Below are 288,358 nucleotides of genomic sequence, written 5' to 3' on the forward strand. Positions count from 1 at the left end.
GCTGGGTGGGAAGAGTGTCAGTAGGTCAGGGCCTATTGATAGTTGTGGGGACACAAAACACCAGTCCCAGGTGTCAGCCATCTTGCCAGCATTTCCACTCACTGTCAGTAAAGCATTGTTCCATGACTGACACTGGGGACTCGTGTTTGGAGCACCAAGCAGTGCTGTGTAAATGTAAAATGTAAATTGATACTTGTATAGCGCACTACTCACCCGCAAGGGTCTCAAGGCGCTTGTACGAATACGGCTGTGGAACCCATCCTGGCTTTCCCTGTGAGGTGTCCACTCCTGGGCACCCCCAAGGTGGAGACCAGGCATCCTTAGCGTTGTGGGGGCCGTTGTGGAGATTAAGCAAGCTATTGCCCAGAGTTGCAGAGTGGGACTCCATGATTGGAATAGGCACTGAGGCGAGAATTATCAGGTCCGTGGAATTTTGAGCCCAAGACCGCCGAGGCGGGGAATTGAACACTGGTCCCGGGCTAGACCTCTGCATCAGGGTCTGCCGCTCTAACCATTGAGCCACACTTCTCCACGAGAGAGTGAGTTTGGATGAAGTGTATACATGGCAATAGCTTTGACCCTTTTCATTTTCATTACATGTATGTGGTTTATCAGTATTACGTACACATCACATGCTCATAGACTATTGGCTTTTACAGATTTTAAAATGGTCATTCAGTTAACTGTGTCCAGTACAGGAATGTATGCAGAGGTGTAATTGATAATGAGTGGAATGTGGAATCGCTACTTACTAGACTCTGTTCCATCTGTGATTCCATAGACAATCTCTGACGGAAGGATGGCATGCACCTTCTCCCATTTGAAGTGCACAGGTGGTACCGGAGTTTGAGTTTAAAATTATTTATAGAGCTCAACGTACACCTGCCGGTTTCTTGGCGCTATTAGGTGCTGAGCCTAAGAGGGCAGGAGGCAGGGGAGAGTAGATAAAAACGGTTTATTGGGAAAAAGCTTGAGAAAATAGAAAAGTTTTTAGGGCCTTACGGAAGAGTGTGTATTGGGGGCAGGATCTGAGGTGGGCCGGGAGAGAGTTCCAGAAAGCAGGGGCGAGTGTAGAAAATTTCGTGCCACCCCACTTTTTGCATTTAAAGCGAGGAACTGTGAGCAATTGTTGGGCAGATGAGCGTAGCTTCCTGACAGGGACATAGGGTTTGATTTCAGAAGAGATAAAGGCAGGGGCTACGCCGGCCCGGGCCTGAAAGGTGATGCAGCCCAGCTTGAACTGGGCTCGTTCACGGATAGGAAGCCAGTGTAGGGACTTGAGAAGGGGAGTGACATGATGAGATTTGGCCAAGTTGAAGACCGGGCGAGCCGCCTGGTTTTGGACCAGCTGGAGTCTTCTCATGCTGTAGGCCGGCAAGCCACAGTAAAGGGCATTGCCATAATCCAGGCGAGAGGTTACCATTGCCAGGACTATGGGCTTAAGGGCAGAGAGGGTAAAAAAGCGGGAAACTTTGCGAATGGTACGAAGTGAAAGAAAAGAAGAGGACACCACAGAGCTAACTTGGGAGTGAAGAGTGAGTTGATCGTTGAGTTTGAAGCCGAGGGTTTTAACAGATGAAGAGGGGAGAGGAGGAGAACCCAAGGAAGGGGGCCAGAAGAGAGGGGTCCAGGGACTGGAACAACCACCCGTCAGGATCAGCTCCGTTTTGTCGGGGTTTAACTTCAGGTGGTTGTAGTTCATTCAGTCCTGGATAAAAATCATCACCGATTGGAAGTTAGACAAGGACTCGGGGGAAGTGGTTAAAGAAAAAATGAGCTGGAGGTCATCCGCATAGTTGTAGACGGAGACCTCCATCTGTTGAAGAGCAAAAATGTACAAATTAAATAACAGAGGGGAAAGGGAGGAGCCCTGGGGAACTCCGCAGTGTACTGCACGGAAGTCTGCCGAATAGTCGCCCAGGTGTACCGCCTGGGTGCGGTCCCTCAGGAAGGAGGACAGCCAGACCAAGGCCGAGCCCCCAATCCCCGCCGCCCTGACACGGGATAGTAAGATGGAGTGATCAACCGTGTTGAAGGCGGCGGAGAGATCGAGGAGGACCAGGGCCTGGGGGTGATTAGTGTCCATACCCTCTCTGAGGTTGTCGAGGACCGATAACACTACAGACTCCATGGAGTGTGCGGGGCAAAAGCCCGCCTGACGGGGGCTAATACCCGGTACTCCTCCACAAAGGTGCCAAGTGCTGTGGTCACATGGCGCTCTAGTACCTTCCCCAGAAAGGGCAATAAGGTGATGGGGCGATGATTTTCAAGAGCGGAAGGGTCGGCGCCAGGTTTTTTTAGGATGGGAAGGATGATAGCCGATTTGAGAGTTGGAGTGACAATGCCCTGTGACAATGAGTTATTGAGGAAATTGAGAGGTGGCGCGACACAGGCAGAAAAGATCTGTTTCAGGATATGAGCGGGGCAGGGATCCAGAGGGGAACCTGATTTGACCAAGGGCAGGAGGGAGAGGAAAGATTATTTTGTAAGAGGGGGCAGGGAATCAAGGCGAGCCGAGACTGGGGGAATCTGAGGGTCGACAAAGGAGGAAGAGGGGGGGTATTTCTGCTTTGATATTGGAAATTTTACCTAGGAAGAAGGAGTTGAGGGAATCACATAAGGACTGGGAAGGAGCTGGTTTGAGAGTAGCACGGTCAGAGTAGGCAAGATCGTGCACGATGGAGAAGATTTCTCTGGGCTGATTTTCGGCAGTTAGGATTTTGGAGGAAAAATGGGCAGTCTTTGTCGCCAAGATTGATTTTTTGTACAAGGCCAGAAGGATGATATATTGGTTTTTAAGGATTGGGCAGAAATCCCGCCTCCAGGTTCGCTCAGCGCGACCAGCGGTTTGCATCATTGGTGCGTCTGGATGACACCCGCCTTAGGGGGGCGACAGAGTCGCAGCCTGATTGAAGCCATAGGTTGAGGGAGTCGGCTTGCGCGGAAGACGACAGACCGTGAAAGTCTGGGCTGGACGCAGAGAGAATGGCGGATAGAGAGGCCACATCTACATGCTTCCAAGAGCGCGCCCAGATGTATTTGGGAAGAAAGGGCTTGGGGGCTGGACTAAGAGATAGGGAAAAAGAGATCAAGAAGTGGTCAGGCCAAGTGCAGGGAGAGGGTGACAGAGAGGTTACTGGACAGTTCAGGGTCCAAATCTGATCAAGGATGTGTCCCTGGATATGGGTGGGAGAGTGGACGTGAGGGACGAAGTTGAGGGAACAAAGGGTTTCTGAGAATTCTTTTGATGTGGAGCATTCGGCCGGATCTGAAGGCCAAAAGTTAAAGTCTCCTAACACCAGGATTGAAGAATTATTAACTGCTAGAGTAGCCACCAGATCTTGGAAGCTGGGAAGGAAAAGATGGGAGGGTGGGGGAGGACGGTACATAAGAAGGCAGGTAAGCGGCGTTGCAAAAGAAAGTGAGCGAGCGACTAAGAAGTCAGATGAGGCGATGGGGGGGAAGACTAGGGTTTGAAAGGAAATTTCTTTGCGGGCAATGAGAGCGACTCCGCCACCCAGTTTGCCAACAGGACGATCGGCTCGTAACGCATAGTATGAGGCTGGGAGCGCGGCTAGTAGGGAGGGAAGGGAGTTGTCGCAAAACCAGGTCTCTGTGAGAAATAAGAGATCGGGTTTGTACAGGTCCAGTAAGATGAAGAGTTCGTGGCAGTGCTTGACTGCTGACCTGGTGTTGAGATAATAGGTGGATAAGGTGGTGGAGGCAGGAAGAGGGGAGAGGGGAAAGGGGCGCGGGGCTGCCAAACCCAGGCTGTTGATTTGTGCTGTCCCGGTGTCGTCCAGAGGTCACGGGCCTTGGAGGTTGATCAGCTGCCCCTGGCCCCGACCGGACGTGGACGGGCGCAGACGGGCTTACCTTTGGCGCGCCTTCTGCGCTCATCCACTGCGCGTCCGGAAGAAGCACATTTTTTATAGATTGGTGGAGCGGCGGCTGGGGGGCGTGGCCTCGGAAAAAGGGGCGTGGCCTCCGGGCTCACCAGGATGGCGGCGCTAGATTTTTAAGTTGGGGGGTCGGAGCAGCGCTAAATCCGCTGTGCAACCGGAGTTAGGTAGAAGCGAGAGGTAAGTGTTGGGCAGCAGTATTGAGTGACAAACAGTGGAAATATTTAAAATCAAACAGTTTTAAAATAAGACACGCTTGCGGCTTTCCGCCTCAGGAGCTCGGGACTTACAGGTCTGGCGCTCGCAATCAGTGCCTCTAAATAGGGTGGCGGCCGGGGGGCGTGGCCTCGAAAAAAGGGGCGTGGCCTCTGGGCTCGCCAGGAGGGCGGCGCTAGATTTTTAAGTTGGGGGGTCGGAGCAGCGCTAAATCCGCTGTGCAACCGGAGTTAGGTAGAAGCGAGAGGTAAGTGTTGGGCAGCAATATTGAGTGACAAACAGTGGAAATATTTAAAAACAAACAGTTTTAAAACAAGACACGCTCCCGGCTTTCCGCCTCAGGAGCTCAGGACTTACAGCACCGGAGGGCCACCACCAGCCCGTTGTCCACCTTCTCTTAATATCATCCAGTGAGATCAGGACAGGTGCTTCAGCAATCACCTTGTTGACTATCCTGTCCCACATCCTACTTTTTCTGGGTGAAGGCTGTCTGTTGGACTATGGTCCCAAATAAATATGGCTCTACTCTGATGATTTGATCTACAAGCACTATCAACGCAATATTTTTAAACTGTGGCGGCTTCCTCTGGGGCATGGTGAGGGTGAGTATGAATGTGGAATAGAGTGTGTGTTGAAGAAAATGATTTAAATAAATTATTAGTGCAAGTGGTGGGGTGGATGCAGTGCGTGAGTATGTGCAAGGTAGAGAGCAGGGAATGAGCACAGACTCCTCTATGGCTACCTGACAGCAGTAGCGAGTGAGCAAAGGATCATGGTAATTTATTTGTTCTTTGTATAGGTGGATACGCCTAATATTACATTTTTTATTTTTGGTTATTTGGCGCTGCTTATGCTTGTAGCTGAGGCTGATTTTTATATTTTAAAGTTGCCATATGGAACACAAACCAACACGGTTCCGAGACCGCGTAGGATGCATCCTAATCTGTTTGTTGGGACAACCGATGCTTGTTCGTAAAGGGAATGCATATGGGACTAACCTTCCAACTGAGTCGGTTGGTTTGGACAAGTTTCCGAACGACTTGGGCGGTTCGGACTGTTGTGTATCGTGTAAGAGTCCCGCAATAAGCCCATACTCTTAGGTCATATTTAATTAACATGAATTTATCTACATCAGTTTACACTATCCATATATGGTCTGAACTTTGGGTTCCATCGTCACAATTGACTATAGATATAGACAATGTGCATTACTGGGTCATCCTGTATCATGCACTTTAAAACCAAGTTAAACTCTGGGGTTATCAGGACTACAGGAAATTCCTTCTGAAGTACATTACCGGGTTAAGACACCTACTCATCTACGTCCGTCCACCTTACCAGGCACAACTATGCTAGTTCCGTTAGCTTTCTAGGAATTCAGTCATCTTCTTTCACTGTATGTACATTAGTGACATATTTCTCAGCACGATACCACATCATACCTGCCCGTAGTCTAGTATAAATATCCCACCATTTGCCTTGCCAAAGCAAATTAGAGGAGACCTTGAATTCCGAGGAGCCTTTCATTCCCGTCCTGACGCACTGACAACGCCCTGAGGACAAGACCCTGTCTTCCAGCACACCAAGACTACAGCTCGCAGTGTACGACTTTCCCTTGCGGGGACCTAGACTTCAAGATCCTAACAGAAACCCAACTTCTTCCATTCTCAGGTATGGACTTGACTTCTTCTACTAAAGACCCTTGGCTACTATAGACTCTTGGGTACAGTAGACTCCAAGTGACTTCACTTCTAGCTATCTCCAATACTTAGCAATATTTACTTCATACATCAGGACTAGGGGCCCGATGTAGGTCGGTCGGTAACGGCCGAAAATCGGTATTTTCGGCCGTTTCCGACCGGTATTCAGTAATCGGTATGTAGGGACACATTATTTTACAGATTCGGTAAATTTACCGATCGGTAAATTTACCGAATCTGTAAAATACCGATTCGGTATTTATACCTATTCGGTATTATTGTTATGTAGGTGGGACTCTTCTGAGTCCCACAAGCCTTACAGAATCGGTATTTTACCATGAAATCCAACTTCATGGTAAAAAACCGATTCCGGTGTGCATGCACATGTGTGCATGCACACCTGTGCCATATGACAGGCAGACCTGCCCTTAGGGCAGGTATGCCTGCCACATGGCCCCCGAATCTTTTTTGGGGGTGCTAGAGGGTGTCAAAGTGACACCCCCTGCACCCTTGTCAAAATCGGTATTTACCGATTCGGTAAATACCGACCGGTAATGCCCCATTCATTCCTATGGGCTTCAAAGCCCATAGGAATGAATGGGCCATTACCGGTCGGTATTTACCGAATCGGTAAATACCGATTTTTACCGATTCGGTAGCAGGAACATCTGGATGTTCCTACATCTCAACCCCTTAGATTTACCGATTTTTAATTACCGAATCGGTATGATTCAGTAATTTAAAATCGGTAAATCTATTTTACCTACATCTGGGCCTAAGTTAGGAATGATTCAACACTTTGCGCCCAACTATAGAGAATCATCCTATAGCCTCCAATGCCTACGCCTTCCCGTGCACCCACATAAACACCTAGTTTTGGATTCAAGGGCAGGTACGGGTAGGAACGCGTTTGGGTAGGAGAAGCACTTCAGAAGTGCTGAGCTTTCAACTGTGCTTTTACACTGTACTCTCACTTGTACTCTAATCTGTAATTTTAAACATGGTTTTATCTATACAAATGTATTTATGAACCCAGAGTAATGTTAGAGCAATACTATTTCTTCTTGCTCTCTGTAATATGCATTTTATATCTTGCATACTGTCAAACAATTGTAACAGCTCATATAGTTTACACAAAATTCAAGACTGTTCAATAAATGCTATTTGAAGCGCCAGTCTCATTTTTCTGTGTTCTCCTGAGAACATAAGCATGCACAACTAAGAAATTAGTTTTCTCTTGTTTTTCCACGATTCTGAGGATCAGGGTTTTTCATGTTGCAAGATTGCCAGAAACAATTCCCTTCTTGTTGCCAAAAAATTTCTAGTGTGATCACTGAGCTAGTAAAGTGAACATACGCTACGACAAGGTTAGCATATGCAATAGTGGCCGATCGACTCAGTCCTCCGCCAAAGACTATAGCATATGAGATCCTAACACGCAGAACTTATATAGGGATATAGTGAAGAAAACAGAAAACGTTCTCAGGGGTCCCACTGATACTTGGTCCTTTTAAACCAACAAAGAAGAAATTGACATAGAAGCTGAAATATAAAATACATATTTATTAAACCTCATATGTAATGTAAAATACACTTTTATAGCGCTACTACCACTCCAAGGAGTATCTTGGCGCTCAACATCAACCCAGGTGGAATAGGTTGGGGGGAAATGAAAGCGAACTTAGTCACAATATACTCTATACCAGTGCTCTACAGGCAGCGTCAGTGAGGGAGAACATCCATGTTTTAAGTTCCTTTCTAAAATGGCTCACATTGGACATCGATTGGAGCTGCGGCGGGAGTTTATTCCAGGCCTTTGTGCCCAGGAAAAAAAGAGATTTACCACCTTTGGTTGCCAGCTTAAATCTAGGTGTTACCAACAGATTCTGATTTGCATACCTCAGGCAGCGCATGGGCTGATAACGTTTGAAACCATTGGATAGGTATCTAGGCCCTTGCTGTTGGAAGGCTCTGCAGGTAATCAGAAGAATCTTAAACAAAATCCGTTTACAGATCGGTAACCAATGAAGCGCCTTAAGCACGGCCGAGGCAGATGACTTGCGAGGCCAGCGTAGCACTAAACGGGCAGTTGCATGCTGGACCATCTGCAGCCTGTGGAGAACAGACTTATTTGCTCCTGCATACAGGCCGTTGCAGTAGTCCAGTCTAGATGTTATCAGAGCAACTGCTACCGTTTTCCTTGCTGACAAAGGAAGAAGATCAAAAAACTTCCTCAAAGATCTAATAATATGGAAACAGGTGCCGGCCACAGCCACTGCTTGTTGTTTAAAAGACAGCTGGTCATCGAATTTAATGCCCAGGTTTCGAGCAGAAGAGATGGTATTTGGGGGGGCTTCAGCATCCTCAGGCCACCAGTCTTTCGGGGAAAACAGATTTTGAGAGCCTAACTGCAGAATTTCCGTCTTACCGGAATTACATTTGCGGTGATTGTTATTCATCCACTCAAAAGTGGCCGTTAGGCAGTTTTTCAGGTTTTCCTCGGCCCCAGGCAGTTCTCTATCCAGGACCAGAATAAGCTGTGTGTCGTCAGCATACGATATTGTGCTAATCTGATAGGAAGCGATTAGCTCAATCAGGGGCACCATATACAGATTAACAAGTACAGGGCTCAAACTAGAGCCCTGGGGGACCCCTGAGCTGACGACTTTAGCTTCAGATTGAAACTGGCCCAGTACCGTGACTTGGCGCCTGTTGCTAAGAAAATTTCTAAACCACGCCAATGTCACTCCTCCTATTCCTGCGTTAACTAAGCGGTCCACTAAGATGGTATGTGAAACCGTATCGAAGGCCGCCGATAGATCGAGTAAAATCAAGACGGCCTTCTTTCCCTGATCCACAGCCCTTCTTAGGGTCTCTGCCGTAAACAGCAGGGCTGACTCGGTGGAATGTTTTGAGCGAAACCCTGATTGGTTAGGGTGCAGGATGTCATTCTCCTCCAGGAAATTCCTAAGCTGATTATTAACGAACTTTTCCGTCAGTTTCAACACCAGGGGGAGCAGGGAGATAGGACGCAGGTTGGAAAGAGTGGTCGGGTCAGGCAAAGACTTTTTCTGAAGAGGCTTGACCGCTGCAAGCTTCCATTCACTGGGAATGTCTCCCATGGATGAATTGATGATGCTGTTAATAGTGGGATTAACAATCTCAACTAAATCCTGCAAAACCGAAGGTGGGCACGGGTCGAAAGGGGATCCAGATTTGCTTGCCAAAATGGCTTTGTTCATATCCTCTAGAGAAATAGGGGCAAATGAGTCCAAGCAGGGGGTCCTAGTAGATGTCTTACCCACCTCAATCTTTTCCAAATTCCTGAAGGTGGAAGACACAGGAGGGAAAACCTTCACAATATCCAGGATCTTATTTTCAAAATAATTAGCAATGGCATTACAGAGAGATTGGGACTGGGGAATTTCCTGCGAGAGGGCTGAAGGGTTGAAGAAATGGTTTACTATCTTAAAAATTTCTTTTTGGCCATTTCCAGGGATAGATATCGCTTGCAGATAGTAGGCTTTTTTAGCTAGCTTAATTGCTACATGATATCGTCTTCTGGCGGATTTATAGACATCACAGGCAACCGCCTCGTAGTTCCTACGCCACCTCCGTTCCAGTGCTCTCACTTCACCTAACTCCAATTTTAGAGCTAGCGAAAACCATGGGGCACTCTTTTTACTTTCCAAGCCGCCTTCATTTTTCCTACGTGTTGGGACTAAAGAGTTCCCTACTGTGGTTATCCAGTCGCAAAACTGCTGGTTGTCCGTGGAAGTGTGACCTGTTGGGATGGGCTTGTTTTCTTTTATCTTCTCTACCAGATCTAACCTTTTAGATAAATTCCTCCATACTGGTTTGCCTACAGCGTCTGTTTTATTCCTACTATTTACAGGAGCATTATTTTTCAGAAGGAGGTCAAATGGAATTAGATTATTGTCGGACCATATTTGAGGGCAAGGGGATTTAACTATTAGTCTATCTGAGTTTGAGCAGATACAGTCTAAGACATGCCCTGCTATATGTGTAGGTTCCAAGGTAAGAAGGGTAAGGCCCAGGACATTAATAATGTCCATAAAGCAACTTACTCCTGGCTCTTTAGGAGAGTCTAAGTGGAGATTCAGGTACCCTAGGACTGTAAAATAGGCGAACCTGAGCACCAAGTCGCTCAATACCTCTCCTAGACTCTCTAAAAACTCAGTAGGTGACCCAGGGGGGCGATAAATTAGAGCACCAGAAAAGGTGAAATAGTCATGAATACCTAGACAGAAGGCCATGGCCTCTGCCCCTTTAATATCTGGTAACTCATGCATAGAACACTTCAATGTGTCACGATAAATAATTGCAAGGCCCCCACCCCTTTGCGGAGGCCTATCTAATCACTGTATCAGAAAATTCCGCGGGAGGGCCACAGCTAGGTCCAGATTACACCAAGCTTTGAGCCACGTTTCTGTGATTAGGAGCTAATCTAAGTTTACCTCCATAATCAAATCATTAATATTTTGAGCATTTTTACACATCGACCGTGCATTAATAAGCCCTCCTCGTAAAATAGTGGGTTGTGTGACTACTACCGGAGTAGGTTCTGGAACGAACGTTGCCTTGCACTGGCCACAGCGAATGGGACCATCCCATATATCCGGTTTAACGACCTCATGGCAGTGCATGGGGAGCCTGTTTAGGGAGCATAATAAATCTCTAGACAAACCTGGGTTTCCATTGCATGGAGCGTGGCATGAAGCATCATACAACGCCTCCAGCGCCTCCTTAGCGCTGACGGGCGCAGACGGGCAGGACTCTGGCGCGACTCCGGCGCGCCAGAGTGAGGGAGACTATGTCACACAGAAGCCTTAGCAACTGAATGAGGCAGTCTAAGGAGTACAGAAAACTGGGGCCTTATATATGCTTAGGGTTACATAGCATAAGATCAAGGGGAGGTCCTGGCACATGTAACGTAATGTAATGTAATGTTATGTAATGTAAAAGGGTATTTATAGAGCACAAACTGTCGCTCCGGAAGGAGAATCCTGGCGCTGAGGAAAGAAGCTCAGGAAGTGGAAAGAAAGCTCTAGATGGCAGCAAGTACATATGTGTCTGTCAGGTTATATAGCCAGGTTTTGAGTTTCTTTCTAAAGGCTACTTCCGTAAGTTGCATTCTGAGGTCATTTGGCATGGCATTCCAGGCTCTAGGAGCTAGGACGCCAAATGATTTGCCTCTTTCGTTAAGATGAAATTTGGGAACGTTGGCTAGATTGGGCCCTGCTGATCTCAAAACTCTGGTCGGTCTATAACGACAAAGTCTCTTCGACAGATACCTTGGGCCAATATAATTTAAGGCTCTGAAAGTGGTTAATAGGATCTTAAAGAGAATTATTTTATGCATCGGGAGCCAATGTAGAGTTCTGAGGGCTGCAGATGCTGAGGATTTTCTAGGGAGTTTTAGAACAAGCCGTGCTGCCGCATGTTGAATGCTTTGCAGCTTCTTTAATGTTTGTTTCTTAATACCGCCCATAAGCCCGTTACAATAATCTAAGCGGGAAAGTATAAGTGAAACTTCCACGGACTTTCTAGCTTCGATAGGGAGAGAATCAAAGAACTTCTTCAGAGAGTTTATTAAATTGAAACAGCTGCCTGCTGTGTTTCTCACATGGTGATCGAAGGAAAGAGAAGAATCAAAAAGGATGCCAAGGTTTCTTGCTTGACTCCACCACGGCAGGAGGGGGAGTAATGCCTTCGGGCCACCATTTTGCAGGGCAGAAGTTATTGTTTTTCCCCATAGGCAGAATTTCTGTTTTATTAGAATTGCATTTAAGGTGGTTGTTTTTCATCCACTGGAAAATTTCCGTTAGGCAGTTTTGAAAATTTTGTTCGGCTTTGGTGGCATTTTGTCCAAGGATAAAATAAGTTGAGTATCGTCGGCATATGAAGTAACACATATGCCATACGATTCAATGATAGTGATAAGGGGTGCCATATAAATATTAAAAAGTGGGGGACTCAAAATCGATCCCTAAGGAACTCCTGCCTATATTTGTTTTTCCTTTCAGAGGAAAGGTCCTAAAAATATTGTCTGAGTTCTATCCGCAAGGAAAGAGACAATCCAGTCGAGGGCTTTGCCTGTTACACCATTCCATCTCAATCTGTTGAGATATGGTGTTGAACGCCGCCGATAAATCAAGCAATATCAGGACGGCGTTTTTTCCTTCATCTTGAATAGATTTTATGGTATCAGTTACTTCCATGAGGGCAGTTTCAGTAGAGTGCTTACTCCGGAAGCCTGACTGTTGTTGGTGTAAAAGGTTGTGTTTTTCAACAAAGTTCGAGAGTTCTTGGTGGACCATGGACTCCGTTATTTTCCCAAGTACTGGCAATAGGGATATAGGACGCAGATTGGAAAGCTCAGTGGGGTCTTTATTTTGTTTTTTCATTAAAGGTTTCACTGTGACTTTCTTCAAGTCACTTGGTACGATTCCTTTACTAAGTGAGTCATTAACTACTGTTTATAATAGGATTCACTATATCTAATATTTGATGGAGAATAAATGGCGGACATGAATCCGAGGGTGACCCTGATTTACAGGACATTATGCCATCCCTTGAATGGGCTAAAGTGATAGGTTTAAATGAGCTGAGAGTACTAAGTATCTCAACCATGGGGCTTTTTATTTCCATAGCAATTGGCAACGCTGTTTGAGAGAAATCATTCTGAATCAGTTTTATTTTGTCTTCAAAATAGTCTGCGATCTGGTCGCAGAGTTCTTGAGAAGGTGGAATTTCCAATTGCAGGGTTTTAGGATGGGTAAAAGATTTCATTATAGCAAAGATAGTCTTCTGTCTTTGTTGAGCTTCGGAAATAATTGTGATATAATGATTTCTCTTGGCTGTTTTAATAAGAGTAAAGTAATCATGCCTTTTTTTATATAAAGGGCATTAGCTAAGGGATCATTCCTCCATTTCCGTTCACATTTTTTACACTGGAGGTGAACTTCCACCAAAGCCTGTGTATACAATGAGGCACTTATCTTCCTAGGTTTATCATTCTTCTTATGGAGATGCTTTGGAGGGGCTAGTTCTCGTGTAGCAGTCTGTATCCAGGTATGAAAAGTTTTAGAGTCTTGCTCAACCTCTCCGGACAGATTAGGGACCAGTGACTGGACTGATTGCCTAAGATTAGTATTCTTAGCTATCCCTGTCCAGTTTGACGAAGTGGTGGAAGATAGACGGACTTTCATCTCCTTTTCCTGAGGATGATATAGCTTTATGCTGAATGGGATAAAGCAGTGGTCCGTCCAAATTTGGGGTATTGGGGTATAAGTAGTTAGTGCTGCAAAGTTGGAACAGATCCCATCCAGTATATTTATTTATTTAGAAAGTTTTATATAGCGCGAACCAGACTCTTGCGAGAATCAGAGCGCTTTGCAATATAAGAATAAATTCCAAGGGTACCAAACTACAGAGTGGAAAGTCATTACGATACTTCTGAAATTAAGAGATGAAGAATAAAGTACTAATTACTTTTTTGAAGATATAAACATCACTTAAAATTAAATACATCCATCTTTGTAGAGGTATTCAGGTAAAGCAGTGACTAAAAAGACACACAAATAGAATTCAGCTCATGAACTACTAACATTTACTACTACACGATTCCCCAAATGGTAAAGGCAAGCATTACAATAATTAGAATACACAAATAGCAGTCTAACACTGGAAAATCCAGAGATACGCTGATTATTCACTCGTATTTTAACCATTACTGGGCCTGAAAAAAATTAATTACACTTATATTACAGGTAGGTTTAAAGCAAAGTAATAACTGAAGGCAAAGCTTGAAGTATCCATTTTATTTTATAATGCTGATACAGGATGTTGGAAGAGACCATACCAAAGGGCAGCATTCGAGAGCGTGAGCATCTCGTACCCTGTCCGCATTGAGCGGGCCTGTGAGAATCGAAGTCAGCGCGACACAGGGCCTGCAATGAAGTTCCCGCTGGCGGGTACAAACAAGGTATAATGTCAGAGTTAGTAGGCAATAGGTTCTTGCTGCAATTCCTTAATTTGTACCCATTAGCAGTACTTTACCTGTTAAATTTACTGACTTGTTAATTATAGGGCAAAATTTTAAGAACACCACCTGTGTTACTTATCTTCATATTCACTATGTTACTTTATGGTAGTAAGCACTTCTGGGTGCTGTGAAATTTTACAACATTAAGCATTATAATATCTTATAAACACTAAATAGTTTGTTATAATATCATTTGCAAATATAGAATAGCAATTTAATAGTAAAAGGAACATACTGGATGCAAAATGACTAATATGGGCATACAAGATCGGCTTGCTCAACAAAGCGGGAGGAGCTAACAGTGGCTGTTTTTGGCAAACACATCCTGACATTGACATACTAGGAACAGTTACAAGGACAGCTGTAAGCTCAACTGAGCATGTGCGAAGGTGGAAGATGCTGAATATAGTTCGTTTCCAGGCAGATTACAAGAGCAGTCAACACTGAGGGAGGACAGAATACATGGAGAGCATGTGGCAGCACATGGCAAACAAGATGGCTGCCAGAAATACAAAATGGCTTTCAGCTAATGCTGACAAATCCGTCCAATATTTAACAATAGGAAATACACAACCTAGCGCCCAATATTTGTTGGTTTATAATCACAAGCGTAGCCAACGTTTGGTGAGGCACAAATTTGAAACATTAGATTCTGAGTAACTCAGTCGCACTTTTCTAGGAAACACTAACTCTCATATTCCAAAGACGCCTGGAATGAGTAAGAGTTTATTTCTGCCACAGCTGAGTAGGAAGTATCCTATGTATTGGCTGTAGGTTATAATCAAATTTGAAAAGGAAAAAAAAAGAAGTTCCATATTGTGCAACTTTTACTTTGTGTTCTTGATACCAGTTCAGTGTTCCTAAACATGTCCAATAGAGACAATACTGCAGAGACAGGCTCTTTGAGAAATACCCCACCAGCTTCTGCTGCAACACCAGCAGCTGTACAAAATGTAATAAGAGAGGACAATCCTAACTCTAAAATAATACACCCTGAAGTTAGGAAAGCTCTCACAGTTAAACATTTAAAACAGGGTTTGCCTCCACAAGGTGGTAGAGCAGTCTTTGTCATTGAAGCACAGGAGGCATATCAGACAGAGGTGTTCTATTCGTGGGTACAATTCCCAGCAATAGATGCAACAGACAATATATTTCACTTCTATCAAGAAGATGAACCACCAAGAGACTATACTCCTTTCTAGGATATAGAAAATCCCAATCACTTACCAGGATAATACACTCTGGTTTAGTGGTGCCTAAAACATACAAAACACAAATCAAGACTAGGTCCTCTAAGTAGAAGAGGAGCTACATGACCAATTTTAGTCGGATACACTCCACATCCTAAAATTAACACAATGACAGAAGCTGAAGTTAAAACCCAGCTTAAAGATTTAAGTACATTACAGAGACAGGTAATATTGTATGTCATGAGAACTCAGACAATCCAAAACTCTACAACAATTCCCAATGGAGCCCCTTAACATGGAAAAAAACTAAAAATAACTTCACAAACTCTACATGCGTTCATGGGAAAAGTTCCCACAAAACACAAACAGATTCCATTCTGGATAGCTCAGAAAATAGCACAAATTGAAGCAGTTTTTCCAGACACAACTCCCCATGAGAAACACAGAATTCTGACAATGAGTCTGCCGTTGGGGATCACACCACAACTGGAAGACTCTGGCACTTGGGATTTAGTCTTCGCTGCCATATACACTAAAACACAAGGTGTTCATTCATTAGCGGTAATATCTGACATATTAAAATTAAATACAGAATGAGTATGGGATAGAACCTGTCCTGGACTTAGGAATGAAATGATTACATAGTTTTAAACAGGTATCAACAATAATATTATCAAATATCGAAGGGAAAGCAGCAGCAGTAGCGACTTGCCAGCGACTCAGAGAACTGGATGTAACATATAGAGAAGCAAAACTACCAAGAATAATTGAAGAATCTTACACAGAAATGGGTAGGGATAGCTTAGGGAAAAGAGCCCTACAACCACATTTGTCAAATGGCCCTGAAAAGGACACACAAAAAAACTTTTGGCCCTCCTAACAAGAGATGGGAAAACAACAAAGAGGGTACTACTGGAAATAGAACTCAGTCAAAAGCAGGATCTCCTCAAAAGGAGCACTCTGAAAAAAGGTACAACTTCAGGAAAAGGGAAAATATTCAGAAACCTGATGGGTATCAGGATACTGATACAAGTTCCTCTTGTTCTTTTCAGATTTCTGTGAAGACATCTGAAAAGAGAGGAAGGTCAGAACAAAGAGAAGATTGTTTACCTTCTAAAGACATATATTTGAAAGGCAACGACCTAGGCAATTAGTAGTTGGATAACAATAATAATAATAAGAATAAACAACTGGCTATGGCTTACTTAAGGAGTTGGATTATTTATTAAACAATAAACATAAAATAGCAAATCATTCGCATGACATCATCATAAAAGTTACTAATCATACATAACACATAGTTTATTAAGACAATTTCACAAACCAATAAAGGTACACATTAAAAGTTATAGTTATCTAAAATAGATAAGTGGCGAGAATGTGTCTCTACGCGCGTTTCGGCGGCCAGCGCCTTCTTCATGGAGTAGCCACACAATTTCTATAAAGTAAAAATACATAGGTTACATATTTATAAGATTAAAATAAAAAGCGACACAGTTATACAATTTTATAAAACAACCTAACATCAATTGTTATAATAAAGCAGCCAGTCAGTCCAGTTTCTGTTTTTTGAAAACATAATTTGTTTCCCATGGTCTTTCTTATCTTTGTCATTTCCTTACATGATCTGTCTGAATCCACAAACACAATGGTTTGCTTGGGGATTGAAAAAATATATGAGGGATTGTGGATGTAGCGGAAACTGTTTCTTAATGCATACATAGCGGTGGTTATAAATATACCAATCCTATATCATGGAGGTTTAGATAAAGGTAAGTTGATTCTTAATGACCACTAAGTATGGACCTAACCAGGAGATAAGGAGGACGGTTTTCAAACGTTAGCTATCAAGGAAGTATGATTTATAGTTGGACAGCGGATAAGGGCAATATTTTGGTTTCTTTAGAAAAATAGAGAATGCAGTCTTTCAATTTTTCTTTTTTGGTTGTCTAATGATTGTTACTCTCTTGATGGTGTATTTCTAAGATACTTACTCTCAAGGTCTATTTTATAGCACCGTTTAGGTTGATTTTTCTGTTTCTTTTGTGCTTCTTTTGTAAATAAGTCTGAAGCTTAGGTGAAAAGAGAATATAATTATTTCTAGCTTTTATTAATAATTTTAACAATTAAATACATATATTTACATTTATTTCTATACCTGGTTACTCCTGGAATCCTCCTAGTAACCAGGTATAGAAATAAATGTAAATAAATGTATTTAATTGTTAAAATTATTAATAAAAGCTAGAAATAATTATATTCTCTTTTCACCTAAGCTTCAGACTTATTTACAAAAGAAGCACAAAAGAAACAGAAAAATCAACCTAAACGGTGCTATAAAATAGACCTTGAGAGTAAGTATCTTAGAAATACACCATCAAGAGAGTAACAATCATTAGACAACCAAAAAAGAAAAATTGAAAGACTGCATTCTCTATTTTTCTAAAGAAACCAAAATATTGCCCTTATCCGCTGTCCAACTATAAATCATACTTCCTTGATAGCTAACGTTTGAAAACCGTCCTCCTTATCTCCTGGTTAGGTCCATACTTAGTGGTCATTAAGAATCAACTTACCTTTATCTAAACCTCCATGATATAGGATTGGTATATTTATAACCACCGCTATGTATGCATTAAGAAACAGTTTCCGCTACATCCACAATCCCTCATATATTTTTTCAATCCCCAAGCAAACCATTGTGTTTGTGGATTCAGACAGATCATGTAAGGAAATGACAAAGATAAGAAAGACCATGGGAAACAAATTATGTTTTCAAAAAACAGAAACTGGACTGACTGGCTGCTTTATTATAACAATTGATGTTAGGTTGTTTTATAAAATTGTATAACTGTGTCGCTTTTTATTTTAATCTTATAAATATGTAACCTATGTATTTTTACTTTATAGAAATTGTGTGGCTACTCCATGAAGAAGGCGCTGGCCGCCGAAACGCGCGTAGAGACACATTCTCGCCACTTATCTATTTTAGATAACTATAACTTTTAATGTGTACCTTTATTGGTTTGTGAAATTGTCTTAATAAACTATGTGTTATGTATGATTAGTAACTTTTATGATGATGTCATGCGAATGATTTGCTATTTTATGTTTATTGTTTAATAAATAATCCAACTCCTTAAGTAAGCCATAGCCAGTTGTTTATTCTTATTATTATTATTGTTATCCAACTACTAATTGCCTAGGTCGTTGCCTTTCAAATATATGTCTTTAGAAGGTAAACAATCTTCTCTTTCAAATATATTACTTTCCCTGATCTAGGAATCATACTCAGGGGGTCCTTGTTAAATATACGTCGTTACCTTCTAAAGACAAACATTGTAGTCTGGAAGTGAAACCAAAACATCAATTCACCAAGAAAAAGGTGGCAAGTATTACTATACATCATGCCAAAAATTCTGAGGACCCAACTATTGAATGGGGAATGGGCTCAGACGATGTTGGACAGTGCAGCAGAAGTGTCAATAGCTCGCCAGAACGTGAAGACCTTTCTGGAGGTAAAGGACCTGAATGAATACATCACTGTTGAAACAGCTGATACAAGGGTTAGTGCTCCAGAAAAACTATATGAAATAACACTCCAGTTAGAGGGAGACAAGGCCAGGAAAATTAAGATAATCTTTTGGGAAAAATTATCAAAGGGTTATGAGATTTTGCTAGCTGAAAAGGACTGGCCTCCTGAAGTCGTGAGGGAGTGCCCACATGGTGAAGACATCATTATGCCAGCATTATCTCAACTAAATTCCAATCAATTTAAAATACATATATGCCAATAAATTGGCAACTTTACAAGCACCAGCATTATATAAAATCATGTTGGGTGGGATGAGGATTCACCTCATCATAAAATACATTTAAAACAAGAACCAACTGCACAGAGACAGAATCCTATAAAGTAAGATGTTAAAAAACAAGTCAGAGAGATTTAAGATTAACTTGAATATCAGGGGGTAATTGAAAATTGTACATCTCCAATTAACAATCCTTTGTTTCCCGTGGGGAAACCAGATAACACATTTAGATTAGTTTTCAGACATCTGAACTCATGCACAAAAACATTTGCTATACGAAATGTACAAAGTGCTGCATTAATGAATAATATTGTACGGAAAAAATACAAACCAACATTAGACATATCAAATGAATTCTTTTGCCAAAATATAGCACCTGAAAGCAGTTACGTAACATCATTCTCAATCATGGGAGCACAAAAATAATTTTGTCATCTTCCTCAAGCATTTAAGAACAGCCCAGAATTCTTTTCAGCAAGAGTCACTGAGTTACTACAACTCTATGATGATGAAGCATAATAATAATAAGAATCCACATTTGTAAAGCGCACAATCACCCGTAAGGGTCTCTAGGCGCTGGGGGCCGTCGGGAAGATTAAGCAAGCTATTGCCCAGAGTCACATGGTGTGGGGCTAATCTGCCGCCGGGGATCGAATTGTGATTCCCCAGATTCCGCAGTTAGTCGCCCTAGCTGTGGCACCACACCTCTTCCTCTGAAGCATTATCCTATGTCGATGGCATCTATCTAATTGATGATGACTTGGACAGGAACTTGAGAAGAGTGAACACTATTATTTTAGGGTTCACATCTGAGGGTTCCAAGTTCAACTTTAAAAAATCAAGAATTGCCCATCTAGGTGTCCTGTTCTGGGGATGTGAACTTTACATGAAGGAAAATGCTCAGCAGCTAATTTCTTACTGAAATGTGCACTGCTACAACCACCAAAAATGCTGAAACAATTACAGTTGATACTCGGTTTTCAAAATTTTGGGTGAACATACATTACATTCTATGCAGAAAGGGTAAAACCCCTATATGCATTAATAAAACCTGATTTTTCAGTAAAAGATTGGACAACAGAACACACAAACATGCTTTGTTCACTCCAGGAAAATAGCTTCCAAACATATGCAAACACGCAACAACTCTCACAACCTGGTGATCAGAATAATTCCAGGTCAATAGGGGTACACTTACTTGACATTTAATGAAGGGGAAAAAGAACCCATAACATACAAATCACATTTGTACACAGCCGCAGAAATGTGCATTTATTCATCATCAGAAATAACTAAGACTCCAGTAATGGAAGCTGTAGCAGCAGGTAGAAATATAGCAGGGGGGAAGATATTAATTGTTGAAACACTGATACCAGACTTTGAGGCTCTCGCTAAAATATCTAATACTAAATGGATACATTGGGTTACTTCTCTTACTACAGCGAGCATTGAGTTCAGGTTCGACAATACCATCACAAAGAAACATTTGCATTTCAACACCCCAAACGATAACTATGTTTGTCCCTCAAAGTGATGCCTCTTGAAGGATTTAAATGTATACATTTGAAGAAACTCAGTGCATAGCACAATTAGCGGAACTAAAAGCATTAGTACTTGCACTGCCGTACACGAATCAAAAATGCCCCACACTTATAGTGTGCAATTCGTTTTTACTGTGTAGAGTCATTTAATGAATAAATACTGAACTGGGAAAAGAATGGTTTCGAAGATGCAAAGGGAGGCATAATAAAGCATAACACGCTTTGGGAACAAGTAGTTCTGTTGAAAAACAAACTACCAAAGCTCACGTGATACATACGTTGAGACATAAACGTGATGACGTTCATGTTGCAGGGAATTCATTGGCTGATGAAGCCGCCAAGAAAGCGGTCCGTATGGCTTCCGTAGCTGCAATCACTCATTCACAAATGAAAATAGACAGTGAAACATTCCTGGCTGTCAAGGCAACTTGCCTAGGAAATGGCGTAATGTTACCAATGCACTATCCACTCAGATACACTTATACAATTGATGCGAACAACGTTCCCTTTGCTCAAATCCCAGGAGTGGGGGATAGAGTAATTCCAAATGAGGAACGTAGCGGCACACAAAGGAATTAATTCGATACATGCCGGTGTTTCATACACGGTAACCTTACTAAAAGAACAGTATTGGTGGCCTGGTAGGAGGAAACAAACTAAGACTTACATCCTAGGGTGTGATATATGCCAGGAGATGAAAGTCTCAGCGGTGAAACATCCTGCACAGACACCCCTTCTTATTTCAGACAAACCATTTCAGTGCATTTACCTGGATCACTGTGGCCCGTTACAAAGGGATGACCATTATAAATATATAATATTTGCAGTTGATTCCTGTACTAGGTTAGTATGGATGTGGCCCCATCGTTCGTCTGACGCTCGAACTGTTCTAAAGGATTTGCGAGTCTTTATCGGCATATACGCCGTACACACACTTCATTCTGACCAGGGTCCCCCATTTAGCTCTAAGGCATATAAGGAGGCCATCACTTGTCTGGGTGTGGAATTGCGGTACTCTTCTCTGTACCATCCCGAGGGAAATGCGGCCGTAGAGCGAAAAAAATGAGATATAAAGCAATCAATAACAGCTAGAGTCTTAGGTTTGGGGGCGGGCTGGGTCAAACATCTATGTCAAGTTGAGCGTAGAGTTAAAAATAAGCCAAGAGCTTCTCTGGGGGAATCACTCCATATTAATTGTTATTTGGCATGATAATGTGGGTTACAAATCTTGACCGCTCATGTACAGTGGTAGAAACAAACCCCTTTGATGTCAAAGAACGTCTGGCTCTTTTACAGGACATTAATGAAATAGGATCGAAACAAAGCAAATTGATCCTGAAAGCATCCACCACTGGGGAAAATGTGGCTGTCATGGCAAGGCCTGTCTGGATTCCAATAGTTGGTGATCTGGTCAAAGAAAAGATTGCAGACAAAAATTAGTTTGGTGCATCTTATAGAAAACCAGTTCCTGTGTTGGCAATCCACAGATCAAGGACAGTACTTCTGCACCCCTTGCCGGAAAAAAGGAGAAAAGATTTGTGTCAATCGACCACATCAAACCACATCATGTGGCCAATACTAAATAGTAGGCCTCGTGGACACTGACCTAGTAGCAGACATCCTCCACTTGCTACAATTCAAGAGGTTCAAACTGAAAGACTGATAACATTTGAAAAGTCTACAGTGAGAAATTAAGGACTATGCAACACTGCAATGGAACTCATGACTCTTAACCAAGAAAATCAACAAAATAACCAAGTAACAATTCGTCCAGGTACTCCAGTCTAAGTCGACATGACAAATCATGAATTGATTTCACACCAAGCGAATTCAGCAATTTACACCAATCCTGAAGCTATGCAAACAATTGATTGAACTGGGTATTTCATTAACTTTGTTACATTTTCAGAGGATCCAAGTGAACCTGAAACGGTGCCAGCCTTAACAATCTTCAAGCAGCAAGTCAAAGATTTCATTCTTTTTCTGAAACAAACGTATCTGGTTCAACCATGGAATACACTATGACTTGTATCAGGACTACTTTGACTTTTTCTCTCGCTAGGAACTGTTCAAACTGTTAGTATGATGATAAATGGTACATTTCTTCAAAAAGAATCCATACAGAAAGCACTGAATACAACTTTGATACCACACAGTCCATCCCATCGTGATAAAAGAGACTTATCTACAGCTCACATTATAGCAACACCAGTACCAGATGGCATAATTTGGGACAAGGTTGATTATGACATATTAGGCCCTGTGGAAATGTTGAAAATTCCACATATGTTCAAAATTTTCTTACATGATTTTGTAGGATCCAGCATTCTATCTGATGATTGGAACTTTGAGATAATAAACAATATGATGTCAGACCCCCAAAAATCTGCAGCATTTTCAAACAATGAACTATAGTAGGGTACATCAAATTTCGAAGAAATGTTCTGCTATCAGAATTTTGGAAACAAATTTCTACATAAGTCGTCGATGCCACAAACATTTCTACATTATAACCAATGGAAACATTGTCTGACTCCACAGTCACCAGCTCCAGAACATTTGCTAGCAAATTTCCCAATTTTTCAGGTTTTAATACATCTGAAACAACATCATATTTTTTCAATATGATGAATAATACTGTAAAGAAAAGGATGTTAACAAATACCAAGATTATATATTCAAATGCATTTATTGATAAATTGTCTACACAAGGTTGTACATTTTGGAAAGACACCATTGAGACAAAAACTATTTGGGGATCCAAAGATTGGCAAGTACAGGGAACTGAAGCTTTATTCAGGGCATGCCTCTTCTCGAAACAGATACTGTTTTTGAATGACACAGTGCAGCAGTCATTTTGCCTTGATCTTGCTAACATTAAAGACATGAATATACCACGTGTACCTACACCTGCAACTCTTAAAGGTGACAATTCCACCACAATAGATAAAATTCAGCAAAATAATATAACCAACACTGATTTATTTTTATTTATTTATTTAGCTTATATAGCGCAAACAGCTACCCAACAAAGGGTTTCCCGGCGCTGTGATTCAGTAATAGCTGACAGGACAAATGACTTAGATGTTTAATAGCCAGGTTTTCAAGGCTTTTCTGAATTTCATGTAATTCAGGTCGGAGTGCAAAGCCTGTGGCATGGTATTCCACAGTGAAGGTCCAAGGAAGGCGGAAGATTTGCCACCCATGCGTGCAAGTTTTATTTTGGGGATGACAAAATTGTTGGCTGTTGCAGATCTTAAAGGCCTAGCCGGATGGTAACGGTGAACCAGATTTTGTAAGTACTTGGGGGCTTTATTTGAAAAGATCTTGTGCATAAAGCATAGGGACTTGAATTTAATCCTATTCTCTATCTTCAGCCAGTGCAGTTCACGGATAAATTTGGTGGTGGATGAGAAAATAGGAATTTTACCTAACAGTCTGGCAGCTGCGTTCTGCACAGTTTGCAATCGGCGGATTGTAGCTTTATTTGCCCCCATATATAACACATTGGCGTAGTCTAGTCTTGATGTTATTAAGGCATTGATGACCGTTTTTTTGTGTGTTCTGGTAGCATCCAGCAAATTTTCTTTAGCCACTTTAGGATAACAAAGCAGGTGGCCGATGTTTTAACCGCTTGCTGGTGCATATTCAACGAGTCATCCACAATAAAACCTAGATTACGGGCCTGTGTAGTTGGAGTTGGGGGGGTACCCATTTCTGATGGCCAATGTTGGGGTCCCCAAAGTTCTTTATTTTTCCCCAAGACAATTAACTCTGTTTTTTCACCGTTTAATTTCAGGAAATTGTTTTGCATCCACCCTGCAATTTTTTTCAGTCCTAGATTTATTATGGAGGGGTTATTATTTCCTGATGATGAAAGGGAGAAGGGAAGCTGTGAATCGTTAGCGTAGGAAAACATCAGCAAACCAGTCTCTTCAACTGTTTTTGCAAGCGGACTCATGTACAAATTAAAAAGTAACGGGCTTAAAATTGAGCCTTGTGGAACTCCGTGTTTAAAGGTGAGGGTTTCGGAACAAGCAGATTGAGAAAAGACTTGAAACGTTCTATTCTCAAGTAGAGATGTAATCCAATTTAAGGCAGCGCCACAAATGCCTAAAGAGTGTAGAGTCTGTATTAGTACCGCATGTGACACAGTGTCAAATGCGGCACTGAGGTCAAGAAGCACTAGTGCCACCGTTTCTCCTCTGTCTATCATAGCGCGAATATTCTCTGTCACACCTAATAGAGTAGTCTCAGTTGAGAAGCCAGCCCAAAAGCCTGACTGATGGGAAGGCAGCAAGTCATGTGTGGTTATAAAATCTGTGAGACAGCGATGGACATGTTTCTCCAAACTTTTAGCAAAAATAGTTAGAAGAGAAATTGGTCGGAAGTTAGAGGGTATATTTGGATCAGCATCAGCTTTTTTTAATAATGGGTGGATCATTGCGTGTTTCCATTCATCTGGCACGTGTTCTTCTTGTAAAGATATGTTTAAGAGATCGGTAATAATGGACATAGATTTCCTACTAAGTAATTTTAAAATGGAGCATGGTAGAGGGTCTCTTGGTGAACCTGATTTGATCGTATTAATTAGGTCTATGACGGTGTCAATATTAAGCATAGGCCAGTTGTCTAGTATGACGGTATGAATATCACAGACATTGGGAGCTAGAATGTCATCTTGATTGCTCGGTCTATCAAGGAAGGAATTTCGAGCATCTGTAAGAGCTTCATTTTGTTCATTCTGTTCTTGTTCAATGCTCTGATATATTTTATCTACTTTATTTACAAAAAAGGTAGCTAGTTGGTCACATTGTGTTTTATTAAGGTCAGGTGGAGTTTGTGAAGTATTAGAGCCAGCCAGCTCTTTAACGATTTTAAAGAGAGTCTTGGATTGATTTAAGGCTGCAGTAATTTTGATGCAAACAAATTCGGCTTTAGCTTTACTACACATCTTTTGATAGTGTGTTAATTGTGTTTTATATTCCTTCTTAGTTTCAATGGAGTAGGACTTTCTCCACTGACGCTCCGTACTTTTACATTTAGTTTTTTCTAGCTTTAGAGAGTCATTGAACCAGGGGGTAGGTGGGCGCTGATTTTTACCCTTTAGCTTTGTTTTAGGCAGACACGAGTCGATGGCTGTCAAAAGCCATGTCTGAACAGAAGCCGAGAGATTTTGCACTCTTAATTTAGTGCAAGGTGTCGTGTCTTCTAGAAAAGTATTCAGAGTGTTAATATCTAATCTTTTCCATTTCCTAACAGCAGAAGTTGAAGCCAACGATGTGTCTTTATTTATCAGTTGTGCTCGAAATGAGAATTTAATAGAAAAATAGTCTGACCAGGGAATAGGCAAAGCAGGGAAAGTGTCCAAATTAGCAATGTTGGAAAAGATTGGGTCTAATAAATGCCCAGCGGTATGCGTGGGGCCAGAGTTCTTCAAACTTAAATTAAGCGACGCAAGATCGGCAATGAGTTCAGTAGCATTTATACAGTGATCATTGTCCAGATGCAGATTCAGATCGCCAATGATTGTGAAGTTAGCAGCGTTCATAGCCAAGGAGCCAATAAGTTCTGATAAATTAGTTAGCCAGTTTGATGCCGCACCCGGCGGTCGATAAATGAGTGCTCCAGAAAATGTAAAATTAGGGGAAAGTATAATTTTAAAAATGGCGCCTTCGCACCCAGGGCATGGAAATTTTTTTAAATCGCAAGTAATTTTTTTTTTAAAGATTATGGCAATGCCTCCTCCTACTTTGTTTATCCTATCAAGGCGTATGATCGCATATGAATCAGGGAGGGCCATGGCAACATCAGGTCCAGAGCTTGCATGAAGCCATGTTTCCGTTACAAACAAAGCGTCAGGAGCCTCATCTATTAATAGGTTAAATATTTCTGTTTTATGCTTGGGTAGGGAGCGGCAATTCAAGCTGAGAAAAGTAAACAGCCTAGAATCAGGGTTAGAGAGTTTCGTATTGATTCTACCCTCCGTTTGTTTTGTCCCAACAGAGTTTATTGCAAGAGTGCAGTTATGACATACATTATTCTTTCTGTCTAAATCAAAATGACAGCAACGAGGTCGTTTAAGGGATTTCAGAGCTAATAGTTGCTCAGAACTATATTTTATGGAGTAAGTAATATTGTTAGCATTGTTTGTAGAACCGCTAAGAAGTACCTGTGAAGAATATATAGGAGGCTGAGGGATAAGAGCCATGGCCGTCGGGCTCGTCCGAGGCGCGGACGGGCGCAGACAGGCTGACTCTGGCGTGACTCCGGCGCTATCGCGGAGGATTGCTATTTCCTTATGTAAGGATGGCTAGAGCGCTGTTGAAGCTCACGCCCCCCACCTAAGATGTCTGCCGTTTACGAGTAAATTCCCATTGAATTCGGTATTCAGCCCGCAAATCGGCTGTTACCGTCAATGTACAGGATCTAGATCTAGTGATGGCAGAATTCGACAAGGTGCAGTAAATAAATGAAAAGTTTTAAAATTCGCCGTTTAAAAATGCTCGCATTCAGCAAATAAACATGAAAGTACAATTCAGTAGGCAGTCTACCTACTGGCTAGTCGCCTCAGGAGGGGTCCAGTGATTAGTCAAATACACGAATCTCGCGTTGCTTCGTAAAGGGCTCCTTATGTAAGGATGGCTAGAGCGCTGTTGAAGCTCACGCCTCCCACCTAAGATGTCTGCCGTTTACGAGTAAATTCCCATTGAATTCGGTATGCAGCCCGCAAATCGGCTGTTACCGTCAATGTACAGGGTCTAGATCTAGTGATGGCAGAATTCGACAAGGTGCAGTAAATAAATGAAAAGTTTTAAAATTCGCCGTTTAAAAATGCTCGCATTCAGCAAATAAACATGAAAGTACAATTCAGTAGGCAGTCTACTGATTGGGACAAATGGCTACTGTGGCCAATATATAGTGCTGGATGTCATAAAAGATTTATGAATCAAACCCGCAGCTTTAAAGTGCATAGGCCTGATCCACGCTTTGTGTAAAGACAACACCCAGGGATAGTAAAGACTTACAGCTTAGGTAAGCAATGTCTGGATCGGTTAGAAACATCTTCTTTAAAATTAGTACAAGAACATTTGTCAATGCTGAAAGACGACTCAGATATTAGAGATTTTCTGAAAAGTCCATGGAAAATACATAATAAATGTTTTATCTATGCAGCTATTAATGCTGCTTATAATGAGAATTGGAAAGTGTAGCAGGCAGAGGCTGCAGAACGCATACGGGAATTAGACCATATTATTTTGGAGAAATCTCTTCAAGTGATTGAGAATGGTTTAACAACTTTGTCATCCAGAATGTATTCATTGGGTAACATTTTATCCTCGACAATAGACATCCTTGAACAGGATTTAGCCTTATTACAACAAGGCCAGTCCCAGATACGATCGGTCACATCACTGGGATGGATACTGCAATCTTTGAGGACAGGTCATGTGCCTGGGGGGTTTTATAAACTCATCGGTGCTGTTTTCAGTATGTAATCTGACTGAAAAAACAAATACAAATGGCACAAAGAGGAGCTGATTACAAAATGTTGCAGATTGAAATACTGGAAAAAATGCCCTTAACAGTATCTGAAAATACAGCTACAGAATGGTTGATTCATGGAGAAATTAATCTGTCCTTGGGGACATTCCAATTTCAGTATTGCCTTCAAAAATATCAGGCAAGCACATATGAAAAAATGGGTGAGGGATATATTTCTAAAACTTGAAAATTGCCTTATACTTTTATACATGTAGAAGTAGGGACAGTATTGTATATTTAATGTATTTCAATTGTTCACACTCGATTAGTGGTTCACTCACATGTAAAGACATCACTCTGCACGGCACCTGCAATGGTAATGTTGCAAACCTTTCATGTCAACTAGAAGGACAACGAGCTCCTGTGATAACTCCCACTTTTAGGCTTCTGTCTAATGGAAGTTATTCTATATTAAGCGATCACAGCTGTTGTGGACTGAAGGAGGGACAGCCTTGTCTGGTAACTGTTAATATGAAGGTTACATGTTGTGGGCATCTCCTGTATCCAGCGCCAGATGCAGCCGCTGTGACGGCAGTTTGGCCATTATTGAATGTTTCTTTTATTCGCCTTGATACTTTAAGCAGAATGCAAGCCATGCTTTTAGGTACTCCTGTATCTTTGACCTCCGCCAAAGAGACTTACGACCTACAAGTTGCAAGGTCTTTGGCTGAAATACAAGCCCTGTTACATACAAACTCCCCGGTCCACTTTGTGGAAACGTTATTATGAATGTTTATTATCAGTTATACAACAGGCATCGCAAATGTATTTAAGACACTCAGGGCCCCATTAGGATGGTGGTTGGAAAACCTCCCCGACCGCCATGAAGGCGGGAAACAACCGCCCGCCGGGCCCTTGCATAAACCAGCGGTCAAATTAGGAACAACTGCCAAAAAAGACCGACCACGGCGATAGCGGGCTGATAAAAACTGCCCAACATGGGCGATGGCGCCCAAAAACCGACAGCGGCGGTCAGAAACGCAGCGGAAAAGCTACAAGCCTCCGCAAGCAAAGCGGTGACACCGCATGGGAAATTAGTATATCCCCGGTGGTCCTGCGGTATGATCTGCTGTTTCAAACCGCCGCGGTCACACACAGGAGTGAATGGGAGAGACAGCGGAAGAGCTGCAGCATAGCCACCGCATCGGACGATACATGAAAAACATGGCGGACGATGCAAAAACACTGCAGCAATTCCAAACATTGAACAAATCAAAGTAGCCACGCCCCCCAAATACACAAAACACATACAAATGAAATACATAAATGCCAAACAAAAACATACAATTCCCAGGAAAACTCCCACAACACACCTGACAGCATTACAGGCACTGTTGTGGCCTATGTAGTGTGTTGCTGCAATGTGATTGCAGGGTGTGGTGGTCACCATGTTGATTTGGGCATCTCCTGTACTGCATTGATTGAATTGCTTTGCCCTGATGATGACACTAACACAACCCTGCATCTTTCTCTCATGCCGAATCTCCAGTGGACACCGAGGAACAGGAGCCGGAAACCAGTGGTGGTGAGAGTAGCACTACTGCTGCACTGGAGCCCAGTGACACAGAGCTCAGCAGCGCATCTGAGGGGGACCGCAGTATGCAGGAGGAATCCGTGCCTGAGACACAATGTACTACATCATCTGATGCCAGCGGTGATGCATCCATGTTGGCAGGCACAGGGAATGGGGACTCTGCATCATCATCTATCACACAGCGGCCAGTGGCCAGCCTCCCATCCACTTCCTCTGGTGCTGTCCATGTCAGTAAGCGGGGACGAGTTCGATTCACACCTGCCACCACTGAGCCTGCACCTGTCCCCCCTGCTGCCCTCAGTGCTTAGTCTGTAGAGCTCCTGCACCAGCTTTGTGTGGGCCAGATAGCCCTGCTCAATGCCTTCAGTGACCATGACAAAAAATTAGGCCAGGTAGTTGCTTACATGGAGGGCATACACTCTGACGTGGGTGGGCTACACCGTACAGTCCAGGCGTTGTCATCTGCAGTGACGTCTGCCCTTCAACAGGCACATGCTCCAATTCAACCTCAGGTGCCTTTGTCCACCCCCCAGTCAGTGGCCACATTGGATGATAGTGACCATGGTTCCCATGCGTCAATGTCACGATACAGCACAGGAAGCACCCAGCAGAAACAACAAAAGCGGACCTGTCCACAGACACCATCCCCACAGAAGAGGAGAGCCACCCCAGAATGCAAAGACAAGAGCGCGTCATGGAAGAGCAAGGCCGAAAAAGCAATGAAGCAGACATCAGGCTCCCATGCCTCAGAGGCATCACCAGCGAAGGACTCTCCTGTCACTAAAACGTCACGCAGAGCTAGACGTGCAGTGTCTATGCCCACTGAGGAGGTGTTGTATGGCAAGGGTACACCAAGGAAGGGCTCAGGGCCACATTGCTCCGCCACTTCACCTCCAATTCCAAGCCCAGTGAAGCAGGTGAAGGAGGGCACTGTAGGGGCTACCCCAGGCAAACAGGCAAAGGAGGGCACTGTAGGGGGGACACCGGGCAAACAGGGGAAGGAGTGCACTGTAGGGGGTACACCTGGCAAACAGGGGAAGTTGGTCCAGAGGCGTAGCCAGACAAAGTATTCCGCAAGATCCAGGACGTCATGACAGGGAGTGCCAGTGTCTGCACCTGATGCAGGACTGTTGGTGTGTGTTCCTGTTGTGTCATCACCAGTTCCCACCTGGTCCAAACAGCCCACCAGCTTTCCGAGCCACTGATAGCCCCACATCACCTGGGCCTCTGGCTCCCCAGTCAAGTGGTCCTGCTGTACCGGACAGACAGCCAGCTCCCAGTCCGCCTGACAACCAAGAGTGAGTGGTAGTCCCCCTCATACACCTGTCTCTCATACATACAGGTGTGCTAGTCCTGCCCATTGTTTACCACCTGGGTGTATTGCTGGCCATGGAAGGGTACAGTCAAACACACTCACTGTGGAGCTTCTGATGTCCTGACTCTACACTTCTCCCTGGCCACTGGCCTTGTCATTCACTGCTGCTCTCCCTTGCCTATGCAGCTTCCCATGTCCGGACTCTGCTACCTGCCATGTACACTCGCCATGTTGCTCTGCTGTGTTGGACTCTACCCTGTGCAGCCTCTCATGTCCTCACTCTACCCTGTGCCATGTACACTGGCCCTGTTGCTCTGCTGTGTTGGACTCTACCCTGTACAGCCTCTCATGTCCTCACGCTGCCACCTGCCATGGACACTGGCCCTGTTGCTCTGCTGTGTTGTACTCTACCCTGTGCCATGGACACTGGCCCTGTTCCTCTGATGCGTTATACTCTACCCTGTGCAGCCTCTCATGTACTTGCTGTGCACCCTGCCATGGACACTGGCCTTCCTGTTTGGAGTTTGCCTGTGCGGATTATCTTGCATATGATCCGCATTTTGTGCCTTGCTCTTGCCTTTTGTGCAATATGTGAATAAAGATAGTTACTCTTTTTGTCTGTTTTGTCAGTGCCCGTGCTGATTGAAGTTCTTTTGGTGTGTGCATTTGGTTGGCCGTGCCCCATGCTCTATGTGTCACTTCAACTTTGCCAAGCTCTTTGCCCACAACACATTTTCAACCAGGGGTGACAGGGTCTTCAGCAGTGCTTAATTTATAAAATATTAAGTGCAGGTGCTCCCAATTTTTTTTTAGGAGGCGACACCCACTTCCGCCGGCTCCACCTACTTCCTCCACTGACTGTCTAAGTACACTTTCCCAACTAGACAAAACTAACAATGTCGAACAGCACAGTGCCAGACATCACTGACTCACTCTTTCAGAGCTGCCATTAACACAGGTGGTGCTCAATGCAACAAACTTTTTGGTGACCCCCCACCCCTCCAATGACCTCCTTCTCCATGGATTTCCTTACTACCTCTCTCCAACTATGCCCCGTATCTCTCCATTGTTCCTTTCTCACAAACATTTCATTTGTTTTTATAGTGCTGTCTTACAGGTGCAGGGTGTCAGAGCACTTTATACCACAGACACATTGAACAGAGATAATGAATCCCCCTAGGAAATGTTAAATAAACAATGAGAATTGCAAGGTGTAGGATCACGTCATCCATACTGGTAGGCAGTATATTGTAAAAGTGGTCTGGAAAAGCACCCATGATTTCAAATCTACCACAGTAATTGGGGGTTGTCTTTACTAATAAGAATGCATTTCTACCCAAACTAACTAACAACATTTTTTAGCCAGTGTGTGGATTACAATTGTAATTTATGAATTGCAAGTAACCAAAGGGCATCTGTTACAAAAACACTGACCCATTTAACTATTCACATAAAATACGATTTTGTGATATGCAAAATACATATTCTTTGAAGCATGTAAGCCGCCTTTGCTATAAACGCTGGAGAAGTGGTGAACAGGAAACTGCAGGCGAAAGGAGCTGCAAAGAGATTAAAACTCTGGTGCAGCTTCAGACTCGGCTGACCACAAGTCGCATCCTCTGCTTCAGGCATTGCAGACATCTAGGGTGCAATGGATCTCCCACCCTTCAGGGATCTCCATTCAGTCTCAAAACTAGGAATATCTGTGACATTCGGGAGTATACGGTGTTTCGGGTGTCCTTATCCTACGTCACTGCTTTTCGGGTGTCCTCATCCTAACGTGTGATGTGATTCAGGCACGATTGTGAAACATGAGTTTAGGAAATGTAATGCACAGAAAATGGCAGGGCACGCTCCCACAAGAACAACCACAATATGATGAATCGTAAAATGTTCAACTCCAGAACTATATTGCAAATTCGGTCAGGTGAGGCATGTCACACCGAGGCCCTTTGGAAGGACGCTGGCCTATTGATTGCTATTTTTCTGTGTTTTAAGACATCTTGAGGGGTTTCCTCACACCCAAAACACAAGCATCGGCTCGGTAGTAACAGCTCACCGAGACAGGAAACCCGCAAAGATACCTTCTGGCAGCTGCACAGTCTACACGTGACATCGGTCGAGGGAAGGCGCAGTGCAAGATGTCAGTAGTTTACATAAGCACCCTTTACTCCAGGAAATTTCTTCTATCATACCATTTGTGTCTCTACTTATGAATGAATTCTGACACACGACAGGTCTGAAATGAAAACGCCCTTCGTAGTTGAAGAGGGCAGACCTGTGACCGTGGGTGTGATTCTCAAAGTGTGTTAAAAACAAGAAGTTCTACTTCCCAGACATGTGTTATTGTTTGTAGAATCACTGCCAAAAAAAACTATTATGCACTCCTGCTGCTGTTTCAATTCGCTTCAAGGGGCAAGTATCACACGATGTTTGACGATAGTGGATTTTGTGTAAGCCTGCAGCACTGGAAAAAAAGCCTGTGAGTTCTTGAGTGTTATTGTTAATGATATTTGTGCAGCGTCCTTCTTAACTAGTGTGGTTTCACAGCGCTTTTGGTGCATCATCCCACTTGGTTGTAGCCTGACCGTGCAAGTGTGCTTGGTAGGGTGGCCTCTGTGGGAAGCGTTTGATTGTGTGTGTGGCTGCACATAATCATGCTTGCTTGCATACTATAGAGAGGCTGAACCGCATGCATGTATGTTGTATTTATATCCGCGGCGCCTGCCAGGCCCTGCCTCACCTCGTACCGCTTAGGTTGCTTCGGAGTCAGAAACAGTAGTAACATCAGTCATCAACAACACAACAGTACACTACTCTATAACAGTAACAGCAGCACTTATGGTAGTTACTGTAGTGCAGCACTCACTCTGTGCCTCTAATTCCTATCAAATCAATTACGTCCACTAAACGCGTGTAGACCCGGCCCTGATAATTAAGTGCCGGTGCTAAGCACCGGCAAGCAACGGCACAAATTAAGCACTGGTCTTCAGTCCATTCACACACTGATACTAGTGTTATCTGTGATGACTATTTTAACTGTCACTCAGTTCTCCTATTAGTGGTTTGCTATTGTTGGCTATATTGTTGACATGTCAGGTTGGGGGACACTGCCAGCACAGGGTGTGATGCTGTGCACAGGTTTGCATGCAGGTTGGGCAATGTCACTATGTATGTATGTTGTTCCTTTATGTGTGCCCAGCTGGGTATGTGTGTGGTCATCTTGTGTTAGCCCTTAGTCCTGGTCCCATGGCCTACATGAGATGTGTGCTCTTGGGTAGTCAAGAGGTGTGTAGTGTGAAGGGTGTGACTTTCTAGTGGGTGTGGATGTGTGTGTGCCCCTGGATTGTGAAAGACACACATGTGTCACCCAGGAGTTGTGTGCCTGTTGTTTGGGTTGTTCTACCCTGTGGATATGGTTGTATGCATATGTGTGAGTTGTCTGTTGTGCACTGTGCAGTGCGACCCTTGACCCTGTCCTCAGGTAGGTCGCCCCCCAGCCGCCACACGGTCCTCCTGTGAGGCTGACCCCCCGCTTCTGCCGTAACTAGACCGCCTCTCCCCCTCCGAGGTCGGCCTTGCCCTTGCCTTTGCCCGTGCTTGCTCCTGCATGCATCCTCTGCCCGTTCCTGTTGCCTCTTTGTTTCTCTTGTTGTCTTTATTGTTCTTATTTACTGCCACTGTTGTGCCCTTTTTTTTTGGCCTTCTGTATCACCTTCCCGCTGTTGCGTCCCTGCGGACCCGTCCCCGGCTCTCCCATTCGCTGCCCCGCTCCCGCCTCCCAGCTGCTCCTCCCTCCCACAGCCCCTCATATGGAGGCCGCGCAGCGACCGAGAGCAGCGGGCACGCCGCAGGCACGCCGCAGGCACGCCGAAGGTGCACCAAAGGCTAGCTCGTCTGCCCCCATCCTCGCCTCGTCCGCGCCTGGACCGTGCCCAGCGCCAGAACCCCTGGCCATCGCCGGAGCCAGAGTACCCGACTGAGCTACGACATCGCCGCCCTCAGCGTCCTCAACACCTGGACGACCAACAGCCTGCTACCGAGCCACCCCGAAACGCACCCACGGACCCTTGACCTGCCCAGCCTGTAAATTCATCTGCCGTAACTAGACCGCCTCTCCCCCTCCGAGGTCGGCCTTGCCCTTGCCTTTGCCCGTGCTTGCTCCTGCGTGCATCCTCTGCCCGTTTCTGTTGCCTCTTTGTTTCTCTTGTTGCCTTTATTGCATTTATTTTCTAATTTACTGCCACTGTTGTGCCCTTTCTGTCCTCGCCCCCCCGGCCCCCGTTTTGGCCTTCTGTATCACCTTCCCGCTGCTGCGTCCCTGCGGACCGGTCCCCGGGTCTCCCATTCGCTGCCCCACTCCCGCCTCCCAGCTGCTCCTCCCTCCCACAGCCCCTCATATGGAGGCCGCGCAGCGGCCGAGAGCAGCGGGCACGCCGCAGGCACGCCGCAGCCACGCCGAAGGTGCACCAAAGGCTAGCTCGTCTGCCCCCGTCCTCGCCTCGTCCGCGCCTGGACCGTGCCCAGCGCCAGAACCCCTGGCCATCGCCAGAGTACCCGACTGAGCTACGACATCGCCGCCCTCAGCGTTCTCAACACCTGGACGACCAACAGCCTGCTACCGAGCCACCCCGAAATGCACCCACGGACCCTTGACATGCCCAGCCTGTAAATTCACCTGCCTCCGATCCTGCACCCCGCCCGCTGGACCTAACATCAACAACAACCACCTCAAGTGCATCCTCCTCAACACCCGTTCCATCCACAAGCACGCCATCGAACTCTGGGACCTCCTTGACACAACATCACCAGACGTCGCCTTCCTCACGGAAATCTGGATGAACGCCTCCTCGGCCCCCGACATTGCCATAGCCATCCCGGACGGCTACAAGATCAGCCGCAAGGACCGCATCAACCAAACCGGAGGAGGAATCGCCATCATCCACAGGAACACCATCAGCGTCATGACCAACGCCGAAGACACACTCTCCACCGCCGAACACCTACACTTCCAGATCCACACCAACTCCAAAACCACACTCAGAGGAGCCCTCATCTACAGACCCCCGGGCCCGCACACACAATTCAGTGAAACCATCACCGACGTTGACAGCCGCACGCACTAACCTCACCAGAATACATCCTCCTAGGGGACCTGAACTTCCACCTGAAGAACAACAAAGACAACAACACCACCACCCTGCTCGACAACCTCGCCAACCTCAGACTCAAGCAACTGGTGAACACCACCACTCGCTACCCCGGCCACACGCTGGACCCCATCTTCTCCGCTGTCAACCACGTCTCCTTCAGCCACTCCACCGGACTACACTGGACCGACCAGTGCTGCATCCATTTCACCTACAAGAAGACTACATCCCACCACCGCATGCTACAGATCCCCCGCAGATGCTGGAGCAAAGTCACCACAGACCAGCTAACCACATCACTGAGCCAGAACCCACCAGCCGACAACTCTGACACCAACGACGCAGCTCACAATCTCGCATAGTGGATCACCAAGTACGGCAACAACCTTGATCCACTGAAGAACCCCCCAGGCAAGACCAGCAACAGGAAAACCACTTGGTTCACCGACGCCCTCAAAGACTCAAATAAATCATGCAAGACTCTCGAAAAAACCTGGCGCCACGAACGGACGACAGAAAACATGACAGCTGTCAAGAACGCCACTCGCAAACACCACCAGCTGATCCGCACCACCAAAAGGACATCATTCAAAGAGCGACTGGACAACAACACCCACAACAGCAAGGAACTCTTCAGCATTGTAAAAGAGCTCTCCAACCCCAGCGCCAGCAACAACGACATCACACCATTGCAAGACCTCTGCAACTCCCTCGCCACGTTCTTCTACCGCAAGATCGCAGATATACACAACAGCTTTGATGCCCAGACTCCGCCTCCAGTCACTAAACCAAAGACCCCCACCACCACCCTAAGCGACTGTACCCCAAACAGCACAGAAGACACCACCATGTCATGAACACCATCCACTCTGGCTCTCCCTCTGACCCATGCCCCAATCACATCTACAACAAAGCCAACACCATCATCGCACCCCACCTCTGGATCGTCATAAACAACTCCTTCGCATCAGCCACCTTCCCAGAGAGCTGGAAGCAAGCGGAGATCAACGCCCTTCTGAAAAAACCCACAGCTAACCCTAAAGACCTCAAGAACTTCCGCCCCATCTCTCTTCTTCCCTTCCCGTCTAAAGTCATCGAGAAGACCGTCAATAAACAGCTGACCGCATTCCTTGAGGCAAACAACTTGCTCGACCCATCCCAATCCGGATTTTGAGCCAACCACAGCACCAAGACAGCCCTTATCGCAGCCACCGACGACATCAGGACCCCGATGGACAATGGGGAGATAACCACCCTCATCCTCCTAGACCTCTCAGCCGCCTTTGATACCGTCTGCCACCGCACCCTAATATCCCGCCTCCACAACACTGGGATCCAAGGAAAAGCACTGGACTGGATCACCTCGTTCCTCTCTGTTAGACCTGGCACCTTGGCGTGAGTTTCCCTTCCACTTTTTGCTGATGTGCCTCAGATGTTTTTGCTGATGTCCGCTGCTCAGGGCACTGCGCCCCGGCCAACCCGTGCCGCAGTGCAAGTGCTCCCTATTAAAAGTGTAACTGTGATTGATATTCCTGATTGGTTCATTGGATTTACTGTCAGTCCCCAGTAAAGTGCACCAGGAGTGCCAGGGCTTGTAAATGCCAATGCTGCTAGTGGGCCTGCAGCGCTGGTAGCGCCACCCACAGAAGCAGCCTTTTAAAATGTGTCTAGGGTCTGCCATTGCAGAACCCGCGTGCAGTCTGGTACTGTCATGCTGGCTGGGCAAGTGCACACACTTTCCAGCTGCTAAACCTTCCCTTAACTTCATATTAGTCACCCCTATGGTAGGCCCAAGGGCAGGGTGCCTTGTAAGTGTAAGGTAGGACATGCTCTGATGTGTGTGGCATGCCCTAATAGTGAATTACTGCCAAATTCATGTTTCACTATTGTAAGGCTACCTGTTCCCTTTAGGCCAGATGGGCTGCTGGAATTATTACACTCTATAATCCCAGCAGGCTCAGGGAACATGGTAGAAAATAAAGTTTATTATGCCTGAACTCAGAATAATAAAATACTTCTTTTAGTAAAGTTTATTTTAATATCCTGTGTTTGCAAATCCTACTTTTAGAAAGTTAGCATTTGCTTGCCTAACCATTTCAGCCCGCCTCTGCTAGTATGTGTATCTGGCTGTCTGGGATGTGTGAGTGACAGGGCTGGGGGATGACAGGTGGTGAATGCAAGGATTACACCTTAGTGGGAGGTAGGAGTGCCCCTGGACTCTTAATCAGGCTGTGCTCTGCCACCACAATGTAGGCTCCGCCCCCTGGGGAGCGACTGATGACTCAGCCTGCACCTGGCCCAGGAAGGGCGAAGCACTGTCATTAAGGTACTCCTGGCTGCCCCTGTCCACACAATGCTGGCTCCACCTCCTGTGGAGCGTCTGATTGGCCTGCCCCTCACACTGTAAGCAGAAGCCAGAAGTACACCCAACAAGTGCTCAGAGACTGAATGAAGTTATGCAAAGGCCCCCCTGGCCTGAAAATACAAAGGAAATGCTGTATAAAAGTAGGAGCCCTGCTCCTCCTAAATCAGAATCCTGTTTCCCACAACGAACCTCTGCCCAACTAGAAGGAGAAGAAGACGCTGGAAGGACTGGCCTGCTGCTTGCCTTGCTGAGAAAGGAGAGGAGAAGACTTTGCAAAAGACTTTGCTGACTTGTGCTTTGAAACATTCTCCAAGGGCTTGGTTTAGCTTGCCCCCCTGACCTGAACCCCAGGACTAGTGGGTTCTTGGTGCCTTCGCTCGTCCTGTAACCTCGAGCCGTGTGTGCCTCCCGCCGGAGGAAGACTGCGCCCCTCATCGCCCCTCCTAGGGCTGTGGCACTCGGGAGCTTGCCTGCCTTTATCCCCGTGATAGCCTCGCTCCGATCGGAGTCGCTCTCTGCCCCCGGGCTAGGCTGCCTGCTCCTCTGCCCCTCGCCTGTTAATCGGAGCGCGCTGAGAGCGCCCTCGCCCCTCCCGCCGGAATTCCAGTGGTGATAGTGATTTACGCCGGGACCCGCAGCCCGCGCGGTCCGTGCCCTGCCGCCCCCGCTTCGCTATCCCCAAGTGTCTGCAAGCCGCGCCGCCCCCCTCGTGGAGACCCCAGTACCGTCATACTCGGAGTCGAGGGCCGCGCCTGCTTGTGTGCCCGCACCTGCTGACGTCAGGATCCGAAGACATCCCCGAACCGGCCGAGCCACATTGCCGTGGGCGACTCGACCCGCCGTAACCGAAAAAGAAACCTTCACCACTGATCTACACCAGTCTAGGGGCCCGCAATGTTTGTTTTGCCCTTCCTCGCTCCAGCCAAAACATGAGTAACACTGACCGCTCCCTGTCTGGCGAACGTGGTGTCCGCGGCGTACGAGTGCTCACGCCGGGCGCGTGAGCCGTGACAGGGTGTTTGCCTGTTCACCACGCTAAGGACACAAAAGCGCTGCGAAGCGCTAGATCGACCACAGACTGATCGGGTGTTCCTATTAGAGCAAGAAGGAAGCCCTGTTGGCTGGAGATTCATAGGAGAACTGTGAGAAAGAGAACTATTGTTGAGAATAATCTGGAGTAAGAAGAAACCTAACATTCGAACTGTAACAGAAGAAACGCTTGTCTAAATCTAATCTGGTGGCCCAAAGAAAACGTTATTTGTTTTGTAATAAGTCTGAACTGCACATATATATATATTTTTACATAAAGAATCGTATTTTTATATATCCACAGCCTGGTGTCCATTTTTGGGGGGATTGGTACATTTTACTGTGTGTGTGATTACAAATGCTTAACTGAATAACGCCTGAAGAATGGCCTTGGCTGATCACGCCACGCACCTAGAGGGTGAGCAAGGGTAATTCTAAGGGGTCATCCTTCGCCCTGACTTAGAGGAGAGGGTCCCTGCTTGTCACAAGTGCATACTTGCGCCAACCAGAGACCCCCAATTCTAACATTGAACGCAGCGGTGAAGATTTGCGAATTTGCATTTGTAGTTAACATACAGTGAATTACTGATCACCACATAGTGAGAGCAGACATATAACGCAGCCATAGGATTTCCATTTTTATAATTTTGTTGAGACACCTGCCATTGCTGAAGCCATGCCAGGCTCACTCCCTGCTGGAAGAGCACCCTCTGTGATTTCTGGAATTGAAGATGTGGATTGGGAACACAGAGGTCTGGAGGGCTAAAAACTAGAGCAATTGAGAGGCTTCTGTGCAAAGTTCAGAGTTGCACACACGGGGTGCAAAAAGAAAGGCCAATTCATCAAGGCACTGAGAGCCTGGAAAGAGTCTAGAGAACCACAGAATGCGGTGGATATCATACCACCAGATGGCATTGTGGAGCCCAGCAGAGGCCTGTCTCCAGAGGAGCTGGCAGACAGGGCAGCAGACAGGGCCCATGCAATGGAGATGGCAAAGTTAGCTGGACAAATGGAGATGGACAAGCAAAGAATGGCCATGGAGGCGCAGCAACGCCAGCTGGACCATGACCTAAGATTGAAGGAGTTGGAGCTGAGAGGTTTGGGAACAACTCCTTCTGGTGGCAGCACAACGCCGGTGCAGGTAGAGTCCAGGGTGTACATACCCAAAGATGTAGTTAAGGAGTTCTTTAGGGGGGATGACATAGGACAGTGGATTAGGGCTTATGAAGTAGCCATGTCCTCCCACCGGGTCCCTGACAAGGATTGGGGAGCGGGGTTGTGGGGAAGGTTCCTTAGCGAAGGGCGGGACACCCTCCTAGATTTGCCCCTTGAAGAACAAAGGGCCAGATGTAGGTGGCCAATTACCGGTCGGTAACGGCCGAATTCGGCCGTTACCGACCGGTAATTGGATTTTGAGATGTAGGGCATGCATTTACAGAATCGGTATTTTACCGATTCGGTAAAATTACCGAATCGGTAAATACAGAATCGGTAAAATACCGATTCTGTAAATGCAGATGTAGCTGGCACATGTCAGAGTGCCACAGGGCTTTAAGAATCGGTATTTTACCAAATCCAGGTGTGCATGCACATGTGTGCATGCACACCTGTGCCATGTGACACACAGACATGCCCTTGGGGCATGTCTGTGTGCCGCATGGCGCGCATGCCTATTTTTGGGGTGCCAGAGGGTGTCAAAGTGACACCCCCTGCACCCTTGCTAAAATCGGTATTTACCGATTCTGTAATTACAGAATCGGTATTGCCCATTGATTCCTAGGGGCTGCAAGGCCCATAGGAATCAATGGGCAATACCGAATCGGTATTTACAGAATCGGTAAATACCGAATCTTAACGATTCGGTATTTACCGGATCTGAAATACCTACATCTCCCCCCCTCTATTTTACCACCTCTTAAATACTGATTTGGTATGAATCGGTATTTAAGAGGTGGTAAATTAAAATTACCTACATCTGGCCCAAAGTTCCTACTCCCGCATGAAAGAGGCCTTAATGACCAGGTATGGGCTTACCCCTGAAATGTACAGACAGAAGTTCAGGGAGAGTGTAAATCGTCCTGGGAATACATATGTGGAGTATGTGACTGGTTTTTGCAGAGCACTGGATGGATGGGTAAATGGTAGTAAGGTTAATGATTTTCAGTTTTTTTTAAATTTAATTGCATGGGAGCACTTGTTTGATCACTGTTTTCCTGAGCTACGCCAGCACCTGATTGATAGCAAGCTGTCCAACCCGAGGAAGCTTGCTGAGGAGGCGGACCGCTGGCTCAGCACCAGGGTCCACAAGGGTCCAGTGGGAGACTCCGCCAAGGCTGGGCAGGGTCCCCAGCAGAAGAGTGGGGGGGACAGGGGTAAACAAAGAGGGTTCCAGCGAGGCCCCCAAAGTAGTCCCCCAGGGAACCAGCAGCGAGGTTCTCAGCCTCCCCCACCCCCAAAGCAGAATGGGGCCCCGACAGGTAGGCCTGTTCCAAAAGGGCCCTTCAATTGTTTCAGATGTGGTGACCCGGGGCACATTGCCAGTGACCCCAAGTGTCGCCTGTTTGGTAAACCAGCACCCACTGGTGCTCCACCCCGGCAAGTAACTAGTGTTAATTTGGGGGAAGAAGTAGTAGTCCCCGGGGCTGGAGATCCTGTCCAGATGACCCTAGTCTCGCTAGGAGACAGTGAGATGGTCCCTGAGAACTACCTGCCCTCTAACACTAAAAAATATGGGCAGGTGGTGACCATCAATGGTAAGAAAGCTGAGGCTCTTACAGATACAGGAGCCAGTGTGACTGCAGTGAGGCAGCACCTGGTGTCTCAAGAGCAGGTTGTCCCCCATGCCTACTGTAGGGTTATCAATGCTGATAATTCAGAGAGTCAGTGTCCGATGGCTCAAGTTCCCTTCGAGTGGGGGGGGGTCTCTGGTACTCTGCAGGTCTGTGTGAGGAAAGCCATGCCTGTGGACTGTTTGCTAGGAAATGACTTGGAGGACTCCCCTTGGTAAAAGGTGGAGAAGACGACTCACCTGAGGATGGTGGGTCTGCCTGACTGGGCGTGCGTGACCACACGGTCAATGGCAGCCAGTAGGGGTGCTCAAGAGATCCTGGGGCCTGAAGGAGAGTCCCAGGAACGGGCCTTAGAGAGAAGGCGCAGGGGGCGCGGGAAACCGGCCCCTGAAGTTCCCACGGTCCAGGAGGAAGCAGACCTTGAGGGGGATGCCCTGGAGCCTACTGGGGAACAGATTGCTGAACTGGGAGACCTGCCTGAACTGACCCATTGGCAGCAAGAAGGAGGCCCCTCCAGGGAGGAATTCTGCAGGGAGCAGAAAGAATGCCCTTCTCTCGTGGGTATGCGACAGCAGGCTGCAGACCAGGCCAATGGTGTTCAGGCCAAAACACATTATGTGTACTGGGAGAATGACCTCCTGTATTCAGAGCCTAAGGCTGCTGAACCTGGGTCAGCCCGTGTGCTGGTGGTACCCCAGAAGTTCAGAGCCTTCCTACTGGGGCTGGCTCATGATGTGCCGTTAGCAGGACATTTGGGGATGGACAAGACCTATGACATGCTTGTCACCCACTTTTATTGCCCCAAATGCACAAGAGCTCAGATGCTCATTGTAGATCCTGTCAGGCTTGCCAGGTAAGTGGTAAGAGCGGAGGGAGGCACAAGGCGCCTCTGCAACCCTTCCCAGTGGTCGGTACGCCATTCCAGCGAGTGGGTATTGACATTGTTGGGCCTCAGGACACCAAGACAGCCATGGGCAACAGGTTCATCCTGGTCTTGGTGGACCATGCCACCCGGTACCCTGAAGCCATCCCTCTGAGGACAGTGACGGCCCCCGTGGTGGGACGTGCACTGATGGGAATTTTCTCACGAGTGGGATTCCCTCTAGAGGTGGTGAGTGACAGGGGGACCAATTTCATATCCAAGTATATGAAATCCCTTTGGCAAGAGTGTGGTGTAACCTACAAGTTCACCACCCCTTACTATCCCCAAGTAAATGGGTTGGTTGAGAGATTCAACCGAACCCTAAAGGGCATGATCATGGGCCTGGAAGGTCCAATGAGGCGTAAGTGGGACGTCCCCTTGCCATGCATTCTCTTTGCATACCGTGAGGTGCCACAGAAGTCCCTAGGGTTCAGCCCCTTTGAACTGCTGTATGGTCACCCAGTGAGAGGACCTCTGAGTTTGGTAAAGGAAGGCTGGGAGCAATCTCACAGGAAACCTCCCCAGAATGTATACAGTTACATGCTGGCCTTCAGAAACCAGACCAGGCACTTCAGGCAACTTGCTGAGGCAAATCTGGAAGCCAGCCAGGAAGAGATAAAGCGGTGGTATGACCAGAATGCCACTCTGGTGGACCTTCAACCTGGACAAAAGGTGTGGGTCTTGGCCCCAGTGGATCCATGTGCACTTCAGGATAAGTGGACAGGTCCATTTGAGGTTGTGGAGCGCAAGAGTCCGGTAACCTACTTGGTGGACATGCAGTCTCCCAGGAACCCTTTGAGGGTCCTACATGTTAACCGCCTTAAGCCCCACTTGGAGAGGTCCGAAGTGGGCATGTTGTTGGCAACTGATGATGGAATGGAGGAGGAGTCTGAGCCTCTTCCTGACCTCTTGGTAGCCTCTGAGAAAGATGGGTCAGTGGATGGAGTTAACCTCTCACCCACCCTGACGCCTGAGCAACAGGAAGACTGCTGCCAATTGCTGGGGCAGTTTCCAGATCTGTTCTCCCTGGTTCCTGGTGTCACAGATTGGTGCGTCCATGATGTGGACACAGGAGACAGCTTACCTGTGAGGCATAAGGCCTACAGAGTGACTGACAGGGTCAGGGCCTGCATCAAGGGGGAGGTCTCCAAGATGCTTGATCTTAGGGTGGTTGAGTCCTCCAGCAGTCTTTGGTCCAGCCCCGTGGTCTTGGTCCCAAAGGCTGCTGCGCCGGGAGCCACACCTGAACTCTGGTTCTGTGTGGACTACAGAGGACTATATTCAGTCACCAAGACTGACGCGCACCCTATCTCCAGAGCTGATGAGCTCATTGATCGGCTAGGGGATGCCCGGTTCCTCAGCACGTTTGATCTAACGTCTGGGTACTGGCAGATCGCCTTGACCGATGGGGCAAAAGAGAGATCAGCATTCTCTACACCAGATGGGCATTTCCAGTTCCGGGTTATGCCATTTGGAATGAAGAATGCCCCTGCCACCTTTCAGAGGTTGGTCAACCAGGTGTTGGTTGGACTGGACGAGTTCAGTGCCACCTACCTGGATGACATCGCAGTGTTCAGTGGTACCTGGCCAGAACACCTGCGACACCTCTGGGAAGTGTTGATGGTGCTGCGCAAAGCAGGCCTCACAATCAAGGCAAGCAAGTGCCAGATTGGGCAGGGTTCAATGGTGTACTTGGGACACCAAGTGGGGAGTGGCAAGATGGCACTCTTGCGACCCAAAATTGAGACCATCCTGGCTTGGGAACCCCCCAAGACCCAGACTGCAGTGAGAGCCTTCCTGGGGCTCACTGGGTACTACAGGAGGTTTGTCAAGGGCTATGGCACTATTCTGACCCCCTTGACAGAGCTGTATTCGAAGAGCAGCCCAGGAATGTGATTTGGACTGACACCTGTCAGAAGACTTTTGACACCCTGAAAACTACCATGTGCACGGCGCCCGTGCTCTTGGCTCCTGATTTCCCCAAGGAATTTCTAGTGCAAACAGACTCTTCAGAGCATGGTGTAGGGGCTGTTCTCTCACAGATGACTGAGGAGGGCTGGGACCTACCTGTAGACTTCATCAGTAGGAGGTTACTTCCACGGGAACTTAGGTGGAGTGCAATAGAACGAGAAGCATTTGCTGTGGTCTGGGCACTGAAGAAGCTAAAACTCTACTTGTTTGGGTCTCACTTCCGGGTTCAGACAGACCACAGGCCAATCAGATGGTTGATGCAAATGAGGGGTGAGAACCCAAAACTGTTGAGGTGGTCCATCTCCGTACAGGGTATGGACTTCACGGTGGAACATCGCCCTGGCACAGATCACGCCAACGCTGACGGTCTGTCCAGGTTTTTCCGCCTTAGTGATGAGAAACTCACTGGGGAAGGGTAGTTCTCCCCACATTTCAGCTGGAGGGGACACGTGTTAGACCTGGCACCTTGGCGTGAGTTTCCCTTCCACTTTTTGCTGATGTGCCTCAGATGTTTTTGCTGGTGACCGCTGCTCAGGGCACTGCACCACGGTCAACCCGTGCCGCAGTGCAAGTGCTCCCTATGAAAAGTGTAACTGTGATTGATATTCCTGATTGGTTCATTGGATTTACTGTCAGTCCCCAGTAAGATGCACCAGGAGTGCCAGGGCTTGTAAATGCCAATGCTGCTAGTGGGCCTGCAGCGCTGGTTGCGCCACCCACAGAAGCAGCCTTTTAAAACGTGTCTAGGGTCTGCCATTGCAGAACCCGCGTGCAGTCTGGTACTGTCATGCTGGCTGGGCAAGTGCACACACTTGCCAGCCCCTAAGCCTTCCCTTAACTTCATATTAGTCACCCCTATGGTAGGCCCAAGGGCAGGGTGCATTGTAAGTCTAAGGTAGGTCATGCTCTGATGTGTGTGGCATGCCCTAATAGTGAATTACTGCCAAATTCGTTTTTCACTATTGTAAGGCTACCTGTTCCCTTTAGGCCAGATGGGCTGCTGGAATTATTACACTCTATAATCCCAACAGGCTCAGGGAACATGGTAGAAAATAAAGTTTAGTATGCCTGAACCCAGAATAATAAAATACTTCTTTTAGTAAAGTTTATTTTAATATCCTGTGTTTGCAAATCCTACTTTTAGAAAGTTAGCATTTGCTTGCCTAACCATTTCAGCCCGTCTCTGCTAGTATGTGTATCGGGCTGTCTGGGATGTGTGAGTGACAGTGCTGGGGGATGACAGTTGGTGAATGCAAGGATTACACCTTAGTGGGAGGTAGGAGTGCCCCTGGACTCTTAATCAGGCTGTGCTCTGCCACCACAATGCTGGCTCCACCCCATGGGGAGCGACTGATGACTCAGCCTGCACCTGGCCCAGGAAGGGCGAAGCACTGTCATCAAGGTACTCCTGGCTGCCCCTGTCCACACAATGCTGGCTCCACCCTCTGTGGAGCGTCTGATGGGCCTGCCCCTCACACTGAAAGCAGAAGCCAGAAGTACACCCAACAAGTGCTCAGAGACTGAATGAAGTTATGCAAAGGCTCTCCTGGCCTGAAAAGACAAAGGAAATGCTGTATAAAAGTAGGAGCCCTGCTCCTCCTAAATCAGAATCCTGTTTCCCACAATGAACCTCTGCCCAACTAGAAGGAAAAGAAGACGCTGGAAGGACTGGCCTGCTGCTTGCCTTGCTGAGAAAGGAGAGGAGAAGACTTTGGAAAAGACTTTGCTGACTTGTGCTTTGAAACATTCTCCAAGGGCTTGGTTGAGCTTGGCCCCTGACCTGAACCCCAGGACTAGTGGGTTCTTGGTGCCTTCGCTCGTCCTGTAACTTCGAGCCGTGTGTGCCTCCCGCCGGAGGAAGACTGCGCCCCTCATCGCCCCTCCTAGGGCTGTGGCACTCGGGAGCTTGCCTGCCTTTATCCCCGTGAGAGCCTCGCTCCGATCGAAGTCGCTCCCTGCCCCCGGGCTAGGCTGCCTGCTCCTCTGCCCCTTGCCTGTTAATCGGAGCGTGCTGAGAGCGCCCTCGCATCTCCCGCCGGAATTCCAGTGGCGATAGTGATTTACGCCGGGACCCGCAGCCCACACAGTCCGTGCCCTGCCACCCCGCTTTGCTATCCCCAAGTGTCTGCAAGCCGTGCCGCCCCCCTCGTGGAGACCCCAGTACCGTCGTACTCGGAGTCGAGGGCCGCACCTGCTTGTGTGCCCGCACCCGCTGACATCAGGATCCGAAGACATCCCCGAACCGGCCGAGACGCATTGCCGTGCGCGACTCGACCCGCCGCTACCTAAAAAGAAACCTTCACCACAGTTCTACACCGGGCTAGTGGCCCGCAACGTTTGTTTTCCCTTCCTCGCTCCAGCCAAAACGTGAGTAACACTGAGCGCTCCCCGTCTGGCGAACGTAGTGTCCGCGGCGTACGAGTGCTCATGCCGGGCACGTGAGCCGTGACAGGGTGTTTGCCTGTTCACCGCGCTAAGGACACAGAAGCGCTGCGAAGCGCTAGATCAACCACAGACTGATCGGGTGTTCCTATCATAGCAAGAAGGAAGCCCTCTTGGCTGGAGATTCATAAGAGAACTGTGAGAAAGAGAACTATTGTTGAGAATAATCTGGAGTAAGAAGAAACCTAACATTCGAACTGTAACAGAAGAAACGCTTGCCTAAATCTAATCTGGTGGCCCAAAGAAAACGTTATTTGTCTTGTAATAAGTCTGAACTGCTCATATATATATATTTTTACATAAAGAATCGTATTTTTATATATCCACAGCCTGGTGTCCATTTGTGGGGGGATTGGTAAATTTTACTGTGTGTGTGATTACAAATGCTTAACTGAATAACGCCTGAAGAATAGCCTTGGCTGCTCACGCCACGCACCTAGAGGGTGAGCAAGGGTAATTCTAAGGGGTCATCCTTCGCCCTGACTTAGAGGAGAGGGTCCCTGCTTGTCACAAGTGCATACTTGCGCCAACCAGAAACCCCCAATTCTAACACTCTCCAACAGAACCCAGAGAGACCGCCTCCCGCCGTTCCGCTCCACGGCCACCAAGATCATCTGCGGCGTACCCCAAGACTCCTCGCTCAGCCAAACCCTCTTCAATATCTACATGAGCCCCCTCGCCGCCATCGCACGCAAACACAACCTCAACATCATCTCCTACGCCGACGACACCCAGCTGATACTCTCCCTCACCAAAGACCCATCCACCACCAAAACCGACCTCCAGGAAGGAATGAAAGACGTCGCGGAATGGATGAAGCTCAATCAGCTGAAACTGAACTCAGACAAGATGGAGGTCCCCATCCTCAGAAAATGCCAATCAGCCTGGGACGACTCCTGGTGGCCCACAGCACTAGGCACCGCACCTACACCCACGGACCACGCACGCAACCTGGGATTCATCCTCGACTCCTCCCTCACGATGACCAAACAAGTTAACGCCATCGCGTCCTCATGCTTCAACACCCTGCGCATGCTCCGAAAGATCTTCTGGTGGATCCCCACAGAAACCAGAAAGACGGTCACCCAGGCCCTCGTCACTAGCCGACTGGACTACGGGAACGTCCTCTACGCAGTAACTACCGCCAAACTTCAGAAACAACTTCAGCGCATACAGACGCCTCCAAACGACTCATCCTCGACATCCCTCGCCACAGCCACATATCTGCCCACCTGAGAAACCTGCACTGGCTCCCCATCAGCAAGAGGATCACGTTCAGGCTTCTCACCCACGCACTCAAAGCACTCCACGACATGGGGGCCGAATACCTCAACAACCGCCTCTCGTTCTACACTCCTACCCGCCAGCTCCACTTCGCCAACCTCGCCCCCGCAACCATCCCATGGATTTGCAGAGCCACCACCGGAGGAAGATCGTTCTCCTACCTGGCCGCCAAGACTTGGAACTCCCTCGCCGCACACCTACGACTAAGCCAGGACCATCTCGCCTACAGGAAACACCTCAAGACCTGGCTATTCGAGCAGTAGCGCCCCCCCTCTCCCCTCAGTCCCTTGAGACCCTCGCGGGTGAGTAGCGTGCTCTATAAATGTATTGATTGATTGATTGATTGTTGGTGTGTCCATACTGTTCTGTCTAATAATGTGACACGTGTGTCTGTAACTTTGCCAACGCCCCGAAAGGCACAGAGGTCCCTCGAGTGAGCTGTCCATCATAGTGAGGAAAGGGCAGGAAGACGTTGCATACCCTAGTGTGTGTGTGGCGGGGCCAAACGGGCGGGGCTTCTATGCGAGTTCACATGCCTCTTGTTCATAAAGGGTCAGCGACCGATTAGAGCAGCAGATGAGAAGAAAGCAGCCTCCTGGTCACAGGAACAACACTGGGATTGCGTACGAGAAACTCACGAATGCAAAGACCTGCATCAAGGACTCTGTACCTTTGCCACCACTCCGATAGGCGCCGAGGTTCCTCGAGTGAGCTGTCCAATCCATCACAGTGAGGAAAAGGGCGGGAATATGTTGCATACCCTAGTGTGTTTGGTGCGGGGCCAAACGTGAGGGGCTTCTATGCGAGTTCACATACCTCTTGTTTATAAAGGGTCAGCGTCCGATCAGAGCAGCAGATGAGAAGAAAGAAGCCTACTGGTCACTGGAAATACACGCAGAAGGCGCTCGAGAAACTAGTGGATGCAAAGACCTTCATCAAGGATTACATCTAATTATAGGCGGTAGATATGGGGAGGAAGCACACCTGGACCGTGCTCACTAGTTGTTTGGGCTGATTAAAATGCGCGACTGAATTTGAGCTTCAATTCGGGCACCTGCTTATATCTGTAAGTGCTTCCTGTTAAGGTTTAATTTTTGTGACAGGAGCATTGTGCCAGAATGAATCCCGCCTGCATACTTATCAACGAAGATGCCACCGTGTTGTGCCATACCTCTACTCAACTGGAGTACTTTCTACTGGCTAATCTGTAAGTGCTACCTTGTTTACCTTGTTGGGTAAATGTATAGTGCTTTCGCTACACTACAGCTGCGTAAAGGGCCAGAAGAGTTGTCTCCAGTGACCAGTGACCACGTGTGTCTGTAACATTGCCACCACGCCGAAAGACCCCGAGGTCCCTCGAGTGAGCTGTCCATCATAGTGAGGAAAGGGCCGGAAGACGTTGCATTATGCATACCCTAGTGTGTGTGTGTGAGTGGCGTGGCCAAACGGGAGGGCCTTTTATGCGAGTTCACATGCCTCTTGTTTATAAAGGGTCAGAGACCGATAAGAGCAGCAGATGAGAAGAAAGCAGCCTCCTGGTCACAGGAAGTACACAGGGATTGCGCTCAAGAAACTCGTGGATGCAAAGACCTCCATCAAGGATTACATATAATTCTAGGTGGTAGAAATGGGGAGTAAGCACACCTGGACCGTGCTCACTAGTTGTTTTGGCTGAATATAATGCACAACTGAATTTGAGCGTCAACTCGGGCACCTGCTTATATCTGTAAGTGCTTCCTGTTGAGGTTTAATTTTTGTGACAGGAGCATTGTGCCAGAATGAATCCTGCCTGCATATTTATCCAAGAAGATGCCACCGTGTTGTGCCATACCTCTACTCAACTGGAGTACTTTCTACTGGCTAATCAGTAAGTGCTACCTTGTTGGGTAAATGTATAGTGCTTTTGCTATACTACAGCCGCCTAAAGGGCCAGAAGAGTTGTCTCCAGTAACCATGTGTGTCTGTAACTTTGCCACCGCGCCGAAAGGCGCCGAGGTCCCTCGAGTGAGCTGTCCATCATAGTGAGGAAAGGGCGGGAAGACGTTGAATTAAGCATACCCTAGTGTGTTTGTGTTGCGGGCCCAAATGGGCGGGGCTTCTATGCAAGTTCACATGCCTCTTGTTTATAAAGGGTCAGCGACTGATATCAGAGCAGCAGATGAGAAGAAAGCAGCCTCCAGGTCACAGGAAGAACACGAGGATTGCGCTAGAGAAACATGTGGATGCAAAGACCTCCATCAAAGATTACATCTAATTGTAGGCGGTAGATATAGGGAGGAAGCACACCTGCCTAGCCTAGACCGTGCTCACTAGTTGTTTGGGCTGATTATTATTTGAGCTTTAACTGGGGCATGTGCAAAATTCACTCGCGAGCGAATTTGCGAATTTTTCTGCAATTTCGCAAGATTCGCGGATTGCGAAATTGCCGAAAATTCGCAAATTCCGCGAGCAGAACGGATTTTGCGCCCATACTTACACTCAATCTCCTTTTGTATACTTCACCCAATTATCTAACCAAATACAGGTATGATAACCATATTTCATCATCATGTAAGATGCAGGTGATTTTGGTGGAGGAATTACTTGTCCTTCCCTCGTCATAATTGGTTTATCTTTCGTAAAAAGACTTTTATATTTCCCAAACCAGGAAGATTTCTCATTCACTGGTCCGCTGAAATACATTGTTATTCTTTTCACTGTTACCGTTCACAAATGCCTTTCAACACACTATCTCGTCTTCCAATCCCAGCATGTCTCACACCAATGCACCAATCAGAATTTTTTGCGTCACTCCTACACTGGCCAATCCTAGCGCAGACTCTTCTTACGTCAGCTCTACTCCTACTCCTGCTGAACCCTCCTTTATAAAAGTTATCGGCAAGACCGGCCAATCCCAGCGCGGTCTCTCTTACGTCAGCTATTCTCCTCTTTCTGCTGAGCCCTCCTTTACAAAACCTTCTCTGTAAAACCGGCCAATCCCAGCGCGTTTTTTTTTATGTCAGCTCTGCTCCAACACAGCTGACCCCTCCTTTACAAAATCTATCGACAATATTTTTCAACTCTAAACTTTTACAATAATTTGTTGGTTATAACATAAACACATTTCCATTTGTCTTTTTCGATAAGCAAAAGGGATAGTTTATTCAATCCTACAAGATTTCTGTATTTCCATTAGACACCGCTTACCTCTTCCCTACCACAGAATATACGTTTCGCCGATAAAGTAGCACTTCCCTCTACTGTACCCTTCTATCCAGCAAGGAGTAAACCTGTTTCTCTGGGGATAAAACACATGTGGAGACACAATGCTCCTGAGAATTAAGGCCAGAGTTTCACAAGAATACAGGTTGCTATATCATTCACTCACAAGCACAGGGAAATTTCCCTAAAGATAACACACAACGATGTTACCACTTTGAAATCAGACAATGTAGTGTGCGACTTCACTTGCCACACATTTCTCCTGCCTGCATACAGGATAACCAACTACCTACTTTCCGGAACTCTTTAAAACAATTGACGACATATAACGCAATACAAACTCAACATAAAGTGATAGTCACAAACCTTTCAATATAGGGATTTCTATAGACACTAAACTAGTCAAAAATAACCATTACCGATCATCAAACTGGTCAATAATAACAATCCTCTGCTACCCAGAAATATTGATCCAGTGCAGCTAACCTAAATTTGTCCCTGTAGCACAAATTCAGAACCTCCTACACACACCGTAAAACACATTTGGTGGGGCCCATAACACCAAACACACTCATTTACCTCAGTTCTGAATTTGTCACCCTACAGGGACCACAAATGGATGAGCTGCTGGATCAGCGGGGTACCTATATTACATTATATACATTGTACTCATAACCTAAACATGTTAAGCATCAAGGTACTCCACTGTTTGGTCGATGGACCAACTAGTTGAGTCGGTTGATTGTGATGAAGACCAGCTTAATCACAGTTAACACTTTATGCGCATCTTAATATCACTGTTTTAAGCTAAAAACCACAGACTCAGTTTATATTTTAACATCAATTTTATCTAGTTTTCAAATGACATTTTTTAGATCTTTTATTCAGCACATACATTTAGAATGATTATTGAAATACATCTCAGAGAATTTTAAGCATTTCAATAAGTTCAAGAAGAATGTGGAAATAAGGGAAATGTTATATTTACCAAGGGGGTAGACGCATAAATCAGAAGAAAACCATCATGAAGAATGAGGAAATCCGTGGGTAACAAGAAAAGATTCCCAAGCTGACTGACTATCCTCCTAATGCCTTGTCCCATCAATCAGGTTTCAAAATACATAGAATAAAGTCATTTGCAGTATAGAGCGACCAAGCAGAGTGTCATGCAAGGATATCAAGGAAAAGTGGCATCCCATAAAGATCGGGAAAAAATGGCTCTCGGAAAACGTGACCCTCCGTGAAAAAGAAAAAATCATTAGTCTGTCAGTCCCTTTGTCTTGCACATGAGTACGTTTTCAGCCTGTCAGCCTCTTCAGCCCCTTAACTATAAGTTGGGGCCTTTTTATACCCTCTACTAAACTAACTACGCATAAAAGATACATTTTTTAAAGGTAGAACCCACGGGAATGGACAGATTTGAGAAGGTGATGAAGAGTGACTTCATAGGTTCGGAAAAAAAATTAGTTTTGGAACTGACATGGCCATACAGTTCTTTTCACATGGTCATACATTCTTGTGTGTACTCTTGACACCAAGGGGTCGATTCCGTTTCGGGAAAAATCGCTCCGAATAGCCGTTCGGAGCATTTTTCCCATATGAATCATACCCTGCAACGTCCCCGGTACGTACGACGAAGTACGATTCGTACCAGGAGCCGTACTCTGTACGAGTCGTACAGAGACCGTACGACTCAAATTCAAATTTCTTAGCTTTATTCGATTATTGATAAACAATCATAAAAGCATACAGCATTAAAAATTACAAGATAAAATACACAATAAAACATTAGTCTCAGTAAATGGGACAACTCAATGAGAGACAAGTATTCGACCCTACAGGGGGATTTTTACAGATAGATCATACATTAGAAAACCAGGCTTTTCCTGTGAGACACAGCTTTTAGAATAAAAGTAGCGGTAAAAAAAGATATCCAAAGTGTCAAGTGCAAATAGTAAATTCATGGCATGGGCAGTAGTGGATACATAATATTTCTTAAAAACAGGTTTGAGGTAACATAGTCGGATGTGCAAGTATAATGGGCAAATTAGCATAAAGTGCAATGTGCTTTGTTTAGTGGTAGCATCACACGGGCAGGGGCTTGAACTATGTATTTTCATCCGTGGAAATGCCACCAAATTATGGACAATACCAAGTCTCAGCCTGGTGAGGACAAACTGGTGGGATTGTTTGGTAATTTCTTTTAAATACATAGGCATGTCCCTGCCAACCTCTTTGTTAGAATGGTAGAAAACATGGGTTGTAAGATGGCTACATTGGGCTCTATGCAAATTAGATTTGGTTCCTAAATAAACTTTTTTAACCTCCTGTTTGGGAATGTTAACGGCACTTGAGGGGTCAATAAGAAAGTCCAGATTGAAAGTTTCTTTATAGGACATAAGAACGTGTTTTAGCCAGGGGTCTTGCAGACGTTATCCAACTGAAGGCAGTCTAGGATAATTCGCCTGGTGAATTCTAGTTCGTCCTTTGCCCAAATTGACCTCCAAACCATAAGGGGTCTCATGCCCGTTAGATCTGTCAGATAGTCTAACCCAACCTCATTATGGATCAGTTCGGTGGATGCCGAAGAAGAGAGACACAAGAGTCTCTTGAGGAACTGATTCTCTGTCACTACCAGATCCCCATGGTTACAGTGTCCCCCTACACCTGAGCCATAGAGGGCAATGGAGGCGCATTTATGCTTATAGATATTTAACATGTCTGGGATGCAGCGACTGCCCAACTTTGAGGCAAAACGAAATACTCCTGAGGAGCTTTTGCCCATCTTAGCCTTCACGTTTAAAATCTCGGATGCCCATGACCCACTACTATTAAAAGTTACGCCTAGATAGCAAAATTTATCCACAACCTCTATTCTGTGTTCTTTAAATTTGAATGGTTTAAGTCTCTAATCTCCGTACGATTCTCCCTCGGAACCCGCTGTACGCGACATCTGTACGGTTTGCGGCTGGTTTTTACGACCCAGCAAGTACGATACGTGTCGGGTTACGCACCGTACGACCCTTTTTGTATGGGAGCTGAAAATAGCTGTAAAAGCAGAGTTCGCGCCGAAGCAGGTACGGAACGGCCCCCCCGGGTACGGTGCGTACCCCCCATGATCGCAGGGGTACGCAACGTACCCCTGCGATCATGGGGTGTACGAGCCGTACCCCCATTGTACGATGGGTGTACGAGCCGTACCCCCATTGTACGATGGGTGTACGAGCCGTACCCCCATACTTCTTGCGGACCATGGACCGGATTCTGCTACCATGGCGATGTAGCGTTAGGCAGACCTTGACAGACTGGCTTGGCAAATTGGAGCAGCACAACCGGTCTAAGACTTTTCGGGGTCAATTCCAATAGGATATTCTAGCACAAATAGTGTCCATCACCTAGAACTGGGGTGGGGTGGCAGGCAGCATCGTTTTGAGTAGTGGAAGGCGACCTATCTGTACATTCAACCAGGTGCCCCGATGGTACTTTGCCGGTTAGCCCCTAACACACAGAGCTTGTTTTGTTAATGTTTTGGTTTTGCCCCCCAGATGTGTTCTTTGAGAATTCTAGGGGAGGGACACTCATTCACTTCTTGGATCATGGCTACGTGACATGTAACCCCAGCCCACTCCAACGGTCAGAAAGGGATGGACCTCAGACATGTAGTCTTGGTTTAGCACCCCCTCGCCCGCAGCTGTGCACATCGAAACTCCCTTCCCACTGCACACTTATTTGAAGATAATCACAGTGAATCTGAAAGGGCAGCATAGCGTGGTTAAATACGAAGCCATATTGTCTTATTTGGAAAGCAAATAGGTGATGTTTGCCTCTTACAGGAGAGACACACTTACTAGCAGGAGACTGACATAATTTGAAGTCCTTCTAGGTTTTGTGATAATTCCTCTCCTCTAATGCTACTACCATTCTAATTGTGTGTTCCTTTCAGGGCACAATGGGATGTAAAATTGCTGAACTGAGGGGACAACTGCTAGCCTAGAAAATCCACTTAGGTGATCAGACCTTCACTCTGGCCTCCATCTACGCATCTAACAACAATCCCAAGCAGTTCCTTAAGTGAGCCACTTTGGAGGTGATGACCTCCCTAAACTAGATGATTTTAATGGGCAGAGACTTGAACCTGGTGATGAGAAATGACACTGATAGATCTGGGCAGTGCAATGGACAGGCGGAGGTGTTTCCCAAGGAGGGGTTGAGTTGCCTGCAAGAAATTGGCCTGGTTGACTTATGGCAGTGCCTCTACCTGCACCCCAGGGATAATACATTTTACTTGCATGTATATGAGAGTTGCACCCATCTTGACTATTTTCTAGGCACAGGGGGCATACAGGCACATGTCACTGCAGCTGAGATAAAACCCTGGCGCTTGTCAGACCATGCCCCTGTTACACTCACTTTATGGGTGGCATTATTAGGATGGACAGCCCTCCCATGGCATCTGAGAGAAGATATGCTCTATAGACCAGAAGTGCTCTGGCGTATCCAGCAGGCACTTATAGCTTTTTTAATATCATTGATCGACCAGAAACAACTATTGCCAACCTTTGCTGTACCTTGAAAGTGGTAGTGCGAGGAGAACTCATCGCTATCTCTGCAACAGACAAAATGGCCCATAAAGAGAAACAAAAGGATCTCAAGGAGAGAGTGAGAAAATTGGAGATGATCGACAAACAAACAGGGGCGCCCTGGATATGGGAGCAATTAGAGGAAGCCCGTGCTCAACTCTTCAGCCTAGATTTAGATAAGGCAGAATATGCAGAGCTCCGCCTCCAGCACTTTTTTTATTTTGGGGGGGACAAATGTGGTGGGCTGTTGGCTAACAAGTTGCAGGGTAAGAGACAAGCAGAGAGGATTATTTAAAAATATTTTTAAAGCGATTTCTATAGCGTGAACTAGACCCGAAGATATCAGGGATCAGAGTGCTTTACATGACCACCAGTTTCGGTACAGATGGACACATTCATTTTTGATAGGCACGGGGAGGTTAAGTGATTTGCCCAGAATCACAAGATGTTGAGCATCGTTGCCCAGACTCAAACCCAGGTCCCCAGCTTTGAGGTCAACCACTCTAGCTGTAATCCGTAAGCTATCTATGTGAGGCCCAAGATTTTTCACCAGAGGTGTTGCAGGCTTACCTGCGTGGCGCGCATACTCCCCGTATACCACCCCAACAGGCTGACATTCTTGAGGTCATGATGGCCATAGCACACCAGTAATAGATGAAATCCCCTGGCCCAGATGGATTCTCCACCCTCTTCTACAAGCAATTTTGCCATGTTCTTGCCCCTATTCTGACGTGACTCTTTAACTCCTTTGCAGACATAGGCACACTCCTACCCTCCATGAATGATGCTTCCGTTACAGTTATAACTAAACCTGGGAAAGACAAGAAGGAGTGATGTTCCTATGTCCACATCCCGCTATCCCGCTTATAAATGTGGATTTAAAGTTATTTACAAGTATCCTAGTGATGAGGTTTGCACCTTAAATGCCGAGACATGCGGATCTCGGTCAATTGGGATTCATTCTGCACCGCCAATACGGTGACAACACCAAGTGGGCCCAGCATTTAATGGATAAGGCTTTGCGCTCCTACAAGGAGCCAGTGCTCCTATATATCGATGCTGAAAAAGCATTTGATCTGGTGCATTGGCATTACTTGAAAGCGATGATGGCCCATTTTGGCATCGGAGATAGATTCCTGGCTTGTACTCTTAGTAACGACAGCACTCCATGAGCGCCAGCGCAAGTTAATGGCATAGCCTTGGCTTCCTTTTCTATCAACAAAGGGGTGTCCACTGTAGCCCCTGTTGTTCATGTTGTATATGGAGCCGCTGGTGCAGAGAGTACGAGATAATTTACACATCACTGGGATGCGGTTCGGGAATGAGGAGCATACCATAAGCCTCTACGCTGATGATGTGATAGTGGCATTGGAAGGCACTATTGGCCTGTGAGTGGGTGTGAGAGTATTATAAGAGGGATGTGGAAATAAGAACATCACTCCTTCCTGTCTTTCCCAGGTTTAGTTATAACTGTAACGGAAGCCTCATTCATGGAGGGTAGTAGTGTGCCTATGTCTGTTATTGGTTGCATAGGAATCTGAGTGCATCTATGAGTGAGTCTACGTGAGTCTACCAGTGGGTCTGAGAGTATCTGAGAAGGTCTGTGAGTGGGTGTATAAGTATCTGAGTGGGTTGTGAATGGGTGAATGGGTGGGACAGTGTCTGATTGGGTCTGTGTGTGGGTGTATGAGTGTCAGAGTGGGTTGGTGAGCCAGTGTGTGAGTGTCTGACTGGGTCTCTGAGTAGGTGTATATGAGTGTGAGTGGGTATGTGAGTGGGTACAACAGTGTCAGAGTAGGTTTGTGACTGGGTGTGTGAGTTTCTGAGGAGGTTAGTGAGTGTGTATGACAGTGTCTGAATGGGTGTGTGAGTATCTGAGTGGGTCTCTGAGTGGGTGTATGAGGTATGAGTGTAAGAGAGTGTGTGTAAGTATATTTAAAAAAAGAAATTCAACAGAATTGGAAAACTTGCCATAGTGGTACATGGGGGGCCCCGCTGAGGATCGGGGCAGATTCGTAAACCCTTGGGTGTTGACAAAAAATAATTCTGGGGTATTTTCTGACCTATCAGGCGGCCCTCACAGACCCCTTTATTGCACCCATTGTGTCAGGTTACCTCTACCCTTGACCCCTATACTACAATACAACTGGGGACCAACCCTCTAATATCTAAAATGGTGACACAAATTTATTCTCAGGTTGCAGCAAGCCAATCATGGCATTGCTGTTGGTGCATGGGTTCACAAAGCGTCACAATGGGTTTGCACCTCTAGATATTTATATTTCTTTTGCCATTAATATCTAAAAAACTATGCAATAGATTTACTCCACATCACAAAAAGCTTGTTTTCTGGACCAAGATTTAGCTTTCTGCCAAATTTGGTGTAATTCTGCTTAGCGGTTCAGGCTGTAATGATGTCCAAAATGAACATCAGAAGGATCCAAACAAATAAAAAATAAATTAACATTGGAAACACACTTTTTTTATATCCCCCTCTTTCTCAGCCCTCGCTTGATGGATCACCTCAAAACTTTCTATCCATAACTAGACAAAATGAGGCACACTTTCTTTGAAAATTTGTAAAGATTCGTTAAACGCTGTCAAAGTTATAAGCAAGGCAAAAAATGCTTTTCCTATGGAAACCAGGGGCCATATTATCAAGCAAAGGCAGGTTCTGGTGTTAACCTGGGCTGCTATGGGAATTCACAAGCGCATATTATCAAGCCCATTATCGCCGCTTTATCGTCAGTTTTCTGCCGATAAAAGCGGCGATAATGTATCGCCTTTGCTTGATAATATGGCCCCAGGTCCTAACTGTAACTACCTGTGGCGACCGCTGCACACACACATATGTATGTGTGTTTTTATATGAGTATATATTTATACATTATTTTAAATTATTTAATTTATATTAATGTTATATATTAAAATATTTAAGATTTACCACTTTAATGAAAATCAATATTTTTATTTATTTTTAACAATATTAGTGTGGAATGATATATTTTGGTCACTATTTTTGTACTTACCATTATAAGTATAGGGAAACAATATTTTTGTCAACAATATTTTTGACACAAAAAATCTGTATCACGATATCTTTGTAATCGATATCCTGTCAGTGATCTGAAAATGGCAAAAGAGCTAAAGGAAATGTCTGTGCTTGCACCTGATTTTTTAACTGGCTATACCTCTGTTTTTAAACCTTTTTTAACTTTTTCTCTTGGTGTTGAATATTGTTGCACTTGTCTCTGTTGGGGGTCTGCTTAGGGGGTTTTGAGAAGTCTACTTGACAGTGCAGATGTCAGGTTTACTAAAGACATCTAAGGGGACATTCAGAAAGCTTCCCTGGGAATGCATTCCACCTGTTGCTCCCTCTAAGTTTGCTGGTTTTATTTGTTTAAGGCTGTCTAGAGTGAGTGTGTCCCTTCACGTAGCAAAGCATTTTACATCTACTTCCCTTGTATTCTTCGACAATCGCTCCATTCTGTAAACAGGCCTGTAAATTGTGTTCTTATCTTGTCTCATTTGCTTTTCATTCAAATAGTGAAGTCAAATGTCAGGCTCTCTCTTCTGAGGGAGCTTGGTGTTTACTTAACATTCTCTGACTTCAAAGTGAGGGGATTTATGTGACAATTCTGTGGGATCCTGGGGTAGGAAAGCTTTTTGTGTCTAGCACACAACAACATTTAAATAAACTGTGCAATCATTTCAAAACATATTAGAATTAGGAACACAAATGAACCACTTTTTGGGGTAATTCTGGACTTTGTTGGAAACAATATTTTATTATGATCAAAACAAAACATCACACTAAGTGATGCCATTTCCACACATTATCGCTTGTGCATCATATAGTTTTATTAGAAAAACGCTATATCTGCATAAATGTAAATTTGAAAATATATTGTCTGTACTGGCAGTGTGCTACCACACCATGCATTCTCCAATCTACGCCACTCCACTTTTCTCTGTACCACTCCATACCTCTGCACTTCAGTCTGCATCACTCCACTTTCCACCACCCCACACCACTGCACTCTGTTTCAATGCACTCTACTCCACTCTGAACCTATCTACTCTACATTCTTGCACTCAACGCCACTTCACTCTTTGCCTCTCTACTCTACTCTGTAACACTGTACTCTTTGCCAATGTACTCTATTTACTCTACGCCATTACACTGTTTCCACTTCATTCTACTCTGAAACAATCTACTCTACGCCACTGCACTCTACACCACTCTACTTCCTTCTACGCACTCCATTTTATGCCAGTGCACTATATTTTAAACCAGTGCACTCTAACCAATGCACTCTATACAACTGCATTCTGTTCCACTCAACTCTACTCTGCACCACGGTACTCTACACCACTGCTGTCTCTGCCACTGCACGCTATGCCACTACACTCTATGCCACTGCACTCTATGCCACTGCATCCTATGCCACTGCACTTTATTCTATTGCATTTTACGCCACAGCACTCAATGCCACGCCACACCACTGCACTCTATGACACTATACTCTACAAAACTGCCCTCACTGCACTCTATGCCAATGTATTCTATACCACTTTACTCTGCATCACTACAGTCTATACCATTACACTCTGTGTCACACCACTCTACACTACAGCACTCTATGCCACTCTACATCACTGAACTCTACATTGTGCACTCTATAGCACTGGACTCTACACCACTGCACTCTATGAAAACTCTACTCTGTACCACTCCGCTCTGCACTAATCTACTTTACTATGTACCGCTCTAATCTACACCAGTGCATTATGTAAGGCTGCATTGTATGCCGCTGAATTCTATGTTGCTGCACTATAAGCCACTACATTCTATATCACTGTACTCTGCAACACTCTATGCTGATGTCTTCTACACCAGCCCACTTTACTCTCCACCATAACACGCCACTGCATTCTACTCTGAAGCACTCTACTTTATGCCTCTGCACTCTATGACACTGAACTCTATGCTACTGCACTCTACTCTGCACCACTCTATGTAATGTCACTGCACTCAATACCACTCCATGCCACTACACTCTACGCCACTGCACTCTATTCCACTACACTCTATGCCCCTCTACACCACTACACTCTATGCCACTGTACTCTATGCCACCCTACTCTGCATCACTCCACTCTATGCCACTGCACTCTACAGCACTCCACTCTATGTTAATGTTACTTTATATTCGTAATGCGCCAAATCACCAACAGTCTCTTAGCGATATAGACCATAAACCCAGGAGTGACATAAAACTTGCAAACAGAACAAAGCTTGGGCAGAGCTTATCCAAATGGCTTAGTAAACAAAAAAGTAGTACGTTTCTTCCTGAATGGAAGGAGAGTCACCTCACCATGCAGACTCTCTGGGAGCTTATTCCAAAGTTGGGGAATAACAACCGAGAAGGCACGTCCTGCTAAGGTTATAGTGTTAAAACGTAGACAAGCCAACAGGTGTGCTTCTGATGAACGGAGACAGCGATCAGGCACATAACGCATCAAACGGTCTTTGATGTAGCTGGGCGCCGCTCCATACTTAACTTTATGTGCAATGAACAGGCCTTTGAATCTGATCCTCTGCTTAACCTCAGGCGCGCTAGCGGTTTTCCCGCTGTGGGCTGGGTTTTTCAAAAACCCGCGTTACATGACGAGCTGAGCTCGTCATGAGCGTACGAGAGGCGTACCTCATGACGAGCTGAGCTCGTCATCAGCGTCGAAGGGGTTAATAGGGAGCCAGTGTAGCTGCTGTAACAAGGGAGTGGCGTGTGTTCTTCTCGCCAATTTGAGAATCAGTCGCGCTTCATCGTTTAGAACCACCTGGAGTTTCCCCAGAAGTTTCTCGGGGAGTCCTATATATACTGCATTGCCATAGTCCAGGTGTGACAGGATTAAAGCGGACACCACATTATGCATAGTCGCAAATGACAGCAAGGGTACAAGTTTCCCCAATTGCCTCATCACTCCCATGCAACTTACCACTACTGCAGCTACCTGCTTATCCATAACTAGCATGGAATGTAACCTTATACCCATGCTCTTCACAGCTGGCTCCGGTATCAGAGTGGTGCCAAGCTCTTGTGGCCATAAGAGGCTGGACCAGGGGTTAGCCCCTGTGGCGATAGCAAGGACCTCCGTCTTGTCCGGGATTACTTTGAGTGAATTCAAAGTCATCCAGTTTATGGTAAACCGAAGGATGTTTTGTACCTTAAGCTATGCCTGGGAGGAATTATCAATGCGAATGATTAGCTTGGTGTCATTGGCATAATTGTACACCTGGCAGTCCAGTTTGCCCAAATACTTCCATCAGAGGCTGGAGATAGATGTTAAAAAGTAGGGGGGACAATGCAGAGCCCTGCGGAACCCCACATGGCAAGGCACCATGCCTAGATGTACATTTCCCTATTTGGACTTTTTGGGACCGATCCTCCAGGAAAGGAAGGAGACAATCCATTGGAGGACTTTCCCAGTAATTCCCAGCCGACGGACACAGGCCACCAAATGTACATGGTTCACCATGTCAAATGCAGCTGAGAGGTCCAATAAGATCAACACTGAGGGGAACTTCTTATCAGCTGTTACCCTTAGCTCATCCAGTACTGAGAGCATCACCAACCCAGTGCTGTTGTGAGCCCTAAATCCCGCTTGCTTAGCATATAGCAGCTGATGCTCTTCCAAGAAAGATGAAAGCACTGTAAGCACGAGTTGCTCAAGCACCATGGCCAGGTATGGAAGTCAGGAGATCGGGTGAACATTTTTTCAGATTCTTAGGTTCCGCCTCTGCTTTTTTTAGCAATGGTATTACCATGGCTTCCTTAAATTTGTGTGGGACCTTCCCTGTTGCTAGGGACAAGTTCAGTAGGGATAGTATCTCTGGCCCTACCACTGGCAGTCCCATTGTAAACACCCTAGGAGGGCAGGGGATGTCTGGTGACCCAGACTTCACTTTGACCATGATATAAGCCAGACCGATAAAATCAAGTGCAGGAAAGGCAGAGAGTATGCCTCCCTGATAGTCTGGTGGATCAAGCACTGGGAAGGGATACTGACTTATGCGAGTAGTGCCTATTTCTCCAATGATATCTCCAACCTCGGTAAGAAAGAAGTCCTGTATCTTGTCACAGTCCACCTAATTAACAACCAACCTCAATTCCTTCTTTTTACTCAGCTCCCTCAGTACATTAAATGTCTCTTTTTGGGTGTCAGTGGCTTCCCTAATCTCCAAATCATAATATGCAGATTTTGTGGCCATCAATGAGGCTTTGTAGAGAGCTAATTTTGTTTCATAGTTTTCCCGAGCCAATGGCGCATAGGATTTCCTCCAATGCCTTTCGCACTGGCGAATTGACTGTTTTTCACTTCTAAGTTCTGCAGTACACCAAGGGGCACCCTTTGTTCTATCCATTATCCTTTCATGTCGGGTGGGGATCACCACATTAATGGCTGTCCTCAACCAATGAATACGTTCTTCATACACTAGGTCCGGATCACCGGACTGTGTCTCTCTGTGAGCAGTCTCGTTTAGTGCTACCCTCAGACTATCATCCTATATCTTACGCCAATTCTGTACCAGCCGCCACACTGGAGAGGACTGATCTGGTCGACAGCATGACTGCAGTTCGATGCTGATCAGGTGTTGATCTGACCAGCTACAAGTCTATACTCTGTTGGTATCGTAGATGAGGAAGTAGGCCAAATGAGGTCCAAAGTATGGCCTTTCTTGTGCGTAGGAGTGTCCACAATTTGTTTCAGCCCTATCAAGGTCATATTGTCCCTAAACCCACTAGTCATGATGTGATCTCTTGGTATTGAATCCCAATGTTTATTGAAATGCCCTAAAACAAGGATCTGTTGGTATTGCGTACACATATCACTGACTACTTAATGGAACAAGTCTTTGAACCGCAGGGAAGACCGCAGAGGACGGTATACCACCACTATTATCAGGCAAGATGAATTCAGCCCGAGCTTGATCCCTAGAACCTCTGCCCCATCAATGCTCTCCTCCACTACCTTCTCAGTGGTCAATGTCCGTCCAAAAAACACTGCAACCCCACCCCCTCTCTTATTCTGCTGTTGGTTATAAGTCAAAACATCGTACTCCTGGGGAAGAGCGGTGACTATGTCAGGGCCGGAAGCATCATTGAACCATGCTTCTGTTAATGCGAGGATGTCAGGTTTTACCTCTTGGAGGAGTGTAACGGTTTCTAAATTTTGTTTTTGGAGGGACCAGTGATCTTCTCACTGTTCTCCTTGTATAATGTATCATCTTCCTTACTAACAACTACTCAGAGCAAAACGCATCTTGTCATCAGATACATTATACAAGGAGAACAGTGAGAAGATCAAAGCTACATTCAAACAAAGAGCATACACCACATCTATTGTACAAGAAATAAAAAACAGAGTTGTGTTGAAGGAAAGAGCACAATTATTGAATCCCAAAATCCCAATAAGTACCAACACGGAACGACTAGTATTTGTGTCTAAATTCTCAACCAAGAGTACTAAAATTAAACATATCATCCGCAAATACTGGCCATTGCTTCAGGTAGAAAGCGATTTTAAGGCAATATTCTAACCTCAGACAATTTATGCCTACCAAAGAACAAAAGATTTGAAACAACTACTTAATGAGAGTTCTAATATACCCAACCAAACATACAAGGGTACAGTTCCATGCCACAACTGTGACAACTGCAACAGTATTATCAAAGGTGCCACATTGACACACCCAACTCAAGGGAAAACAATTGAATTGAAAGTTAAGACGAGATGTGACACAAGCGATGTAGTATATCTGTTCAAATGCCTATGTGGGCAAAAACAGAATGAAAAATCTAAATCCGTCTGACAGAGCATAAAAGCAATGTACTGACAAAGACCTTAAATCGACCGTGGCTACTCACTTCTCCTAATTGAACCACAATATCAGCAAACTACGGTATACAGTATTGGAACAGATTACTGAGAGTGAAGGAAGAGACAATAAGAAATTCTTGCTTCAGCGAGAAATACATTATATACATAGACTGAACTCACTGCACCCCAAGGGGCTAAATGAAAGACTGGAATTCAGCTGTTTTATGTGATTTACTAACTGACTATCAGCACCTTAGAACATTATTACTGTATTCTATAGTTGTTTTCCTTTATTTCATATACTGCTTTGCTTACACCTTTCTTTTTGTGTTATTCCTGATTGTCCCCGTATTTCAAGGCATACGAATGTCACTGCAGTTCACGATGTACTCTGAGTGCTAGTTCCCTGGTGCCTTCATTTCTGCTCATTTTTTACCTTTTTGTTGTTTCTTTTTATCCTTTTGCTTCTGCAAGAACTACGCTAGGTGCACAGCTCTTTCTTTGCTCGAGTTCCAGCCCCCACACACTGTCTGATATACTCTCTCTCCTACGAACCCTATGTTGCCTAGGTCTCTAGTCTTTTATTAGTGCTCATTATCAGCACAAGTTCACTTCCGGGCACGTGCCGTATTTAGTTTTGGGGCACTTTAGGTTACTATCCACTCCACATTGACGTAGAGATCCGATGACGGCATTTTACTTACCAGCTTCACAGGTATGTGACATTTAGACCCGTAGTTTGAGACAGTGAGCACTTTTAAGTTCTCAAGTAGTTGGGATATTTTTATTTGCCAATGCAATTCTCGCAATGATATCACAATTTTTTTCATTCAGCAACACTCGTACTAGTTCTTAATATCAAATGCACTTTTTAGTCACCACCCATCTTAGATATTTCATGCTCTTTTCGGAGCATTGCACGCTGTAGCATCCAGAGGACACGTCACTGAGCACACTATCTCGTTTTCGTTCTTTTTTCAGTTCCTTGCTAATCCCACACCTTTAGAAAATCGGCCTTTGGGTAACTAAGTGACTGTTACCTTTCACCCTGCGGTGTTCAGAACACCTCTTTCATCTATTTCTTTCATTGTAAACTTCTGACCCTGTCCTTTTCCCCTCTTTTCTATATCCTGTACATTCTAACAGTTCTTGGACTCATCCTTGTTTCGTCTTCTTACAGGCATTACCCCCTGATGAAGGGCTGGGCCCGAGATGCATTGGGGCTATGTGAAATTTCTTTGAAGCAACAGTTTGTCATGTACATGCCTCAAGATGCACTAGGATGTACTAATTATATGAATAATACCATGATGAATTAACCGAATGGATACTTTATGATTCAACTATCAGTTGAATAAACTAATTTTGGAAACTACAAATTGGGCTGACAATTCTGTAAACAGCGACTGGTTCGCTTAGGAGTGCTTTAGATTTGACTCTTTCCGTGTGAAGGGCATCCTTTCAGTCCTCAGCAGGCCACCATCCCTGTGTTTTTACTGGTTCCTAATGGGTATCAAATTGCAACCTACCTCATGGATATTAATGAGATAAGTCAATTGTGACCCCATTAGGAATCGCTAAATGTGTCAAAGACACATCAGAACCAAGAGAAATTCCCCTATGACCTTATGATTTCATATCCGACATAGTTCAAAATATATTTCACAGTAAAAGAGTCCTTCTAGTCACCACAGATAACATAGATTTATATAATTTTCATTATTTTCTTTATTTTTTTATACAAACAGACTTATTTCTTTTTTCTTTTTTGTTGGATACTTTCATCATATCATAAGTTATTTTTCAAATGTTATAAACATTTAAAAATACAATACATTATTCACATATCAAAAACTAGACAAGATCTTTGAAAAAACCCTGCTAACCACACATACAACAACAAACACTCTCTATTCATACATACTCCATAGCATCCTCCACTCAACATCCAATACATCCATTCATTTCTGTGTTTGAGGTAGTCCAGATGATATAGGTGACTTAATACGCCAGGTCAACGCGTTTCGGTGGGTTAGTACCACCTTCCTCAGGACCAACAGAATTTTTCCTCTAATTCTTGTGGGTACAGGGTATCTGTAATAGTAAATGCAAATTAATGTATCTGTGACTAATTACTAAACAAACAGGACAATACATTTACTAGACAATATGTTTATTGGAAATTATTTTTGATTGCCCAAAATGCACAATATGCACTCGCCTATCACTCAGCCGAGGAAGTCGCAGCGTGCATTAAATTTATACTCAGAGCCGATTTCTATCAAGTTTTGACTAGGAGATTTTAAAGGATCATTTATCAAGAATACAAACCAAGGATTGTTATATTAAAAGAGGTTTGTTTCTTTACAGTATAATGGAGTTCATTAACGGAGTATCCAGATTTAAGCAGCGAAAGAGCCTTGTAAAGGGATTTCTCAGTGAATATGCACATTTTGAGTGTTACACAGACATTTTTATATACCTTTTTTGTCTGGAAACTGATAATGAGCAAAGATACGGGCATGGCTCGAAGACATCAGTCAGATAAATGAGTTGTTTGTCACCTGCATCCTAGAAAACATGTGTTTTATCATGCCAGTTAACTACATATGGCATTATAGGTTTTCCTGGTCAGTCGAAAATAGTAGGGATATTACCTTGTATGTGACAGCCGATGCATAAAGTTTCGGATTCAAACACTATTATTGAGTTTTCCTTGCATAAGGGCAAGTCCTTATTACCTAGAATCAAGTATGGTTGTATATTTAATCAAATATGTCTTTAATTCAAAGCTATTTGCGTACTATTATGACGATTTCCTGTTCATACTAACCTTATCTAAAGACCATTAGATATCTTGGCAAGATAGCAGGGGCGTTGTGGCTTTCTCAGGTAGTATCCTTGGTTATAACTGCAGTACTGCAATGTTTAAATATAACAGTCATACTCGTGCAGAATCCCATTTCAGATAAGCTTATTTTAGTTAGAAACCACTATACAAACCTTTTTATTTTTTTCCACCCCACCCGCCCTCCCCACCCCCAGAGAACAGGTATCCGACACTTTTAATTTACAGTATAAACAATAATCATTTTAGACAACTTTAAGATCGAAAACATAACAAGTGATTAGAAATGTTACAAAATTGCAGCAAATGGCCCCATGTATTATTACAGCATTTAGGCATCCTGAATCCATGCTAGCAGTGGTGCCCAGATCTTCATGCCCCGATTCCGCTTGGCCCTCCCTTTATTTCTATAGATTGCAACCTTCAGGCTGCATGTCGAAAGCAGTCGAGTTCTCCATTCTAAAAAAGATGGAGGTAACGGATCTATCCATGCTGATGCGACGCATAGCCTGAAGACCGCCATAGCTACGAAAATCAACCCTTGTATTTCATCAGGTCGGCAGTGCTGGATAAGCCCAGCAAGACTTCTTCATTAGTGATATTAACCCTACAATGTGCGATGCACAAGATAAAGTCAGAAACTTCTGTTAATACGTTGACTAGATTTGGGCATGAGGCAAACATATGAGTTAAATCTGCTGCGGGAAATGCGCATCGTGGGCAGGTTGTTCCTTTCCCCGTCCCTCATTTAGCTAGTTTTCCAGGAGTATAATACAATGAGAAAAAAGTTTTAAAGAATTGTGCCTGGAGTTTCATGGACATTAGACAGGTGAGTGACATTTCGTAAGCATTAATTGAGATTTGAGGACAGACCCCCAGCCTAGTCTGCCATGCTGCCCCTTGTTTATCCATATCATCGGGTAATAATGAATTTAATCCAGCATATATTTTGCCAATCCTCTAACCTTTTTAGATAATAAAACGTTCTTTCAGGTTTACTTTTCCTATCTTGTTCCTCTGGTTGTTTGGCTAAAAGATAAGATAAATTGATTAACTATAAGGATAGTACATTATAGGGTAAATTAGAACACCATGCTTGATTCGGTATCCCGAAGCTTATAATTTAAACGGCCTCGTTGCATGCAACCCCATTAACCGGTGTAAAAAGTCCACAATACGTTGCAGATACCCCATTTCCTATTTAGCCTTGTAAATCATGTAATACATCTACACTCGATCTGCTCTCCAAAGTCTCTAAATCAAAGTGCCCTATTCAATATTAGATGTGCGTGGCTGAATTCCAACCCATGGAATCCTGGGAGAGTACTTACTCTAAAATCCTCTTAGATTTCTTGAACGAGTCGTCATGCTCAAAACCGCCCCGCACCACCATCAGACATATCGTCCCAATGTTGCTTCTTTTAAAGGCAGCTAATTGTTACGGGTGCTGCCTTTAACCCGGAAATAGAATGTGTGATCTCCTCGTGTAACTATACCTTTTTGGTTTTGCGGGCGTCATTGAATAATTGGAATTTTTCTATGTTCTAATCCCAGTCATTAATCAAAATATGTCGTACACTGCGTGAATTTATTTCGAGAGTATACCCATATTTAAATTGCACCGGGCATCGGTATGACCCGGAAGTTAAAAGTATCCCACATGAGTACTGTCCGCTTTAATGACAGCTCGGGCGCCATTTGTAAAGGGAGTTTAGTTTAATCTACTTTGGATTGACTAGAAAAAGCCCTTTTAAGTCACATATAACTCCGAGCGCCATCTGTAACGGGAGTTTATCCTAATGTGCTCTGGATTTAAATTGCACTAAGCATCGGTGTAACTCGAAAGTTTAAAAATTGTTACGCACAAATGCTTTCCTTTCTATTTACAACTTGGGCGCCATTTGTAAAAGGAGTTTAATTTGGTCTACTTAGGACTGACTAGAAGGATCCCTTTAGGTCTCATGCCAAGTGAAATTTTGGGTGCTTATCTGTAAAGAGGAGGTATATAAATCTGCTCCGGACTAACTGGAAAGATCACTTAGGTTCCTATATCAGGTATAAGGTATTTGCATTTATACAATCAACAACTGCATACAATTCTCGCCGGGTGTTTGGAACTAGCTATTCTACATAGCGTTTGTCGAAGAGCTACACCTGTATAAATAAAGTGATTAAATATTAGTTTACATCTGATCCTTAGAGCTTTAAATGTATATATGTGTATATATATATATATATATATATATATATATATATATATATATATATATATATATATATATATATATATATATATATATATTTAAGGTTTGAATCACTTGAGTTGAACCAAAGAATGAAGTCTTCCATCTTGAAAAGCTCCCTCAGTCATCTCCTTTATAGTCTTATTAAGGTTATGTAATTCTCCTGGATGGGCTAACCTATAGTGTTCTTTTATATCAAGCATTTCTCGCTTTTTTCTGTCATAAATAGATTTGTCGAAAATTGTAATGCCGCCACCCTTATCACAGGGTTTAACAACCAAGTTGGTATTGACCAATACCAACTTGAGATACCCAAATAACAGGCCAGATGGTTTCATCCTACAATGTCTGCAACTGGTCATTCTTAATAATTTCTTTAAATATGAAAAAACCCTTTTCAAACAGATCAAAGGGACCAGTATGGGGGCATCTTGTGCCCCCAGTGTAGCCAATGCATATATGGGAGAATGGGAGTTGAAAAATATTTTCAATGAAGCAGCTCCATTTTTTGAAAATGTTTTTTTCTGGAAAAGATTCATTGATGACTTTTTTTTGTATGGCGAGGGGAAGAGAACAACTTGGAAGACTTCATTCTTTGGTTGAACTCAAATGATTCAAACCTTAAATTTACCTCTAATTAAAGTAATGAGAAGGTCGAATTCCTTGACATTGAGATCAATGGTAGGAAAAGTGTGCTAGAAGTAAACCTATTTAGGAAGCCCACGGCGAAAAATACCATCCTCCAATTCGGTAGTTACCATCCACACTGACAGAAGGACTCAATACCATTTGGAGAATTTTTGAGAATTCGCCGCAATTGCACCAACTTACTAGACTATCAGATACATGGTGAGGCACTCAAAGACAGACTTATTAAACAAGGTTACCCCCATAGACTCATTCGTCAAGCCTTTAAAAGAGCGAAATACTTTGACCGTGATGCCTTGCTGAGGGGTACAACACGCAAACCCTCAGAAAGGATCACATGTGTCATCAATCATTCATTTCCTAATTACAAAATTAAGAATATCATAAATAAGAATTGGAGAATTCTTAATACAGAAGAGGAGGGAACACAGCTCTTAAAAAAACCATTAATAGCTTACAGAAGTAACAGAAATCTCAGAGACCGCCTAGTACATACCAGGAATCATCCGAAATCTCATGGAATTCAAACTTCCATCACAGGTCTTTGGCCAATTTTAGGAAATCATAGATGTGGGGCTTGCCATGCCTGTGACGCAGCATTGACTACAGACACGATCAGCTATAACAACATAAATGTGACTCTCAAATCTCTTACCAACTGTAGAAGTAGCAATGTTATCTATCTGATTTTATGTCCCTGTGGTCTTGCCTATGTTGGCGAAACAGGCCGAGAGTTTCGGATTAGATTTAGTGAGCACAAATCTGCTGTAAGAATAAAGAAAACAACAGCACCAATGGTTCAACACTGTATCAACCATAATCATAAAGAGGATGATCTCAAGTGGTGCATAATAGAAAAAGTACAACACAGACTAGGGCAAATGATGGCAGATACCCGGAACAAAAAGAGAGTGTTTTTGGATTATCCAGTTTGATAGCGTACATAAAGGACTGAATCAAAGCATAGCATGGTATGTCACTAAAAACACATGAGCAGTACATGTTACTATCTAGTACTACTTAGTGGTAAATATTTACCTTGACATGCATTAAAAGTAGGGTTTTCATTTAAGGTATAACATCTTATTTAATCTAGTTGCATAGGGGGGGCGTGGCTAAGATGGCGGCTTAGCTGGACGTGATCTCCGGAGGCTCCCCGACCCTGATCCCCAAATCGTCCCTAACAGCGGCCGGATTTCCCTAGCGCCACCGGTGTCGGTACCTGGAGGCTCCTGAGACACCCCTGGGGCGACTGGGGATCCCGCGAACGCCCGGAGGACGGTGAAGTGGCCGCCGAGGCGGCGAAGTCAGCGGGTGCCGAGTAAGGCGCGGAGGAGCTTCGGGCGAGCTCTCGCCGAGAGGAGGAAAAAGCAGCCCTCCCCCGCGTCCACGAGCCCCGATTGAAGTACCGAGGGTCCCGCCGACTGCAGTGTGGGTCTGAAAGGAGCAGCCGCTGCTATTCGGCTGGGGGGCCCAGAGGGGCGGACAGCGGAAGGAGGCCCCTACGGAGCCGGCTCGGGGCAATAGGCAAGGTCCCGGCTTGGGCCTGTGCAGCAGCGACGAGAAGGCCGAGGGCGACGTCCGGAGGTAAGGGACACAGCTGAAGGCGACTGCAGGAGGGCGGAGAGCAGCATATCGGGGACGCATATCGAGCCCCCTGACACCTGGGGACCTGGCGTTAGTTGAGGGGGCCGCACGGGCGGCGGCACCGCTCTGAGGCCGACAGTGGTGGCTCCTTGGCCGGGCTGGGGTGCAGCGCCGGCAGGGCCCCGGGGACAGCAGGCGTGTTCGGGGGGCGGCTATCGAGCCCCCGGGGGAGACCCGAGAGACAGGAACTGCGACGGACCGGGTAGAGCCTGGAGGGCACATAGCACGTGAGCAGAGGAGCAGGAGGCGATTGGGGGGACCCCGGAGAGACGCGGGGGTACCCACCGCAGCGAGAAGCGGCCATTGGGGGTGACCGGAGGCCTCCCCAGAACTGCACCGAGCGGAGCCTTGCTCCACAGCTGGGGAACCGCTCGAGGGACGCGAGGCCCCTCAGCAAGACGAGCTTGCCGTTAGTCGGCCGGATCCGCGCCGAACGCCGCGTCAGGCCTCACCAAAGAGGACAAGATGGCGTCCTCCAATCGCAAATGGAACCGCACCATACCCGACATGATGTCCAAAGGACCCGCTAAGACCGACAAAAGCCCTGACAAACCGACTCAGGCACCCCCTGCAAGGGGGAAAGACCGAGATGAGAGGGAGGCACCGGCGACCAAGGCGTTCATGGAGACCCTCTTCGCCTCACTTAAAGAAGACATCCAAACCCTCAGGCAAGAAATGGCGGGGGATTACAAAGAACTGCGTCGAGATGTCGACGACCTCCGGGAGAGGGTGGCCTCCACTGAACTCCAGGGGCAGGCCAGGAGCGAAGAGGTGGAACACTTGCGACAGGAAATTATCCGGCTCAACGAACAACAGACTGAGCTCCAAGCTCACACGGAGGACCTCGAAAACCGCTCGAGAAGGAATAACATCCGGGTCCGACATTTGCCACCCGCAGAAGAAGGGGACGATATGACGGGGTATCTGCAGGCCCTGTTCCGCACAGTGCTCGACGAGGATGAGGACTTTGAAATACGCATTGATAGGGCCCACCGGGTGGGCCCGGCTCGTCGAGCTTGTGGCCCCCCACAGGACATCCTGGCTTTTCTGCCAGATTACCCCCTCAAAGAACGCATACTGAAAGCAGCCCGCCTCAAACAACCTCTTCAATTTAAAGGCCACGATGTGGAACTATTTCAGGACCTTTCCGCTATCACCCTGCAAAAGCGACGGTCCTTCAAAATGGCCACCTCCTTCTTACGCAAGGAAGGAGTTCAATACTCGTGGGGGCACCCCTTTCGGTTGATCTTCAGGTGGAATGGGGCCCTCCACCAGCTACGATCCCTGCAGGACACTTGTGCCCTCCTGGACCTTCCACTCGAACAAGCCCAGCAAGACGAGGAGGGGGGGGAGCAGTCGTCGGGGGCCCTGTCTATTCCCCTCGAGTGACGAACAACGGCTGGCAGACTGTGCGAAGAGGACGCCCTTCCAGAAAAAATCTCAAACCGAATCCGGAAACGGTGGCTCAGGAAAAGGCTGCTGGGATCTATGAAGTCTCCAAGGACACTGGTGCTGACTCTTGAATGCCTGAAATGAAGGTCATGTTCAGCTAAGTATGGCGATACGATTTGGGGACGGGGGGTCTCGAGCCGTCGAGCCACTGCCACACAACCCGTCCACTCTTTCCTGTTCTGCAGGCCTGAACAACTCTACATAGGCCTGGGTTAATGTCTAATAGTTGGGGCTTTCTGTTCCACAGTACGTTTTTGTTGTTTCTGGAGGGTGTTCAAGGGGAGGGAGGGTGGGGTGTTGTGCACAATGTTTTACCTCTCACAGTAGGCTCCTTGTGGGGCGGGTGGTGGACTGCGCGGGAGGAGATGGAGCAGCTAGATTGTAATACTGCAGTACGGAGGGGAGGGAGTCTTGTCATCGTTGCGGGTAACGGGCGGCCACCGCGGGTGGGGCAGAGAGATGAGAGTATGCCACGGGGCACCACGGGGCGGGGATCAGCCTCTATAGCGGGAACTCCAGGAGTTGCTCTATCATGCCGCTGACTATAGGGACCTGGAATGTCAAAGGACTTAACTCACCGCAGAAACGCCAAAAGGTCTGGAAATACATTCTGGACCATCATTTAGATATAGTGGCTCTGCAGGAAACCCACCTGTTGAAAGCTGAGGACCATCGTCTTAAACACAAAAAATACCCACTCATTTATAGGGCCTCGGCCTCCACTAAGCAGAAAGGTGTAGCTCTCATCTTCAGCTCGAGTGCCCAATTCCAACCCACTGCCACTCTAGGCCACAAGGAGGGGAGATGGCTGATGGTTAAGGGCCACCTGAGGGGTATGATGTGCACATTTGTAGCGATTTATGCTCCCAATACTGGGCAAAAAATTTTCTTGACTTCACTGCTGGGGAGGGTAACCGACTTTGCGGAGGGCCCCCTATTCCTCCTGGGGGATTTTAACCTGGTCTGGCATCCTACACTTGATAGCACACACACACACGTCGTTCCGACATGGGTACCTTCCCTGAGTCCATACAGACACAAATGGGGGATATGGGCCTCTTGGACACATGGCGCGCTTTATTCCCCCTCACGTGCGCTTACTCCTTCTATTCGCATATGCACAGGTCGTATTCGCGGCTGGATTACATCTTTCTGAGTCAGTCCCTGCAAGATGCCCTCCAAGATGCCAAGATTTTGCCCATCTCGGTTTCTGACCACGGTATGTACACAGTATGCCTCTCGTGGCTGGGTCAGGCTCCTCGACCACCCCGATGGTACTTCCCTGAAGCCCTGACGAGGGATAGAGACTCGGTTACACAGCTAAGGGACTCTATCAAGGAATTCTTCTCCCTAAATAGCCCAGAAGAGACCTCTGAGTTTAACACATGGGACACTTTCAAGGGGGTGCTGCGAGGCAGATGGATAGCGCTTAACTCAGCTCTAAACAAACAAAGGGCAAAGGAAAGGGAAAGCTTGGAGGAGGAATTAGCAGCCACTGAACGGATCCATAAGCTTACATCCACTAGGCAGACACTTCGCACCCTAACGGCACTCAGGGGCAAATTGAGGGCCATATATAATATTAGGGCAGAATTCACCCTTCTCTGCGCAACCTCTCCTACACTCAGGGCAACAAAGTGGGGAAACATCTGGCTAGACAACTGAGGGACAAAAGGGAGAAGGAATACATTGGGGGTATTCAAGACCGGGCGGGGCAGCTAATCCATAGAGATGAAGACAAGGCGGGACTCTTCGGAGCCTTTTACGGCGCGCTGTACACAGCGGATGCCTTCGACTCGACCCACCAGCAGGCCTTCCTCAGGGATCTGCCAATCCCACAGGTCTCCCAGGAGTGGAATGAAGCCCTCTTAGCGACTATCACTCAGGAGGAGGTGCAATTAGCCATTTAGACACTGAAACCCCATAAGGCGACTGGTGTTGACGGGTATACCGCGTCTTTTATAAGACATTCTCAGCGGAAATTGGTCACCACCTGGTCCGACTCTTTAATAGGATAGCCTTGGAGGGTGACACTCCTGCCTCAATGGCGGAAGCGGTAATCTCGGTAATACCAAAACCAGGTAAGGACGCCACTTGCTGCTCCTCCTATCGGCCCATTGCACTCCTGAACATCGACGCGAAGCTGTACTCTTCCATTCTGGCCAAGCGATTGGCAGATCTCATGCCACTTATTTTTCATCCGGACCAGTCTGGCTTCATACAGGGGCGCAAAACGCACGATAACACCCGGCGCATCATCCACCTGATCGAGAAGGCTAAAAAGTTTAATATCCCGGCGGTCCTGGTCGGCCTAGATGCCGAGAAAGCATTCGATCGGGTGGATTGGAATTTCCTGTGGGCCACGCTGGGGGCTTTTGGCTTTTCCCACAAATTCATACTAATGCTCCAGGACAATTACAGACATCCAAAATCTAAGGTCTCCATAAACGGTGTACAGTCTGTCTCATTTTGCCACTCCAGGGGGACCAGACAGGGCTGCCCTCTGACCCCCCTGTTGTTTGCCCTTAGCATTGAACCCCTAGCTATAGCGATAAGGGAGCACCAGGGGATTGAAGGTCTTCCATTCACCGGGGAATCCCATAAGATCTCCCTCTTCGCGGACGATGTCCTCCTCTCCTTATCTAACCCGATGGGTTCACTCCCTCTCCTGCAGGACGTACTTAACTCCTTTGAGAGGGCGGCGGGCTTCAAGATTAACCTAGATAAATCTTATATACTTAACCTGACCCTCTCACACGCAGACACCTCACGGCTCGGATCCCTAACGCCTTTTGCATGGGCGACCTCTTCCATACAATATCTGGGGGTGCAACTGACGCCATCCCTAGAGAAATTATATGCAGCTAACTTCCCCCCACTGCTCTCCCGTATCCAGGCGGACCTAACGAGATGGAAGCCGCTCTTTCTCTCCTGGTTGGGGCGCATAAACGCTGTTAAGATGACGCTGCTCCCCAAGCTGGTATACCTGTTTCTAGCTCTCCCCATAGAGCTGGGGGAGGAATTCTTCAAACGGGCGAAAACTATGATCTTGCGCTTTGTCTGGCAAGTGGGGCGGTCTCGATTCGCTTTTTCCATGCTTCGGTGCCCACAGAGGGAGGGGGGAGCAGGTCTCCCTGATCTTAAGCTCTACTATAAGGCGGCCCAGCTACGTATCTTGGTCGAATGGTCGCAAAAGGAATCGGAGAAGCACTGGCTCCATATGGACCGCAGCATAGCGGGTCGTACGATTTGGGACCTAATATGGCGCGAGAAAAGGGACAGGCCCCTCAACGCATACCTCAGTACCCTGACTCGCACTACTCTTAAGGTATGGGACACGGTAGCAACACGGGAGGGGTGGACATCCTTCCCATCACCATTCACCCCCTTCCACTTCTCCTCATTATTCCCACCAGCGCTCCCAGAAGGACCCTTTAACGCGTGGAGGGAGGGAGGTTGCCTCGCACTGACACACTTATTTCATAATTATGACCCCCGTACCTTCGAGAACTGCACGAGAGACTACGGAGTGGGTAGCCAGGAGAGGTTCCACCACACACAGCTGTTGCACTGGGCTCTTGATCCACGGGTTAGAGAGGGTGCCACCAGGCTGCTTACCGCATTTGAATCACTTCTCATTAAAACTAAGTCCATGAAGGGGGCTATTTTGGCCATATACAAGCTCCTACTATCCACAGACGCTGCCCCTCGCCCACGTTATATGGCTTGGTGGGAGGGGATGGCCCAGCGTGACATCTCCGAGACAGACTGGACTCACCTATGGTCCGATATCTTCAAATTCAACCGCTCCACTGCCCTGAGGGAAGCCTACTTGAAAGTAATGTCAGACTGGTACCTATACCCATCTAAGCTTGCTAAAATCTTTCCCGGCGCTTCTGATCGCTGCTGGAGGGGGTGTGGCATCTTGGGGGACTTCCAACACATCTGGTGGGACTGCCCCTCCATTCGGCCCTTTTGGGAAGAGATCCTGGCGCAGATAAAGACCATCCTGGGATACCCCGTCCCGATTTCTATGACTGAGGCCCTACTTGGCGTTAGAGACCCCTTACTGGAACATCAGACCAGGGCCGATAAGAGAATTATGTGGCTCTGCATGGGGGCTGCTAAACTAGCTATTGCAACAGCATGGAAGAAAAAGGAGGCGCCGGCGATGTCCCTATGGCACTCTCGCCTATGGCACCTGTTGAGCCTAGAGCGCATGTCTGACATATCCCGGGAAGACTTTAAGAACTTTGCATTCCGATGGGGACCCCTAGTGTCCTTCCTTTCGAAAGGTCTGCCTTCCGCAGTTTGCCCCCCCACGGGTAGGGCCATGCATCTATTCCAACTTTGAGGTACTTTATGAGGTCGAGATCCTACTGTAATGCAACACCACCACTGGGGAGGGTGGGGAGGGAGGGAAGTGGGAGTTGGGGGAGGGGGGGTAGGTTGGGTTTTCTTCTTACTTCTTGGTTGACTCTTGGTGTTCTGCATAGCTTTGATTCCTGGAGCCCCACGGGGGTTTCGCCTACTGATGGCGTACACAGACACTTGATCGGGGAAGGGAGTATAAGAGACACAAGCAGCGCAGAGACGCTCATGAAGGAACGTTACTCCTGCTGCTCATTCCCCATATTGGACACGAAGACTACAGCCCGACTACCTCGAGGCTGAACTCCTGGTATTTTTGGACACAGATGGGGCTGGGGTACGATGGGGAGTGTAAGAATCGTGCACATGTATGTGTCAGTAGAAATGAGCAACAGGCTTTGCTTGACGGATACCCCTGTGAGGGCATATTGACGGATTGTGCCTTGAGTCTGAGTTTTGACAGAAATGGAATAAAAATTATTTTGACAAAAAAAAAAAAATCTAATCTAGTTGCATACAATATTAGACTTCACTGACTATATATACATCTAAAGCTCTAAGGATCAGATGTAAACTAATATTTAATCACTTTATTTATACAGGTGTAGCTCTTAGACAAACGCTATGTAGAATAGCTAGTTCCAAACTCCTGGCGAGAATTTTATGCAGTTGTTGATTGTATACATGCAAATACCTTATACCTGATATAGGAACCAAAGTGATCTTTCCAGTTAGTCCAGAGCAGATTTATATACCTCCTCTTTTACAGATAAGCGCCCAAAATTTCACCTGGCATGAGACCTAAAGGGATCCTTCTAGTCAGTCCTAATTAGACCAAATTAAGCTCCTTTTACAAATGGCGCCCAGGTTGTAAATAGAAAGGAAAGCATTCGTGTGTAACAATTTTTAAACTTTAGAGTTACACCGATGCTCAGTGCAATTTAAATCCAGAGCACATTAGGATAAACTCCGGTTACAGATGGCGCTCGGAGTTATATGTGACTTAAAAGGGCTTTTTCTAGTCAATCCAAAGTAGATTAAACGAAACTCCCTTTACAAATGGCGCCCGAGCTGTGATTAAAGAGGACAGTACTCATGTGGGATACTTTTAACTTCCGGGTCATACCGATGCCCGGTGCGATTTAAATATGGGTATACTCTCGAAATAAATTCATGCAGTGTACGACATATTTTTATTAATGACTGGGATTAGAACATAGTAAAATTCCAATTATTCAATGACGCCCGCAAAACCAAAAAGGTATAGTTACATGAGGAGATCACACATTCTATTTCTGGGTTAAAGGCAGCACTCGTAACAATTAGCTGCCTTTAAAAGAAGCAACATTGGGACGATATGTCTGATGGTGGTGCGGGGCGGTTTTGAGCATGACGACTCGTTCAAGAAATCTAAGAGGATTTTAGAGTAAGTACTCTCCCAGGATTCGATGGGTTGGAATTCAGCCACGCACGTCTAATATTGAATAGGGCACTTTGATTTAGAGACTTTGGAGAGCAGATCGAGTGTAGATGTATTACATGATTTACGAGGCTACATAGGAAATGGGCTATCTGCAACGTATCGTGGACTTTTTATACCGGTAATGGGGTTGCATGCAACAAGGCCGTTTAAATTAGAAGCTTCGGGATACCGAATCTAGCATGGTATTCTAATTTACCCTATAATGTACTATCCTAATAGTTAATCAATTTATCTTATCTTTTAGCCAAACAACCAGAGGAACAAGATAGGAAAAGTAAACCTGAAAGAACGTTTTATTATCTAAAAAGGTTTGTATAGTGGTTTCTAACTAAAATAAGCTTATCTGAAATGGGATTCTGCACGAGTATGACTGTTATATTTAAACATTGCAGTACTGCAGTTATAACCAAGGATACTACCTGAGAAAGCCACAACGCCCCTGCTATCTTGCCAAGATATCTAATGGTCTTTAGATAAGGTTAGTATGAACAGGAAATTGTCATAATATTGCGCAAATAGCTTTGCATTAAAGACATATTTGATTAAATATACAACTATACTTGATTCTAGGTAATAAGGACTTGCCCTTATGCAAGGAAAACTCAATAATAGTGTTTGAATCCGAAACTTTATGCATCGGCTGTCACAAACAAGGTAATATCCCTACTATTTTCGACTGACCAGGAAAACCTATTATGCCATATGTAGTTAACTGACATGATAAAACACATGTTTTCTAGGATGCAGGTGACAAACAACTCATTTATCTGACTGATTTTTTCAAGCCATGCCCGTATCTTTACTCATTATCAGTTTCCAGACAAAAAAGGTATATAAAAATGTCTGTGTAACACTCAAAATTTGCATATTCACTGAGAAATCCCTTTACAAGGCTCTTTCGCTGCTTAAATTTGGATACTCCGTTAATGATTTCCATTATACTGTGAAGAAACAAACCTCTTTTAATGTAACGATCCTTGGTTTGTATTCTTGATAAATGATCCTTTAAAATCTCCTAGTCAAAACTTGATAGAAATCGGCTCTGAGTATAAATTTAATGCACGCTGCGACTTCCTCGGCTGAGTGATAGGCGGGTGCATATTGTGCATTTTAGGCAATCGAAAATAATTTCAAATAAACATATTGTCTAGTAAATTTATTGTCCTGTTTGTTTAGTAATTAGTCACAGATACATGAATTTGCATTTACTATTACAGATACCCTGTACCCACAAGAATTAGAGGAAAAATTCTGTTGGTCCTGAGGAAGGTGGTACTAACCCACCGAAACACGTTGACCTGGCATATTAAGTCACCTATATCATCTGGACTACCTCAAACACAGAAATGAATGGATGTATTGGCTGTTGAGTGGAGGATGCTATGGAGTATGTATGAATAGAGAGTGTTTGTTGTTGTATGTGTGGTTAGCAGGGTTTTTTCAAAGGACTTGTCTAGTTTTTGATATGTGAATAATGTATTGTATTTTTAAATGTTTATAACATTTGAAAAATAACTTATGATATGGTGAAAGAATCCAACAAAAAAGAAAAAAGAAATAAGTCTGTTTGTATAAAAAAAAGAAAATAATGAAAATGATATAAATCCATGCTATCTGTGGTGACTAGAAGGACTCTTTTACTGTGAAATCTATTTTGAACTATGTCAGATATGAAAGCATAAGGTCATAGGGGAACTTCTCTTGGTTTTGTTTATATTGTCCTCTCTTTTCCCTGGCCAAAAGAATTCAATAGAGGGGGTCCCAATTTATTGCTATCAAAGACACATCAGTACATAGGTGTATGTCAGTGAATCTCAAAAGTTTGCTATTAGGAAATCACACAATAAAGCCTATGTATATTTGGCCCTAAGTCATTATCTACCTACTGCATCTTCCTCATCTTAGTCCTTACACATAGATCGTATACCCAAGTCCTCCTTGAAACCAAAACATTTCGAATAAAGACTAAAACACAACAGAGAAGTGTAGAGGCAAGTGAACATTATTAACACATATTTTAATATACTGCAGATAGAACCGCTGTTCCAAAGAAAAAGGGACAAACAGGCTTATTCTTAATCGACAGTGTAAAAAGAAAGTGAGGGGAATTGCCCATGCAGCATCAGTACAATGCCTTTAGTGGAATAACTATTAATTTCCTGAGGCAGAGACACCCCTGCTTTATGGTAGGCCAAAGAAATAAAAGTTAAAACCCAACAACTTAAGGGCCCAGTCGTGGGATGATGGCCTTTGTTGACATGGCCCAAAGTCACAAAAAGAACATCAGCTTGCCTAAAAGTGACAGTTCTCTCTAGATATATGGACAAGGCCCTATGGAGGTCTAAGGAGTGCAACCAAATTTCCTGATTGGAAAAAGGAGTGGGGGGAAAAGGTGGGCAATACAATATCTTGGGAAAATGTAAAGGTTGAAATCTTAGGAAAGAACTTAGGGTCTGGTTTTAAGATAAAACTACCTTGTCAGAAAAGAAATGAATAAAGGGCCAATGGCATAAAAGAGCCCCGATCTAGTCCAGCTTTCTACCAGGGGTCATTGCTACAAGAAAAATACACCTTTTAGGCCAAAAACCTTAGTTGAATGGTAGATAAAGACTCAAATGGAGTCACTGGTAGCATGTTCACAACCAGGTGGGAGTGTCCAAGAAGAGTCAGGGGAGTGAACCACTGACCTTCTTAGGAAAAGACTTTTGAGTAGTCGGGCTTCTCATGAATCAAACTGGTCAAAATCCTTAATTGAATGGTAGATAAAGCCTCAAATTGAGTTGCTGGTAGCATCTTCGGAACCAATGGGGAGTGCCCAACAAGGGACAGGGAGTGAACCATTGATCTTCTGAGGAAAAGACTTTTGAGTAGTTAGGCTAAGGAAATAAACTGGGACCTCTGATTGCTTTTATGGCTGCCCACTGGCTGTGAATAGTGGAAGCTGCAGACCCAGCAAAAAACGTCCCTTAGAAATTCTGATATCTTCCCCCTAACAAATCCCTTGCTGAATATTTTTATTAGAACACCAGCTTGAGTAATATTTCCAGTGTCTCTCCTAAATCCTGAGCATACTGCTCTTCCTGGATTTTTGAATAGAGAGGTCTGGCAGGGGAAATAGCACAGGCCTCTAATCTCTGCCTCTCAAACCCCAGACCCCAGAGAGAGGTGAAGCAGGAATTTCTCTGGAAAATCTGTAAACTTAAGAGAAGGACTCAGAGGAAAAATCAAAGGAGGATAGGCTGATAACTGATTGAATAGTGAAACCAGCGATGATGAGTCCATGCAGGAACCACCAGCATAACAGTCGCCTGTGCCTCCCTGATTTTGGCCAACACTCTGGATATGAGAGGAAAGGTGAATAAGGAGATCCCAGGGCCAAGGGGAGCTCATCGCATCTACTCTTCATGCTTCCCCACTTGAAAGCAAAGCACAACATGTTAAGTAATGCTAGGTTTCCCATCATCCATCAGCACAGGAACTGGCATCACTAGATTTCCCATCATCCATCTGCACAGGAAGTGGTATCACTTCTCCCACCACCCAGGACCTGCTTGATGTCAGACACAGCATAGATGTGTAGCAGGCTCACCACCAGTGCGCCGGAGGCACGTCACATGTGAGCCAATCCGTGCCCGTCTGCACCTGGACTGTACTAGGAACACTGGACCTTCTCCCACCCCTTCCTGCTGTGACCCTCAGGACCATCAACCTTGGCCGCGGCTCACCACGCTGCTGTTTCACCACACCATACAACACCAAGGGAGCACTCTCCTGCACTTCCTGCATGTTTTCATGCACTTATTCACACCCAACAGTCACCACACCAACTGTACCCAACAACCCATCTACCCACACAACACTCCAAACTCACATGCCTTCTCCTCAACACCCGCTCACTCACCAAACACTCTACAGAGATCTCTGACCTGCTACACAACAACCCACTGGACATCCTCTTCCTCATCCAAACCTGACTGAACCTCGCATCTGTACCTGATATAACCACTAGGGGCAGTTGATGTCTTAGGGCACTGGGGCGTTGACCCATTGATATACTGATATTTTGAGCCCCCTATTATGTGAATATACTGTACAGAGTATTGATAGTAAGTACACACTTTAAAAGAAAACTGCAATCATCAGTATTCCAATTAGCACAGCCACAATTCAGCCTTTCAGCTGGGGACATGATTGGTGCTCTGAAGGGAATGAGAGCAGGGCTTCAATTTGATAGACAGTCACACATGCGTAGCAGTGCATGGAAAGAAGGCCACAAAGTGTGCATGTCGGATTGGACAGCTGCCTATTTCTGGCCAGCCTGACATGCGCAATAGAGGCCTCTCTCTACTGCACATTAGTAAATGGGGGTTGCTTAAAGCCACAGACCCACAGTCTCCTAATGAGCAGTAAGTTTGCCCACTCAAGCCAATCCTTCCACTGCGGTCATGCTGTGTAACAGCAAGGGAGCAGCGTCTGTATTGGGTGAGTAATGCAGTTGCTGGACCTAGTCTAGGAATCTGGTGCAGAGTTGTGCTAATGACATCGCGGGGTAGGATGCTCTGCCCATGTAGCATGACCCATCACTTTAATGGGTTATTGTCAAGCCATGCGATTGGCTATTTCTGCCATTGCTGGGCTGCTCAGCCAGCCTGTCCCTCCCTCTCCCCCTCTCGGTGAGCCAGAGCCAGACGGAGTCAAAGCACACCTGTGACCTGTACTTCACGCCGCTGTGGCGAGTCGAGCGGAACGTATGATGTTGCAATAGTGTTACCAAGCAAACCATTACATCGCAAGTCATTACAACAACTTGCTGTAATGGGCGCGCTGGACTTGGGAATAGCATTATTTGCTATTCCTACTCAAGTTTGTGTAACAGCAGGGAAGGTGTGGGATTGTAAATCCAACACTAGCGCACCCCCTGCAGCACGTCTTGCGATGTAATGGTTCACGTTTTAGCAACTCAGTCGTTGTGACATCCACTTTGTAAAGGCATTCATTTTAGCACATGCGTTGTTAAGGCTATTTCCCGTCGAGCGGCCTTGTGTGTGACATCAATCGTCACAAAGATCCGAGTACTCCAGAGTTGAGTGGACAGTCACCCAGTACTAATGGCGCCATTTGCTATGAAGAACAGAAACAAATTAATGCCTCCGTCATCAATTTAGTAACTGCTATGCTACAATTGACAGATAAGGGGAGTGATCCCCAGAACTGCACACTGCTGTGAAATGCTCTTATCGCCAGACAGAATTTTCCATCCAAGATGTCCTCATCGGATTGATTCAATTGGAACCCCAAGTATCTGAGGATGGTGGGCTCACACAGACCATTATATGTGCAGAGGCTCCACAATGGGGTCTGGGCATGCACAGGGAAAGAGCTAGATTTGCCCCAATTCACTGAAATTCCAGACAGCAGACCAAATCTATCCAGAACCTTCATGGCATGTAAACAGCAGATCGTCACGTCTTTAATGTATATCCACATATTGTCCATGCAAAGGAAGGTGTAATGTATGTTTGATGAGGTCATTAATATCCCCTCTTACACAATTCCCTATTGTAACATAGCTGCCAGAAGTTCCACTAGTATATGAACAAGAGCAGAGATAAGGGACCACTTTGTCTTGTACCATCTGCACCACATTTACATGCGATTCAAGGACCCCAGTATGCAGTCAGGCAGTAGGGTTACCATAAAAGCAATTGTCTCCATTTAAGGAATCCCTCCTCCAGGGGCACTGCTTCATCACGCCGCAGTACTCTTCACCATCAAGTCCTGTAACCCTAACCCCCCGCAATCCAAGTCCCGCACGCCCAAGCTTACCCGAGCCTGGAAAAGCATGGCTATTCCCTTACTTGGCTATTCTCTCCAACTCCCTTGATGAGCTCACCCCCAACCCCAGCACAGCATCCAATAACTACCTGGACTGGCTACATGACGCCTTTAACTCTCTAGCACCGCCCAAACAAATCTTCCCTAATCGAACCACTCCATCCTCCCCTTGGTTTACGGAAGACCTTAGACTACTGAGACAACACTGTATAAATTTAGAGAGACACTGGCGCAGACAATATAACCCCCAGGACAAAGAAACTTATAAGGATGCCCTGGCCATATACAAGCATTCTATCATAATACAAAAGAGTTCCTTCTACTTATCCCAAATTGAATTGGCTCAAAATTCCTCAAAAAAGCTATTCCAGGTAGTCAACACTCTTTTGAATCTCCCCACCTGCCCCTCCTCGGATGCTTCACAAGATCTCTAAAACTCTCTAGCTGATTGTTTTGCAAACAAGGTCACAACCATATATTCGGCATTCACTTCGCACATTCACTCTGATCTCACCAACCAGGACCCCCCACCACCCCCACAATCACTACATTCTCCAACTTTCAGCAGGTTTCTCCTGAACAGATCAGCCAATTAATCGCCTCTATCAGATCAAGATCCCCCCTAGACCCTTGCCCGCCTTCCATCCTTAAACTCATCCCGGATCTCATAACCCCTTCTCTCACCAATATATGTAACTCCATGTTCCTCACAGGCTCCTACCCCTCTGTGTGGAAAAAACAGTTATCAAACCCCGGCTGAAAAAAACGTCCCTCGACCCTACAGCTTCAGTCAACTACAGATCCATCGCCTGCCTTCCGTTCCCCGCTAAGATTTTCAAAAATCTAATGAATAAACAGCTGTCGGAATTTATCAATCAAAACCACCTCTTGGACAATACCCAATTCGGATTCAGACAGGGTCATGGAACAGAAACGGCCCTGATAAAGGCCACCGATGAGATTAGGATGATTCTAGACCAAGGCGGGGCGGCGGTCCTCATACTTTTGGATTTATCCGCTGCCTTTGACACGGTGGATCATTCCACTCTGATCGACTGTGTCTCTACCCTAGGGATCAACCACTCAGCCAAGGACCTCCTTGCCTCATTTCTCTCCAACCGTACTCAAACAGTGAAGCTAGGTGCCTTCTACTCACCTGTCTTTACTCTCCCATGCGGGGTGCCCCAAGGATCCTCGTCCTATTCAACATATATGTTTCACACTTAGCGAGGATCATCAAATCGCACGGGTTGAGTTTAACCTCCTACGCTGACGACACCCAACTGGTGCTGGCAGTTCACAAGGACGGAATAGCGGTTGCGGCCAGATTCCAGGAGGGTATGCTAGCCATCAGATCTTGAATGACGAGCAACTGCTTAAAGTTAAATTCAAGTAAAACCGAGGTAATGACTTTTGGGAACATCACACCCGGGTGGTCCCCCACCTGGTGGCCCAACGAAATAGGTCCTATGCCAGAACCCGTCACCAAGGTCAGACACCTTGGGGTTTTATTCAATGATAAACTCCTGTTCCACCATCATGTAAATGTCGTTGTCTCCTCCTCTTTTCACATCTTAAGGAAAATTAAGAAATTACTTCCTTACCTCCAAGTATCAGCTGGTAAAACTCTCATCACCACTCTTGTCTTTTTTAAAACTGATTACTGTAACGGCCTCCTGCTTAATGCCCAAGAAAAGGTCCTCAACAAACTTCAGTCAGTCCAAAACGCGGCAGCCAGAATTCTACTCGGCATCCCCAAATTCAAATCCATCACATCTGCCATACACCAACTTCACTGGCTTCCGATCAGAAGCCGGACCAAGTTCAAAGCACTTTGCATCGCTTACAAAGCCATCAACAATTCAGGACCCCTTTTCTTAAAAAAAGCTTTCTCCAGTTACACTCCCAATAGACCCCTCCGCTCCTCTTTAGCCCACCTCCTACTGGTACCACGCACCAAAAAATCCTCCTGGGGAGATAGGCGCTTCCTAGTCGCCACTGCCAGGCTCTGGAACTCTCTTCCTCTCCCCATCAAAACCAGCCCGACACTAATTGTTTTCAGGAAACAATTAAAAACCTGGCTTTTGAATCAATAACTTGTGCTCAAGCGCCCCCCCTATCTTGATTCGTAGTCTATAAGCACCGAGACACCCTAGAGTATTTGCGCGCTATACAAATCTCCAATACATAAACATCACAGAGTATCGATAGTGCAAGTTAAGCAAATCAAACAATTGTTTGATGTCAATTGAGAGAATTAAGGCATTGGAGTGAGCATTCACAGAGCAGTGCAGTATGTCTATAGCCCTCTGTATTTTCATCACATTGTTTCTACCAGGAATTAATCCAGATTGTTTTTTAATGGATGAACTGAGGCACATACAAGAGCATCCTGGAATCCAAGCTTGAATTAGCATTTTATAATCACATTCAGCATTGATATAGGGATGTATGACAGAACTAAACATGCCTTTACAAAGCAGTCACAACCCCAACTGTGTCATAACCACACATTTCTTTTCCACACAAGTCATTACAACGACATACCTTAGGGGGGTGCTGGACTTTGAAATAGTATAAATTACTTTTCCAACTACAGTGGGTTTTTCGGTAGGCAAGGTGTTGAACTTAATATCCATCACCAGTCCAAAACTGCATTCCCTAAAGTAAGTTGGCGTAATGACTTGCATGGTAAATGTCACAATCAAGGTTGTGACTGCGTTGTAAAGTCTGGTCATTTTCAAGACTGTGTGGTAAAGGAATGTGTGGTAACTTCGCAGTCATAGTAGTGACTGAGTTGTAAAGGCAGGTTGTTGTTAAGACTGTGTGGTAAAGGAATGTGTGGTTATGTTGCATTTGGCTTAGTGACTACATTGTAAAGGCAGACTGCATGGTAAAGGATGTTTCCCTTGATGGAGGCCAAAACAATAAGACCACCTCCCTGGACCTATCCTGGTTATGTAGAGAGAGGCCATTTGTGCTTCCTGAGGTGGGAGTGAGGGTAAGGGGAGTTATTGGCTCACATAATCCTCATTTTACATAACCACTAACCCTTGGGCTAAAAGGTCCACTTATGTGGCATAAAACTCAATGGGGAGGCCATACGAGGCAGGTTTTCCCAAAAGCAACTCTTTTAATTAGCAACAAGACTTCAAACTCGGGTGATAGCTTCACCAAGAGGTGCAGCATAAAAAGAAGGTGGCAAGGTTAGGAGGGTGGCATCCAAATGAAACCAGGTCCCCATGTCTGCTGTTTGCGGATTATCCTTATCAAAGAGGCGTTCATACTAGTAAAAGAAGACCTGATTGATTTTTATATGGGGGTGTGGACTGGGTTACGCAAAAGGAACAAATGATAGACTGAATGCTGACCAATGCAAACATTTACCCCCAGTCATGAAGATCTGGTTTTAATCCATCGTTTTTTTGCTCATCACGCCACCCCAGTGAGGACCCAGACATATGCAAATCCGTCTTGACCCTGTTCTTCATGGTAAAAGTCCATCTCGAGCTGCCAAGTCATATCCTTCCTGGACTGTAAACAAGCATCCTAGGACTGGTTTCGGGGCATCACCCCTCTTCAGCCAGGCTAGCTTGAATCCAGTGGTGCAGTGAGCACCGGACTCAGGTCTCAGCATACCCTTCCCACTTAGGGTAACAAAAGCAAAAGGAGAAAATGATTAATGGAATGCTGAACAATGCAAACATTTTTCCCCCCAGTCACAAAGAGCTTGGTTTAATCCGTTGTTCTTTTTCTCACCACACTGCCCCAGGTTGGACCTAGCCATATTCCAATCAGTCTTGACCCTGCTCCTCGTAGGAACTGTCCAGACCAAACTGCCTAGCCAGGTCCTCCCTGGACTGGAACCAAGCATCCTAGAACTGGCTTTGAGGCATCACCCCTCATCAGCCCGGCTAGTTTGAATCCAGTGGCGCAGTGAGCACGGGACCCATGTCTGGGCATACCCTTCCCACATAGGGCGACAAAAGCAAAAGGAGCAAATGATGGACAGAATGCTGAATAATGCAAACATTCAACCTAATCACAAAGATCTAGGTTTATTCCATGATTCATTTGCTTACCATGCCATCCCAATTTGGACCCAGCCATATGGTAATCAGTCTTAACCCTGCTCCTCATGGGAACCCTAGCCCAAACTGCCAAGCCAGTTCCTCCCAGGACCTGAAAGAATTATCCTGGGACCAGGTTTAAGGCCAGTTGCCATGGACAGTAACAATTCCCAGTATGAGCATACTCAGCAGCTCTGGTTGTTATGTCACATCTTCTCCTACCACTGGCTTCTCAGGAAGGAGAAACATACATTTGCAAATCACTTTCTTTTCTCGCCTTGCTACAAAGGAGGTGATGTGACTAGAATGGCCGACTTTTGAGCTAGGGAACGAAGTTTGAGTCTCTGCGTCGGCACAACCACTTGTGATTCTGGACATATCACTTATTACATCCCCCCATGTCTAGAAAAAAATGAACGTGTCCTTGTGATCTGTACCAGGTGCTCCTGTAAAGCGCTCCAATACCTTCGGGTCAAGTTTGCACAATGTAAAAATGCACAGTCTTCCATATGGGAAAAGGCAGCACCAGTTATATTTACAGCTTATCGTATCCATGCAAAGAAGGTGACCTGCTCTGTTTTAGTGTGTTAGCACCAGAGAACAAACAGCACCTGACATATTCTCATTTTAGGAATACAACAAAGTCCTCAGACTCCCAGTTGTCAATCCGGGTGATCCTTCTTCCTCCTAGCCCTAACCCCCACACATCCTCGTTATGAAGGTTCGCTTGTCACCAAACAACCACATGTCTATATTTCTATTTTATAGACGCTGGAAGTAAGGGTGTGGGGGTGAGGTGTTGCTTCACCCCCAAAATAAGCATACTGGAGTTCCGAAGGTGAAATATCAATAAAGATGCCTTTAAATGTTGCTTCCATCTTGCCACATTTACTAAGCATTCAAAGGCAGAGGTTAAATGTCAGGCCCTGTCTTCCGACAAATTGCTGCTTATTCTTTCAACATTCAGGAGTCTATTCACTTTTCTTTCTCTCGCTACAAATTTAGACCATTTCTTTTTTTTTAAAGATGTTTTTATTGACAAATTAGTTAGGAGGACATGACTGTGTACATATAATAAAATAATAAAAAATAAAAATAAAAAAATAAAACAGTTATTTACTAAATAAATGTAGCTTGTTCCCTAACAGAGATATATTTCGTTTTCCACTTGGACCATATTTGCAACATAATTCAATTATTCATATTGAGAGCAAAAACAGTAAAAACATAATTATCTGCAGCAACAAAATAGATATCCACCAAAAGGAAAAAGTTAAATAACCAAAGAGTCATCAGAAAGAAAATTACCCCAGATTTTCTCGAATTTTTTTAATGAGCGAACTCCTCTTAGTTTTGCGAGCCCTAACTCCATAGAGTGAATTTTGTTGATTAGTGACCACCATTCCCAGATGCTAGGGGGTTTAGGACATATCCAGGCTCTAGCCAGTGTGAGTTTGGTGCAGGAAATAAGGATAGTTATCAAGGTAGATTGAGGAAGGGAAACAGGATGGATGTCGAGTAGGACTATTGGTATTGTGAGAGAAGGTAAGAAGATTTTCTTGACTTCCAAAACTTTGAGTATTTCCCCCCAGAAATCTTTTAAAGTTGGGCAGGAGAACAGCATGTGTCCTAAGTCTGCTGCATAAGCGAGGCATTTAGGACATTTGGTACGATCGCCTTGAATGTTATTAAGGGACCACTTAGAGATCTATTCCGGTGTATAGTATAGCATGCATGTTGTTCGAAACTGCTGTAACCTTAAACTGGACGATCGTACAAAATTATTAATATTAGATAAGGAGCATGATATTTGTTTGGGAGTTATATTGAAACCGGTTTTGCTACTCCATTTTTCAGCTAATTTTTGACAATCGTCGGTTTTTCTCTATGTTATTAAACTCAGAGGGTATCGGACAGAGCAGCTTCTTGTTTAAATTTGGAGACCCAAAATTTAAAAAAAAAATAAAACTAAAGATCTTAAAGGGGATAGCTACTACATGGTACAGAATGAGGCAGGCAATTAAACTAGGTTATTATTCAGAGAGAACTCCAATATGGGATTTACCATCTCCCCCAGCTTGGGCAGAAGACACTTTAACCCAACCATTAAGAGTAGCAGGCATCAACACCTGGGGTGATTTGTTCATGGACGGTATACTACTGCCTTGGGACTACTTAATAAATAAGGTGGGGCCAAATTTGTCCAGATTTAAATTTATACAAATCTCAAGCTGGTCCCAAGCATATAATACACAGACATCCCGAAATAGCAGATTACCTATTGGAGCCATCAGCGATTTAGTAACGCGTCTGCTAGACAGCCCCCCTGCAAAAAAAGAAGTTTCTTTGTGGTACAAGAAGATAATGGAGGAAATAGATGGTAACTTCTGCCTCCCAGTAACACTATGGGCCGACGCATTGCCGGATGTTGACTTGGAGGAGCTTTGGTTAGCTTCATGCGAAGCACTGTGGGACCTGGTGAAGCCAGCGTGGCTACGTCGTAATCACATCTTCACTATTCACAGGGCCTATTACTCTCCTTTGAGACTGTCAAAATTTTCATCGACAGGCCCGGTCTCGTGCCCAAGATGTCAGATGGTCAATGCATCTGATATTCATATGTTTTATGAATGCCCAGAAATAACACCATACTGGGAGTCAATAGGAAACGATCTATCCCTGGCCTTGGGTTCTCATCTTTCTATAGATCTTGCTCTTGTCATTTTTGGCCTGAAGAACAAAGTACGGAACGCAGCTTCAAACCTCATTTTTTACTCCATCTTGGCAGCCCGGAGAGAAATCTGTAGACATTGGAAGGATGCCCAGCCTCCTACAGTTCAAGAATGGCGAACCTCGGTGCTTCAGATCTCTAAATTAGATCTAGCTAGAGGTGGAAACACTAGTCGAAGGGCTTTTTGGTTACAGTTGGCACGGTCATATTGAGCCTGGGTTTTTTTTTTTCTTTCCCCAGGAGTCCTATGATTAATGCGAGCATTTCCAGCCATTGTTTTTAATAAGGAACAAATGGGGCTACGGTGTCACGGGCACTATCTTCCAACGAATAGCCCTATATGGGAATTCCAGGTCTGTGTGAATGTACTGATGGGATTTGGTCTATACTCCCCCCAATTAAGAGTTCCCTCCCAGCTCACGCTGAGACGGTATTGAAGCACAGCCGGTTCTTCCTATCTTTGTGGCATATTCCTGATTGGATAGATTGGAGCTATGCACGCAAATGAGGATAAAAAAAAGAAAAAAACAAAAAATAGATATCCACCAAAAGGAAAAAGTTAAATAACCAAAGAGTCATCAGAAAGAAAATTACCCCAGATTTTCTCGAATTTTTTTAATGAGCGAACTCCTCTTAGTTTTGCGAGCCCTAACTCCATAGAGTGAATTTTGTTGATTAGTGACCACCATTCCCAGATGCTAGGGGGTTTAGGACATATCCAGGCTCTAGCCAGTGTGAGTTTGGTGCAGGAAATAAGGATAGTTATCAAGGTAGATTGAGGAAGGGAAACAGGATGGATGTCGAGTAGGACTATTGGTATTGTGAGAGAAGGTAAGAAGATTTTCTTGACTTCCAAAACTTTGAGTATTTCCCCCCAGAAATCTTTTAAAGTTGGGCAGGAGAACAGCATGTGTCCTAAGTCCGCTGCATAAGCGAGGCATTTAGGACATTTGGTACGATCGCCTTGAATGTTATTAAGGGACCACTTAGAGATCTATTCCGGTGTATAGTATAGCATGCATGTTGTTCGAAACTGCTGTAACCTTAAACTGGACGATCGTACAAAATTATTAATATTAGATAAGGAGCATGATATTTGTTTGGGAGTTATATTGAAACCGGTTTTGCTACTCCATTTTTCAGCTAATTTTTGACAATCGTCGGTTTTGATGGTACAAAGGTGTTTGTAGGCCTCACTTATCAAAGATTTGTTTTTGGTAGAATATAAACAGTGCCAGATATCGCAATCTAAGATGTTGTACATTTGGTTCTTCCTTATTAGAAAGTCATGTATTTGTAGATATTTAAATCTCATTGTTTCCGTCAAATTATAAAGAGTATGAGGTGTATTATAGTCTAGAAACCCATGTGCGCCGTACAAATCTCCCAAAACCTTAATTCCATGAGCAGACCATCTAAGGGCCATGCCATCGTTGAAAATCACCGGGAGACCCGGGTTGCCCCATAGCTGTAGTTTCGGATGATAAAAAGGATGTATTGCAGTAGGATAGAATATTAACCCATATCCTAAAAATATCTTTGGCGGTCTTGAATTTCACCCTCTTGTAGTAGTTAGGGTCGTTCGCTCGGAGTAGGAACATTTTTGCGTCAGATTTTAACATAAAAGAATGGAAAAAGAAAGTGTCCTCAGTGTGTAGTAGAGACCGGAGGCGCTTAAAAAAGGAAGACCAAAAGTACAATTTAAGATCGGGGAAGTTTAGGCCTCCCTTGTCTAGGCTGTTTTTTAAGAGTTTCAACGATCTTCTGGCTTTTTTGTATCCCCAGATAAAGCTGCTAAATATTCCGTCTAATTGCTTAAAAAAAGAGTTGTTTACTGCTAATGGAATAGAGTGAAAGAGGTATAAAAATGTAGGTAGAACCTTCATTTTGATAAGGTTAATTCTGCCAGTTAGGTTCAAAGGCAATCTATGCCACTTTTTTAGCAATATGGTAGTAGATTTGATTAGTTCGTTGTAGTTAAGGTTGTTTATTTCTCGTATATTAGATGTAATTCTGACTCCTAGGTAAGTGGCAGTTTTACAATTCTCTGGGATTTTTACCGCTGGTGTGTGATTGGCTATGATTTGAGTTTTGTTTGTGTTTAGCTTATAGCCGGATACTTTGCCAAATTTACAGGCCTCGATGTTAATCCCTTGTAGTGCCTTAATAATATCAGAGGAATAAATGGCAATATCGTCGGCATATGCGGTAATTTTCAGTGTTTGTTCGTTAGATTTGAAGGGGGCAATTCTAAGTTGTGCTTGAAGGGAATATAAAAATGGTTCAAGTGAAAGGGCAAATAATAAAGGTGATAGGGGGCAGCCTTGGCGAGTGCCCCGAGAAATCTTAAAGTCTGTGGAGGTCTGTCCCCCGTAGCTAACATGGGCTAAGGGATTATCATATAATGCCTTTGTCCACTTTAAAAAGTGTCCACTGAACCCCATTTTAGTCATAACGTGCCAGAGATAATCCCACCCCACTCGGTCAAAGGCCTTTTAGGCATCCAGCAGAATCATGCCAAGTGGGGTGGAATCAGTCTCAGCCACGTCAAACGCTGTTATGGCCATGTTGACATGGGTGGTAGTATCTCTCCCCGTGACATCTCAGTATTGCTGCAGATTAACTATTTTGGGCATATGAGGAGCTAGCCTAGTAGCTAAAATATTTGCAAATATTTTTGCGTCGGTGTTAATCAGAGAGATAGGTCTGTATGACCCCCTCTCTTCCTTTGGTTTGCCCTTTTTACGGAAAAAGATTATTTTAGCTCTATTCCATGACTTGGGGGCCCTCCCAGTCACTGCAATGGATTGTATGACCTGCAGTAATAAGGGTAATAGTTCCTCTAGACAAATTTTGTATATTTCTAGAGGGATGGTATCTTCCCCTGCGGTTTTTCCTATCGGTAAAGTGGCAATAGCTTGGCGTATGTCTTGCCCTGTAATATTTTCAGACAGCGAATCTATTTCAGAAGAATTGAGTAAGGTTGTTAAGGTCTCATCTAAGTAATTCTGTATGGTAATTTCGTTTGGGATAGATTCGGGGGTGTATAAAATCCTATCAAAATCCACAAATTGTTCCAGTATATCATGTGGTTGATCGTATGTCTTATTATCAGAACCTCGGATGTTTGTGATTATGGTACTAGCTCTGTCTTCAGCCACTTTGTATGCCAGGATTTTGCCAATTTTGTCCCCACCCTCATATTGCGCGATCTTAAATTTGTGTATATTGGCGATATTTTTTTGAATAAACTTTGTTTTAGTTTCAGATTTTAACTGACTTAGTTTAAGGCCTATCCCTAATACCATAGGTGAGTTTAACCGAAGTGCTGTGGCTAGCTGTGCCTCTTGAGCAACAATGCTGGAAATCAAGGATTCACTAAGTTTACGACGCTCAGAATTTTGTCTGAGCACGTATCCCTGCGTGAATCCTAGAATGCTTGCCTTACAGGTGTCCCAGACTGTATTACATGTGGCAGAATTCCAATTAATTTCTATAAATTCAATAAGATGATTTTTTAATTGTGAGATGTAAACAGAGTCTGATATTAAGTATCTGGGAAAAGAAAATGGTCTATAACATGTACGAGTTTGTGGAGTATCAAAAGTCAGCATTATAGGGTTGTGATTGTAATACCCCAGTTTTCTCAGGATCGACTCTAGCAACAAGAAAACCCCCACGACAGACCATGCAATGTTATATACTTGTTTAATAGTCACAAGTAAAGGTAGTTGTAGGGAAAACAATCATACAGGCGATATAGAGTATCGCATAAGAAAACAAGTCATACGTTACCCATCAGTCGTAGCCCAAGAGTAGTTGAGGGCTCAGTTAAAACCGTCCTCTGCATGGGCACCGGTCCCGGTGTCCAGCCAACAGAGGACACTGTGCAGCGTAATGGCCGAAAATGCCGTTCGAAGACGACTGATGGGACGCAAATGCCAAGTGGCGACAAGGTCTGACTATCTACTCGGGAACACCCGGCCGAGCGCTCCACCGAGGAGTCAGAATACACCCCCAAGTTCCTCTCCACGGAGGCGCTGCTTCCACCTCTCTTGGTGGGCGTTTCTGTGACTGTTCGTCAAGGGAGCGTTAAGCCTAACGCTCTACCCTGACTCCTGCTCTGGATGTGGAAACGAGCCGCCGCTCGCTACCCGCCGCTGAATCCTGAAGGTCTGTAATGCGGGGCGAAACTGGATTCCTTGGCTTTTCTCGACTCCGTCGTCCTGGGATCCAAGGTGCGGAGGGACTCAACGGACAGCCGGTCTGCATTCAAAATTATCGACAGCGGCTCATTGTCATCGCGCATTAAATACGCATTTCCGGCTGCGCGCGAAGCGCGCTTGGCATGCTGGTCTTTGTAGTCTTTCTGTCTCTGCCCCGTAGAACGTCCGTTTCGGCGTTTGCGAACAACGGCGTCCCACCGCTCCCTAGGATCCTGACAGTACATCCTCCCCTTAACCGCTCCTCCCCTGAACAGGACCCGCGGAGGCAGGGTGAGTCTTGTGGAAAGGAGCAACCAGCCTCGGGGCGTGGATGCCCGCCTCGGGCTCCCACGACTGCTCCTCCGGGCCGTATCCCTTCCAGTCCACCAGATACCAGAGTTTGTTGCCCCTCCATTTGGAGTCCAGTATCCCCGCCACTTCGTACTCTGCGTCGGCTTCCATCGAAACCGGTCTCAAAGGCACCCGACTGCTCCGAGCAGCCGGCTTTAGGAGAGAAACGCGGAACACTGGGTGGATCCTCAGGTGGCCCGGCAATCCCAAGCGCACGTTCACAGGGCCTATGCGCTTAGTGATGCGGTACGGGCTGATGAACTTAGGATGAAAGACGCTGCGCTTCCGGAACCTCAGATTACAGGAGGAAACCCAAACGTAATCCCCTGTCTTATATAGCGGACTGAGCCGTCGCTTCCTGTCGGCCGTGGCTTTGTACGCAGACTTGGCCGCCTCTAGGCAGGCACGAGATCGAACCCGATTCTCCTTGATGTGCGCTACCCTCTTAGCGGCTTCCGGCACCCGACGGTCCTTCACAGGGTGAACGAAAGGCAGAAACCTGGGTTGATGGCCGTAGTTGTTGTAAAATGGAGATGACTTGGTCGAGCTGTGGGTGGCGTTGTTGTAAGCGACCTCCACTAGCCACAGGAGATCCACCCACTCCTCTTTCCCCTGGTCTACGAAACAACGCAGGTACTGTTTGAGGGACTGATTAAGGCGTTCCGTCTGCCCATCCGTCTGCGGGTGGTAGCTCGTTGACAGAGCTGATGTGACGTGTAGTGCCGAACACCACTTCCTCCAGAAATGGGCCGTGAACTGTGAGCCCCTGTCAGACACGATAGTGGAGGGCAACCCGTGCAACCTCACCACGTTCTTCAGGAGGAGCAAGGCCAGCTGGCCCGCCGTGGGAACCTCCCTGCAGGCCACGAAGTGCCCCATCTTCGTGAGATAGTCCACCACCACCATAACGGCTGTAGAGCCCTGATCCTTCGGCAACCCCACGATGAAATCCACGGATATACACTCCCAGGGTTTACTGGGTGACGGAAGTGGTTGCAGCAAGCCCTTTGGTTTGCGATGGTCCGATTTCGCTGTGGCGCAGACTGAGCACTCCTTCCCCCATCTGCGGACGTCCGCACGCAGCGACGGCCACCAGAAGTGTCTTCCAAGACAGGATACGGTTTTTTCATACCCCAGATGACCCGCACAGGGCGACGTGTGGCACCAATCAAAGGCCCGTTTCTGTAAGCGGGGATTGGGCACCAACAAACGGCTACCGTGCACCGGCATACCGCCAATCACTCTCCATTCCTTATGACATGAGAGCCACTGTTTCCAGGCGAAAGTTCGGATCCCCATTTGTATGCCCTTGAGGAACTGGTCCGGCTGCACCGCCCCAATCACCGCGCCCGGTGGTATGATCGAGTTCACCGGCGTAGGAGGAGGGTCCAGAGCAGACGACTGACGGGATAGCGCGTCCGCCTTCCTGTTTTCCGAGCCTGGTCTGTAGGTGATATGGAACTGAAAACCAGAAAAGAACAGCCTCCACCGCATCTGCCGAGGCGACAGGTGTTTCGCCGCCGTCATGAATTGCAGATTGCGGTGGTCTGTGTACACGTTTACATCATGCCTGGCCCCCATCAGCCAGTGCCTCTACTCCGCAAAAGCGTCTCTTATGGCCAGAAGCTCCTTTTCCGCAATGTGGTAGTTTCTTTCCGCGGGGTTCAGTTTTCTGGACATGAACGCCACGGGATGGAGAATGCCAGAGGGCTGGTGCCGTTGCGACAGGATGGCTCCAATGGCGACCTCGGAGGCATCAGCCTCCACTACGAAGGGCAAGTCAGGGTTCGGATGAGCCAGAATAGGGGCAGAAACGAAGGCCTTCTTGAGCGCCACAAAGGCTTCCTGAGCGTCCGCGTTCCATCTGAAGGGCTGTGCTTTATGCAGTAGTTGTGTGATTGGGGCCACCAACCCTGAGAAACCATCGATGAAGCGGCGATAGAAGTTGGCAAACCCTATGAAGCACTGTACGTCTTTCACCCCTTGGGGCGTTGGCCACTCTTCTACGGCTTTGACTTTGCGCTCTGCCATTTCCTGTCCCTCCGGACTCAGCATAACTCCCAGAAATTCCACGGACGTGACGTGGAAGTCACACTTGCTGAGTTTTCAGAACAGCAAGTGGTCTCGGAGTCTCTGGAGTACTGTGGCCACGTGGTGCACATGTTCTTCCTCAGTGTTGGAATAGATGAGGATATCATCGATGTACACCACCACATACTCATCCATGATGTCCCTGAATACTTCATTCAAGAAGTACTGAAAGGCCGCAGGGGCGTTGCATAGCCCAAACGGCATAACGAGGTACTCGAAGAGGCCGAATCTGGTCTTGAATGCCGTCTTCCATTCGTCGCCGTCGCGCATTCGCACCAGAGGGTAGGCCCCTTTGAGGTCCAATTTTGTGTATACCTGGGCCTGTTTCACCTGTTCCAGCAAGACGTTAATGAGCGGCAACGGATATCGATTCTTTACTGTGATTGCGTTCAACTCCCGGAAGTCCACACAGGCCCGCAACTCACCATTGGCCTTCGGGATAAAGAAAAGGGGAGACGCGGCTGGTGACTTGGAGGGTCGGATGAACCCCAATCCCAGGAGTTTCTTTTTCTGTGGACGTAAGGCTTGCCCTAACGGCTCCGATATCCATGGGTTCGGCCTTAGTAGAGCCGACGCCCTCCATGGCTCCTGGCGTTCCTGGAATCGGCATGGTCTTCCCTTTCCGTTTGTGGTCTCCTCGTCTTTCCCCCAACCTATGATCCAAGCGTAGGACCAAGGCGATAAGACCTTCACATGTTTTTGGCTGGGGGTCGATCTGCGCCACCACATCTTTGAGATCTTCACTCAGTCCCTGGTGGAACACCGCTATCTGTTTGGAAACTGGCCATTTGGTTTCCGCTACCAACCGGCGAAAGGAGTTCAAATACTGCACCAGGTCTTGGTTGCCTTGACGTAGTTCCAGAAGTTCACGGTCCGCGGTATATGTGTCCGCCCGTCTGTCGAACACCTTCAGGAACTCCTCACGAAATGCCCCCCAATCACATAAGATGGGGTCGTCTCTGCTCACCAGGGGCACCGCCCATTGAGCTGCATTTCCAGCGAGGTATGAGATGAGAAAGGCCACTCTGGCCTGGCTCGTGGGAAACGCGTTGGGTTTGCAGGATAGGTGCAATGCCACCTGGGTCATGAACACTTGTACTGATTCGAGGTCTCCGCTGTAGCGTTCCGGTGTGGCCAGAGGAACAGACACAGGCATTTCTACCACCACTGCCGGGGTTGGAGGTGTGACTTGGCTGCCGGCATCAAAAGGATTCCGTTGCGTCGCTTCGAACCTAGCTTTGAGGTCCGCCGTTTCCTGTCTAGAAGCCGTCAGCTCTACTTGGACTGCTGCCAACGCTGCCACCACATCATCCAGGGTGGCCATGGTTTTCTTGCCTCGACCGGGAGAAGATTGTGTGAGTAAGGTTGATAATTATGTAATACCCCAGTTTTCTCGGGATCGACTCTAGCGACAAGAAAACCCCCACGACAGACCATGCAATGTTATATACTTGTTTAATAGTCACAAGTAAAGGTAGTTGTAGGGAAAACAATCATACAGGCGATATAGAGTCTCGCATAAGAAAAACAAGTCATACGTTACCCATCAGTCATAGCCCAAGAGTAGTTGAGGGCTCGGTTCCAACCGTCCTCTGCATGGGCACCGGTCCGGGTGTCCAGCCAACAGAGGACACTGTGCAGCGTAACGGCCGAAAATGCCGTTCGAAGACGACTGATGGGGCGCAAACGCCAAGTGGCGACAAGGTCTGACTATCTACTCGGGAACACCCGGCCGGGCGCTCCACCGAGGAGTCAGAATACACCCCCAAGTTCCTCTCCACGAAGGCGCTGCTTCCACCTCTCTTGGTGGGCGTTTCTGTGACTGTTCGTCAAGGGAGCGTTAAGCCTAATGCTCTACCCTGACTCTTGCTCTGGATGTGGAAACGAGCCGCCGCTCGCTACCCGCCGCTGAATCCTGAAGGTCTGTAATGCGGGGCCGAAACTGGATTCCTTGGCTTTTCTCGGCTCCGTCGTCCCGGGATCCAAGGTGCGGAGGGACTCAACGGACAGCCGGTCTGCATTCAAAATTATCGACAGCGGCTCATTGTCATCGTGCATTAAATACGCATTTCCGGCTGCGCGCGAAGCGCGCTAGGCATGCCGGTCTTTGTAGTCTTTCTGTCTCTGCCCCGTAGAACGTCCGTTTCGGCGTTCGCGAACAACGGCGTCCCACCGCTCCCTAGGATCCTGACAGTGATCTGAAGAAATTCGAGGATATACCTCCATTACGCTAATGTTCAATAATTTAATATTATCTAGAGCCATGTCCAGCCGAGAACAAAGTTTGTGAGGTGCGGAATAATATGTGTAGCCAGTGGTGTGTGGATATAGATATCGCCAAGCATCTTTAATGTTATGTGTATGGCATTAGTCTAAAATTGAGGCTCTAGTTTTGCGCATCTGCTGGAAGCTCCTAGGCCTGGTAGTATCTAATTGGTAGTCCATGATGCAGTTAAAGTCCCCCATTATTATGAGCTCCCCATCCCAATCTAAAAGTTTTATGTTTAAATCATCAAAAACCCTGGGTTCATCTTGATTTGAGCCGTACACCACGCAGACAATATATTTATGATTTTCAATGTTCAGTTGGGTGATGACCCATCTACCGTCTTTATCATGAACAGTTTGTAAGATTTCAGCTTTGAACCGTTTATCTTTAAGAATTGCCACCCCTCTAATTGAAGCTCCAAAGGTGGAGCAGCAAACAATATCATAGCCTAGTTGACAAAATTATTTTTTAGCCAAGCCGGCTACGTGCGTTGCAGATAGCAGTATAAGGTGAGGATCATACAGTCTCAACTCTTCCGACACAAGACGTCTTTTGTTTTTGCTGTTAAGCCCCGCGACGTTCCAGGCAAGACATTTTATTTTATACATTTAAAGAGAAAAAAAAGAACCAGCATAATGGAACACCAAGTGGGTATTTTTCTTGAGCCACTCAAAAGTATACAAAAATATACATTTACTTTTGTCTTCAGTAGCATGTCTCCCCCTCAAATTGTAAACATCTTTTTCTAGTTTTTTACCCCCCCATTCCCCCACCCTGCGGAGAACAGAGAGCCCCCTGCCCCCACCTCCCTGTCACCCACCCACAATGGGAAGGGACCACCCTTCAGCTTCTGCTGCCGTTGAAGGGGCAGCATCTGCAGCAGACTGCCTGAGAGACCCCCACCATCCCCACCTCTGAAGTGCGTTTTTTTCCCTTTCCCTCCCCTTCCCCCCTCTTTCTATAATGTTGCTTAAGAATATCTTTTCCTAAGGACCAGAAAAAAAAAAAAGCCCATCACCAGCTGAGACTTATTTCAATAGCTATGGTATCAACAAAGTCACAAGACTTACAGTATATATAATAATTAAAGTCTAGCTTTTACTTGAGTAAGATAGGAATTGCTCAGCTTCTCTAGTATCATTAAAGAAATATGTATGTCCGCCTTTGATGACTTTTAAGCGTGCAGGCTCCTGAAGAAAAACTTGCCCCCCCATAGATTTAATTGGGTCAATCAGTTTGCGTAGTTCCCAGCGTCTGTCCATAGTGGCTTTACTGAGATCTGATCGAGCAAACAATGTCAAATTCCCTATAGTTATAGGGGCATTAGGTCGTGCTTTCTGCCAAACAGCCTGTCTCAATAGAAAATTATCAAAATAAATAAGAAAGGGACGTGGAAATTTACTCTCCTTGTTCTTTTGAATTAAGGGTAAGTGGTGTGCCCGCTGGATTTGAGAGTCCCAGTCCCAGTCTGCTAAGTCTGGAAAAGCTTTCTGAAGTAGACCGACAAGAAAGGCTCTAGGATCTGAGCCTTCTGATCCTTCCGGTACCCCAAAAAGTCGCAGGTTAGATCTTCTCTGTCGATTTTCCAAATCTTCAACTTTCAGTTGGAGAGTCATTATCTGGGTGTCGTGCTGGCTTACTGCTATATTCATACGAGACGTTACTTCCTCTACACCTACTACTCGGTGCTGCAGTTCTTCGATGTCTTGCAATACCCCACTTAAGTTAGAGGTCAGTTCTAATAAGGAGGTCTGCAGTTTGTTATTATCCTCCTGTAGTTGCATGTAGTGTTCTTGTGCTTCTTTACGTTGATTGGTTAATATTTGAAGTATAGTGTCCAATTGGGAGGAGTTCGGCTCTTGTTTATCTTCTTCTTCTGGATCTCGAGGTGGAGTACTTTTGTCGGTCGTTCCATCTATGGCTAGCATCTTTAAGTTAGAAGACCCCGGCGAATCACATATTGGTAGAGTTACTGATTTGAGCTGTAGCAGAGACAGAGGTGTCATGTCTTGTTCAGGTACTGCGTTTGATGTTGCATTAAGGGGTTTGCATGAAGCATTGTTCTCCGGGGAAGCGGAACAGTTTAGGAGGCCGGAGATAGGGTCAGGATCCGTAGGGCTTGTCCCAGATAGCCTTAGTGCCATACTCTTTACGAGCCCCTTTGCCTCTATCCATTTCCTAAGAGGGCTTTTATCAATAGAGATTTTCTTGGTGGCCGAGGTATTATTTATAATCAATCGATTTAGAGTGGTGTTAGCTTTGCCCCCTCTTTTAGTCTTGGGCTTGTTTTTCGGTTTGCGCTTTCTAATCGCTAGGGATCTCGTTGAAGTTTCAGACGGATCAACCGTCTCTTCTTCCGTCTCTGCTTCATATTCATCCTGAGAGTCCAGGTCTCCATTAACCTCTTCCAACTCCTCCTCAGAAGCATGACAGGCCTCTTTATTTGATAGCCCAGTGCCGTTAGTGCCGTTAGTTACTGTGTCCTCAATTGGAGCAGTGTTGCTTACTTCTTCGTTTGCCATTGGCTTTTCTGTTGTGTGCCTCGATATACTGACGATTATCAGCTCGTTTGAGTCCCCGCTGGTAACTGCACTTAAGTCGCCATCATTCATTGAACTCTCTTCTACTATAATTGCTGCTTCAGTAGCTGGTTCTATAAATAGCGATAGGTTAGAGTTTAAATCTGAATTTATATGAGACTGTGTTTGAATTGGAGTTGAAACTTTGTTATCAGCTTGGGTTTTTGGCTTCAGCTATGCCTACTGTGGATACAGTAGCTGAACTTGCTGGGAGAGTTAGACAGTCAGTTACATCACCTCCCTCACCTCCCTTGCCTCCAGCCAGAGTTCCAGTTAAGCCACCCGGTTTTACTTTTGGTTTAGCAGTATTTTTAGAAGTTTTCTTAGATGAAGTACTAGAGATAGTCAGCGTTGGGGGACGTAATAGTGGCTTACCGATGGTTGCTGCAGCTCCAGTGTCTTTATACACGCCTTTGGCTCCAGGTGCTGCTGCTGCAGAGGGACTGTTCCTGCCACCATCCGCTACCCCCGAGGACTCCGAGGCTGAAGCTGTAAAGGTCGCTGTGTCAGGAAGCAGCGCCTCTGTATCCGTTGCACCTGACGAGGAGGGGAGGGCTGCTGAAGCTGTCACCACTGCCGTAGTCGTTGCGCCCGTCGAAGAAAGGGAGGCAGCAGTAGCAGTAGCAGTAGGCTTTGTGTTTTGGGTAGTGCGAGGCGGGTTCTTGGGAGACAGTTTGCGTGTCCACCTTGCACGGACTGCGGGCCGAAGACCAAACCAGCCAAGCTCCGAGTTAGTGAGCAGGCTGCGGATCGCTTGCCCAATCGATTGCCTAGCGGTCCGTGAAATGTCCAAAAGCCAGAGCATCGGTGAGCGTCGGTAAGCGCCGTTATACTTTAATTCAAAAGTTTGAGTGTCTCCTTATTCTTGTAGCTCGGGGTGTTACGGGGGTTACGGGGGAAACACCAGCATCAATGCATTTATCCCCGGATTCACTTTAGAGGGGATGAGGAGCTCCCGGGCAGCCGCTCGTCTGCGTCCTCACTCCGCCATCTTGGACGTCCGTAGAACATTTCATAAAAAATAACATCTGATAATGTTGCTAGGATACAGCGAGTGTGATGGACAGGCTGTTGATGTCAGTTTTCATAGCACACAACTGTGAGAAGTTGGCCTTGTATATGCTGTCCACTAATTAAATTGGGCACCGTGCACCATTCCAAACAACCCTTATGATGTATGAGGTCAAAGATAACCTTTAGAAAGCTATCCTAGTGGTAGCTGTGGATAATCAGCCTTCAGGCTTAATCGTACACAAGGATAAAACACAAAGCGATATCAATAGAACAGTTGTAAATAGCATAATACACAGTGGGCTCCAGGGGTAGACCGAACCATATACTAAAAAAATGGCATAACAATCACGACTTGAAGAGACACAGTGCCTAGAGCACGTAGAACAGCTGGGACCCCAAGGAACCACCCAAGGTAGTGACACAGGAAGCCAAGGGAGGATGGGTGCAGTGTGTGAACACCAGCGCAGACTCCGTACCACTCTATGAGAAAGTTGTGTTTACAAATTACTGTTTAAGGACACTTATAGGAGGACTTTCAGCAAACCCTTTGGAACATAAGAGGTTCTAAGGCCAACCCACCCATGGATACCAGGGTACCGATGTCGGGCTCTTCATGTGCGATGAGGGGACGCTTGACTCTTCAGCCACGAGGACCCGGAGACATCTAGGATGAGCATAAGCCAGAGGTAAGCTGTCCCAAGAAGGATATCGAGTGCTGAGTGGTCAGCGTCCGGCTCAAGCACCAACAAGCCTTGGCAAGTGCAACCCACGCAGGAAGGACAAACAGGTTACAGTGTAGACCAGCAACGTCCAGGGGACTCTCCAAGCAATGGAGAGTCAGGGCACATCTGGAGCAACCGGGGAGGCCCAAAAAACAAACAAGGTGACCCTCACCAGGACCCACAGGCCAACAGACCAGGAGTGGCGAGGAAACCTCAAGCAAGTTTGTAAAGTACCAGCCCATAGAGCACTCTGTGTGAGGAGGCCGGAGTTCTTTGGTGCAAATACTGCTCGTCATCAGGACTATACGGAGTCCAAAGTACAAGCTTGGGGATCGCCAACAAGCAGGTGCCACTACAAATGTACACAGTGCACAGGGGTACGGGTCACGCAGTCTCACAAGGGATATTGGCCTCAGAATTGCTGAGAGGGTAGATCGACCTCAGGGACCTTCGGAAACCCACCTCCTGTGTTGCTGAAATCTTCAGAGTCCTCAGGATCTTGGGAGCAGCAAGCCGGTCAGATGCACTTAGGTGCCTGCTAGTGCAGGGGAGTAACTCCTTTATTCCAAGGGAGATTCTTCAGTCATCCAGCGTCGTGCACACAGTTGAAGTACTTGGTATTTTCTGTAGCAGAATCTTGTCTAGGTAAAATCCAAAGAGCCTAAGTCAGGTAAGCCCTCTCATACCCATGCGAGAGGGTAGGACAGATTCAGGGGTCCCTCCTATTGGAGAGGCAGGACATAGGGGTGGCTACACCCATGTCCTTTGCCCAGTTTTCCACCAGAGCAGGAGTCACTGGCTCCAAGAACTGGTTTAAACTGGACTATGCACAGGGACACCAAATTGCCCACAGTGCAGACTTTCTGGCACTCTCAGAGTGCACCTACCCAGCCCCAATACACTAAACCCTCTCTGGGAGGTGGTTACATCTCCCTGTGACAGAATTCCTATTGTCATGCCTTCCTCTACTCGAGCGTGGCTCAGAAGCAGAAGGGCAGAAATGTGTCTGTGGCTGGCAGCATCCATTTTGTGCTGCCCGCATCGAGAAAGTTGGTACAGGGTTGTCAAAGTCCGAGCCCTTCTCCAAAAGGCACTGGAGCAGAATGCCGCAAGTTCCCAATACCCCAACACGATCTCACTTTAATACACAATTGGTAGCGCTTAGCCAATGAAACCCCACAGGGGAAAGGGGATTGGACAGAGAAGAGACAGCCACACTGCAATTCTTCTTGCACTCTTCTTCAGAAGTTTTTGCTATTCTTCCGCTATTTTTCTAGGTTGACAGGTAAGTATGAAACTATTAGGAAAATTCGCACATTAGTATAGATACTTATGCCATATCTGATATACTATATTAAATCCTGCTCACCTACCCTGTATATATGTAGCCAATGCTTCTCTTCTGTTGTTAGTGTAGTTTTGTATTCTAAATGCTGTGGACTAAATGTAAGACAATTAATAGGTGATCCTAGCTTTACCTTATTATTCTCTCTATACTTATGTTTTGCAGGTTTCTCACCTTTGAAAGGCACAGCTGGTGTATCAACCGAATTCCTCAGAGGTAAGTAGAACTCAGATTTACAATTGCTTCACCATGCATTCTTTGCTAAGAATAAGATTCTCCATATGAATAATCCTGTCAATTAAACTAAAAATTCTGATGAAGTTGCTTCACTCCAACAAGTTATGTTTCTTTCTCTCAGAAACTCGCTATTTATAAACCCTTCAAACTTTGTTATTTCCTACTCGGTTGCCGGTAGTTGTGTGCTTCTGTTGATTCTAAGTTTCTGTGGTTTCAATAGTGTTCATACACCAGAGCATGCTCAGATAATTCCAGTGCGAACAATTGTGCATGTCTTTGGAAACGTGACCTTCAGTCCATAGAATTGCGCATGCTCAATGAAAGAATAATCTCTGGAACAGTCTTACTTTACTGTTGGCTCCTCGTACTCCCCTTCCGATATTCTTTGAGAATTCGAGTGCGACAAAGTGTTTTCCCTAAACTGACTTCGCAACGCTTCTATGCAGCAAAATTCGGTGAAGTGCACCACAGAATGGGCCCAACACCTGGATCAAGGTAATTGCATTCCACATCTAGAGCGCTAACCTGTTGTTCCGAATTTGGACTCTCTGCAGCCGTTTTGTATGTAGAACATGCCGTGAATTTGCTGAGCCTTTGCCTGATTTTCTTTTTAGACCTAGTCTTATGGACTATTGTGTTTACCAACAGCTGTTTTACCTGATATGGTCTGACAATCCTGACAAGGGTAGCCCGGTGATAGCATACAAATGGGGACCCCTCTTAATTTACTTAGAGCCAAGGAAAAGAGGGGAAAGTATAAACACATCAAAAAAAAAATTCACTTGTGGCTCACATATTTTGTGCATTATGACCTGGTTCACATCAGTATTCCATGTCCTTCAAGATAGGGATTTATATTTACCAAATTGTATTTCTTTTTTTTGGATATATGTATATGAAAAACTTTTTTTTGTTACTTTTTTTACATTTCTTTCTTTCAAATTCATTATACTTTTCTTAGACAGTTTAGACAGATATAAAAACATAATTCATCATCTAAGTACTTTTTTGAATTTTTATACACAAAAATTATAAAAACCACCCTGATACCTCCACAAAAATCACACTCACCAACTTTTCATACACAGACTTGCACACAATTAATTTGTCAACCAAACACTCTTTCTGTATATAAGGTTTAACAGAGAAAGACTCTGTCTGAGTAACGGCCAGAGAATGTTATGTGGGATTCCATGCCAGGTCGACGCGCGTTTCGGTGGGTTTGTACCACCTTCCTCAGGACCTCAACAGAATCACTTTCTTCTTATCGGGTGGATACATGGTATCTGTAATTACAAACACAACTTATTGCACATCCCCCCAATCAAGGAGTTACAGAAGGACAATCAATTACATAGTGTCATATTTTACAATCCATGATTTCGTTGGGGTCCATAAGCACATAAGTATTACAAGAGGAGCTGGGGATCAATACATTTACATATATCAATATGTGGTGTCTCTAAACTGGTAAAAAAGAGACCCACAACAACACGTAATACCATTAATACTCTTTCACTCAAGATACAAACAGATCTTATTTCTTCTATACGTAAGTTCAGGAGAAGAGGGAAGGGTAGATTTAAAACCACACTTCTAGTGTCATATTACCTCAATGTGAAGAGATATCACAATATACGGGATGTATGATAACCATCGCTACCTAGTCTCCTACAATTTCATACTCACGTAAATAATTATTTTTACCCTCCAAGTAATGTGATTATAAATCACAGAGCCTGTCGATATCCAAAGGGATACTCCTTTTAATTGTGGCTCCTGAAATGAAAGTGCATTATGTCTAAGAGACATTGATCTCAGTGAACCTAACTTAGTAACAAATGGCTAGAGAGTAGATCTTACCCCATCTAGGAATCTTTGTAGCAGTGATGTTTATTCAAACTATTTTCAGAGCGGCTTCACTGTTCCAAATCATATGCAACTTTTGTATAAGCTAAGAATCTCAAAGTGAACCAGCCACACACTAACCATATATTCTTTATTTTTCTAGTCACTGCGTGTATTTCTATTATCATAGTTTAATTTGTTTTGTTGGCCATAATCAGGATAGATTCTTGTATATAAGACCACACTTTTTCAAAATTGCCTGCAAAAAATAAAGGAATATATTCAGAAGTATGTGCAGAAAAGAAAATCTTACTAACAAGTAATTATATATGAATTTAGCTAGCTCCTAGAATCGTGGGGTCATTCACTCAGGGCGTCTCTATCACTTATATTGATTGCAAGTCTCTACTTTAGTCCAACATATACGCTCTAATAAGTTTTCAGACAGTGAATTGTAAATAACTACAACTAAAAAGCTTGCTATTTTATAAAAAGGAGTTTGCGGTGTCACAAAATAGCACTGTCTGTATTGCTCATTCCAATTACAGGTTTATGCTGCAGTCAACGTTTACTCCCCAATAGACTGCCACTGCCTCCTATTTACAAAATATCCCAACAAAGCGACTTCGAAGAAACAACTTTGGCAAAGTGTGCACAATGAAAATCCAGCAGGCTTTGATAACTATTCTCCAAAAGACTAGCAGAACCTCACCAATAAAGGAGTTAGCGAAGCAAACATTCCTAAAGAGGTGGAAAAATTCCAATCTAGCACGGTATTTTACTCACCATGTATTACGACAAAGTTGTTTGTACCAGTCCGCCCGGGAAACACCAGCGCTGTCACTGGGGCGCAACTCGATATTTAAACCTATTCTAAGGTGCGAAATTGTCGATCATGTGGTTCCATATCCAACAACATAAAGAACGGTATACCGCGATAATTACTATTCTTGTTTTCATAGGCGTCATCTTACAAGGGTAAATATATCTGGTTCGGTCCATGCTTCTCTAGATCTCACTGACTCAAGATATTTATGCAGAGAAAAGACGGCAAAAGAATCATGCCGGTTATTTTTCAGACAACATATGTAAACTATTCTATAATATTAATGCTTGAAGTATTACGATGTTTCACCTATTTTTCGATAATTAATGTCGGGAATATACAGCATGATGCCACTATTCCAATGTTTAGAGGACAAGTCATTTCGAGCATCTATAATTTTTTATACGTGTCAGATGTAATCACGTAAAAGGACATAACGCATTTAGACACTAAAGAGGGGCTAAATAGCTTATAGATCAAAACGTTGCAGTTTATGTGCATGTTAGATATAATCACATGCACAAACATAATGAGTTTAGACATTAAGGCGAGACCAAGTGATTTGCGGATCATATCAGCACCATATTGACTGGAGCAAAGTCGATATAGAATAAAAGTTACCATGCCCATCAATGATTCCTATGCCAGAATTAACAAGACTCCTGTAATGTGTTTACTATGGGAACTGTATCGATACTCCTATTTCTGACCCTTGTCCGGTTAAGAAATCACTAGTGGCCATACAACGGCACAGAAACCCGTTTTCTGATTAGGTCATAGCGCATGCTATCACATTAGGCAAGCACTATTCCTCCAGCCCCCCCTAGAAAGCATACCGAGTTCTCAAAACAAATCAAACCTCCAGCAGACCTCGGAAATCCCCCGCAGCTATTGTTTTGATTCAGCCAAGAACTCCAGTAAAGAATGTAAGAACGACAAGTTCTTATGACATCCTTATTGACGTATTTATGTCCATCCTTACGTCAACCTCGGCACCTTTCAGGTATAAATAATACCGACATTGCCCTAAGCAAGCTTGGAGCAGCGCGACTTGCCAAGGAGCCCAGTTGATGCAGAAAAGCCCACGGACGCTGCCCCTCCCTTTTGACGCGCTGAGAGAGACGCTGCCTTTTCTCCTGCCGAGAAATCCAGCTCCGGCGTTTCCAGCCGCCCTGGCGGGTAACTGGGATATCGAGTCCTGAGATAGAGATACCAACCCTCCAACCTTCTAAATCCCAGGTACTGAACTGACTAACCCCTTACAGAGAATTCTTGAGTCAGATCCTTGGCAAAACAAACTTAACTTAAACTGCTACTTAATTACTCTCTCCCACATATTAGGCTTAGGTCAGGTACACTGGGGTAGGCGTAGTTAGAAGCACCAGTTGAGTATGATTAGTCAATGTATATATGTATGTATCTATTTTATCCATTTTTAAGTATCATATGGCTAAGAAACCATATCAATGCTTTTACAGTATTATTTTATAATTCTGCTTTTACTGTATGCACTTTACTTAACCTTAAGTATTGCAATAATAGCGATTCATTTCTCTTGTATGAGGAAAGAGACTGATCAATAAATAACACCTTTTTATTGAACACGCCCGTCTCTTCTTTTCTCTACAATCTGGTGAAACTAAGAATGCACGTACTGACTGAGTAAAATAGCTGTCTTTTGTTTTCACACGACTCTAGAGATATACTCTTGATTAGGGGGAGCAAAGTTGTCATGTTATATGGTTGTCAGAAACTAAATCCCTTCTTGTCTATCCAGGGAGGTTAAACTCCTCCTTGCCTATTCGAGAAAGTTTCTAGTGAACTCTGAGCTAGTTTGCACACATAACTTTAAGTCTAATATCGTCAGTAGAAGACCTAGTTAACCTCAGTCCTACGTCTATACTATTGAAGATATTATTCCAATGCGCAGAGCCTATTGGGATAATAGGAACTACACTACATGGCGCCCAACGGTTTGGATAGGCGATAAATCTAACGCAAGGCATTAAAGTAACTCAGTCGTGCTTTTTCACACAGACCCTTTTTTTCCATAAAACTCCAAAGACGTCTGGAGTGGGTGAAAGCTTAAATCCGCCAAACTTAGTAGGAGGAGACTCCTATGTATGGTTCTTGGTTTATTCAACGTTGAAGGATACACTGTTCCAAAATATTGTGCATCTAATCTTTGTTTCCGTAGAAACCTGATCTGCAAATAAACAAAACAACCTTCCTGTCAGTAAAAATGTCAGACAGTGAAGAAGGAAGGGAGACAGCTAGAGTAGCAGCTCAACTCATAGCAGATGATACAACTCTGCTACAGAATGACCCGGATGCAATACTAATCCCGGTCAACATAAGAAAAACTATAACTTTAAAACTTATATAGAAAATGGACTGACACCGAGAGGTGGTACATTCATATTCCTAATTGAGGCACACGAATATCGGCAGACAGAGGTATTCTATTCATGGATAAGCTTTCCAGCAGCAAACGCTGTAACAAAGGAGTTCCACTATTACAAAATAGAGGAACCTCCGAATGAATACACTCCTTTCGAGGAAGTGGAGATGTCACTCAAATACCAAGAGCACCTGCTCTGGTTTAATGGCGCCCTAAAACATAATAATCACACCACCAGGCTCGGTCCACTAGGTAGACCAGGAGCAACGTGGCCGGTCCTAGCCGGATACACACCACATCCAGATATTGAAGAAATGTCTGCACCAGATCTTTTAGCACAGCTAAAACAACTAATTAAAATACACAGACAATTAGTCCAATATGTAATGCGGACTTCAACAGTCCAACCAGCTATTAAAATTCCACAGCTGGTCCCTCATCAGGGAAACACAAATAAAATTACACCACAGAACATACAGTCCTGTCTAGGTAAAGTACCCGCTAAACGGGAACAAATTCCATTCTGGTTAGCACAAAAAATCACTCAAATAGAGGCGGTATTTCCAGATACCACCCCTGTTGAGAAACACAGAATTCTGACTATCTGTCTTCCAATGGGAATCGCACCACATGTGGAGGACTGTGACACTTGGGGTACAGTCTTTGCTTCCATTTACACAAAAACAAATGGTGTTCCATCCATGTCGGTAATACCAGATTGTTAAAATCTAGATTGCGACGTAAACATTATCGGCGCCATCTTGTCCCTTTTAGGCTCATATGTGCGCGTAAGTAGCAGCCATTTTGAATGTCATGGCCTCTCTGCCCACTGCCGATAGCCAGCGCGTCTCTCTCTCTCTCTCTCTGACCCCGCAAGCATCCCCCGCGCGCTGACAGCCCACGTTCTTACATGCTTGGGCCATAAACCACCCCTTCAGCGCGGCCCTGCCTCGGAGCCACATCCCGTACCCGTCTAACACCTCCCCTCCATCCCTTTGATGATCACACATCCTTCGATGAACCCCCTTCCTCTGTGCCCGATTGTCCGGCCCGATCCCAGGCCATCACCTAGCCCTGCGGATACAGTTTATTGCCCCTTACAGTAGGAAGCTGACCCTCTTCAAAGAATCTATGACTGATCAAAGCCCCCACCCCATGAGATCCGATCAGCCGCACACATTCCGGGAATCGACGGAATGTCCTGGTGTGCGATAGTCATCACCCGCTGTGACCGGGGTGGGGACTTCTAATGTAAATGTGTGTGGGAACAGGCCCAAAGTGAGGATTCCGAGGATGTCTTTCCGTACATCAAAGTATTAACAAGAATGTGTTTCATGTAATAAAGCAATAAACCTGTGTATAAGAGGCCAGGCCTCAAGGATGCGTTTAGAGCACCTCGAGAAGATACCCTGTTGTCTGATTTGACGTGTTCTGCTCCGTCGGAATAAACTCCTGTTTCCAGCCTTCCAGTCTCCAGCGCCTGCCTCTTTATTTGGTAACCGTGAGTAGGGTGAGAGGCGGCTTACGCCGGGTAAACCTTGAAAAGGGGTAATCGACCTGATCTGCCTGACCCTTTTTCTACAATTGGCGTCCCAAACGTGGGGCCCATCAGCGACACGTGGATCCAGTGGGAGAGGTCCCGACGACAGTGTGAACGACCGCAACGATCGGGAAGAGCCCCTGCCCGATAGACCCTCGTCTGGCAGCCGATCATCCGAACTTCACCGGTTCTGAGCAGACCTCTCTCGAGTGATCTACGGTCCTGACTTGGAACCATCAGGAGTGCCACAGCAATTACGGAGAATAGAGGACGATCGGGCGCTGGAAGCGGAAGACGAGAAACCGTCCATGCGGTCCGGGTAAGGTCGCGTAACACGACGAATTGCGAATTGATTGTTTGATTGTTTGAAAATACTAGTATTACTCATTTGATTGTTTCTGAGAGATTCTCTATTTGCAAACAAGCACAGAGTCGCCATACTCTGTTTAGTCTTTGCAGACAGTGAAAGGTAGGTAACGCAGGCTTTTGCCCCCGTTGTAATCCGTCGTGCCTACTTCCCTCTCCATTTGATTGATTGTTATCCAAGCATTTACTGTTCTGGAATTGGTTCTCTTTGGATCATTCTCTATTTACAAAAAAGCACAGAGTCGCAATACTCTGTTTAGTCCTTGTGAATAGTGAAGGATAGGTAACGCAGGCTTTTGCCCCCATTGTAATCCGTCGTGCCTATTTTTATCCCTCATTTGATTGATTGTTTGACCGAACATTGATCGTTCGGAATTGGTTCTCTTTGGGTTATTCTCTATTCACAAATAGGCACAGAGTCGCAATACTCTGTTTAGTCTTTGTGGATAGTGAAGGATAGGTAGTGCAGACTTTTGTCCCCTTTGTAACCCGTCATGCCTATTTTTGCCCCGTTTGTTGGTAGTTGGTTCAGCCCGGACCGCCTATTAGAGGTGAACCATCCGGCTCCACTGGAGGGCACCCCTAATAAGGACATGTTTACTAAATATGGACTAGTCGCCGTGGCTTACAGTAAGCTGTGGCATAAATACACGAGAAAGGATCGGGAAAGTCAGTGGCCACTGATAGGATCCTTTGATAAAGACAAAATAAACGCGCTGGAAACAGCCCTTTATAACAATAAGACAACACCCACTATGCTCGATAGCTTCGGCATGTGGCGCAAAGAAACAGAACAGCGGAAGAAGAGAAATGAGGTCAGGTTAGAAAAGGAATTACGCAAAGCAGCTCACCTGGCCGCTAACAGGTTAAAGGAAGAAATAAAAGAAAGAGAGGAAACCAAGCTGAAACAAGATTCCGAATCATCAGGCCAGTGTCCCGTCAGGACACCCTCTACACTTTACCCCGAGCTCCCTTCGAAACAGCGAACGAACGATGATTTACTATTAGGTCCCCCGATCATCTACATGCCCCCTCCATATGCCCCTTCCCAACCCTTAGCGCAGCACCCACAAACCCCAACGACAGGCGAGAGTAGTGCCGGAGCCTCGGTCCTCACGGCCTCTGCACCGACTGAACCCCTCGTACCCAGCGTAGCACGAGCAGCGACTTCAAATGATCCCGAAGCTGGGAGGAAAGACCCTGCTAGATCGAATAGATTAAGTAAGGATGAACGAGCTGGGATCGATAAGATTGTAAAGACACTGGTGGTGCGAAAGGAAAGTGAGGATTATATAACGGATATGTACCATACATATGCCAATAGCCACAGACGACACTTTGTCGTACGCCTTTGTTACCATACCCTTAATGCCTACGAAGACCGATACCAAGGAAAAGGCCCTGAAAACCTAACAAATCTGTATAGGAAAGTTGATGTCGGAGATGGGGACGAGTGTGATGTGACGAACCTCTTCACGCGTACGCTTGAAGTTTTCCGCCACCTCACGGAAGAGAAACCAGAGACTAACACCACGACTCCTGCGGCAACTGAAGCCGGAGGAGAAAAAATTGACACGATGATGCCCATAAAGGAGGCCGCTCTCTATTGGGTCCCCCCACGAGGACAGGGAACACACGATGATATTAACCATCAAGATGCGAGAGGGAGGGTAGTTTACAACTGGGTTTAACAACCATGGGATCGGCAAGACATCCTGACTTTCCGAAAGTCCTTGCCTGATCTGCGAAAGAACCCCACAGCCTTCTATACAGAAATAGCCACCGCTTTGGGTTCGACGATTATGACCCTAGCGGATATCGATTTGTTTTTCGGGCTATGTCTGCCAGCTGATGTGTGGAAGCAAATCCTGAAAGTCGACCACCTTGAGCTGTTCGGACATACCTGGATACAACTCGGTGATGTAGACAAACAGCGAGAGCCGGGACAGAAACCTTTGAAAGCCATTCTAGACCTACCAGATAAGATCGTGCAAAAATTAAAAACCCTAGTCCCAGAAAGGAAGGTGGACTGGTCGATAGTAACGGCTTATCGCCAGAAACCCCAGGAAGACGTATCAGAATACTTCTCCCGGTTTGAAACAGTGTTCTCTGATTACAGCGGCCAGGACATGACCACTGCAACTGGACATCACTTGTTTGTCCAGAACTATGTGAAAGGCCTGACACCAGAAGTCTCGCAGAAACTACAGACTAGCGAGAGTAGTTGGGCGGCCTCCAAGCCCGCAGCTATCCTTCAGATGGCTCAATACTATGAGCGACAAAAGAATGAGAACGATCAAGCGACTGAGAAAAAGAAAAAGGACTTGAAAGAGAGGGTGATGATTGCTCAGTTGCAAGGGGTGACTATAGGAAGGGAACAGTATAGAGGAAACTACCAGTCGAATGCTCCTAGAGATCCACCTCCTAGAGACCGCACGCCCGCACCCGGCGCTCCACGAACAGACCTCGATGAGAACCAGTGTGCGTTTTGCAAAGGATTTGGCCATTGGAAGTCTCAATGTCCAGCTCTGCAAGAAGCACTCAGAAATAAAGACACGAGAGACGTAGCGGGCGGACCGAGAAATAGAGGACAGGGACAAGGGCACACAAACGACACCAACAATGACAGACCTGGCAGACCGAACACGTTTGACCGTCCCCGACAGAATCAGTGCCAACAGTCTGACTGCGACAATGCCCACGACTTTGCATAGCACTGCCAAGGGCAAGGAAGGATCCAGTCGAGCTCTATGTTGACCAGCAAGGCCCTTATGTCACCGCTAAGGTCCTAGGTACAAAGTCTCCATTTCTGGTAGATACTGGTGCAACACGTAGTGCGTTGTCTAAACGATTGATTCCCAGGGCACCCTTGTCTGGCTCACATGTGACATCAATAGGTTTTGATGGAACGCCCTCCACTAATCCCTTGTCCACACCGATCTCTTTTAACTTGGACAATAACACCACTGACACGACGTTTTTGCTCTCCTCCAACACCCCCGATGCCATTATGGGACTTGACTTATTGAAACTTTTTCAAGCTACTATTAGGTGTTCACAAGACGGAGTTCGAGTCATTCTGTACGACAACCCAACACTGCTCAGATCTTGTCACACACAACGCATGTTTTCCATCACTGACGCTGACTTATCCTTACTCGACACCCTACCTCTGTACCTATGGGCAAAGACTGACTCGGACGTAGGACGCATGATGATAGACCCTGTACACATAACTGTTCGACAGGACGCAGTACTCCCCAAACTCCCACAGTATCGGATATCGCCCGAGGGCGAGAAGGCATTGGTAAAAATCATCCAGTCCCTGGTAGATGCAGGAGTGGTAGAAGAAGTAGTTAGCAATGTTTGCAACAGCCCTATCCTACCCATTGTGAAGAAGCAGGGTGAGGGAGATGAAAAAGCGTACCGCATCATCATCGACCTACGAGAAGTCAACAAAGTGGTTGTACCCCAGTACCCTGTAGTCTCAGACATCACCACCATCCGGACCCTGATTCCTTCCACTGCCACCACCTTCACGGTAATCGATCTCAAGAACGCATTCTTCCTCATCCCGATTCACTCAGACAGCCGCTACCTTTTCGGCTTCACTTTAAAATCCCGCTCATATAGATTTTGCAGAGCACCCCAGGGCTACACTGAAAGTCCAACCATCTACAGCCAGGCCCTCAAGAGACAGCTGGATGCAGTCCAATTGCCGAGTGGAGTGATGATATCCTTTTGGCGGCCGACACCACTCCACTTGCAGTCACAGCCACCATCCAACTCCTGCACTTCCTCGCGGAAAATGGCCACAAGGTCTCCAAGAAGAAGTTGCAATTCTGCCAACCTCAAGTCACTTACCTAGGCCACCTCTTGTCCAAAGACGGGAGAAAGCTCACACCCGATCGAATACAGGCTATTCTAGAGACCCCTATCCCTAAAACCCCGAAGCAAGTCCGCTCTTTGGTAGGCCTCACCTCCTTCTGCCGACAGTGGTTGCCAAATTTCAGCCTCATTGTGAAACCACTACTTTCCCTACTGGCTAAAGATGTCCCCTTCCCGCTCCCTTGGACCCCTGAATGTCAATCCTCCTTCAAGGAACTACGAGACGCCCTTTGTTCAGCACCCGTCCTAGGAACCCCTGATTATACAAAGCCCTTCTCTCTCTACACTCACGAAAGGGAGGGATGCGCTTTGTCTGTCCTGACTCAGACCATTGGCCCCAAACAACGACCATGTGCCTATTTCTCTGCCCCTCTTGACCCTGTAGCAAGAGCTTTGCCTGCCTGCCTTCGAGCAGTAGCCGCTGCTGCTGTCTCTATCCGACAAAGTGAGGGAATCGTACTCTTGAATTCCCTCACGGTACTAGTGCCTCATGCTGTTGACACCCTCCTAAACCAGACCAAGACACAACACCTGACCAGCGCACGACTGACTGGGTACGAACTGACACTGCTCGCACCTCACATCACGTTGAAACGATGCACCACACTGAACCCAGCCACCTTGCTGCCTCTGCATGAAAACGATCCCGATGTGCCCCCAATACATGACTGTGTGACCCTCACGGACGAACACACTAGGAGTAGAGTTGACCTCCGAGACACTGCCTTCCCAAACCCTGACGGAGAGCTATGGGTAGACGGCTCTTGCATTAAACTCCCCGACGGCACCACCTCAGCTGCCTATGCAGTTACCACAGCCCGAACTGTAGTTGAAACCGCCCGCATCATGCAACGATCCGCACAGGCGGCAGAACTGATTGCCCTCACACGAGCATGTATCCTAGCAAAGGGGACGACAGCAAACATTTACACATACAGCCAGTATGCCTTCGGGGTGGTTCATCATTTTGGGCTCTTATGGAAGGAGAGGGGATTTCTGACATCTCATGGCACACCCATCCTGCACGGAGATCTAGTCTCCGCTCTGACTGAAGCGGTTCTCCTCCCCAAACGACTTGCCGTAATCAAATGCCAAGCACACAAAAAGGTGACAGACATCATTGGACAGGGAAATGCACTGGCCGACATCACTGCCCGAACCACAGCCGAGAACAGGACGACGACTTGCATGTACGTGACTAGGTCACAAGCAGAAAAATGGACGGACGCTAGGGAAACTATTAGGGACATCCAAATGGCCAGCTCACCACAAGAATTGACTGAATGGGCACGGGTGGGATTAAAGGACGATGAAGGCTGCTGGCGGACAAAAGACACAAACAAATTGTTGCTACCCAACTCGTACCTGATCCCCATACTGACGATGGCCCATTCCCCTGCACACATAGGATCTGCCCCTATGACCGAACTTTTCTCCCGAGTTTGGCATAACGATAGAATTGCAGACTCAGCCAAACGATTAGTCCAGCAATGTCTAGTCTGCCTGCAACACAACCCTGGGAAAGGTACTGTCGTACCCCGGGGAGGGTTTGGGGTCCCCAACCATCCATTTGAAGTCCTACAGATGGACTATATCCAGTTAGAGAGATGTCAAGGACTGAAGTATGTACTTGTTGTTGTGTGCGCTTTTAGCAAATGGGTGGAAGCCTACCCGACGCGTGACAACACTGCTATTGCCACTGCAAAAGTACTACTGAAAGAGTTCTTCCCTCGCTACGGCCTTTGCCGTATTTTATGGAGTGACTATGGCCCCCATTTTGTAGCCGAGGTTATCCAGCTCATCCTGAAAGGACTGGGGGTACGACAGAAATTCCACGCAGTTTTCCACCCCCAATCTGCAGGACTGGTCGAGCGGCACAATGCCACATTGAAACTAAAGCTGGCGAAATTAGTGGCTACCACAGGACTAAAATGGCCAGACGCTCTTCCCCTAGCATTGCTGTCAATGCGTTCCACCCCCACCAAACACCACTTGACCCCTTACGAGGTCGTTTTCGGCCGGCCCATGAGTATCTGGTCCGCACCCAAACCAACCTCTATTCACGACGTCCCGGACGTCCTAATGTCTGACTATCTGTATAACCTAACTAAAACACTGTCTGTTATTCATCATCAGGTGCTGCAGGCCATCCCCGATGCTTCCAGGGGCCCCGGACATACCATCCAGCCTGGAGATTTCGTCCTGATTCGGAACTTCCAGCGGGAGAAGAGTCTGGAACCCCGCTGGACGGGCCCCTGGCAAGTCTTGATCACCACCCGAACAGCTCTTCGAGTGGAGGGGAAGCGGAATTGGCTGCATGCACATCACTGCAAGAAAATCTCTCCGACCCTGACATCGACCGAAGACGTGACCACCCAAGAAGAGCTCCTGCACAAAGACCGACCATCCCTGAGCTGCTACCCTGAAACAGAGACACTCGAATTGGCGAAATTCCCTGATCCCACTGTGCCATCCAGAGAAGGGTATAACCTGCGACGAAAGGAGGGAGCTTCGGTTAAGTAGACCACTGACTAAGTTACCATTCTCAGAGCGGCGGCCTAACACTGCAAAGGCTACCAGGAGAGAAACCAAACGAACTCTGTGGTTCTGCCCACTGCCGAGCACCTTGAAGATGATGGAAGCACCCGACTTGAAGATGATGGAAGCAACCGGATACCCAAAGACCCACTACCGCAACCCAAAGACTGACAAAATGCACAGTTCAAAGACTATTTCCTTCTTCATTACCCTTCTCTTCTGTTTCCTCCTCATGACCACCCTCTGGATCTTGGAAGAAGGTTCGCCAGCACATAAGACACTTCTAGCCACTGTACTTCCTGTCACTGTGAAAGAACACCACTTGATCTCTCTTTCACCTCAACTCCGAGAAAGACGTAAGGAGTTCTGGAACAACTCCTTCGTACAACTGTTACACCAACACAACCTTGCCGCCAATGCCACCAATTGCTGGATCTGTGGGTTGTTGCCACACGCCGCCGGACACTCCATCCCATTCATTCCTTCGCCATTCTCTGTTCACGGCTCCTGCCTCGCCTGGCTGATTCTCCTGCAGGAGAGCTACAGAGATAGAGCAATCTCCAGCGAAACCATGTCTCACTTTTATCAGGGGGTCTGGCTGAACAAAACAAAAAGAGCGGCTGCACCCTTTTGCCCACTGACGTCCAACACCTCTGTTCACTTTGACATCCCAGCCAAAGAGCGTGTCGAAATTCAGGTGTTCAACAACCCGGCCAGACCTACCTTCTCCTACCTCCGGAAACGAACAGCAGCCACCCTGACTGTGGCCCTATCTGTTGTCAATGTCTCGGGCCTCATGTGCATCGAAGGCCTTGGGACACAATTTGTAGGTCACAGTGCCTGCAACATCACCAGAACTTTGGACACAACTGACCCACCCTCTTTTGTCACCTCCCCACACATGTACTTCGTCTGTGGTACAAAAGCCTACACCTGGCTCCCAAAGGGCTGGGGAGGTACCTGCTACATAGCCTTCATCCTTCCTCCAACCTATGTGGCTCCGGCAAACCATCACCGGCAGAGACGAGCGAAGGACATCGAGCAGGCCGACTCCACTGGAGCACAATTCTTGGATGCGATGAAAGGACTTGTTCCACTTTGGGGTCCGATGGCGAACAGTCGCGCCATTCGACATTTATCCCAGGCAGTCGAGACAACAATGAACATTACAGCTGGTATCCTCACAAACAATACAGCCGAGCTTCAGGCGGTCCGTCTGGTGGCTCATCAAAACCGCCTTGTCCTAGATGTGGTTCTGGCGGACCGTGGAGGAGCATGTCGTATCTTCGGGTCCAGCTGTTGTTCCTACATACCAGACAATTCACCCTCTGTTTACAAGGCCATTGAACACCTCCACAGACTCTCCTCAGAAGTTCATCAGGAACAAGAAGGATGGTCGCTTGGGAGTTGGTTCTGGAGTGCTGTAAAGGACTGGGGATGGAGGTTGCTCATGATTGTACAAATACCAATCGTCGTAATATGCGGACTCTGCCTGGGTATTCAATGCTTGCCACCTCTGTGTTCACTGTTTGCTAACTGTGTTTGCCCTAAGACTCCGAACTTTGAAGCTGAACGCATGAAAGCTTTGTATGATGTAGAAATCCGTAATATGATGGGGATAGACATAGATTGACAAGCTGGCTAGATATGTTGAAAAGGGAGGACTGTTAAAATCTAGATTGCGACGTAAACATTATCGGCGCCATCTTGTCCCTTTTAGGCTCATATGTGCGCGTAAGTAGCAGCCATTTTGAATGCCATGGCCTCTCTGCCCACTGCCGATAGCCAGTGTCTCTCTCTCTCTCTCTCTCTCTCTGACCCCGCAAGCATCCCCCGCGCGCTGACAGCCCACGTTCTTACATGCTTGGGCCATAAACCACCCCTTCAGCGCGGCCCTGCCTCGGAGCCACATCCCGTACCCGGCTAACACCTCCCCTCCATCCCTTTGATGATCACACATCCTTCGATGAACCCCCTTCCTCTGTGCCCGATTGTCCGGCCCGATCCCAGGCCATCACCTAGCCCTGCGGATACAGTTTATTGCCCCTTACAGTAGGAAGCTGTCCCTCTTCAAAGAATCTATGACTGATCAAAGCCCCCACCCCATGAGATCCGATCAGCCGCACACATTCCGGGAATCAACGGAATGTCCTGGTGTGCGATAGTCATCACCCACTGTGACCGGGGTGGGGACCTCTACTGTAAATGTGTGTGGGAACAGGCCCAAAGTGAGGATTCCGAGGATGTCTTTCCGTACATCAAAGTATTAACAAGAATGCGTTTCATGTAATAAAGCAATAAACCTGTGTATAAGAGGCCAGGCCTCAAGGATGCGTTTAGAGCACCTCGAGAAGATACCCTGTTGTCTGATTTGACGTGTTCTGCTCCGTCGGAATAAACTCCTGTTTCCTGCCTTCCAGTCTCCAGCGCCTGCCTCTTTATTTGGTAACCGTGAGTTGGGTGAGAGGCGGCTAACGCCGGGCAAACCTTGAAATGGGGTAATCGACCTGATCTGCCTGACCCTTTTTCTACAAGATGTGCTAAAACAGATTCAAAATGAATACGGTCCAGAACCGGCCCTAACTCTGGGTATGAAATTACTGAAAGACTTCAAGCAGGTCTCGGCAATATTACTAGCCAATATAAAGGGAGAAGCAGCAAATGTGGCGATCCACCAGAGGTTGAAAGAGACAGATATAGCAGACCAACCATTTGAAATTGCCAGAATCATAGAAAAATCCTATGAAGAACTAGGAAGAGATAGTTTGGGTGGAATACCGGTGAAACCCCAACTAATTGAAAATCCTGAAAAGGTATTTATTAAAAATAATATTAACACTCAAAAAAAGAACTGGGATGGAAATAAACAATCCACTCCCAAAGAAAAGAGATTCCAGTCCAGAGGAAGGTCTCCTCGGCGAAGAGAAAGATCTCCGGACCAAGGACACAAGTCTCCCCAAAGGGAGCCCTCTGGGAAAAGATACAACCTTAGAAATAGGGATAATGTGAAGAAACCTGATAGATATCAAGATATTGATACACGTCCCTCTCGATATTTTCAGACTTCCTCGCAGAAATCGGAAAGAAGAGGACGATCAGAACACAGGGAAGAGCACGTCAAGTCCAAAGACAAGGAACCTGCTCATCAAAATAAAAAATTACAATTTCCAAAGAAGAAGGTAGCCAGTATTAAAGTAATCAACCATGCAGAGGATACTGAGGACACAGCTGAAAAACGGAGAATGGGCTCAGACAATGCTAGACAGCGCAGCAGAAGTGAGCATAGCTCGCAAGATCCTGATGAATCATCTGGAGACAGTGGACACGAATAAATACATTCAGGTGGAAACTGCAGATACCAGAGTTAGCAAACCTCATAAAATATATGAAATAACATTGCGTATAGAGGGGGATAAGACTAGGAAAATAAGGGGTCTATTTTGGGATAATCTCTCCAAGGCCTATGACATCCTTCTAGCTGAAAAAGACTGCCCACCAGAGTTTATCAGGGAGTGCCCTCATGGCGAAGAAATAATTATGCCTGCCTTCTCAAATCATATTCCAATACATAAAAAATATACACTTGCAAGAAAGAGGGCAGTAGCCCAAGCTCCTGCATTATATAAAAACCATGTGGGATGGGATGAGGACTCTCCTCCTCACAAAATCCAGTTAAAATCACAACCTACTGCACAGAGGCAGTACCCAATTAAGCAAGAAGCTAAAAAACAGGTAAAAGAGATCCTAGATCAACTTGAATACCAGGGGGTGATTGAAACTTGCACCTCACAAATGAACAATCCCTTGTTTCCTGTCTCCAAACCAGATGATTCATATCATCTTGTTTTGGACTACAGACACTTGAACTCATGTTGCAAAACCTTTGCAGTACAAAACTCACACAGTACAGCACTAATGAATAACATAGTGCGCAAAAAATACAAAACAACATTAGACAGCTCTAATGGATTCTTTTGTCAAAATATAGCACCAGAAAGCAGATATTTGACCGCGTTCTCAATAAACGGCTCGCAAAAAAAATTCTGTTGTTTACCACAGGGGTTCAAGAACAGCCCAGGATTATTCTCAGCGAGAGTAACAGAGTTACTACAAATATATGATGATGAGGCATTATCTTATGTCGATGACATCTATCTAACAGATGATGACTTGGATACTCACTTGAAAAGAGTAAACACCATAATACTTGGGTTCGCAGCAGAGGGTTACAAATTCAACTTTAAAAAGTCAAGAATTGCCCATCTAACTGTCCTGTTTTTAGGATATGAACTATCAAGTGAAGGCAAAAGCCTGGCTGACAATTTCCTAGAGAAATGTGTTGTAATCCAAGCGCCTAGAACACTAAAAAACTTACAATCAATTCTAGGTTTCCTAAATTTCGGAAGAACTTACATTATAAATTATGCAGAGAGGGTCAAACCCCTCTATGATCTAATAAAACCAGATTTTAAAAGAATCAACTGGACTCAAAAACACACAGAAATTTTGAGATCATTACAAACAGACATGTTAGTTAAAACAAAACTACAAACACGCGACAACACACGCAACCTTGTGATTCGAGTCATCCCAGGAAGATGCGGATTCACATACCTAACCTCTAATGAGGGAGAAACGGTACCAATAGCATACAAATAACACTTTTACACAGAAGCTGAAAAAAGGTTCAGCATTAAGGAAAACATTGTTCATGCGGTTCAAACGGCTATAGCAAGAGAAAAATACCAAGTTGACGGTAGACGTATTACAGTCAGAACAGCAGAATCAGCTTTTGAGGCATTAACAAGCCCATGTAATTTACCTACTTTGGCATTAAATCCAGAATGGATACAATGGGTACATTCTCTTGCTACAGACAAAGTAAAATACTATTTTGATCCAGAAATGAAAAAATTAAAACATCTAGAATATGAGAGAGAATACCCTCTGCCAATCAACATTCTGCCCTTACGACAGTACGCCTGTGTAATATATACAGACGGACATGCTCAACCCTCAGTTTGGGGAGAGCAAGCATACAACGCCACATGCGAGATTGTAAAAGACGTGTGGCGCGGAGGTAAACTGAGACCTCTATTTACGAAAACACACTCAGTGGAAAATAATTCAGAACAACAAACTGAAATAATAGCATTAAAAATGGCGCTAGATAATGCTGATCGCGAATTCCCGACACTTATAGTGTGCGATTCGTATTACTGCGTCAAATCATACAATAACGATTTACAGAAATGTATTAAAAACGGTTACAAAGATGACACAGGTGCCACAATAAAGCAAAAAGCGCTTTGGGAACAAGTAGTTCTTTTACAGAAAGAACTACCAAAAACTCACGTGATACATTCACTGAGTCATCAGCGTGATGGCGTTCACGTTGAAGGGAATTCATTGGCTAAGATAGCCACAGCGGAACCAACTAAATCGGCTTCCGTAGTTAGGAAAAAGCGTTCAGTAAAATACATTGACGGTGAAACAGTGCTGGCGGTAAAAACGTCATCAAAAGGCGACTGCTCAGCGCTACCGATCAACTATCCACTCAATTATACATACATAATCGATGCAAACTCCGTTCCTTTTGCTCGAATCCCTGGAGTGGGGGATAGAGTAATTCCAAACATGAACAGGAGAGGCTTGTTAATAGCAGACGCACATATGGGTGAGGGTCTTAGACACCTTAAGCTTAAAGATTCTCTGGAAGAATTACAATCAATATACTGGTGGCCAGGCATGAGCCTGCATCATCACATGTTTGTAAAAAACTGCCCAGACTGCAACAGAGATCGCAGTGGCGACCGAGACGGTATATTACCATGGCGTTTCGCTCCAGATTGGATCAAAACAATAAAAAATAAAACCCAGTATGAATAATGCGTCACATTAACATGTAAAGACTATTTTCACTTATAATGTAGACCCCAACTCTCGGCTGACGTCTGAACTGTTATAAAAGATTTGCGAGTCTATATTGGCATATACGCTAGAAGCATGCTACGTCCTGACCAATATCTTTCCTTTAGCTCTCGAGCTTATGGGGGGTGCCTGGCCAGAATGAGCATTGCATTGCGGGACTCTTCTCACTTCCTTCCTGAGGGAAACGGGATGGTGTAAAGAGAAAACCAAGGCATAGAGCAATCTGTAATAGAGAAGGTATTAGGTTCGGGAGCTGGGTGGGTCAAACATTTAATAAGTGTCCAACGTAGTCTTAATAATCTGCCAAGAAATTCTCTGAGAGGTCTCAGTCCGTACAAACTATTGTTTGGGACTAGAATGTTAGTCCAGGACCTTGATAGTCAGACTTCAGTGGTTAAAGAAATATGCTTTGATATCAAAGATCGTTTGGCTATTTTACAGGATTTAAATGAAACAAGAAAAGACCTGATCAACATAAAGTTGAAACAACAGCCAACAACCACTGAAGAGAAACCACCTGTCCCAGCAAGGCCTATCTGGATTCCAAAGATCGGGGATCTGGTCAGAGAGAAGATCGCGGTAAAGAAGGAATTTGGGCCTTCTTACAGAAAAGCAGTTCCTGTCTTGTCTGTCAACGGGACAAGATCAGTAGTACTACCGCCCCTTGCTGGTAAAAAGGAGAACCGAGTTGTATCCATCGACCTGGTTAAACCACAATCATGTGGCCAATAACAAGTAGTAGGCCAAGTGGACTCCCAAGAAGTAGCGGAACACCAAAGTTTGCTACAACCACAGAGGTTCAAACTGAAAGACTAATCACATTTGAAAAATCTACAGTGAATCAACAAGGACTATGCAACAAAGCAATGGAACTTAAACCTCTTAAAACCCAAATCGAAACCTTTCATCAAGAAACACCAACCTACAATGAAGTAACAAATGACTATGCTGATGAAACAAAGCAAATTCCTAAAGCAAAAAGGAACACAGAAGCAATTGGAACAATTGACAGAACAGCATCCGGCTACTTCATCAACTTCGATGATTTTTCTGAGGATCCAAGTGAACCAGAAGTACAGCCAACAACAAAAACTTTTAAAGATAAAGCGAAGGAACTCTATCATCAACTAAACGAAACCTATCTGATTTCTCCATGGATTGAAATTTGGGTGGCACTAGGTGCATTTGTCCTCGTACTTTGGCTCATCATGGTACTATGCTTGGGACATTTCATTGAGGGAAACTATGTTAAAATGGACACAGCAAGTCAGAAAATCAACTAAGTCCTGAAACCACACAAGTCTTCACACATCGAGAAAAGGGAACTTTCTTCAGTAAACTTCACAGCCAATCCTATACCCGGTGGGGTAGCATGGGACAATACTGATTACGAAATATATGGCCCGGTTGAGATCCTGAAGTATCCACACCAATTTAAGATTTCATTGAGTGACTTTGTAAAACCAAGCACATTTGCTGATGATTGGGACTTTGAAAGTATTAATGATATGATGTCAGATCTAGTGATGTCAGCTAAATTTACAGAACATGATTATTTGCAAGGTTCATCTAATTATGATCAGATGTTTTGTTACAACCACTATGGTAACCATTATCTGCATAAATCTTCTCAACCTAGAAATGTTTTAAATTATAACCAATGGGAACATTGTGCAACTCCACCAAAAGGCAGTTCAAAAACATTTTATGATAAATATTCATACTTTTCAGGATTTAACACAAGTAATGCAGAAACATTCTATTTCAAATTGTTAAATAAGACAGGAGTGAAAACCATGCTTACAAACACAAAATTGATATATTCAGACTCATTTTTTGAAAAAATGAATACATTTGGTTTTGATTTCTGGAACAATAACATTGATACGAAAACGATCTGGGGGACAAAAGATTGGCAAGTGCAAGGTGTAGAATCATTATTTAGAGCCTGCATGATACCAGAACAAATTATCTTTTTGAATGACACGATTCAACAGACTACCTGTCTTGGCCTAGCCAAAATCAAAGACTTAAACAAACCGTCTATTCCAAAGCCAACAACAGACAGTTATAGCACTACGGATGTTGACATAGACGTAACCCATATTTTAAACCAAAACAGAACACATCCTGAATGGAAACAATGGTTGATCTGGCCCACAGACACAAATAACTGTCAAGACAGATTCCTGAACAAAATACAGGGGTTCACATTGACCAGGCCAGACCCTAGATACTCCCAGAGACAACATCCAGGGATTGTAACTACTTACAGTGTGGGGAAACTCTGCCTTGAATGGCTACATACATCCACACTGGCAGAAATTAAGCAACACCTAACTTTACTTAAAGAAGGAGCTGACTTGCGTGATTTCATGATGGGACCACGCAAACAGCGTCAAAAACGTTTCATAGCGGCCTCTATATATGCAGCTTATAACGAAGCTTGGAAAGAAACTCAAATTGAGACAGCAGAAAAAATACGGGAAATTGACCGTGTTAATTTGGAAAAATCACTTTCTGTTGTGGACAATGGGTTAATGACTCTGTCTTCCAGAATATATTCACTGGACAGTATTGTGTCTTCAGCAATCGATATAATAGAGCAAGATTTACTGATGTTACAACACGGTCAGTCTCAATTACGTTCTATTGTACAGCTTGGCTGGACGTTACAAAATCTGCGTTCAGGCTATGTGCCTTGGCGTTTAATCAACACAACGTCACTATTCAATATCTTTAACCTTACTGATAAACAAATCAGTTTGGCACAAAAGGGTGCTGATTATACAATTCTGAGCATTGAAAAACTTGAAAGATTACCATTGACAATGTCAGAACGACCTGTCATTGAATGGATAATACATGGGATAATAAATATTCCGATAACGACTTTCCAGTTTCAATACTGCCAAAAATATATACAGGCAGGCCAGTATGAAAGGTTGGGTAAAGGATACATTAAGTCAACATGGAACTTGCCCTATACACACACATGTGTCAGTAATAAAGGACAGAGTGTATTTCTTAGTGGCAATAATTGTGCAAAATCACTAAGTGGTATACTTCTGTGTCAGGGTATAAGTTTGCATGGGGCCTGTGAAGGGACTTCAAATAACCTTTCATGTCACCAACTAGGCACACCTGCAACACAAATAGAACCATTCTTTAGGCGACTCTCGAACTGGAGTTACATTCTAATTGTGGATCACAGATGTTGTGGCTTAATGCCAGGAAAACCTTATCTCATAAGCGTGACTACCAGGGTCATGTGCTGTGAAAGAGTATTGTTCCTGAATGATGCTCCAGACAGGGAGGCAAGGTTATGGCCCAGTTTGAAAATCTCTTCTATTCAAATTGATACTTTAAGCAGAATGAAGACCGTGCTCCTACAGACGCCAACCCAGTTGACGTCATCAAAAGAAATGTATGATCTCCAAGTTGCAAGGACAACAGCAGAGATTCATTCACTGTTATCAACAAATAGCCCCCTACACTTCGCAGAAATGCTAAACGAAATTCTAAATATTTCTGATACAAGTGGCATCACAAGTGTATTTAAGACAGTTTTTTCAGGAGCTTTAACACCATTCAAAGCGATCCTGGGTATTTTTCCTAACTTCGTCCATTCCATCTTTGGCGGACTTCCTCTCCTGTTGGGACTAGTAGCAGGCATCCTATTTTTGCTACTGTTGCTTCGCTATGGCAAGCCATGTCACAGACAAGACTCCAGCAACAATGGAAGAAATGATCCTAGCTATCCGCTACCGGGACCGCATAACTAAAGTCCTTGGGTTAGCCCGGCTACGAGATCTGAATATGACTTGGTTTCTTTCATTCAGATCCTTGTGGCAGAATTGTGTTATGCCTGTATTAAGGTGCATGCTGTGCGGCGAGGAATGCGTGTTGGACACCTGTCTCACACTACAATCAGAAGTGCCATTGGATGCAGAGACTTTGTTGAGTCCAGTTAAGGCTCATGCATTGTGCTGTCCCCAGCGGCTACCTATCCTGATGACGGCATTCGTGGAGACTTCACCACTACGATTGAAGGGTAGTGAAGTACTAGATGAAAGCAGCATCGATCAGGTACGACCTTCTGTCAGCAATGCTGAGCAAACCATCACTGAAAGCAATCATGCGCATGACTGCATGGTAGCGACATTTTCCAATCTAGTCGAACTTTCACCAGAAGCTGTTGACTGTTTTTTCGAAAATCTAAATGATTTGATGTTTTCACCAGAACAGAGAGAATGACTTTAAGCAACGTGCACACAGCGTTCCATGTACTCTGAATTTGGCCTTCAACTTTAAAAACGAAGCCACTAAGAATTTTGTTTCAATTTTGCTCAAGAAAACAAGAACTTTTTCTCCAAATCCAAAATATTTACTTTTTTTTGGCACTTATCTTCTGCTTAAAGTAAAACTATTCTTAGAGAACAGAACTTCTATTTTTAGGGAACTCTAGAAGACATTACCTCGACCTCTAGGTTATTTACAAGTAGAATTATTTTATGTGATGAAGTGGTCTCGCATTTTTCTTCTGTATTTAGAGCCATTTCATGTGTTATTTTTTTCGCAAAAGTCATTCATGCTTATATGAAATATGCATCCTCTTTTGAATGATTAGACTGTTTTAATGCATACAGTAGCTATATTCATTTTTCATGTATTAAGCAAAACCATTTTTTAATGCAAATTAATGTGTTTTGGGGTGGTTTCATATATACAACACTTAGTTATGTTTACTATGCTTAGGTTAGTAAATATGGACATAGATTCCGTGGAGTGGGTGTAATGTGTTTACTATGGGAACTGTATCGATACTCCTATTTCTGACCCTTGTCCGGTTAATAAATCACTAGTGGCCATACAACGGCACAGAAACCCGTTTTCTGATTAGGTCATAGCGCATGCTATCACATTAGGCAAGCACTATTCCTCCAGCCCCCCTAGAAAGCATACTGAGTTCTCAAAACAAATCAAACCTCCAGCAGACCTGTGAAATCCCCCGCAGCTATTGTTTTGATTCAGCCAAGAACTCCAGTAAAGAATGTAAGAACGACAAGTTCTTATGACATTCTTATTGACGTATTTATGTCCATGCTTACGTCAACCTCGGCAACTTTCAGGTATAAATAATACCGACATTGCCCTAAGCAAGCACATGGTGGTGACGAGCTTGGAGCAGCGCGACTTGCCGAGGAGCCCAGCTGATGCAGAAAAGCCCACGGACGCTGCCCCTCCCTTTTGACGCGCTGAGAGAGACGCTGCCCTTTCTCCTGCCGAGAAGTCCAGCTCCGGCGTTTCCAGCCGCCCTCGCGGGTAACTGGGATATCGAGTCCTGAGATAGAGATACCAACCCTCCAACCTTCTAAATCCCAGGTACTGAACTGACTAACCCCTTACAGAGAATTCTTGAGTCAGATCCTTGGCAAAACAAACTTAACTTAAACTGCTACTTACTTACTCCCGCCCACGTATTAGGCTTAGGTCAGGTGCACTGGAGTAGGCGTAGTTAGAAGCACCAGTTGAGTACGATTAGTCAATGTATATATGTATGTATCTATTTTATCCATTTTAAGTATCATATGGCTAAGAAACCATATCAATGCTTTTACAGTATTATTTTATAATTCTGCTTTTACTGTATGCACTTTACTTAACCTTAAGTATTGCAATAATAGCGATTCATTTCTCTTGTATGAGAAAAGAGACTGATCAATAAATAACACCTTTTTATTGAACACGCCAGTCTCTTCTTTTCTCTACAATCTGGTGAAACTAAGAATGCACGTACTGACTGAGTAAAATAGCTGTCTTTTGTTTTCACACGACTCTAGAGATATACTCTTGATTAGGGGAAGCAAAGTTGTCATGTTCTATGGTTGTCAGAAACTAAATCCCTTCTTGTCTATCCAGGGAGGTTAAACTCCTCCTTGCCTATTCGAGAAAGTTTCTAGTGAACTCTGAGCTAGCTGGCACACATAACTTTAAGTCTAATATCGTCAGTAGAAGACCTAGTTAACCTCAGTCCTACGTCTATACTATTGAAGATATTATTCCAATGCGCAGAGCCTATTGGGATAATAGGAACTACACTACACTCCTTTTGACACTCTGTTATATTATGAGGAAGGGAAAGTAAGAAACAATTCCCACCATTCATTTGAACTTTCTATAAAGTCTAAGCGTAAGCAAAGGACAAATTCAAATATAGGTGCCATAAAGATATGTGGACTCATGGCTCAAGACAGATAGCAAGCAACTAGTTCCCATCAATGATTTACATTTTTTTATGAATCAATAATATAATACTACGATTTAACCCGAGTTTATAATAACACAACACAGCCTCATGCTAATAGAGGTTTGCCTACTACTAAGTTTCTTATCATATATTCATATGTGAGCAATTGTCAATTCAGGAAGCTCTTTCATGATAAAGGGAAACAACGGAAGGATGCACACGAATTTCAGTATCTACTGTATGTATTTTGGATTTAGATTTTTTATATCTGTCACAAAATTCCCCCAAATATTTTTGAAAAACCGCCCTCCGTCATACATGTGCTGTAAAAAGTTACATCCATCTCGACCAAGACATATCTATTCAGGAGTTCTTAGTCACGTACCAAGCTATGTCCTCATTTAATCCTTTGCGGATGCAGTCAAGATGAAAAATCCAGAAACTTTCTCATTTCTTACGAGTAAACTCAACCAATTGGCCCATTTTATTTTGGACCTTTTCTAGTATACACCATTAAAATTCAGATCCTTTATGAATATCATCCAAGCAGTGTTGTACTAGTGGGGCTGTCATTCTTTTATTCCTTATCGCAGTCTTATGTTCACTGAAACGGGTCCGAAATTCCCGGACCGTCTCCCCTATATAAGCCAATCCACATGGACATAATAATAAGTAGATGATGTTACTACTTCTATAATTGGTGAGCGTTCTCAATTTAACATTTATGTTATTATAACAGAGATGGTCTGTTATCATTGATGCATCACTTGAATGGCATGAGCCGCATTTGTGGTTTCCCAGCAAAACTGGGAAACCCGTGATTGATGTTTGAGTATCCTGTGATTTGGGTTTGTTTCTGGTGTGAACGAACAGATCCCTGAGGTTCCTATTCCTTCTATAGGCAAATAATGGTTTGGGAAATTCTGTCTCATCATCCTCAACATCCAGAATGTGCCAATTTTTGTTAATGGCATTCTTAATCTTATAATTCAACGAGGTGTGATTGATGACACAAGTAATTTTACCTAGTGCTTCTCGTTTCATGCCTTTCAAAAGGGCATCCCTATCATAGAATTTCACTCTTTTAAAAGCCTGGTGTATGAGGCGATGTGGATAGCCTCGATTTATTAGTCTCTGTTTTAATGATTTGCTATGTGTTTGATAATCAACCAGATTTGTACAATTACGTCTAATGCGGAGGAATTCCCAAAAGGGGATTAAATATTTTTGGCAATGAGGGTGAAAACTAGCAAATTGTAGTATTGTATTTTTTGCAGTTGGTTTTCTAAATAGACTCACCTGTAACATGCCACAACTTCCATCAATTGTGATGTCGAGAAACTCGACTTGTTTTGCACTATAATTGGAGGTGAATTTCAGGTTTTGGTCACTTGCATTCAACCACATAATGTAGTCTTCCAACTGCTTCACATCACCTCGCCAAACAAAAAAAATATAATCGATAAATCGCCTCCACAAAAAAACATTCTCAAAAAACGGGGGGGGGCTTCATTAAATAGATTTTTCAGTTCCCACTTCCCATGTATGTATTCGCCACACTTGGGGCACAGGAAGCCCCCATACTTGTGTCTTTTATCTGTTTAAAAAGGGACCCATTGAAGTCAAAATAGTTGTTAAGGAGCACAACTTCCAAACACTGGAGTATAAACCCATCTGGTCTACCACTGGGATATCTCTGCAAGAGGGCTGCCACAGAAAGTAACGCTTGACATTGAGGTATGTTGGTGTATAACGCTTCAATGTCAAGCGTTACTAAGATGTCTGTGATTGGATTGAATGTGACACCCTCTACTTTCGCAATCATGTCACCTGTATCTCTAATAAATGACTCATATCTCTGCGTTAATGGACACAAGAATGTGTCTACATATTTTGAGAGTGGTTCTGTATTTGAACCTATCGTTGAGATTATGGGTCGCATAGGTGGATTTCATTCGCTTTTATGTGTCTTTGGAAGACCATACATTGCGGGAACCACAGGGCATTCTTTGTTGAGGAATGTGTATTCATCATCACAAATGTATCCTTCCTTTAATGCTTCTAGTGTCATTTCCTTTATAAATGTATTTAATCGTAGAAGTTCCCTGGGTTGGGCTGGTCTATAATGTTCTGTATTGACCAACATTTCCTGCATTTTTCCGTCATATTCCACTTTATCAAAGATTGTGATGCCTCCACCCTAGTCACAGGGTTTAATCACAAGGTGGGCGTTATTTTCAAAAGCCTTCAGAGCTTCATTTTCCTGCTTTGATAAATTAAAACAAGGTCTCCTTATCCCTGTCAATAAGCGATTGATGTCCTGCAACACTTTTCGCTCAAAAATATCATACCTAGGGTCGGGTGAAGGTAGAGGGAGGTTTACATTGAGATAAATTATCATTTTCTTGGTCAATTGTCCTAGCCTGGAAGTATTTTTTCAATCCAACCTTTCTGAAAAATGCAAAAAGATCTTCATGCAATTTAAATTTGTTTAGGGAGGTGCAGGGAACAAAGGATAAACCACGACTCAATACTGTGGATTCTTCCTTGTTGAGATTAGTGGATGATAAATTGTAAATTGGCAGTATGTCTTTACATGTATCAACATTGTTTGTCCGTTCATCATCTACCACCATTATTGCTGGTTTCGTGTTTTGACGTATTGTTGTTGAGGTTGTGGGCTCATCATTTGATGCCACCTCTTCCTGTTGCCAATGTACATTCCTCCCTCTGTGCGGGCCTCTTGATAAAAAACCTCTACCATGGGCATTTGGGTGTGTTTGTCTGCCTCTAAACGGTCTAGCATTATAAAGACCTGTCCCAGGATCTTGGTAATTATCAGTGTCTGATTCTGAAGACCCAGTATCAGAAAAATTGGTAAATTGTCTTCTATAACTATTGTTATGATTGGGTATAAAGTTTCCCTGAGTTCCACCTTGATAATATGTAGGGTTTAAGTAGGGGTAGATCTTTTCCCTGGTGAACCAATGTATGTCATTTTTAAATTTTTCAGATTTTTTGTTCGTCAGGTATATATGTCAAAATCCTTCATATCTGCTAGTACTTTATCTAGTTTGTTTTTGGCTTCCTCAACTGCATCTGAGGATTGCAGTTTCTCTTCCACAGCTGACATTTTTTGACTTAGAACCCCCATAAGTTCTTTTGCGGTCTCAATGATTAGCATCATCCAGTCCCTGGAGCAGCGGTTTGAAATCAGTGACCACCGCTCCAGGAACTTACGGATTTCAACAAATAATGCTGGTGCGTTACGAACTCTCAAACAACATGGAATCACTCCTACTTTCAAATATTCAAGCATATAAAATGCATGGGATTCAATACGTTTTAGTTTTTTCTTCATATTAAGTACGTTTTGCCACTCACTATAATCACCTAATGACGGAGCGGTGGAGCTCGAACTGTCTACCACCTGGCCCAACAGAGAGCAGAATTCCTCATCTGTGAAGCCAAAGGTCTGTAAACCTTCCACCTTGGAAGGAAAAATATTCAGGTAGAGATTCTTAATATTCTAATACGTATTTTCCAGTATTATGTCTATAACCATACAATTATCTATGTGTGGTAACAAGAAACAAGGAAGAGAAGAAAACAAATCCACAAGCTAGAAAAGTCCAGAAAGTTTACACACTCAACAAGTACTACAACATTCATCCCAACCAGCGTAAAAAGTTAACCCCAGTCAGTAAAGATATGTGCACATAAACATCCAACTAATCAAGGCTTGTTATCACAAAAAAACAACAACTACTACAAAATAATCCCACAGTTAAACAACCGTGAATGCAATAGCATAAAATGGGGATCCCTCTTCATTTACTTAGAGCCAGGGAAAAGAGGGAAAAGTATAAACACATCAAAAAAAGATTTCCCTTGTGGCTTACATATTTTGTGCTTTATGACCTGGTTCACATCAGTATTACATGTCCTTCAAGTTATGCCAATAACACGTTTTTTTTAAAAATTTATATTTACCAAATTTTATTTCTTTTTTTTGGATATAGGGTAGCCCGGTGAACCGTGAAGCTTACTTCTGGAGGGTGGAATCATACCTCCCACACCAGTACCAGTGTGGAGGTATGATTTCAAGGTGTTTGACACCAAACACTACTTGTTACTAAGCAGCCGTTTTAAGAATAGCATTTATTACGAGGTTATAATGCACCTTAACCTATATGTCTGGCTGCATCACAGACGACCCAGGAGAATGGTCTCCGAAGACTGCAGGGGGGCCCTCCTCAGGCAAGGGCACCCTCTCACATAAAACCCAGCACCCTGCCTTCAGGATTGATAAGGCCTGCCATAGGGTTGACTGATAGGTTTTAAGTGTAGTGATTTAGATAGATATAGTGAACCTATATCTAAGTAAGTGGTACAAGCACCAGCTTACACAGGTTGCAGTAGCAGACCTGTTGTGTCATTTTGAATGGCCTCTAATGGGTGGCATAATACATGCCTCATCCCATGGGAAGCCTTTGGGGTACCTATGCCCTGGGTACATGTGTTCCATATACTAGGGACTGATAAGGATACCTCAGTATCCAATCTACAGTGTACCAATGTACATGTATTGCAATTTCAAGGATAATGCAGATAGACTGGAATCCTGATTAGCAGGATCCCAGTCAGACTAGTCAAAAACCAGCAAAACATCAGGAAAAAAGTTGGGGTAACCATGCAGTCAGATCCTACCTTCCTACAACAACATCATTTGAATACCTGTAAATGAAACATGCCCGTAGTAGTAGGGAAGCGCAAATGAAGTTCATTTGTTTCTAATTCTGAAGTTTGATGGACTCAAAGATAGGATCAAATCATATTAAGAGCCTTTACATAGTGATGTGCAAATGATAAACATTTGCTGAAAACTGATTTCCACACATTATTGTTGTGTGCTGTATAGTTGTCTCAGTAAAACTGCATATCATGTGAGTTGTGTTGCCACTTCTCCTGCTTGATGGGTGTGGCTCAAGTGCTTCACTTGGTTTTTGTGCGACGATTTGATGTTTCCAAAATTCTATGACTTATGTGATGTAACATTGATGGCAGCTCCAAGGTTCTAGCTGTTATGCCCAGGCTTACACATTTTTGGAATACCCCCTGCCAGTCCATACAGCTGGCTCATTCATGGAGTGCCAGCAGTGGTGATTGTGATACAGGTGTAGTCTGCCAGGGAGATTTGATGCCTCTTCTGAAACATGTTGGTTGACTTCAATGTATCCATTGAGAATACATCCAACCAGGACAGGTCACTCAGAGGAACTTCATGTTGCTGCTTTCTGATCAAGTTGGTAATTAAGGCATGTGTGAAGAACATTGTGTACTGGATTCTGCTTATTGTCTGACCATTATCCTTGACCCATAAATGAAACCCTAAGTGCTTCATTGATTACAACAGTGAAGGGAAAACTTCTAAGATGTCAGTCTCTGCACCTCCTGACCCCTGCCTGCATTGGCATTGTCTGGCTGTTGTATGGTGAGTGAAGCTATGACTCTAACCCAGGGGTGGTCAGTAGCCCATGGACCCCAAAACTATTGTCCTATCAAAAAGAGATCATACATGTATCTAGTTATCTTGCACTTTCTATCTTGGTTCAGTATCTCATCCTTGCAAACAACAATCCTTGCAGGTGTTGTGAATCTGTGTTCTTGCATGGATCCTCCTGAGACTTCCACATTTAGAAGTGATCATCCTTGTAGCCACTCGAGCTCCACCTGCATCCCTAAGAGTCCTTCAGGACATGATGAGGATGAGGGAATGATGACCCGTCATCTAATAATAAACATTTAATTCCTTGCTATTTTTCTCCCACAATTTGTCACCGCTAAGAGACTGAACAACCAAACAAATACCTATGAAATCACAGCATGAAAGTCCATAAAAGTTTATGTGGAATTAGTGTGTGTGGATTTGGGGGATAGGACAGCTCTAAACCCCTTTATAAACAGGCACCGCGCCAGAGTAACACTTTGCAAATTCTAATATTAATTTCAGACAAAGACCACAAGACAAAGCCGAGAAGGAACAAATCAGAGTGAAACAATAATTTCAAGTTTTGAGACTTTTAATATCACTTTGCCACTTTGTGTTGCTGCTTCCCGCCTTCAGGTAGTTGCTTGATTCCTGGCTGAATGATAAGGTGATTTTAAGTCAGACTACAGTTTATTTTTTAGAAGACCTGTTGAACAACAATGTCCAGTTGGATCCTGTTGGTGCTCAGTGAGTTATATTTGATTTTCCTGACTCCAGTGCTGCTGATCGTGTTTATTGATGCAGGTGAAGTGCAGGAAACACTAAACCACAGCTGTGTCTTAGAAACTACCGAGGAAAGGACATTAAGAAGAGATGGGACCCTGATCCTGGGTGCAATCCTGCAGTTTGGAGATGAGGCTCAATGTCCAATTCCTGATTTTACAGAGAAACCTCTTTTCATTAACTACAGCATGTACGTATTGTATCTCAGACTGATGTGTGCTTGTTGGTCAAATGGCTCTCTGTGCCCAGAGCATCACTCCGAAAGAGGCTTCATGTGTTTGCATTCCAGATGAATAATGGGAACATTTAAGTAACGAAAAGTACATTCTTCTGAGGGATTAGTGAAGTGGGGCAAAATATTAAACGTTTTCATGAACAAACCTGAAAGTGATAAAATCTAGATAGACACCCTCTTTCCTTCGATCGTAGATAATTATAAGACAGTGTTGCATTTTCAGAGTTACGTTTTTCTCCAAGATGTATTTGCTCTTCTTCTGAAAATAGTTTGTGATACACTTGAAAATGCCCCCTTGGCACCTTCTTTCTTAACTGACCGTTTTTACTTGCCAATGTTATCCTCTCACACCCCTTTCACTCCCTCCCCCTCTACACCTTTTACCTCATGTTATCTTCTCACTCACTCTCCTCTCTAAACCTTTTAGCTTATGTTATCTTCTTGCTCACCTCACCACTCACTCACGTCCCTACTCATTTTATTTCATGTTATCCTCTCACCATCCCTGTCACTCACTCTCCTCCCTACACCTTATAGCTCATGTTACCCTTTGCTCCCTCTATCACTCACTCTCCTCCACGATCTTTTAGCTCGTGTTTTCTTCTCCTCCTTGTATCACTCACTCTCCTCAATACCTTTTAGCTCATATTACCCTCTCCTCTATCATTCACTCACTCTCCTCTTCATCCTTTATCTCATACTATCCTCTCCTCCCTCTATCTCTCACTCTCCTGTACACCTTATAGCTCATGTTATCCTCTCCTCCATCACTCTCTTTCCTCTCAACATCTTTTAGTTCATATTACCCTCTCCTCCCTCTATCTCTCACTCTCCTCTATACATTTTTGTTCATGCTATCCTCTCACCATCTCAGTCACTCACTCTCCTCTCTATACCTTTTAGCTCATGTTATCTTCATCTCTTACCTTATCACCCACTTTTGTCCCTACACATTTTGGTTCATATTATCCTCTCGCCATGCTGTCACTCAATCTCTCCTCTCTACACCTTTTAGCTCATGTTCTCTTCTCACTCACCTTATCACTCAATCTTAACCCTACACATTTTAGTTTATGTTATCCTCTTACCATCTATGTCACTCACTCACTCACTCTCCTCGCTACACCATTTAGCTAATGCTATCCTCTCACCATCTTTTTCACTCACCTTCTCTCAACACATTTTAGCTCATGTTATCCTCTCACCCCCTCTATCACTCAATCTCTTCTAGCATCTTTTAGCTAATGCTTTCTTCTCCTCCTTGTATCACTCACTCTCATCTAAACCTTTTAGCTCAAGTTACCCTCTCTTCCATCACTCACTCACTCTCCACATATTTTAGCTCATGTTACCATTTCTTCTCCTCTCCTACCTCTACCTACCACTATACTCTTTTGGTTCATGTTATCCTCCCACATCTCTCTCACTCACCCTCCTTGCTAAACCTTTTAGTTCATGTTATCTTCTTGCTCACTTTATCACTCACTCGCTTCACTACATCTTTTCATTTATACTATCCTCTTACCCCCTATATCACTCACTCCCCTCTTTACAACTTTTAGCTTACACTATCCACTCACCCCCTCTATCACTCACTCCTCTTTCTACACCTTTTAGTTTGTTATCCACTCACTCTCCTTTATACCTTTCATCTCATGTTATCCTCTCACCCCTTTATCACTCACTCTCCTCACTACACATATAGCTCATGTTATCTTCTTGCTCAAATTAACATTCACTCTTCGCCACACCTTTTAATTTATGTTATCCTCTCACCCCCTCTATCATTCACTCTCCCCTCCACATCAACTAGCTAATGTTATCCTCTCACCCCCTCTATAACGCACTCTTCTCACTACACCTTTTAGTTTATGTTAGCCTCTCACCCCATCTATCACTCACTCTCCTCACTACCCCTTTTGCTTTTGTTACCCTCTGATCCCTCTATCACTCCCTCTCCATATACCGTTTGGCTCATGTTATCCTCTCCTCCTTTTATCACTCACTCTCCTTTCCACACCTTTTAGTTCATGCAATCCTCTCACCATCTCTATCACTCACTCTCCTCTCCTTTTAGTTTGTTTTATCCTCTGCTACCTCTATAACTCTCTCCTCCACCATCTTTTAGCTCGTGTTTGCCTCCTCTGTATCACTGGCTCTCTCCTATACACTCTTACCTCATGATGCCATCTGCTCCCTCTGTCATTCACTATCCACATCTATTAGCATGTCTTATCCTCTCCTCCCTCTATCACTCACTATCCTTTCCATATCTTTTAGTTCATGTAATCCTCTCGCCATCTCTATCACTCACTCTCCTCTACACACCTTTAAGCTTGGTATATCTCTCCTCTTTCTATCACAAACTGTCCTCTCTATGCTGTTTAACTTACATTATCCTCTCTTCCCTCTATATCTCACTTTCCTTTCTGCAAGATTTAGTTCCTGTTATCCTCTCCATCCTCTATCACTCATTCTCCTCTCTACTCCTTTAAACTCTTGTTATCCTCTCACCATCTCTATCACTTATTCTCCTGTCCATACCATTCAACTTTTGTTATCCTTTCACCCATCTATTATTCACTCTCCTCATACACCTCTTAGCTTATGTTATTCTCTCACCTTCTCTTTCACTCACTCTTCTCTCTACACTTTTTAGCTCATGTTATCCACTCACCCCCTCTATGACTCACTCTCCTCTATAAACCTTTTATCTCGTTGTATCCTTTCCTCCCTACAATTTTTTATTCCTGTTATCCCCTCCTCCCTTTATCACTCGCTGACCTCTCTATTCCTTTTAGTTCTTGTTATCCTCTCACCATCTCTATAACTCACTCTTCTCACAACACTTTTTAGCTCAAGTTATCTTTCGACCCAATGAAGCTCTTACTCTCTGCTCTATTCCTTTTCTCACTATTATCCTCTCACCCAGCTATCCCTCACTCTCTTTTCCACTCATTTTATATCATGTTAGGCTCTCACCATCTCTATCACTCACTCTCCTCTCTAACACCTCCTAGCTGATGTTATTCTTCCACCCCCTCTCACTCACTCCCCTCCCTATACCTTTAAACTCATGTTATCCTCTGCTCCCTCTATCACTCGCTCGCCACTCCAGATCTTTTAGCTCATTTTATCATTTCCTCCCTCTATCACTCACTCTCTTCTCTACACCTTTTAGTTTGTATTATCCTCTGCTCCCTCTATAGCTCTTTCCTCCACCATCTTTTAGCTCGTGTTTGCCTCCCCTCTTTGTATCACCGGCTCTCCCCTATACGCTCTTAGCTCATGCTGCCCTCTGCTCCCTCTACCACTCACTATCCACAAATTTTTCTTTCTCACTCACTCTCTATTCCACATCTTTTAGTTCATGTAATCCTCTCACCATCTCTATCACTCACTCTCCTCTCCACACCATTTAGCTTGTTGTATCTCTCCTCTCTCTATCACAAACTGTCCCCTCTATGCCGTTTAGCTTGATTTATCCTCTATTCCCTCTATATCTCACTCTCCTGTCTATAAGTTTTGGTTCCTGTTATCCTCTCCTTCCTCTATCACTCACTCTCCTCTCTATTCCTTTAAGCTCTTGTTATACTCTCACCATCTCTATCACGCATTCTATTTTGTCTATACCATTCAACTTTTGTTATCCTCTTACCCCCTTATTATTCAATCTCCTCATTACACCTATTAGCTTATATTATTCTCTCACCATCTTTTTCACTCACTTTCCTCTCTACACCTTTTAGCTCATGTTATCCACTCACCCCCTCTATCACTCACTCTCTTCTTTAAACCTTTTAGCTTGTTGTATCCTTTCCTCTCTACAACTTAGTATTCCTGTTATCCTCTCCTCCCTCTATCACTTACTCAACTCTCTACTCCTTTTAGCTCTTGTTATCCTCTCATCATCTCTATCACTCACTCTTCTCACAACACTTTTTAGCTCATGTTATTGTCGGACCCACTGAAGCTCTTACTCTCCGCTCTAATCCTTATGCCACATACTATCCTCTCACCCAGCTATCCCTCACTCTCTTCTCCACTCGTTTTAGTTCATGCTAGGCTCTCACCATCTCTATCACTCACTCTCCTCTCTAACACCTCCTAGCTGATATTATCCTTCCATCTCCTCTCCCTCACTCTCCTCTCTATACCTTTAAACTCATGTTATCCTTTCCTCCCTCTATTACTCGCTTGCCACTCCAGATCTTTTAGCTCATTTTATCATTTGCTCCCTCTATCACTCACTCTCTTCTCTACACCTTTTATTTTGTGTTATCTTCTGCTCCCTCTATCACTCTCTCCTCCACCATCTTTTAGCTTGTGTTTGCCTCCGCTCTTTGTATCACTGGCTCTCCCCTATACACTCTTAGCTAATGCTACCCTCAGCTCCCTCTATCACTCACTATCCACATCTTTTAGCACGTGGTATCCTCTCCTCCCTCTATCTCACACTTTCCTCTCTACACCATTTAGATCATAATATCCTCTTGCTCCCTATATCAACACTCTCCTTCCTTCAACTTTAAAGTCCTGTTATCTTCTCATCTCCCTTAATTACTCACTGTCTTCTCTTCTCCTTATCTCACCTACTTCTGGAGACATGTATGCATTAGTTTTGTTTTGCATTTAAGAGTTCTTTAGAGTGCTCCTGTACCTAAAGAATTAGTGCACTTTTCAATAACCTGTGAGAAAGTACAACCATAGTGAACACTAATGACACAGAGAAACAGGGCAATAAAGTCAAGTTAGTAAAATCATAATCTGGAATGGTGACCAGGTTTAGTGGGTGGCGCAGTTGTTTAGGTGCAACCAGAGAAGGTTATTGAAGAGCCCAAACTTGCTTAATCACTCCCTCCCTCCTTCATGCAGTTGAAGGATTCACCACTTCTCCAAGCTCCAGAAACAAACCAGACAAAAGCTTTCTGTCCCTCAAGAGTAAAGGTTGCAACATGTGCATTAGGACCAAAGGATGAGTATGCATTAGAAGCCAATACAATAAGAAGAAAGCATGTTTTGTTTCTTGGGCCCTGCAGCGCTTTCCGTATGGCAGAGTTTACCAGCAGATGAAGGAGAGCAGACCACATCCCACTTTTTGGAGTCAATCAACAATCAATCAGAGTTTGTAAAGTGTGGTTACTCAACCGTGAGGGTTTGAAGGTGCTGGGACGGGAGGGGGGCAGATCCATCTACACTAAGCTGTTCCGTTGAAGAGCCAAGTCCTGAGGTCCTTCCTGAATGTGGTCATCGATGGGGATTATTTGAGATGGGTCGGCAGGGTGTTCGAGGTCTTGGCGGCGAGGTAGGTTCTGTCTTGTGGATCCAGGGGGCAGTGTCCAGGGCCTTCTGGGTTGAGCCGAGATGTTTGGTGGAGATGTGGAAAGCAAGGCGGTGGTTCAGGTATGCTAGTCCTGCGCTGTGGAGGGATTTGTAGGCATACATGAGAAGCTTAAAGGTTATCCTTAAGTTAACTTGAAGCCAGTGGAGTTTTCGGAGGTGTTCGGAGATGTGGCTGTGGTGATGGATGTCGAGAAACAGTCTGGTTGCAGCATTTTAAAGTTTCTGAAGTTTCCGGAGTAGTTTTTGGGTAGAGTGCATTGTCGTAGTCGACTCTGCTGCTGATGAGTGCAAGGGTGACTGTTTTCCTGAATTCAGTTGGGATCCATCTGAATGTCTTGTGAAGCAGGCGGAGCGTGTGGAAGCATGAGGAGGCGACGGCGTTGATCTGATGGTTCATTGTGAGCAAGGAGTCCAATAGGATGCTGATGCTTTGTGCACGGTCTGTGGGGGTGGACGAGGTTCTCAGAGTGGAGGGCCACCAGGAGTCATTCCATGTTGAGGGCCCTAGGATGAGGACTTCATTCTTGTCCGACTTCAGTTTGAGGAAGCTGCTCTTCATCCAGGTGGCGACGGTCTTCATTCCTCTGTGGAAGTTGCTTCTGGTTGTTGTTGGTTCATTAATGAGGGAGAGGATCAGTTGGGTGTCATCGGCGTAGGAGAGGATGTTGAGTTCTAGTTCCTGACGATGGTTGCGAGGGGGCCATGTAGATGTTGAAGATGGTGGGGCTCAGGGAAGAACACTGAGACACTCCGCAGTGGATCTCTATGGATTTGGAGAGGAATGAGGTAGTCTGACTCACTGCATTTGTCCGGTGAGAAAGGAGTGGATCCAGTCCAGGGCCTTAACCCGGATGCCAGCATCTTGGAGACTCTTGATTAGGGTGCAGTGGGAAGGGGTGTTGAAGATGGCTGAGAGGGCCAAGAGGATGAGGGCTGCAGTTTTGCCTCGGTAGAGGAGGGAGTGGATTTTGTCAGTGGCGGTCTCAGTGCTGTGGTTGCTCTTGAAGTCAGATTGGGAGATGTCCAGGATGTGATTTGCTTCAATGAATTCAGAGTCGGGTGTTCATGTCCTTCTAGATGACTTTGGCTGGGAAGGGAAGAAGGGAGATGGGTCTGAAGTTCTTGAGGTCTGTCGGGTCGGCGGATGGTTTCTTTAGTAGAGGGTTGATCACCTGGGAAGATGACAGTCTGGATGGATCTGTTGACAGTGCTGCAGAGCTTGGGGGCGATGGCTGTGGCTGCTCTGTGGAAGATGTGGTACGGACATGGGTCCGAGGGGGGTCCGGATTTGATGCTCTTCATGGTCTTGAGAGTGTCATCAGAGGTGAGAGGGGTTCAGCTGTGCAGGATCTGTTGGGGTGCGGCGTGGTAGGGTGCGGTGGTGTCGAGCTTGGTGGGAGGGTCTTGGGTTTTGAAGCTGTCGTTCATAAGCCTTATCTTGTTGTGGAAGAATGTGCTGAGTTTGTCGCAGAGGTCTTAGGAGGGTGGGACGTCTGTGGTCTTGCTGTTGGTTGAGCCTGGCAAACTCCCTGATCATGGTGAAGAGTACTTTACTTTTGTATGTGTTGGTATTTGTTCTGACCTGGAGGGCCGTCTGCTTAGTGGTTTTGATGAGGAGTTGTTGTGTGGTGACTGCGGCTTTGAAGGCAGTGTGTGTCCTCAGGAGTGTGAAAATAACATTTAAAAAGAATACATTGTGACCAAAAGCATCCTTTGCCAGAAGAAGAGGTGTTGCTCCTTTTAAACACAATGTCACTCAGTCAGTCCCTTCTTCCAATAATAAAGTTGTGCAGCAAAGACATGTCTGTTAGCCAAATCAAAATATCTTTTGCAAGAGATGCTCTGGCAACTACCAACTGGGATTCAGGGTCAAGCAGCAATGTAAAGGAGAGAAGAACGCTTCCAGTGAGAAGCCATTCCAGTTCATACCAGCGCAGATGTTTCTGATGCTTAACATCGATGACATGTTCTCTAGTGCATGTTGTTAATGTAACTAACTCATACAATATGTTAAGTGGAGAGAGCACCAGAAGGATCCCAAATCAAAGCTTCATGTAAATATTAAAGAATGGACCTGATTTGCAAAGGTAAATATACGTGTGTATTATTACTCTGGTGCTTATTCACTTCTGCACCAAGGTGTAACTATCTCCTTATTTATTTTCTATTCAAGCTTTTCAAGTGCAGATTTTCACTTAGGTGTAGACTTTCATTCTCTACCCCTGCGAATGAGTTGGTGGAGCCTACCCACATAGTATTTTGCGCTGAAATGAAATGCAAAGAAATGTCATGATCATCTTTTATGTGCAGCCTCTTTGACAGAGAACTCAGCCACCTTGGTGGGGACCTCGATTGGTAGGGAACAGGTGAATACTGTATACATGACCCAAACCACATACACCACTTCATTTCAAACTGCACACATCTCACACCCAAGGCTCAACCATCAGAAACCACCATCAGCCTCAAATGTTCAGACAACACCGAAGAGTAAAAGGAACAGCAGTTAGGAGACAGCCCATATAGTACAACTTTTGGTTTAAACACTACACACAACAGCATAGTCTTAATCCTTTCACTCTGACTGAAGTGCAGATGGAAGCCTTGTGCCAGGAGTTTAATGCACTGGGGGAGGAGGAGTGCCCTGTAAGGGGAAATTAAGATAAAATGGCAGCACGAGAAAAAGTTTGTCCTGTCAATACTTCAACTAGGAAAAGTTGGGAGCCATCTTGGGCCTTGGCTTCAGCCGTGTCCCTGAAAAAAGGTTAAAAAAGAAAAGGGGGTAGGGTAGCAAAACCCTGACCTCTTAGCTCTATTTCTCAGGTCGGCAAAAAAGCATTTTTAAATTATTTGCTGAAAATAACGGCCAATCTGCGATGCTGCGCTTGTTTTGGAAGTAGCCCCCGGGTGGGCTAGGTCCTGGGGGCATAATTTAAAAAAAGGAGGGGGGTGTAGAGGGCCCCCCATTCAGAAGTTCAATAATCCCCAGGGACCACCACCTCCCCGGCGCTATAGAAACAGTAATGGGGCGTGCATTCACCCCTTGCCCCACAGACCACAAACTACCCATGGCAAAAAACAGTTAATAGGAGGCTTCGCAGACCCCTGAGGCCCACAGGGACTACCAGATCCCTGTGGGCCACATGGGGACCTCCACCTTCCCAGAGCTGGCCCTGAAAAGTAAATGAGGGGGTTGTGTGGCCCTCCCTCCTTAAGCCATTAATGGCCTTGGGTACAGCCGCCACCCAGGGCCCGCTTAAAGGTGAGAAATTAGCAGAAAGAGGCAAAATAAATGTCAGCAACGAACAGGAACAGACAGAATAGAGGTCAGAAACTGGCAGAAAGAGGCAAAATAGAGGTCAGAAACTAGAAGAAAAGGAGAATAAAGGTAAGAAATTAGTAGAAAGAGGCAGAATAAAAGTCAGAAGGGAGCAGACAGAGGTAGAATAAAGGTCAGAAAATAACAGAAAGAGGTAAAATAGAGGTCAGAAACCAGCCGCAAGATGCAAAATAAAGGTGAGAAATGAGCAGAATAAGGCAAAATAAAGGTAAGAAGGGAGCAGAAAGAAGCAAAATAAAGGTTAGGAGTGAGCATAAAGAGACAAAATAATGGGCAGCAGAAAGAGCAGAAAGATAGAGGTGAGAAATGAGCAGCAAGATGCAAAATAGAGGTCATAAATGAGCAGCCGAAGACAGAATATATGTCAGGAGTGAGCAGAAAGGAAAAATAATGGGCAGAAAGAGGCAACATAGAGGACAGGAGCAAGCAGAGAAGAGGCAGGAAAATTAGCAGAGGAGGCACAACACGGAATGCAGCAGAAAGCAGCAGACAGCAGGCAAGCTGAACAAGAGGGCCGACTACTTATTTTACAGCATACCTACTAACAAACCCACTCATATAATCACGCAGATACTAACTGATCCACTCAAGCACCCACTTATAGACCCACTCAGAGACTCATGCACCCACTGATAGACACACTCAGACTGTCATATACCCACTCACAAATCTATTCAAGCACTCATTCATCCACTCACAGACTGACTGAGTAATGCATACACATATTCACAGACCAACTCAGAGACTCACATCAACTCACATACTCATGCATCCACTCACAGACTTACTCAGACACTTATATACCCACTCCCAGCTCCACTCAGACACATGAACACACACTCTCAGCGACTCTTGCACACTCTCACAGACCCACTCAGACACTCATCCAGCCACTCACAGATCCACTCAGAGACTCATGTACCCACTCCGAAGACTCGCTCAGACATGGACCCACTCATAGACCCATTCTGAGACTCACACAACCACTCACAGACCCATTCAGACACTCAAACACTCACTCACCCACTAAGAGACTCATACACCCACTCACTACCCTTACAGCCACTCACACACACACACTCTCAAAGGTTAGAGGTTACAGTTAAAAAAATAAAAAAAATTGAAACCATTAAAATTAACTAAAAACATCAAAGGTTACAGGGTCTTTATAGGCAGAAAATAGAATTTTACAAAAACATTGAAATCCGGTGAAAAAAAATAAGATTACAGGGATGTTATAATTAGGCTCAGATTTCACTCTTACGAAACAATTGAAATTCTGCAGTTATAGTTACCTGAGCTAACTATAACTTATACCCCTACAATGCACTGCTTTTAACCTAACATATTACATCACTCATGACATGGTCAGTGACATCACTGATGACATCATTGACGACATCTCAAATGACATCACTGATGACCGCTGATGACATCATCTGCAGACCCACTTACATACCCACTCATATCCCCATACAACCTCTCATACACCCATTTACAGTCCCATTCAACTAGTAACACACACACTCACTCATACATACAGCCACTCACACAACCACAACCAGACCCATACAACTACTCACATACCCACAAAACCATTCACATACTCACTCACAGACCATATAGCCACTCACACACTCACTTACATATCTATTGTTAGAATTGGGAGTCTCTAGTAGGCACAGGTAGGTACTTGTGACAAATAGAGACCCTCTCCTCTAGTCAGGGTAAGGGGGTACACTCCTAAAATAACCCCTGCTCACACCCTTGGTAGCTTGACACGAGCAGCAAGGCTTTATCTCAGAGGCGTTGTAAGTTAAGCATGTGTGACCACATACAGTAACCCAATGATAACACTACAAATGGACACCACACAAGGTTTTATATAAAAAATAAGTATTTTTCATATAGAGTTACCAAGAGACCAATAAACGACAAAAAAATCCACAGTACTATTAGATTTCAGGAGTTCTGGTTAAAAAAGGCTTAAATCCCAGCTCTGTGCGAGTCAGTAGCCTTGTCCAGCTACAGTGTTGCTGAAATAACGCAGAGTCCAACAGATCCAGTGGACTGTGATGATCCGGGCCCACTCAAATGTCGACAGACACAGTCACAGTACCTTTTACTTGATGTGGCCGGCAACGACGTGCGAGACGGTTTCGGTGTTCGTCACGGTGCTGAAAAGAAAGCGTTGCAGGACGCGTTGTCCCTCAATGCGGTGCAGGCAGGGGCCCATTGACAGAGTTGGTGAATCCAAGTCGTGCGATAAGGTGCTTCATTGCGGTGCTTCCAGCTTGCGGTGCGGTGACCAAGCCGAAGTTCGGGAGCTGGCGTCGATCAGTCCGGACAGCGGTACAAGTCGGGCAGTGCGTTGCAAAGCATGCGAGGCGGTGCCTAACTTCGGTGCAATCACAGGACTCTAAGGCAGCAGCATTGACCACGTCGGTCAGACCAGTACAAGTTGGTGTAGCGAGGCTTTGCGCATTGTGGTATCCTTCCAGTCGCAGTGCAGGCAACGGCTCGGTGACGTCGTCAGGACGGAGTTGGTGAGCCAGCATTGTGGAAGGCAGGCACAGCCCTATTCAAGGTTCAGGTGCAACTCCTCCCTCCCATCTAGATGCAGATCTCTCTATTCACTACTGGGCTGACCCATCCTGTCTCTTGGAATCCCCCAGCCCTGTCACTCGCAAAATCAGACAAAGGAATACACAACCTATCAGAGGCAGGCTTTGGATAGTAAGACAAGCAAACACCTACTTTCTAAAAGTGGTATTTGCAAACACAGAATACTAAAATAAACGTTACTAAAAGATGTATTTTATTATTCTGAGTGTAGGCATACTAAACTGGAATTTCTACCATGTTCTCTGAGTCGGTTAGGATTATAAAATGTAAAAATTCTAACTGCCCATTCTGGCCTATGGAGAACAGGTAGCCTTGAAATAGTGAACAACGAAAATGGCTGTAATTCACTATTAGGACATGCCACACACATCAGGGCTTGTCCTACCTTATATTTACACTGCACCCTGCCCAGTCAGCATGACAGTTCCAGACCGCACGCAGGTTCTGCAATGGCAGACCTTAGACACATTTTGCAAGGCCGCTTCTGTGGGTGGCACAGCCAGTGCTGCAAGCCCACTAGCAGCATTTGGATTTACACGCCCTGGGCACACTCAGTGCACTGTACAGGGTCTGACATGTAAACCAAATAGTCAATCTTGAAGTCACTAATTCATACATCAATTTACAATAGGGAGAGCATATGCGCTTTAGCACTGATCAGCAGTGGTAACGTGCCCAGAGTCACAAAATAGCCAAAAACCGGACATAAAAAATATAGGAGGAAGGCAAAATGTTCAGGGATGACCTGGAAAAAAGGGCCAAGTCCAACACAACCCCCTTCCAGCCAAAACGCAGGATAGACCAATGACTACCTTGATGGGCTTCCCTGCTTCGGGCGATAGAACCTGGACCTGGCCCACAACAGCAGGGACATATTCCAATTCTACTCCAATCTGAACCTATTTCAATTCCTCTGTCCATACTCTCAGGGACCACCAAGCTAATCCATGGGGAACCCTTCTCTTCACCTGTGGACACCACCTGTGCAGCATCTAACCTTAACTTGCTCACAGTTGTGTCCCAACAGACAGACAGCAGGTCACAGTGCCACTGACAGTAGTCAGGGATGAGACCCAGGCCCTATGCCTTTCAGGGCTCTCAAACCTCTGTGGCATCAGAGAGTGGGGGGCAGTAGCCCCAGGTGCTTGGCACCCTTTGTCCACTCTCCTTCCGGTCAGGTCAGGTATGACATCCTGGCACTGACCCACCAACCCCAGGCCTGAACCCGGTGGCTGGACCAGAGACTGGCGTGGGCTCTCCCATACCCCGTCCTCCTCCTTGGGGCTCTGTACCCTCCCACCTGGAGCGGTACCCCCTTCAAGAATTGTCAGGGTACGTGTAGCAGGTGTTCTGCACAATTCGCCCACCAGTTCAGGGGTTCTATCCTGCAACTGGGTTACCAGGTCAGGGGGTACACCCTGAACATGGCCTTCCAACCCAGGGTCTGTAGTGTAGTTCCTATATTCCCAATTGGCTCTGAGCATTGGAATAACATAAACGATAGTTTAGACGTAGGACTGAAGTCGACTAGGTCTCTATTGAATATGTTAGACTTAACTGTGTATGCCAGCTAGCTCAGATGTCACTAGAAACTTTCTCGAATACACAAGAAGGGATTAGTTTCTGACAACCATATAACATGACAATTTTGTTCCCCCAGAATAAGGAATATATCTCCAGAGTCGCGGAAACAATAGATGGCTATTTCACTCAGTCAATCGTGCATGCTTCGTTTCACCAGAAGTGCAGAGAAATAGAGAGATGGGCTTTTTCAATAAAAAGGTTATTTATTGAGCAGTCTTCTTTCCCATGCAAGAGAAGTGAATTGCTACAATCGCAATACTTGTCATAAAGTAAAGTGCGTACAGTAAAAGGAGTATTTCGAAATAATACTGTAAAAGCATTTATATGGTTTCTAAGCCATAAGATACATAAAATAGATAAAATACATAAAATGATAAATAATGACTAAAAGTACTCACCTGGTGCATCTAAAATACGCCTACCCCGGTGTACCTAACCTAAGTCTAGTACAAGGGAAGAAGTAAGTGAGGTGTAGCTTGAGTTAAATAGTTTCTGCCAAGAATCTATCCAAGAATTCTCTACGGGTCTAATCAGCTCCGTACCTTGGTCATAGAATGAAGGAGGTCTTGTTCTCTCTCTCAGGACTCGATCTCCCAGTAAACCGCAAGGGTAGCAGGGAAACACTGGAGCTGGATTTCTCGGCAGGAGGAAAGACAGCGTCTCTCTCAGTGCGTCAGCAGGGAGGGTCGGCTTCCTTCGGCACTCGCATACAGCAGGGAGTCGGCAATTAGTTAGTCGATCTGCTCCAAAACCACTGTGTGTTTGTTAGGGCAGATCTGGGCATATTTATACCTGGAAGGTGCCGAGTTTGACGTAAGGGTGGACATAATAACGTCACTAAGAACTCGAAGTTCTATACACACTCCAGGAGTTCTGGGACGAATCAATACTGAAGCAGGGGGAATTCCCGTACTGCTGAAGGCTGGTTGTCTCCAAGAACTCGTTGTACTCTGGGAGCTTAGTGGAAGTAGCCATGCCGTATTTGGACTGCATTGGCTGTGTCTAAATATGGTTATGATTCTTATGCCTATATAAGGATATGATAAGTTATATCTATATAAGGGCATGAATCGAGAAATTTACACTAGAGCCCTAGATACGTTACAACACCCACTCCACGTAGAATGTCCTTCTTTACTAAATACTAAGCAGTTATAACATTTCTAAGCATGTGTTTACAATCCCACCCCAATAATACATAAAATGCATATGAAATGGTTTGTACATGAAAAATGAGTATTGTACTGTACGTTTTCTAAGCAGTGTTATCATTCAAAATAATGCATGTAGTTTTACATTTGAAATGTTGGCTGAATGATTCATGAAAATTACATTTATGAAATGGCTCTTAATACAGAAGAGAAGGTCGAGACCATTTTATCACAGATTTATATAATACTGTACATGTGCGATTCCTTAATTGTGAAAAATAAGGAATCGCAATTAAGGAATCGCAAAATTCAATGCATCAAGAAATCGCAAAAAAAATGTGATTTCTTAATATTCCTTAATTGCGACTCGCAAATGGCGAGTCGCAATTAAGGAATACCTCCCCATTCATTCCTAAGGGCCTAGAGGCCCATAGGAATGAATGGGAAGACATTCTCAATTTGCGATTAGCAATTAGCGAATCACAAATTGAGAATGCGATTTCAAGGGTGCAGGGGTGTACAAAGGACACCCTGTTGCACCCCTGAAATCAATCGGTGCACATATGTTGTGCTCACACATGCCCTAAGGGCATGTGTGTGCACAACATGAAACTTTGAAAAATGCACAGAAGTGCATTTTTCAAAGTTTTCGCATATTACCATGAGTTTCAACCTCATGGTAATTTGCTCCCCCTAATTGCGAAATCGCAATTTTTTTTTACTTTCATGCATTGCATTTAAAGAATCGCAAAATGCGATTCCTTAAATGCAATCGCAATTTGAGAATTCGCAAATATTTGCGAATTCTCAAATTGCGAGGGCCTTCACCCTTCATGCATTCCAAAAGCAGATTTTGCAATCGCAAACGGCCAATTTTTGCGATTCGCACCGTTTGCGATCGAAAAATCCTTTGATGCATGTACCTGATTGTCTCTAGGTATCAAAAATAGAAATCTTGTTCCCTAAGAATAGTTCTTCATTAGGCAGATTACTCTGTGCCAAAAAAGGGGGAAATATTTAGGTATTTGAGAAAAAATAATTTCTTTGTAGTAAAAAATAGTTCCACATTTTTTAGTAGTTCTGTTTATCAAAACTGAAGGCCGAAATCAAAGTTCAGGGAATGCTGTGTGCTCGTTTCTCAAGAGTTATTCTCGTTGGTAGGAGAAAGCATTAACTCAGATAGGCTGGCAAAGAATTCGTCTACCACAGTAGGTGAAAGTTGGGCCATTTCCGAAAAAGTAGAAATAGTGCATATGTGAGATGCATTACCGTCAGCGTGATCTGGATCAGCAATGTTCACAGAAGGTTGTACCTGTGTGCCGCTTTCATCTCGTACCTCACCGCCACCTAGTCGTAATGGTGAGGTCTCGACGAATGCCGTCATCAGAATTGGTAGCCGCTGGGGACAACACGTTGCATGAGCCGTTACCGAACCAAGCAAAGTATCGACATCCATAGGTACTGCTGATGGGAGTGAGAGACAGATGTCTAACACGCATTCTTCTTCGCAGAGCAGGCATCGTAGAACAGGTAAGATGCAATCTTGCCAGATTGGTCTAAATGATAGAACCATGTGGTATTCAGATCTCTTAGACAAGCCAAGCCGAGAACCTGTGTTATCCTATTTCGGTACCGCAGTGCCTGGATCGCTTGTTCCATGGTAACCTGGGTATCGCTGGTGACTGGACTTGCCATATCGGAGCAGAAGGAACAAAAATAGAATTCCTGCTACGAGTCCCAAAATGAGAGGCAGACCGCCGAACACAGAGTGCACGAAATTCTTGCTCAGGACTGCTTCAAAGGGTGCTAACAGTCCCGAAAAAATTGTCTTAAATACATGTGCGATGCCACTAGTATCTGACATGTTTAAGATTTGACCTAACATTTCTACGAAATGTACGGGGCAGTTTGTTGATAATAATGTATGTATCTCTGCTGAGGTCCTTGCAACTTTCAGATAATACGTTTCTCTAGACGAGGTCAAAGGCACAGTTTTTTGTAAAAGAATGGCTTTCATTCTGCTTAATGTATCAATTCGAATAGAAGAGATGTTCAATGAAGGCCAAATTGTTGCCTCCTTGTCTGGCTTGCTGTTTGGATACAATACTTGCATACAAAAAGTGACCCTGGATGTAACACTGACGAGATAGGGCGTTCCTGGCAACATTCCACAACAGCTGTGGTCACTTAACATAACGTAGCTGTCGTTGGAAAACTGCCTGAAAACAGGTTCTATTTGTGTTGCTGGAGTGCCGTGCAAATGGCAAGAAAGATCATTAGATGAACCCTCACAGGCTCCATGTAAATTAATTTCTTGACACAGAAGTGTACCACTTAGTGATTTTTCACAATTTTTTCCACTAAGAAATACCTCTTTGTTACTCCCACTCCAACATCTATGTGTGTAAGGTAAATTCCAGGTCGACTTGATGTACCCTTTACCCAACCTTTCATACAGGCCTGCTGGTATATGCTGTAGGCAGTATTGAAACTGGAATCTCGTTATTGGTATTGTTATGGTACCATGTATTATCCATTGAATGACAGGTTTCTCGGAAACTGTTAATGGGAATCTTTCTAGTTTTTCAATGCTCAGCTCCGTATAGTCTGCTCCTCTTTGTGCCAAAGAGATTTGTTTATCAGTAAGGTTAAAGATAGAAAATAATGAAGTTGTGTTGACTAGACGCCAAGGCACGTAGCCTAAACGCAGATTTTGTAACGCCCAGCCTAACTGTACAATAGAACGTAACTGGGACTGGCCATGTTGTAACATTAGCATATCCTGTTCTATTATATCAATAGCAGATGATACAATGCTGTCCAAAGAATAAATTCTGGAGTCTTTAACCCATTGTCCACTACAGACAGTGATTTTTCCAAATTAATATGATCAGTAGTAGAATGTTTTTATTTATATTGCACAGTTACTTAAAACCATTTACAATACATCTTAGAAAGAAAGGCAATCCTAAAAAAGACATTTATATACGAAACTTTCAAAAACAATATATAAAAAACAATATGTGTATTAATATTTGTATCTGTACATTCATAAAAAAAAAGAATATACCAGTGTGTCCACATTAGTGAGTTCCTTGCGTAATTTAAAATGTTATAGTTATTAAAATGATGTCTTATCCAACTGGTTAGTGGGGCGAGTTGGCTTATTGGTCCGAGGTGACTTTCATCATGCCTGACCCTTCATTTTTCCGTAAGCATGTTTCGAAGCTTGGCCATGTATTTCCCAAACCTGGCCAGGTCTGATGGAAGAGTGCAGGAGAAAAGTACCGAGACTTCTTCTTTTACTGTTCGAACCCCGTGTCGTCGCCAGATTTGTTTTAAAAAGATCCGTCGGGGCAAGAGCATCTCAGGGCAACAGCAAATCATGTGTAACAGAGATTCATATTTGTAGTTGTAGAGACTGCATCTTATTTTGTATTACAGGGACCCCCACCTGGGGTTTAGCTCTTTAATTTGGAGGGACACTAGTCTGGCCCATGTGATGTTTTTGAGTGCTTTCCTTCCTAGTGCTTGGCTGAGGTAGGGCTGTGTTTTTAATGCCCTATATATGATGTTGCCAACCCGGGTGGTCCTCTTCCTGTTACGAATTCTGCTAGGTCATTTGTGTGTGACAAATGAAGACATTGTTTATTTATTGCATTTTAAATCGCCAGGTAGTTTGTTGGTGCATCCTTCCAATTTTCAATTGCCAGCCCCAACGTTTCCACTGCTTTTTCCTTGTAACTAATTAATACGATCAATTTCTCGTATTTTTTCAGCAGTTTCAAATTGCGTTATTTTCCAAGCTTCGTTGTAAGCAGCATATATACCGGCATATATTAAACGTTTTTGACGCTGTTTGCGAGGTCCCAATAAGAAATCTCGCAAGTCAGCACCTTCTTTAAGTAAAGTCAAGTGTTGCTTAATTTCAGGTAGTGTGGATTTCTGTAGCCATTCGAGGCATAGTTTTCCTACACTATATGTTGGTATTATCCCTGGATGTTGTCTCTGGGAATATCTTGGGTCTGGCCTGTTCTGTTTGAACCCTTGTGTTTTGTCCAGGAATCTATCTTGACAGTTATTAGTGTCTGTGGGCCAGATCAACCATTTTTCCCAAACCGGATTAGTTCGGTTTTGGTGTAAAATATGGGACACGTCTAACCCTTCATCTGTAGTGCTATTTCTATCAGGCATAGGCTTTGGTATAGACGGGTTGTTTAAATCTTTTATCTTAGCTAGGCCAAGACAGGTTGTTTGTTGAATGGTGTCATTCAGGAACATTATTTGTTTTGGGATCATGCAGGCTCTGAATAATGATTTTAATCCCTGTACTTGCCAATCTTTTGAACCCCAGATTGTTTTTATTTCAATGTTGTCTTTCCTGAATTCAAAGCTAAATGTAGACAATTTTTCATAAAATTTAGCAGAATTAATCAGTTTTGTATTGGTCAACATATTTTTCATTCCTGTCTTATTCACATTTTTGAAATAAAACGTTTCTGGATCTGTGACATTAAACCCTGAGAAGTATGAAAATTTCTCATAAAATGTTTTCGAGCTGCCTTTTGGTGGTGTTGGACAATGTTCCAATTGATTATGATTTAAAACATTTCTAGGTTTTGCAGAGTTATGCAAATAGTGGTGCCCAAAATGATTAAAGCAATACATTTTTTCATAATCAGATGAATCTTCTAAATAATCATGATTTGTAAATTTTGCTGACATTTCTAAATCATACATCATATTATTAATAGTCTCAAAGTCCCAATCATCAGAGAAACTGCTCGGTGAGACAAAGTCACTTAATGAAACCTTGAACTGATGTGGATACTCCAAGAGTTCAACCGGGCCGTAGATGTCGTAATCAGTAGCGTCCCATCCTACACCACCAGTTATAGGAATGGCTGTGATGTTTACTGATGACAGGTCTCTTTTTTCAACATGAGATGACTTTTGTGGCTTTAGGACCAAGTTAATGTTCTGACTTGCTGTGTCCATTGTACTGTATTTTCCATCAATCATTCTTCCCAAGCTTAAAATGAAAATGAGCCAGAGCAGGAGGAAAAGTACACCTAACACAATCCACAATTCAATCCATGGTGAAATCAGATATATTTCTCCAAGCTGATGAAAGAGTTCTGTTATTTTTTCTTTGAGTGTCTTGTTTCCTGGCTTTTCTTCATGTTCACTAGGATCTTCAGAAAAGTCATCAAAATTTATGAAATAGCCAGAGGCAGTTCTGTCAATTGTTGGAATCGCATCAGGATTGTTATTAATCTTTGTAGTTGCTTCTTACTTTTTCATATTAGTATAGTCAGAGGCTAAATCATTGTAGACAGGTGTTTCTTGACGAACTGTTGCAATTTGGGATTCAAAAGGCACAAGTTCCATGGCTTTGTTGCATAGTCCTTTTTTATTCACTGCAGGTTTATCAAATGTGATTAGTCTCTCAGTTTGAACCTCTTGAATTGTAGCAAGGTTTGGTCTTTTGCTACATCTTGGGAGTCCACTGGGCCTACTACTTATTATTGGCCACATGGTTGTGGTTTTACCAGGTCGATTGATACAACTCTGTTCTCCTTTTTACACGCAAGGGGTGGTAGTACTGTGGAAAAGTAAATTTTGCCATGTTCTGTGTCCCTACGTGTTCCCCATCTTATGTTATATGTGCATGATTAATATGCATATATATTCCCCATGTTCGATTAAAGACGCAATTACAGTTGTGTCCATCTCTAGTATGCCAGTTTCCAGTTCTCGTGAAAACTACGAGTATTAGGCCTATGTAAAGTTACGTTGCCACGTTTCACAGTGTGCACGTTATTTCATTGAAAAGTCCCTGTTTCTAGGCCTCAAAAGGGCCCGGACACCAGTTTCAGCTCCTGTCTCCTGAACCTTCGCTGAGGAGCGATACAGCCCCCACCTTTATTCCTGACCCTTCACTTACTTCCTGTCTCACAGTGCCCGGCTCGGACTGGCTCTGCCTGCCAGTCTGCCAAGAGTATGTTATGATTCTAGTTATCAGCCCAGCCCTCCTCTTCTGCATTCCTAAGCTACTGAATCAATCAATAGTTTCCGTCATGGTCTAGCCTTTACGTCTCCATGTAAGAGAAATACTGCATTTAATGGTCATTTAATATTCCTCAACACGCACTACATGTAGAATAATGCATGCATCAGTCTTAGAATCTGTTAGCCTTTACCCCGATAACTTTTGGATTCTATCAACATGTTCTCTAAACATCAGATACTAGATAGTGTTTGGGTACATGTCGCTCTGACTCTCCAGATTTCAGTCTCTCCTTCTAGCTCAGAAGTCATAGGCCCCAGCTTCTCCTAGTAACACGTCATTGCCAGTTTGCGCGCACCAGTAGGTTAGAGGTCCCGGCTCCTTAGGTAGCCCCCTCCATGTTTCCGCCCCATTCATGACATATTCTGTTACGTTTACATCACATGTCTATGTACACGCCTCCTGTTACACCTACTTTCACCCTTATCTTTCGCGACTGCTATTGACCACACCCACTGCTCCGCCTATTGTATGTACTGTAATGCAATTGTTTTAGTATATATACTTGTGCACTGTTATTAAATGTTGCGCCGACTCCGATCCTGCCCCCGGCAGCGCTGCCATCCTAGTCCCGTGCAGGTTGTCCTGTTCCTGTCCTTTATTCTGTATTAAACCTGCAAACTCCTACTACCTCGAATCTTGACTCTTATTTATTGAGCTATCTGTTATTGTTATATCTAGTCAAAAATAGGGTATTATTTATTTATTTACCACATAATGGCGCCCGAACAGGGACTTGCCCTTTCCCCAAGCGCCGGTGAAGCCACGTATGCCCCCTGACCCTCTGCAGCCGTGACGGAACTCTTCTGCGCACCGGCAGATATTTCTGCTTCAAGTATCCCTCAGGCCCACGGAGGAGACGGAGGTTGCGGTCCAGCATCCAGACGAGGCGGTGGAGGAACGCGGCGAGTCCCGACCAGAGCCCAAGCCGAGAGTCCAAGGTCCGAGGTATCCGGAGGCCCACCCGTAACAGAAGTCCGAAGTTCGTCCGTCCGGCGTCGAAGCAGTCCAGTCCAGTCCGAGGCCTTCCGTTCTTGCTGCCCGGTGAGTACCGTTGCTGGGGTAGTATCTAGACAGGGTCAATCTAATTGACTCTGGTCCGTGGGTTTGGTGGTACACAGATCCAACACGAAGTGTCCACTTAGGTGGATGCGGGTCCTGACGTGTCTCTTATGAGACCGGTAAGTTTCGTACTGTTTTAGCAGTGCATCTAGTTCCTGTTCTAGTCCGTTCTGTTCTCGAGAGATTCATGTATTCTGTTTTCAGTATTCCAGGTAGTATTTCGTCAGAACTGTTATTTTAAAATGTCATTCATGTATCTTAATGTCGTGGTATGAAAGTGGTGTAATTATCGTGTTTATTGTGTATTGTATTGTATCTAGACTCCAGCCCAGTCATGCCGTTGTTTTCCAAATTACGTCAGTTAAAAACTAGAAAAGGTCTGTTAGAAGAAGCAGTTCCTGTCCCGCCTAGGGACAGTCCAGGTCACTTTATGTATCAAAAGCATGGCATAAGTGCCATATTATATCTAGATTTATGGGTGGAGTACACCAAACAGTTAGAAGAAAAGTATAGATGGCCCGTATCAGGTACGTGGGATGCCGAGTGCATCATGCGAGTAGAAGAAGCATTATGGAAAAAGAAAGCCAGACAGTCACAGAAAGATGCCATCGAGTTATGGCGCAAAGAATCTCATAAAAGAACCGAAAAAGAAATCAGAAAGTCAGAATTAAGTCGAGAATCCACAGAAAGAGCCCAAGAAAGGGAATTAATCGAGATAGGTGAACGAGTTAAGACCGAACAGTCAGACAGACAGAGGCATGCCCTTATTAAGGGTATGTATCCTCTTCTTGCCGAGGGCTTGCCAAAAGCGACCCCGGAGGCATCCAGTAATTTTCCGCCACCCTTAGTTCCGATCAAGCTACGTCACAAACCGACCGCAGCTGATATTTTTATCTCGTCCTATTTGGACGACACAGTCCCGGAATATGCAAATCCTGTTCCGCCAGTTCCTGTAAATAATGCAATTCCTGCTCCTCCAGACACCGGGGCACCTTTTGCAGTACCTGCTACGGTACCCCCGGTCCAGCCCGTAGTACAACTTCCCGCCACATCAGTCACTCTGCCAGCATGAAGAGTATCAGTCGACGATTCCAGTATAGGGGCCGCGGGAGGAGGTCCTCCTGGTACCCTGCCGCCATATAGACGTTTAGGAGTAGTCGAGTTACATGAACGTGCGTTACAGCGTACGCCCAAATTTAAGTCCGTTGCAGAAATCAGGCGAGCTCTTACTGAATGCTGTTATGATCCAGTCCCAGGCGAGGAAGGTATGGTTATATATTCCATACGTATAAGACAGGTGTCCGAGTATTTGGTCACCCTACCGGACATGAAAGAAGATCTAGACAGAATGTATCGTTTCATTCGTACAGGACAAGATCCAGAAAGTATTGTAGAAGTGATATCTCACAGGAAATCCGAAACCCAGTTTATGCTATTAAAGTTTCTGATCAATTGTTTAATACGGGAACAAGATACCCCGACTAAAGATCCGACCGAAATGAGAACCCTGACAAGGTGAAGTGATAATATAGCCGAGGGTAAGCACAAGACACTCAGTAGTATAGAGCATATGTACAAGAAAATTCGTAAAGAAATAATAAGGATACACGAAGAACGCAAAGAAGCTCTAGGAAGCGAGAAAGAAAATGACTCTTTTACGGAAGAGGTAGAGGACGAGAATACTGCCAGAATAGCGTATGTAGGTAAATCTAGATTTCCAGACCGACATTTACGCCTAGAACACAAGAAAGTCTTTCATCATCCAGCACCAGAACAAGGCTCTCTAGAACAAGTGTTTCAAGCTACCGATCACATTCTGAAATCACGAATGGGTTATAGTGAGTTAAGTACCATGCATGAACAAGAACTAGCCCGATCAGCAGTCCGATGGACTACTGATTCTACCACTTTTCCAGATGAAATAGTGGCACAAACGTTTCTGAAATTGCCCCCAGCCGAGCAGCGACTGGTGGGTATGTATATGATCCAGCACCTCATCACATTGTATGAGGGTCAACATTCTGATCCAGGTCCGTTACATTATGTCCTGAACGAGTTACTCCAGTATAGATGGAAAGGTTTAGGTACCGATTTAATTAGTGTCATTCTAGAACAGCACCACAAATATAGTGCGTTTTTGAACCCGCATTTTGTTCATGCCTCACCTCCAGAAAGTAAACCGTTTTACATAGACAGACAGAATCCGCTACGAGAAGTACACCCAGTTAGGACAGCGGATGGTGAAATGCAAAGAGTATTTGTTTACACCCCAGTTACCAAGATGGAACTCTTAGAGATGAAGAAATTAATTCCCTGTCACGACAAAGATCCAGCAGGGTTCCACCGAGAATTAAAAGACATGCTCCGTATGGGAGAATACACGTATCCAGATATTATTAAAATGTTAAAGGTCCTGTTGCCCGCAGGGGTATACGAAAAACTCAAGGAAAAAGAATGGGAGGTGGGAGAGAAAAAGATCGATTGGGCAGTTCTAGAAGCTGAAGATAAGATACGAGTACCAGGTACCGGTCTTGGAGAGAAATGTAAAGAATTACCAGAACTGTTAATACAAGTTTTGCCTAGATTATTAGCCACTAAAAAGGAAGACTGGGATGCAATCTCAGCCTGTAAACAGAAACAAGACGAAGACATTAGTGATTTTTATTCTAGATTTGAAAAATGCTTTATCATAAACAGTGGCTTGAAGACGAGTAGCGAGTCATACCCTCATCTTTTTGTTACTAAACTAGTCGAGAATTCAAGTCCACAAGTTAAGAATCGAGTTTTGAAAGTCGAAAGTACATGGCAAGCTAGTACCCCGTCCCAGATGTTACAGATGCTCCAGTATCACCAGAATAGAATCAGAGAAGAGCAAGAACACGAGAGAAAACGTATGAAAGACACGAAAATGAAAGTACTAGTTGCACAATCTGTTCCTCAAGACAGTCAGAAGAGGGGTCCGCATCAAGCCAGTCATCCTGCAGCTCCCGTTAAAGGGACATGCAATTATTGTAAACAGCCAGGTCATTTCATAAACGAGTGTGCAGTTCTGAAACACAATATAGCCACTGGTAAAACTAAAGAAAGACCACGTCCGCCTAGACAAGAACAAGTTTCACAGACTTCTCAGCCACAGAATGCACAACAGACAGTTCCAGCACCGCAGCCTATTGCTGCAACACAGCATGTTACACAGCAGATGTACCAGTATGCACAGTCCGAGTATCCAGAGTATCAACAGTTTTCATGAAACAGCCTAGAGAGGGAGGTAGGCTTGCCTCTCATCGAGATTCCTGTAGATCAAGAAGGTCCCTATGTTCATAGTCAAGTACTAGGGAAAGACAGAAAGTTTCTGATTGATACAGGGGCAAGTAGGACTACCATAAGTCACGACGAGGTTCCAGGGGCTCCGCTCTCAGGCTCTAGAAATGTTTCCCTTGGATTTTCAGGAAAGCCTATTGTAAACGAGATCTCAAAACCAGTTACTCTAGAAGTAGGTCCATTGTCCCGAACTACTGATCTATTACTTACGAAATCATGTCCAGAAAATTTGTTAGGTATTAAAACACTGAAAGAATTAGGTGCAGTTATTTGCTGTTCCCCAGAGGGAATACGTTTGTTTCTACGTGACTTCAAGGGTCACTATGTATTACGAGATTTTGATCCGAGATTGTCTAATGTTCCGCAGCATCTATGGGCGCAAGGTCCAACTGATGTTGGCTTTATGCAAATCACACCCCATCGTGTGACTCTCAAGCAAGGTATTGTTTTGCCACGAATCAGACAGTACAGATTGCCACCTGAGGCTGTAGCAGCCTTATCCAAGATTATTGACGAGCTCATGGCTCAAGGAGTAGTTGTAGAAACTGACTCCAATGTATGTAATTCTCCGATCATTCCAGTCATGAAGCGTACTGATCCAAATGCACCCCCAGTATATCGATTAGTGATTGACCTTCGAGAACTCAATAAATGTATTATCCCCCAGTATCCGGTAGTCCCAGATATTTCATCCCTATTGACAGCCATTGATTCTGAGGCAATATTCTTTACCGTAATCGACCTCAAGAACGCATTTTTCAGTGTTCCAATTCATCCAGACAGCCAGTACCTTTTCGGTTTTTGTTTAAATGGAAGGAGCTATAAATTCACACGAGCTCCTCAAGGTTTTACAGAAAGTCCTAGCATTTACAGTCAAGCACTTAAAAGACAACTAGACAACATTCACATGCCAGCTGACACTGCCCTGCTCCAGTATGTCGATGATCTACTGATCACAGCCCGTTCTGAACGTGCTTGCGAGCAAGCATCACTTACAGTCTTGAATTTCCTAGCCGAGATGGGGCACAAGGTGTCCCCTTCAAAGCTTCAATTCTGTGTCCAGCAAGTGATCTACTTAGGCCACTTACTGTCCAAGTGGGGTAGGCAGTTGACACCCGACCGTGTCCAGTTAATAGCGAGTCTTCCTCGGCCCAAGACACAGAAGGAGGTACGTGCTTTTATCGGCCTTACTTCTTATTGCAGACAATGGATTCCTCAGTATGCATTTCTAGCCAAGCCACTGATACAATTAACGACACAGGAGGCAGCCGTATCGACTGTTCTCCCTTGGACATCTGAACATACACTTAGTTTCAATGAGTTAAAGAAAGCTTTATGCCAAGCTCCTGTTCTAGCTACACCGAACTACAGTAAGCCTTTTACACTTTTTGTCACAGAACGTGATGGTACAGCATTATCTGTTCTCACACAAGATCAAGCCGGACAGTACAAGCCCTGTGCTTATTTTTCGAGCACATTAGATCCAGTAGCCCAGGCTCTGCCTGCGTGCCTCAAGTCAGTTGCAGCCACAGCACTAGCTATCAGACAAAGTGATTCCATAGTATTAGGACATTCCTTGACAGTACAAGTTCCACACTCCGTAGAAGTTCTTTTAAACCGAACGCAGACTCAGCACTTGACAATTGCACGTTTGACAGGTTATGAACTGACACTGTTCCAGCCACACATAGAAATCAGACGCTGCAACGTTCTAAATCCTGCTACACTGTTACCGTCAGTTATTTCAAGTCCTGCCACACATGACTGTGTGGAAGTAGTTAACACCATGACTAAGCCAAGACAAGATCTGACAGATGTTCCATTATCGGATCCCGACCTGACACTTTATGTGGATGGTTCATGTATGAGGACAAGTACAGGAGAACTAGTAGCCGCGTATGCAGTGACTACTGACACTGAAGTTATAGAAACACACCGTATTGACACCCTGTCTGCTCAAGCAGCAGAGCTAGTTGCTCTGACCCAAGCCTGCATACACGCCAAGAACCTGAAAGTTAATATTTACACAGATTCACGTTACGCATTCGGAGTTGTACACGACTTCGGAGTGCTCTGGCAGGAGAGAGGTTTCATGACTTCTCATGGAACCAAGATTCAGCATGGTCTCCTTATTCAAGCTCTGCTAGATGCCATACATTTACCGACATCTATTGCTATCATGAAATGCAAAGCACATACGAAAGTTACAGACATTATTTCTCAAGGTAATGATCTAGCAGATCGAACAGCCAAGCTTACAGCTCAGACACCAGACATACCAGTTAACAAGACACCGACATCCACCCTAGAACAGACTACTTGTATGACAGTTAAGGACCCCACTCAAGATGTCATAGATATCCAGTTACATGCTACTCCCGAAGAAATCAAGAAATGGTCCGAACAAGGAGGGGTCCAGACAGATCAGGGATGGTTGACGAAGGGTAGAGCCACATGGTTTCTCCCCGACTCTATGGTTCAAGTCATTATCAATACCACACATAGTCCAGCACACTTAGGAGAAAAAGCCATGTTAGACAGTATCCAGAACATTTGGTTTAACAAACATTTACGAGCTGCAGCCAAGCAGAAAGTCCGTACCTGTATGATATGTTGCCAGTTTAATCCAGGTAAAAGTGTCCCGGTGGAACAAGGTGGATTCCAGCCCCCTGACCACCCTTTTGAAGTCCTCCAGATGGATTATATTCAGATGGAGCGATGTCGAGGTTTCAAGTATGTCCTTGTAGTTGTATGCGCTTTGTCCAGGTGGACAGAAGCATATCCAGTTCCAGATTACACAGCCGCGACCACTGCCAAGCAGTTGGTTCGTGAATTCTTCCCCCGTTATGGACTCCCTAGGGTCGTATATTCTGATAACGGCCAGCCATTCTCATCTGAACTGATGAAACATGTTTCCCTTTTGTTAGGGTACCAGTGGAAGTTCCATTGTGTACGCCATCCTGAAGCAGCCGGTCTCGTAGAGAGACATAATCAAACCTTGAAAATCCGTATTGCTAAAATTTGTCAAGAAAAAGGTGTAGACTGGTTAGTAGCTCTGCCAGTCGCTCTGTTTTATATGCGCATGGTCGCACATTCCAGATCAGGTCTGTCCCCGTATGAGGTCGTCTTCGGCCGCCCCCCGAATATGTGGGGTACACCTAGACCCCGAAGTATTACAGATGTTTCCAGTAATATGCTGACAGATTACCTAGCTTCCTTGATGTCTGCCCTACATTCTTGTCGTTCACAGGTTGCCGCTGCATTTCCCGACAATACTGAAGTCAAGCCACACGAGATCCTTCCAGGCTTTTTTGTTCTCATCAGGAATTTTGATCGTTCAAGTCCGCTGGAGCCTCGCTGGAAGGAACCAAAGTTGGTTCTCCTGACCACCCGTACTGCCGTCAAGTTGGAAGGCAGGAAGGGGTGGGTCCACCTGTCGCATGTCAAGACATTTCACGGACTCCGACCACGAACTATTTCCAGGAACTTTTCCAAGGATTTGAAAGACTGCCGAGATACTATTCTTAAGGACTGTCCCGCAAATGACACTGATTCAAAGCCTCCCCTGTTAGAGGAAACTCCGCAGCAGGAGTATAAAAAGAAATTACGGTCTAGTAAAATAAGTCAGCCAGTTTAATTGTCTAAGTCCTTCCCTAGGTGAAACGGTTAAATAGGTATCTGACATGTATGAAATAGACCCCCATAGTGAGAGAGTTAGTCAAAACTCAATCCGATGTATTGTTTTTCTAAGTTTCATATTATTTCTCAGCCTCATGGTTACCTGCACGAGTTATGCATTTCATTTATGTTTTCCAATTCCTCATGTAAATAAGTCTTCTAATGCTACAGTAGAGCACACGTTTAGTGATCTGCCTCCTCATGAACTATCTTATCGTCTTGCTATGCGTAATATTTCCTTTATCCGCATGTTACATTATTCACACCAGACCAGCAATGCCACCAATTGTTGGGTGTGTGGTCTACTCCCCCCTTTCCAGACACCGAAGGGAGTTCTGCCACTGTTTCCTTATCCATTTTCACATAACGGTTCATGTGGAGCATGGTCCACGTTAACGGCATCCTCAAATGATATGTCCTTTCTGAACAGTACATGTTTTCCAGACAAGCAAGGTCTTCCCCACAGAACAGGGTTAGATCTAGAAAATGAAGTTTACAATTTGGGTAATTATTCTTCGAATTTTATGGTCCTGAATGTTCAGTCTGATTCTACTCCAGACTTACCTGCTATGTCAGTACTACCAGTCAAAGGCGAATTATGTGTCAGAAATAATGGTTCCGTACATGTAGGACATAGTGATTGTACTACTATTGTCAAGTACAGTGACAGTGGGAAATCTATTTTCAAAGCTTCACGTCATTCTTATTTTGTTTGTGGTCAGACCGCATATGTTCGTCTGCCCCTCGATTGGGAGGGAACCTGTTACATTGCCTTCCTACTGCCACCAGTTTTTCTAGCCCCACCTGACTATCATAGGAACTCCCACCTAGTACATACTAGACACAAGAGAGACCTCCCGATTGTCGATTATACTGAAACTGCTCTAGAACAATATATAGATCTCAATAAAGGTTTTTTCCCCTACTTAGGTACTGTCGTGAATAGTAAATTGATACGTAGATTGACCAGAACTCTTGAAGTAGTAGTGACCGAATCTACTTCTGCTCTAGGTAACCTAACCGAAGAGCAATCTGCTATGAGAGTTGTCGTGCTCCAAAATCGTCTCGTTCTTGACGTCATACTGGCCGATAGAGGAGGAGCATGTAGAGTCATCGGATCTAGTTGCTGCATTTTCATTCCTAATAACGCGCCGTCTGTTTATTCAGCTATAACCAGACTTCACAAAATTGCCCATCTGTTACACCAAAATCCAGGCACCTGGACATGGTCCGGTTGGTTCTGGAGTATAATTTCTGCCTGGGGATGGAAAGTATTGTCATTTCTAGGTATTGCCGTAGCGATCATATTCAGTTGCTGCCTCTGTATACAATGTGGCCCTGCGATTTGCGGCATTTGTGCTACCTCTTGTATTCCTAGTCCCAAGTCCCGTCCTAAATCCCGTTCCAAGACAATTCGAGACGAGCAAATGATACTGTATGAAATGATAGATGGTATCATGAATATTGATGTTTCCTGATGGACACGTAGTGACAAGGAGGGAATGTGGAAAAGTAAATTTTGCCATGTTCTGTGGCCCTACGTGTTCCCCATCTTATGTTATATGTGCATGATTAATATGCATATATATTCCCCATGTTCGATTAAAGACGCAATTACAGTTGTGTCCATCTCTAGTATGCCAGTTTCCAGTTCTCGTGAAAACTACGAGTATTAGGCCTATGTAAAGTTACGTTGCCACGTTTCACAGTGTGCACGTTATTTCATTGAAAAGTCCCTGTTTCTAGGCCTCAAAAGGGCCCGGACACCAGTTTCAGCTCCTGTCTCCTGAACCTTCGCTGAGGAGCGATACAGCCCCCACCTTTATTCCTGACCCTTCACTTACTTCCTGTCTCACAGTGCCCGGCTCGGACTGGCTCTGCCTGCCAGTCTGCCAAGAGTATGTTATGATTCTAGTTATCAGTCCAGCCCTCCTCTTCTGCATTCCTAAGCTACTGAATCGCATCAATAGTTTCCGTCATGGTCTAGCCTTTACGTCTCCATGTAAGAGAAATACTGCATTTAATGGTCATTTAATATTCCTCAACACGCACTACATGTAGAATAATGCATGCATCAGTCTTAGAATCTGTTAGCCTTTACCCCGATAACTTTTGGATTCTATCAACATGTTCTCTAAACATCAGATACTAGATAGTGTTTGGGTACATGTCGCTCTGACTCTCCAGATTTCAGTCTCTCCTTCTAGCTCAGAAGTCATAGGCCCCAGCTTCGCCTAGTAACACGTCATTGCCAGTTTGCGCGCACCAGTAGGTTAGAGGTCCCGGCTCCTTAGGTAGCCCCCTCCATGTTTCCGCCCCATTCATGACATATTCTGTTACGTTTACATCACATGTCTATGTACACGCCTCCTGTTACACCTACTTTCACCCTTATCTTTCGCGACTGCTATTGACCACACCCACTGCTCCGCCTATTGTATGTACTGTAATGCAATTGTTTTAGTATATATACTTGTGCACTGTTATTAAATGTTGCGCCGACTCCGATCCTGCCCCCGGCAGCGCTGCCATCCTAGTCCCGTGCAGGTTGTCCTGTTCCTGTCCTTTATTCTGTATTAAACCTGCAAACTCCTACTACCTCGAATCTTGACTCTTATTTATTGAGCTATCTGTTATTGTTATATCTAGTCAAAAATAGGGTATTATTTATTTATTTACCACAGTACTACTGATCTTGTTCCGTTGATTGCTAAGACAGGTACCGTTTTTCTGTAAGAAGGCCCAAATTCCTTCTTCACCGCGATCTTTTCTCTGACCAGATCCCCAATCTTTGGAATCCAGACAGGTCTTGCTGGGACAGGTGGTTTTTCTTCAGTGGCTGTTGGCTTTTGCTTTTTGTTACTCTGACTTATTCTTGTTTCATTTAAGTCCTGTAAAACAGCCAAACGATCTTTGATATCAAAGGTTTTTTGTTCCACCACTGAAGTTTGACTATCGAGGTCTTCGATTATCATTCTAGTACCAAACAAAATTTCATACGGAGTGATTCCACCCAGAGAATTTCTTGGCAGATTATTTAGACTACGTTGGACACTTATTAGATGTTTGACCCACCCATCACCCGAACCTAATACCCTCGCTGTTATAGATTGCTTTATGTCACGGTTTTTTCTTTCCACTACCGCATTACCCTCAGGATGGAAGGGACTAGAGTACCACAATGCAACGCCCAAGCTGGCCATGGCCTCCTTGTAAGCCCGAGAGCTAAACGCAGGACCCTGGTCAGAATGTAGAGTGCCGATTGCGTATGTGCCGATAAAGACTCGCATATGTTTTATAACAGTTCTGGCGTCAGCCGAGCGCTGGAGCCACATCCAAATGAATCTTTTCCTAGTAGTTGTGGGTCCGCATCTGTCCGTAGGGACGTCTGCGTGTAGACAGTCTAATGCTATCTAACAGAGGGTCTGGGCTGGACTGACTGTGCTATTGTCAGTCCCCTGGTCCGGTTCATGACTGCGATCTCTGTTGCAGTTTTGACAATCCATTGCAAAGTTATAAATTTGCACGCTCATTCCCGGCCACCAGTAATTCATTTAGGGAAGTTAAAATTCCTTGGTAACTCAGACCCACTCCCATGTGTGCTTCTTGAATCAAGAAAACTCTCTGCTTCCTGTTTGGAATTACTCTGTCCCCCACTTCAGGGATTTGAGCAAAAGGAACGGAGTTTGCATCAATTATGTATGCATTTCCGAGTGGATAATTTAGAGGTAACGCCGCATAATTGCCTTCCATTGAGGCTTTTACTGCTAGTAGCGTTTCACCGTCTATTCTGTTTTTACAACGCTTAATTGTAGCTACGGAAGCCGTGTGGACAGCTGCCTTTTCGACTTCATCAGCCAATGAATTCCCTGCAACGTGAACGCCATCACGTTGATGACTCAATGTATGGATCACGTGAGTCTTTTGTAGTTCTTTCTGTAAAAGAACTACTTGTTCCCAAAGCTTTTTATGCTCGATTGTGCCCCCTTTCGCATCTTTGAAACCGTTTTGAACCCAGCTCTGCAAGTATTCATTGTAAGACTCGACGCAGTAATACGAATCGCACACTGTGAGTGTGGGAAATTCGCGATCAGCATTTTCAAGCGCCATCTTTAATGCCTGTAGTTCAGCTCGCTGAGCTGTACAGTTTCTGAGTGATTGAGTTTTAGTGACCATTGGTCTGAATTTACCTATGCGCTAGCGACCTTTTACAATCGCACATGCCGCATTGTATACTTGTTTTTCCACAATCCAATGTTAAGCAGATCCGTCTTTGTAAATTACGCAGACGTACTGTTCGAGAGGCAGAAGTTCGGTCGGCAGAGGAAATTCCTGTTCATATTCTAGATATTCTAGTGTTTTCATATTGAGATCAAAAGCATGCTCAACGTCTGTTGCAGCAAGAGAATTAACCCATTGTATCCATCTTGGATGTAAAGCTTTAGCATTTGGAATGCTCGCTCTTGTCACTGCCTCTAAGGCAGGTACAGGTGTAACGACTGATATGCGTTTTCCCTGTGCCAGGGCTCTTTCTTTTGCTATAGCAGTTTGAACCGCTGCCAGACTTTTCTCAGTTGAAGTGAATTTTATTTCAGTTTTTGTGTACAAGTGTGATTTGTAAGCTATTGGTACCGTTTCACCTTCGTTATAGGTCAGGTACGTGAATCCGCATCTTTCTGGGATGACTCGGATTACAAGGTTGCGTTCGTTTACGCGTGTTTGCAGCTTTGTTTTAGCTAACATGTCTGTTTGTATTGAACGTAAAATTTCTGTGTGTTTATGAGTCCAATTATTTTGTTTGAAATCAGGTTTTATTAATTCGTAGTGAGGTTTACTCCCTCTCTGCATAATTTAGAACGTAAGTTCTTCCAAAATTCAGGAAACCTAGAATTGATTGTAAGTTTTTCAGCGTTTTTAGTGCTTGGAGCAGCTCACATTTCTCTAAGAAATTGGCTGCTAGGCTTTTCCCTTAACTTGATAACTCATATCCTAGAAATAGGACAGTGAGGTGGGCATTCCGTGATTTTTTAAAGTTGAATTTGTACCCTTCAGATGTGAACCCAAGTATTATGGTGTTCTCTCTTTTCAAGTGCCTGTCCAAATTATCGTCTGTTAGATAGATGTCATCGACATAAGATAATGCCTCATCATCATACATTTGTAGTAACTCTGTTACTCTGGCTGAAAATAATCCTGGGCTATTCTTGAAACCCTGGGGGTGACGGCAAAATTGCCCTGGGCCCCCATACTTGAGAAAGCGGTCAAATACCTGCTTTCTGGTGCTATGTTTTGACAGAAGAAACCATTTGAAATATCTAATGTTGTTTTATATTTTTTGCGCACGATGTTATTCATCAGTGCTGCACTATGTGAATTTTGTACTGCAAATGTTTTGCAACAAGAGTTTAAATGTCTGTAGTCCAATACTAGACGATATGAATTGTCTGGTTTGGAGACAGGAAACAAAGGATTGTTCATTTGTGAGGTGCATGTTTCAATCACCCCCTGGTACTCAAGTTGATCTACGATCTCCCTGACTTTTTTTTTGCTTCTTGCTTAACAGGATACTGCCTTTGTGCAGTAGGTTGATTTTTTAACTGGATTTTATGGTGAGGGGATTCCTCATCCCATTCTACATGATTTTTATATAATGCAGGGGCTTGGGCCACTGCCCATTTTCTTTTATATGTATATTTTTTATGAATTGGAATATGATTTGAGAAGGCAGGCATAATCATTTCTTCACCATGTGGGCACTCCCTAACAAATTCTGGTGGCCAGTCTTTCTCAGCTACAAGAATATCATAGCCTTTAGATAGCTACTCCCAAAAGAGAGTTCTTATTTTCCTAGTTATGTCCCCTTCTATACGAAATGTTATTTCATATAATTTATGGGGTACACTAACTCTGGTGTCTGCAGTTTTCACCTGAATGTACTCATTCATGTCCACTGTCTCCAGAAGATTCATCAGGATCACTGTTTGGGCCCACTCCCCGTTCTTGAGTTGTGTTCCTCAGGATCCTCGGCATGTTTTATCTTTATGCTTGCTACCTTCTTTTTGGAAAATTTAGATTTTTTACTTTGGTGAGCGGGTTCCTTGTCTTTGGACTTGACGCGCTCTTCTTTATGTTCTGACTGTCCTCTTCTTTCCGATTTCTGCGAGGAAGTCTGAAAAGATCGAGAGGGACGTGTATCAATATCTTGATATCTGTCAGGTTTTTTCAAATTATCCCTATTTCTGAGGTTATATCTTTTCTCAGAGGGCTCCCGTTGTGGAGACCGACCCCCGGTCTGGACATTTATCTCTCCGTTGGGGAGACCTTCCTCTGGACTGAAACTGTTTTTCTGTGGGAAGAGTCTGTCTGGTAGTTTCCCATTTCTTTTTAGGAGTAATCAAATTATTTTTAATGAAAGTCTTTTCAGGATTTTCTGTTAGTTGTGGTTTTAGTGGTTTCCCACCCAAACTATCTCTACCTAATTCTTCATAGGATTTTTCAATTATTCTGGCAAGTTCAAAAGGTTGGTCTGCTATTTCTGTTTCTTTAAATTTTTGGCAGATCGCCACAGATGCTGCTTCTCCTTTTATGTTGGCTAGTAGTATAGCCGAGACTTGCTTAAAATCTTTTAGTAATTTCATACCTAGATTTAAAGCAGGCTCTGGACCAATTCATTTTGAATCTGTCTTAGTACGTCTGGTATAACCGCCATAGATGGAACACCATGTGTTTTTGTGTAGATTGAAGCAAAGACTGTTCCCCAAGTGTCACAGTCCTCCACATCTGGTGCGATCCCCATTGGTAAACAGATTGTCAGAATTTTGTATTTTTCATGAGGTGTACTATCAGTGAATACTGCCTCTATTTGAGTAATCTTTTGAGCCAACCAGAACGGAATTTGTTCCCGTTTTGCGGGTAATTTACCAATGACTGATTGTATAGTCTGTGGTGTAATTTTATTTGTGTTCGCCTGGTGAGGGGTGTGCTGTGGAATTTTTATAGCAGGTTAGACTGTTAAAGTCTGCATGACATATTGGACTAATTGTCTATGTATTTTAATTAATTGTTTTAATTGAACTAATAGTTCTCTGTCTGACATTTTTTCAATGTCAGGATGTGGTGTATAGCTGGCTAGAACCGGCCATGTGGCTCCTGGTCTACAAAGTGGACCGAGCCTGGTAATATGATTTTGATGTTTTAGGGCGCCATTAAACCAGAGCTGATGCTCCTGGTAAGTTAGTGGAATTTCAAAGTCCTCGAAAGGAACGTATTCCGCTGGAGTTTCCCCTGCTTTGTAGTAGTGAAACACGAGTGTCAAAGCATTTACTGCTGGAAAAGTTATCCATGAGTAGCATACCTCTGTCTGCCGATATTCATGTGCCTCTACCACAAATATGACTGTACCACCTCTCGATGATACACCACTATTTATTAGTTTGTAAGTTACACTCTGTCTTACATTTATCGGGATGATTATTGAATCCAGGTAATTTTCATTAAACCCTGTAACGTCAAAACCCGGTTGATTCGCATCTACTGCAGCTCCACCGTTTGCGTTGTTGTCGCCGTTAGTTGACATTGTTTAAAGAAAGTTTGCAGAGCAAGTTTCAAGGAAACAAAGATTAGGTGCACAATATTTTGGAACACTGTATCCTTCAACATTGAATAAACCAAAAAACTAATACATAGGATTCTCGTCCTACTTAGTTCTGGCGGATACTAACCTTTTACCCACTCCAGACGTCTATTGGAGTTTTTACGGAAAAAGGGGTCTGTGTGAAAAGCACGACTGAGTTAATCTAGTATCTAGCGTTAAATTATCGCCTTACCAAACGTTGGGCGCAATGTAGTGTAGTTCCTATATTCCCTATAGGCTCTGCGCATTGGAATAACATAAATGATAGTTTAGACGTAGGACTGAAGTCCACTAGGTCTCTATTGAATATGTAAGACTTAATTGTGTATGCCAGCTAGCTCAGAGATCACTAGAAACTTTTTCGAATACACAAGAAGGGATTAGTTTCTGACAACCATATAACATGACAACTTTGTTCCCCAAGAATAAGGAATATATCTCCAGAGTCGCGGAAACAATAGATGGCTATTTCACTCAGTCAATCGCGCATGCTTCGTTTCACCAGAAGTGCAGAGAAATAGAGAGACGGGCGTTTTCAATAAAAAGGTTATTTATTGAGCAGTCTTCTTTCTCATGCAAGAGAAGTGAATTGCTACAATCGCAATACTTGTCATAAAGTAAAGTGCGTACAGTAAAAGGAGTATTATGAAATAATACTGTAAAAGCATTTATATGGTTTCTAAGCCATACGATACATAAAATAGATAAAATACATACAATGATAAATAATGACTAAAAGTACTCAACTGGTGCATTTAAAATACGCCTACCCCGGTGTACTTAACCTAAGTCTAGTACAAGGGAAGAAGTAAGTGAGGTGTAGCTTGAGTTAAATAGTTTCTGCCAAGAATCTATCCAAGAATTCTCTAAGGGTCTAATCAGCTCCGTACCTTGGTCATAGAATGAAGGAAGTTTTGTATCTCTCCCTCAGGACTCGATCTCCCAGTAACCTGCAAGGGTAGCAGGGAAACACTGGAGCTGGATTTCTCGGCAGGAGAAAAGACAGCGTCTCTCTCAGTGCGTCAGCAGGGAGGGTTGGCTTCCTTCGGCACTCGCATACAGCAGGGTGCCGGGCAAGTAGTTAGTCGATCTGCTCCAAAACCACTGTGTGTTTGTTAGGGCAGATGTGGGCATATTTATACCTGGAAGGTGCGAGTTTGACATAAGGGTGGACATAATAACGTCACTAAGAACTCAAAGTTCTTTACACACTCCAGGAGTTCTGGGACAAATCAATACTGAAGCAGGGGGAATTCCCGTACTGCTGAAGGCTCATTGTCTCCAAGAACTCGTTGTACTCTGGGAGCTTGGTGGAAGTAGCAATGCCGTATTTGGACTGTATTGGCTGTGTCTAAATATGGTTACGATTCTTATGCCTATATGAGGATATGATAAGTTATATCTATATAAGGGCATGAATCGGGAAATTTACACTAGAGCCCTAGATACGTTACCACAGGTCTAAACCCTCAGGCTGCACCGGGGTCAGAGGCCAGGACTCCTTCCCACTGCACCCCCTTCCAGATGGCTGTACCCTCCCACCTGGAGTGGTACACCAGGAAGACAGACTGATTACAGATGTCCCTCCCTCCAGGTCAGGTAACCCCTGTACATGGCTTTCCAACTCAGGGACCAAACCCTGCAATTGAACACTTGCCTGGTGCACCAGGACTTCGTTGGGAGCATGCATGCCACCCCTGAGGGTAACACATAACTCCTGTGTTGTGTGATAGTCTGTCTGGGCAGATCTCCCATCCCCTGTCCATCTGACAGTGTGTGAAGATCCCCCAGGACAGAAGTGGTGTCACCATGGTCATTCACTGGTGACGCAGCCCCTATGGCAGGCCCCTGACCCACTGGTTTTCCACTGGGGACGCTTTCCCCCTCTCACCCCTCCATTTGGACTTCTGCACCGTCCCAACTGGAGCGGCACTGCCTGACACCAGAACTACTGGAGCTCTGCTTACGGAGGCTCCACGTTCTCTAGACACTGGACGATCCTCCTCAAATGGCCTACAAGTACAGCCTAGGCCCCGACCTGATGTTCCCTTAAGAAACCATCCAGGCCCTGAAACTGAGTTTCGGGTACCTTGGGACAGAACCCACACTCACTCCTCCTCTGAGACAGGACGTGAGCCCCTACAACCCTCCCACTACAATGGGACCTAGCTGGGCTACACTGAACCTCTTCCATCACACAGGACTGGAAGTTACCTGAGCCACTCTTGTTGGAATCACTCCCCAATGCTGCTTCAGACCCTCTGGAATCCACCAAAGGGTCAGCCTCCCATGTGAGCCCCCTGGGATCAGAGAACTCACTCTCCAACAGGTGTTGGCATAGCTCTGGAAAACAAGGACTTACAATATGCTCTCCCACAATTGGATCACACAGCCCCCTACAGGGGTTTACCAAACTATCCTTCACCTCACCATCCAGTGCCTCACATGTATTCCACACCATTCTACTGAGATTGGCAAGAAAGTATCTGACTGTCTCTGTCACACAATCCACACTCTTCTGGGTGGTCTTCACACTCACATACCAGGACTTCAACTTTGGGGGAACCCCGCTCCCTGCACCTCTCATCTAGAGTCAGCAGAGTGTCCCTCCCGACACTAGGACTGTGAACACCTGCGCCAGTTACCCTTTTCCCCTCAGGGACACTGCACACTACTGGAGCTACCTCATGTCCTGGAACCTCCTGGTGTATGTTAACCCCCTCCAAGTCAGGTGCCGCCTCCCTGGGTGTGTGTACTACTCCCTTAGCACTAGAAAATTCAACTTTACTGCCACCATCTGAGCTGGACTCCACCTCCAACTCAGCATGGCTCAATCTCTGAGCTACACACATTTCTTGTTGCTGGGCTGAGACACTCATGGCCTCCAGCCCCTGGAGCTCTAAATAAAGCTCCCTCATTATCAACTCATGCTCCATTTGTATACTCTTTTCCTCTAGGGCCAATTTCCTTTTCTCTAACTCAAGTTGTACACCTAACTGGAGTTTGGCCATCTCCATTTCATGCATCCTGTTTTCTCTCCTGTCTGCCAACTCCTCTGGAGACAGTCCTCTTGCAGAAATACTGCTACCCACCGGGGAGGTTGCACCCTCCCTTCTGGACCCAGAAGTCCTTCAAGCTGCTGCTCTGCATCCTCATCCTCATTCTCATTTCCAGGGGCATTCCTTGCCTCGACCCAGGCCCTCAGCGTCTTTTAGAACTACTCCCTTCTGGAGAGTCCGGTCACGGAAATTTTAAACTTTTTGCAGAAGCTCCTGAGCTGGTTGTTGGTGTAGCTTTCTAGTTTTTCTTCTTCCCAATAACAGTCAACAGATGCAATGGATGTTTCTTTTTCCATCCTGGTTGAACCAGGCATTACTTTGCAAAAAAATTGAGATCCCTGGCAAAAACAAGTATCAGAAGTACGTGGTTGCCTTATGGTCTGCACTCACTAATTAGTTTTCACCAATCACTGTACATGACTCACAAATGCAGGACCATAATCCCTCCACTGGCCAACAATGTTAGAATTGGGGTCTCTAGTTGGCACAGGGAGGTACTTGTGACAAATAGGGACCCTCTCCTCTAGTCAGGGTAAGGGGGTACACTCCTAAAACAACCCCTGTTTACCCCCTTGGTAGCTTGGCACGAGCAGCAAGGCTTTATCTCAGAGGTGTTGTAAGTTAAGCATTTGTGACCACATACAGTAACCCAGTGACAACACTACAAATGGACACCACACAAGGTTTTATATCAAAAATAAGTATATTTTATATGGAGTTATTACAAGACCAATAAACAACAAATATAATCCACACTACTATTAGATTTCAAGAGTTCTGGTTAAAAAGGCTGAAATCACAGTTCTGTGCGAGTCGGTAGCCTTGTCCAGCTACAGTGTTGCTGAAATATCACAAAATCTAACAAATCCAGTGGACCGTGGGGGTACGGGCCCACTCTAATGTCGACAGACTCAGTCACAGTACCTTTTACTTGATGCGGCCGGCAAGGACGTGCGAGCCGGTTCTGGTGTTCGTCGCGGTGCAGAAAAGAAAGCGTTGCAGGACGCGTTGTCCTTCGATGCGGTGCAGGCAGCGGCCCATTGACAGAGTCCGTAGATCCAAGGCATGCGTTGCAGAGTGATAAGGTGCTTTATTGCAGTGCTTCCAGCTTGCGGTGCGGCGACCAAGCCGGAGTCCGGGAGCTGGCGTTGATCAGTCCGGAAAGCGGTGCAAGTCTGGCAGTGCGTCTCAAAGCATGTGAGGCGGTGCCTAACTCCGATGCGATCACAGTACTCGAAGTCAGCAGCAGTGACCACGTCGGTCAGACAAGTACAAGTCGGTGTAGCGAGGCATTGCGCATTGTGGTGTCCTTTCAATCGCGGTGCAGGCAACGGCTCGGTGATGGCATCAGGACGTAGTCGGTGAGCTCAGAGCTTGCATTGCTCGAGGCGGACGTTGCTTGATTCGGTGCCTACAGGACACCAGGCCGGTCATGACAGTCGGTTACAGCCCCCTGCCTCTGTAGCCACTGATACAGCGTTTCCAGCAGCAATCCACAAAGGCTGGTGAAGTCCACTGGTCCTGGGACTTCGGTCAGGGGGCAAGCTCTCTTCCAAGCCCTTGGAGATCTTTGCACAAGTTGAAAGTAAAGTCCACAAAGTTCTTCCTCCTCTCTTTGGCAATCAGGCAACCACTGCAGGCAATCCCCCAAGCATCACTTCATCTTGGCAATAGTCTCTCCTCAGTTTCTTCAGGTTCCTCTACTCAGCAGCGGTTTCGTCTTGTGAGTCCAGAAGTGATCTAATTTCATGGGATCAGGGTCCCAATACTTGTCCCCTAAAATCCGTTGTTCTCTGAGGGGAGAGGGGCCTTTGCAAAGTCCAAACCAGTTCTGAAGCCCTCTGTTTACCAGAATTCTATCCTTTCACAGTGCAGGGCAGGAACAGCAGACGCCCCACAGGAGGTGAAGCCGGCATTGTGGAACGCAAGTATAGTCCTGGAGCACTTTGTTGACAGTCTTCCTTCTCTTCTTTCAGTGTGCAGGGCAGAAACATCAGACGCACCACAGGAATTGGAGCCAGCATTGTGGAAGGTAGGCACAGCCCTATTTAAGGATCAGGTGCAACTCCCCCCTCCCATCTAGATGCAGATCTCTCTATTCACCACTGGGCTGACCCATCCTGTCTCATGGAATCCTCCAACCCTGTTAGTCGCAAAATCAGACAAAGGAATACACAACCTAGCAGAGGCAGGCTTTGGATAGTTAGACAAGCAAATACCTGTTTTCTAAAAGTGGTATTTGCAAACACAGAATACTAAAATAAACGTTACTAAAAGATGTATTTTATTATTCTGAGTCAAGGCATACTACTTTTTTTTTTTTTTTTTTTTTTAATCCTCATATTGCGAAAAATCTATGTATATGGAAAATTTGGTTTCTACCTCTGGAGCTTTTTTTTTGTACCGACACTGCCCCTTTCTCACTTGCCATGTGAGTTTCCTTTCCCTTGTTTTTCTCAGAGGAGACCCCTTGCCATTACATATCCACAAGTCTGTAAGCGAGGGAAGAGGGAGCTAGCCACCTTGACTACTCTTATGAGTATCATACTCATATTCCAGACTGTGTATTCGCTTAATCATAGGACAGAATGTTATATCCTTCTTATGGATTTAAGTGTTTTTCCATAATTTCCCAATAATTAAACCTTTTACTGCTATAACCCCTTCTGTCTAGTTTGTTTATTTTTATAACGGAGTTCATCCATTCCCCATGTGAGGGGGGTGTTGGTCCAATCCACTTGATGCATATTTCTCTTCTCGCTATTACCATTAAGACAAAAAGTAACTTAGTTTCCATTACCGTTAGCCCTATTTGATCTGTTATATTACCAATCCCAAAAAGAATAAGAATTTCACTTACTTTTAGATGTTTTCTGAATATCAAATTTAGCGTCTTACCAACTTCTTCCCAAAATGTTCTTATTGTTGGGCAACTCCAGAACATGTGAATGTCATCTGCCCTTTCTTCCACGCACTTAGGGCATTTCTTAATTCCTGCATTCTTAAATTTTGAGATTTTTTTCGGGGTCCAATAAGCTCTGTGCAGGGTATACAAGTGATTTCTTTTCAGTCTCACAGATTTTAATGTTGACCAGCATTTTTCTACTGACTCTTCCCATAAGTTTTCTAATTCGTCCGTTTCCAAATCTTTCCCCCATGTTTGTTCTGCTATTTGGTAGCTTTCCTCTTCTTCTGTTAAAAATGTCCAGTACCATTTTGCTACCTCCTTTTTTATGGGTAAGGTTTTTGTCATTTCTTTTTCCAGGGTCTTGCTATCTTTATCCTGTGATGGTATTGTTCTTGCCCAACTATTTAATTGATAGTATTTAAATTTTGATATTGTTCCATTAGTGATTTTATTTATTTCTTCCCAAGAGATCAATGATGAGCCATTTAGTAATTGACCCCAGTAGTTGATGTTGTTTTGTCTTAAGGGAATTGCCATAACATCTTTCAGACAGTTCGGGGTTCCTGGGGAATTCCATATTGGTGCCAATGCACTGTAGTAGGGAATTTTTAGGGTCAATCTAATTTGTGTCCAGAGTTTTAGTGCTTCTTTAAGGACCTTTAATTTAATTTTTTTAAAGTATTTTTGATGTCCAAATTTGAAAAGATAATGATCCTCTGCTTCTGTAGTTATTTGCAAATATTCTGGATAGTGTTGGTGTATTCCCAGAAGGTTCCTTATGTTTTTAAATTGGAATGCTCTACAGTATTCCATTAGGTCCGGACTTGCAATTCCTCCTTTCTCTTTTTTTCTCCTTAGCTTCCTCCAAGATATTCTGGTTCCCTTAGATGCCCATATGAAACTTGATAATTCTCCCTGTAATTTTCTTAGTTCAACTTTTTTGAATTGCAATGGAATATTGTTATACAAAAAGGTAAATTTTGGGAGGATGTTCATTTTTATGATGTTTGACTTCCCTATGAAACTTAAGGGCAGGTTAGACCATACTTTAAGTAATTTCCTTACGTCTCGGGCTACTCTGTTTAGATTGTTTTGTGCTATTTTATCTATATTTTGATTTATCAAAATGCCCAAGTATCTTATCTATTTTTTTATGTTAGGACTATGAAAATGGGTATTCCATGTCATTATTTCTGTTTTAGTATGGTTTACTAAATAACCTGAAACTTGACCAAAATTAGAAATGGTTTTTTCTATAGCTGGTTTGGATTTCTCATATTCCTCTGTAAATAGCATGAGATCATCTGCGTATAATGCTATTTTTTTCTCCCAACCATGATATTTAAAGGGGATTATATCTTTACAGTTTCTAAGTTTATTAGCTAGAGGTTCTATATACAAGTTAAAAAGTAAAGGAGAAAGGGGACACCCTTGTCTCGTACCTCTAGCAATTTTTATGTTGTTTGTGAGATTACCATTTACTAAGATTCTGGATCTAGGGTTTTTATATATTTCACCTATTGCATGAAGAAAGGGTTCCCCTAGATTATTTTTGGCCATTATACTATTTAGGAAAGCCCAATTCACTCTATCGAATGCTTTGGCAGCATCGACCGTTAGTATTGTAAGAGGAATGTTTTTTGATATAGCCAGATCTATGGTACTTATGAGTTCATGTGTCAGTTCATGTAATTGTCTTCCCTTTGTAAAGCCTTTCTGATCTGTGTGTATGAGGTGGGGTATGATCTTTCCTAATCTTGTTGACATGATTTTAGTAAAAATGTTATAATCTGCATTGAACAGAGATATCGGCCGGTATGATTCGCATTTTTTGGGGTCTTTTCCGGGCTTTAATATTATTGTTATTATTGCATCATTCCAAGTATCTGGCAATGTTTCATTTTGTGTTAGTATTACATTTGTTAGTTCTGTTATTTGTGGGACTAGTGTGTCTATTAACGTCTGATATAATTCATTTGGCAGTGCATCAGGTCCCGCTGCTTTTCCTTTTTTCAGTGATTTTATTATACCTTTAACCTCATTAGGTATGATTTCTTTATTCAGCTCCCTTTTCTCCTCCTCCGATAATTTCAATATGGGCAAATCTTTTAGGTATTTTTCTATTTGGTCTTTAGATGGATTTATATCTTCAGTGTATAACTCTGAGAAGAAAGTCTCGAACTCTTTTCTGATTTCATCTTCTTCTGTAGTTTGTCTTGATTGATCTTGTTTACTTATGATGTTTATTTTGTTTCTTACAAAATCAGTCTTTAATTTCCATGCAAGCCATTTCCCGCATCCTTCTCCGAATTCGTGCTTAGCCAACTTGCTTGCTTCCCATTTAACTTTCATTCTTTCCTCAAGGATATCACTTAAACATTCTTTTTGTTTCTGTCTCTCTTTCTGCAGATTTTCCTTCCTTGTTGGATCCCTTTCTGTGTGTATTTGTGTATCTAAGATGTTTATACCTTTTTCGATATCCAGTAGTTCTTGTTTTAATTTCTTAGTTCTGTAAGCTCCCAAACTAAGTAGCTTACCCCTAATTACTGCCTTATACGTGTCCCAAGCTATTTGTTTAGATGTTCCTGTTTTATTATTCTCAAAAAAAAATTCTGTTTCTTCCTTAAGAGCTTGTACTATTTCTTGATCTAAAAACATGGCTCTTTCCACTGTGAATCTTTTCTGTGTGCGTATTATTTTAGTTTTTAGTGTTAATTGTATAGCTGAATGGTCTGATAGGTGGGCTGGAATGTGAGTTAGGTTTGTTACATTTGTTAGTAGATTCCTGTCTACTAGAAAAAAATCTATTCTAGACCTGTGTCCTAGCCTTTTGTTATGAAATGTAAACGGTTGGCCTTTATCCCCTTTTTCTTTCCATATGTCTATTAAATCTAGATCCCTCTTATATATGCTTATCCACTCCCTCATTTTCGGTAAATTAGGTGAGTTAAAATTTTTTCCTGGGGGAGACCTATCGTTTTTAGGATCTGGAATAAGATTAAAGTCTCCTCCTAGGATTACCGGGGTATTGGCTGTTAAAAGTTGTGTATACAAGTTCTGTAAGGGTTCTGGGTCATCGAGATTGGGGCCATAATATCCTACTATTGTATATGCCATATTTCCTAGTTTTATTTTTGCTACCGCCCATCTTCCCTTCCTATCAACTTCTGAAGATTCTATACTTGCCTTTAAGGATTTTTTCAGAATGATTATTACCCCTTTAATGTTGCAACTTTGATTTGTACATATATAAGCATCTACCCATCCTCTATTTTTCATTGCCTGATCCCACTCTTCTTTCAATAAGTGTGTTTCCTGAAGTATGATAATTTCACTTTCAGATGTTTTGAGATATTCCAAGATTTTATTTCTTCTACTTTTGGTTCTCATACCATTAACATTCCAACATAATATTTTAATGGTTCTACTAGTGTCTCCCATTTTCTTTGGTCTTTTTTCTCCCGGTAAGTTTCGGTAGCATTCTGCTTTTGTTATTACATTTTTGTTTTTCCATTTTCTTTTCCAATATCGAGGATTTATTTTTTAATTTTTTTTCCCTATTTTGCTCCCCACCCTTTTTTTGATTTTTGTTTTTTGTACCTTTCTGTTTTAGTGATTTGTTCTTACCCTCCCCGGGGAAGCCTCCTTTTTCTTCTTTCTTAGGGGCTTTCATTTACCCCCTTTCCGCTCCTCTTCTTGGACCTGGGAGATACATTCAGGAATCTAGCGTTTTAGGCGCTTATTTTTTATCTATTTACATTTGTTTTCATTTACAGTCTATTTGCGGACAATTTTCAAATCGTGGAATTTTCCATTTGAGCAGTGTCTTTCATTAGACAGATCAGATTTTTCGCCTCTTCAGGATCTCTAATGTTCCTCATTTTATTTCGCCACATAATTCTTAAAGAGGGAGGAAACTTCATTTGTACCGTGGCCCCTAAAGATTGTAGCTCTGGCATGAGTTTCCCTAGTTCCCATTGTCTGTCTTGAGACGCTTTGGACATATCTGATCTTATTCGAAAAGCCCACGAGTCTTTATTGAAAGTTCCCTTTTTCAGGGCTTCGCCCAAGATTCTCTCCTTTAACGTGTACGTCTTGAAATTTATAAGAATTTTTCTGGGGTTCTTTCTTTCTTTGGGCTTTCCATAAGGGTCTCTATGAACTCTTTGTATGTCTTCATCTAAAGATTCTGCTTCACACCACGGGAAATGTTCCACAAGTAGTTCCACAATAAATTTCTTAATATCACTACCCTCTTTATTGTCTGGAACATTCAAAATTCTTATGTTATTTTTTCTAGCCTGATTTTCAAGAGATTCCATTTTTTCGTTTATGGATTTCCCCTCCTGACTCAGCGTGTAGATTTCCTTTCTGTTACTTTCCACCCTACTGTTCAATTTAGACACTTCTCCTTCTATAGCTGTTACTCTCTCCCCTAGTGCGTTTAGTTTACAATCCAATTTTTCACATACTTCTTGAATTTTGTCTTGTTTCGCCTCGGATATGGCGAATTTGTCCCTCATTTCATTCCATATTTTCTCAAGAATATCATTGGTCTGACTCCTAGGACTTTTAGGACTCGTTGGTCCTTCCTTCTCGATTACTTGTTGCTCTACTACCTCATTGTTACTAAATAGAGTTTCTTCTAAATCTCCATTTTCTTGTGTTGTAACTGAAGTAGCCTTGGTTGTTGGTGCACCTCCTTCGGCCATTTCTTGCTGTTCGGTCTGAGGTCTGGTTGTATCAATTTTTTTGATTTCTACTCCAGCTTTAGTTACCAGGTTTAAGGGGAGATTTGAGTTCAGAATTTTGCTTTGTGGGTTGATGAGAGGCTCCTTTTGTGAGACGTGATTTTCTTCTTCTTCCTGTAATGAACTTTTTTTTTCGAATTTATCCAGTGCTGGTACGGATAAATTTATATCCTCAGCCTCTTTTATTTTTTGTACCTGAACTTTAAAAAAAGTTCTTAAGGAGGGAGTAATTTTTATTTTTTGACTTGTATCAGCTTTATCTCCGGGTAGTTTTAAGAGCTTTTTTGTACACTCTAGAGATGGTTTTTTTGTCTTCCTTCTTTTAACTTCCCTGGGGGTGATATTTTTAGGATATTGTTCTTGTTTAAGGAAGTTTCTGTTCCTAAGGCAATAGTTTGAAGCCACAGCCACTTCACTTTTCTCCTCTTTATCCTTCAAAATGTCTGATTTCTTTGTATCATCCCTCTTTTGGGGAATTCGTGTTTTGGCTTCTATTTCTTTTCCATTACTCAGATCTTTCCCTCTAAGTTTGCCCTCCTCCTCCTGTACCTTTTTATTCATGTGAGTCTTAAAGCTGAACACAGCTTTTTTTTGGTGTTTTATGGCTATGCTGATATTTAATTTCACTTTTTCCTGCGTCTCTCTTGTCTCTCTTGTCTCTCCTGTCTCTCCTGTCTCCTCAGTCTGACTTAGATTTTTAGTCTGACTGTTTATTTCATTTGCCCACACGTTTTTCCAAAAATTTTCTTGGGTCTCAATACCACATGAAACCACTCTCTGCTCCCCCTCGTTACAGCCGTTACCTGTACTGCTGCTGTTGTTGTCTCTACCGCTGATACCCCGGAACAGGAAGCCCAGCCTTCCACACGCCCTCCTGTGCGCCGCTTTCGCCTTCACTGCTTCAGCCCAGACGCCGACGAGGCTCACGTTGTATTCCGGGACGTTTCTCTTTACCCCTGCCGAAGACACAGCATTTCCAACGGGCTCCGCCACCAACTCTTCCCGAAACAGGTAACTGACCATTGAACCAATCTCGTGAAACAAAACGCTGAGGTTGCAAGCTAAAAACCACGAAATTAAGAGTCTCTGTCCGTGATATTGTTGGTTTTTTTTTCTGCTTGTATTCCGTATTCCGTCTTCTTATGGCACTTCTCTCCGCATTCCTCCGTATTGGTTACTCCGCTTTTAGAAATATTTACTCAATTTCATGATTCATATACGCCGCTCCAACTATGCCGACAATTACGCCTTGTAATCTGTGTCCCAGGTCTTTTGTGAGGAGCGCTCCGACTGAGCGTCTCACTCAGCCCCCATCTTCCCCCACATCGTCAAGGCATACTACACTCGAATTTCTAGCATGTTCTCTGAGTCGGTTAGGATTATAAAGTGTATCAATTCTAACTGCTCATTCTGGCCTATGGAGAACAGGTAGCCTTTCAATAGTTAAAAAATGAAAGTTGCTGTAATTCACTATTAGGACATGCCACACACATCAGGGCTAGTCCTACCTTATATTTACAATGCACCCTGCCCTTGGGCCTACCATAGGATGACTAAAATGAAGAAAAGGGAAGGTTTAGGGACTAGCAAGTGGGTGCACTTGCCCAGTCAGCATGACAGTTCCAGACTGCACGCAGATTCTGCAATGGCAGACCTTAGAGACGTTTTGCAAGGTCACTTCTGTGGGTGGCACAACCAGTGCTGGAAGCCCACTAGCAGCATTTGGATTTACACGCCCTGGGCACACTCAGTGCACTGAACTAGGATCTGACAAGTAAACCAAATAGTCAATCATGAAGTCACTAATTCATACATCAATTTACAATAGGGAGAGCATATGCACTTTAGCACTGATCAGCAGTGTTAAAGTGCCCAGAGTCATAAAATAGACAACGACAGGTCAGAAAAAATATAGGAGGAAGGCAAAAAGTTCAGGGATGACCTGGTAAAAAGGGCCAAGTCCAACACAACCCCCTTCCAGCCAAATCGCAGGATAGATCAATCACTACCTTGATGGGCTTCCCTGCTTTGGGCGATAGAACCTGGTCTTGGCCCACAACAGCTGGGACATATTCCAGGTCTACGCCAATCTGAACCCATTTCAATTCCTATGTCCATACTCTCAGGGTCCACCAAGCTAATCCATGGGGAACCCTGCTCTTTACCTGTGGACACCACCTGTGCAGCATCTAACCTTAACTTGCTCACAGTTGTGTCCCAACAGACAGACAGCAAGTCACAGTGCCACTGACAGTAGTCAGGGAAGACACCCAGTCCTTATGCTTCTCAGGGCTTAGCCTCAAACCTCTGTGGCATCAGAGAGTGGGGGCAGTAGCCCCAGGTGCTTGGCACCCTTTGTCCACTCTCCTTCCTGTCAGTTCAGGTATGACATCCTGGCTCTGACCCACAAGCCCCAGGCCTGTACCCAGTGGCTGGACCAGAGACTGGGGTGGGCTCTCCCACACCCGGTCCTCCTCCTTTGGGCTTTGTACCCTCCCACCTGGAGCGGTACCCCCTTCAAGAATTGTCAGGGTACCTGTAGCAGGTGTTCTGCACAATTCGCCCACCGGTTCAGGGGTTCTATCCGGCAACTGGGTTACCAGGTCAGGGGGGACACCCTGAACATGGCCTTCCAACCTAGGGTCTAGACCCTCCGGCTGCACCGGGGTCAGAGGCGAGGACTCCCTCCCTCTGCACCCCCTTTCAGAGCACGGCACCCTCCCAGCTGGAGTGGTTCACCTATAAGACCAACCGATTAGCACACTGTGTACAGTTGTCCCTCCCTCCAGGTCAGAAAACACCTGAACCTGGCTCTCCAACCTAGGGTCTAAACCCTCCGGCTGCACCGGGGTCAGAGGCCAGGACTCCCTCCCTCGGCACCCCCTTCCAGTTGGCTGTACCCAGGAAGACAGAGTGGTAGGGACACTGATTACAGATGTCCCTCCCTCCAGGTCAGGTAACCCCTGTACCTGGCTTCCCAACTCGGGGACCAAACCCTGCAGCTGAACACTTGCCTGGCTCACCAGGACTTCTTTGGGAGCACGCATGCCCCCCCTGAGGGTAACACATAAATCCTGTGTTGTGTGACAGTCTGTCTGGCGCAGATATCCCATCCCCTTTCTGACAGTGCGTGAAGATCCCCCAGGACAGAAGAGGTGTCACCATGGTCATTCACTGGTGACGCAGACCCTCTGGATGGCCCCTGACCCACTGGTTCTTCCACTGGTGACGCTTTCCCCCGCTCACACCTCCATCTGGACTTCTGCCCCCTCCCATCTGGAGAGGCACTGCCAGACACCAGAACTACTGGAGCTCTGCTTACAGAGGCTCCACGTTCTATAGACACTGGAAGATCCTCCTCAAATGGCCTACAAGTACAGCCTAGGCCCGACCTGATGTACCCTTAAGAAACCATCAAGGCCCTAAAACTGGGTTTCGGGTGCCTTGGGACAGAACCCACACTCACTCCTCCTCCTCTGAGACAGGACGTGAGGCCCTACACTCCTCCCACTACACCGGGACCTAGCTGGGCTACAATGAACCTCTTCCATCACACGGGACTGGAAGTTACCTGAGCCACTCATGTTGGAATCACTCCCCAATGCTTCTTCAGACCCTCTGGAATCCACCAAAGTGTCTGCCTCCCATGTGAGCTCCCTGGGGTCAGAGAACTCACTCTCCAACAGGTGTTGGCATAGCTCTGGAAGACAAGGACTTACAATATGCTCTCCCACAATTGGATCACACAGCCCCCTACAGGGGTTAACCAAACTATCCTTCACCTCACCATCCAGTGCCTCACACGTACTCCACACCATTCTCCTGAGATTGTCAAGAAAGTATCTGACTGTCTCTGTCACACAATCCACACTCTTCTGGGCGGTCTTCACACTCACATACCAGGACTTCAACTTTGGGGGAACCCCTCTCCCTGCACCTCTCATCTAGAGTCAGTAGAGTGTCCCTCCCACCAATAGGACCGTGAACGACTGTGCCAGTTACCCTATTCCCCTCAGAAACACTGCGCACTACTGGAGCTTCCTCATGTCCTTGAACCACCTGGTGTATGTTAACCCCCTCCAAGTCAGGTGGCTCATCCCTGGGTGTGTGTACTACTCCCTCAGCACTAGAAATTTCAACTTTGCTGCCACCATCTGAGCTGGACCCCACCTCCAACTCAGCAAGGCTCAATCTCTGAGCTACACACATTTCTTGTTGCTGGCCTGAGACACTCAGAGCCTCCAGCCTTCAAGCTCTAAATCAAGCTCCCTCATTATCAACTCATGCTCCATTTGCATACTCTTTTCCTCTATGGCCAATTTCCTATTCGCTAACTCCAGTTGTACACTCAACTGGAGCTTGGTCATCTCCATTTCAAGCATCCTGTTTTCTCTCCTGTCTGCCAACTCCTCTGGAGACAGTCCTCTTGCAGAAATACTGCTACCCACCGGGGAGGTTTCACCCCTCCCTTCTGGACCCAGTAGTCCTTCAAGCTGCTGCTCTGCATCCTCATCCTCATTCTCATTTCCAGGGGCATTCCTTGCCTCGACCCAGGCCCTCAGCACCTTTTGGAACTACTCCCTTCTCGAGAGTCTGGTCACGGAAATTTTAAACGTTTTGCAAAAGCTCCTGAGCTGGCTGGTGGTGTAGCATTCTTGTTTTTCTTCCTCCCAATCACAGTCAACAGATGCAATGGATGCTGCCTTTCCCATCCTGGTTGAACCAGGCATTACTTTGCAAAAATGAAGATCCCTGGCAAAAACAAGTATCAGAAGTACGTGGTTGTGTTATGGTCTGCACTCACTAAGTAGTGTTCACCAATCACCGTACATGAGTCACAAATGCAGGTCCAGAATCTATCCGCTGACCAACAATGTTAGAATTGGGGGTCTCTAGCTGGCACAGGTAGGTACTTGTGACAAATAGGGACCCTCTCCTTTAGTCAGGGTAAGGGGGTGCACTCATAAAATAACCCCTGCTCACCCCCTTGGTAGCTTGGCACGAGCAGCAAGGCTTTATCTCAGAGGCGTTGTAAGTTAAGCATTTGTGACCACATACAGTAACGCAGTGACAACACTACTAATGGACACCACACAAGATTTTATATCAAAATTAAGTATATTTTATATAGAGTTACCACAAGACCAATAAACGACAAAAAGAATCCACAGTACTATTCGATTTCAAGAGTTCTGGTTAAATAGGACGTAATCCCAGTTCTGTGTCAATCGGTAGCCTTGTCCAGCTACAGTGTTGCTGAAATAACACAGAGTCTAACAAATCCAGCGGACCACAGCGGTCCGGGCCCACTCAAATGTTGACAGACTCAGTCACAGTACCTTTTACTTGATGCGGCCGGCACGGACGTGCGAGCCGGTTCCGGTGTTCGTCGCGGTGCAGAAAAGAAAGCGTTGCAGGGCGCGTTTTCCCTCGATGCGGTGCAGGCAGCGGCCCATTGACAGAGTCAGTGGATCCCAGGAGTGCGTTGCAGGGCGAGACAGTGCTTTGTTGTGGTGCTTCAAGCTTGCAGTGTGGCGACCGAGCTGAAGTTTGGGAGCTGGTATCGATCAGTCCGGACAACGGTGTGAGTTGGGCGGTGCGTCGGGAAGCATGTAAGGCAGTGCCTAACTCCGGTGCAAACACAGGACTCAAAGTCAGCAGCAGTGACCGCGTCAGTCAGACCAGTACGAGTTGGTGTAGCAAGGCGTTGCACGTTGCGGTGTTCTTCCAGTCGCGGTGCAGGCAACAGCTAGGTGACAGCGTCAGGACGGAGTCGGTGAGCTCAGAGCTTGCATTGTTCGAGGTGGACGTTTCTTGATGCAGTGCCTACAGGACACCGGGCCGGTCATTAGAGTCGGTCACAGCTCCCTGCCTCCATAGCCACTGAAACAGCGTTTCCAGCAGCAATCCACAAGGGTTGGTGAAGTCCACTGGTCCTGGGACTTCGGTCAGAGGGCAAGCTATCTTCCAAGCCCTTGGAGATCTTTGCACAAGTTGAAAGTAAAGTCCACAAAGTTCTTTTCCTCTCTTTGGCAATCAGGCAACAACTGCAGGCAATCCCCCAAGCATCACTTCATCTTGGGAATAGTCTCCTCAGTTTCTTCAGGTTCCTCTCCTCAGCAGAGGTTTCGTCTTGTGAGTCTAGAAGTGATCTAATTTCATGGGATCAGGGTCCCAATACTTGTCCCCTAAAATCCATTGTTCACCGAGGGGAGAGGGGCCTGTGCAAAGTCCAAACCAGTTCTGAAGTCCTCTGTTTGCCAGACTTCTCCTATCCTTTCACAGTGCAGGGCAGGAACAGCAGACGCCCCACAGGAGGTGAAGCCGGCATTGTGGAAGGCAAGTACAGTCCTGGAGCACTTTGTTGACAGTCTTCCTTCTATTCTTTCAGTGTGCAGGGCAGAGACATCAAACGCACCACAGGAATTGGAGCCAGCATTGTGGAAGGCAGGCACAGCCCTTTTTAAGGATCAGGTGCAACTCCTCCCTCCCATCTAGATGCAGATCTCTCTATTCACCACTGGGCTGACCCATCCTGCCTCTTGGAATCCCCCAGCCCTGTCACTTGCAAAATCAGACAAAGGAATACACAACCTAGAAGAGGCAGGCTTTGGATTGTTAGACAAGCAAATACCTACTTTCTAAAAGTGGTATTTGCAAACACAGAATACTAAAATAAACGTTACTAAAAGATGTATTTTATTATTCTGAGACCAGGCATTCTAAACTCAAATATCTAGCATGTTCTCTGAGTCGATAGGATTATAAAATGCATAAATTCGAACTGCCCATTCTGGCCTATGGAGAACAGGTAACCTTGCAATAGTTAAAAAATGAAAATGGCTGTAATTCACTATTAGGAAATGCCACAAACATCAGGGCTTGTCCTACCTTATATTTACAATGCAACCTGCCCTTGGGCCTACCATAGGGGTGACTAAAATGAAGAAAAGGGAAGGTTTAGGGACTAGCAAGTGGGTGCACTTGCCCAGTCAGCATGACAGTTCCAGACTGCACGCAGGTTCTGCAATGGCAGACCTTAGAGACGTTTTGCAAGGCCGCTTCCGTGGGTGGCACAACCAGTGCTGCAAGCCCACTAAGAGCATTTGGATTTACAGGCCTGGGGCACACTCAGTGCACTGTACTAGGGTCTGACAAGTAAACCAAATAGTCAATGATGAAGTCACTAATTCATACATCAATTTACAATCGGGAGAGCATATGCACTTTACGGTTGCGGTGTTCTTCCAGTCGCGGTGCAGGCAACGGCTCGGTGACAGTGTCAGGACGGAGTCGGTGAGCTTAGAGCTTCCATTGTTCGAGGTGGACGTTGCTTGATGCAGTGCTTACAGAACACCGGGCCGGTCATGAGAGTCGGTCAGAGCTCCCTGCCTCCGTAGCCACTGAAACAGCGTTTCCAGCAGCAATCCACAAAGGTTGGTGAAGTCCACTGGTCCTGGGACTTCGGTCAGGGGGCAAGCTCTATTCCAAGCCCATGGAGATCTTTGCACAAGTTGAATGTAAAGTCCACAAAGTACTTTCTCCTCTCTTTGGCAGTCAGGCAACCACTGTAGGCCAATCCCCCAAGCAGCACTTCAGCTTGGGAATAGTCTCTCCTCAGTTTCTTCAGGTTCCTCTCCTCAGCAGAGGTTTCATCTTGTGTACGTATGGGTGAAATTTGCGAATTCGCACGAAATCGCAAATAAACCTACGAATTCGCAGATTTTCCCGCGAAATCGGAATTGCTTTGCGATTTGCACTGGAGTACTTTCTACTGGCTAATCCAGTAAGTTCTCCCTCGTTGGGTAAATGTATAGTGCTTTTACTACACTGCAGCTGCGTAAAGGGCCAGAAGATGTGTCTCCAGTGACCATGTGTGCCTGTAACAAACATGCAGTCTGTTACAGGCACACATGGTCACTGGAGACACATCTTCTGGCCCTTTACGCAGCTGCAGTGTAGTAAAAGCACTATACATTTACCCAACGAGGGAGCACCTGCTGATTAGCCAGTAGAAAGCACTCCAGTTGAGTAGAGGTATTGTACAAAACGGTGGCATCTTCATGGGCAAATACGCAGGGCAGGATTCATTCCGGCACAATGCTCCTGTCACAAAAATGTAACCTCAACAGGAAGCACTTACAGATACAAATTAAGCAGGTGCCTGAGTTGAAGCTCAAATTCAGTAAAGTATTAATCAGCCTTAAAAAATTGTGAGCAAGGTCGAGGCTGGCCAAGTGTCCTTTATCCCCATATCTGCCGCCGAAAATGAGCTGTAACCTTGAGGAGGTCTCTGCATCTATGAGTTTCACGAGCGCCATCCCCGTTTAGTTCCTGTGACCAGGAGCCTGCTTTCTCCTTATCTGCTGCTCTGCTCGGTCTCTGACCCTTTATAAACAAGAGGCATGTCAACTCGCATTGAAGCCCCGTCAGTTTGGCCCCACCACACAAACTAGCGCTATGAAATGTATTCCTGTCCTTCCCCCACTATGATGGATAGATTACTCAAAGGACTTCGGAGCCTTTTGGGGGGTGGCGCTCGGGAAACTCATGGATGCAGAGACCGCCTCAAGGTTACAGCTCATTTTCGGCGGCAGATATGGGGATGAAGGACACTTGCCCGGCCTCGACCTTGCTCACAATTTTTTAGGGCTGATTAATCACAGCACCCTCTGGTTCCTCACCGCACCCTCTGGTTCACCACTGTGACCCTATGGTTCACCCCTGCCACCCTCTGGTTCATTACTGCCACCCTCTGGTTCACCACTGCCACCCTCTGGTTCACCACTGCCACCCTCTGGTTCATCACAGCACCCTCCGGTTCACCACTGTCACCCTCTGGTTCATCACAGCACCCTCTGGTTCATCACTGCCACCCTCTCGTTCATCACTGCCACCCTCTGATTCATCACTGCCACCCTCTGGTTCACCACTGCCATCCTCTGGTACACCACTGCCACCCTCTGGTTTATCACAGCACCCTCTGGTTCACCACTGCCACCCTCTGGTTCATCACAGCACCCTCTGGTTCACCACTGCCACCCTCTGGTTCACCACTGCCACCCTCTGGTTCATCACAGCACCCTCTGGTTCACCACTGTCACCCTCAGGTTCACCACTGTCACCCTCTGGTTCATCAGAGCACCCTCTGGTTCATCACTGCCACCCTCTGCTTCACCACTGCAACCCTCTGGTTCATCATTGTCACCCTCTGTTTCATCACTGCCACCCCCTGGTTCATCACAGCACCCTCTGGTTCACCACTGTCACCCTCTGGTTCACCACTGTCACCCTCTGGTTCATCACTGCCACCCTCTGGTTCATCACTGCCACCCTCTGGTTCACCACTGCCACCCTCTGGTTCACCACTGCCAACCTCTGCTTCACCCCTGCCGCCCTCTGTTTCATCACTGCCACCCTCTGGTTAACCACTGCCACCCTCTGGTTCACCACTGCCACCCTCTGGTTCACCACTGCCACCCTCTGGTTCATCACAGCACCCTCAGGTTCACCACTGTCACCCTTTGGTTCACCACTGCCACCCTCTGGTTCATCACAGCACCCTCTGGTTCACGACTGTCACCCTCTGGTTCACCACTGTCACCCTCTGGTTCACCACTGCCACCCTCTGGTTCATCACAGCACCCTCTGGTACACCACTGCCACCCTCTGGTTCATCACAGCACCCTCTGGTTCACCACTGCCACCCTCTGGTTCACCACTGCCACCCTCTGGTTCACCACTGCCACCCTCTGGTACATCACAGCACCCCCTGGTTCACCACTGTCACCCTCAGGTTCACCACTGTCACCCTCTGGTTCATCAGAGCACCCTCTAGTTCATCACTGCCACCCTCTGGTTCACCACTGCCACCCTCTGGTTCATCACTGTCACCCTCTGTTTCATCACTGCCACCCTCTGGTTCATCACAACACCCTCTGGTTCAACACTGCCACCCTCTGGTTCACCACTGCCACCCTCCGGTTCACCACTGCCACCCTCTGGTTCACCCCTGCCACCCTCTGGTTCACCCCTGCCACCCTCTTGCTCATCACTGCCACCCTCTGGTTCACCACTGCCACCCTCTGGTTCAACACTGCCAACCTCTGGGTCACCACTGCCACCCTCTGGTTCATCACTGTCACCCTCTGGTTCACCAATGCCACCCTCTGGTTCACCCCTGCCACCCTCTGGTTCACCCCTGCCACCCTCTGGTTCATCACTGCCACCCTCTGGTTCACAACTGCACCCTCTGGTTCACCACTGAAGATTATGGGGAGAAAGCACACATGCCCAGCCTCAACCGGGGGCTGGTTAATGTGTTCACCACTGTCACCCTCTGGTTCATCAGAGCACCCTCTAGTTCATCACTGCCATCCTCTGGTTCACCACTGCCACCCTCTGGTTCATCACTGTCACCCTCTGTTTCATCACTGCCACCCTCTGGTTCATCACAACACCCTCTGGTTCAACACTGCCACCCTCTGGTTCACCACTGCCACCCTCTGGTTCACCACTGCCACCCTCTGGTTCACCCCTGCCACCCTCTGGTTCACCCCTGCCACCCTCTTGCTCATCACTGCCACCCTCTGGTTCACCACTGCCACCCTCTGGTTCAACACTGCCAACCTCTGGGTCACCACTGCCACCCTCTGGTTCATCACTGTCACCCTCTGGTTCACCAATGCCACCCTCTGTCTCATCACTGCCACCCTCTGGTTCACCACTGCACCCTCTGGTTCACCACTGAAGATTATGGGGAGAAAGCACACATGCCCAGCCTCAACCGGGGGCTGGTTAATGTGTTACTGAATTTGAGCTTCAAGTCCGGCACCTGCTTCCTTATCTGTAAGTGCTTCCTGTTGTGGTTTAATTTTTTATGGCAGCCTGAAGCATTGTACCATACTTGCAACTATATTCTGACCCTGCTTCGAGGGTCAGAGCAGGGTCAGAGAATAGTTGCAATTCGGCAACGAACTATGGGGGCGCCGCTCAGGAAGCACTTACAGGGTTACAGCAGGTGCCCAAGTTGAAGTTAATTTCTTTGTAACCAAATGGTTACAAAGAAATTAGCTTCAACTTGGGCACCTGCTGTAACCCTATCAGTGCTTCAAGTACTTCAGTTTTTGAAAATCCGTCCCGCTCGCGATTTCGTTGATTTTTCTGCAATTTCGGGAGATTCGCAGACCGCGAAATTGCAGAAAATCCGCAAATTCCGCGAACGGAACAGATTTTACGCCCATGCTTAGTCTTGTGAGTGTAGATGTGATCTAATTTCATGGGATCAGGGTCCCAATACTTATACCCCAAAACCCTTTGTTCTCTATGGGGAGAGGGGCCTGTGCCCAGTCCAAACCAGTTCTGAAGCACTCTGTTTACCAGACTTCTCCTTTTCTTTTACATTGCAGGAACATCAGACAGGAGGTGGAGCCGGCATTGTGGATGGCAAGTACAGTCCTGGAGCACTTTGTTGACAGTCTTCCTTCTCTTCTTTCAGTGTGCTGGGCAGAGACATCAGACTAACCCTGGGCGGAGAACTACGCTCCGCTCGCGGAGTTTGGGAATTTTCGGCAACTTCGCACTTTGCAGAGAGCGCAAAGTTGTCGACTACTTCGCAAGCTACAGCGTAGCGTAGTAGTTTTTCTTCCTCGCGCGCTCAATAGAATTCTCGCGTGCGCGGTAATGACTTACCGTGGTTCTGCGTTCGCTTTCTCGCTTTTGTCTCCCGGTCGCGTTCGCTACGATGTTTGGAATCCGGCCGCACAATCCCATGCGACTGTGAGAACGCAATAACGTCATTCGGACGCTGAACACGTCATTGGGACCCGTGATCTTCCTTGCAGCGCCATGTTGGTAAGATCGCGTTTCTGAACGCACAGAAACTGCAATCTGGCACATAATATCTCTCGAGAATGTTAAAACCTTCTAAAAAATGATCATTTTGCTCAGGAGAAACCCTCAGATTGTGATTTGGCTGTATTTTTTTGGGCAAGGAGTCCTCTTTTCGTTTCAACTCTTTTTTTCAAGAGAAAGGAAGTGCCCCTGAGTCTCCAACTTCCTCTTCCTGTCCACTAGGCTCCTCCCAGTGCTTTGTCCATGTCGTGTTCACTTTCATTTGGATTTGGAGCTGGAAGGATCACTCTTTGTGTATGTCTGCTGCATCATAGCATTTGATTGGATTTATTGAGGAATTTTGGATTTGAACTTTTCTTTTACAAGAAAGTTTGAGAATTGAGAATTGGTGTACTGTAAATGTTTGTTTGGTTTGGTTTTTTTAACTACAGTTTTCTGTGCTTCTCAATCTTTCTTAACAATTATTATTGAGGGAGGCCTGTACTTTCATAAGGGGCCAAGTAATATGTCTTTGAAATTTCATCCAGTAGGCCTAGAGGTACCCAAGGGTCCAACCATGTTTCTGTGGTGTCTTTAAAACATCATGGATGGCATTGGATTCAATTGCAAACTCTGTTGTAGTGGAATTTAATTTTTATTTAGTAAAATTAGGTAACCCTAGTAGTTCATGTAGTTAGTGTAGGCCTGCTTGAGTTCATTTACTTTCTGTGGGTGGCTTGGCCAGGTGGTGGTGGCCATTTTATGTTTTAAGCCACTGTGTTTTTGCCATAGGCCTCCAAGCTTGTGGCCTACTCTGCCAGTAGGCCCAAGGGTACTACTAGAGTTATCATCATGGGTGCATGAAAGTTGTTCAACTGTTATTGTGGTGTTTAAGTTGTAAGTGTAACATCATGTAGGTCATGGATGGCTGTGGATTGATTAGCAAAATGTGTTTTTGGTGTTGAATTGCAGGTTTTGGGTGTGTGTTGAATAATATGGCTTTTTCTGCGCACTAGGTAACCCTAGAATTCAGCTCGCGTAGTTTTGGTAACTTTGCACAGGGCGACAACGCGACCTTACAGTTTTTGTTTTCTTCGCGCGCTCAATGTGCGTGCTCGGGCACGCGATAACGAAGTTTTGTACAATTCGCGCTGCCGAACACGTCGATTTTGCAATCTCGCGCGCAATATGTCTCGAGTTGCATAAAACCTTCTCGAAAATGTTGATGCTGTTCACTTTGCTAAAGAAACTCCTCAGGTTGTCATTTGGTTGTAGTTTTTGGAGCATGGACCACTTACTGTTTCGCTCCTCTATGTACTTTGTTGTTTGAGGGCGGCCTGACCATGTGGGTGGTCGGGCGGCCATTTTGTGAAGCCAAGCATTGTCCTTTTGCCGTAGGCATGTATTGTCTGTCTTCTATTTCTTTTCATGTTGTTGGGGATGGCCAGGCCATGTGGGGGCGGCCATTTTTTGTGACCTTCCATCGTGCTTTAGTTTTGTCGCAGGCCTACAAACTTGTGATTTCTTCTGCCAGTAGGCCTAGAGTCCCAGAGGTAGTCAGCGGGGTTGCTTGATGTAGCGGTTTCCATTTTGTCTGTTGAATTTAACATCATTTAGGGCGTGGATGGCAATACATTGAATTTCCAAATGTGGTGTTTGGGGTGTAGTTAACTGTTTGGGTATGTGTAAAAAACTGTAAATGCCTTTGTTGTTGGTGTTGTTGCTGTGTAACTTTCAAACCTTTTAGCCATGGGGATTTTCTTTTTTGTGCATTAAGCTGTGATGTGTAACAGGCATCCTCCTTTTTCTGGACATATAGGTATATAGGCCTGCTTGAGTTTATTGTTTTCTGGCCTTTATCCATGTACCTGTGATATGTGCCCATGTGGCTGGGAGCTGTGGTGGTAGTGTGCTATTTTGTTTTTGACAAATTGGCCTGTGTCTTACCATTGTTCCTGTTGGCTTACTACTGTTCACATCCCCATTGCTATCTGCTGCAGGTCACTGATGCTGCATCCATCCGAAATGATGCACAAATTAAGGATAAACAATTTCCACTTCTACTAATACTTCTAGTAGTAATTAAAATTAAAGCTAGAAAAAAAACACATTTGACTGCTGTTATTATGCCTTCTTTGCTTGTAGGTGCACAAAAGACTGAAGAGGAGGTGTCTGTCATCATTCATCGCCTGTTCTACTGCCAGGCGGACGTCCTTCTGTACTACGTCACGTGTGGTGTGACTCACCTGACCAGACATCATTCTCAGCAACTTGTGCAACTGAGTGCTGCTGCTGACATCTGAAGAAGATGGGCCAAAAGAAAGCAGGTGCCAGGTCCTCCAAGACCAAGAAAGTTGCTGAGAAGAAGGAAGAACAGAAGAAGGAAGTGACACTTCTGGTGTTGACCCAAAAACCTTCTTTGGGAAAAAAAAGTACGCCTGCAGCAGCGGTGACCGGGGTCCAAGCTGGGGCCAGCACCTCCGCATCAGTGGGCCCAAGCCACCAACCCAGGCCCAAGCAGATGAGTGGGGAAGAGGTAGCCAGCCTAATGGTGGAAAGCAGTGATACTGAGCCTGACCTAAACTTAGCGCTATCTCAAAGTAGTACACAATCCATGCAAGATGGAACACAGCAGAAAAGTGGTGAACAACAACCACCGCCCGCAATAGTAGATGTTCAACCTGAGCCATCGCCTGCAATAGTAGTTGTTCAACAACCACCGCCCGCAATAGTAGATGCTCAACGAAAAGAACAACCACAACCACCGCCTGCAATAGTAGCTGTTCCACAACCACCGCCCTCAATAGTAGATGTTCCTCGAAAACAACAACCACAACCACCGCCTGCAATAGTTGTTGTTGTTCAACAACCACCACCCGCAATAGTAGTTGTTGTTCCTCCCGAAGTCGGGGCAGTTCAGGAAATTGAGCCTGATGCAGAGCAAGAAGAAGAGGAAGCACCTCATGCAGGAGATCTATTGTTTTCCAAATCCCCACAAAGGAAAAGGAGGGTTAGTCCATTGAGTTCTTCACCAAGCATCCCTTCTGATGATCTTGATCTCAGAGCCACAACAATCTGAGCATGAGAAGGAGAGACATCCCAAGAAGACCAGGCTAGGGAAAAGGAAGGTTCCAGGAAGCCTTACACTTATGGAGTGCGATGTTGAACAGCCGGATAATGATGGTGATGACGAGTCAGACCCAGTCATCACAAGCATTACTCCTGGGCCTGAGGACATGGAGACCAACATTTTAACTCTAGCGAGAATGGCTGCGACTAGTAGGGATGTAGCACGCATACCTCCAACACAGGCCACCCCAAAACTACCTCCAGCTTCCATTTTTACATTTGCACAGGGCCGGCAGCGTCCTACATCTAGCACAGGTTCCACCTCAGCAGAAGTAGGTAGTGGTACTACTGCGCAGCCACATAGTGAAATTGAACACACAACCTCCAGTTCATCCGGCATTGGAAGTGGCACCTCTAGCAGGAGACAAAAGTTAAGCTCCCCAGTGTGGGACTTCTTTACAGTTAGCGCAAATGAGGACAACATTGCTATATGCTCCATTTGTCATTCCTCTGTTAGTCTTGGTAAGCTTGGTACAAACTATGGTACCGGAGGCCAAATGACCCATTTGAAAAAACACCACGCAATCAAGTGGGAGGACCACCTACGTAGCATAAAAGCAGAAACCATTAATGTTGGTGAAGAAGTAGTAAAAGGTCCACACACGGTCAAACAGGAAGAAGAGGGAGACATTTTATCTGGTAGTTGTACACAAAGTACCCCTGTCCCCAGCACTGCAGTGGTAGAGCCCACATCCTCCGCATCAGCAACATCTCAGTGGCACCAGAGTAAGAGTAACCCGGAGACACCAAGGAGTACGGGTGCGAAGTCTGCGACGCGAAGTACTGCATCGGGCATAACTGAAAGAAATACCAAGCAGCGTACCATTGTTAGCATGTTTAGGCAGGAGGGAAAGTACGAGCGCAACCACTCAATAGCACGATTGTACAAAGCTAAGCTTGCTAAAATGTTAGCACTGGACCTTCTACCTTTTTCTTTTGTTGAAGGGGTGGGTTTCCTGGTACTTGTGACAACACTCTGCCCAAAATGGAATGTTCCCAGCCGCTACTATTTTGCCAGAGTTGCTGTTCCAGCACTACACCACGACGTGCTGGATTTGCTTGGAAAAGCCTTGCAGCAGAGTGCTGTGCATAGTATCCACCTGACAACAGACATGTGGACCAGTTGCCAAGCCACTGATTACATGTGCATCACTGCACACTGGCTCTCTTTTTCAGGTGTTAAAGCCAAGATATCTGCAGGCATTGACACTGCTGAGATTTTTAATGATACTCGCAGACATGCTACTGTGGCTATGTTTGCTATGGAGAAATCGCATACTGCTGCAAGCATTTTGGATGAGTTTAACAGCAAGGTCTTTGAATGGCTGCGACCAAGAGGCCTTAACATTGGTTTTGTTGCCACCGACAATGGCAGTAATGTAGTTAAGGCCATGCAAGATGGTCGCTATTTCAGGGTCCCATGTTTGGCAGACTGCATTAACATTGTAGTTCAAGACTTTCTGAAAAATAAAAGCAAAGTCAGCAACTTACTGACCATTTGCAGAGGAATCTGCACGCATTTCAACCATTCTTTTAAAGCCCGGAAGCAGCTACGGGTCATTCAACGAGAGTAAAAAATGACAGTCAAAGCACTCATCCAAGAGGTCCCAACACATTGGAACTCTACTTATTACATGCTTGATCGGCTGTTTAAGTAGTACATACCACTTAATGCTTATGTCATGACAATGACAAGAAGATCAGGGGATTCTACTGGTATTAAAGCCATGACCGTTGAGATGTGGCAATGGGACCTCATTAAATGCCTGACAGAGATGCTACTTTCTTTTGAGCGCTTCACAAGTGCAGTCAGCAGGGAGGGCTGTACTATGGGCCAAGCTATCCCATGGTTGTACATGCTAGAGCAAGAGCTGAAGGAGGTGTCTGAAACATACGAAGGTGTTGAAGGAAAACTTTAAGCATGTTATTTGGTGAAGGCCTTAGCCGGCCGCTTATCTGAGAATACAAGGATTCAAAATAAGATTGTGTCACATCAACATTACATTACTGCCACAATTTTGGATCCACGGTACAAATTATTTGTGAACATTAATGCAGTAATTCCTTTTTCAAAAGGGGATGTTGCCAAGTACAAAACTGTAATAGCAGAGGAAGCCACTGATTTAGAAAACTAACGGCTCTCAATTAGAAGCCTGCCTGTGCCAGCCCAGGACAGTGCAAGTACTACTGGGCATCCTACAGAGTCAAGTTCTTTTTCACAGCATGAGAGCAGTGTGTTTGCTTCCCATCAGTCACCAACACTACCAATACCACCAACAGCACCAACAGGATCTGATTCATCAGACACAACCAAAAAAATAGCTGCTTGGTTTCTACAGAAAGGGATGAGTAAGTCCGTTGCTGTCGCAAAGCCAAAAGAGGTCGAGTAAACCGGAGCACCACTGAACAATGAGCGGTTGATCCAGGCCTATCTGGATGACACAACAGAGGTGTTCATGGAGTAAACCCATTGGCGTATTGGTATAGGACAAGAAGCCAATGGCCACAACTCAGCAGGCTGGCAATAAAGTATCTGGCTTGCCCTGTTGCAAGTGTCTCTTGTGAGCGTGTTTTCAGTGCTGCTGGTGCTATTGTAACTGTGAAAAGGACCACTCTGTCGCCCAAAAGTGTGGAGAGGTTAACCATGATCAAAATGAATCAGCACTTCATACCACCAGACTACAAAATACGTGAATCACAGCTTGAAGAGGAGAGCGAGTCGGAAGACATAACTAGTGGGTTACATGACCTACTTCTGTCAGAAGAAACACCAGGGTTTGAGGATGAGCTCCTCTTCCCTGACAACTAGGCTTTTAAATTGTTACATTCTCCCTTCCTTTCTTTGTGTGTATCTGTCTTTCTGGTTCAAACTTCAAAACCAACACCATCCTTTCTCTTACTTTTTTAATTACCTATTGGAGTTGCACATCTGTGCATTTAACTGTGCACTCCACTCCTCACAGTCCTGCTCGATCTTCCTGACTCACCCTAAATACATTTCCATCTTGCCATACATTGGATGGAGATGGAGAATAGTACAATAATGTAGCCTCTAACAGTCCCTCCATAACAAGTGAAACCTACATGACTATAGCCATCTTCTGTTTTGTTTCCAATCTGAAACGCATCAATGTCTTAAGGCTACCACCTCTGTCTGCACTGGCATACACAACTCTCCAATGTCAGAACTTGAGCAGGGCTTCAAAATTAAAGTAAACTCGTCATCACTTTCAGAAGGCTCTGCTGCATCTGTTATCTGACAGCCACAAAGAAGAGAAAGACAGGTATATGAAATGAATGATGCCATACATTGCATTGGATGCTTGCTGACTCAGAGCAAATGAGCATGAAGTAGAACTATACGAGTAGTATAATATAATAACAAAGTACTTGTGTCTCAAGTGATGGTCAATGTTTCCAAATTGTTCAATAATACTTATCCAATTGTACTCCTACTACTGCAGGTGCAGTCTGGACCTAATCGTAGTCACTCACTACAGACTGAGTTGCTGTTGGTGGTCTGTTGGACAACACGTACACCTGCCACACCGGATGATGATGACCACCATACCATCTTTGCACGCTGTCAGTCAGTTTGATCTGTGATGATTGATGGAATACGTTCAGGAAGTGGAATACAAGGTAAACACAACCAATCAAAAAGAACCAGCAGATCTAGGCTACATGTGTGTGCAGTGGTGGAATAGAATAGTGGTATGATTGACTGACAATGGCGCATTGATTTAATCACTTGATTTGGAAAATGCTAGGTTGCAGTATATGCCTTTTGTCTGGAACTGTGAAAAATGTAGGTAAATGGAGTTTGGGCCACAGACTCACGGCCCGGTGTTGTGGTGTGGTCCTGTAACAGTTCTGTGCTGGCTCCTATCTTGTTGTTCTTTTCGATGACTGCTGTGCAACTAGAAGAGTAGAGTTAATCACTGTATCCAAGCCGCCTCAGTCTGAAAATCTTCTCGCTCACGAGTCTTGTCTTTTCTTTTTTGCAATACACCGTAATTTTTTTTTAATGTTTTCATTCAGTTAAATTATTTTGTAATACCCCATTTCTTTTTTCATCAACACTTACAGGCCGGCCTTTCACCAATCCTCCTCATCATCCAGCCAGAGGCGCCCAAGAATGATATTCAGTCACAGTGCCCATGGAAGGGAGGACAAAGATGAACGACCTGGATAATACATTAACTTTAGTATCATTTTCGTAATTTTTTTTTATTCCTTTTTCCTCTTCATTTATTTTACGCTTTATTTATTTATTTGTGGGTTTATAAAACGCTTGAATAAACTCCCGAAGGAGTATCTCCGCGCTCCAGAGACAACAGAAGCAAAAACCAGGGCAATAATAATACAGGACAAAGAGTCATGTGTGGCTAAATCATGACCTAGGTAGTTTAGGCCTGAAACATAAAAGTTTTCAGTTTTTTCCTAAAGGCAAAGTGATCGGAACACTGCCTGAGTTGGAAGGGAAGATTATTCCACAAAATAGGACCCACCACTGACAGAGCCTTGCCACCCTGTCTAGTCCTACTAATCTTGGGCACCCTTAGAAGCAACTGATCACTTGACCTGAGAGTGCGTGTGGGAACATAGGGAACACATTTTTTTGCCAAATAGGAAGGTCCTAGGTCATGTAGTCCTTTATGTACTATACAGCATTTCTTAAATTTCACTCTTTGGCGAACAGATAACCAGTGAAGTTTTTCCAGCAGAGGTTTAGATGGAGACCTGGGGGGAGCATTGAGGACCAACCTGGCTGTGGTGTTCTGTATCACCTGCAGTCGGTCCAACACCGCCTCATTAGCAGACACCAGGAGGCCATTACAGTAATCAAGCCAGCTGAGCTAGAGCCTGGACCAAAGTCTTTCTAATGGAGTCCGGAAGGAGTGGGAATACCTTACGGAGGAGTCCTATCACATGAAAACAGGACCCCACTGTGTTATTTCCATGTTGTTTCAAGGTCAGCTCCGGCTCCAGGCGAACCCCAAAGTTCTTGATTACTTGTCTTGGTTCGGGAACTGGCCCCAGGTCTAGTGGCCACCAATCAGGCGACCATAGTATCTTGGCCTCACCGAAAAGCATAACCTCAGTCTTACCAACGTTACACTGAAGAAAGTTGGAAGACATCCACTGGGATACTGCTTTCACCCCCTCGAAGAAAGACTGTTTAACCTCCGGGGTCAGAGATTTAAATGGAAAAAGCAGCTGGGTATCATCAGCATAAGACACTGGGCAAAAACCAAAGGCTCTCGTAATGTTTGCCAGGGGGGCCACATAGGTGTTAAAAAGAGTTGGGCTCAAACAGGAGCCCTGTGGCACCCCCTTGGTGATCTTAACCTCATCCAACTGGAATTCACCCATGGTGACACATTGAGTGCGGTCGGAGAGAAAGCTCTTTAGCCAAGCCAGTGCCTTGCCACCCAGTCCATTCTCAGTCAGCCGTTCGATCAAGATCTTATGAGAAATGGTATTGAACGCTGCCGATAAATCCAGTAGTACCAGGACAACTGAAATACCCTTGTCCTGGTACGCTTGTGTTTGGTAATTGATTGTTCACTTAAACTATTGCTTAATTTTCTTTGCTAGCTTTCAGCCCGCTACAGCAGGTATTACGGTTTCTCAGAGGGCATACAGCCTAGACAAAAGTCATATTCATATCATAGATTCACTGAAAAAACCATAGGTTTCAGGCCTTATATAGTTAGGAATTAGCATTTAAAAAAACCTTTAAAATTTACTCAAAAAACTATAAGTTTTAGGGGTGTTAGAGTTAGCTGGACATTTCACTCATACAAAACCATTGAAATTGCTCCTATATATTTAGTTGTACTAACTAATTTTCGCGCACCCGAAATCCACTGCTGATGATGTCACATATTACATCATTCATGACATGGTCAGTGACATCACTGATGACATCTCAAATGACATCACTGATAACCTCACTGATGACATCATCCAGTGAATGTGGTTTGCTTCGTTATTTAAATATGCATTATATATATAGCAATTTGCATTGAAGAATGAGTGGATATATAAAAATAAATATTTGGATGAAGGATTTAGTGGCAGTGTAATTGACTGTTTACTTGACCAATTTATAGTGTCTCACTAAATATAGTGGATAGTGACTAAACTGTTTGAATATCTGTATCACTTTGTAAGTTGTTGTGTAAACTGGTTCTCCAGTTGGTTACTAGCTATTTGAAAGTCTATATTAGTTATTGATTAGTTAACTGAGTATGTGTATGGTAGAGTGAATGTGTGTGTGGTTCGGTGGGGGGTGTGTGACTGCCCAAAGATGTGTGAATAGTTGATTCACTAGATATTTGAAGTTAAAACTACATGTTCTAACAGTTGTTTGGGTGAGTGAATATCTTTATGGGTGTGGTGATGAGCAAATATATTTCTCAATGGTACATGTCCAACAAACTAGAAAAATAAAAGGCAGTGTATGTGTCAGTTGTTGTATATAAATAAGTATACATAAGACTCAATGATTGTGTGAGCGATTGTATGGATAACTTTATACTTGTAATAATGATTTGATAATTCACTGAGTATGACTTACTATCTAAATTAATAGATGAAGTTGTGTTTGTATAAGTGTGTAGCTAAGTAAATATGTAAGTATGATCCATTGTTTGCATAAGTGAGTAGGATGACTTCATATGTGAATAGGATGTGTGCTGGTGTATAATGTCGATTTAGGTGTATAAGTATTTTTGATAGTGTTCTATTGTTCATTGACAGCATGTATGAGTGAATCTACAGGTAAGTGATTAGATGTGTGTATACATCTATGATTCACTGAGTGGGTTTTTAGATACTTGTATTGCTGTAACAATGGATTCAAATATGATACTCTGTATTTTACAATTACAATATATAACTATATAAGACCTGAAAGCCCACCAGGAATCTCCAGTATGCGTCAGGGGACTGCATTGCAGAGAGGTGTAATAAAGCCACGCCCCTTTTTACACCTCTCTGCAACGCAGCCCCTGTGCATGTTTGAAGAGGGGGAACTAATTCCCCTTGCATACTGGGGGTCCCTGGGGGCCAACTAGCCCACCAGGAGCCTCCAGTATGCGCCAGGGGGCTGCTTTGCAGAGAGGTGTAATGAGGTCACACCCTTTTTTACACCTCTCTGCAACGCAGCCCCCGTGCATGTTTGAAGAGGGGGAACTAATTCCCCTTGCATACTGGGGTCCCTGGGGGCCAACTAGCCCACCTGGAACCTCCAGTATGCGCCAGGAGGCTGCATTGCACAGAGGTGTAATGAGGCTATGCCCTTTTTTACACCTCTCTGCAACGCAGGCCACTGGAGCGTTTGCAGAGGGGGACTAATTCCCCTTACATACTGGGGGTCCCTGGGTCATATCTGCCCAAACGCCGATATTCTGAACGGTTGAAAATGACTTTTCTTGAGAAACATTTGGATTTGGATTATCATGTCCTATAATTTGGAATTTTTGCAAGATGGACTTTGAGGATGCTATAAATTACTCAAGTCTGCCCGATTTGTGTGGGTAAAATTGATACCTAGTCACTTTGAATAAGAATGTACTTACGTCTCGTCTAACATTTGGAAGAAATATCTAGTTATATGACAACGGGACACCGACATAACTTGAAGGAAATAAGAACGCCCTGAAGAAGTTCTGTTGTACAGAACGAAACCCGTTTGCTGACTGTGGTACATAAACTTAACCCCTTCAGTGCGGATGACAAAGCCAGCTCGTCATGGGCGCTACCTGCGCTACACGCATGACGAACTGGCTTTGTCACGTAACCCGCAATTTTTAAAAAATCAGCGCGCAGCGGGATAACCCGCTAGCACGCATGCGGTTAAGGAAAGTAAAAGCATTTGAATATACACCAAGATTCAGCGCTTCAATAAGGACTCTAAGTGATATGATTTGATTGGACTTATTGTGCAAGTGGTGCTGTGCCAAACTTTGGAATATTCTCCACTACTCTCTACTACTTACTCTCTACTACTCCACTACTCTCTAATACTCACTCTCTACTACTCATTCTCTACTACTCTACTACTCTCTACTACTCTCTCTCTACTACTCACTCCCTACTACTCACTATCTACTACTCTCTACTACTCACTCTCTACTACTCTCTACTCTCTACTACTCACTCTCTACTACTCTCTCTCTACTACTCACTCTTTACTACTCACTCTACTACTCTCTACTACTCAATCTCTACTGCTCACTCTCTACTACTCTCTACTACTCACTCTTTACTACTCTCTCTCTACTACTCACTCTCTACTACTCACTCTACTACTCATTCTCTACTACTCTCTACTACTCACTCTCTACTACTCTCTCTCTACTACTCTCTACTACTCACTCTCTATTACTCTCTACTATTCTCTCTCTCTGCTACTCACTCTCTACTACTCTCGACTACTCACTCTCTACTACTCTCTACTACTCTCTCTTTACTACTCTCTACTACTCACTCTCTACTGCTCTCTACTACTCACTCTACTACTTACTCTACTCTCTACTACTCACTCTCTACTACTCACTCTACTATTCACTCTACTACTCTCTACTACTCACTCTCTGCTACTCTCTCTACTGCTCTTACTACTCTCTACTACTCACTCTCAACTCTCTATTACTCACTCTCTACTCTCTACCTCCCTACCTCTCTCTACTTCTCGCTCTACTAGTCTCTACCTCTCTACATCTACCTCTCTACCTCTACCTCTCTACCTCTCTACCTCTACCTCTCTACCTCTCTCTAAACACACACATATACACATATATATGTATGCATATATATGCATATGCATTTATGTATATGTATGTGTATATATATATATATATATATTCACTGAAAAAACCATAGGTTATAGACCATATATAGTTAGGAATTAGCATTTATAAAACCTTATTTTACTCACACAAAACCATTGAAATTCGCATATATAGTTAGTTGCACTAACTATATATTTCGCACATCCGCAATCCACTGCTGATGATGTCACATATTACATCATTCATGACATGGTCAGTGACATCACTGATGACATCACTGATGACATCTCAAATGACATCACTGATGACATCACTGATAACAACATCCAGTGATTTTATGTTTCTGTGAGGAAGAAGACGTAGAGCCGAGGCAGTTCTTACGTGAAGAGCCCCGGAAATCCCACCACAAAGACAGTTTTATTTGGCAATTTTTTTCATACCCTCATTTGTAAATTTGTTTTATCTAGAGGTACAGACAAAAAGTATAGTTATGGTAACTATACTATGCACCGCCATATGCAGAGGTGGCATCCACTCAATTACAGCGTTGCTGAGATGCGTCACCTCCAAGATAACCCACCAACTCCTGTGGCCAGTACATCGTCACAGGTAACTCTATTGGGATCAGAGGCGAGGGAGACGGTCCCAAGTATCCAACAGAATTTTGTGCACATGAAGCTAGTGTGCATTTATTGTGGTCAACTAATTTCATATGGGAATATGAGTATCATTTTGATTAATAGAGCATTTGAAAACCACAAGTGCTAAAAACGCCCCAAGAAGTAAAACATTTTTTTGCTCCTGTTGAGCCCTTTCTAATGCCTGTTTTTCGTTGTTCCCCCCAAAAAACCCCAAAAAAACATAAAATTGTTCAAAAAATACAAAAAAATAAAAATGTTCAGAAAAATTAAAAAAAATATAAAACAACAAAAACATTAAAAAAAGTTCTTTTCAGAACTACCTCCCATTTTAAAAAACTTACTAAAATTTTTAGCACTCTTGACTTCATTTTTCTCATGGGTGCGCTTCCCGGTACGCGCACCGGTGAGCGCCCCGTTAGCGCAATAAAAAAAAAAACAAGAGAAGGAGAGCATAAGAGAAAGAGAAAGAGAGAGTAATGTTAAGAGACAGACAGCAAGAGAGAGGAACACAGAGGTACTGTGTAATACATAGTAAAACAGTGTAAAAGATATAAGAAAGTGTTAGGGGTGCTACCGGTCGTCTTGACTGAATTCAGTTTTCAGCAGATTAGAGTTAGTATTTTTAGTTGGGTAGGTTTAGTTTAGGAGCTCGTGAGAAATGTAAGAACCTTTGTTTTGGGTTAATGATAATTGTTTTTGACAATGCTTGTTTTTTCCGTGGTTTTACATGTAGGGGTTAACAAGAGTGTGCGCTCCTTAGTGGGACAGGAATTCTAGATTGTGCGCTCCCTTTGGAGACAGGCTCGCGCTAGTCCTCGTGCCCTGTGTCATTTATTGTTTGGGCTCGCGCTAGTTCACGTGGCAGAAGCTATAAATAGAAGCTTCTGCCAACGGTATTCTGCTTTGTCTCTCGTTGTGTCTAATGAGAGCTTCTGACTCCGTCGGGTTTGTCATGGCCTTCCGAGTTTCTTGTTCATCTCTGTAATCAGAGAGCTCCCTCGAGTATTCCTAACCCCTCTGCTCTTTGCCGCGTCCTGAGAGGCGGTTTTTCCCTTTCCTTGAAGCGAAGCCTTTCAGGCGCCGGGGAGCTGATTCCTTCGTTTCCCCTCTGAGTCAGCTGGGCGGTTGAATTCCTTCCGCGCTAGCAGCAACCCGTGAGTCAGTTTCCCTCTCTTTGACGTGAAGCCTTTCAGACGTCGAAGAGCCGTCCCCTTCACCTCTTTGCATGGCAGCCTGGAGGTTCGTTTACAAGAAGAAATCTTGCAGCTGCCAGTTCGAGGCTCCAGTCCGCCGCGGCTGAACATACGGGGACAGTAAGATTTTCTTGACAAACATTGGAACTGTAAATTCAGCGCTCCTGTCAAAAACCTTTTTAAGTAGAGAGCGCTTTAGAGAAACAGTCGTGGGACAATTAAACAAGCCTTTATAAAGGCAAATGACTGGAAAGTGAAACTTACATTTATTCACATTAAAGAACCTACACAGTCATCTGCTGAGGGTTCAAAGTCAGCCTTAGACTTAAGAAAACAAGCCTTGGTAAAGGCAAAAGCTTTAAGTGGTTTATATATATATATATATATATATTGTAGATGTCTGTGTGATTTGAAAATTGTCTTGAGTGAGGAAAAATTAGGTTTATGTTAAAAAGAAGCCAGTTGAAGCAGTAGCATTTACCCAACAGCAGTGTTGTTTAGTGGTAGGCTGTTATCTTTTGTCTTCCTACTGCAGAGTTACTTGAACAGAAGAAATACCAAGTCTCAGGTACGCTTGCATGAAGAATTCAAGTTGTTGTTAAATAATCTTACTAACTGAATTAACCCGTCAACTCAGTTAATTGATCAAGTGTTACTGACCTTGGAACATTTATTTAAAGGTGTCAAGAGACTGAGGTTGAGTCAAACTGCTTCAGTAAAGTGTAAACAAGGGCCAATTACACTGATGGTTAGTAAGTAGAGATGTTTAATAAAATTCAGTGACATGAAGCAAGCAGTAGGGTAATTGTATTTTATATTGTTAATTTGGCACTACAGAATTGCTTGTGACCAGTGTTGTGCATTGAATAAGAAATGACCTTCGGCCTGGAACACTTTCAAGAGAGAAACAACAACAGAAGATCTTGTTTGTTTATTTGTTGTTAGTCTCTCGGTCCACTTCCCCTTTCCCCTAGAGAGAAGTTAGCTCAGTCAGTGTTGAATTCCTGATTGTGTTGATTGATCTTTGAGGGAGTTGGGAGTTTGCAGCTCAAGAGGAAAAAAGTCGGAAGACTCTCTGAGGATCCCTCAACAGTAGACAAAGCCTTAAAAAAAAAAAAAAATTAATCCTCTTGAGTTAGTAAACTCGCCCTCATGGATGTTAATCAATTGACCCAGTTGGTACAGAAATTGAATGTTGAGATGGAGAATTTACGATTGGAGAATCAATCACTCCGTCAAGAGTTAGACGAGACTAGGGCGGGGTTTTCAGTTTGGAGGGACCCTACAAAGGAAAGGAAACCTGTTTTAGCACCAACTAGATTTGGTGCTGAAGCTCATTTACCGCATTCTTCTGGAGAGCAGATGGCAGCTCAACCAGTTCAAGTCACGGTAGTAACTCCGACCCCTGTCCCTTTGGCAAATCCAGAAAGATTTACTGGTGAAAGTGGTAGATATGCCACTTTTTTCAGTCAATGTCAGTTACATTTTTTGTGTAAACCTCAAATTTTTTCTTCTGACACTGCTAAGGTAGCTTTTATAATTTCTTATCTTGGAGAGGTGGTTGCAGTTTTTTAGTGAATTTGATTTCTTAATTACCTATCGGCCCGGTAATAAGCAATTATTATCTGATACCCTTTCTCGATTGGTTTGTGAAAAAGATTTAATTTTGGTTAAAGAGCCACCTAGTATTTTGCCTAAGGAGAAAATAGCTGCAGAGATTCATTCGGAAATTTTCTTGGATACAGTTAAGAATGAGTTAAAAAGATTTGATGTTCAGGAGTGGTTAGCCAGGAAAGGGAATTCAGTCTGTGAGGGTCTATTTTATCACAATGATAAGTTGTTTGTTCCTACCAAGAGCTTGCAAGATAAGGTAATGCAATGGAATCATGATCTGGCAATTGCTGCTCATCCTGGCATTAATAAAACTTTGGAGTTATGTCAACGACATTTTTGGTGGGAAGCAATGTTTTCCACTATTCAGCAATTTGTGAAAGCCTGTCCTGTTTGTTCACGACAAAAGGCTTTACATGCAGTTCCTATGGGGTTACTTCAACCTATGACAATTCCTCCTCAACCTTGGCACACAATTAGTTTAGATTTCATTACTGATCTTCCTGATTCTAATGGTTACACTACGGTTCTTGTGGTGGTTGATTTACTTTCTAAAATGGGACATTTTATTCCATTGCATAAGATTCCAACTGCTGTGGAATTTAGTACTGTGTTTTTATTAAATATTGTCAAACTTCATGGGCTTCCCTCCAAGATTATTTCTGATAGAGGTCCTCAGTTTATATCAAAATTCTGGTCACAGCTTAGTAAACAACTTGGAATTGAGTTAGCCTTGTCGTCGTCTTTTCATCCTCAGACTGATGGTCAAACTGAAAGGGTTAATCAACATATCGAACAAGGTTTACGGTGTTTATTAACTACTTCTTTGAGTCATTGGGATGAAGTTTTACCCTGGGCAGAGTTTTCTTACAATAACACCACACATTCAGCTTTGGGTTGTTCTCCTTTTTACTTCCTTACTGGTCAACATCCTAGATCACTTCCTGTTCTTTTACCTGAGAAACATCAAGTTATGCCTGCAGTTTCTGATAGATTGACATCTTTGATGGATATTCAGGAACGGGCAAGGAAGCAGTGGATTAAAAGTAAGATAACTATGAAACGTACTGCTGATTCACATCGTAAACTTTCCCCTCTGTACAAGGAGGGTCAATTTGTTTGGTTGTCCACAAGAAACATTCAATTAGAGGGTCCAAGGAAGTTGAAACCTAGGTTTTTGGGTCCTTTTCAGATTAAGAAAATTTTAAATCCTGTTTCTGTGAAATTGGTCTTGCCTGATGAGTACAAAATTCATCCTGTTTTTCATGTATCTCTTTTGAAGCCTTTTGAACCTACCACTCGACCTGATAACCCTCCACCACCTGTTGTCATTGGGGATCACATTGAATATGAGGTTAAATCTATTTTAGATTCTAAAAGAGTTCGGGGTGTTTTGTTTTACTTGATTGATTGGAAGGGTTATGATTCTTCTGAGCGTTCTTGGGAACCTGAAAGAAATGTTCATGCCCCTAGACTTGTTAGGTCCTTTCATGCTTTGCATCCTGACAAACCTCGGCCTGTAAGACGACCTTTGGGGGGAGGAACTGTTAGGGGTGCTACCGGTCGTCTTGACTGAATTCAGTTTTCAGCAGATTAGAGTTAGTATTTTTAGTTGGGTAGGTTTAGTTTAGGAGCTCGTGAGAAATGTAAGAACCTTTGTTTTGGGTTAATGATAATTGTTTTTGACAATGCTTGTTTTTTCCGTGGTTTTACATGTAGGGGTTAACAAGAGTGTGCGCTCCTTAGTGGGACAGGAATTCTAGATTGTGCGCTCCCTTTGGAGACAGGCTCGCGCTAGTCCTCGTGCCCTGTGTCATTTATTGTTTGGGCTCGCGCTAGTTCACGTGGCAGAAGCTATAAATAGAAGCTTCTGCCAACGGTATTCTGCTTTGTCTCTCGTTGTGTCTAATGAGAGCTTCTGACTCCGTCGGGTTTGTCATGGCCTTCCGAGTTTCTTGTTCATCTCTGTAATCAGAGAGCTCCCTCGAGTATTCCTAAACCCTCTGCTCTTTGCCGCGTCCTGAGAGGCGGTTTTTCCCTTTCCTTGAAGCGAAGCCTTTCAGGCGCCGGGGAGCTGATTCCTTCGTTTCCCCTCTGAGTCAGCTGGGCGGTTGAATTCCTTCCGCGCTAGCAGCAACCCGTGAGTCAGTTTCCCTCTCTTTGACGTGAAGCCTTTCAGACGTCGAAGAGCCGTCCCCTTCACCTCTTTGCATGGCAGCCTGGAGGTTCGTTTACAAGAAGAAATCTTGCAGCTGCCAGTTCGAGGCTCCAGTCCGCCGCGGCTGAACATACGGGGACAGTAAGATTTTCTTGACAAACATTGGAACTGTAAATTCAGCGCTCCTGTCAAAAACCTTTTTAAGTAGAGAGCGCTTTAGAGAAACAGTCGTGGGACAATTAAACAAGCCTTTATAAAGGCAAATGACTGGAAAGTGAAACTTACATTTATTCACATTAAAGAACCTACACAGTCATCTGCTGAGGGTTCAAAGTCAGCCTTAGACTTAAGAAAACAAGCCTTGGTAAAGGCAAAAGCTTTAAGTGGTTTATATATATATATATATATATATTGTAGATGTCTGTGTGATTTGAAAATTGTCTTGAGTGAGGAAAAATTAGATTTATGTTAAAAAGAAGCCAGTTGAAGCAGTAGCATTTACCCAACAGCAGTGTTGTTTAGTGGTAGGCTGTTATCTTTTGTCTTCCTACTGCAGAGTTACTTGAACAGAAGAAATACCAAGTCTCAGGTACGCTTGCATGAAGAATTCAAGTTGTTGTTAAATAATCTTACTAACTGAATTAACCCGTCAACTCAGTTAATTGATCAAGTGTTACTGACCTTGGAACATTTATTTAAAGGTGTCAAGAGACTGAGGTTGAGTCAAACTGCTTCAGTAAAGTGTAAACAAGGGCCAATTACACTGATGGTTAGTAAGTAGAGATGTTTAATAAAATTCAGTGACATGAAGCAAGCAGTAGGGTAATTGTATTTTATATTGTTAATTTGGCACTACAGAATTGCTTGTGACCAGTGTTGTGCATTGAATAAGAAATGACCTTCGGCCTGGAACACTTTCAAGAGAGAAACAACAACAGAAGATCTTGTTTGTTTATTTGTTGTTAGTCTCTCGGTCCACTTCCCCTTTCCCCTAGAGAGAAGTTAGCTCAGTCAGTGTTGAATTCCTGATTGTGTTGATTGATCTTTGAGGGAGTTGGGAGTTTGCAGCTCAAGAGGAAAAAAGTCGGAAGACTCTCTGAGGATCCCTCAACAGAAAGTGTAAGAGAGAAAATGAAAAAAATATAAGGCTGTGAAACAAAGAAAGAGAGAAGAAGAATACTAAAGCAGAGGCACATGAAGAATGTGAGTGGCTGTAAAGAGTAAAAGGAAAGAGAAAAAATGATGTACAAATAAAAGGTAATAACGGAACTAGATTTAAATAACACTGGTAAGGGAGAGAGAGAAAAAAGTAGTGTGCATAACTAAAGAGGGATGAAATAAGATGGATAAAATCAACTCAAGTTAAAACATGTGGATTGACAGAGAGAAAAAACTGAAAGAAGAAAAGAAGAAGTAACAGAAAGGGAATAATTGAAGCAGCAAAGAAATGTAAATAACGTAGTGTGCTTGAACTTCAGGGAGAAAGCATGATGAACAAGTAGTGAAAGACTGAAGAGACAGAGACAATTACAGTAAGAGAGACGGACTGAGTGAACGGGAGTGAGGAACTGTGAGAACAGAGGGACTGAGAAAAGGAGTGGAAGGAGTGCAGTAAGTAAATCATCCACACAACACAACAGCTACCCTACCTCAAAGTACTCTAAAATATTATTTTACTGTTTCTCTTGGTTTTCCCCTTGTTACGCTCCCCGGTGCGCTACCCATAGTATAAGTAAAGAGGGGTGAAAGAGGGAGAAATATTGAATTAGGATAACACATGGGGAGTGACAAAGAGAGAGGAAAAAGAGAGTAAAGGAAACAGTACCTGAATGGGCTTGAGTACAACAGCAAAAAAAGATAAGTAATGCAGTGTGTGTGACTTACAGGGAGTCAGTGGGTGTAGGTCGGAGTGTGGGTGTGTAAGGTGTGTCTGTGGGTGTGGTTGTGTGGAGTGTTTTGGTGTGGGTAGAGATGAGGGTGTGTGAAATATGTGTGAGAAGTGTATGAGTGTGGGGTGTATATGTGTTCGATGTATGTGTGTGTATGGAATGTGTGTGTGTTTTTGAGGAGTGTGTGTGGGAGTTTTTTTTTGTGTATATGAGGTGTGTGTGTGGTGTGTGTGTGGGGTGTATGTTACAGGTGTGTGTATGTGTTGGGAGGGGGATGAGGTATATATGTAGGAGTAAGGTAAATAATTAAGAAAAAGAGAGTGAGTGAAGAAGCAAAGGAAGGGAACAGAGGGTAAGTGAAGTAAAGAATAGGGATCAAAAGAAGTTGAATATGAGAGGGTAAATAGGGAAAGGGGAGTAAACATAGAGAATAAGAATAAGTGAGAGAAGCAGAGTAAAAACACAGGAGTGAGGTAGATTGAGAAAATGTTAGTGACCTTAAAGCAAAGGGTGATAACAAACTACATTTTCTTTGTCATACTTACCATATAATAAATGTAACTTTAATTTTTTTTACTACAATTGGTATCTGTAAAAGAGAGAAGACAAAAGAAGTTATAATTAGTAAAATATGTATTTTAAATTAAAAGATACAAATGAAGAGGTTAAACATCATAACACTCTATTTAGAAATAAAGTTAGAGTGAAGAACACAGAAAGGGAAATAAACTAAGGTAGAAGGACAAAAAGAGGGAAAAAGAAATAGAAGGAGAGCAAATTACAAAGAGTAAGGCATATAGATTCACTAAGAAAAAGAGAGAGAAGAACAGAGAAATGAACTAAAGGTAAGAAAGATACTGAAACAATGTGAGTTAGCAAAACAAAATCAGGAAACAGAAGTAAGTAAACAGATAATGACTGAGACAGAAAACAGTCTAATTAAGGATGAATTTAGAAGAATAAGGAATAGAAGATAACTGAGAGTAACTGAAGAACAGTCATAGAGTGAAAGGATGAAGGGAGACAGAATAATATACAACAATTGAAGGAAATGGACTGAGGAAGTTATAAGGTAGACACACTAAGAGAAAAACGGAGTGAGGTGGAGTACAATGAGTGAGAAAAGAAAAAAAGTAAGTGAGCAAAAAAAAGGAAAATGAGGAGAAGACGACTAAAACAGTGGTACTGAGAGAAAATAATTTGGTGATGAAAGTAAAGAAAAGGACATTGAAAGAAAGGAAATGATGGATAGTAACGGAACCGGAGTAAAAGAAATGGGATGAAGAACGACGAGAGAGGAGCAGTGAAGTTGTTGTAAAAGAAGTGATAGAAGGAAGATAAACACAAGTGAAAATAACACAAGTAGAGTGAGGCACTGAGCACAGAGAAGTAGTGAACGAAAAATAGAGAGAAGAGGTTAAAAGTAAGGAGCAAACAAAGATAAGCAAAAGAGAGTGGATGTCAGAGAATGGAAATACAATTTAATTTACACAATCCAAAGTATAGAATAACTTCTACAACAGGTTACATAGTTTATTTTTGCTGTTCTCAGAATATATTGAATTTCACTTAAAGCAGTGAGTTCAAATTACTCATCATATGACAGCGGGAAAAAAAACCACAATCTAAAAGATTGTGTTTTAAAAAAAAACTTATATACTGACAAATGACAAATGAACCTAATCTTTGATTGACTTACTTTTCCTTGAGGCCAAATAGTATATCATGGAGGTCCTTTTCTCGTTGCATAGTATTTTGCTGTTCACCTAGAAATCCATTTCATTGACTTTCTACAAGAAAGCTCCAAGAACATCTGAAATATTTTCAAAATTTTAATATACTCCTTTTGTTCAGTCATGACTCTTTACTCATTCTTGCACCTTTCCATTTGGCCAAATAGTGTCAGATGTATGAGTATATATGAGTACTCCTCCCGTCTTCATAGGCCAATTACCTTTACCTAAATTTTGGCTGTAAAAACACTAGGTATGAATTTATAAAGCCAAAAGGCAAACGTTGTTTGAAATTCAAATGAGTGTCGTTACATTGGGTCCACCCTTTAGAAGTTTTTAAATAGCATGTGTAATGCCCTGATGTTGTAGAAGGACCGTCATGAAAAGTAATAGCTACAGTTGCAAAGGTTCTTCCTGATATCGATAACTGAGAAGCCACGACATTTTTAATAGAAGTTGTCAATTTAGTTCCATCAGGTCTACATCGTTGGAACATTAAAATAACATAGTGACCATAATTTTGTAGAAATAATGTGGACAGTATTGCAGACTTACATTGGGTACACACCATATTGTGATCCGCAGCTTTAACTAGATTATTGAAAGACCCTGATTTGCAGTCTGGTAAAGTTAAATATATAAACCTTTCAGAGTCTATTCTAGTAGTACTTGATGAAGCACAGTTATCACAGTCATGTTGCCATTGATAAGAAAGACCAAATAGATTTTTTATATCTACTCCTTCATCTTGTAATATATATTAAAAATTCCTGACAATCCTGCTGAATATTTTGTGAAAATTGATTTTGACCTGAACATATATCTAGAAGATTTCTAATTTCTGAAACACTTTCTATTTTTGCTCTATCACTACTACATTTGTCTAACACAGAATTCAATAAACAGCACAATGTTTGTTCCCGATTTTCAACAATCTCTCTTTGTAAATTTTGAAGAAAAAAAACAACATTAACTACTACATTAGCATAGCAGTTGACACCAGAACTGTTTTCAAACTGAAATCCAACAACATCTTCAACAGAATCCTTTTTGTTTCTCTTTACAATTACACTTTTATCTACTTTATGCCTTTTTGCTGATACCTCACTGCAATTACTCTCATTTCTTCTTTTTCGGCCTACCACACGTTTTTCAATCAGAGGATATTGAGGCAAATGTGGAGCATACTCTCTTCTTAACCTATTGTATTCTTTTACACAATCTAGATCTGCACAAATCTTTGTTTCATCACACTTAATCAAGTACAATCCTGATAAAGTTCTGACTCGTGATAATGCCACATATGCCATACCCTCTTTAAACACAGAACTTCCAATGTTCACCAAAGCGCTATCTACACTTAAACCTTGAGACTTATGAATTGTCACTGCATATGCCAACAAATAGGAAACTGTTTTCGGCGAACATATAAGTCTTTCACAAGCCAAAATCTAGCTGAACAACGACAAATTTGTTCTATTTCATCAATGTCATTAAATTTAATTTTTAAAATTTCAATTCCATCTCTATTTTTGTAATTCACAAAATCAACAACATAACCCATTGCTCCATTTACCAGACCTCTTTCAACATTTAAATTCCTTCTTAAAATGACACGACAATTCAAACACACATTCAGATTCTTTTCAAAACCAGCAGTTTTAGATATAGTCTTCTCTAATGAATCCAATTTTGATTTCAAATTTTCAGACAAAACAATTGTTGCTCTCATATGCTCTATTTTATCAATAGCTTCCAGTTTCACTATCTCTTCATTTTCTAACTGTAACATTTTGTTGTTGAACATGGAACATTCTTTCAGAGTTGGCAACAAACATATGCCAGATTTCTTCTCGTTAATTTTCTTAAAAATGTTCTCTGGAAGAATATTTTCATGTGGGTACAAATTTGAAATTAATCGTGCATGTAAAGCTTCTTTCCTTTGCTGACTTACTTTTCCGATCCTTACATCTTGTAGAATATTTTTATAATCTTCATCCTTTGCCTGCCGCATATTTTGAAGCAGTTCTGCATATTTAAAGTTTAACCATATATTAACGTTTCCGATGCTCCCTAAACACTTCCTGGTATCTTCATGAGTGAGTATTTTGAACACAGGTTTTCCTTTTACTGGAGTCAACTGCAGAAGATCTCCAAAAACAATAATATGTTTTCCTCCAAATAAGACATCATAGTCGGTTCTAAGAATTTCTTGCATCCTCAAATGCACAAAAGCAAGCATTATATTTGACACCATGCTTACTTCATCAATGATAAGAAGTTTCATTTTCTTCAGGACTCTTGAAACTTCGGAACACGCATCTCCAGATAGCTTGTGATACTCCAATTTGTTATCATGCTCCACTGGCAGCATCAGTAAACGGTGTAAAATAATCCCTTTAATGTTATGTGCTGCCAGCCCAGTTGGAGCGGTAACAACACAAGACAGCGGTGATTCAGTCCTTTTCTGCAGATAAGTTGCAATGGCTTTAATCAGAAAACTTTTTCCAGTTCCTGCTTCTCCACTCACGTACAGTTGGACAGGCTTAATGATGTACATGAGCACTCTCATTTCTCGTGACTGAATCCATGTTCAATCTGTTCGGTGACTTCGTCATATATCTGTTTCTGCTCAAGGTTTAGTTGTTTCACCAAATCTTCTAAGTTAACTTCATCATCTTGAGCTTGTTCCATAGCTCTTTCCACCTCAACCATGGCAGTAGCAGCTTCATTTTGGATAATTGGTCCTCCTAGTGGATCCTGACTCAATGAAGTAGAACTCTGACTGCCTTGAGAACTGTCTCTCGCAATCTCTGCAGCAATTGTGGCTTCTTGCTCTATTTCTTCATTCAACATTTGCAGATAATTTGAAAAAACAGGACATTCTATGGTATCCTTCGTTGCATTAAAGGAGTCTTCATAACAGAGAAAATCTCCAAGAAGTTCCTCTTCTTCACGCCATGGTTTAAACAGTTGCAAAAGAGCCAAATAATCAAATTCTCTTTTATCTGGATTATTACAACTCAATTTGCGATGATTAATCAAATGACCTTTTTTCTGTTTCACTAGACATCCTTCACATCCAATGACTCCATATATTCCATTATTGATATCTTCTCTGATGTTCCTCTTATAAATATATCTTTGCAGAACTTCATATAGACAAGCGTTCTCAAGGTGATGACTTCTATTTGGATAGTATATATCCAACATGTTTGTCTTCAAAATATCTGTACTTTGTGGTTCTTTCTCCGCCAAAAATTTTGTGTTGCAGCAAGACCTAGACTTATCCAAATGATGGTTCTAGATTTGGCATAGAGACTTACTGACGACAATCGATCAGAACATTCATACGCTCCAATTTCTCGATGCGAAAACATCTTCCGACTGTAACTGTATAATTTCTTGCTTAGACTCTTTTCATGTGAAATGTCCTCCCACATTTCCTTTAGTTCTGTCTTTTCTTTTTTTGTGATGTAAGACGTCACATATCGAGCCACAGCAATAGAGTTATCAGCAACGAATTGAATATCCATGTTAGCATTCCACATGGACAAAATCACTAGGTTGTAGTCGTTGATATACTTGGACTCTTCGTCTCTTTTTAAATTGTATGTATTTTTTGGTGATTTCCTCGTCACAGTATGTCGCAGAGAAGACATCAAATTATTTACTCTTCCTTTAGAAATCACTGGTCGTGGAAAGCCGAAACGACATTTTGTGTAGAACTTGTCCTTATTTCTGAATTTTTGACGACAGTACTTTCCACAACGATGGGATTGAAAGCGTAAAACTTGTTGCCTTAAACTGTTTTCTTCCGTAGTTTTCGGAACAGCACATGTTGAATACTCTTCAATGAAGCTCATCACTGTCTCATCCGAATCTGTTCCAAATTTGGGTGCATATTTAATCCACAACAACATATGTATATGAGGAGCACCTCTCGCTTGATACTCCTTTCTCCAAAAGAAATCCAAAACCTCTCCAAGGGGAGGATTTTTTTGTTGGTAATAAAAGACATCATAGCTTCAAATCTATGATTGAAATATCTGCATACATTCACTGGATCCAAAGAACACAGTTCTCCAGGTGTTTTGAATTCTATATTTTGTATATTAGCATTGGCCTCTCGTAGAAATTGAAGTAAGTCCTCCTATGCATACTCGGCACAGCTAAGAGTGAGGAACCATGTAGGGGTTCCTAAGTTTCTTAGAATACATTTCAATTCCCCATGGCGACGGTACCAATACTCATTTGTACCACGCTGACATGCCATGAGATTGATTAGATGAGATTCCAAAATATTATCTTGCAGATTCACTTTCTCCATAAAGTCCCTCGCCGAAACATTTTGCAGATGTGCACCACTTTTCAGTATATGATTTACTGTATAAGAAAGAGCAGACAAGTCACTTTCATACAGTAGATGAAACAAATAGGGAATGCATTGACGAAATCTTGGATCTTCAGCATATAATCTTACAGTTCGATATTCAGATGCTGGAATTTGAAGTGGTCGATCATCATATCGTCCACCTCGACCTGTTGGAAATAGCTGTGGAAAACAACGAGCTTCCAAACTTTTTTCCCATACACTAATGGGACTTCCTTTTGCTGCTTTCATTTGAAACAATTCAATTGCATTCCCCATTACTTCCTTGGAATGCAAAGGATGAACAGTATAATGTTCATATATCTCTTCACTTCTAGACACATCAACTTTTTCAATTTGGCTGACTGAACAATCACTGTCTTCATCTGCAGCTTTTTCCTCTGCTGCAACACATACATCTTTGTAGTACTCATTGTTTTTGACTAAATACGACGTTGCCTTTTTGACTTTTTCTAACATCCACTAAATCTTGCCAGATTTTTTTACTCTTTGTTGGAACCCCATTAACTAGAATAACTAAAGGTTCCTCTTCTACTTTTTCTATACCAATTTTTTTTTAAATCTAGGGGCAAATAAACAACTCTTCCCTTTAATCCTCTCTGCAAATCTGTAGGAGGCAATTTCCCTATCTTAGGCTCCATGCGAACAATTGCCTGAAAAGGATGGACACATTGAATCAAAATAGACTCATATGTATTTAAATCCATCAATTCACGGGGAATGTCTACCAACTCCAGATTATTATGAACAGCTCTAGCAGGCATTCTGTTTTGATTTAATTTATCATAACAATATTTACAAATACGCTGATCAGAACTCAATTCAAAACAATTCTCCACCCACAAATAAGTTGCTAAATCTTTCCACTCATAATGATCCATCTTTTCACTTTTTGCATATAAATCAACTAACCTAGTCTGAATCTTATAATGAGTCCATCGACAACACACACAAGTAAAATTCGGCCTTTCACTTGATTTCACTTTAAACCTGGTAATTTCCTGCTCAAACTTTTCTGTATTTGAAATCTGTACATTGTCTTCCACATTACCTTGAATTGCTGTCTCAATTTCTACACTGTCCTCTTTTTCACCAAAATAACAAATCTCAATTTCTTCACAAATCTTCTTCACATCTAATTCAGTTCCATGCAAAAGAGCCCTACTTAATTGTTTAAGCTTAAGTGCTGGACTTTTTGCATAATACAACATTCTCACTAATTTCCTCATTTTGGTATGATGCACTGCTAACATCCTAAAATGATGAAAAACACTCTGACATACTTTTCTAGAAAGACAAGTCAGTGAATGGCCTGCCAAACCTGTCTTTTCTCTCACTTTGCAAGGATCTAAGTCTTGCAACAACTTCACTTTCTACTTTAGACTTTTCTTACTATATGTACGTAAGAAATTACAAAACAAATCAATTGATTCCTGTCGCACACTACAAATACGACTACACTTCCAAGTGTACACTGGACCCTTATTACGTCTCCTTAAAACTCCATCAGATAACACCTCTTCTGATTCTCTAGGCACAAGTTTCTCTTTTTCAATCGGACAACCATCTTTCACTTCATACGCTCGACCACTGGTGTCAACTGCATGCACTAAATCATTCTCCTGGAAGTAACTCTCCTCATTAAAAAATGGCTCACAACTTGAACTGTGCATCCATTCTCCTGAAAAAACTTTACAAAACTTAGTCCGATTAATTACTCTTTTCCATATACTGTTTGATTTGAAAACATCAATTATCTTGTTAAGTGTCCTAATTCTATTGATTACTAAAATAAATAATTTTTTCTTAACTTCAAAAGCCTGATCAACAGTCTTCTCTACACTTTTATTTTTCTTATAAAAAGCAGCTCTCTGTTTTCCTTTTCTAATGTTTTTTAACAAATTTAAAATCACCCTATTGCGAAACATTCGTTTACGAATGTCTCTAAACTGATTCTGCCTTCTATTCCTATACATATTATTCTCTCCTGCTCCAGTTTTAGGATTCTTTGAAGTTCTCTCCTTCCTATTCAATTTGACTCTCTCATTTTCAATTTTCTACATCCTGTCCATCATTTCTTTGAAAAGTACATATCTTTCGTAAGAAAGACTTAGTTCTCTTACCAGGAGTTTGGTTCCTGTTTTTTGAAGTATTTGTTGTGGAAGAGTGCTGTAATTCCGTTGCTGTTTTTGATTTTTCCCGGTTACGTTGTTTAATTGACCTTTCCCTCGTGGGCATCTTTCCTTATTCTTGAAATAACGATTTCAATCTGTGTTAAAGAAAAAAATAGCACATTATAGACCACTATTACCAAACAACAAAGCAATGACAAAAAGCAAACAATCTATTCAAAATTACAGATCAGGTGAGGATTCTCCAGGGGTGCACAAAAGGTGAGGCCTGTATTGAAGAGTATAGTGGAAGACAGCTCTGTCCACAAGTACAAAGAAGATGAGACCTATGTCTAAGTCCACTGCACTCTTATACACAGGCTTCACCACCTATGCTTCCCGAGAAAGGCCTCCCTCCCACTACAGTCTCAGATCATAAACCTCACCTCCTCTATCCCTCTGGACATGTCTCACCTCATCTGCACAATCTACTTCCTAATTTCAGGTAACGCAGATGACATAATTTATCCTCATTTATAAATCCATGCGTCAGTTTTGCGCTACTGAAGCGTCACTTTTTGTGACGCATTGGCGTCATAAAACATATGCCTTGTTGCACCATATGTAAAAAGTGATGCATATAGGTAAAAGCATAATTTTTTAAACCTTTTGCACCACATTATACCTCTGTCAAGTGTAATGTACAAAGAGGGGTCATTTCTCCACAAAAAGCCTCGTAATAAAGACACAGTTAAATCTATGCGATTTCACTGCGTCACTTTTGCGACACTGTTACATCAAAATCTTGCACCTGCATCACAACAGGGATAAGACTGAGGCAAACGCTTTCACATGGACCTTCAAAATTTTACAAAATACAATTCCTCTATGCAAACAAATTCAATATACTTCCTACACTGAATTAACACAGGTAACATCATTGTAAAGAATCAAATTCACACCTGTGTCTAAGAGTGCAGACAGGAATAGGCTTCATGAAGCCTAATCTACTGCACTCTTAGACACAAGCCTCACCACCTACGCTCCCCAGGAAAGCCCAAACATGTACCTTATTGCACCATATTTAAAAACTGACGCATGTGGTTAGATGCGTCACTTTTTAAACCTCTGCGCCACAATATACTCAAAGATGTAAAAAACATTAATTTCCCCAAAATCGTTTTTGACATCACATTTAGGAAACACAGCACATATCCTATGTACAACCATCTGCCTCACAGCAGAGATAAGACTAAGGCAAAAGCTTTCACATGAAGCTTCACAATTTAACAAAATACAATTCCTCTATGCAAACAAACTCAATATGTTTCCTACACTGAGTTAACACAGGTAACATCATTGTAAAAAGTTAAATTGACACCTGTGTCTAACAGTGCAGTCAGGGATAGGCTTCATAAAGCCTAGTCCACTGCAGTCTTAGACACAAGCCTCACCACCTACGCTCCCCAGGAAAGCCCAAATATGTACCTTTTTGCACCATATTTAAAAAGTGACAAATGTAATTAGATGCGTCACGTTTAAAACCTCTTCGCCACAATATACTCAAATATGTAAAAAAAATTCATTTCCCCAAAATCGTTTTTGACATCACATTTAGGAAAAACAGCACAGATCCTATGTACAACCATCTGCCTCACAGCAGGGATAAGACTAAGGCAAAAGCTTTCACATGAAACTTCACAATTTTACAAATTACAATTCCTCTATGCAAACAAACTCAATATGCTTCCTACACTGATTTAAAACACAGGTAACATCATTGTAAAGAGTCAAATTCACACCTGTGTCTAACAGTGCAGTCAGGGATAGGCTTCATGAAGCCTAGTCCACTGCACTCTTAGACACAAGCCTCACCACCTACGCTCCCCAGGAAAGCCCAAACATGTACCTTTTTGCACCATATTTAAAAAATGACACATGTAATTAGATGCGTCACTTTTTAAACCTCTGCGCCACAATATACTCAAATATGTAAAAAACATTCATTTCCCCAAAATCGTTTTTGACATCACATTTAGGAAACACAGCACAGATCCTATGTACAACCATCTGCCTCGGAGCAGGGATAAGACTAAGGCAAAAGCTTTCACATGAAGATTCACAATTTTACAAATTACAATTCCTCTATGCAAACAAACTCAATATGCTTCCTACACTGAGTTAACACATGTAAAATCATTGTAAAGAGTCAAATTCACACCTGTGTCTAACAGTGCAGTCAGGGATAGGCTTCATGAAGCCTAGTCCACTGCACTCTTAGACACAAGCCTCACCACCTACGCTCCCCAGGACAGCCCAAACATGTACCTTTTTGCACCATATTTAAAAAGAGACACATGTAATTAGATGCGTCACGTTTTAAACCTCTGCGCCACAATATACTCAAATATGTAAAAAACATTCATTTCCCCAAAATCGTTTTTGACATCACATTTAGGAAACACAGCACAGATCCTATGTACAACTATCTGCCTGACAGCAGGGATAAGACTAAGGCAAAAGCTTTCACATGAAGCTTCACAATTTTACAAATTACAATTCCTCTATGCAAACAAACTCAATATGCTTCCTACACTGATTTAAAACACAGGTAACATCATTGTAAAGAGTCAAATTGACACCTGTGTCTAACAGTGCAGTCAGGGATAGGCTTCATGAAGCCTAGTCCACTGCACTCTTAGACACAAGCCTCACCACCTACGCTCCCCAGGAAAGCCCAAACATGTACCTTTTTGCACCATATTTAAAAAGAGACACATGTAATTAGATGCGTCACTTTTTAAACCGCTGCGCCACATTATACTCAAAAATGTAAAAACCAGGGATAAGACTGAGGCAAAAGCTTTCACATGGAGCTTCACAATTTTACAAAATACAATTACTCTATGCAAACAAACTCAATATTCTTCCTACACTGAGTTAAAACACAGGTAACATCATTGTAAAGAGTCAAATATATTTATTTAAACATGCACACATTATTTATTCCTTTTTAAAAATGTAAAATCCATTTATTTTTTCCCAAAATCGTTTTTGACATCACATTTAAAAAACATAACACAGGTCCTATGTAGAAGCATTCCATGTCACTACTAAAACTTCACAATTTTACAGAATACAATTACTCTATGCAGTTAAAACTTTTTACCAAGCATTATCAAAAAGCATGACACAAAGCAACATTAAAAAACCACAATTTGCTTTCAAATCTTCTCCATAGAGTATACAAGTCTCTATGTATATTAAATTAATCATAACTCACCTTTACAAATGCTTTAGGAGATTCAGAACAGTGTCAGATACACACACCAATATTTCTTTAGCAGAGCAAAAGGTATGTTCTCCGGTCACTGCAAACCATAAAGGCACAGAAAACCTCTCATTCTACACACATATTGCTCATGGTAACCAATCAAAACTCTTCCCTCTGTATTTTCAAACCAACACCCTTCCCCCCTCAGCCCTTTCTACCTGTTACCATAGCAACTCCCTCCCTACTGACCTGCCAGGGTTAAAAGGTTATTCTACAATGTTGCAAATCACCTCTGAAAGGATGTTTGACCCTCAAATACACCAGCTTATCTGGTGTAAGGTTTCTTTAAATGACTTTTTTTTAACCATTCAAATTACTTCTTACACAGAACACAACCATGCACCCTAACTTTCAGTTTTCACCTATCTCATTCTACCAATCATTGCTTGTAATTCAAAAGCACTGAAACTCCACAGGTTTTTTTTTGCAAACTTCTATTGTTCCAACTGCCATTTCTTTTCCACACTTCATCTAACTGCACCAGAATCACCTCACTAAGCATGGGTGGATTTTGCGAATTGGCAATCCGCGAAATTGCGTATTTGCGGATTTTTTTTTCCGTGTTCACAAGGATTTCTGCCAGTTCGCGAGGATTTTGTACCAGTTCGCAAACGCGAACTTACTTTTCGGGTAGCAACGGTCGCGAACATGTTGTTTCTACATCTGGTTCATCACAGCACCCTCTGTTTCACCACTGCCACCCTCTGTTTCACCACTGCCACCCTCTGGCTCACCCATGCCACCCTCTGGCTCACCCATGCCACCCTCTAGTTCATCACTGTAGATTATGGGTGGAAAAGCACACCTGCCCTGCCTCAACTGACATAAATGAATTAGGGGCTGATTAATGTGTTACTGAATTTGAACTTCCTGGCTGGAACCTGCTTCCTTATCTGTAATTGCTTTCTCTGAGCCTGCTGTGAGGGTCAGAGCAGGGTCATAGAATAGTTGCAAGTATGCAACTGAACTCTGATGGGGCCCCTCAGGAAGCACTACAGGGAATGGTTACTAATGATAAGATTGAACTTTTGCACCTGCTGAGTGCTTTCAGTTTAGCAAAAATCCAAATATTCAGCAGCATCCACAAAAAGTAATCCTTCCAGGCACTACAGGGAATGGTTACTAATGATAAGATTGAACTTTTGCACCTGCTGAGTGCTTCCAGGTCAAGATCCAAATCAAAGTGACCAGCACATGAAGAAAGCACTGAGAGGAGCCTGCTGGACAGGAACAGGCAGTTGGAGACTGTGGGGCACTTCCTTCCTCCCCCCCCCCAAAATGGACTCCTTGCAAAAAAGCAGTGCAGGTAAATGTCAACCTGAGGAGTTATTCTGATAAAAATCATAATTTTCAAGATTTATGCTGCCTGCTGGTGGATTTCTTGTGCGAAATTGCAAATTTTGCAATCTCGCAATTGCGAGATTGTCGCTGCCCGCCGCATCTACGTTTTCGCAAGTGTTTACTCCCGCGAAATTGTATAGTATTCTAGTTGGCAAGTGCGACCAAGCAAAAAAATCCGCTTCGCACGGATTTACGAATTTTCGGTAAGTTCGCGAGAGTTCGCAGATTGCGAATTTTTCCGATAATCCGCAAAATCCGCGAGCGGAACAGATTTTACGCCCATGCTTACTCCTCACACCATGTATTCTGTCTGGATTATTGGACATAGCTATATCCACTGGGCTCAAAGGTATGCAGCTACCAGAAATTTACACAACCTTGATTTATCAAACGTGAACATAAAATGGATTGGCCACAGAGGATTAAAATGTCACCAATTGATTCCATTGGTGAAAACCTTTTTGCATTTGCCACACCCTGACCTGTTAATTGTGCACTGTGGAGGAAATGACTTGGGCACTTTGACTGGGGTAGGTCTGGAAATGCTTTTAAAGGACACCTTTGATCATTTGATGGCACTTTTTCCACAAACTGCCTTGGTATATTCCAATATATGCCAAAGACAGAAATGGAAGTGGTCCAATCAATTTTGTCCACAATTTGAGAAAGCACGGAAACATGTGAATAAATCTGTTTCTGCTTACATGAGAGACTATGGAATGGGTTCAATATACAATAATAATTTACGTTACAACATGGAAGATATCTACAGGGGAGATGGTGTGCACTTTTCTGATGAGGGGAATAGAATATTCCTCCTGAATTTAAGACTGTGCATTGGTACCTACTTTTAGGTACCTAAATCAGCCACAGAACCCAAAAGCCCTTTTCAGGGCCCCCCTATCTCTGATCACTCCAAATGATTATTTTTTTTAACTTTTTTCACTATTTTTCACCATAGTACGCTCCCCGGTACGTTCCCCGGTGCGCGTACCGGGCGCTCCCCCCGTGAAAATAAAAAATATATATATTTTTTGACCTATATGGGCCTCCTAAGCCCCCCTCAGAAAACCTAGGGGGTCAGGGGGTGTCTACCGTGCCCCCTTATACCCATTCCCAACGTTGTTTATCCTCCATCTTGTGTCTCAATTCTACCGAAACACAAAATGGAGGACTCCCGTTGCGCTGCCGGTACGCGTACCGGGGCGCGCACCGGGAAGCGCTCCTCAAAAAATTTAAAACTTAATTTACATAAAAACCTCTGTAGAGAAGTTCACCAAATAGAGAATAGGCAATACTACATACCAGTCCCTACCATTTTCCCAAATTTGGTGGAATTCCATTGAGCCATTTGGCCTGTAGCCCTGTCTAAATATCCTGAGGTAAATTACATAACAAAAACACATCTGAAGTGTTAGCATTGACAACCAATTAAAATGTTACTTTCATTTTCTATTTTTTTTTCATGACATTTGATTGGTTATGTACATGAATATAAATGAAAAATGAGAGGGAAACACGGCCATTTTCACTACAACTACCTGAGGTACATCTTGGAAGGATTTTTGCATTTTGTCTTCTTCACCTCTCTGTAAAGTAAGTTGATAATTTGTAAGGGGCACTTTAAGTTATTTTTTAAAAACATTTTCTGATAGTTATTTACTGTCCCTCTGCTATAGTTATAGATAGAGATAGGCTCCTCTGTTATATTTATAGATTGACTTAGGCTTCTCTGCTATAATTATGAATTTACTTACGCTTCTTCACAGGCACTTTTTAATATTTCTACTTCCTGCCTGTTACCATACATTGCCCAAAGTTAACTTCACTATTAAAAAATCAAAACTACCTGTCTGAACTTAAACCCAACAGTGCCATATTTCTACAGATTTTTTTATGCAAATTTCAGCACAAAAATGGAAGGATAACAGAACGTTTCCTTTGAAATTGTCCTAGAGATGAACGATGAGGAAATCATTGAACCCATTGACTTGGAATTCATGGATGAATCACGGGACCATGAACTTCTACAATGTGTAAAATCTGTGGATTTGTTAATTCAATATGAGGACGTTTCTGACAGTCAAATGTTGGAAGTTATGGTCAGTCAAAAAGAGGACATTTCGGACAGTCAAATGTTAGAGGTTCTATTAAAATTTGAAAAAGAATCAGAAAAATAAATTGATATATAATAATCAAAAATTGTTCGAGACATTATTCATTATTATATGTAATTCATAAACTAGTACCAAATTGATTATAATATAAAGTCAGACTTATAGTATACTGTGCAACGTATTTGCGTTACATAATAATTTTGCTCATAGTTACTTCCTTTCTCCCACTATATTATCTCCAATGTGTATTTGACATCTCTTTTTCATCTCCTGCCTCCATGTTGTTTCTGCTTCCCTGACAGACTATGGTATAGATTCCATATACCACAATAACTTCTGTTACAACATGCAAATTATCTACAGAGGAGACGGTGTACATTGACCTTAATACTCAGCATTGGTACCTACATGTTGGTACTTAAAACACCCAAACAACACAACAACTCTATCCGGAGATACCCTACCTCTAAGCACTTTAAATTATTATTTTAGTGTTTCACTTAGTTTCCCCATGTGTAGACGTGGGGGAGGTGTGTGTGGGGGATGTGCGGGGGGTGTCTGTGAGGTGTGTATGTGTGTGTGTGTGTGTCTGGGGGGGATGAGGTGTATAGGTGTGTGGGGTATATGGATGTGGGTGGGGATATGGGTATGTAAGGTGTAGACGTGGGGGAGGTGTGTGTGGGGGATGTGCGGGGGGTGTCTGTGAGGTGTGTATGTGTGTGTGTGTGTGTGTGTCTGGGGGGATGAGGTGTATAGGTGTGTGGGGTATATGGATGTGGGTGGGGATATGGGTATGTAAGGTGTGTGTGTGGGTGTGAGTGTGTGGGGTGTTTGAGTGTAGGTGGGAGTGTGGGTGTGTGAGGTGTGTGTAGGGTGTGTGTGGGTGTGGGAGGTATGTGTGTAGGATGTGTATGTATGTGTGAGATGTGTGGATGTGTCTGTGAGTTGTCTGTGTGTGTGGGGGGGGAGATGTGTGTGTGGGATGTGTGGGGGGTGTTTGTGAGATATTTGTGTGTATGTGCATGTGTGTGTGTGTGGTGGAAGGGGGGTGAGGTGTGTGTTTGAGTGTGGGTGTGTGGGATGTGGGTGTGGATGTGTAAGGTGTCGATATGGGGGTGTGGGGTGTTTGAGTGAGGGTGGAGGTGTGCGTGTGTGAAGTGTGTGTGGGGAGTGTGTGGGTGTGGGGTTGTGTGCATGTGGGTGTGTGTGGGACAGACTTGTAGGTACCTAAAACAGCCACAGAACCCAAAAGCTCTTTTCAGAGCTACCCTACCTGTTCTCACTCAAAATGATTATTTTACACTATTATTTTCACTATTTTTCACCTAAGTACGCTCCCTGGTACGCTCCCCGGTGCGCGTACCCACATCAAACCTAGGGGGTCAGGGGGGGTGTACCCTGCCCCCTTTTGCTCATTTCCCCCTTTGATTTTTGCCACCTCTTGTATCTCAATCCTACCGAGACACAAGATGGCGGCCGCTGCTGACTGTTTCAAATGTTTACAGACACCCGAGAACCAATCAGCTTGCCGTGCGCAAGTCGCGTGGCGCACCCGGAGCGCTCCCCGGTACGCGTACCGGGGCGCGCTTACAGATATATAATTTTTTTTAAACCTAAATTACTCAAAATCCACTGGAGCACATATCTTGAGACATAGCAAAGGCACATCGGGCTACCAGTCCCTACAATTTTGCCAAGTTTGGTGCAAATCCATTCAGCCGTTCGAGCTAAAACTGCGACAGACCGCCCTATGGAAATTGACATGGGGAAAACACGTTTTGGGACCCCCCTTGTATCTCAGCCCCCGCTTGACGAATCCCCCCCAAACTTTCAGGGAAGGAGCGGAGAGCCGCGAGGCAAAGTTGCTGAAAAATTCAGCCTGATTGCTCAACCGGCGCCAAAGGTATTCCAAATAGAATGTTGCGATTTTCCTATGGAAATCGATCCTAACTATATATACCTACTGGCGACCGCCAGTAGGTAATATACATACATATATAAACATATATAATCTGCATATCTATATAAATACAGATATAAATGCATGCATACATATACATATATGCATACATATGCATGTTATTTACATGAAAGTTTTGAAAACACTAATAAAAGCAAAGCTAAAAAGCCACCTCATTACAAACAGGATGCCTTTAACTAAAACGAGGGCGAGATCTATTGCATTTTTAATGCTTGTTTACTTTGGTTCCATCAAAAAGGCATTCAGATGTGTCACACATTTGCTATAAATTCTGAATGTTAGCACTCTAGTTGCTCATTAGATCATGGAGTAAAGCTACTGCTCACCAGGGAAGTCTGCTGCTGGTATTCAAAGTGCATGTTTCAGTCTGCATGTCAGAATTTTCTTAATGAAATAGAAGAGGATTTGAGAAGTCACTCAAAATGTGCCCTAATTTTTCTTTCTGAAGCACTAATCATACATTCTATGGCAAAATGAACCCCCTCATTTTGTTCCTTTTTAAATTAAATGTTTTCAGACTTACCACTTCATTCCAATCAAGATGGCTTCTGGTGTGCCATACTTTTGTCATAAGTAAGACTGTTAGCGCTCTAGTTGTTCTTTAGAACACTCTGGGACATTCTGTCATTGGGCTATACTTGGGCTACATCTGGGTGATATTTGGGCTACATTTGGGCTCTTTTGTCTCTGGTGGCCATCTTGGGAGACTGCATGTCAGAATTTTTTAATGAAATAGAAGAGGATTTGAGAAGTCACTCAAAATGTGCCCTAATTTTTCTTTCTGCAGCACTAATCATACTTTCTATGGCAAAATATACCCCCTAATTTTGTTCCTTTTTAAATTAAATGTTTTAAGAGTTACCACTTTATTACAATCAAGATGGCTTCAGGTGTGCCATACTTTTGTCATAAGGAAGACTGTTAGCGCTCTAGTTGTTCGTTAGAACACTCAGGGACATTCTGTCATTGGGCTATAATTGGGCTACATCTGGGTGATATTTGGGCTACATTTGGGCTCCTTTGTCTCTGGTGGCCATCTTGGGAGACTGCATGTCAGAATGTTTTAATGAAATAGAAGAGGATTTGAGAAGTCACTCAAAATGTGCCCTTATTTTTCTTTCTGCAGCACTAATCATACTTTCTATGGCAAAATATACCCCCTCATTTTGTTCCTTTTTAAATTAAACGTTTTAAGAGTTACCACTTTATTCCAATCAAGATGGCTTCAGGTGTGCCATACCTTTGTAATAAGTAGGACTGTTAGCGCTCTAGGTGTTCTTAAGAACACTCTAGGAGGCTGCAGTAGAACACAAAGGAATCAACTGACAGTCTCTGTCCTTGTTGGATGTACATGTTTTACTGAGAATGTCAGACTTCATTCTCACATGACTAAGAAAGATAATGTGAATTTACCAAAAATATGCTTTCAGTTTAGCTTATAGATCCCCTTCCAAACCACTGTGGGAAAAGCATGAGATAATAGTTTTCTTTCAAACATGATTCATGATATCCCAGCAGAAGGCTTTTTCACATGGTAAAATCACCTTAGAACACACCACAATTCCTAAAATGAGTATGGTACCATCAACAAATGATTTATAATGTAACTAAAGTCCTAAAACCCTCTATTAACTACAATGCTTTCTAATGAGGTGCTATCATGTATATTGGTCCCAAGATGGCTGCCAACACTTCTTGGATGAAGTGCTGACAGCCAATCAGATCTCACGATGAGATGTGTGGTTAGGCTCCGCCCAGATATATATGTGTTTTTGAAGTTAATTTTCATAAAAACCACTGGAGCAATTTTCACCAAATATAGCAAAGGCACTTCTGCGTACCAGTCCCTACAATTTTGCCAAGTTTGGTGTAATTCCGTTCAGCGGTTCGGGTTGTAGACTTGTCAGAACGTCCTATGGAAATTAACATGGGGAAAACACGTTTTGGGACCCCCCTTTTTTCTCAGCCCCCACTTCACGAATCCCCCCAAAACTTTCAGGGAAGGAGCGCAGCGGAGCTGGCCAAAACTTTGGAAAATTACATGCAAATTCCTCAACCAGCGCCAAAGTTATTCCCAATAGAATGTTGCGGATTTCCTATGGTAGCTAGGTCCTAACTATATATACCTACTGGCTATCGCCAGTAGGTAATAAGAAATACTTCCTTTGAATTGTGTAGTGGTAGTTAAATACCACTTATTATTAACCATCAAGTTATAACTTATCTTCATCATGCATGCATTTCGTTGTTCTGAACTTTAGATTTATTGGGTAGTAGTGGATCATCAATCATCGTCTTCATTGTTTTGCTTTTGTTGTCTCCATGCGTACTGTTTTTCTTTGTCAAACCTTTCCCCAAACCCCCGTTCCCATCTATTCATCAAACCCTAACCCTCTTCCCCCAGGCTGTGTGATTTTATATTGAGGTGTGATGTTACTACATTAAATCTACAACAACAATTGATCACACGCTTGCTGGGGCAGATGTGGTGAAATCAACACTAATGAAATCAAATGTCAATGAGGCAGTGCGAGGATCTTCTTCTGCTTGCCCACCCAAGCCCACTTTATGTACTAGTGTACAAGGCAATTAATTTCCCAGAGTGACCCAATGAATACATTGAAATAATTGCTGGCATTGTTTGAATATAATTTTACAGCATTTAATTTGACGAATTGGATTGTGTTTTACTGACTCCAACACAACTACAGTTATCTTCTTGTACTTGGCAGTCCCCGACACCATTGATTTCTTTGAGTTCATTTAGCAGTTGCAATATTGTTTGTATTTTTTTGTCAGTCTTATGTACTGTATTTTTCTACTTCTCCCACATTCTCTCTCAGGCAAATGACTGTCTCTTTGTTTTTGTTTGCCAATGCTAGTGCCAGTGTCTAGTCAAATACTACCATCACACAACCACGGCATATTCTCCGTTGTCTTGGAAAACCATGCAGCCCTTGCGGTGCCAAACTTAATCATCATCAATCACAGGTAAGAAGAGATTTTTGCTGGGAGGTATAATGGAGGAGAGGCTGGTAGTACTAATAGGACAAATATAACTCAGTGAGGGGTACCGCATCTATCTGTTTGCATGTTACACATGTGGTCAATTAATAAATTATTTCAATCAACACTGGTTGCTGCCCTGCATCTAGAGTAAACCTTGTGACGTACAACAGTAACCCCACCACAAAACAACATCATATGTGTACGTTGAAAATAAATACCATTTATTCATGTACATAAAAAAATATCCTCCTAGTCCTATCCCACCCCTATCCCCACCCTAACCCCAACCAATGTCCAAGTCCAAAGAATGTCCCACAAAAATAACCCCAACACCCAATTCCCACCCACCAACAAAAGTATTAAAAAAGGGGCAAATGAACAGGGTTCATTACAATTGGCGGGCTTTGAGGTGTTTGTCCACTATTATTTTGACGCGCTCCTCTAATTGGTCCTCCAGCTTGGCCACCCGGAGGAGAAGTTGTTGCCGAAATGCATGGCACCTACATTTGCATCCATGCTGTGGGGAGGCGGAAGATGTTAAATGCCGGCGGTGAACGGCTGACTGACCGCGGTGCCGTACTATTGCAGGTGGGGCCTTGCTGGGGCTTGACGCATTGGAAGAGGCTGGTTGTTTTTGGTAACCCTCACACACCAACAGGCCCCTTGGTGTCATGCTTCATCATAGGGGTCCTCGCACCTCTCTACGGGATGCGACGTGCTGCGACCTACGGTTACGTGGGAGCACTTATAACGGCTATGTGTGGTGTAGGTGAGGGCATTTTTTATGTGAGTGCGTGGTGGGGTTCTTAGTGGGTGATGTTTAAAAAGTGCCTGGCTCGTGGGGTGTCACAAAAATGTTTATTTGGCCCCCGGGCTGGTACTATTAAAAATGGTGAGAAAAGAGGTATATTGCGCAAACAATGTGCGCCACCTCCTATGTGTGCGTCAACATGTTTTGGTGTAAAAACACCTTCTTCAGGACTGGGGTACACAAATCCCCACCCTACTCACGTTTTTCTACTTTTTCAGGATGTATTGCTAAAAAAGTGAGATTAAAAGTGCAGGTAATACAGTGTACCTACTAGTTAGCCGCTATTTAGCTGACCTGTAAAGGAAAGGGACAAAAATTTTTTTCAGGTGGTCCGTGAAAAAGAGTGCGGCTCGAATTCCTAGGCACATTGGTGTCATACTATATGGGAAATCGTGTCTGTTGTGAAAGTTAGAAAAAAGACACTTTCTAGACAAACACACATAAAACATAAATCACACACTCTAAATTTAGGCGAGTTCTGGGTTGTAATATTTTTTACTATGGCAACAAACCCTCTGACCACAGAAGCTAATGACAACCCAGAACTCGCCTAAATTTAGAGTGTGTGATTTATGTTTTATGTGTGTTTGTCTATCCCTCAAGGTCATCTGATCTGACTTTTAGTCCTCTCCATAACTTTCACAGCTGAGTTGGAGTCTGATAGAAGAGGGCTTGTTTACTCACCTCACGCTGGTAATGCTGAAAAGGGTGTCTTCTTCAACCATTGTATATTGTCCAGTACAACTTCAAATTCATACTTTCTTAATAAGTCTCATAGCACAGTGAGGGAAATGTTCCCCTTCCACCTAGTAATGCAAATAAGTAATGAATATAACTTACCACCGCCCACCGCTGAAGTTTCCTCCCCCACTGGTGCTCCTGCAGGTGCGGCAGCCACTGTACCCTCCTGGATGGCATTAGCATCGCCGCTGGCCCCGTCGGCACTGGTGGTTGGTAGTGATTGTGCACCTATAAAAGCAAGTACACCTTTTTAGATGCCTGCACACCTCCCCCTATTTTACTAGTTGTACTTTTTTCACCAGTGAGGAAGATTGAAAAACAGTTACGTACAACATAAATCGTTGTAACTAGTCCAAATTGTGTCCTACTGTACAACAGTCATTAGACAGAGTTTAGTTTTAATTTATTAGATGGTCCCTAGGGTCATCTAATCTCTACTCATACTCTAGTCTTTGGAAAGTTAGCCTGAGCCATGTAACCATTTTAGATCCGGGTCTACTGTTTTGCCCATGTTACCTCGTAGCTTGTTGCACAGTAAGAAAGACACCTTTGAGGCCACATGAGTGTTGCATACAACTAAAGAGGTTGACAAACCAGTATTGGTATTCCCTTTTGCTTATCCATAATGTTGCACTTTTTGCCATGACTGCTAAAAACTGGCATAGTTGTTTTCACTGTCTAACGTGCAACATTTTTCTCATAGGCAGATGAGAAGATTGGCCTTCTACGAACCAGAGATTTGCAGAGCTTTCGAAAGATGCATGTGTAACCAGTATACGTTCAACGTTGAGGGGTCTCCCACAATTCCCACAGTTCTCTATCGTGCACTAAATGTACAAAATTTATAGTATTTAATCTTCTTCATTTTGCATGGTGGAGCTGGATGTTTTTCATGGAACAACTTACAAGTTACAACAATACAAAGCTTGTTATTAAAAAAATAAAGTTTTTGAACTTGCACATAGACTCTGTGGAATATTTTGAGTGTCTGGGGTGTTGTGGACTGAAACGAGTGAGTGAGCGAAAGGGTGTTCTTCTGTTCTGGGTTGTGTAATAAAATCATTGGGTATATCTAACTATCTTCGTGTGGGGGTCGGGAGTGAGACAAATGACTATGACTGAGACACTTAGGCAGGTAGACGGTCATTGGATTGTGGGTTTTTCTGACTGAGTTCTGTGACTAGGGTGTAAGGTGTAAGTAAGGTCCAACCTCCCTATCACCAACATCCTATTTTCTTGTGCATAGTTCTGTATGTGGATGTGCAGAGAATAACCACAACAGTAATAGTAGTATACTAACATAACAAAAATTAGTAGGCAAACATCTGGTTGCGCATTTTGTTGGTGGGAATTGACAAAGACTAGTGATTACAGAGGACAACGCAAAAGACAGGAGTGGACCCAGTGGCTACACCTATTCTATCACAGCTTTATTCAGAAGAATACCTTAACTAAAGAGTGGCCAACAGGGCAAGCTTAGCTACAGACAGTCTAATAGTAGTAGCACAGAGAGTCATAGGGCAGAGGCAGTTTGAAGGAACTGAAAGTCAGGGATGGCATTGGATACCCAAAATTTGGAAAACAAATTGAAGACCAAAGAAGGTTTTGCTAACATTGAATTAGGAAGGAGGCTTAGTAGGTTGGAAAAAATAAGGTGCGTTAAAAAGTTAGGGAAATATAATTGTTAATAATATAGGCACTGTAGGACTTACTGGGGCCAGCAGCAGGATCCTCGGTAGAGGAGCGCTCCTCTGGTGGTTGTCCCGCCGACTCGGACCCCGTCTTCTTGCCCCTGGGTGGTGCTGATCATGTAAGAAATAATAAAGAAAGAGAAACATTGAGTGCTGTGAAACAAATACATCATTCAAAAATCCTCTCAAACATTTTAGGAAACAACAATTCCAATAAAATTGACTTCGAAGTCTAAATGACTACTGGCTTGCAGGATTCACAGACCGTCTACTTATAGAACACTAATCAAATGTTCTATAAACATTCTGATTGCAGAATATACTAACGAAGCCAGTACCACCTGACCAACACCACCTATTCCAGAATCCAGATGAGCCAATTGTTCATTAAGTCGGCATTTCCATTTTTTTTTTGCCCGCAAACATGCATAGATGAGATGGAGGAAACATGCATAAATTTGTGCATACACGGAATTGTTGGTTGCTTGCGTCATATGAACTGCTACTGACTGACATGACAATGCTATTGCTGCTAAGCCTACAACTCAGTAAACAAACTTCAAACCGGTTCTATGGAGGGGTGGGATAAATAAGAACTAATTAAGCATTCAGTGACAGAGGAGGCGTCATGCAGACCGTTAAAAAAATATGAACTAATACTATCCACCCACCACTATTTCACTAAAGGACAATGTAAGGGCTAGACTCTAGCAATAGCATTAACTAACTTCAGTTCTCTAAAGTAAACTCTAACATCAATAATCACCAGCCCAAGCTAGCGCAAAGTTACAAACCAGTAAGAGAAGTGGCAAGCAGCACCTGTGTCATACAACAACAGAAGATTTTGAGACGGAATTGATCTGCAATGTAACTAAGCGCACCAGCAATCGTGTTACTTATTCGTCCAAGAATTATACACAATACTTACACTACTATATATATATTAATATTACTAGCTACTCACCAAGCCCCACGACCTCAACACCTAGCAGGTCCAACAGGTCCTGCTCCCTGTCCAGAACGTCTGCCCACCGGTGGGCCAGCTGCTGGTGGGTGCGCCGGCTACACGAGCGGCAGAAGACTGCCCGGCGCACCTTTGCCCACCGGCGGTGACGCTCCTCTGGAAGGTAACCGGAGCCTGGCCTGCCGCCTGCTGCCAAGGTCAAGGGGAGGTTGTGCTGGATGAAAAAAACCAGGGCGACCACCTCCGCCTCCCTGAAAAGTTTCCGGGCCTGCACCCCTGCAGGTCGCATTCTGCCGCAAGGCAGCCAGCTCTTGGGTGCAGGAGCCTTGCCCTTCGAGCCGGTTCTGCTGCTTCCCTTTGCCATGGTTCTGGGGTGGAGCTGGAGGTGGAAAAGAAAAGTTAGAACAAAAGGAAAAAAAGTTAGGGGGAAGAAGTAGGACCTTAAATAAAGTAGTAAAATGAAACAGTAGAAAAGTAAAAAAAAAGGTGGAAAAGTAGAAATAAAATGCAAAATATAAACTTAGGGACATTGAGAGATAGATGATAAGTAAAAAAAGTAAGAAAAACTGTGAAAATAGGTAAAGATTGCAAGATAAAAGGTGGATAGAAAACTAGGCCCAGAACCATAGCATAGAGTGTGAAAAACAAGATGGCCACGTCCATCGCGACCACGTGGGTAAGTTCGCGCGCGATTCCACGCAAACACGCACTTTGTCAGCGTGGACAAGTAGTTGTGTTCCCGAACATGACGTGCACAATGCGAACACGTTATGCGCGACCCGGAAAAGGAAATAGGGGACGCGAGCGGAGCGGGACAATTGCAAAAAACAAGATGGCCGCGCCCATAGCCCACCACTTGGGTAAGGTTGCACGCTACAATCCCTCGAGCACGCAGACAGCGCCCCGAACACGCACAACGCGCTCCAGAGCAAGAAAAACGGCTCATGAACAGGTCCAGCAAGCTACAACGCACGCTCGCAAAGCTCGCGTAGTGCGAGAACGTTTTCGCGTAGCTTTGCGTATCACGACTACGCGTACTACGCCCAGGTTTACATCAGACGCACCACAGGTGGTGGAGCCAGCATTGTGGAAGGCAGCCTCAGCCCTATTCAAGGTTCAGGTGCAACTCCTCCATCCCATCTAGATGCAGATCTCTCTATTCACCACTGGGCTGACTGATCTCTTGGAATCCCCCAACCCTGTCACTCACACAACCAGACAAAGGAATACACAACCTAGCAGAGGCAGGCTTTGGATAGTTAGACAAGCACATACCTACTTTCTAAAAGTGGTATTTGCAAACACAGAATACTCAAATAAACTTTACTAAAAGATGTATTTCATTATTCTGAGTCCAGGCATACTAAACTCGAATTTCTACCATGTTCTCTAAGTCGGTTAGGATTATAAAATGTAACAATTCTAACTGCCCATTCTGGCCTATGGAGAACAGGTAGCCTTGCAATAGTGAAAAACAAAAATGGCTGTAATTCACTATTAGGACATGCCACACACATCAGGGATTGTCCTACCTTATATTTACAATGCACCCTGCCCTTGGGCCTACCATAGGGGTGACTAATATGAAGAAAAGGGAAGGTTTAGGGACTTGCACTTGCCCAGTCAGCATGACAGTTCCAGACTGCATGCAGGTTCTGCAATGGCAGACCTTAGAGATGTTTTGCAAGGCCGCTTCTATGGGTGGCACAACCAGTGCTGCAAGCCCACTAGCAGCGTTTGGATTTACACACCCTGGGCACACTCAGTGCAATGTAGTAGGGTCTGATAAGTAAACCAAATAGTCAATCATGGAGTCACTAATTCATATATCAATTTACAATAGGGAGAGCATATGCACTTTAGCACTGATCAGCAGTGGTAAAGTGCCAGAGTCATAAAATAGCCAACAACAGGTCAGAAAAAAATATAGGATGAAGGCAAAAAGTTCAAGGATGACCCAGCAAAAAGGGCCAAGTCAAACACCTATACAACCACTTAAAAACCATTTCACAAACCCAAACAGCCACTCACTCACCCAAACAGCTACTCATTCACCATATAGTGTCTAACAGAGCTACTCACTCACCCATACAGCTATCTATAACTTATGCCCCCACAATGCACTGCTTATGACCCCACATATTATGTCACTCATGACATGGTCTGATGACATCTCAAATGACATCACTGATGACCGCTGATGACATCATCCGCAGATCCACTTACATACCTACTCATATCCCCATACAACCTCTCATACACCCATTCACAGACCCATGCAACTAGTAACACACACTCTCACTCACACATACAGCCACTCACACAACACTAACTCAACCATACAGCCACAAACAGACCCATACAACTACTCACATACCCACAAAAAGATTCACAAACCCACTCCTAGACCATACAGCCACACACACTCACTCACATACCGATACAACCACTTACATACCCATTCAGAAACCCAAACAGCCACTCACACAGCCACTCACTCACCCATACAGCCACTCATTCACCATACAGACAACAGAGCTTCTCACTCACCCATACAGCCACTCACACATCCATTCACTCATCCACAAAACCCCTTACATACCCATTCACCCATCAATACAATCACTCATGTGCCCACTCACTCATCTATATACCCACTGACACAAATACTTACATTGCAAAACAGCAACTCACACACCCACTCACTTACCCATACACCAAGTCAAAAAGCCATTCATTTACTCATACATCAACTTACATACCCAGTCACTCACAAATAGAGCCATTCACACAGCCACTGAGTCACACACACTCATCCACCCATAGAACCACTCACACAGCCACCACAGTCACCAATACAGCCACTCACACACACTCGCCCCATTCATTAAGCCACTCACACAGTTACTCACTCACCCATGCAGCTTCTCACTCACCCATACAGCCAGTCGGACTCCCACACTGATACAGACAGTCACAGTGCCACTCAGGTGACATAAATTAAAAATTAACCAGTAGGTAGTTATAGTTAGGACACAGTTTCCATAGGAATTTTTGGTTTTTGTTTTTCAATAACTTTGCCTCCATTTGAAGAATCTTAAAAATATTTTAATAATTAGTACGACGCTCAGTCCAGCTGTTGTTTTGAAAGTTTCAGCGTGATTCATGAAATGGGAACCGAGAAAAAGGGAGGTCCCAAAACATTTTTTCTAATGCAATTTCCTATAGGAGTTTTCGAACACGACTACAGCCCAAATCACTGGACAGAATACCAAGTTTGGCAGAAAGGAAGCTAGAAAGGACGCTCTTGTTCCAGAAAGAGCCATTTTTGTTATTTGGTGTAAATCTGTAGTTTTTGAGAAATTAAAGGGGAAAGAAATTGTACCTCTAGGGACGCAGACCCTCCGCAGATCCTCCCCAGGGAATACTCCAAGTCTTGCGCCACTAGTAAGGCCCTGGTTGGCTGACTTTAACCTGAGAGAAAAGGCGAGGTCGTTATTTAATGTATCAGGAAACAATCCCCAGGGCTGAAATGTAGGCTGCAATTTATATGAAGGCATTGGGGTAAAGGTTCCGTGACCCCAAGTTTATGTTATGTGGGTCTCAAAAGTAGGTATGATGGGCAAAAAATTGATTACAAATGTTTTTTTCCATTGTTCGAGATCTGTGTCCCCATCACGGGGCTCGGCACGGCTGTCAATTTAATTCTGCCATGGATCTGTGGACTCCAAATAAATGTAGAAATATATATATATATATACTCACACACCACTCACAGACCACACAGACACTCACACACACAGTCACAGTCCCACACAGGCACTCATAGACCCTATTACAGACCCACAATGACACTCATACACCCAGTTACAGACCCACGGAGACACTCACACACCTAGTCAAAGTCCCACATAGACACTCACATACCCACTCACAGACCCACTCAGACACTCACACATACAGTTATAGATCTTGTGCAGACCAGCCAATCCACCACAAAGTTTCACGGGGGCTGCGCTGAGTTTTGTAAAGATTTCGAGGATCCGTTTAAAAAACAACCAAATTGGGCTTCTCCGCAGGAAACATGGAAAGGGTTAAATAAATACTTATGAATTAGTAGTGGTATTACAAAAATGAGAGATGAACTGAAGCCTGTGAACTGTTAACTAGAGCAGCAAAAGTAAGAGCACATGGTGAAGGGTAGTCATTTTAGCTGCTTTTCTACTGAGAGAGGAGGTGGTTTGCAGGAGTTCTGACTGGAAATTTGAAATGAAAACAGATGTTACCAAACATAGAAATCAAACTGAGAGAACAGCAAAGATGTTTTACAGGTTTGTTGATTATGTTGTAATATCCAGACACATATCTAGAAGATAAACAATGGTGAGTGTATGTAAGCTGGAAAAAAATGTGTAACTTCTAGACACCTTACCAGAAGGAAAATAGAAGGGTGCTTAGATGAGAATATTAACTGAAAATATAGTGAGCAGGAAAAGAGAAAGATGAATTGGTATACTGAATGAATATTAATGTTACTATCACAGTATGACTGAAGTATTTAATTTAATAGTATGTAATTTGCACACTTCACACAGAGAGTCAGGCATTTACAGACCCAGTTACACTCCCACAAAAGCACTTATGTACCCATCACTCATATAGCCAGACAGCAACTGCAACACTCTGTCACACACCCATAACATTATTCACACATCCATTAACTAATCTATACATTCAGGTTTGGGTACTCATTCACCCTTAGAGCCTGGGAGAACTCCCACAGAATGCAATCTGCACCACAGGAAGACTTTTAAGAGGACTACTTCAGAATTCTTGAGAAGGGAGAACTTCTGATTGTAGTTAACCTTTTCCAAACAGGGCCCCTAAGGGTAGTGGCTCGGAGAAGAAGGGAAAGGAGTAGAGAAATGACTGGGGAAAGGCTCCAGAGGAGAGATGGGAATATATTTATATATATATGTGTATATATATATATATATATATATTTCCAACCAAAATGCCCTTGCGCTCAAGTGGGGCACTCGACGCTGTCCTCACAGTGTTTGCCTCTTGCAGCTAGCTTTCAGTCAGTCCAGAATTTCATTTCATGCTCGACGCGTTTCGAGGCACCACGCCTCTTAGTCATGAGCTTGTGTACAGAGAGAGCAGATAATCTCACCAGTTCAATACTTCATTTATTTTTTAGTACCGCCCTTAGTGGGTGTGGTTGACAATAGTTGTCCCTCGGCATGCTGGTCATAGTAGTTCATCAGGTGATGAGCACGAATTGCGTCCGGCGTGAATCAACAGGCATGCTGTAAACTGGATTCGCTCGCCAATCCGGCTTTTTACCTCCTGATGGTTGCTTCAGTGGATGTCAGGGTGCGTCTCCAACTGGTGGGAACCTTGGAGCTTTGATATATATATATATATATATATATATATATATATATATATATATATATATTCACTGAAAAAACCATAGGTTAGAGACCATATATAGTTAGCTGGACATTTTATTGACATAAAACCAATGAAATTCCATATATAGTTAGTTGCACTAACTATATATCGCGCACCCGCAATCCACTGCTGATGATGTCACATATTACATCATTCATGACATGGTCAGTGACATCACTGATGACATCACTGATGACATCTCAAATGACATCACTGATGACATCACTGATGACATCTCAAATGACATCACTGATGACATCATGACACACCAATACCAGTTACTACATACGCACTCACTGATTCCTACGTCTACACACACATTCACTTATTCACCCATACAATCACTCATACATACAGTCACTCATTATTACAACACTATCATATGCACTCATACACCTATGCAGACACTCACACACTGCCACTCATCCATGGAGTTACTCACACACCTAGTCAGTCCTGTAAAGAATCAATCACACTTCCATTTCCTCATCTATACAGTTAAACACAGAACACCATACTTCAGTGACATCACTGATGACATCACTGATGACTTCTCAAATGACATCACTGATGACATCTCAAATGACATCATTTATGACATCATGACACACCAATACCAGTTACTACATACGCACTCACTGATTCCTACGTCTACACACACATTCACTCATTCACCCATACAATCACTCATACATACAGTCACTCATTATTACAACACTATCATATGCACTCATACACCTAGTCAGTCCTGTGAAGAATCAATCACACTTCGATTTCCTCATCTATACAGTTAAACACAGAACACCATACTTTTCACACATATACTAACACATACTTACTCTCTTATACAATCACTGATACAAGTACACATTGATATGCACAGAGTCACACACCTCCCAGCCAGCCACACACACACTCAGTCTTCCATACATCCACTCATTCTTCAATATGTAAAACATATTTAAACTTTACAAAAACACACAGACACTAGATGATGTCATCAGTGATGTCATTTGAGATGTCATCAGTGATGTCATTTGAGATGTCATCAGTGATGTCATCAGTGATGTCACTGACCATGTCATGAATGATGTAATATGTGACATCATCAGCAGTGGATTGCGGGTGCGCGATATATAGTTAGTGCAACTAACTATATATGGAATTTCATTGGTTTTATGTCAATAAAATGTCCAGCTAACTATATATGGTCTCTAACCTATGGTTTTTTCAGTGAATTTTCAAGGTTTTGTAAATGCAAATTCCTAACTATATATGGTCTATAACCTATGGTTTTTTCAGTAAATACATATATAAACATATATAGTCTGCATATCTATATAAATATAAATGCATGCATACATATACATATATGCATACATCCAAAATACTTGCCACAAAATTTGAAGGAGCCCACACAGGAGAAATGTTGCACAAAATTTAATGAAAGCTTGCTGCTGGAGGAGACAAGCAGTACAGCAAAAAGTCTTTAAAAATCCAGCCTGACGCGTTTCATGACGTGGTCACTTCTTCAGAGGCTTAGGAAATGCTGGCGTTCACAAACATTTTGCGGGGCACTCATTTATCAGTTCAAATACCTGCACAAGTGGGTGTGGCCGTTCGCACGGCATTCTGGTATTAGTAGTGTCTCCGCTCATGCTCCAGTGAGCTGTTGTGTCGCGCTGCACCAAATAAACAACAATGTTCCCAAGTGGGGGGCTGTGCGAACTTGCTTCATGCAGCAGACTCGTTCTCGCTTTCATTGGCGCTCCTGTCCCATCAATCGGCAGCGCTGGTATGCGATGCCGTGGGTCTGTGCTCGCATTGGGGCTCCTTACACGACCTTTGGCTGGCCGTTAAACATCCAAAATACTTGCCACAAAATTTGAAGGAGCCCACACAGGAGAAATGTTGCACAAAATTTAATGAAAGCTTGCTGCTGGAGGAGACAAGCAGTACAGCAAAAAGTCTTTAAAAATCCAGCCTGACGCGTTTCATGACGTGGTCACTTCTTCAGAGGCTTAGGAAATGCTGGCGTTCACAAACATTTTGCGGGGCACTCATTTATCAGTTCAAATACCTGCACAAGTGGGTGTGGCCGTTCGCACGGCATTCTGGTATTAGTAGTGTCTCCGCTCATGCTCCAGTGAGCTGTTGTGTCGCGCTGCACCAAATAAACAACAATGTTCCCAAGTGGGGGGCTGTGCGAACTTGCTTCATGCAGCAGACTCGTTCTCGCTTTCATTGGCGCTCCTGTCCCATCAATCGGCAGCGCTGGTATGCGATGCCGTGGGTCTGTGCTCGCATTGGGGCTCCTTACACGACCTTTGGCTGGCCGTTAAACATCCAAAATACTTGCCACAAAATTTGAAGGAGCCCACACAGGAGAAATGTTGCACAAAATTTAATGAAAGCTTGCTGCTGGAGGAGACAAGCAGTACAGCAAAAAGTCTTTAAAAATCCAGCCTGACGCGTTTCATGACGTGGTCACTTCTTCAGAGGCTTAGGAAATGCTGGCGTTCACAAACATTTTGCGGGGCACTCATTTATCAGTTCAAATACCTGCACAAGTGGGTGTGGCAAATATATGCATACATATGCATGTTATTTACATGAAAGTTTTAAAAACACTAATAAAAGCAAAGCTAAAAAGCCACCTCATTACAAACAGAATGGCTTTAACTTAAACGAGGGCGAGATCTATTTCATTTTCAATGCTTGTTTACTTTGGTTCTATCAAGAAGGCATTCAGATGTGTCACACATTTGCCATAAATTCTGAATGTTAGCACTCTAGTTGCTCATTAGATCACTGTAGTAAAGCTAGTGCTCACCAGCGAAGTCTGCTGCTAATCATGGTTTGCAGCCATTTTCCTGCATTTTTTATCCCGCAGACTTTCAGTCCGCATACCATTATCCCGCAAGGTCATTGACCTCGCATACCATTATCCCGCATTTTTTCAAAACGCATGTGCATTTATCGCGCATGCCTTTACAAAGAATTACGTTTTAAAGCCATGTATGGTAAATGCATTTGCGTTGTGAAAACCACGATGACGAGAGAGGTAAGTGGGTTTGTGTTAATTTTTTCGTGGGTTAGTGATTGTGTAGTGTAGTGTAGTGTTGTGTAGTGTAATGTTGTGTTAGTGTAGTGTAGAGTTGTGGTGGTTGTTTAGTGTAGGGTCATGCTGGGGATAGTGTTTTAGGGTTTAGGGTTGTGTTGTAGTGTTTGCGTAGTGTAGGGTCATGCTGGGGGTAGTGTTTTAGGGTTTAGGGTAGTGTTGTAGTGTTTGCGTAGTGTAGGGTCATGCTGGGGGTAGTGTTTTAGGGTTTAGGGTTGTGTTGTAGTGTTTGCGTAGTGTAGGGTCATGCTGGGGCTAGTGTTTTAGGGTTTAGGGTAGTGTTGTAGTGTTTGCGTAGTGTAGGGTCATGCTGGGCGTAGTGTTTTAGGGTTTAGGGTAGTGTTGTAGTGTTTGCGTAGTGTAGGGTCATGCTGGGGGTAGTGTTTTAGGGTGTTGGGTAGTGTTGTAGTGTTTGCGTAGTGTAGGGTCATGCTGGGGTGTAGTATTTTAGGGTTTAGGGTAGTGTTGTAGTGTTTGCGTAGTGTAGGGTCATGCTGGGGGTAGTGTTTTAGGGTTTTGGGTAGTGTTGTAGTGTTTGCGTAGTGTAGGGTCATGCTGGGGGTAGTGTTTTAGGGTTTTGGGTAGTGTTGTAGTGTTTGCGTAGTGTAGGGTCATGCTGGGGTGTAGTGTTTTAGGGTTTTGGGTAGTGTTGTAGTGTTTGCGTAGTGTAGAATCATGCTGGGGTGTAGTGTTTTAGGGTTTTGGGTAGTGTTGTAGTGTTTGCGTAGTGTAGGGTCATGCTGGGGGTAGTGTTTTAGGGTTTTGGGTAGTGTTGTAGTGTTTGCGTAGTGTAGGGTCATGCTGGGGGTAGTGTTTTAGGGTTTTGGGTAGTGTTGTAGTGTTTGCGTAGTGTAGGGTCATGCTGGGGGGTAGTGTTTTAGGGTTTTGGGTAGTGTTGTAGTGTTTGCGTAGTGTAGGGTCATGCTGGGGGTAGTGTTTTAGGGTTTTGGGTAGTGTTGTAGTGTTTGCGTAGTGTAGGGTCATGCTGGGGGTAGTGTTTTAGGGTTTAGGGTAGTGTTGTAGTGTTTGCGTAGTGTAGGGTCATGCTGGGGGTAGTGTTTTAGGGTTTAGGGTAGTGTTGTAGTGTTTGCGTAGTGTGGGTCATGCTGGGGGTAGTGTTTTAGGGTTTAGGGTAGTGTTGTAGTGTTTGCGTAGTGTAGGGTCATGCTGGGGGTAGTGTTTTAGGGTTTAGGGTAGTGTTGTAGTGTTTGCGTAGTGTAGGGTCATGCTGGGGGTAGTGTTTTAGGGTTTAGGGTAGTGTTGTAGTGTTTGCGTAGTGTAGGGTCATGCTGGGGTGTAGTGTTTTAGGGTTTTGGGTAGTGTTGTAGTGTTTGCGTAGTGTAGGGTCATGCTGGGGGTAGTGTTTTAGGGATTAGGGTAGTGTTGTAGTGTTTGCGTAGTGTAGGGTCCTGCTGGGGTGTAGTGTTTTAGGGTTTTGGGTAGTGTTGTAGTGTTTGCGTAGTGTAGGGTCATGCTGGGGTAGTGTTTTAGGGTTTAGGGTAGTGTTGTAGTGTTTGCGTAGTGTAGGGTCATGCTGGGGGTAGTGTTTTAGGGTTTAGGGTTGTGTTGTAGTGTTTGCGTAGTGTAGGGTCATGCTGGGGGTAGTGTTTTAGGGTTTAGGGTAGTGTTGTAGTGTTTGCGTAGTGTAGGGTCATGCTGGGGTGTAGTGTTTTAGGGTTTTGGGTAGTGTTGTAGTGTTTGCGTAGTGTAGGGTCATGCTGGGGGTAGTGTTTTAGGGTTTAGGGTAGTGTTGTAGTGTTTGCGTAGTGTAGGGTCATGCTGGGGGTAGTGTTTTAGGGTTTAGGGTAGTGTTGTACTGTTTGTGTAGTGTAGGGTCATGCTGGGGGTAGTGTTTTAGAGTTTAGGGTAGTTTAGTTGTTTAGTGTATGCTAAAGGCATATTCGTTCTAAAAGTTTTCGTTATTTTAATTTGCGGCCTAATAGTACATGCAGGATTTTTTTTGCGGACTGATGGTATGCGGGATTTCGTCATATATTCGCTAATCATACTTTCTATGGCAAAATGAACCCCCTCATTTTGTTCCTTTTTAAATTAAATGTTTTAAGAGTTACCACTTTATTCCAATCAAGATGGCTTCAGGTGTGCCATACCTTTGTAATAAGTAGGACTGTTAGCACTCTAGTTGTTCTTTAGAACACTCTGGGACATTCTGTCATTGGGCTATAGTTGGGCTACATCTGGCTGATATTTGGGCTACATTTGTTTTTTTGTCTCTGGTGGCCATCTTTGGGCTACATTGGGCTACATTTGGGCTCCAACATATATATAGCCCAATGTAGCCCAATATATATTTTTCAAAGTTAATTTTCGTAAAAACCACTGGAGCCTATATCTTGAGACATAGCAAAGGCATATCGGGCTACCAGTCGCTACAAGTTTGGTGTAAATCCATTCAGCCGTTCAGGCTAAAAGTGAGGCCAACCGCCCTATGGAAAATTGCATGGGAAAAACACGTTTTGGGACCCCCTTTTTTCTCGGCCCCCCCCTTGACGAAACCCCCCCAAATTTTCAGGGGCTGCTCAGAAACAAAATGTTCCATTTTCCTGAAAATTTCAGCCAATTCTGTCCCCAAACGCCAAAGTTATTCGACATAAAATTTTCAAAAATCCCATAGGAAAAAAATCCTAACTATATATACCTACTGGCTATCGCCAGTAGGTAATATATATATATATACATATATATATATATGTATATATATATATATTCACTGAAAAAACCATAGGTTATAGACCATATATAGTTAGGAATTAGCATTTACAAAACCTTGAAAATTCACTGAAAAAACCATAGGTTATAGACCATATATAGTTAGGAATTAGCATTTAGAAAACCTTATTTTACTCACACAAAACCATTGAAATTCCATATATAGTTAGTTGCACTAACTATATATCGCGCATCCGCAATCCACTGCTGATGATGTCACATATTACATCATTCATGACATGGTCAGTGACATCACTGATGACATCACTGATGACATCTCAAATGACATCACTGATGACAACATCCAGTGACTGTATGTTTCTGTAAAGTTAAAATATGTTTTACATATTGAAGAATGAGTAGATGTATAAGTGTCTGAATGAAGGTTTTAGTAGGTGCGTGGTTGACTGTATGAGTGAGTGATTAAATGCGTCCTACTGAATGCATAGGTTAGTGACTAAACTGTGTGAAAGTTTGCATCAGTATGTCTGTTGTTGTGCAAGCTGCTGCATGTGTTGATCAGTAGCTATATGAGTGGCTATATGGGTTATTGATTGGTTGGCCAAGTATTTGTATGGGAGACTGAGTGTGTGTGTGGCTGGTTGGGAGGTGTGTGACTCTGTGCAGATCAATGTGTACTTGTATCAGTGATTGTATAAGAGAGTAAGTATGTGTTAGTATATGTTTGAAAATGTAAGGTGCTCTATGTTTAACTGTATAGATTAGAAAATGGAGGTGTGATTGATTCTTTGCATGACTGACTAGGTGTGTGAGTAACTCCATGGATGAGCAACAGAGTGTAAATGTCTGTATAGGTGTATGAGTGCATATGATAGTGTTGTAAAGATGAGTGATTGTATGTATGAATGATTGTATGGATGAATGAGTGAATGTGTGTGTAGACGTAGGAATCAGTGAGTGCGTATGTAGTAACTAGTATTGGTGTGTCAATGGTTTCAAAAATTATACTCTGTATTTAACACTGGTTGTAACAGAGGTTATATTAAAATGTGAGGAGATGCATTGTATTGTCACATGAATGATATCATCAGTGATGTGGTCATTGATGTCAAATGAGATGTCATCAGTGATGTCATTTGAGATGTCATCAGTGATGTCATCAGTGATGTCACTGACCATGTCATGAATGATGTAATATGTGACATCATCAGCAGTGGATTGCGGATGCGCGATATATAGTTAGTGCAACTAACTATATATGGAATTTCAATGGTTTTGTGTGAGTAAAATAAGGTTTTCTAAATGCTAATTCCTAACTATATATGGTCTATAACCTATGGTTTTTTCAGTGAATTTTCAAGGTTTTGTAAATGCTAATTCCTAACTATATATGGTCTATAACCTATGGTTTTTTCAGTGAATTTCATTGGTTTTTTAACAGCTAATATCTGTAGCTGTAAAATGTATTCTTCTTTAAATCCAAAAATATATTTTATATGTTTATGAATAATTTTTTTTTTTTATATATTTTTTTCTTTGTTCCCGCTTCGCGAATCGGGAAGCTTCCCGTTAGCTGACCTTGATGCCGCGAAATAGACCGCGAGCCGGTAAACGTTTCTTTACCGCAAGTGCCGCGTTAGAAAACAACATCGTGACGCCTCCCGTCCGCATGACGTTTCACGTTGTCGCGTGATACGTCATATGACGTGCTACGTTAGCGAACTGGTACGCGAAGCGAGTCGCAAAGCGCAGGTTTCTGGAAGCAAACCGGGAGGCCCTGCAAAGCGCTTAACGTAAACACAGCAGGTCATGTGACTTGGTAATAACACTTTTCATTGGTTCATTTCACTTTTGGTTTCCTAATGATGTAAGACTAGGTCATATAATCTAAAATGAACACTTTTCATTGGTTGAGAACTCTTGTTTTTCCCAAATGATGAAAATCCCTCCTTCTTTCCTCACTCTGACTTTCATCATTGTGAGAGAAAGACCCTTTGTGATCAATGAGCAATGGCTTCTTTAGTAGCTTCAGCTGGTGCTTCCCCACCACCTCCACCACCTCCAAGGAAGAGTGGACCACCTGCTCAAGTTATAATTCAACAAGAAGAGGAAGAAGAGGAACAGAACGACGAGCACGAAGAGAGGCAGTTTTTGCCTGAGGAGCCCAGGACGTCTCACCGGAAAGAAAACTTCATTTGGCAATTTTTTAAAATTCCCAAAGGTCAGAAAAAAGTAAATGCAAGATACGTAACTTGCCTTATATGTCAAGATAGACTGTCCAGAGGAACCGAGAAAAAATACAGTTTCGGAAACTACACAATGCATCGCCATATGACTAGGTGGCATCCTAACAACTACAGTGCTGCACAGTTTCGGAACGACCTAGATAATCTCCCTATTATGGCCAGAAGATCTGTTGTACCGGAAGTAACGGGACCAGAGGGCAGGGAGATGGTGCCAAATATACAAATGAGATTTGGTGAAGTAAAACACATCTGCGTATTTTGCGATGGATTCATTTGCTACGGAGAAAGAAGCATCACTCTGATCAACAGAGCTATTGACTATCATATGCAAGTTTGTACGAAACGCCCAAAATAATAAATACTTTTTTTTGTTTTGTTGCTCCTGTTGAGCCCTTTACAATGAATCGTTTTCATTGCCCCCTCCAAGAAAAACCCAAAAAAATATAAAACTGTTCAGAAAAATTCAAAAAAAGTAAAAAAATGTTCAGAAAAATAAAAAAAAAAGTTATTTTCAGAACTACCTCCCCGTTATTAAAAAATTGGTACAATATTTGGAACTGTGCCAACCTCTATTTCTCTTAGTTCGCTTCCCAGTTCGCTCGCCGGTACGCGAACCGGAAGCGAACCAAAAACAGTAAGTATAAGGGAAGGAAACAGACACTTATGTTAAAAGAAAGACAGCTATAGGGGAGTAAACTAGAGATACTATTACCCGTAATCCACTGCTGATGATGTCACATATTACATCATTCATGACATGCTCAGTGACATCATCAGCAGAGGATTGCGGGTTTTTTGGCAACGTGCCTTATCCACGGTTTAATAACGCTGCCTTTTGCTTTATATAAGTTTTCAAATTGTATGAAATATATACCAATAGGTCGTTATGAACCTTTAGGTAGTGCTTTTCTTCATGAGGTCTGGTCGCTTCCATACACATACAGATGTTTCAAAGATGATCAAGAAGTTTATCTGAATGGAGAGGAATGCACTGAGACGCCAGATCATTCACTAATGTGTAGGCACATACAGTTACACGGTTCATGCAACAAACACCGACCAAATATGGCTTGCGTGTTGCAAGGCACGCCAGTTCCTGCTATCATCCCCACGTTCAAGTTGTTGGAAAATGGTAGTTATTTGATGCTCAATAATGAAGATTGTTCTGAGTTAATTAAAAGTATTCCTTTTATCGTAACAGTAAGTGAACGGGTTATTTGCTGCAGAAATGTTCTATTTCCTCCCACACATGAACATAGGGAGTTTTCAATTTGGCCACAAATACCAACCTTGGGAGAGATTTCAACGGCATGGCAAGAATAAGAGCTCTTTTGTCTCAGAGAGAGGTGGCCTTGAGTTCGGCCCGTGAAACTTTCGTGCTTCACATAGCGAACACCCGTACAGAGGTGCAGACCCTTTTCAATTCACATTTGCCTTTCAATTTCAGCAAGATGGTTCGGACTATCTTTAACGCATCCTCCACAAAGGCCCTGGCGCACTTTTTTAAAGTTGTTACCAGTGGTCTCGTGACTTCATTTGAGAAAATTTTTGGAGTCATCCCTGCTTTCTTTCATTGTATTTTCTCCACTCTGCTTCGTGGATTGGCATTTTTACTTGCATTACCAGCGGACGCTCTTGTGCTTTTTTACATTTTTAAATATGGATGTCCCTCCTATGCAACCTCCCACCCTGCAGCTGCTGACACTGTTCCGCAATCGCATGCTAGAATATTATGGCACAATGCCGTTGGCGATATTAAGCACGGCATATGGATTATCTTTTCGATTCTCCTACTTCACCTGTGTCCAGCCTGTATTTCACTGCCTGACCTGTGATTTCGATTGGGCCATTGATTTGTGTCTCTGCGGACCGGTTTCTCCTGACGTCGACTTTAATCAGCTGATGACTCCTATCATTACTCACGAGTTGGTTTGTCCTGGCGAAAGGATTATGGCTGTGGCATTGATGCATGGACTATTTGGTCCCTGGAATTTACTGGCGGCAGCACAGTCTTTCTTGGAACAGAGCTTTCTTGAAAACCCACCGAGCTGTCCTCTGATGGTGATAGAGGATCCGGTGCTGGGAGAGCACGTATGTTCTTTTCCGCTTTTAAATTGGATGGCTGAACTGTTTTCGGATGAAGACGGTGACTTCCTATTGGAGGCTGTTGCAGCTTATTTTGCATACACAGTTATGTCATAGACCTTTTTCATGTTTGATATGCTGAGTACTAGCATTTCATTGACAATTCATTGACTTATTTGTCAAGTTTTTATTATTTACCTTGCCTATTGGCTTAAGACTCGATAAAGTACTTGGCTGTTTTATTTTTCTTTAGCATTAAATTTTCCTAGTTTTTAATGCTTTACCTTGCGGACCGTCCACATATAAACTTGCAATCTGCTCTCATGAGATGGCACTTCTATTATCTTATTCAGTTCGTTTCCGGATCATGGGGAGGTGTCATCTAGGTCCTGGATATCTTTACACCGTGTTAAGTTAGCATGGGCTCATTACCGGTTTAAACGCCATTTTTCCTTTTTTGCAACTTCTGCACACGACACTTAGTTGTTGCTTTAGCTTTCCACCTAGTAGTTCATCGTGGTTTACATGAGAATAATATGTTATTGCTCTACTATCTGCTTTGCTTGTTAAACTATATCTGTACAGCGAGTGCTAAAGTTTCAAGAACAACACGATACAGAATTGTTATGAAGTCTGATCTCCACGACTTCATACTCATAACATAAGTGCAACTTCTGCCAATTCTGGGCATGAGGCGGGTTTTATATTGCTTTGCCGAACACACATACACAACAGTTGATGCGGTTCACATGAAGAGAGAGCTGGTGTATGCTGATGTGATTCCTTCAAATCTAAGACACTAAAGTATGGGCACGCCCTAAACCAACACAAAGAGACCTTCTTAGCAAATAATATAATATGTGTATTAGGGAGGGTGAGATATAAGCAGCCGCGGGCCGTGGAGGGAGTTACGGTGAGGCAGGGAGGCGGGGAGGGGGAGAAGCAGGGTGGAGCCCTCTCTACCCTGCCCCTCCCCCTCCCCGCCTCCCTGCCCCACCGTAACTCCCTCCACGGCCCGCGGCTGCTTATAAGTGTTGCTAACTCTTATTCATTTACAGCATGTTAACATACTATCACCATTCGCTTTTTATGTACTAGTAACTATGCTGGTAATTTTGCTACTGATAATATGTGTACTTGTATTATCTAAGGTACTACGCCTGAGAAGACGGCATTAGTAAATAAACATTTCAAATACACATGTGTTCTTCTTAACTCCATGTTCTGGTTTCTAAGAAATATATAACGACCGACTGTTCATGAGTTCCACGTATCCTGAGGTACTATAAGTTCATATTCTGGATTGTCTAAACATTGAGAGTTTGTTATATCCAATGTGACACTGTACCTAGCTTGCTAAGGAGTTTTTGATTACTAACGTGAGTTTTGGGACACCCTAATTCGCCGAGGTTCCAATCCTCTGTCCACAGTTCTGTGTGAGAACAGAAACCCTGCGACAGGGGCACCCCCGACCCTTGCTGGAGCTTCATCACACTTGCGATACAACTCCAGCAATGCGCCACCTTTACGGCACAGATACATCACGCATCTGTGCTGTTTTTGCCCCATGATGCGCCGCATTGTAAATGCAGCACACCATAGGTGACGGAACAGCGGCACAGAATGACTAACACATCCCTGGTGATGCGCCAGTCATCATAAATGTATCCCTATGCTTCTTATCTTGTTAGAGATGAACCGCCATATGTATCATCAAAGTTTTTTGCATTTCCTAAATAGCGAACTTTAAGGAATAAATAGCGATTCTTTACCATTCCTAGTTTGCGATTAGCTATTTGCTAATTACAAATTACCCATTCATTTCCTTCATTTCCATAGGGCGGTTGGACTCACTTTTAGCTCGAACGGCTGAATGGATTTCCACGAAACTTGGCAAAATTGTAGGGACTGGTAGCCCGATGTGCCTTTGCTATGTCTCAAGATATATGCTCCAGTGGTTTTTACGAAAATTAACTTTGAAAAATATATATTGGGCTACATTGGCCTATATATATGTTGGAGCCCAAATGTAGCCCAATGTAGCCCAATGAAGCCCAATGTAGCCCAATGTAGCCCAAAGATGGCCGCCAGACACACAAAAAAACAAATGTAGCCGAAATATCAGCCAGATGTAGCCCAACTATAGCCCAGTGACAGAATGACCAATCAGCTTCGCAAACCTCCGTTACGCGAAGCGGAGCGCTGTTACAGATATATATCTTTTTTTGAACGTTAATTTCTCAAAATCCACTGGAGCACATATATTGAGACCTAGCAAAGGCACATCGGGCTACCAGTCCCTAATATTTTACCAAGTTTCGTGCAAATCCATTCAGCCGTTCGATTATTATTATTATTTTTTTTTTTTGCCCCGCGGGGCCCTTTTAAAACCTCCACATCAAACCTAGGGGGTCAGCGAGGATCTACTATTCCCCCTTATGGTCATTTGCCCCTTCGCTTTCGCCTCCTCTTGTCTCTCGATCCTACCGAGAGACAAGATGGCGGCCGCTACGGACTGTTTGGAATGTTGACAGACGCCGGAGAACCAATCAGCTTCGCTTCACAAAGCTCCGTTGCGCGAAAAGTACGCGTCCTGGGACGCTGCCCGGTCCGCTGTTACAGATATATATCTTTTTTTAAACGTTAATTTCTCAAAATCCACTGGAGCACATATATTGAGACCTACAAAAGGCACATCGGGCTACCAGTCCCTACAATTTTGCCAAGTTTCATGCAAATCCATTCAGCCGTTCGGGCTAAAAGTGAGGCCGACCGCCCTATGGAAAACTCAATGTTAAAAACACGTTTTGGGACCCCCCTTTTTTCTCGGCCCCCCCTTGACGAACCCCCCCCAAATTTTCAAGGGCTGCTCAGAAACGAAATGTGCCATTTTCCTGAAAATTTCAGCCAATTCCGTCCGCAAACGCCAAAGTTATTAGACATAGAATTTTCAAAAATCCCATAGAGAAAAAATCCTAACTATATATACCTACTGGCGACCGCCAGTAGGTAATATATATATATATATGTTTATATATATATATATATATATATATATATATATATATATATATATTCACTGAAAAAAACATAGGTTATAGACCATATATAGTTAGGAATTAGCATTTAAAAAACCTTATTTTACTCACACAAAACCATTGAAATTCCATATATAGTTAGTTGCACTAACTATATATCGCGCACCCGCAATCCACTGCTGATCATGTCACATATTACATCATTCATGACATGGTCAGTGACATCACTGATGACATCACTGATGACATCTCAAATGACATCACTGATGACATCACTGATGACAACATCCAGTGACTATGTTTCTGTAAAGTTAAAATATGTCTTACATATTGAAGAATGAGTGGATGTATAAGTGTCTGGATGAAGGATTTAGTAGGTGCATGCCTGACTGTATGAGTGAGTGATTAAATGTGTCTCACTGAGTGCATGGGTTAGTGACTAAACTGTCTTAATTTGTGCATCATTATGTCTGTTGTTCTGTAAACTGCTGCATGTGTTGATCAGTAGCTATATGAGTAACTATATGGGTTATTGATTGGTTGCCCAAGTATTTGTATGGGAGACTGAGTGTGTGTGTGGGTGGCTGGGAGGTGTATGACTCTGTGCATAGATGTGTGAGCAGTTGATTCACTAGATGTATGGGTTCAAAAGTGCATGTGGAAACAGCTGTATGGGCGGTTGACTGTGTGCATGAGTGTATTGGTGAGTGAATGGATATCTCAGTGCTGCATGTCAAAGTAAGTACATATGTAAAACACAGTACATGTGAGAGTTGACATATATAAATAACTGTGCATAAGAGCCAGTGAATGTGTGAGTGGCTGTATGGATCACTGTGAACTTGTATCAGGGATTGTATAATAGAGTAAATATGTGTTAGTATATGTTTGAATAAGTAAGGTGTGTATAACTGTATAGTTGAGGAAATGGAGGTGTGATTGATTCTTTGCATGACTGACTAGGTGTGTGAGTAACTCCATGGATGAGTGACAGTCTGTGAGTGTCTGTTAACACTGAGTGTATCTAAGGTTATATTAGAGTCTGAAGAGGTTCATCGTATTATCACATGAATGATGTCATCAGTGATGTGATCAGTAATGTCAAATGAGATGTCATCAGTGATGTCATCAGTGATGTCATTTGAGATGTCATCAGTGATGTCATCAGTGATGTCATTTGAGATGTCATCAGTGATGTCATCAGTGATGTCATTTGAGATGTCATCAGTGATGTCATCAGTGATGTCACTGACCATGTCATGAATGATGTAATATGTGACATGATCAGCAGTGGATTGCGGGTGCGCGATATATAGTTAGTGCAACTAACTATATATGGAATTTCAATGGTTTTGTGTGAGTAAAATAAGGTTTTTTAAATGCTAATTCCTAACTATATATGGTCTATAACCTATGGTTTTTTCAGTGAATTTTCAAGGTTTTGTAAATGCTAATTCCTAACTATATATGGTCTATAACCTATGGTTTTTTCAGTGAATTTCAATGGTTTTTTAATAGCAAATATCATAAGCTGTCGAATGTCAAGTACGTGGTAAGTGAAAACATTTTCGTGTTTATGCACACTGATCTGCTTTGAATGGTGCCCCCCCCCCTCATTTCTATTAGGAGTACTCTCTCTTTGCAGATAGTGAAAGGTAGTTAACGCAGGCCTTTGCCCCCGTTGTAATCCGTCGTGCCTGCTTCTCTCTCCATTTGATTGATTGTTATCCAAGTATTTACTGTTTTAGAATTAGTTCTCTTTGGTTCATTCTCTATTTACAAACAAACACAGAGTCGCAATACTCTGTTTAGTCTTTGCAGATAACGAAAAATCGTGTAAAAAAAAAGAAAAGGAATCGAGTAAAATCAGTAGGCCAAAAATGGGATCTCTTTTTGACCTCGCTAAAATAGAAACATTAGGAACAACCCCTCATGACAAATACAAAACTAGTGAGATGAACTGAACTCCACACAATGATGGCTGCAAAACAGCTCGGCTCCGCCACCCACCCCGCCCAAAATAACGATAAAGAGCGGCTGCCATGATTGGTTGCGGAATGGCCACAACGGAGCTACGAAATGGTGCTGCTCTCATGCTAACCCCAGCTTCAGTCTGAAACATCCAGAAACACTGTAGACTACCAATTCGATCAGTTCCGGTAGCGCCCCAATGTAACCCGGTAGAGAAGAACTAGCCCTCCCCTCTTTGACTGATGGTTCTTGTTGCCTGTCCCTTCTATTGTCATTTAACAGAACTATTTAGCCTGCTGAAAGGGGTTGTGTTCCGACCGCTGGTTGGTGGAGACATTTTGACTATATTCTGGACCTGCGTTGTCGCGTAATGCGTCATATGACGCGCCGCGTTAGCGCATCCGGAAGTCATCCGGGGCGCGCAGCGTGTAACGTAAGCATAACAAGTCATGTGACTTGTTAATAAAACTTTTCATTGGTTCATTTTACTTTTCTTATTGTAATGATGAAAGGCTTGGTCATATCACCTAAAAATTACGCTTTTCATTACTTCCGAACATTATTTTTTCTTAAATATATGTTATAATGTTCCAGGCTAATGTACTTTCCCGGAAATTTTACAACTGTCCTGCAAGTAAAATATATTCTTTTTTCGAGAAAAAGAGCGTTTCTCTGCCCATGACGGAGCCGTTGAGCAAAAGAGGGTCGACCTGCTGTCTTAGTCGCCGATACGCCTGAATATGAGATTCTTATCGATCACTTTATGTTGCAGGAATAGAAAACACAACAGCCCTTGACCATTTATCTTTACTGCGTTCCTTCGTATTATACCTTTTACCCTTCATGTAATTGGTCTGCTTTATTTCACTTGCCTTTTAATGATTCTGAAACAGTGACTATTATTAAAAACTTTACCAATGTATATACTACTACCATGTTTTCTTTTAAAAACCTTTATTGTGAAAATTTCATTATACAAATACGAGCCTATAACCACGTGGGCCTGCCACGGAGCAAACTGTAATCGTATATGATGAATAGACATTTACACTGTAGAGGAACGTAACGGGCGGGCCATTAGGTTGCAAGAACTAAGGTGTCTAACAGTTACGGAATCGGTGGACGTACATTTTATAATTAAAATACGACAGGGCCAGTTACAATAAAATTATCTAGATATACATTTGCGGGCAAGTACCATGGGTGACGTTAATTCGAACTTTCAACAGTACAGTAATCAATAACACATCAGAACTTAATATCAATAGGGATGTCGAAATATTCAATCAATTCTCGTCCCGCGCCCGCCATGTGCTTCAAAACTGCATACGTATCTCGTGATTTCAAGGTTCTGCAACCAGTACACAACAAGGAGTTACGAGTCCCATTTATTCCGGCGCCATTTTGGGCGAGGACGGGCAGGTCCAGGATATAGTCAAAATGTCTCTACCAACCATCGACTATGATGATGTTCATATGCTGTATTTATTAGAGTAACACTCATCTGTCCACATGAAATTAATTTACCACAATCTAAACATGTCATTTTAATCTTTCCAAAGTTCTTCTAAATATTTGGGACCGTTTCCCTTGCCTCTGAAGCTCTCAGTGCCACTTCTTTGATGAATGTACTAGCAGGTCAGGGGTTCTCCTCCAAATCTCTCTTTTATGCAGCACTATAATTAATTGGTGCCACCTCTCCATATGACGATGCATGGTATAGTTACCACAACTATATTTTTTTTCGGTTCCTCTGGAGAGTTCATCGTGGCAGATGAAGCGTGTAACGTACCGGGCATTTACCTTTTTTTGCATGTACAGGAAAGGAAAAAAAAATCGAGCGTCCGAGTTCTAAGGTGTCCCAGGGCCATTTTAGTGGACCAGGCCCAAATCCAAAGAACAGGCCGCCATTTTGAGAGTCCTCTTGCAGCCGCCTGTCGCTGTAGCATCAAGAGCAGCCGAAACTCAGCTGAATGGCAACTGAAACGGTAAAGGGGCGCCCCACTACATTTCAGCATTGTAGGATGACCACACCAGTACAGCAACTTGCTAGACATCACCTCGGTGCCATCCGGATCTCGGCGCCCCACTGCAGATGAAGTGCCTCTCAACTATGAAACCACCACGGTGACATCCGGATCTTGGCGCGTTGTGCTGCCTTCGGCCTATTCGCACATCGGTCCGCTACTGACGCCATCTCACAGGCTAATGGGGCGACCCACGCCGAGTTTCAGCATTGTAGGATGACCACACCAGTACAGCAACTTGCTGGACATCACCTCGGTGCCATCCGAATCTTGGCATCTCAACGCCTAGTGGTATCTTCCATACAGAAAATATTGTTATGCTGCCTTTGGCCCCATTTGCACATCAGTCCGCAACTTAGACATCACCTCGGTGCCATCCGGATCTTGGCATCTCAGCGCCTTGTGGTGTCAGTCAGAAAATATTGTTGCGCTGCCTTTGGCCCCATTCGCACATCAGTCCGCTACTGACACCATCTCACAGGCCAACAGGGTGCCCCACGCCGACTTTTACCATTGTACGATGGCCACACCAGTGGCACAACTTGCTAGACATCACCTCGGTGCCATCCGAATCTTGGCATCTCAACGCCTAGTGGTATCTTCCATACAGAAAATCTTGTTACGCTACCTTTGGCCCCATTCGCACATCGGTCCGCAACTTAGACATCACCTCGGTGCCATCCGGATCTTGGCATCTCAGCGCCTTGTGGTGTATTCTCTTCAGAAAATATTGTTGCGCTGCCTTTGGCCCCATTCGCACATCGGTCCGCAACTTAGACATCACCTCGGTGCCATCCGGATCTTGGCATCTCAGCGCCTTGTGGTGTCTTCTACTCCGAAAATATTGTAGAAAATATTGTTGCGCTGCCTTTGGCCCCATTCGCACATCAGTCCGCTACTGACACCATCTCACAGGCCAACAGGGCGCCCCACGCCGAATTTTACCATTGTACGATGGCCACACCAGTGCCACAACTTGCTAGACACCACCTCGGTGCCATCCGGATCTTGGCATCTCAGCGCCTTGTGGTGTCTTCAAATCAGAAAATATTGTTGCGCTGCATTTGGCCCCATTCGCACATCGGTCCGCTACTGACGCCATCTCACAGGCCAACGGGGCGCCCCACGCCGACTTTCAACATTGTAGGATGGCCACAGAAGTGCGACAACTTACTAGACACCACCTCGGTGCCATCCGGATCTTGGCGCGTTGTGCTGCATTCGGCCTATTCGCACATCGGTCCGCTACTGACGCAAACTCACAGGCCAACGGGGCGCCCCACGCCGACTTTCAGCATTGTAGGATGGCCACACCAGTGCGGCAACTTGCTACACACCACCTCGGTGCCATCCGGATCTTGGCATCTCAGCGCCTTGTGGTGTCTTCTAGTCAGAAAATATTGTTGCGCTGCCTTTGGCCCCATTCGCACATCGGTCCGCTACTGACGCCATCTCACAGGCCAACGGGGCGCCCCACGCCGACTTTCAGCATTGTAGGATGGCCACACCAGTGCGGCAACTTACTAGACACCACCTCGGTGCCATCCGGATCTTGGCGCGTTGTGCTGCCTTCGGCCTATTCGCACATCGGTCCGCTACTGACGCAAACTCACAGGCCAACGGGGCGCCCCACGCCGACTTTCAGCATTGTTGGATGGCCACACCAGTGCGGCAACTTACTAGACACCACCTCGGTGCCATCCGGATCTTGACGCGTTGTGCTGCCTTCGGCCTATTCGCACATCGGTCCGCTACTGACGCAAACTCACAGGCCAACGGGGCGCCCCACGCCGACTTTCAGCATTGTAGGATGGCCACACCAGTGCACCTTACTAGACACCACCTCGGTGCCATCCGGATCTTGGCGCGTAGTGAAGCTGCAGCAGCTGCAAATAAGCTTCAGACAGTGTTACAACCGCTGCTCAGAACTCTCAACTATGACACCACCTCGGTGCCATCCGGATCTTGGCGCGTTGTATTGCCTTCGGCCTATTCGCACATCGGTCCGCTACTGACGCCGCCTCACGTGCCAACGTATTTTCTCCACATTTTATACCCTATGCCGCATAACAGGTCATGTGACTTGTTTATAAAACTTTTCATTGGTTCATTTTACTTTTGGTTTCCTAATGATGGAAGGCTTGATCATATGACCTAAAAACAACACTTTTCATTGGATGAAAACTTTTTTTTTTTCCCAAACGATGAAAGCCCCACCTTGTTTCTGGATGTTTCAGACTGAAGCTGGCGTCAGCATGAGAGCACCACCATCTCGTAACTCAGTCGTGGTCATTCCGCGAGCAATCATGGCAGCCGCTCCCCACCAGAAGCCTGCAGGAGTCGGGGCCCCCAAAACTTTTGATGAATTCTCAAGGCGGAGGGGACGCTTTCGAGAATGGGGTCCAAGAGCTAGCAGACAAGCGTCCGATTTCCAAGGTGTCCCAGGGCCATTTCAGTGGACCAGGCCCAAAAAGGAAACAGCCTGCCGCCATTTTGAGAGTCCTGTGACAGCCGCCTATCGCTGCACCGCAAGAGTGGGCGCAACTCAGCTGAATTGCGGCTTTTGACACAGTGGACCAAAAACGGACGGAATGGCAACTGAAACGGTAAAGGGGCGCCCCACTACAACAGATGACACTCCACCTGGAGAGGCCCGTTCACGCCGCCTCCCCCGGGGCGCCCCATGCCGTTATTCGGAGCAGCATTGTAGGATACCAAAACCAGTGCGGCAACTTACTGGACATCACCTTGGTGCCATCGTTCTGCTGCCTTGGAACTATTCGCACAACAGTTTGCTACTGATGACCCACCCCCCGCGACGCCCCACGCCGTTATTTGCTGGGTGGCAACTTACTAGACATCACTTTCGTGTCATCTAGATTTCAGCGCGTTCTGCTGCCTTGGAACTATTCGCACAACAGTTTGCTACTGATGACCCACCCCCCGCGACGCCCCACGCCGGAAATCTGGACGTTGTGCTGCGTTGGGACTATTCGCACAGCCGACCGCTACTTCGTTGTTTTTCCCTAAAAATGTTTATATGTTATTACTATTTTTGTTTTCTTGTATATATTTATAAATTATTAAAGTTTTATAATCTTACTACTTTGTCGGAGTGCTATATATTTTTAATGTGACACATAATTGTAAAAACTTTGATGTACAAAGAGTCATCCCTGGAATCTTCCGCTTCAGGCTCGGTCCCCTCCCCAATCACAATACAGGATGGTTTTCAGATAATAGCAACGCTTCTGCTGTGACGGATCTCATCGAGTGTGGGCCTTGATCTACTATAACTCCTTTGAAGAGGGGTGATTCTTTACAGCTGTGGCCATAAACTACATCTGCAGGGCTAGCTGATACCCTAGGACCAGCCTGGACAATCGGACACAGAGGAAAAGGAGTGTCAGAGGGTGCGGTAGTGAATAGGGCGAAAGGGAGGTGTCGGGCGGGCACAGGGTGTGATTCTCAGGGAAGAGCAGCGCAGATGGGGGGAGGTTTATTACCCATGCATAAGACAGAGAGCGGGGGTGACCACTGCCTGGGGGAGATGCTTGCGAGGGTGGGGAGCCATGCTAAGGATCGACAGCGTGCACAGAGTGGGTCTGGTTAAGGCATCTATAATGGCTGCCGTGCACGACAAAAGTGTGGCATTTGAAAAAAGACAAGATGGCGCAGACAATGTTTTTCAACACTTCCTGATTTCCTTCGAATCGAACGTTAACAGACGTCAGCGATATTCATGCATTACCGAGCTAATGCTCTTAGCCATGTTATCCACCTCCCATTGGATAACATGGCTAAGAACTGCTCAGGGCAGGTGGTAGCTTTTGGAGATATTCGCGCTTATCTAGAATATTTCCAAAAGTTGATAATAGGAGATAGCGATGTTAGCGACTGTTTCCAGTCGCTAACATCTTGGCATGCCCACTTTGCATGTCATTAGTGATAAATATCACTCACATGCAAAGTGGGGCCCAAGATGGTCGCTATCTTCTACTAGCCGTCGCTAACGGGTGTTAGCAACAGCTAGGTAATACACATATAATTTTATCTCCGCGAAGCGGAGCGCTGTTACAGATATATATCTTGTTTTTGAACGTTAATTTCTCAAAATGCACTGAAGCACATATATTGAGACCTAGCAAAGGCACATCGGGCTACCAGTCCCTACAATTTTGCCAAGTTTCGTGCAAATCCATTCAGCTGTTCGATCCTACCGAGAGACAAGATGGCGGCCGCTACGGACTGTTTGGAATGTTTACAGACACCGGAGAGCCAATCAGCTTCGCTTCGCAAAGCTCCGTAACGCGAAAAGTACGCGAAGAGGTGCGCTGTTACAGATATATATCTTTTTTTGAACGTTAATTTCTCAAAATCCACTGGAGCACATATATTGAGATCTAGCAAAGGCACATCGGGCTACCAGTCCCTACAATTTTGCCAAGTTTCGTGCAAATCCATTCAGCTGTTCGATTATTATTATTTTTTTTTTTTTTTGCCCCGCGGGGCCCTTTTAAAACCTCCACATCAAACCTAAACGGTCAGGGAGGATCTACTATGCCCCCTTATGGTCATTTGCCCCTTCGGTTTGGCCTCCGCTTGTCTCTCGATCCTACCGAGAGACAAGATGGCGGCCGCTACGGACTGTTTGGAATGTTTACAGACGCCGGAGAACCAATCAGCTTCGCTTCACAAAGCTCCGTTGCGCGAAAAGTACGCGTCCTGGAGCGCTGCCCGGTCCGCTGTTACAGATATATATCTTTTTTTAAACGTTAATTTCTCAAAATCCACTGTAGCACATATATTGAGACCTACAAAAGGCACATCGGGCTACCAGTCCCTACAATTTTGCCAAGTTTCGTGCAAATCCATTCAGCCGTTCGGGCTAAAAGTGAGGCCAACCGCCCTATGGAAAACTCAATGTTAAAAACACGTTTTGGGACCCCCCTTTTTTCTCGGCCCCCCCTTGATGAACCCCCCCCCAAATTTTCAAGGGCTACTCAGAAACAAAATGTGCCATTTTCCTGAAAATTTCAGCTAATTCCGTCCACAAACGCCAAAGTTATTAGACATAGAATTTTCAAAAATCCCATAGAGAAAAAATCCTAACTATATATACCTACTGGCGACCGCCAGTAGGTAATACATATATATATACATATATATATATATATATACATATACATATACATATATTACCTACTGGCGGTCACCAGTAGGTAGTTATAGCTAGGAACTAGTTTCCATAGGAAATCGTCAACATTCTATTTGGATTAACTTTGGCCCTGGTGGATGAATCTTTGCGAATTTCTCAAAGAAGATGGCTCGGTCCACTGCGCTCCTTCCCTGAAAATTTGGGGGGGATTGGTGAAGTGGGGGCTGAGATAAAAGGGGGGTCCCAAAACGTGTTTTCTCCATGTTATTTTCCATAGGACGTTTAGACACGGCTACAGGTCCAACGGCTGAATGGATTTATAAGAAATTTGGCAAAACTGTAGAGTCAAATTAAAGTTAAAGTCAATTATATATCTATAAGCGCGGACGGGTGCGCGCACTCAAGCGGCTGCGCGCGAGCGGATTGTTTTTTTGCTGCGTGACGTCTGTTAACGTTCGATTCGAAGGAAATCAGGAAGTGTTGACCGCCATTTTGTCACTGCGAGTAAATATATTGTCATTTCAAAGCGTTGGAACATGGAAATGGGAGAAGGTACAGATTGTTTTGCTGCGTAGGTTTTCTCAGGGTGTGCAGTAAGGTCCTTAAAGGCGAAAATATATATATTTTTTTTTTCCGAAAAAAAGTTGCGGGGTGCTCGCACTCGGGCGCGCACACCTATTTACAAGAGTGTGAAAATGGAGATAAATCAGAAGTTTGAGTGCTTTGATATAAGGTGGCTCTGAAAAGAGCCCTTGTGTTTATTGAGTTGTTTCTGCATTTATAAGTAAGTACCGATGCAGAGTCTGATGTTGCAGAGGAAGATTTTGTTTCCCTCATCCGTGAAATGAACACCATCTGTCCTATAGATGTCTTGCATGTGGTATCGCAAGTTGTAGTGGTAAATAGAACCCATGCTATAATCTCTGAGGAAAGCAGAAACAGATTTATTAACATGTCTCCTTGCTTTCTCAATTTGTGCACAATGTTGATTGGACCAATTCCATTTCTGTCTTTGGCATATATTGGAATATACCAAGGCAGTTCGAGGAAAAAGTGTCATCAATTGTCTAAAGGTGTCTTTTAGAAGCATTTCCAGACCTACCCCAGTCAATGTGCCTAGATCGTTCCCATCACAGTGCACAATTATAAGGTCTGGTTCTGGGAGATGCATAAAAGTTTTCACCAATGGTATTAATTGGTGACATCTTAATCCTCTTTGCCCAATCCACGTTATCTGCACATTTGGTAAATCAAGGTTGGAAATTCGTCTGCTTGCTGCATATTTTCCACTCCAGTGAATATAGCTGTGTCCTAAAAGCCAAACCTTCATTTTCAAGGCAGATGCAGTCGTGCTCCGATGGGTTGTGGAAGTGGAATGGCAGTTAGAAGCTGAAATTCAGGATAAAAAAATGGATGAGGCTTGGTGTGGTTGAAAAACAAAAGATGATTGGTTGATTCTAATACGTGAAGATTGAAGACTACGTTGCATGTTAATGTTATGTAAAAGAAAAAGTAGTATTGGGTGTGAAAAAATGACATGTAACAGAGCTGTGGATAGGCAGGTGTTTCTGGAGGGAAAACAGTGTTGTTAGTTTGCTGTAGAACGTTGAGATATGAACTTTTGACCTGTGCCTTCAGCCAGGTGCAGAATGAGGTGTTACCATGGAAACAGCCAGAGATGGCAGTGGGTGATGGGTGACTTTTATGTGACATTGAAAATATTGTGAGGGACAACCAACTGAAATGTAAATTTGAATACAAAATTTTGCGGGAGGAAATATGATTGGCTGAAGAGACATATATGAGTCTGAATTGACTGGATATCTGTGCCATTGAATTTTGGTTGCAGTGATAGCAGCATAATTGAGACTTCCGTCAAACGAATATCTATTTTGTGACTGTCACTGTTGTACATCGTACAAAGCTTTGGTAAAGGTAAGTCTGTAACTGTTTGTTTTGTCATGTACTGTAAAAGAAAGGGTTCACGGCTGTTATAGGCCTGTGGGTTCTAGTATGAGTAAATTAGGTCGACAAAAGAAAATATTAAGTTAGTACAGCTGAAGTTACGTGGAACTCATGAATACTGTTTCAATATACAATCATTTTAGTTGAGATTATGGATTAAATAAAGAACGTGTATATTTGAAATGTTTATTCAGAAATGCACTGTTTTGAAGGCAAGTTTCTTATCTAATACGAGTGCAGACATTGCAAAAAACAAAGTAATCGGTATAGCCACTAGTACATAAAATACAAACGGTATAGTTGATGAAAAATGAATATGGTTTAGTAAAATTAATTATACACTCTTATGAGGAAGTATATTGGGGCAGATTTATGAAGGCCTTGCGCCGCCAGTGCGTTACTTTTAACATAAATAAGGCTCATTATATGTTAATAAATGGATGAAGGTCTCTGGCCTTTCAGTTTAGGAACGATACATGAAAATGCTAGTGGTTAGACCAGTGTTTCCCAAACTGTGGTCCGCGGACCCCCAGGGGTCCTTGACCCATTCTCAGGGGGTCCGCAGGCAGCAGTTTTAAAAGCACTTCAAAGTTCCTTGCAGAATTATCAGTTTTGGAGCAACAATAAAAGTGTCAAGATAACACCAGTGATTAATGTACCTGCTGGAGAGAGGAGAGTTTTGTCCAGTGGCAACTTCAACTTATCTAATGTAGCACAGAGGGTTACTGCAAAGAATATGTACCATGTATTTAATTTAAAAAAATATTATATGCATAGGTCAGTGGGGTACTTACTGCTTTTGTAAGTAACTTATTTTTCTTCCCAGATTGTCGTATCCTTGTGCATAATAAGGTCTTCATTTACTATTCTTTGAAAGCTAATAAAATTCAATCTGTAATGATAACTGTGTTGTAGACTGCACCATTGTTTCCCAAAAACCTTTGGGGGAGAGCATTCCAAAGCACCCTCTGTAGTGGTCAGGCTCACTCATTGCACTTGGTATGCACCGTATGGGGACTGGTCTGAAAACATTTTCTAGGGCTGCTTTTGGTTTCCAGACTGGCCCTTGCAGGAGCAGGAGCCTCGAACAGCAAAATAAAACCAGCCATGTAAAGGTTTGTCACTGGGATGCAGCACCAATCTTCCCATTAAATTATTTAGTTTTTTGTAAATTCACAGAAGTGGAGGAGCGTGTCGTTATCCTCCTTGGCTTAATGACACGGTCCACCAATTCGGAAACGAGGGTTTTGGCCATATTTACAAGAATATGGTGCAGCCCTGTGTTTCCCCCTGCGCTTGAGCAACACTTAGCAGGGTAGCGGCAATGCAGGCACCCTTGCACCATAGTGCAAGTGTGACTGCGTGCAGGGGAAGATTGTTTATGTACAGGAAGATCCTCCTTCCTGAACATAAAAAATCCAAGGCGTTTTGCTTTTTCCATGTGTACTGCATAAGGCAGCACACATGAAAAAAGCAAAATCGAGGAGAAATAAAGCATTTATCCTCATTTCGTCAAGTTAAGTCCAGGTGTTTCCTGGTTTTAATTATGGTGCAGTCTCCTATTTACGCTGCCCTTGTAAATAGGAGGCAGCGTTAAAAAATCAATGGCTGTTGCAGTGGAACGCCCATCGCAACACCCACTGCCCACCTCTTTCACGTTAAGTATTGCATGAAAGTGGTTCTTATTTGCAAAGCAGCGTTAAGCCATAGTAAGTGGCTCAACGGTGCCTTGTACATAGGGCGAAACCCATATCGCCACGGGAATACCGCAAAAAGTGACATTCCCATGGAGATAGGGGTTTGTAAATCTGCCCCAAAAATTTTTAGTAATTCCAGTTTTTCTTTTGTGTACACCTGAAAAAATTTCCCTGAGATATGTGGCATACAAGGTAAAACAGAACACCGGAACCTTTATCGATTGCGTTATGTTGCACAAAAGAAAAAAATACACGTAACAGACTTGGATCATTTACATTTTCACTATTTCCGGGCACTTTGCTTTTTGACCTTTCAGTAACCGACTTGCTTTATTTCGCCTGTATTTTACGTAAATCGGAAACAATGGCTATGTATTCGAACTTACCAATTCAAGAGCTACTATTATATTTGGTTTTCACAAAATCTTTATTCAAAAATGATGACGTACAAATGCAGGCATACAACCACGTAAGTGATGATGCACAAATGCAGGCCTAAAACTACGTGGGCCAGCCACGGAGCAGACTGGGGCTGTACAAGAGGGCATATTTATCTGAAGAAAACATAACTGAGTCGGTGGTCATTTTATTTCATCAAGGTACGATAAGTGTACGATAAGTGCAATAGAATCATATCGAAAATTCATTGTGACCTTTCAATAATACTGTAATTAATGATGCGTCAGAACTTAATATCAATTCATTGTCCGAATGTTCAAGCAATACTCATACCCTCCCGCCATGTGCTTCAAGAACTGCATCCATATTTCATGATCTGAAGTCTGAGCATCCGGAACACAACGGGGAATTGCGAGTTTCGTTTATATCGGCGCCATTTTGGGTGGGGTCAGGCGGGCCCAAGTATAGTCAAAATGTCTCCACCAACTCGGGGTTGGACCAGAATCTCTTTCGGCAGTCCAGAAGTTCCGTTAAGGGGCAACAGAAGGGACCGGTGACATGAACCATCAATCAAAGAAATTGAGGGGCAACAATCCTTCCTACCAGGTCATACTGATGTTCCACCTGAACCGATCGAATCAGTAGTCTGCAGGATTTTTGGTCATTCAAACTGAGGCTGGCGTCAGCATGAGAGCGCCAACGTCTCGTGGCTACGCTTTGGTCGTTCTGCGGGCAATTATGGCAGTCCTTTTCCATCGGGGGCGGTCGGAGGCCCGCGGAGGCCGAGGGCCCTCCGCAGCTCTCGTAGAATCTTCAAAGTTGTTATTGTTATTGTTATTGTTATTGTTATTATGGGTTTGTATAGCGCCGGGTCACCTACAGGTCTCAGGGCGCTTTGACCACAGAACATAACATCCGAGAAAAAGAAAGGGTGGAGTGCCTAAGCTGGACTGAGTGCTGTTCGGAACAAGTTGGTCTTCAAGGCTTTCCTGAAGCGGAGTAGATTCTCCTCCTTTCGGAGTGTTTCAGGCAGGGCATTCCAAAGGTTCGGTAATAAAACCGAAAAAGATCTCCCTCCCATTGTGGCCAGCTTAAAACGAGGACATACAAGGAGTTTGGCATCAGAGGACCTGAGATTTCTTTCCGGTCTATATATCTCGATCCGTTCCTTGATGTAGGTCGGGGCCTTCCCGTAAATGGCTTTGTGGGCTATGCAGAGGCCTTTGAAAACAGACCTCTGTCCAGTTGGTAGCCAATGTAAACTTTTTAATAGTGGAGAAAGTTGAGGAGAACGCATCTGGACAGGTGTCTTCCATTCAGAAAATATTGTTGGCAGCATTTTGAAAGGAAAGACAGGGGCCCATTTTCTGGTTAACAGGCGACCAGGCCAACTTTTCACGCCAGGCCCATTCCTGCAAAGTCGACCGCCATTTTTAGGAGATCTGCAACCACCGGCAGTCACTGGGTTGCAGGAGCAGATGGACTCAAGCGTGTCGGGCGAAGCATCGTTGCACCGCCACAGTGGACGAGACCCTGCTGGGTGAGTGGAGCGTCGCTGTACCGTAAGAGTGGACGAGTCCTTTGCGGGACGCGTGGAGCGTCCCTATACAGCCACAGTGGGCGAGTCCTTTGCTGGGCTCGTGGAGCGTCCCTATACCGCCACAGTATGCGAACCCTTTGCTGGGCTCATGGAGCGTCCCTATATCGCCACAGTGGACGAACCCTTTGCCGGGTGCGTGGATCGTTGGGGGTGCAGCTGAGGGGCCTCCACCTGGGGAGGCGGGAGAGACTCGTCCACGCCGCCTCTCCCTCCCAGTGCACCCCACGGCGTCTTGCTGACATTTGTTATGGCCGGACCAGGCGATGAAGAGAGGGGGGGGGTCGGAGGCATATGCAAGACATCCCCCCCTTGTGGCCTGCAAGGTGCCGAAAAAAGAAGAGAATGGCAAGACAACTACATCTCGGGTCGGGCCCATGCCTTCTCTGGCCGATGGCGGCCGGCCGCTCTTTGCCACGGCCCCAGGAACGGATCCCTTGGTTCATCCTGGGGACAGGCCTTGGCGCGTGGTGTCGCCTCCGGACTATTCGCGTAATGGTTCTCCACCCCAGGCCGTTGCCGACGGCTTTTGTAGACTTTCTGACGCTCAAAAACCCTACTAGAAAGCAGCCCAAAAGTAGCCCAACATTGCTACTTTGGGGAAGGAGGGACAGGGACGGCGTCAAGTAGACGGCGAAATGCATTGTGGGTTTGTTGCTGCGGCCGTTTGTCATGTAAATAGTTGTTTTAATATATTTTTGTTCAAGAATAAAAACGTTTTAACCTGTTATTTTGCTGTCGTGTGGTATATTTCTAATATTTGTCGCTCTGATGTCGTTTCCCCTCCCAAATGTAACATGTGATTGTAATCTACAGCCGGACATTCCGACAGGACATGAGAGCAAAAGGGGGGGGGTCAGATCTGAAGTTGGGCAGGCGATAAGATCACGTTTTGCTATGTGGGGCTATCTATGTTCGTGATGGGGCCTAAAAGGGGGCAAGATGGCAGGGCCACTGTGCCATGACTTTCGCTTTAACTCCAACAGTGGTGAGGGTGAACACAAATGAACTCCGCTTATGTACATATACATTTTCATTTTCTACACCACATGAAACCTGCGTCAGGTTTCATATAGGCGTTTTGTTGCAGGGTGGGCATTCATTTGCATGAAAGCCCTGTAAAACTAACACAGTGAAATTTAGAAGATTTCACTGAGTCAGCTTTATAGCATTACTGAATCAAATCCTTACGCCTGTTTGAAACAGGCATAAGGAGTGATGCACCATGCAATTTGTGGCTTGCTCCTGTGCATTGCAGTAGACATGTCACGCTTACGACGTGATTCCTGCAATGTGCTGCTTTTGCGGCACAGATGCGTGACGCATCTGTGTTGTTTTTGCTCAATGGTGCTCCACATTGTAAATGCGGCACACCATGGGTGGCAGAGCAGCGGTACACATTAACTGGTGCATCTCTGGGGATGCGCCAGTTAACATAAATCTGCCCCTTTACATTTAAGTATGAGCAGGGGACACAGAGTTGGTGAGGCTTATCCAAGGTTAAAAAGAGATGAGTCCTGTTCACTGAACACTTGGACATAGGACTCACCTCCTCAGCATCGCTGGACATGGCTAAATAATAGCTGCAAAATGTTACTCTTGTTAAACAATTTTACTATTATAGTCTCTGAGATTTGTCTCTTACTCTGCAACATCTCATTGTTGTTCTCTTTCTTTAAAGATAACGACAACATTAACCATGAGTGATAATGAGCAATCCGTTGATCTCGATCTTATCGTTGAACTTGTCATTGAAACGTCAGTGGAAGTGGATCCCTTAGATGATTTAAATCCTGAGGATGATGAAGAACATGATGAGGATGCCGATTTGTCAGAAGTGTATGACATAGGGTGGGAAGCTGACGTGCTTCATCATATGGAACTATAAACATTTATTTTTAAAATTTACTGGAAATAAAAAGTGAAAATGTAAACCGTTTCATTTAAAATTAAACATAACTTGAAAAACAGGTTATGTGTAGTGTCTTTAATAAAATAGTCAAATATGCTCATAAAAATATTTCTAAACCAATGAAAAGCTTTATTAACAAGTCACATGACCTGTTATGCTTACGTTACGCACTCCGCGCTGCGCCCCGGATTGCTGGTCATTCAAACTGAGGCTGGCGTCAGCATGAGAGCGCCAACGTCTCGTGGCTACGCTTTGGTCGTTCTGCGGGCAATCATGGCAGTCCTTTTCCATCGGGGGCGGTCTGAGGCCCGCGGAGGCCGAGGGCCCTCCGCAGCTCTCGTAGAATCTTCAAAGTTGAGGAGAACGCCTCTGGACAGGTGTCTTCCATTCAGAAAATATTGTTGGCAGCATTTTGAAAGGAAAGACAGGGGCCCATTTTCTGGTTAACAGGCGACCAGGCCAACTTTTCACGCCAGGCCCATTCCTGCAAAGTCGACCGCCATTTTTAGGAGATCTGCAACCACCGGCAGTCACTGGGTTGCAGGAGCATATGGACTCAAGTCTGTCGGGCGAAGCATCGCTGCACCGCCACAGTGGACGAGACCCTGCTGGGTGAGTGGAGCGTCGCTGCACCGCAACAGTGGACGAGTCATTTGCCGGGTGCGTGGAGCGTCACTGCACCGCAAGAGTGGACGAGTCCTTTGACGGGTGCGTGGAGCGTTGGGGGTGCAGCTGAGGGGCCTCCACCTGGGGAGGCGGGAGAGGCTCGTCCGCGCCGCCTCTCCCTCCCAGTGCACCCCACGGCGTCTTGCTGACATTTGTTATGGCCGGACCAGGTGATGAAGAGAGGGGGGGGTCAGAGGCATATGCAAGACATCCCCCCCTCGTGGCCTGCAAGGCGCCGAAAGAGGAAGAGAATGGGAAGACAACTACATCTCGGGTCGGGCCCATGCCTTCTCCGGCCGATGGCGGCCGGCTGGTCTTTGCCACGGCCCCAGGAACGGATCCCTTGGTTCATCCTGGGGACAGGCCTTGGCGCGTGGTGTCGCCTCCGGACTATTCGCGTAATGGTTCTCCACCCCAGGCCATTGCCGGCGGCTTTTGTAGACTTTCTGACGCTCAAAAACCCTACTAGAAAGTAGGCCAACATTGCTACTTTGGGGAAGGAGGGACAGGGACGGCGTGAAGAAGACGATGAAATGCATTGTGGGTTTGTTGCTGCGGCCGTTTGTCATGTAAATAGTTGTTTTAATATATTTTTGTTCAAGAATAAAAACGTTTTAACCTGTTATTTTGCTGTCGTGTGGTATATTTCTAATATTTGTCGCTCTGATGTCATTTCCCCTCCCAAATGTAACATGTGATTGTAATCTACAGCCGGACATTCCGACAGGACATGAGAGCAAAAGGGGGGGGGTCAGATCTGAAGTTGGGCAGGCGATAAGATCACGTTTTGCTATGTGGGGCTATGTATGTTCGTGATGGGGCCTAAAAGGGGGCTAGATGGCGTCGAGCTCGGTTTCTCTCACTAGTTTCATATTTCTCATGAGGGGTTGTTCCTAATGTTTCTATTTTAGCGAGGTCAAAAAGAGATCCTATCAGTGGCCTACTGATTTTGTTCGATTCCTTTTGTTTTCTCTAATGATTTTTAAGTTAAAGTTTGCTAGTACGATACAGCGGCTAGTCCGCATTTTATATATATGTCTTTTTTATTAGGGGTGTCCTCCGGTGGAGTCGGACGATCTACCTCTAATAAACGGTAAGTGTTCCTCTGAAGGAATGCGTCTTGAAAGTGGCTGACTGTAATGTATGATATTTCACTCAGTGACTTTCAGGCCCATGCTGTTTCAAAACTGTGCATGTGTTTGAAGCAGGCGTAGGTATTGACGCAGCATAGAAACTACTAGGAACCAATTGGAAGTGTTGTTTTCAAGTCACATGACTTCACATGCGCGTCTCAGGACGTGTACGCGGTGATAGTATCTGGTCACGTACGCCATTTGAAAGTAGCGGTCTAATTCAGCGAAGTTTCAAAACGTGAAAAGGAGTAAATCCAAACACATCCGGATTGAATATATGTTCTGAGCTCGATTCAAGCATACAATTGTTAAAGTATAAAACCTTTTATATATTTTTTTAAAAATACCAAGGTGTGTACATATGGAACTATAAACATTTATTTTTAAAATTTACTGGAAATAAAAAGTGAAAATGTAAACCGTTTCAATTAAAATTAAACATAACTTGAAAAACAGGTTATGTGTAGTGTCTTTAATAAAATAGTCAAATATGCTCATAAAAATATTTCTAAACCAATGAAAAGCTTTATTAACAAGTCACATGACCTGTTATGCTTACGTTACGCGCTCCGCGCCGCGCCCCGGATTGCTTCCGGGAAGCTGCGCTTCGCGCCTCGCGCACCGGAGGACTTCCGGGTGCGCTAACGCGGCGTGTCATATGACGCATTATGCAACAATGCGATACGTCGTTGGGGCTCCACCGGAACTGATTGAATTGGTAGTCTACAGTGTTTCTGGAAGTTTCAGACTGAAGCTGGCGTTAGCATGAGAGCACCCCGTGGCTACGTCGTGGCCATTCTGCGAGCAATCATGGCAGAAGCTCCCCACCGGAACTCTGCGGGAGTCGGGGGCCCCTGTGACTCTTGTAGAATCGTCAAGGCTGATAGGACGCTTTTGGGAATGGGGCCCATGCCGTAGCAGTGAAGCGTCCGAGTTTCAGGGTTGTCCAGAGCCATCCTTGCAGGCCAGGCCCAAGTCTGTGGAGCCGACCGCCATTTCCTGAGCTCCGTGGCAGCCGCCTGTCGCTGTACCGCAAGAGTGGGTGCAATTCAGCCGGATGGCGGGTGAGACACTGTAATAGCAAGAGCAGGCGTAATTGAGCTGGCCGAGCGAGGCAATGTGCTGCAGGAGCGGGCGCAACTCAGCTTGTCGAGTGAAGCGCTGGGGTGCAGCTGAGAAACCTCCACCTGGGGAGGTGGGGGAGGCTCGTTCGCGCCGCCTCTCCCTTCCAGTGCACCCCACGCCGTCTCCTGGCGCAGGTATATGTGATGGTTGGACCAGGGCACCGCAGGACGTGTCTTTAGGGGTGTAGCTGAGAAACCTCCACCTGGGAGGTGGGGGAGGCTCGTTCGCGCCGCCTCTCCCTTCCAGTGCACCCCACGCCGTCTCCTGGCGGAGGTATATGTGATGGTTGGACTAGGGCACCGCAGGACGTGTCTTTAGGTCAAACCCTCAAGTATGGCACCGAACATCCAGGACTTATGCCATTTGTGGAAGGCAGTGACATCGAAGAATCTCTGGAATCAAGCATATCCAGAGTCCTCCCCGGGGTATTTGCACAACGGTCCTCCACCCCTAGGCCGCCAGCTATGCTACCTTGACAGGAACAGTGTCATGCATTTGGATCGATGTTGCAGCAGGCTGACATGTAAATAGTTATTTAATGAAATGTTTTACCCTGTTACTTTGTTGGTGTGTTGTATATATTTATAATATTTGCATAGGGTTTGTGGTTATTTTGGGCGGGGTGGGCGGCGGAGCAAATTCACTGAAAAAACCATAGGTTATAGACCATATATAGTTAAATATCTCAAGTCCTTCTGTGCACTCGATGGAGATACAGGTCGTCGATCAGAAAATGTGCTGGCCACCTCTAATGGTAATAGCGTGGCCAGGGCTTTTGTCGATGCCTCTGCAAATTGCACAGGGTGCATTTGTTTGACATGCCGCACCATGGTATGTATGGAAAAGGAATATTTTTTTGTTGGATTTCCTCTTGAGAGAAACGAGTCACATATCGTGCAGGTTACTTTTGGTGCATTTACTTTCTTTTGATCTTCAGGATAAGTGAAAAATTGCCAGATGAAAGATTCATTTTTTTCTTCTTAAAGGTAGTCGATCATTTTGGAAGTGTTGTTTTCATGTTGCAGCAGGCTGGCATGTAAATAGTTATTTAATAAAACGTTTTACTCTGTTACTTTGCTGGTGTGTTGTATTTATTTATAATATTTGCATAGGGTTTGTCGTTATTTTGGGGGGGTCAAAAACTCTGCATGTGCTTGAAGCAGGCGTAGGTATTGACGCAGCATAGAAACTACTAAGAACTAATTGGAAGTGTTGTTTTCAAGTCACATGACTTCACATGCGCGTCTCAGGAAGTGTACGTGGTGATAGTATCTAGTCACGTACGCCATTTGGAAGTAGCGGTCTAATTTAACGAAGTTTCAAAACGTGAAAAGGAGTAAATTCAAACATATCCGGATTTAATATATCTTTTGAGCTCGATTCAAGCATACAATTGTTAAAGTATAAAACCTTTTATATATTTTTTTGACAATAGCAAGGTGTGTACATTCGGTCACACACGAAAGTTTAAAAAGACATTTGGCTCCATTTAATGAAAAATGTCATAATAATAAAAAAGAAGCCTAGGTTTAGTGTCTTTGACGTAGTATAAGTTCCTTGATGGGTCTATGAGGAAATTTAATAAGTTGCAATTGTAAAGTTTTCTCGAAATATATAGGCGAGTGCGCGCACACGGTCGCGCACGAACGAAAACCAAAAAAAAGCGGAGATAAACCCCCTTTATAATATGCTCCTGGAGCTCTTTTTGGTACAATGAGGTAGTTCTGAAAAGAACTTTTTTTTTTTTTTTTTTTTTTAAACAAGTGTTATGTTGTGTTTGATTTTTTAAACTTGCAACAAAATTTTCATGTGTGACACAGGATCGAAATGAAATGAAGAAATTTATCTTTTCTCGGGGCATTTATGACTCTCAATTTTTAGTTTAGTAAGAATGAGGTTCTGCTCTCCGTACAGAAGAATTTCTCCACACTCGTTGCATTTCATGTGCACCTTTGCAAGATATGGTCTCAAGTCCATCACAGCACTCGATGGAGATACAGGTCATCCACCAGAAGATGTGCTGGCCACCTCTGATGGTAATAGCGTGGCCAGGGCTCTTGTCGATGCCTTTGCAAATTCAACAGGGTGCACTTGTTTGACATGCCGCACCATGGTATGTATGGAAAAGGAATATTTTTTTCTTGGATTTCCTCTTGAGAGAACCTTATTGCATATCGTGCAGGTAACTTTTGGCGCATTAACTTTCTTTTGTTCTTCAGGATAAGTGAAAAATTGCCAAATAAAAGATTCCTTTTTTCTTTTTAAAGGTAGTCGCTCATTTCCTTCAGATTCGGAAGATGAATGCGGGGCGGCAGCCATTTCAGCAAAGTCTTCCGAAGGGTGTTGAACGTTGTTCTCTTTTGAGAGTAGAAAAGATAGTGAGAGAAGTGGGTGGAGTACTCCGTGTAAATTGCAGAATAGAAACTACTAAGAACCAATTGGAAGTGTTGTTTTCAAGTCACATGACTTCACATGCGCGTCTCAGGACGTGTACGCGGTGATAGTATCTAGTCACGTACGCCATTTGGAAGTAGCGGTCTAATTCAGTGAAGTTTCAAAACGTGAAAAGAAGTAAATTCAAACATATTCGGATTTAATATATCTTTTGAGCTCGATTCAAGCATACAATTGTTAAAGTATAAAACCTTTTATATTTTTTTTTTAAATACCAAGGTGTGTACATTCGTTAACACACGAAAGTTTAAAAAGACATTCGGCTCCATTTAATGAAAATTTTCATAATATTAAAAAAGAAGCCTAGGTTTAGTCTCTTTGACGTATTATAAGTTCTTTGATGGGTCTATAAAGAAATTTAATAAGTTCAGATTGCAAAGTTTTCACGAAATATATAGGCGGGTGCGCGCAGTCGGTCGCGCACGAAAGCTTGGAAATGCGCTATCCATTTTATTGAGAACTGTTGCAGAGAGTGCGCACACCGGGTCGTGCACGAAAGTTTAGAAAGGCTATTTTTATTTATAGACACATTTTAATGCGTTGAAAAAAAGGCAAGGTACAGACTTTCAAATTCTGTATCGCTTTACAAGGAGTCACTATGCAACTTGAACAGTGAAGAAAACTGATTTTTTCCGAAAAAAATATTGCCAGAACTTTATTGACAAAAGTATAGGTTGTATACACGAGATATTTCTGAATTAGCATTTTAAAAACCAATGAAATTCACTGAAAAAACCATAGGTTTTACACACGTTATAGTTAGGAAGTAGCATTTACAAAACCTATGAAATTCACTGAAAAAACCATAGGTTTGACACCAGTTATAGTTAGCTGGAAATTTTACTGATATAAAACCAATGAAATTCCACGTTATAGTTAGTTGGACTCACTATAACTTGCGCGTGTAATGTACTGCTGATGACGTCACATATTACATCACTCATGACATCACTGATGACACCATCCTTGTGACACAGTGACAGACCTCCTTTCACTGTAATCTAACCCTTGAAACACATATTCAAAAATAGAAACTAAAATTTTCAAAAAAATGGAGATACCCATACCAGTTACAACAACCAATTCAATAATTCCACCATCTATATACACATGCACTAATTCACCAACAGTTCTATATATTCACTCATACATATATTCACTAATCATATGTAGTGATACACCTACACATCCTGTTACACACCGAAAGTCATCCAAAAATTATTCACACACATACTCACACATGCAAATAAACTATTGAACATCAATTTATTTGCATAAACAGCTATACACACACTACCACTTTACTTCTAAGGAAACTTACACATACTTACTCTCTTAAAAAATCACTTATAGAAAAATACTAATTTAAACAGGAACTCTTACAATCCCTCACTCTCAGATATACTCACTTATATACATCAATATTCACATATACTAGATTAAAACATATGTAGTTACTGATAAAGACACTAATAAGACAGTCATTCACTCACTAACACAGACATATACACACTCATCCACCCATACAGTCCTGCACATATGCTGTCTTCAAAACACATACAAACAGAGACTCAGCCATTCTTGCATCTATGTAGTAAGTAATACCCCCACCAAACCATGCAAACACTCATACTGATACTAAGAAAAACATCTAATAACCTATATACATACACATGTAGCAACTCACCAACCCATGCAGGCACTTATACACAATTATACATATATTGAACTATTTAAGCATTACTCACTAATATATGTATTCACTAAGATATTCAATAATATATACATATATAACACATATTTATTTTTCAGAAAGACACACATTCACTGGATGGTGTCATCAGTGATGTCATGAGTGATGTAATATGTGACGTCATCAGCAGTGCATTACACGCGCAAGTTATAGTGAGTCCAACTAACTATAACGTGGAATTTCATTGGTTTTATATCAGTAAAATTTCCAGCTAACTATAACTGGTGTCAAACCTATGGTTTTTTCAGTGAATTTCATAGGTTTTGTAAATGCTACTTCCTAACTATAACGTGTGTAAAACCTATGGTTTTTTCAGTGAATCTCAAATGACATCACTGATGTCATCACTGATGTCATCACTGATGACATCATCCAGTGAATGTGTGTCTTTCTGAAAGCTAAATAAGTGTTATATATGTATATCTAAAGGTCGATGGAAGAATAAATGGGTAAATAAGTTTCTAAATGGATGGGTTTCATTTGAGATGTCATCAGTGATGTCATGAGTGATGTCCACTGACCATGTCATGAGTGATGTTATATGTGACGTCATCAGTAGTGCATTGCGGGCGCGCGAGTTATAGTTAGCTGAACTAACTATAACAGAGGAATTTCAACGGTTTTGTATGAGAGAAATGTCCAGCTAACTATAACATGGGTGAAACCTATGGTTTTGTCAGTGAATTTCTAAGGTTTTTTAAATGCTAATTCCTAACTATAACATGGCTGAATCCTATGGTTTTTTCTGTGAATTTCTAAGGTTTTTAAAATGCTAATTCCTAACTATAACGAGCCTGAAACCTATGGTTTTTTCAGTGAATTTCTAAGGTTTTTTAAATGCTAATTCCTAACTATAACAAGCCTGAAACCTAAGGTTTTTCAGTGAATTTCTAAGGTTTTTTAAATGCTAATTCCTAACTATAACGTGCCTGAAACCTATGGTTTTTTCAGTGAATTTCAAAGGCTTTGTAAATAATAATTTATAAATGTATTACTTATGATGTCTTTCTTTTTATACTAATTTCTTATATTTTTATTATATTGATTTTATTTTTTAGATTATATTTCATAATCTTATTATAAAATACTAACAAAACTAAATTGCAAAATATTTTTTGGGATTAATTATTGCTTGACTTCGGTTGCAAGCATAACACAACTCCAGCAATGCTCTTGGGGCCGTATGCTCACAATGCTGTATCAATGCTTACACCTGCTTCAAGCATATGCAGGGTTTTGACGCAGCATGAGCTCAAAAGTGACTGAATGAAATGTTATGCATTTCACTCAGTCACTTTTAGGAGGCGTTGCTGCACCCCCTCCTGCACAGGAAAGCCTCCTTCTGGCGCAGGGCTTTACAATGTAATGCACCCTCCAGATGCATCACATTCTTAATACAACACACCATGGCACATCTTTTGCACCACCGCTGTGTCACAAAAGTGATGCAACGGCTGTGTAAAAGAGGCACAAGGGGATTGTAAATCCGCCCCTAACACATGCAAATTCACCCAGGCAGTTTCACCAGCAGCGCAAATTGAAGCATGGACTTGTAACATATTTATGTACATATGTTACATTCAAGTTCTTCGGACATACTACAGTATACTATAGATAAACCCCTTATAGATTTATGCTGTAGCACTTCCTCATAGTTCTGCACTTTCACATTCTCCATACACTAGTAATATATTCAGTCATTCATTTATGAACTACACATTCATTCTGACAAACTTATACACACTAACATAGAAATATAGTTCTTTCTTTGACCAGTGAAGATAGTTCTAAAAAGAACTGGTTTGTTTTCTGTTTTTACTTTTCAAGTTTTTTTTGTGTTTTGTCAACAAGTTTCTTTTTAAACCAAAAAAATTGAACTGGAACCCAAAAAGTATCAAACAAGAACAAAAGAAAGAAAAAAAAATTAAAACTAATGTCGACGACAGCGATGTTCCTGCATCCTGCGTTTCATCAGATCAATAGACTGTTCCCTATAACACAAAAGTTTATCGCAATGATTGCATACAATTTTAACGTCAGCAAAATCAGGATCAATTTGTGGATGTGGACTGTTTGCTAAAAATTCTGCTGCAGTAGTTGATGTGCTTCGTGCAGAAGTAGGTGGGTTCTCCTGCAACCTCCGTGTTGCAGCTTGAGCAAAGTTATTGGAGTGCAAGTTCTTCACATGTCGCACCATATTTGCTGTGCCAAAGGAGTATTTTTTAGATGGATCGCCCCCTGAAAGAGTTGTTTGGCAAATTTTACAGGTTACTTTTGGAGCATTAACCTTTTTTTGCCCTTCTGGAAAAGTAAAAAATTGCCAAATTAGAGCTTCTTTCCTCTTCTTTGGAGGTTCTTCAGGAATGAAACCTCCCTCTGAAGAACTGCTGGAAGATGAGTCCATTGCTCTTATTATGATGATCTTCCTTGTATTTTTAAAAATTCTCAGAAGAAATGGGACGGAACTTTCAACAGTTGCAAAATGAAAAGTTGTGAACCAATCAAATCTCTGCTTTTAAAGTCACATGACTTTGCGTACGCTTATGATGCGCTTACGCAGCTGTTTCGATACCAGTACGCATGATGTTCTCCCACGATTTGTGTAATTGTTTTTAAAAGTAATATATGAGTGTTAAAACTGTAAAAAAAAAAAATTCATAGTTATTTATTTATTTATTTATTTATTTAATTTGTATGGCGCGTTATAACCACAGGGGTCTCTAAGCGCTGTCTGTCCAGATTTACATGAAAGATGTTACGTAATGAGATGTTACATTCACTTGAAACCAGCTGTGCACCTAAGAGCTACTCCATGCTTGTTTGTACAACACAGTTTTTAGTTTTTTTCTGAAGGGAAGTAAATTACTTTCCTTCCTGAGATCTGAATCCAATTTATTCCACAAAGCTGGAAGCACGTTGGAGAACGCACGGCCCCCCACCGTGGTCAGTTTGAAGCGAGATTGGGACAGAAAAGTGGCGTCCGACGAGCGCAAAGTCCTACCCGGTGTGTAGGGGGATATTCGGGATTTCAAATATTTGGGTGCTTTGCCGTGCAGAGCCTTGTGAGCAATACACAATCCCTTGAATACAATTCGCTGACGTATTGGGAGCCAATGCAGCTCCTGCATCAGGGGAGAGGCGTGGGCAGTCCTGGGTTTTTTGAATATGAGCCTAGCTGCATCATTCATAACTCCCTGAAGCTTGTCCAGCAGCCGCTGAGGCAGGCCTAGGTATAGGGAGTTCCCGTAGTCCAGCCTAGCCAGAATTGTGGCTGAGACCACGTGTCTCAAAGTAGGGAATGAAAGCAATGCAGAGATCTTCCTTAGTTGTTTTAGGAGGCCTATGCAGGTGCCCACTACAGTGGAAACCTGTTTTTCCATGGATAGTTTGCTATCCACATATAGGCCTAAGCTTTTGACTGCGGCTGCCGGTTTTGGTGGTGTACCCAACTCTTTAGGCCAGAAGTTATCGCTCCAGAGGTTACCCGAGATGGAAATGGGCAACACTTCCGTCTTGTCTGGATTGACCTTCAGAGAGTTCTCAGACATCCAATTAACTGTGGTTTTCAGTATGTCCTGTAGCCTAGTGGATGCTCCTGGGCCATCATCCAGCCGGATGATGATCTGGGTGTCATCGGCATAGTTATACACTAGGCAATCCATCCTGTTCAGGAGAGCAATTAATGGCTGCAGGTAGATGTTAAAAAGTAGGGGTGACAAAGCAGAGCCCTGTGGGACCCCGCAGGTGATCGGCGCGGGGGTGGAGAGTAAATCGCCCAGCTGCACTCGTTGTGTCCTACCCTGCAAGAATGATGCAAGCCATGCATGTGCTGTGCCCATGACACCAAAGGATCTCAACCGCGACAGGAGCTGTTTGTGACACACGGTGTCAAACGCCGCGGAGAGGTCCAATAGTATCAGGGCACTTGGTGTTTTTACATCAGCCCGGGTTCTTAGCTCATCTAGAATAGATAGCATAACTAGTTCCGTGCTATGATTAGCACGGAACCCTGCCTGATTGGTCTCCAGCAGGTTGTTACTCTCTAGATGGGCCGAGAGAAGGGCTAACACATGCTGCTCAATCACTTTGGCCAAGAAAGGCAACTGAGAGATGGGCCGGAAGTTTTTCAGACATTTTGTGTCTGCACCGGGTTTCTTCAGTAAGGGGATCAGGCG

The 288,358-nt window shown here is 44.0% G+C and overlaps 2 long non-coding RNA genes across 4 annotated transcripts; one reads left to right on the plus strand and one right to left on the minus strand.

Annotated features, from left to right (window-relative positions):
* Window positions 1-67,420: 67,420 nt before the first annotated feature.
* Window positions 67,421-69,725, minus strand: LOC144785672 (uncharacterized). The gene is made up of 5 exons (XR_013602015.1): window positions 69,619-69,725; window positions 69,253-69,316; window positions 68,273-68,358; window positions 68,097-68,180; window positions 67,421-67,533 (listed from the first exon to the last, which is right to left on the minus strand). It is a non-coding gene; the product is annotated as an uncharacterized LOC144785672 (long non-coding RNA).
* A 10,230-nt stretch (window positions 69,726-79,955) lies between these two features.
* On the plus strand, window positions 79,956-237,461 carry LOC144785674 (uncharacterized). 3 transcript variants are annotated; one of them, XR_013602016.1, is made up of 8 exons: window positions 79,956-80,074; window positions 80,376-80,439; window positions 80,524-80,609; window positions 80,702-80,785; window positions 107,509-107,559; window positions 139,464-139,632; window positions 204,628-204,805; window positions 205,253-205,350. It is a non-coding gene; the product is annotated as an uncharacterized LOC144785674 (long non-coding RNA). The 3 variants fall into 3 exon arrangements; XR_013602017.1 differs by lacking the exons at window positions 204,628-204,805; window positions 205,253-205,350 and adding an exon at window positions 237,352-237,461; XR_013602018.1 differs by lacking the exons at window positions 107,509-107,559; window positions 139,464-139,632; window positions 204,628-204,805; window positions 205,253-205,350 and adding an exon at window positions 81,349-81,755.
* Window positions 237,462-288,358: the final 50,897 nt, after the last annotated feature.

The sequence above is a fragment of the Lissotriton helveticus genome, chromosome 10 (genome assembly GCF_964261635.1).
Source record: "Lissotriton helveticus chromosome 10, aLisHel1.1, whole genome shotgun sequence".
Taxonomy (NCBI): Eukaryota; Metazoa; Chordata; class Amphibia; order Caudata; family Salamandridae; genus Lissotriton; species Lissotriton helveticus.